The 205,293-nt window shown below is 39.9% G+C and overlaps 1 protein-coding gene across 2 annotated transcripts; it reads left to right on the top strand.

The window, feature by feature from the left end:
- The first annotated feature begins 40,816 nt into the window (after positions 1–40,816).
- Positions 40,817–199,784, top strand: LOC113173854 (inactive dipeptidyl peptidase 10). 2 transcript variants are annotated; one of them, XM_026377447.1, is made up of 26 exons: positions 40,817–40,991; positions 131,288–131,402; positions 134,598–134,693; positions 163,868–163,962; positions 164,060–164,134; positions 175,192–175,244; positions 176,168–176,249; positions 178,766–178,886; positions 180,675–180,829; positions 182,141–182,238; positions 182,864–182,987; positions 184,818–184,856; positions 186,522–186,629; positions 187,578–187,669; positions 187,913–187,960; positions 188,287–188,408; positions 190,422–190,466; positions 192,098–192,196; positions 192,287–192,356; positions 192,603–192,797; positions 194,755–194,809; positions 195,124–195,223; positions 195,683–195,741; positions 196,427–196,499; positions 196,815–196,888; positions 198,142–199,784. In XM_026377447.1, the coding sequence occupies exons 1-26, from the start codon at positions 40,932–40,934 to the stop codon at positions 198,277–198,279; spliced, it is 2,391 nt and encodes a 796-aa protein (XP_026233232.1). In that variant the 5' UTR covers positions 40,817–40,931; the 3' UTR covers positions 198,280–199,784. The 2 variants fall into 2 exon arrangements, with proteins under 2 accessions (XP_026233232.1, XP_026233233.1); XM_026377448.1 differs by lacking the exon at positions 40,817–40,991 and adding an exon at positions 113,050–113,297.
- Positions 199,785–205,293: the final 5,509 nt, after the last annotated feature.

Here is a 205,293-nt window from a genome sequence, read left to right on the forward strand (position 1 = left end):
ACTTCTAACAGTCTTGATTCCACTTCACCTAATTCCTGTCCTTACCCAACTTACCAGCCAGCTCCCAGCATTTGCCTGGTTGGCTATTATGCCTGCCTGCATCCTAGTTGATCAAGTATTTCTAGTGGTCCTGCTCATTCCCCCTAAAAACTTTTGAGCCCTCCTCCAACTCTTACTCCATCCCTGATTTCTAAATGGGCACTCGTTCTACCCACTGTCATTTTAAACTGATGCTAAGACACGAAACAATACATTCTAAGCTCTCATGCTTGCAGGCTACACCACTTCAGCTGGAGAAAGCCAAAGTTCGACATCCAGTGTTGCAAATTAGTGACAGATCTAGAAACATTTTATGGAATGCGATGGGTTTTTGGCAGCAAGTCCAATGTGACATTTTCAGTTGTCTTCATCTGATCAAATTCAAAGATCAGATAGATTTCAGATACAAGTTAATTTTGCTTTAAATAATTAATCATGAATGATATTAATTTAACTTGTTGATCAGCCAACTCTTTCGGTCAATCATTTTGATGCACTGGCAGTGTTTGTAGTGTAGTGAGGGTCAGTAAAGTTTTGCCATGGAAATTTATCCAGCCCTGTGTTTTATTTTATTGGTGCAGACTTTATTTTCATCTGTTGAATTGTTATTTATTATTATTTCTGGTAGTGTGCAGAAGACTTTGAAATAACTTGACTAAGACTCTTACATCTTGAAACTATTCTAACCCATTCTTGCTGTTGTCTCACGTCTCGTTTTCATTAACAACAACAACAACAACAACTTTTTTTCCAACGACCAACATGAAATCCTGCAAAAACATGAAACCGCTCCGTTAAGCCCAACAGAGCAGCATCTCCTTCATGCGTCTCCGTGGAGCTCTCTTGCTGATAAAGCATTCAGAGTCCTCACCACTCCGCTGGAGAGTGTCTCAGATCAGAGCCTGTATTCAGAAGCGCCGTGAACAGAGAGGAAGGGAAACCCACGGAGCTCCGTTCTTCAAGGACAAGCTATAAGCTACAGCCAAGTCTATCTGATGTGATTACGTGCCTCTGGATCTCATTATAAGGATGTTACTTTTTATTGAACACAGGAGAGAAGAGTGATGAAGTCTCTAACCAGCACAGCTATTATTACACCTCCTGGCAGATGCTGTCTTTGGCGGGTTTTACTTTCAGTGAAAAAAAAAAAAAAAACTGCTCCGAGAGTATCGGAGCATGTTTCCTAACCTCCTTCTGTCTGATGTTATGCAGCTTGAAGCATCATTGCCAGAGCAATTAGACTGGTTTGCATGGGGTTCATTTTTGGTATCTTGTTGTGATTTAGTTTTACTGTAAATATACAAAAAAAAGTCCAAACTAATAACTCCAGTAAGATCACTCGTGGTCTTGTGGGTCCTTCATTCTTCTGCTTTTACTCCATAAGATGCCGCCTGGTCTAATCTTGTCTGCTCCTCCTTCCAGCTCCTGTGTTTGAACATCAAACACATTTTCCTATCTTCACATCATACCAGGACCATAAAAGACCATCCAAAGCCCATTACCTCTGAGCATTTGCTGTACTATACTTATTCAGTATGTTGAAGCAGTCATTAAGATATTCTTTCATGTACAATATACTAAGTGCAGTTTCTTTGACGGGGGAATAATTTAAGCAAAGATAGTGAAGATTATGCATGATATTGAGGGAAAATGATACTAGCCCAGTGTCTTCTGGATCTGCATTAACCATGTGCAGACATCTGCAAAAGAAATGTAAACTGGAGCTCTTGTTCTTGCTGCCAGAATGTCACCATCATGTTTTCTACGTGGAACGCAGGGGTGTGTGTGAGTCTGGCTTTGTCGAAAGGCTTCGACAGAACCGCTCCACAATAAGATAAGTTCTGCAACATACAGTATTTCTACTAAGAAAATATAAAAGTAACCTACTGTACCTTTAAGTACTTTTTAAAAGCATCCTATCTTAATTGTTTTACAGATATAATACAGCAAGCTACAAATTGTGTCACATTCGGCACACATGTGGTACAAAGACAGAATAAAAATATTTCCTAAATTTGCAGACCCAGGATTGAAAATGAAGTTTTCAGCTTTGGGTGTTCAGATACATTTTTGATTCACTCTTAAGCAGTGCATTAGCCTGAATTTTGATGAGGGCTTCACTGGCGGCATTGATCCTTTTGAAGCTGAACTGTGAGAAATTATATACAGTAGAGCACACATACTCGTGAAGACAGGCTATGCAGTGATTCTGATAATGATCTCTGTGCTGCCACTTACATGGTCTTGATTTTAAAGGCCACTTTTAGCTGATGGAAAAGTACTGATGTGCAGGGTTGAGGCTGTTTGAAGAATATCTCCAATACTGCAATGACTTGGCAAAGAAATTTCACAAGAGCAATTAATCCCATATCACAAAGGGTGGAATAGTTGATGAACTGTCTGGGCGAGGAAATAATTCCTTTTGTATTGTCTTATATCTTTTTGTAATACTAAGTCAAATTAAGAATTTAACTATGGGCCATTTCTCCTTCATTAGACTGTCATCTAACATGCATATAAAAACATATGCAGCGACAGTGAATAGCACACGACAGAGTACTAACATCTGACATTTATCACATCTCTATCCTGGAGCTGGGGTCAGTGCCTTATTTTTTTTTTAATGATGAACTTATTATCACTTTCATTAAAGAAAAATTCTGTAAAGAGCTTATGTTTTATCATCACTGAGGTTTGTGTGAACACAAATAAAAAAAAAAAAAAAAAAATTCTTGGTTGCAACCTTGACCTCTTATTACACGCTACTGTACCTCCTTCAGAAGATGTACCTGTACAGCCACGTTCGTGTTACTCACACAGTACGTCAGGGGCGTAGGGCAGTGGCAGGAGCACAGCAGTATTGTGGATTAGCACATCCCTTGTAACACTGATGGAGGACTAAAGCTGCTGCTGCTATCGAGCTGCTGACGTGCTGCTTCGGCTGCTGTCCACGAACTGATGTTTCAGCACCAGGCTGTCAAAACTAACCAAGAAAAAGCACAGAGGTTCATGGAAGACGCTGCTCTTCAGATAACAGTGAGACAGTACAGGATGTTTCAGAAACGCTGGTTTGTGGTTTATAATATGATGATTGCTATTGGAATAGGTTGGGAAACAACGAGCAACTTGTCAAAGTCAGCACACTTTCATCATTGTGGTTACATGGTTAAGAGACCTTTATGATGATGGTTACCCTTAGTTGTCATGGTTACAGTAATAACCATGCTGTTAAGTAGAACTTCGCTGTCATGGTTACAGTAATATCGGCATGGTCAAGCTGAGAGGAGCTGTGATGTAGTGCTCACAGCTGAGTCTTTTTGTAGGTTAGCCTTTAAGTCAGCATCAGTATGGTCCCCTTATTCTATATAAAAGGATCTGTGAGAATACTAATATGTTTGGTTCAACATCATTCACTGATGAACACTATGATTCTTGAAGTAAAAGGCTTTTCTTAGCTGAAAAACAAGCAACACCACAGTTTCATTACTAAACATCAACCCCACTAAGCTTTCAACTGAATTGGATTTAGCGTGCTCACCTCTTCTACATGAGCCTTTCCTTTTAGCCTGACCTGATCTTGATAAATGCACAAGTTGTAACCAACTCAGGAGCATCCATCCATTATCCTAACCACTGGGAGGAAGCTGGAGTACCTGGAGAGAACCCACACAGACACTGAAAGAACATGCAAACTCCACCAACAGAGTCGAACCCAGTCCCTTGTTGCTGGGAGTGGACAGTAAGTCAACAGTAGGTTCCCAGTTTACGTCAGGGGGAATGTGGGAGCCAGTCAGTGGCATCAATGCCTTTCTTCTTTCAGGAACTGTCTACACACTCTGGCCACATGAGACTTTAGAAGGAACTCAGGACCCAGTGCACCAGCATGAGGTCTGATAATTGCTCTGAGGATTTTAGCCCAGTCCTTCACAGCGGTCAGGGTACTCTTGGCTATGACATGGAGGTTTGTGCAACCCTCCAAGGATATGTTACAGGCACCATGACATTCACCATGGCATGTCCACACTCTTCCACTCCGCTGCTTTATAACATTACAGCACACATACGTTGTTTGGATCACTTCCTAGAATGACTGATTCTGCTCTTCTTCTTGGAGGGACAGTCCTGTTGTTGTCAGTGTCTCGAGGGATGAGTGCCAGACCCACATTTAAGGCCTTTTGTTATGCAGTAATGACATGTTTAACGAGGGAAGGAATTATTATTACTACATGTGTGAATTTAATGAGTAAATCTGTTCTTTTCATGTCAGCGCTATTCTAAATTACACTGATGGAGGTTTTCCCTCTAAAAGCTATCATCCTGTGGTCTGTGTGAGCCCTGCTGAAGTAATTTTGGATATCAGTATGTAACAAATTTTAATTTGCTATATAAAGGACTATTGGCCTGGAATAACAATATTCATTTAACACACTGATTATTTGTAAGGCAGTATTCCCTCCAGTGCTACAGCGTAGCTCATTTGAGCTGAAACAACGTCAGTAAAGGCCTGCATGCTGCTTCACGGCTATTACTGTACTCTATACACAAAGGCTGATTGAAAATGGATTTAAAGGAGGAGATTATGCTTTTGACAGGGACTGTTGGTGACCTTCCCTAAGGATGTCTAATAAAACACAATTGTAACACTCACACAGAGTATTTACAGTAATGTTCCGCAGGAAGTACATTTCACTGCCGCCTTTTTATCAAAAGACTCTGCAAAGAAAGTGATTTTGTTCTCAGAACCCAACACGAGCTCAAAGCAACATAAAGAGTGCTGATCACATTAGCTTCAACTGTTATTGCCTCAGTACCATTACCTCTGAGTCCCATAGTGAATTCTTGTTAATAGAATGGTGTGTAGTCCTCTGTGTGCTTTGTCCATGGGTGCTTGCGATGACCAAGTTCTGCGCACCTACAGCCGTGTTTGTTTGCATATATTTGGTCTCATTATTTCCTGACTGCAGGTCACTACAGAAAATAACAGTATGCATTTTGTTCTGTGTTAATTATAAAACCTTGCTTATTTTCTGCATTGGGGAAAGTCTAATGGGGTTTTGTGGATTTCTGTCATTGACGGTGCTCTGGAGAAATGAGCTGGAGTGTAATGAATTGACAGGTGAAAATGCCAATTTACTGTAGTGTATCAGCGCTGACCTTATCAAGGTTTCGAATTTCATAATTCCACAAGAAATAGCTGTTCATTAGAAGTTTAATTTGACACTCCAGTGGTGTGTGTCCTGGTGAACTTCTCATTAAAGAATCATAATTAATCAAAGCGCGTGTGCATGTGTGTGTGCCGCTTTTAGAATATTTTCCCAAATAAGTAATCTTTTATTCAGTGCCGCAGTACAGTGTTTGGCTAAACAAAGAGAAGTGAGGGGAGTCACATAACAGAGAGGCTGGTTTTTATGAATTCAGCTACGGCGTTGACAATGATTGTTGTCATTCAGGCTGCAGCCTGGGGAGGTACAGTTGCAGGGTTGAATAGATAACATGAATGTGCACAGCTAGGGGGTCATGTTGTTCAAGAGCTGCTGAATGATGACTGGATTCAAGTTGTACTCATTTCCTGCGTTGACATTTTCAAAGCAATATGGTGGCTCCTGGTCATTTAGAGTTGGGTTAAGGACTATACTTTGTCAGGGAATGTCCGTTTAAACACAGCATCATCTCTCTATAAAACGTGAATACTGTATATATTGACAGATTTAAGGCTGCATCCGAATTTGTGAAATGATCTACTGAATAGCTTTGAGCCAATAAGACGTGTGTATTTTCTGTTGGATACTATTTTCATACAGAGAGGAGATCAGTGTGAATCTTTTGCAGGAAGGTCAGGACAGAGAAACATATTACTGTATGTGCTGATGGAAAGGGGGACACCATGCCGGCCAACTTCAACAGGTGTCAGAACACACAGTCCATCACATTTGCTGAGTATAAGGCCGTGTAGCTGCAGACCAGCCAGAGTTCCCACCTGACCAATACAACATCAAAAACCACCAGGTGGTGTTAATGTTGTGGCTAGTCAATGTAGGTGCTGGAAAAATGAAATGTGGACATGGATAAGCACAGGAAATTGACATTTGTGTGAAATATTATATCTTGTTTCTACCAAAACCAGGATGTTTTTATCAGTCCTAACCAAAACCCAATGAATCTATTTTCGTTCCTTGGCGTAACCAAACTGTGGTGGTGCCACAACCAGAATTATATTTATAATAAGTAGCTTCTATGATGCACCATATGCCAGCAGCCATAGTGTTGCAATTGCAAGACATGCCTACTGCCACAGGGATGGCAGTAGGCATCTCTTTCAACAAAGACTTTTATGGATGGTTTGAGAAAGTTAGGTTGTTTATGGTCAATTAGGTTGGAGAGCCTGTTGGTCACTAATGCTGTGTGCTCAGTGCTTTCACTTCAGAAAGAAAGGTGTCTTTTTCTTATGAGCATTGTCCTGGTGTAGATCCTATCATGGGATGTAAGTTACCTGGTTATTGATGTGTGTTTCTTATGCAGCAGAGTGAGCAAACAAACTGCAGGCTCCCAAAACAAACAGCAGCCAGTGGTGTTTTTGAAAGAGTCTGCCTGCAGACTCCTCTCAGCATCAGGTGTTTAGTGCAGTTGGGCTATGATTGATTTTGGCATCCCTCCATCTGGTGGCACCTTGCGCGACTGCCTTGCTCATTTGGTCCTGCCTGAGCCCTAGCTGGTAAACTTAGTTAAAGTGAGTATGTGCTGTGCAGTTTAATATCAAATCAAAAATACTTCTTGGTATTAAACTCGACAGAAACGGTTCAAATCACCTAGATGTGCTTTGGATAGCGGTGCCTTTTGAAAGAAAGTTGTTTCAATACTTTTTAATTGCGACTCGCGCACTCATGGTTAGACACATTAACAAAGTTAGAAATGATCACAGTAATGAGAGTGGATCATGAAATCATTTACAAGCCCTAAAATATAAAGTGCAGTCAGGTGGTTGACATCCATGCATTACAATCAGCAGATCAGCAGGGGACCTACACTCTTTGGCACAAACGTCCTTGGACCGGACTATTATTTTCTCTCTCTCTCTCTCCATTTTCACTCATACCTCTCTCTGTCCTCCTCCTGTGCCTCCTTCAGGTGTATCTCTCTCCTCCTGCCTAATGATACATGCTAATTGTTTTTAAATGGGTTTTTGTGCTGCTGCATTTTCTCTCTATTCAATTCTATTACAACCAGTGGACCTTGAAAAAATCCAAAAATTCACACAGAGGCCAGTCAGACGTACAAATCAATACATCTAAATACGATTGTAGGGTTACTCAAGGTGCTGTGGGTCTTTTTTCTTTCCAGCCTCTACTTGAAATAATAAAGAACCGTAGAGAATCTATTCCAATATCGGTGGCGCGGCGCGCTCAGTTCACGGACCAAAACTGTCTAAAAGGCCTGATGCAAAATACAACACAGACATCACATCACATTCCAAATAGAACATAAGGCAAAGTGACTGGTTTCTTCCATAGCCACGGCACATCCAATGGAAGACAATGAAAGAATCTGAACATGAAGCACTGGATCAGCTGTGTAATCAGTTTATGATTATCATTCCAGCTACAGTACACCCAAGCGCCATATGGCACAATTTAACTTTTCTATATCCCTACACAGTGGGTGACATCAGCTTTCATTGCCTGCCTTGTTGGCACTGAAACAATACAGGAGCAGCGCCAAGAAACCAAGTTCCTAGAAACAATGCATGCGAGATGAAAAGAACAAGTGGGAAAAGAGAAGATTAATAAAAAGAACGAGACAGTGCGTGAGAGGGATTTTTTTTTTTCTGCAGCTGTCCACGGCTTTTTAATTTCATCTGAGATTACTGAGCGTGATGAGCTTAGTCGTGTTATGAATCCCTCCGTGCGGGGTTCTCCGACGCACCCCCGCACTCCGATGGAGCTCCATGAATTCCCCTTATTGCTGTTTAATGGAGATGGGTACTCAAACAAATGCGCAGCCTTTGCCTGGCTCAGCACCGCGGGTTCTCATTAATCCAGATGCTGGGACGCTGATGGCTCTAATTTTTCAGACTAAGCGGTGTCTGCACTCCCACAACAGGAGAGAGTTTCAATCAGAGACACAGCCCAAAGGCAAAGAGGGTGTAGTGTTCATGTCACACCTGGTCCATTCACTCCCTCACTGTTGGAAATTTCCCCCTACAGCGCCCATCTGTGTCTGTGGGAAAGCAGAAAGTGATGCAGGCGTGATAAGAGTCTCTGCCTCTGTAAAAATGCAAATTACATTTGAAACTAAATGTAACCTGAATTTCCTTTAGTTTGGAGGAAAAGCTGCATTGGAGGGAAACAGAGCTAGATTGCTGACAAACACAACAATGCTGAATTTGGCTTTTAGGGAGAATAAGGTTAGTTGCCCATGTGGTGAATATGAAGTTAGTGCCAAGCAGAGAAGAATACAGAGGGGATGACACACTTACCACAGGGCACTGCGCTCTAATAAATGTCTCGTCAGTGAAGGTGTCAGTGCGACTGTACAGTAGCTGAGGTAAGCAGACAGCATCCTCTGCATTTCTACACAGGTACAGTATGCAGTGCATTAAGTTAGATTTTTAGATAGAACATATAAATACTTATTCCACTGTGCCGCCGGCGGACTGCAATAACTAGTGAAGTAACTGCTTAGATGACTTGCCAGTATCATATTGTATGAAGACAATGCTATTTACACCTGACCTTTATTGGCACCCTGACCTTTCCTATAGCAGCACCATGAAGTTGTGGTTTTGTGTAGAACATTCCAACAATTGGAGTCGTTCCTGTAAAAGTTATTAGAAATGTACAAGGGGAACTACACACACTGTTTTGGCACTTATTTTTGGCAGTTATGTATCAGTCTATATGCATGTATATGGCAAATGTAAGGCCATTCTCTCAAGGCATTTCAAGGCACCAAATTCAGTTTATCCTTGAGTTCAAGTAGATGTTTACAGCTGGTTGAACAAATACAGAATTGGACGGATGACCTGACTACTTGAACATATAAAGCCTCAGACCATGGCTGCCATTGGTGCACAAACAAATGTTCAAATAAATTGCTGACAACTCAGCTTTTCCTCAAGTCTGAAGAAAACATTTTAAAATATCTTGTCAAAACTGAATTGATGTTTATGGCTTTGACTTGTATGTTGTATTTGCTGGTATTTGTCCTCTGGAGGTTGGAAGAATATAAAAAGCTGATTGTGTGAGCTGTGTGATTTGGGAGAAGCAGAAACAGCCGAAATTTCTTTTGTATTGTTCAAACCCTGAAATATTTTCATGTACAGATGGAAAATGATTGTTTTGATTTCTCCAATAATGTTCGGTACATTTTTGTCTTGTGAGTTGTGTACAAAAGGAAGGTCTGAAATGCTGAAGGTTTTCTTTTTTGTGTTGTGTGCATCATTTGTCTTTTCAGAAATGACTTGACTACAAAATTAAGCTCATCTAAGGAGCACTTCCTGATCATGACATGCTCCCCCTACAGCCTCGGTCACTGTGGTAATTGCGTGGGAGCCAAGAGTTCCCCAGTAACCCTGTGGGAGTACTTTAACAGCTTCACAGTCGCCGAGCATGGCATTCCCCCGGGGGAATTACCAACAGCGAGAATGTCAGCGGGACTGAAAAATTTACTATGAATTTGCATAGATTTCAATATGGGATGCTGGGTGCAGAGAGAGGTGGTGGTGGTGGGGTGGAGGGGGGTGGGGGGGGGGGGGGGGTTGAGATAGTGCTTCCATTTGCAGGAGCAATATGGCCTACTTAAGAATTTCAATATGTCTAGTGTGGCTGAGAGCTGTCAGTATACAGTAGATGATGACAGGAGGAAGATTGGACCCATGCCTTGCTCCTTGGGGGTAATAACCTCCAGATAACCTCATTGGTCTCCACAACGCGTTCTAACCACCGCAAACCCAGTTTGTTAGTCGAGCTGATTTGGGCTGTCACATTTTTTTTGATGGATATTCCACATCTGCTCCTTTACGCGAGATGATCTCTCGGCATGAGCCGCTGTTTCCTGCTCGTCTGATTCCCCGAGTGCTGCACGACTTCTCCAGACACAACAGATGATGCATACTACTTTGGTAAAGTCTTTATTGGGTGGGAGCACCATGACTGTAAAAAATGTTCACGTTTTCTTGGATTTTGCTTCATTTTTCAGAAATCGTGCAGCTGTGCTTAAAAAAAAAACAAAAAAAAACCTTGATATCTTTATGTAGATGACGAAATATGCTGGGAGTGCAGTGGAATCTTGAGTTTGGAGTGCTTTTAGTGATGACCCTGCCACATTATGTGGGGTTGTAACACATTCTGGCCACAATTAATTATTACTCTCACAGTGAAAGCTTTTTAAATATTTCATACTGGAGATCAAATGTGGATGGAAAGCCTTGAGATTCCTCCATGAGTTTATGATGTGCTCGTAGGAATTCTGAGAATATGAATCTGCTGTCTGTAGAGTAGGTAACGAGAAGGTTTCAACAAAGCAACAAAAGAGCTGAGAGTGTGTTCGTGATTGGTCGACAGGACAATGCACAATCCCAGCATCAATCAATCCAGGTCTGACAAACAGGTTTTTTTAACCACTAGTCTCCTTTAGATCTGTGCAGTTAAAATAACATTTTTTAAATTCATCCATTTCTTAATATGTAGTATCATGACAGATTTCCTATGAATCAGCAGCTGTATAAAAACTAAAAAGTACAGTATATCGCAGTAAAAATTGTTTCATTAAATCACTGCTTAAACATGTACTGGGACACAAAAATGAAACCATAAGATTTAGGTGGTCAGAGGTCAAAGGTGAGTGTGACTGTAGCTGTCCTTCTTGTCAACTCTATATCCCAAAAACACTTGAAGGGACATCCTCTTGGGCTCACGATTACACTATGAGTCCGGACACACATGCAATGTAAAGTGCAACCTCACTTGTCGGCAGAGTCACACACCTGCAGAGCGTTCGTTCTAGTTTCTCTAAATGAATGGGGTGCATACTGTTTGCCCCTTCAATCTTCCCCCTTTCAAAGTGGAATGGAAATAAGCTTGAAATATACCGCACAAGCAGCAAACACATCCATTAGTTGTGGCATCCAGAATGTTTTTTCTCCCCACTTCCAGCAGGTGTTTTTTCTCTGTAGGTATTTCTTGTCCTTGTGCATTCATTTAATAAAAAATGTGCTTTTGTCTGATTATGTTGGACAACCGGCTGCGTTCCTATCAATCATTAATTTGGGAGATGTTTGCTGCCATAAGTAAACTCATGTCATCTTTAGTTTTATTCCAAATCAACAAGTCAGTATTTGTTTCCATACTGACTCAATATGGGAGCAGCTTCTCATTTAACGTGTCAGAACACACAGCAGCTACAGGAACAACTTGGAGTGAAAATATTCAGGCTGGACCTCGTGTCCGACAAGTTCCTCCTCTAGCAAACTTGGCATGTTGTTGGAATTTTGACAAATCCAACCTGAAGTCCCACAAGGAAAAGCTTCTGTACATGTTCATATTTCAGTACCTCTGTTCATAAGGGTTAGAGCCTTGTGGGAACACTGTGTTCCATGGAGAGAAATGTGCTGATAACCTTTTTTGCTTTTCTTAGAATTGATTCACATACAGCACCTTCTCTGATTACTTGGATAATCTGATTTACTTCAGAAAACTAATTTGAGTGATTATAGTCAGTTCCCAGTCTGTTTTCTCAGTGGTGGGATGGGCACAAGTGACAGGAGGTGACTATCCTTCAGTCAATGGAGAGAGCGGAGCTACGCTTTCATAAAGAATGCTGTTCCATGTGAAGTCCAGGAGAGGTACTCTCTAATATGCACACCGAAGAAGTTACAGTACTGTTGACCAACTGTGCACTGGTCACTGGGTGTGATCACTGATGGCCACACACACACACGGAGAAGGTTGCTCCAGCTGTGACAGCCTACTTTATTCTGTCTATATTTGGGAAAAGGTTGTTAGTTTTACAACACGCAGTCACTGTTTCAGTGTTTCGTGACAGATGCAAATGTCATGTCAGCAATTTTAAATTAGCCTACATGGTTGGAGCAGGATGATGCAGTGCTTGAATTGCACCTGTCTGCAACCTACCAGTAAGTTTTTCAATTTCCTTTTTCAAAACAAAACAAACAAAACAAAAAAAAAAAGGGTTTGTTTGCCGATTTCCTATTTTGTGCTCAAGTAAAAAATGACAAAAGAAAAAACTAAAACTAAAACAGATAACAAGCACTCATATTCCATGGTTCTTCCTCTTTTTTTTGATTTTCCGTTTTAAATTGAAAAATGAATGAACGAATGAAACACAGATTAGCCAAGGACCCTGTTGCACATGGAACAGTTGAGGCTTAGCTGTCTCATCAAGACGAGACAATTGTGATCAACACTGAGCTGGAGTTAATGAATAGAACCCTACATCACTGGATGAAAGGCAAATATTACTGCATCCTCAGTGGACTGATTGGAGTGGTGTGATGTGGAGTCAGGATTGAATGATGCAGGTCCAGCCTCTTGAGGCACTTCATGCTGATGGGGTGTGATGGGGCTGTAGTCATTCATTCTTTTCCTCATCTCGTTGTCCCATCCGGGTGTGAAGCGATTGGCTTGGAACATGGGAGGATGAATGCAGAGAGACGTCGAAGCTGCCATTCGGCCTGTGGATGGAAGTGTCGTCATGGCCTCAGCTCTGTGTGGCAGTACTGGTAAAGTGGAAGGACTAGCAGGAGCTGTGAAGCTGTATAAGTAGTGTTACAGATGCACTAATACTATTAACCTGACGGAGCATCACCACAGAACTTTACAACACCGCATCTCCCATGAGAAATCTCTGGGCCGATTTGCATTGGCACTTTGTTACTGACACCGACCACACTCCCACATTGATAAATATCGTGTCACCTGGGGACATACTTAATAAACATTTTATTAGCTCCTGCTAACAGAGGATCAAAGACATGCTTGTTTGACATTTGGGTGCATTCAGCTGATTGTCAATTCATCATCTGGCTTCACGCTGAGCAAGGTTGCCCTTCCATTCATAATTTAACTGCCTGTTCATTCAATGCTTTCTAATTCAATAAATTATCAAGAAAATTGGTTTAGGAAAATCATAATGCCATTAATCACTCACCGGGCTTTAAAACGTGAATACATAAATGTTGAGTGTATGAAATTCAATTATGATGGCTGTAATTTGTTTTGGCTCTCTTGCCGTCATTATTGTGGCGCTATGACACTATGAAGTGAATCTTTTGTTCCTTGACAATGAAGTGAAAATAAACTGTGTGGTATAATAGAAATGAAAAATAGCAGAACTGACCATTTGCAGTTAACCATAACACCCTGAAGATTAAACCTGTTTATGCTGAGGTTTTGGAAATAAATTGAACACAGAGCTGTATAAGCAATGACAGCTTCCTGCAGCATCCTCGGCATAATTTATTCAGCCTATAATGGTAGGAATTCATCATAATTTACTCTGAATATGAGGGCTAACTAAGGAAAATGTCAAAGGTGTGAATGTAATATGACTCTTGGTTCCTCTGGTGCTTCAGGTTTCTGTCACTCATCTGTACCTGTAAGATCCATCCATCCTTTATCAATTGCCCCAGTGTTACTGTTCCTCAGTGTTTAGTCTGCCATCCTCAGTTTCTTTTGCTATTCAATGTCATTTTTAATTCACCACGGTGGCAAAGCAACCAACCGTCAAAAATTACACCAGCTGCTCTTGACCAGCGTGTCCAGTGTTCAGAGCTCCTCGGCAGAACATTGTGTGTGTGTGTGTGTGTGTGTTTTAACACAGGTTCCCATTCTTCAGAATAGAAAGCGAGAGCCCTTTTCTGCCGCTGATCGGGGTAGTTCCTCCAGCTTCGGGCACGTTCTGCTGAGTGAAATTTCACAGGAATTTTCATGGTCTTTGAGTTTGAATGAGGTCTTATATTTTCCACATCCATGAATCTATTGTGGCAGTGAAATATTCTATAATGAGCTCGGTGCCTTTATGTCCGAGCTGCAATGCTGATCTTCACCTGGTCTATTCTCAGGCACACTAACTCAGACTTTTTCAGCCAGCAGCATTGAGATTTTATAGACTTTATAACAGTCTGAGGCATGTAATTTGGTAGCGTTTACAGCAGAATTAGGCTAGAAAAAAAGAAAAAAGACTCTTTTTAATATTCATTCTTAAACTCTTAAATCAATTTAGTTTCTGTGAAAAACCTGAATCAATGCATGTCTTTTCTTTTCAGGCCTAATGTATAGCCACGCACATCTGCGATAGAGGTCCACCAGACAAATAAAACTATTTTACTGATGCGAAGCTGCATCACTTTCTGTACCTACAGCTACTATTAGTGGTGGAAATAAATCTAAATTAGCAATACGGTGTAGTAATACTCAAATACCAAAAGTAAAAGCAGTATTTATGCAGACTGGCTTACTTCACATCAATGAATATTATATTATCTGATGATGCACTAAATAATAAGAATCTGTATCTCTAAAGTACCTAAACCTGTCAAACCAAATGCAGTGAAGTAATAAGTAATTTCATTCTGAACTGTGGTGGTGTACAAGTGACCATAAACGTACATCTGCCTGACAATGTGTGTAGTAATGCTAACCATCAGCGCGGGGACCCTGCTATCATCTTACATTACACAAGTTATCACTGTGCAGCCTGCTGACGGCCAGACAATACAAGAAGACAATGTGTTGATCCTTCATAATCAACACTGCCGTTTTATATAGTATCATATTCTGTGCGTGACCTTTTAGTTTTATCTGCCGGATTTTCATCTTTCACATACAAATTCCTGCTTCAGTTTGTTTAGTTCTAGTTATATTTAGGTGTTGCATGCTGTAGTGTTAACTAACACATGCTGAATGACTTGGCAAAGAGCAAGGTCTGGCATGTATCATGTAAAAATAAATATAAATATATCAATAAAATGAAATGTGTTAATCTGTTGAAATATTTTTAAAGGATGTTTGTGTCTGAATATTTCAGCTAGAAGCTACAAGAAGGTATTTTTATGTAGCAAGGGCAGATTTCAATTGATTTACCATTCATGTAAATGTACTCTCCCATGTAGAACCATAGGAAGCAAGTTTGAAATCAGTTACGTTGTCCTTCACATTAATCATTTTTATGTTTGGGTCTAACATAGTTACAAAAACATACAGTTTCTCTTGCAAGATCAAAAATGCAAGACACGTTCCAGAGAGACGCTCTAAGTGTCAAACTGAAAACCCAGACATCACGATTTGGTGGAGACCACACCAGAATTAAAAGATGCTGGACTTTAAATGGACATGTTTACTAGTGACTGCATACAGAATTGGTGATTTCATATAGTTTTGTTCTTGTCAACAAATCCCATAAAAGCACTATAACCACAGTGAATTGCGTGCACTTCCTGTAACATCTGCGAATCCAGAGCCCGATTTAATGTATGTGTGTGATTAGACTCCTCTGCAGGCTGAGCCATTTTAGGATTCCAGGCAAGAGACTACAGATGAAAAATGATTCTCTCCTGGCACATTTACATTTTAATTAATGTTGATTAATACAGGCTGTGCTTGATAAATAAATAATGAAACACCAATACTAATACTTACATTAATCAGGTGGATGAAAAAATGACTCCAATGGGAGGTTAATGTTCCTGTGTCTGCTGGATGTATAAGCAGGTAATTAGCTGACCACCTTAACAACAACAACAACAGAGAGAGCTGAGGGTATTAGTACTGTAGGTGTTAGGTAGCATGGGTTATTAAACTTGATGTTAGGAAACCGTTCACAAGTCTTGGACATATTAGAAATGTCCTTTTTTGTCCCTAGAACAACAAATGTGTATTAAAAATACAATGTAGACACTGTTAATGTTGTAAGTGACTATTGTAGCTGGAAATAGCTGTTGGATCTTCAGACTATTAGAACCCTTTTACTATATGTTAGCACAGCTGAAAACTGTTCCACTGACTAAAGAAGCAGTGAAACTGTTTAGTTGTTTTTAAAAGCTAGTTCAGTATCTGGAACAGCAGCTACTTTACAAAGTCAAAACACATTAATCTGTTCTTGTTCTAAAAAATGGAGGTTAGTCCAAATGAAATGTTGGCAAGAAGAATATGTTTCTTGCCAACACTGAAGACTCTTGGTGGACGGCCTTCTAGGCAAAGTTGCAAAGATAAAGCCTTATCCCAGACAGGCCAATACAAAGAAAAGACTGGAATGGGTAAATGGAAAGAAGACAGACAAATCTACAGTAAGTTTAGTATGTTGAACATTTGGGAGATGCAGCGTCCGACTCAGGCATCAAGCAGAAACCATGTGGTGAAATCCATTCAGATCATACAGTTTGACAGCTTTCATGATGATGGGCTGCAAAAGTCTGATTGTTCCAAGTGATGAAAGGCAACTTTGAAAGACTTCAAACTTAAAAAAACCCAAACATATTATTTCATATTTATCTGTTTATGTTTTATCATTTGTCAGTGAAGTTGTTTTTCAAACTTTCATTTTATGTTTGTCTCCATGGAAAACAAGCTCTAAGTGTGAGTAAGTTTGAGACCCAAACTAAGATGTGCGCCATGGTGATTACCCTAACACTTGGGTTTGTTAGTGTTTGTGTGATAATATGTGTGTGTGTATGAGGAGGACAGAGAACTCTTGAGGACCATGTTGAGATGCAAACAATTGGTCGTCTCCATTATGGTTTATGGATTCTGTGACTTCAAAGTAATAAGCAATATTATTAATAACAATAGTAGCAGTAGTACTCTGAACGGTAATCTGGCCCCAAATATTTGGCCTAACTACCTGTTAGGCAGCTTAGGTCTGTTCATCTCTGCCAGAAGCTCCTGATGTGTCTCCGCACAAACATTTGTGTTCTGTTACTTGCGCCTCTGCTTGAAGAGAACACTCAAGCATATAAATGGTACAAAAGTGGATGATTAAAGCGCTTCTAGGGTGTACAGATAAAAGTCTAGCATGGATGGCTCCAACAAATGCCAAGCCAACACACAAATAAATCTCACCTCAGTCACACACACACCCACACACACAGACAGACACACTCTGATTTCTCTGCATTCATCAGTGCTGTTCTATTTTACCACTAAATGAGTAGGCTGATGGAGAGAGCTCGTCCCCAAGGTGCTCCTTTTACAGTGTAACTACACGCTCCTAATAATAACAGCTTTATATGTGTGTGTGTGTGTGTGTGTGCATTAGAGATAGTGATAGGAAGGAGAGATAAACACAAAGTGTGTGTGCGTGTTAGTAAGGCATACTGGGAGAGAAGGAGCATATCTGGCCTTTCCTCTTAACTGAGCTAACACTTGCCTGAGGGTGCAAGGGGAAAATATTTGGCCCCTACCATTTGTCATATTGCTCATTCGCCTCCTTTTAATATGATTTTCTTCCTGGGCCTCTTGCCTCCCTCCTACACACCCGCACACCTACAGACAAGCAGACACACACACACACACACACACACACACACACACACACACACACACACACACACACACACACACACACACACACACACACACACACATTCACACAACATATACATGCATTCTTCAGCAATGACACCCATGCTTCAGCGCCTTGAGCTAGTAGCTCCTAATGCTCCTAATGAATGCATTATTGGTGGATGCACATTTTTATTCCAAGTGACTGCTTGTATCCGCTCGGCAGATTTTCACTGTAGCCTCGCGTAAAAGGATGGCCTACGTGAATGTTAAAAATACCTAAACAAATAGTGTCACCGTCTTGTTAGTCATCCGGTCCTGCTAACAGCGATATCGGGACTAAAATGATTCATGTGGTTTTCAGGTGGGTTTGTGTCAATGTGTCTGTGTATTCATGCTAAGAAGGACAGATTCCCTGACAGTAGAAATGAGTCAAACACTGACACACTGTATATTTCACCACAGGAAGCAGTTTTTTTTCCAAATGTTAACATTTATTTGGTCCTCAGTGTATTCCCCAGTGGTTTTACACCTTTTACACTCTAGAAAGAAGTTTAGTGATGCGATGCAATTAACTTTAAGCATTAAAGTTTATTTTATATATAGGTTTAATTTGTGTGATTTAACTATAATCGAAGGCAAAAAATACTTCACAACACCGCTCAGCACTGTTATTGATCTCTCAGGTGATGCAGAGGTACAGTATGTCGATACCGGTCATCTGCACCCCAGCTAGTGTCAATAGTCAGGAAATGACTTTATTGACATCACCATACCACTGATTTTATGTGAAGTGATTGTACGTGTAATGGGATGTCATGTTGCTGTGTGGCTGCTACCTCTGCTGATTGTCCACTTAACATTGTTCCCGTGGTGAGTTCTGTACAGGTCCAACTGTCCAAACCACTAGCCTACCTGTAAAGCTCAGTATTGGATCCCAACCAATCACCCGCCCCTAAAAAAATCCACACCCAACCCGACTGTTAAAAGGCAAACCCGTGACCTGACCTGTCACAGCAAACATGTAAGCAAGGCAACACAATATTGTAATATCACTATGGCTTCATGTCTGCTAGCTTACAAACTATGGAATTCTTTACTGTATATACATGCTTCATAACATTGTTATCTAACTTTAAGAAGACATATTGGATTATTAATATATTTAGCAGTACCTATAACTTTATTTTAAGTCAAGGGTTTGTTGGTGTCATGCAGTGGAAATAAAGTAAAAAGCCTTATGATAAAAATACATTATAAAAGTCTATTGATTTTTAACTGAAAAACAATAAACAAGCAATAAAAAAGAAATAGTCAAATATCCATTAGGATATTACATTAGGGCATTAAAAGTACAACCAGGCACACGACCTAACAATGACGCCTGATTGTTATTATTATTGTCATTTGACCGCTTATGAGATTCATGAGCGTTTCTATCTACTTAAGCTCATCTTGTGCAGGTGGAGGTGAATACCAGAGGGACGGGACGGGGACAAAGTCTTCATGGATAAATGGTCGCTGTGGAAAATGTTGTGATCTTCATACACTGGCTGTTTGTCTCAAAGCTCTGGCAGACACACAGTATCTGCTTTGCCCATATGATCTTTCTGGCATGGTCAGCGATGTGGGTTAGAGCCTTTCTGTGTAGTAAAACCAACAAAGCATGAAGAAAGACATTAGATTGGCTCAATAAAACACAGTGCACTCCGGTGACTGTCGGCTTTCACCCGAGGAACCAGTACTGCATGAAGTGGGTGAATTCGAAAGCCTAACTCCAAACTTTAGTTGTGTCAATTTCAGCTGACCTTTTAATTCATGCCAGCAGTTTTTGGATCCTTCATCAGCTGCTGTGTTCTGTGTGCTCGCCTCACCCCTGTTTTTATATGGTCCTGGAGTTTGTCCATTCACTGCTGTGGCTGTGTAGGACTTAAATTTAAAGTGTGCCTCCGGACTGCACTTGGATTTTCTGCTCAAGATCAAGGCACACAGTGCAGTGTTTAGTCATTTATCTACGTTGGAGCCCTACAGACACTGAGCCATAAAAATGAAAGTTTGGGTCATAAAGTCTCCGCGTCATGATAGTTCACGTTGTGATATGGCTTTAATTAAACTAAAAATGGTTTTATTTATTAACTGATCATTTGTCTTTGTCTTTATCGCATGAGCACATCCAGACGTCATGACACTGACAAAGAAGCCGATTAAATGAGATTCAGGGGAATCACCTCTTCATCTGGCGGAAATGCTTTTTAAGGCAGCCCATTGAGGACAAAATAAAAATCAAAGCGCTAGAAAGTATTCTCAGTCAGAGCTCAGAGGACAGTTTCCCTCTCTGTGACGGAGCACATCAGTGTGACAACGTGTCAGAGCTGCTCAGGGAGCACACGACATTAGCACTGACTCTCAGAGAAAGATGATTTCAAATGGGGGCTCTGGTCGTAGCACTCAGGAGCTTCTTATTCTTACAAGAAAACACATACAAATAGACTCCTAACTATCTACTAACAGCTCAAAAATGGAGAGTATATCTTTACCAATTTGGAAAGAAAGAATGTTATCATATTGAAATCAACTGCAGCCACCGCAGGGGGTCAAGCCCCAGCTCTTTATCCATCTGCCACACAACCAGTGGTTTGGCTAAATGGGGAAAGGTCAGGTTCACAGTTTTCAGGTCTGTCTTGGAACAACCGCCAGGTGCCCATGTGAACCCTGAAACAGGTTTTCTTTGCTGTAATCATTCTTCCTGTTAACACAGGCCCAAAAAAATGCAGCCTATGTAAGTGATGGGCGCCAAAATCTGCAGTACTCCATCTGTGCAAAAATGTATTAAAAACTGTATCTGACAACCAAAAAAAGGCTTCAACCTTCCAAATTAGTCACATTAAGTGGACATCTTCCAAAGTTGCAGCGATTGTAGTACAAACTTCCATCGTTCCTTCTACCGCAACTCAACAGGGAATCGCCGTACAGGAAGCACAAAGACTTTTACACTTAAATGACTCCAAAGGCATCCAAATCCCCTCTTTATGTTTCTCTTGACAGTGTTTGTTGAGTTGAACTGGAAGAAGAAGAGCACCAACATGCGTGAATTTTGAACTGAAAACTCTTTGGAGGATATCCACTCAACGTGACTCATTTGAAGGCTGAAGCCTTTTATTATCATAACATAAAGTTGTATTTTGACACAGATGGAGCACTGTGGATTTTGGCCCCCATCACACACAAAGGAAACTTTTTTGGAGGGATCAGGAAAAAAAAAAAGTTACAGCAAGTAAGACCAGTTTCTGTCATGTGTTGTAAGACACCCATCCATGGAAGTTTAACACCAATTTCACCAATTTTAAACTTACTTCCTGTGATTCTACAAAACAAATGATATTAATCTTCCTTCTGCCCGACCTGTTTTAAAATATCTCTCCAAAAATGATGAGTCTCGCAGATATAAGCATAGTAATAAGTCTGTCTGATGGTAGCATTACAAAAGAACCATTACATCGCTGGTTTTCATTGAGTCGTCTGTGTTTGGTTGTAGTTTCTCTGCATCAGAAAACAGCAAACTGCCGTTGGCGTTGTGTTACACATTTAATAAGCACATATACATTACTATGCTGTTATATTTAACAGTCAAGACACTGCCAGAGTTTCTGAGTTTGCATTCCAACCATGACAAGTATTTAAATTAATTAGTTAAAGCTGTGGCCTGCGCAATGCATATGAGTTTGTAGAAACAACAAAGATTAATGGCACACACTGAGGGGGGTCTCCCATGAAAAGTGCAGAGGGATGGGCAAGGGTGGGAGCTCACCTGGTGTCTGATGGAGCGCTGGATAAGGTCTATTAATCAGCCTGACTGTGTGAGTGATAGTGCTGCCATCATATCCACTGCTCACAACGGCCTACCTTGAATAAATAATGGAGATCTGAGGGGGCGAAGGGCACCCCTGCCATTGACTACTAAAAAAGAGGATCCTCTGTCACTGGACTGGAGAAGAATGTCAGCTGAATGATGAATGATTTTGTTGTGCTGATAGGCACTTTTTTTTTTCCAAAGGAACTAGCAGCCAACATGTCCACAGAATTGAAATAACAGGATATGAGTGTTTCATGAGGAGCTTTCAATTTCCTTCCCAATTACCAAGTGCAAGGTGTGAATTTGAGACATGAATTAGTTGATGTGGCTTACTGTCTGTCACATGTGTGGACAACAAAATCCATCCCAAATAGGTTTTATGAATGAGATTTCGAATATCACATCTCAAAGTTGTACTCACAGCTTAAACAAAAGAGCTGGTTGGCGGGTTTAAATAACCGGCTTTGCACATCTACACTTACACCAAGCTGTTTCCAGGGATTTGGAGCTGTCAAGAAACTACAGATGGAAGGACGCCTGTGGAAATATTCACACTACACTTCAAATTCAGCAAGAGGGAACTACTACTACTGAAGCTCACATCAAATGGTGAAACAGATTGTCCAAAGCAGGACAGATAGAATCCCTGAGGACACAGCGCTGGATAAAAGGCTTTAGAAGTAAAAAAAAAAGCCATGTCCACTTCTGTTTAGTAGTAACTGAAGTTGGCTGCAACAGTTCATGAATCTGGAGATATATCAAAATAAAAGCCCAAAGCCGGCATCTGAAATCATGGTACTGTTTCATGCTGTGTTTGAGAATTTCACCAACCTCATTGTGTGAGTTCATTATTTAGAACATCATCTCTGCCACACTGGATCTATTGTTCTCTCTTATAACTAACTTTGCCTTTGAACACTTTGCCATACTTCATTTTTGTTTGCTTTACTTACTTGTCCTACCATTTGCCCCTGGGTCCCACCTCCTTGTCCAGCTGTTGATCACACACAGATGTGAGTGCCCCAAAGAGATGCTGCAAAAGAAAACGTGACAAGTGTTTTAAAATGTGTTTGAAGCCAAATAGTGAACTAAACCTAGTTTAATTGATGTCTTCACTTTTTTCTCCTATAACAGTGTCTGGATATAGTTGCTGTATTAAAGAACTAAAATGAAGCTACTAACCACTATGAAGGAGCTGCATTATTAAGTACAATTAAACCTTTCTAAAAGCATTTTCTCTCAGATTGAGCACAAATATCTAGGATTGTTAGTTTTGAGCCTTTACAACCTTCAATAGGATCTACATATAGATGATAGAATGCGTCATCCTTCTCCTTTAGGATGACACAAAGAGGTGTCCCTCCTTCATAAGTTCCAAAACTGATAGATATATACTGCCTGTAAAAAAAAAATTAATTATATAATAATATTTTGTTGGACCACCTTAAGCTTTGATTATAGCAGACACTCACCGTGGCATCGTTTCAATCTTTCACTATTTGAGCCCGAGAGGCTCTTACCCATTTTTTTTTGGAAGGGCAGTGTAATTGCTAAATAGCAAAGTACTGTCCTTTTATGATAGAACAACGCTATAGTTTAGGTTTTTGTTGTGTTGAGGCAGGTTTTGAGGTAACTGTACCACCTTCTTAAGGATGTCATCTTTGGCTGCAGTTAAGAAAAAATCAAAATCATGCTTTAAAATACAAACAACACAATTTTGACTGTTGCTTGGAAACCAGAAACCAACTGAGCTGCACACCCTTATTATACAACTTAATAAATTCGACTATAACGATCATTTTGTAATGACAAATTACTGCAGGTCACTGATAGCCACTGATGTTTGTGGCGTGGTATAGGACGTGCATGACACCTGTCTATGTTCCTTAGGAAATGTGGATGACAGCCTCCAGTTTCCAGCTCCCAAAAACACCTGTCACAGTTTCTGAAGCTTCATTTTTGAACATTTATTAGGACATTGATTGTTTCTGATTTATCTCAATGCAGCATTGTGCAGCAGTAATATTCATCTTCTGAGAGACATTTTTCATTGATTTTACTAATGTGAAAAGTTTGCATTTATTTGTTATTTATTTGTATTCATTCTATAATTTGTATTCAGTTTTATGAAGGTAAAACAACCTTCACTGTCCATTTGTAAAAACAGGAACTAGTTGTTCTGCTTATACTATTTTCACTCTTCTAAAACCCACTCTCTTTGTCGATGTTAGAGTGAACATTACTCTCTAGCAAATAGCTGGGGAGTAACAGAGACGATTTATTGCTGGGAGCTGCTATGGAACAGATGTTCACTTACCGTATCTATAAATGCATAATCTGACCAAATACAATCATGCAGTTTCCATGAGCATTCAATATGGTGAGCTTCATCATGTGAGGGTATTCTTCAGTTTAAGCACATGTAGTTTAAACAAGTCCACTGTGTTTAATATGCACACATAGACATACAGTGTTTGTTATTCATAAATATTTATTTTATTCTCGGTTAGCGCTTGTGTGTTGGGTTAAAAGATGCTTTCATCTCTGCACAGAGGAGAGATTCTTCAGAGAGATGCTGAACTTGTAATGAAAACTAGTCCAGCTTCAGTCAATCATCTTCCTTAATAAAGACAAAAAAATCATCAACTTTTGCTTCCTGATGTAGCTTCTTATCTGCAGTTTGAAAGGCAAAATGCTTGTGAAGTGTTCAAATCAGACGGCATCAGGACATGAAGTAAACAGTGTCTGTTGGCTCAGCTCGTGTACACTGGGGTGCATTTAGTGTTTTTAAAATATTATTTTTGAAAGTAGTCAGATTAGGCTAATTTTTATGATCTTTATAAAAGATTTTAAACTATTTAGCACCTTTCATCAAATGTTCAATCTCTCTAAGGGTGGCACAAATTAAGCTTTAAAGGGAACTTCATCAAAAGTCAAAAGAGTGTCTCTAATCTCATACTAAGAATCTACTGGGCTGTGTAACAAGTAACTAGTCAGTGGTCATTAAAAAGGAATTGACTTTGGCAAAACTACTGTATATTAACTGAGCAGTTTTTCTTTATACATTCTGCTTCACAGATACTGTACTTTTCCAAATAATTGGCTGAAAAATACATCTCTACTTTTTGTGCTTTCATATTTACACACTAAGCCAAACTTGCTTAGAGACCTCTCAGTGAGCAATGATATTGGTCAAGGGTCACACTATTCATGTGTTGTAATTCTAACTGGTAACTTCATCTGGTAAGAAAGTGTCAGTGTCTTAGTCCAATATGGATAACATAGAAATTAGCTTATATACTGTAGTTGTAAAACAGAAAAAAAGAACTCAGATATTCTTATTAACTTAATATAAAGTGATAACTTAAGTTAATTAAACTTAGAATGTCTGTTTTTATAATTTATTTTATTATCAGACCACTTCAGAACTTAAATATTCATTTAAATATTAAAAAATTGGATGAATTGAGTAAATGATCTAAACTCATTAAATCAAGTTTTTAAAGAAACAAAATGAGCAGACTTACTAATAGAAGAGTTAGTAACTTGTGTTTTAAAGAACTCATTGTGATGGAAGCTTTGTGTGTGTCTTTAGTACATCTTAAATTAAGTCATGGTTGTTCCCGGATTATCCTTTCATGATAATATAAATGACGCAAACCATGATGAAGGTTAGTACTGATTTAGTACCTCCCCCTGTACATGTATAATTTATCAAAGTCACTGGGAGCAACCACAGACTTTGTCTTTGTACTTTAGTTTAAAATTGCTTCCAAAGCATCAGCTATAAATTCTTTATGTGAAATAAATAACTGACTTTTTAAACTGAGACTTTTTTTTCATTGTCAAAACACATAAAAAGATATTAACTGTATGTTAACTTTGTGAACTTAAGCTAAGTTTACTCAAAACTCACAGAAGGACACATTACTCTCTAAATTGACCTGACTTTGATTTGTTTACAGTGTAAGCAATTTATTGATTGATATATATTTTATTTTGAGAAAAAGAAAAAAAAACCATTTATATTAAGAGTGTGCTTTTCTGGAGCCTGGCAAAGTGCTGCAGACAGTATCAGGAATCCCTCTGTTAGAGAAGCAGCAAGTCATTCTTATCGCTGAGCATCATTGGAACCCAGTGTCCAGCCAAAATGTGAATCTTAGAGACAGCCCTATTACATAAGCCCAGCTTTTATCATTTAATTATGGTAACAATCGCATTTAGTTTCCCTACATAGAGACACTGTACAACATAAATCATGTTAATAGTTCTTTAAACAGTATCGATTTCTTATTTAACTCCTCGCTGTTGCTGTCCTTAAGGCGGGTTCATTCTAGCAAAAAATATCTTTTAAAAAAAAATCACTTACCTGCACCATACTGCAAACCCTGCCCAAAACCTTTTCTGCATTTAATTTTTTAATAACACACTGATTAAATACGTACAAACATACACACACACACACACACACACACACACACACACACACACACACCTGGAAGCACTGAAGCATTTATTTCTTCAGGGATTCCTTCTGAGTCAGATCTAATCTATGTAAGAGGATGGATTAGGTTATAGATTATTAATCTAAAGATGGATGGGGATGATGAGCTTGTTCGGCCTCTGGGTTTTGGCTCTGCCTTTGTGAATGCTGGGAAATTGATGTGCAGGTCACTGCTCAGTTCACCCTGGTCTATCGTGAAAGGGACATCCCACTGTGCCTCTAGGAAGTCTTTATTGATGCCCTGCTAAGAAAGATAATATCATTCGCGCCGTTCATTTACTGACCTTTTCGAGTTTCTCTTGCATAAAGCAGAGACTTCTTGCAGAGCGTTAAACACTAACTTCTAATTGTCACAGAATGAAAGATGAGGCATTGCACACTGATCTTTTCTTCATCTTGTTAGTCAGCATCCCACAGCAAGTGATTTTATTGCCTTTTCAACTCGCTCTGTCTTCTGCACACGTCGTGTCACGGAGCTACTTGAAATGAGCCCTCATGAGCAATCCTCGCCTTCATTCTAAGCACTTTCCTCATTGTGGCAGCTTTATTGTCTGCAGTAAGGGAAGCGAGAGGATGGTTTCATTTGCAGACATCCCCAGGTTGTTTGAAGGAAGAATGGACTACAAAGAGCCTGGACCTCACACGTGGGTGGATGCATATGTTTGTTTGAGGCAAAAATGCTATTTTGAGTTTCAAAAATAGTTCTTGTAGGAGGAACATCATGTGATCCTTTGTTTAAAAAGACAGTTTGCACAGTAAACATAAGGATTTTAATTTCTTTTTAATGAGTGACAAGTCAATGCAATTATCAATGCGCTAGTTAGAAACACATGTAGCATACACACATGTACCACTACTGAATTCTTTTGGATGTACAAAGCTCCAACAGGCAAAGTTAATTATTGTTAGTCAATGAATTTGTATTTTTTATTGCCTTGTGTTCCTGGTGTGTGAGCTGAAAAGATGTTTTGAGACCTCAAAATTGTGGATTTGATTAAATATATTCTGAGTGACGCTGACACAGTTGAAAACCATTTTCCTTTTCTAAATGAATTGTATTTTAAACAATCCCAATCCAAACACCAAAAAAAAAGAAAAAACAACAATGCAACCTGCATTAGATTAATTATTTGAGCAGCAGTGCTGTGTTGTTGTCCAAAAACGATTAAAAACTGGACACATCACTGGACTGTATGATGTCGATTCATTCCAAAATGTTTGGTTGTGAATATTTCTATAATATATATTTTAAACATGATCTGACCTCACTGCACATGCTTCAAAGCAGCAATTTCCAAAGTGTGATTCAGTTAGACCTTTCTAAAATGTACCAAAGGAAAAGTTTGATTCACACACACAAACAAACAAACAAACAAACAAACAAACTTTACTTTAATTCATTTTTTTATTTTGTCAATAGCTTCAATAAAATGTATTATGTAAGTTAAAAGCAAGTGAAATTCAGATGCTGGAGTTTGAAGTTCATCCAACTATTGCTACTAACTACTGCTATAGTTTACTTAATAGTTAACTTCAAACCTTCTTGCTCCTTTAGTGTTCGTTGTGGTACATCAGCCTGGAAAATAATCCAGCCAGTCAACAATCAGAGATTTCCACTCACATGATTCAGATCAGGTACGGGATAAACACTTGATTATTGTCCGATATGGTTGGACAGTACATCTTACAAACTAGTTAGCACCATTGTTCTGCGACTTAATTTGGCCACACTATTGTCAGACTCGTCCCCCCTGTTTTACGGACCTCTGCTCCCTCACTGAGCAGCCCTTTGTTTAGCTCTCAGTAGTTGTATTTAGATGTTACCTTGTATCTTGTGCCTCAACGTGTTTTCCAGTAGTTTTCTGTTGTTACTTTTTGTTCATCTCTTGCTGTGACTGCCCAGTGGTTTTCTGGGGATACTTAGTATTTTGTGTCCAGCCCTGTCTTTGTTGCCATAGCAGTTAGGACATACATACAATAACAAAACATACAATATTGAGATAAGTCTGAGATAAATTCAGGTTTTCTACTTCCTAGTAGTTTTAAATGTTGACTTTAAAGTGTTATTGTTCATTCACTACATTCACAGATGATCACAGTGAGCACACTCAGAGCTCTGATACTTACAGTTGTGATCTTTAGCAGGAAAGATAAATGAAAGGGGACAAAAAGAAGAATAGAAAGATGGACAGAAAAGAATAGAAATGTAGAGCAAAAAAACTCTATTAGAAATAAAGTCAAGGAATTAGATTCCACAAAACTGAGAATTCCATTTAGGTTTCATTTTTGGAAATTACAGAAATTGTCTGTATGTTATTAAACTCAACTAAAACTCTGTATTGTGACCAAATATCATAAAGGTCTATCAATAATTATTATACTGATTGCATGCACTGAAACAAATTATGAATAAATGAATAAATTATTATTATTAAATATTATAAAGGAATATGTAAATGGTCTGTGCTTAACTACCTAACTGGTACCCAAAGCACTTTACACTGTGTCTCATTCACACACACAAACGCGCACACACACTCACATACCGATGGCAGAGCTGCTATGCAGCTGATCTGACTCACCCGAGGCAAATTGGGGTTCAGTATCTTGCCCAAGGACACTTTGGCATGTGACATAGCAGCCGGAAATCGAATCACCACTCCTGTGATTAACAGACAACTGCTCTACCTATTGATTCACAGCCACCCTATAATATGTACATGTTGGGGATGCCCTAACCCCACCAACCCACTGACATCCCAGATTCATACAGTCCAGTATTATAAGTACTTCGAAATTAAGTTGGACAATGGTCAGTTGTGAAAAACCATTTTACAACGCATCATATTTTAGATTTATTACTGCTAATAACTACTGTACTCATAGCTGAGTCATATGAAAAGGTGGGTTCACTGGCATCATCAACATACCTGTCTTCATCTATCGTTCTATTATTCCTGCTTCTTCTCAAACTTTTTTACCCCTAAATGTGAACTCGCTGAGAGATAAAGATGAATATGGATGAAGAAAAGCTATGTGAGTGTATGTGTTTCATTAATCTTTTATTAGTATGCCCTCCTTTGTCATCATGTGATTTTGTTTCACATACTTATTTTTGTGAATCTGAATGTATTGATCCATCATATGCTACACAGAAGATATTATATGTATGTTTTTTTGACCTATAGCAGTTTTGCCAGAATCATTTCACTACTTTTTATTGTTCTACAACCACTCATAACAACTGTGCATAATGATGTTTCTTTGATTGTGTTAATATCAGGAGAGTCCTGTTGGCTCTTGGTCTAATTACCAACTCTGATTGCTCATCTCTCCCATCACCCTCACAGGCCCTACACCAACGGGATTCATCACTGAGAGCAAATATCTTATTTTGAAAGAACGTACTCATGATGCCACTGGCCTGTCTGACTGGTACAGCAAATTACAGCAGGGCTTAGTGAAATGACAGCGCTGTGGGTATTATTGTAATTAGAAGAGTGGATCAGTGAATGCAGAAGCTGAACATTGCCACAGAGAGCGGGATCTACCGCCTTGTTTGACTCACAATGTTGAGGACCTGCTGTATGAGCTAAAAGTTTTATATGGCAAAGGTGGCTCCTTGTGTTAGTAGTAGATGAAGACACACAGGGGCCTCAGAGGGTACGAAGAGAGAGAGAGAGAGAGAGAGAGAGAGAGAGAGAGAGAGCACTGACTTATTAAATTCTACCAATCCTGTGTCCAATGTGATTTCAATTAGTTTTTTAGATTGACTTATTTATTTGAACATGTAAAGTGAATTAATTCAAGGCAAATCTGTTGGTTCTTGTCAGGTCTCCCTTAAAAAACACAATAACTAATCATAATAATATCAATTGAACTAAAATATTACACGTCTGATAAATAATGTAATGTAAATCAGTTCAAAAGTAAAAAGGAAGGCATGCACAACAGAAACATAAAATAATAACACACCCACACTAACCATATCACATGAGGACAAACATGATGATACACATACTACAGTAGTTGAAAACCAGGAACAACAATATACATTACTTAAAAAATGTCTACAAGACAATGAACAGGGACGAACAGATTTTCAAATGTTGTCTCTGGCATGGAGCATATGAAGTATGATAAATTAATTTTAGAGCAGCGATCTTTTATCTGTTACATTAGCAGGACGCTAATTTTAAATGCTCCATCACTGCAATTTAGAATAAAACACTGTACTGATTTTAATTGCACATATTTGATGAGCATATATGAAGTGCTTTATATTAATAACAAAGAACATAATCAAGCGCTAGGATAAAACTTTACTTGTCTCCATGGGGCAATTTAGAAACTACCAGCAGTACATGAACTAATTACGTGTGTATGTGAATGACAGGAAATGATTGTTGTGCTGGAGGGATTTCACTTTGTACAAACCAGTGGCAGCAGTGGATTGATCACCAGTGTGTAGATGTGGGGATGCTGGAGTACTTTTACTACAGTTCTTCTACGTGTCACAGCTGTGCTCCTGGGATCTCCTGCCTCCTGGTTTGTTTATTCTTCACCCTGTCTGCTCCCTTCCCTCAGTTACTAGCCCATCAGCCGTCAACTCTCTGTCAGCTGTCACTCACTCAGGCCGTCCACATTCCTTTCTTCCATTTTCCTTCCATTTCCACCTGGCTCCTCCCCGTTCCACCCACCCACTCACTCACCTGCTCATCAGGGTCTCCAAATAAGCTTTCAGACACCACACACTCACTGCCAGGTGGCTTTTTTAGCACTTGCAGCAAACTCACTGCTTTTTTTCACACTGCAGCTTTTTTTAATCCTCCTCTCTCCTCCTAACCACAAACGCAGCTCATGATTTTAAAATCAGTTGTAAGTTGAAATGAGGTTTATGTTTGAGTTCTTAAGGTAATTCTATTAGTATTTCTTTCTTTCTGAGGGAAAGAAATATGCATAACTCATGTGCATAACAGTGTAGCTGTATCGTCTTAGTGCGAAGTACGGTACTAAACAGATTTGAAAAATGAAATGAGAGAACAGTGTCAAAGTTCAAATTTGTCAAAAATCTGGAGAAATGCAGGAGAGTAAAAAAAAAAAACCCTACAGAGGCGTCTCTACTCTAAAATCAGGTTTGAAATCAGAGTGTTAATTTACAACGAGAGAGGTGTAGCATCAACCTGCCACAGCTGCATTCTGGTAGTAATTCAGTTTACTGCATGAGCCGAGAGAGAGAGAGAGAGAGAGAGGATTCACATAACACTGAGTAATTCATAATGCCATATGGATGTTGGTGCAATAACAAATAGCAGGACCTTAGCTTATGGAAATCCAAAGTGTTCACTATTATATAAATATAATAAATTATAATATGAAAAAACTAAATAAATCATGAAACATGTTAAAAAGCAACTATTTGCTTAAAATAAAGTTATAAAAACACAGCTTGTTATTATAAAATGCTATTTCATCATTTATTTCTCGAACTCGGTTTTCTTAGCAACCTTTCTTTATTCACATTTTAATTTAAAGCGTCATTTTTCACAATGACACTTTACATAACTGTAGTGCAATTGCTGTCATCTAAATTTATTGAGACAATTTCCTGCTTAGGTCTAGATTATTCTCAAAGCTGTTAAATGATGTTGATCAACATGAACACGTGAATTAATGTACGCCCACCGGTCGAGGCAGATGGCCGACTTCTGCTGGAGGTTTCTTCCTTCAAAGGGTTTTTTTTCGCTCGACTGTTTGCCTAGTGCCTGTTCAAGTTGAATTTGTTGGGTTACCTGTGTTTTTTACATGTTTAGAAAAGTGCTCTATAAATAAATGTATTACTTATTATTATTAAAATGTGTGTCCTGTAATCTCATAAACATGTAAAGTATATCACGTAGCATAATTGAAGCTTTAACTGTTCTTTTCTACTCTGATACCAAACAAGCCTTTGCATTATTGTTGTTCATTTAAAGTAGCATGTGTTCATATTCAGCTGGTGTATTTGTTTTTCATTTCTTTCTTTTCATTACCTTTATAAACTTTTCGTCTAGAAAATGAAAGCTGCATGAACCCCTATCGACGTGTCATGTGTGACTGTTGATCATAAAAAAAAACTGCATCTTGTGTTTCTCATGTGATTGGAACTGAAACTTTACTGCTGAGTGTGCTAGAGTTAATGGGAGAAACTCAGAGAGAGCCCAGTTTCAGTGCATTAACAGGTGTTAAGAGTCCATAAAAGGTCATTAAGTTGGTGAGTGCTTTGGTATTGATCCTGCTGATGCTATTATCAGAACTCAAAACAACACTTCATATCAGTGGTATTGATACTTTGGGGATTGATCTGCTCAATTCTATTGTACAAGCTAGGCATGGAGGCATGGCTGTGTGCTTGGATTGACCCCTGGCTCTTAAAAATGATGTTTCTATGGAAAAACAAATATGTTTTTATAGACAATATAATCACTAGATCTTTTTAATTCATGTATGGAGGATATAGTAATTATACTACGCTGGAACTGAACATATCAGAATAAGTGTACATAGACAACAGATCTACAACATCGACTTTTCTTTTCTGACAAATAACCAATAATACAATGCAAAATCCAATTCTGAGACTACAGCGTTATTGGACTCTTATAAAACTAAGAACTAACAGCCCTTGGTTAAGGTTAGCAAAGTACTGCTAAACCCAACCACACACAGGGACTCCGGAGTCAAACTCCGGTCTGCAGATTGCATTCTGTTAATAAATGTAGCACTTCATTCAAAATAATGAAAAGAAAATAAGGTGCCTCAGTACGTAATCATAATGAGTCACTACAAAACAGGTCTTATCATACATATCAAATTAGCAGTTCCATAACCTTAAAGTCATTTGTAAATAATTATTCTAAATAAAATATAAAAATATAAAAATTCTGTAAATAAACTGATCCAGTCATTAACCATTTTCCTTGTTAAGAGTCAAGACTCAATTTTATAAAGTGATAAAATGACAGTTATCAGTTTAGTTTTAGTCTATTACCCTATTTCTTCTTTTGCAAATTGTTTATCATTTATTTATGTGATAATTTCTTTTATACTGCATGTTTAATTATTTAATATTCACTTAAATCAATCACGTATACTTCCCTTCACATTAGCTCCCATCATGGGCTACAGGCAAGCCTTCATTTTCCTCTTCTTCACTATATTATTAGTTTAATCTCTCTTCTCTTTATCTTACATGTTTTCAGCATTGGCTTTGTTCACATTGAGTGTAGCTGCTGTCCATGAGCCTTGACCTTATGTTGCTACCTCATACAATAGTATTACACTCACTATAAAGCGGAAACTATCTGCTAAGTCATAAATCCAGCTCAAAGCACGTGTGTCAGTATTGGCACCTAATGGTCCCCTTGTCACACTCCTGTCCGCAGGATAACAATTGGAATCACACGCTCCTGCCAGCAGCCAAAAAGACTTGGACAGGTAATCAAGCTTCCCAGCCATGCATTTCGTGCAGACAACCCAACTGAGTACAGGCAGTGAAAGGAAGTCTTAAAATCTCATTTGGAGTCTGTGGAGTTCCGTGGACAAGGTGAGCAAATCCTAAAAACCATGAAATCAAGGTGTGGACAACTGGCTCCACCAGACTCCATCCTTGTCACAACATCTTACAAAACAAGTAAAAAAAGGTCACAGGGGAGGAGAAGTGACCTTGACAAAGAAGCATACTTGGGCATGTATGCATGAAGTATACAGTCTTGACATGGTCAGGAGGTAGCGTCAATGCCAGTTATCACAGCACGAACTTGGATGAAAAGGTTTCTGTGGATGTTTTTCATTTACCCTCTGCATGTCCAAAGAAGATAATCAGACATTGTTCAGCTTGCTTAAAACATGCAAATTGCCGGCTTTTGGTTTCATAACAAAGAGTAAACAGGGACAAGTCTTTGTGTCCCGCTGAGATGTGATGGACTCTGCAAGATGAGGAAGCTATTTCCCCTTCAAAGCAAATTGAACAGAATTGATTCGGTCCCATCCTCCATGAGAGTGCAGCTTCAAAGAGAATGTTTCTCCAAGGCCTCATAACCAGTGTCATCTTACTGAAGCAAAGCAAATCCCCTGTGTTGTGTGTGTGATCCAGTCCCCGGTGAATGTGTAGTTAATTAATTCCTCTAAAAGACAATTAGTCTGCTCAATCAAATCCTTTGGGCATGTTTGAATTTGGATAAGTCCAATTTCTCATTAAAGCTAATGATTAATCACATTGATTGCCCACCGTTCAGAATTTATCTTCACTACACATAGTTGAACCCTTCCTCTCCACGATCCCACGGTTTTGATCATGCAAAACAATTCACAACACAAACAGCATTTTGCAACATTAATATGACACGCGTGTGTCGTGTAATCTTATTAACCTCTCATGCCTTTCCTAATGCATATGTATGACTTCGCTCACTGAAATCTGAACGTTTTGCTGTTTGGATTTCCATGTCAAATGACTCATGTGTGCGTCGCAGGAGTGCTGTGGTGATAAACACTCTAAATGTGTATCCTTGTGAAGATCAACTCACAGCTGAGGATGTGTAGCAGATAGAATGATGTACACTTGCTCGGTGTTTAGTATTCACAGGCATACAGTGACACTCAGGGCTATATGTGTTCATAGCCATGCAAACACGGAATCAGAGGAGGCTTTTCTCAAACAACACTAGAAGATATAAAAAAGGCAAAGACAGAAAAAACAATGTACTAAAGATACTCCAATGGGGCAATAAATGAATTAGTTAAGTCAAGAGAGAATATAATTTTTTACTTTGTATGTTTTTTTTTTTTACCAGACCTCACAAACACATGCAAATTTCCAAATCCTAATATCCTTTCAGTGTACTTACTGTAGGAACTTCACTTTTTTGATTGTATTTAGTTTTTTTGCTACCTCTAACCTAGCGGCCTTTGACTGCATTTTAGAGGCAAATATCGTTCTTGTACTTTGTAATGCGCAGAGTGATGCATTCGCTCATTACAAATCGAATCAGGTTTTATTCATATATCCCAAAGTTACAAATTTGCCTCAAGGGGATTTACAATTTGACATAGATTGCGTGCACAGAACAGAGCAATCACGATAGATTTTCAATTATGGACAATTAAATGCGATCAAAGAATGTGATCAGGGAGGTTGTTAAGCAACTTCCTGGTGATGGCTGAACAGACAGGATCAAAGCCATGTGAACTCCTATCCAGCATGAAGACCTGGAAAGAGGACAAAGTAACGTACAAGAGGCAGAACCCAAGCATATCTTCACACTTCTTGTGAAGGAACAAAGAATAGGAGAGAGGAAGGGGACAATTCGAAATGAGAGAGAGAGAGAGAGTAAAAGAGCGAGAGAAAGGGGAAAACTGAGGCTCCTAGGGGAAGACGATCCTGATCCAACCAGCTTGACTGAGGCGCTGACAGCCAGGAGAAGGAGAAAAGGATTGGTAACAGGTGCACACCCTGCAATAATCTGCAGTAAGCCACTAATTGAAAGTTAAAGCATAAAGCATACCAAATAAGTTCTAGGTTGGGATTTTAAAGCCTCTACAGAGTCAGACTGTCTGATGTCAGCAGGGAGCTTGTTCCAGGGGAAGGGGGCTTGATAGGAAAAGGCCCTGCAGCTAGCTGACTTTTTTTTTAACATCATGAAAGAACTATTCTGCATAAAGAGTACATTTACTTTTGATACTTGTAGAATGAGTATTTCTACACCATACAGTACACTGAGTATTGCTGCTTCCACTCTTCCACCACTGTGAATTATGGTTGAATGTTCCCAAACTCAAAAAAAGGCCCTTTTTCATGATTAATAACATTTTGTATTAATGAATTTTAGAATAACGGTTTAGTCAAATTATGAAAGATTACAAATCTACAACAGAGAGAAGTGTGGAAAATGTGAAGGGGACTGTTTCTAGCCTGGAGATATCAAAAGATTAAAGTCCAGAAGTAGCTGAATGCACAATAACATAGGGAAAAGTTGCGTGTCCATTAGCTGCAGCTTTTTCACGTCTTCTTCATTCAGTATGAAGCTTTAATCTGTATCTGTCAGTGTGAAGAGAAGGCAGGCAGCCATTCATTCAGTAGGTTGAATCCAGTTTTGCCTGCAGGTAATACCAATCTATTAGCTCCATCCAGCACTCGCTGTGCATCGAGCACTGAGCGCACAATGGTGCTTTGTAGTAATCCTGTCTTTCGCTGAAAGAACCTATTACATGATGCATGCATGCTCAGTCATGCACATCACCTGCAGTGCTCTGCTCATGGCTATCTGAAGGAGGAAATATTAGTTACTGAAGAGTGGCACAAATGTATCCCAGTGTTGCATTTTTAATGTTGTGCACTGAGGAGAGATTTTTTTTTTTTTTAATTTTAGGTCCTAAAGATGGACAGAAACACACATTAACACACATTAAATTATGCATGGAACTAACAAATAAAGCTGAAATGATGGGATCCACAGGACATATGCGAACCCTCTTAAAAGCATGTTCACTTAGTGTTCAAGTAACTTTACGTGTTGGGCATGTCAAAGGTTTTTTAAAGGCGCAGACACGCCTGCCATACGCAGACGTATACTCCACAGATACACACTCTCAGCACCCGTTCAGGCATGACGGATTAAAGCCAAACTGAAGCAGCTGATTCAGTCACAGTATACACGCCCCACCCCCCTCACATGAAATCAACCCCACACATTTACACCGAACTCGCTGCACGGCCTATTAATTCAGCTGCCAATACATACCTACACATGGGACATAATTACCAGAAAGTCTGAAGATGTAAGCAACCACCTACAGTCATTTACACCTGCTTGCACACATTAAGTTCCTTTAGTTATATACGCTATAACAAGCTGACCTTAATTAGCACAGTGTAGCCTCTTATCATTTATTTGCATCAACCCTCTGGTTATACCAGAGCTTTAAGGCTTAAATACACTTGAATGTCTCTCTATGCCGGGAATTATACACTGCAGAGGCAGATGATGGCACGCAATAAATGAATGCAAATGAATGAGCATTGTCTTGTGGCGTGTAGGGCCTCGTCTCCATGTACAGTACAGACGCTGACACGCAGCCGTGGACACCTGTAAGGCAAAAAGCTAGTCAAGATGTAAAGGACAGGCTCGGTGTACAAGCATCCTTCTAATGAACCCCTCCGATAACAAAGCATGATGGGAAACAGATGTGCTACAATTGTTCAGTTAAATCCCCAGTCCTCTGACACAGAGCATCCCCGAGTATCTCAACATGTTCCGCCGTAACTGTTTGCAAAGCGACACCCAGGGAGACGCGCGGAGAACAGAAACGAGACAAAAGAGGGAAACAAAAAGGGATGAAAGACAAAGAAGCACAACTGAAACACCATGGCACCAGAGGGGCTGTGTGTAATTTATCAGCTTCTGAAGGCCACTGCAGACACATTTACTCACTGTGTCATGAAGAAACATATTTCTCCCCTGCCTGTGGAATCACCTCATATCAGCGCCTTTCCCCTGTAAGTGAGAGTTTCTCTCAGCACTGTAATAAGATTGTGTCCCTGTATGGCACACCGTCCACGATAGGGGTATTTTTCAATGTTAAATTCCATTAGTTATACACACAGTGCCAGGAATAGTGGATTAGATGGTGCTGGAATTGAGTAGACTCCTATCTGACTACGTTGTTTCTAAGGTGGACCACTGTAATGGCTTTTATGAAGGAAGTATTAGAGACCCGTTCATTCTATTTCTCATTTTACAAAGGTGAAGATGACATTCTAGTTTCCACACATCATGAAGCAAAGTGGTTTGACTGCTGGACACTAGAGTTGTAGCTGCGAAGCACTGGAGGTTTCAAATCACATTTATGCAGCAATGTTCTTTTTTGTGAATAGTTTAGTAACTAAAAACAAAACAAAAAGCAGTTAATCAAAAACCTCAATCCTCCATAATGAATTAGGACATCTCACCCACGTGCCACGTCTCTCTATCTTGTTTCCTAGTGGTAAACTGAGCACTCTGTTAATGTAATGCCCATTTGTTTCTATGTTCTGTTCTGCAACCTACAGAAATACAAAAAGACAATTTACAAACACAGCTACAATAGCACCCAAGGCTTGTGATTATTATCCATTTTCGAGCATGTCTAAGACATTTTATGCTTCTAAAGTGCCTCATTCTTCATTGTGTGAGGGGGAATCAACCTGATAGATAGCTGGTAATAAAACTGGTATCTGTCTATCAGGACACTTGGCTGCCAGCGGCACTGGGGACTCCAGGTTCACTGTGTAGTCATTTAGTAATCTGTTTAACAACGTGTCTGTTACCCTGCACCACTAAACAGTCCCTCCAGGATTAGCAACGTCCAATTCCATCTAACTGGAATCCAATTCTGCACAACCTTGCAATTTTGTCCAATAACCTCAACCTGTCTGAAAATTTGACCGCCACCATGACCATCAATTACCAACTACCTACCATCCCATTATTCAACCTCCCTCTCCCCATTTGTCTGTTTTCGGGTATTCTCTTCCCCAAACACCACAGACGTAGCAGTTTTTTGGCACACGCAACATTCAACCAGCTGTCACCAAGCTTACAAACTTAAAGATATGGAGTGACATCTACCAACAAAAATACTGCTAAAGGCAGTGCAATGCTGAGATGGAAAACAAGTCATCGATCAACAAATTTCTAGTTTAAAACTGGCTCAAATGCCAAACTGCTATCGTTCATAAATCACAAAGAGGTGACCAACTGTGTGCGTTTATAAAAGAACACTCACAACAGTGAGGTGTACTCGCTCAGTTTTAATGAATCATACAAAAAATCCCCACAACTTTCACTTTTTCTTGACTTAAATGTTACGTTTTTTAGAGGAACTGCTTTTTAAACTGTAATGATCAGGAAAAAAAAAGTCTGCAAAATCCTAGAGACTGTCTAAAGCGCTGTATAAGCTAAAAATGCTAGAACCCTTGACACAGCTCCTGAATTTTCATTTAATTCTAAGACCTCTTGATACTGAGTCTCACCACTGTCAGTTCATGTTTCAATAGCTTTACTGTTTCGGTTGACATTACAGTATGTTTCTATGTGCACTGTACATTGGAAATCAAAGCCAGCTGATAGATATGATGTGTGAGCTGTTATTCTGGGCCATGTTCATGTTAAAACACTATCAGGATTGGTTTGTAAGTGTTTAGCAGTGTCCAGCTGTGCAAAAGTAAGTATTAAAACATTCATCTGGAAACAGTATAGGGCTCTGGTCTTTCAGATGAGCTGGATAAAATGAACTTTGATAGAAACTTGTCATTTTAGGTCGACGTCTCCTGTTCTGATTCTTTTCTAACTGAACATGGAAAAACAAAGAGGGAATTTCCAGGAAAAAGCCAAACTGCTGAGTCTGCATTTTCACTGTAGATCTACCTCTTAATACATTTGCACAGAACAATGAATGTGGATCTTTGCCACCAGTTTCTTTGTAATGTGATGTATTTCTCCTTTGAAGTCTTCATGGCCGATATGAACAGGATGAATAATCACTGGACCAGTAGCCAGTGTGCATATTGGAACCTACAGACAATTACTTTAAATGATGGGTGTCACAATTTTTCAAGTCAGAAATAGAATTGATTGGCTGTAAATATTCCTCCTGTTCAGTCTGGCCTCAAGGAGACTTTTTTAAGCCTTTTCAATAGAAGTGATGGGGACAGTGTAACCTTGTAACCTTTTTTCTTTAGAGAAACATATTTTAATAAACTTTCATACAGATGGACTGTGGCCTGCGCCTCCGTCATGTTCTGTGCATCAATGTGAAGCGTCTTCTGCAGGGATCTCCTAATAACATCAGGAAGTGCTGTAGGTGTTCAAGTGATTATTTATACGTCTTTATTTAAGCGAGTGAATCCTATTCAGACTCTTTTCAAGGTTTTGACAAATGTTCTGTTTTGGTCTCTGTCAGCTCCTGAATGAAACACTATCTGACGCTTGAGCTGCCAAGTGCTCCACTGTATTAATCACGTTAGATAGAAGCCAGTCACAGACTTCATTTGTCTGCTGTGTGGTGCTGAGCAGCTACAGTCAGGTTATATTCTCACTGAAAAGTGCTGCTGCTGCTGGAATTGATTCTGTTCAAATGTTTAAGAAGTACAAAACGAAGAGGCCAAAAGAAATGTAAATGAGATTGAAGGAAGCTGTAAGGTGTGGTGGTGATTCTCAGTGGATCTGTCACTGCAAACAACACCCTTCAGGTATTGATTGATTGATTTAGCGATTGGCTGATGAGAGCAGCTCTATAGGAATAATACAATATCAAGTCAAGTCAAAGTCAAAACAGTAGAGGGGTCCATTTGCATTCTGTAGCAGGTTATTTCAGTCCTGCATCAATATTACAGCGTGTTTTATCTTTCTCTATGTGTGTGTGTGTGTGTGTGTTTCCAAAGGTGCCTGGGGCTGGGCTTTACATTCTGTTGAACTGCTTTTTGCTCAGTGCTGCCTATTAGATGGACTATGGTGCAAAGCTGATTTTTTATCTTGATTCGTGGCCTGTGTGCAGCAGTATATACAGTATGTGCATGTTCATGCAGGCGCATGATCAGCCAAGTGAATGCATGTTACACACTAAGTGTAACTGTCGGTGCGCCACGCTCCACGCATGAGCATGACGGGACTGGTGTGGGAATGTTGGCACAGACACGAACACGGTGTTACTGTCCCCTCGCCGCCTCATTCTGAAACTTGTGCTGCAGCTCCTGGTTATCAGTCATCGCGGGTCAGTGGTGCACATGCCTGCTTAGCGCGCTGGGCTGCACTGCGCGACGCACAAACAGTACAGTAGCTGTCAGACGCGGTTGCGCGCGTCAGTCGCACACGGAACAAAGACCGAAAACATTGATCATCCCACGTTGGAGGGTTGTACAGGGTTGGCTCGCGTCTCGCCTGCTTCTTTCCTCGACTGTCCTGTCTCACTTGGATAGGGGGGCTATTGTTGCCGGCGTCCCAACATGAACCAAACCGCCACCGTATCCCATCAAGTGAAATGCCAGTCCACGAAGGTCATCAAGGTAAGAATTCCAACCCGTTTTTTTCCATGGCTGTAGGGAACTTGGTGGTGTTTTATGTCACTCTGAATCGGCTGCAGCTCTTGTGACAGCTCTAAACTTCAGTGCGGGTTTGGTGAGCGGGTATGCGCATTGACGCACAGCACTTTTGGAGAGGTGGTCTGTGCATCTTTGCACGTGAACGTCCCCCGTTATGATGAAGTTACTGCGTGGAAACTGATTTTTGCCATTAAATCAAGCAGGTAATAGACAAGGCTGCGGTGGGGGGTTGAGTGAATGAGCTGCTAACGTCCACTGTGGGTAAAATCTGGTTTGGACCAAGAGTCACACACTGGTGCAGTGGCAGAGATTTCATTCATATCACGTCGTTGCTCCTTGCTATTATATTTTGTGTATAAGAATTTTCCAGCAAAGCAGCGACTTGCCTCTGCCTCTTACGCACTGCTTTACAACATCTCTGAATGTCTCATCCCAACACCTTTACAGATATTCTGTGATGCATCACTTGCTTAACTTTTGTCGTCCATAATTGCGGAAGATCATTCAACCTGTTGTTGTTGAATTAAGGCTGCAAGGAGTGTGTGTGTTTTTAAGATGATGGGAAACAGTGAGGGGCACAGGCAGAACAGTTCTCACCGTCCTTTTGTGTCTCCTCCGCGACCAAGAGGCGCCTCTGCGCGCCAGCATCCGCATTGTCTTCGTATTGTTCACCATAAAACCTGCGATAAAGGACTGTGACATTTGTTTTTTTGCAGCGTGCTCCTCATGCAGTGCGTGTGCGTGTGTGCGCGTGTTTTGTGTGTGTACAGGCGTCTCAGCGTGCGTGCGTGCGTGCGTGGATGTGACTCTACGGCGGTATCGATTTCGCCGCGGATCCTGCATCACTTTTCAGCCTCCAAGTCCCACCAGAGAAATTTAGCTTGGGGTAAATGTATCGACCCTGGTCCCTTCTGTCCAAAAAGCTCTGCGGCTTTGGAATTCAGAGTGTTGGAAATGAGTGGAGCTTAACTTGAACTGAAAGATGAGATGAATTATAAAACTGGATTGGTTGTGCTTCAGACTTCCACTGCCATCAGCTGCTCCCTCTCACTGACCCTTGTACTGAAGCCAGTTCATCATCTGTCATGAAGCTCATTGAAAAGACACTTGGAGGCTCATTTTCATCCAAGTCAAGCCTTCTACAGAGGCACAGTTTAGTCTGCTCATAACAATGCACTGGGCTGCGTTGACAGTGCGATCATACAACCCATTACACTGTATGATATGTTGCTCCTGCACAGCATGTCCATATTATGGATTTACCTGCCCCATTCCTGTTTTATTTCAGGAGGCTTCTTGTTTATGTGGCCATCATTTCTGACACTTCATGACACAGTAAGTCAGACGGTGCAGGAAGCATAATCCCTCAGCGTGTTATAAACAAGCCAAAATCTAAAGTAATCACATCCCTGAAGGTGAAAGGAAGGAATAATAGCTGTTTTATCATTCACAAAGACGTTTAGAAAACAGAGGCTCAAATGTCAAAACAGTAGGGAGTCATTTAATTATTTTCCACTGTTACAGTTTTTATGTATGTATTTCGATTCAAATGTGAAACTTTCACTTTTTCATGAGGTCCTATCTTATAACTTTAAATCCTGTAATTTGATTTAATATCACTGCAGCATCACATTCAAATCACCTGCAATAGGAAACTATGAGTTACCTGCTTCTGACTTACAGCACAGAACTCAACAAATGGTTATATATTGTGAGCAAATGCATGAACCCTGTGGCTGAGGCCCCACAGGGTTAGTAAATGCCTCCTCCACGACTCTTTGTTTTCTCCTTCAGATAAATTAGGCTGACCCATATCAGCTTAACTCTCTACCTACCTGTACCTTTACCTGTCCCTCTAACTACTGTTATCCCAGAGAACTAAAATGATGCTTTTGAGTGGATTGTTTTTGACTCTGACCATCTAGAGGAGTCACTGAGGACTTTCAGAGATTTTTTAAATGACTCTATGGAGTTAGCAACAGCTACGTACATGTACTGTTTTATGGGATTATCTGGAGAGTTAGCGCTGACAACTCGATTGTACTGTGTGTAATAACATGCAAGGCACAAGCTGAGCTAAAGGGCATTTATGGTATTTATGGAGTGAGAATCGATCAGCCCATCCCAGGTTTGACTTGAAGTACGCCGTCACAGTGGCACAGTGCACGGTCGCTTGGGACCAGTTGAAACCAACGAGGATCAATGAAGATAATTAGAAAAAGCAGCTAATTGGTTTTAGCAGCCGAGGAAAAGCAAACAGAGAAGGCTGAAAGGACAGGTATTCAGTGAACTACACTGAACACAAGACAATATGTTATTTGTACTTTATGTGATGTGCTTGAGTCTCGAAACACATTTCTAAATTGGAGGAGGAAGTAAGGAACTGAATCAGTGTTTCCCAGGTGCAATAGAGGAATCAGAAGAGTGATGGAGCTCGTATGATTTTAGTCTCCTCGGTACACATGGTGACAAATAGACACGTGGATAATTGTCTGAAAACAACAGAACCAACAGAAATCCTGAGAACTGTTTTATGATCTTTGCTTTCTTTAACAGAGATGATTAACAGAACCCGAGTTCCTCGAGAACATGCAGCCTCACATTCTTTTGCTCGTGTGCTGATGCTCTGACTTCCTTGCAGGATTGCCTGCTTATATGAAAAGACATTTTTTTGAACCTCTGTCTGCATGATATTGTTTTTTAAAAAATAAACTCCTTCAATTACAAGAGAATAAGTAATGGTTTTGGACTTTGTGTCATCTGCTGCAGGCTCAGAATGATGTACTTTGCCTTCAGCTCTTAGTGAATCTGCCTGAAAAATCACTGAAACAAATAAACAGGGATCACAGTCAGGATTAAATACTCCGAACCTCCTCTGCGTTGTACAAAAAATGGTAATCTCTCCTTGTCTGACCTCCGTTGTCTGGCGCCACGGTCTTAACGGCGCTCTGTTATCCTCTTAAATGGTCCTTCTTCATATCATGACTGTGTCCTTATGCCACTAACCAAGATAAGAAATCCAATTAGGACCAAGCAGCAGATTTTTCGTGGGTCTTAACTCCTGAGGTCTTGCTGAGTTTAACAAGGCTGGATGAAGCCCAAGGCTCGTGTCATCAGCGGTCCTTGGAAGTGTCAGGTCCACCCACATGCATATTGCAGCTATAAACTGGGACTGTCAGAGGAGCAGGGAGCTGTGTCAGTGCTCTTCTGCTAGTGTGCACATCGTGACGGGAGCACAAGGTCGGGTAAGAGAATGTGCTGTATTTCTCAAGCTGTGCTGTTACACTGTGGATTAGCGCTGACTTACACAGTAGGGATATCGACAGAAAGTTTGGACAAGAGTGACAGTGATTTATGCGAGTGCAAAGGACTGAGCCTCTTTTTTTTTTTTTTTTTTTTTTTGAAATACCAATTTTAGGATCCTGATGATGACAAGATAAAGTACATCTGAGTGGGAGCATGCAGCTGTATCCGACACCCACTACCTTCAAGCCATTAATAGTCACATCACTTTTAAGGTTCTTGAGTGACACAAAGGCTGGAACTGAAAATTAAATTGACACGAAGTCTTTAAGCAGTTGCTCTCCCCCAGAAAAAAAAACACGCCTTCCTGAGTGCAGTTTCTGCAGCAGGGGCTAGGAGACATCAAATTCTGTGTAGTCTCCCAATTAAAAGTTGTGTACCCACAGACAGACACTTTCATAGACTGATCATTAGCTGTGTGTGTGTGTGAGGATGCTTCTGTTTTATAAGCTGCAGCCGTTCCAAACCTGCAGGCTCATCATCATTGCTTCAAGTCTGTTGCGAAGCTGTACTAGGAGATGCAAGGAGACTGCAGTTGTTTCAAAAGAATATGTATTCAAGGTTCTCCTGACCCTGCAAAACATCCTGCAATACAAATATTTTCTTCATAGTGTGATATGTAAAAGGCTTTGCTGTTTTGCAACACCTGACACGCCTACTTGAAGGGAAATGTGTTTCCATGACACATTTCTAAATTTAAGGAGTTCAGACCAACAGTGGAAAACAGGAAATAGTGTCATTCAGAAATGTCAGAAATAAGAAATCTATAGTGTCTGTTATAGCATATAATACAGTGAATGAGTGAACAAGGGAGTCAGTTCATTTACAGCTGCAGACAAGGCTTATTTTTCAAAGGTAACCATAACAGGTTAGACTTAGATCAACAACTTAGATCTCGCCTAATATTCATCAAGTTTTCCAGTGATAACTGTTACCACCTCTATGGTGACGCATTTCAAAAAGGGAGAGCTTCAAATTAACTAATTTGGCATACTTGCCATTTCAGTTTTCCGAGATGTGCACAAATGCAAATGTAATGAAATCAACTATAAAAAGGTGTTCATGTTGGAGCCAACAGTGTAAAACTGAGTCCATGTTAACAATTAAAATGTTCTGATAATAACAATGAGACATTTGATTGGAAATAGTGAAATTGATGTTATACAGCTGCAGTAGATGGCAGCTCTACTAAGGAGGTTTTAGTGTCTTATCCAAGGACACCTCGACTTTTGAACCACTGTGTATAGCGCTGATGAATGCTGGAACACTACGTAGTGTTACCTTCTTAAAGTACTATGCTTTTCAATGTTCAGAAAATCTTGCAGCAAAATCAGGAAAGAAATCCTAGAGGTACCTGACTTTTATCACAAACGTCCTTTACCGTAAAATAAAGAATTATATTAAGGCCCTAGACATCTGTACATCCACATGGGTTTAATGAAGTCCTAAGGTGTGAACTAGTACATTCTGACAGCATTTGCTTTTTTGCATTTATTTCTTAAGCCTAAGTCTCTTATATTCACATTAACTCATTGGTTCAATTTACATGAGCAAGATACAATCCCTCATCCTGGTTTAACAATAATTGATTCCAAATTGACTTCACTTATTTATTTTCATTATCCTCGCTAGATGCATTATTAATGATTTCCTGTGTATTACATTGGCCCAGTGGAGCAAAAATCCAGTGAATTGCCTGTCATGTAGCCCATGAAAAGTTCCTGTTCTCAAAATAGAGCTTTTTTTTTTATCAGTGGAGATATATTTGGAGTTTAAACATTGATGTGCTTTGATCTAGCTCAAAGAGCGCCGTACTTCAGATAAAGTACTCTGACAAGTTCTTATGTTGCAGCTGAACTGAAAGGCAGTCAGATTTTAAAGATAAGCAACGAGGACAATGCTGATGGAGACTGAGCTGCAATCCCACTCTGTCCTGGTTCGGGAAGAAGATCATCAGTGAGGTGGTTAAACCTGTTAATGCGAAACTTGACCATCTTTAAAGTTGTGCGCGTTCAGTCTGAAATGCTAAATCCCAGCAGGTGAGCCGTGAGCTCAACAGCTGAAATGATGCGGGCCAGATTACTGCTGGTTGCTCCATGTTGCATGATGTGTTTACACATTAAAAGACAGAAGACGATTGCATGATGAAGAGGGCTCATAAAGACCAGAGACAGAACACAGATAGAATCCATCGTGCGGATGAACAAAACACCGAATTCCAAAACATTTCATTTTCTTTTTATGTTTCACATTGCACGTACACAAACGGGCGCGCTCGGGTTTACTTTTCCTCCGAGGCCTCTCGTATCACTGACAGACAAGCGTTGTTTGCAGTCTCTCTGTCAGCACACACGCTGATAACTCTCATCTCCGTAACTCACCACCCTGGACGCTCGACGTCTCAGCCGGCAGGTCATTGAGCCTGTGAGGCGTTCCCTGTTCCCAAGATCTATAACACCAACAGCCTTAAAAAAAACTGCATGGGACTGGAACGCTGTGGGGGTGAACGATTGCCAGAATCAGTCTCATAAAAATGATTGCATTGCCTCTCGTGTTAGCGAGTCTATAAATTATAGCGCCATGCCAGCTGATCTCAATATATCCTCCCCCTTTGAGTATATCTCATCCCCAAGTCTCATCAATAAGGGTTAGAATGAACGCTTTCTCTTGAGAAGGCGTATTTGTATATGAAGTAACAAGATATAACCTGTAATTTGCTGTGCTACGCCTATTCTAGTATGACTCCACGGTGTGCTCGAGTCTTTACCGCTGCACAATGACGTCCTACTTAAAGATGTGAAGCAGTTACTTCTGATGACACAACAGAAGTTATTAGTCACTCAAAGATAGAGGCAAAAAGTAATAAGAACACGTGTGGCACAGTTTAGGCCAAAAGTGCAGCTGTAGGTGACATTTTCTAAAAGGAACTCAATGCACTTGATGATGAATGCCCCCAAAGTGGTTCTCCTTTCAAAACACAATCAGAAAGATTGATGAGCTCATTTACGTGCTGAGTTTGTCTGTTATTTTATATTGTGCGTGGCGTAGGAGATGATTCCATTTAGATGCCATTTAGAAAGTTCATTAAAACACGAAGTCACTTTTTTTTTGAGTACACTCAAGTGTTTATTTGTTACTGCTCTGAAGATTTGTATTTGTGCATCTGTCTGGTACAGTCTGTGAAAGTCTTGTCAGTGAGATTATGTCAGGAACAAATGAACTTTGGAGCCTGCTGAGCAGGGAAATGAATAGGTGTGAATGCATCATGAAATACTTGCAGGAGGCAAGTGCAAAATGAATGACAGTTTTTCTCATTTGTTTAAACCCCTCTGTCCACAGTGGGAGCACATTTTTCAAACATTTAACTCGCAGACTGGAAGAGAAGATGACTGGACACAACACATTCTGTTTGCAAAATGGTGTAATACTAGCACAAATTCAAAAACAGGCAGCAAAAGCAAACCTTTCCCTCAAGCAACAAGATTTGTGGCCAAACTAATTTAGCCTTTCAGTCAGTCACTACATTGCACTACACACAGCTTTTTAAGAGAAATGGCTTCAACCTTGTATCTGGCATGAGCCTGGGTCATTTGCCGATTTATATTACATAGTTTTATAATAAAAATAAAAATAAAAAAAGGCAAGTAAGTGTATAGTGAGCTTTTTTCACAAGGTGATTTCAGGAGCACTTCTTTTACATCACCTGTTGAAAGACTCATTCTTTTTACAGTATTTTTGAGCAGGCCCGTGCTTTTTCTTCCCTGCATTTTGACAAGAGAGGCCCAATGTTATAATAAAAATGGAAATGTTGAGAATAACATTGATATACTAGTTTGGAAATAAAGTAGAAATGAAAAGAACAAAGAAGGAAATGTTATAGAGATATAAAAGTCAAGATTGCAGTTAAACTATCAGCTTTAGTTCGTCTACAAAATGCCACACAGCGCATTAGAACAGTGTGTGGTAGTGACTGAATCTGTTCTTAAATCATCTTGATTTGTTATTTACACAGTTGCTGCACTTTTGCACATTTTTGAAGAACAGCTCTATGGGAAAATTACAGATTTCGCCAATGTATCCATTTGTGCATGTCTAGATGGATGTGTGCATGTAATCTAGATTTAATGAACAGTAGTAGTAGTTTTAAGAATGGTGGAATGCTGCATGTTAAAAAAAGCACAACTGCAAATGTTTAGCACAGAATTATTGGAAAAAGTAGCATGAAATCGCTAAAACCATAACCTTTTGGAAGATTTTATTCACATGCTATGTCCTAAATTTGGTGTAAGGTGTAGGAGGGGCGGTAGAAAAAAAAAAACGGTTTTGCACAAAACGGAGAATGGTATAAAGTCTGTGTAGGTGGAAACGAACGTGGTGGGTATTATATTTTTCTCTTTTGCAGCTTAGTTGTGAGTTAAAAAAAAAGACACAAAGTGTGAAATGACATTGGAGTTTAGGAGTTGTTACAATCAGAATTTTTCAGAGCATTGTCGCCAGCTGTGAGACAGGCAGGAAGTGAATGGGGCAGATGAGTAAGACATGCAAGGAATTGAACCAGGAGATGGTGGTGTTACGTGGTGGTGCACCCTTCCATTCAGGCGCCAGTGCACGCCAGAGATAGTAGTTTGACAGAGCACTCCACTGCCTATCTGTTTTCTATTCCACACACTCTTTTTTTCACTTTTTTACCCACAGTGCAACTCTGGGAGAGTCATGCCACAAGCTGTTTGAAACCTGTTTATCTTCAGAGGCAGCAACACCTATAGAATCAGCAAATTTCCCCTTTAAATCATTGAGCTTTCAGACACATCTCACCATCTCCATCCGCTCATGTGGTGTTACAAACGATAATAAGACATTTTTACAAAACAAATTGTACTTTATGACATCACATTATGATCAAACACTAGCTGCTTCAGTTACAGGTTCACATGTAGTAACAACATGTTGTAACCTGAGCTCTATGAGTGCAGGCCAGTGGCCAGACTTTCAACTAAAGTTCAGTGAAGTCTTTCAGGTGGTTTGAGCTATTCAGTCAATCATCAGAGTGACAGAACTAAAAACACAACCTGCCTGTGGAGGTAAAAGGTGAGGAGGCCAAACTGGACCGTGTCAGTTCCACAGCGGCTGATGAAAGACTTCTTGTCGGCTCCGTGGTCGTTTTTTTTTGCTCAACATCAGTGATGCTGCAGCGCTGCTGCTTGTTTTGGAGGGGATATAACGATGAGTGGAACAGCTGGCACACCGAATTTCCTGAAGCGAGGTCGCGCCCTTGCGAAGCTTCACGCCGAGATGTTGGAGTGATACCTGCAGCCTCAGTGCCGGATATTTCATGTTGACAAAATGGATTTCAGCGGGATTTGATGTTTTAGAGACAAGTGTGTCGCCTGCACTCTAACACCGTCGCAACAAATGCTCATATCTGTACTCCAGACTCTAGATTTGTCCATTTGAAAATATTCACCAAAAAAATTGCCTGACCCTGAGATTCTGTAGAAAATTTTTCATTTTTCAGTATTTATTCACTGAAATCTTTTATTCATAGGTCATTTTAATTTCTTCTTCGTTTTTTTCATGTTGACCACACAAAGAAAATGCACTACTATCCCAACACAGGCATTAATATTCTGCCAAATGCCTACCTATTCACAACAGGGGTTTGAATAGAGTCTTTGTTTCACCGTTTTGACGAAATAATATTAGAAGCAGAGGATGGAAATCATCTGCATCATGACTAGCATGCCAGATTTGTCTCAGAAAAACTAGCAATCCCCCTGAAAGTTTGAGCTTGAATGTTTTTATTCTAATTGGCAAAAAGGCAAATGCGTGTGGTGAGCTACTCTGACCTCTCTTTGGATGTCAGCTACTGTAAGCTACATGACGAGTGAAGACGGTCTCGATGAAAACACCCAGTGGTGAGCAGGTTCATTAGCACAGGTGTGCATTTTATTCTAGGTTTAAATGGGGGTGTTCAGGTCAGCTGTTGTTCTCATAATGAGTATGACCAACATAACCTGTTAATCACTCTCTCCAGCTAACACTATTGGCAGGTTCACAGTGGATTCTGGCAGCAGGGAGCATGTTGCAGAACACTACTTTTCTAATGAAGCCATATTTCTAACTGTAACAGAGTGGTTCATGTTGAAGTTGGAGGTAACGATACAGGACATGGTCTGTACGACTACTGAGCTGATTGAGGCAGAAGGAAGGTACATTTTTTGTGCTTGGTCCTGTGAACCAATCACAGTTGTTGCCACCTGTGCCACCTAGTTGTAGTTATAGTAGCGATCGTATAGGTCACTTCTAGTGGTTGTAATAGTTCCAACACAAGCAAAAGATTGAGTCAGAGACAGCTATAGACCAAGAAAGTCCACCTCAGGAGGAGGTCAGGGTGGATGAATGGAACAAAAACGGGAGTGACTGGATTTAAGAAACTTGCTGTTGTTGTTTTTTCATCCATAATCTTTCCACAACATTAACTACACCTTATAATAACAGCGACAGTGATTGTAACCATGTGTTTATGATTATTTCCATAATGACAAAGGTCTGGTATGCTATTTCAAGAGATACTCCTATGTATCTGCATTCATTAATAATCAGATGCTAAATAAATATGTGGCCCGTGTGAGAAAGGACACGGCACCAGAGTGGAGGAGGTTCAAGATACCAAACGTGGACCCTCCACCTGAGTCTCTAGAAGACAGACTACACAGATAAGTAAAATAAACTTTATTTAAAAAAATATATTAAGTAATTTATTTGCTTTAAAGTCTTTAAACTCTAAATTGAGATTCTCTGTGCTATTGATCTGTCCAACTTTTTAGGGAGCCTTTGGGACAGGCAGTGATGTCATCTCTGTATAATCATCTACTGCATACACTGTATGTGGAATATGTTCATGCTCTGACTGTAGCCAGACCACAACAGTCAAGCAGTGAACCATCTGTTTCACAGCTTGGCAGCAGTGCGTCCAGTGGTTCTCTGAACTGACTGATGTAATTCAGAAGTCAGTGTTTTTATAGTCTTTTTATTTTAGTTAAAAGCTAAGAAGCATGTAGCGTGTGTGTACTTCTATTCAACATCTCAGCTTTTAAACATTTTTATTTCTTTATTTTTCCTGGAAGCACTTTTGCACATACAGTCCGAGTGTGACTACTGCATTTCACACCTGCATCATTACCCCATCTGCCCTTTGCACGACACAAACATGTACCTTAACATGGTGAACATGCTAAAACAGTTTTTATAAGAGGAAGTGTCTGAGTAGGACATAATACATATATATATATATATATATATATATATATATATATTTATATATATATATCAATAGGAAGCTTAAAACCTCCTACCTTCATGTTTATATGGTGGCTTATGTTCTTTTCTAAGTGCTCCTTGGCCATATAAGAATGTACATTAATATTCCAACATTATGAGGAATCCTTCAATATGCAGCAGTGAATATGCAAATGCCATATCCTGTTCACGTAGCTTGGTAAGCGCTTTCCTTGATACACAAGCTTAGCAAGGTTACTGCACACTGTATCCCTTTCTGTTGTATTTCCTCTGCAGTGCAGCAAGTATGAGCTGGGAAGATGCATGTACACTTATCCTCACGTAAAGGATAAAGAGGGATTCAAACTTCAGTCATTATTAGTTGCTGACCAGCATAAAGTTAACACATCAAAGGGACTTTAAGGGAGAGTGTGCAGAGTAAGTTGAACCAGAGGAAAGAAAACATGGCATGTGATGACATGGCCAGCGAACAGCTTTCGAATGAAGTTTATAAAAGTTGAATTCAGAATGTCAGTGTGGGCCTAAGAGGCATATTTTATTTTTAGTTTGCCTTTATACCTTAAGCAGACTGGTTGTAAAATGTTCCATCAATCCACAGTATCTATCTACCTAAAGACAAGACTAAGGCAGTAACTTTTAAATGTCAGGCTTTCCCTTTAGGACACGTGGAAACACATCTATGACCCCCCCCTGCGATACACCAGAGATGATTCTCTAATCACTAATTGCCTGGGAACATTTTTAGAACTCCTGCAGAGATGGAAGTTGAAACACCTTTGAGGTGGCATGTCCAGCTTTTCACACGACTGGATTTAAATTCAAAGTGCAAATGCGAGCACAAGCTCCTGCCACCGGTGTGCGGGGTGTTCATCAAATCATTTTGAAATCCTGAATGCTCTGTGTATCTACAGTCGATTCTCAATAGACGTTTGTAGGAAGAAAACAGAATCAGCAGGTGACGTTAGAATGACTTCAGTCATGACCTATCACATGGACTTCCAAAGCACCTTTACAAGGCACCGGCTGCTAACTTCCCCTCAGCGGCAGACGATGCCTTTTATTCAGCTACATTTGTGTTTCTGAAAGCATTGAAAATCCTGCCTTTGCAAAGAAATGCGGCAGGGTTCGGTTGAATACGTCCACTAACTAAATGCAACTTGCACTCTTGCACTTTACGTCTGAACTAAAGCTGGAATTATGCTTTTGCATGGAAACATGTCGCCCTCTTTGCGAATGCATGTTACAAAGGGTCAGCACATGCGTCTCAAATCTCAAAGATTAATGATGACCTCTGCAATGAGCAAACATTGTAAACATTGTATGGGAAGAAGGAAAACACTGACTTTACCAGTACGTTTCCCTTCGTTTTCAGCATGGAACTGTTTTCCGCCAATGATGACCACCCATCACTTTCTAGATTGAATGATTGGTGCAGATGAAAATATCTAAGTGATTAACTGGTGACTGATTTCTTACCGGCTGCAGTGCACTCAGCTAATGAGGACAAATTACTTCAGTTGAGATGCAGAAAACACACATTTTGGCACATCTCTGAACATTTTTTTGTTCCTGCGTGTTTAATCTACAGTAGGAGGATCGGGATGATGCAAAAGATGATGAAAGATGTAAGATGACTGACACTGTTGCCTCAAGCTTACAATCTTTCAAATTCAAACGTGCAGCTTAAAAACTCTTCTTTTTTTTCATGTTATCTGCTTTTATGATGAGCTGAACTGAAATTGAGACAAAGTTACTGTATTTTACTTCCGTATTTATTTTCACTGAGAGTTTAGTGAGAGTTTGAGGAAACTCCTGACCTCTCACAGGCTGCTGGTCGGGGTAAAGCAGATATCCTGAAGCTGGTGTGGTTCTCTCCTGACTCTCTGGGGGGTGGTGGGGCTGTGTGGGATGGACTGTCTTTCTCTGCTCTGCTCTCGGCTTGAAAACAACAGATTTGATCTGTCGGCTGTACCCACCATCTGCTGAAAGGCTTGCTCTTTAAACAGAATATAAAACGAAGTGCGAGGAGGGCGGGGTGGTGGGGTGGCGGAGGCAGCACTGGCCATAACAATTGTTAGAACTGCACCTGGTTGAGGAGGCTTTCAGACAAAGAAATCTTTCAGCACCAAGGACTGCTCTCCCTTGCAGAGGACTTTTTAGACATTCTGCACAGCGAGTCGCAGCGAGTTGTTTTATTCTTTGTCCTTGCTCATCCGGCAGACAGGCAGGGTGTTGATTGGCACTGCACTTTGAGATTCAGTGAGTGAAAACCTGGCCAATTAACAGCAGGTTAGAAACACACATCACAGCCACACTGTAAGCGCGAAGTGAGAAGTTTCGTTTGCTTTAAGTTTCGATCCGTAACTCATAGAGACATGTTGGCACGTTTGGAACTAACAGCTTTTTTCTAAATGCTGAATTTGGGCATTTGTCCTTTAGCCACAGTTTGTGTGACAGACACGAGCTGGTGATAGATTAAACCTGTGACGCTGACTTCCTGCTTCACATTCTGTTCCTGTCATCATGTGGCAGCTTCAAAGCATTTATTCGAATCCCTTTCCCAGCTATTATACTTTTGTCTCAGTTCTGCTAACAAAACTGGTCTTTCACTGCTTCGAGGCATCAGAATGTAGAATACATTTAGAGCATCTAGCAGTCCCCTGCTGGATGTTCACTGAACAAAATATGCTGGACTGTGAAATGAATATACTCCTCATCGCCTTTTGCCGTGGCCCGCGGCTGCTGCAGAACTCTGGCGAGAGAGGAGATATTGCTTAAGTACAATACGTGCATTTGTATGTGGAAAGTGTGCTGATGTGCCTGAGGAGGAAGCCAAAGCTCATCCCAGTAACACACAGAGGGGAGGGGGAAGAGGTGTCAAAACATTAATGAACGGTTGTGTGCTCCTTCATTCTCCAGTGTGGCGACAGAGCAATAATAGGAGCAGTGCATAATGAGTCCCTGCAAGAAGCAAGCGTACGGGAACACGCTCGTGCACGCACTCATGAACACACAAAGGAAAGCTGCTTTTTGATGTTGGAAGGAGATCCACTGGCCTCTATTGGTGACCAGAGGAAGGGACTAAGCGCTGGAGACATGGATTCCATGGTTATTTTGTCCCTCAAATGTGTTAATAGGCTTTTGGTATTCCCAATCATTTACGCTGCTACTTTCAGCTTAACTTTGGTGTTATTATGTGTTATGAGTATTGATTTATCAATTTTGTAATTTTAAACTGCTTTGTCTGCAACATTTTGTGCAGCTGTCTTGTGTAATTCTCCTTGTTGAAAAAGGCTAAATGTATAGAAGCTGTGAGGAAGCTGCAACTGTGCAACGTATAGTCTGCAGGAGAAGTGACGGGCAGAGTAGAGATGCTCTCCCGTTAACAATTAGTGCCTCAGAAATCAGACGATGGAGGACTAAAAACACAAGATGGTAGTAATGCAACTCCAGTATGCCATAAAACCCAAAATCTACTTAATACACAGAAAAACATCTAAAGGTGGGGACAAAACATGAAGCTGTGATGTCGACGTCGATTCATGGACACTTAAAGCAATGGACACACCTGGAAGAAGTAAATCTCATCTCTCTAATTCCAGTTGTATGATGTGTGTGCTCAGAGTTGAACTAATGATGAATATTAGATGAAGTGCTGACAGTTTGACAGTTTGAGGGTTAAGTCCTAAAACCTTATGTTAAAGCACGTGTGCTGGCCACCAGGGCTGTTTGTGGCCTTTCTGGTGTCTTAGGCCAAACATCCACAGACTCCCCCCTGTGGGGATTAACCTTTGCCTTCGCATAGCTGAATAACTGCACAATCTAAGATCACACACAGGTTGAGCAGGAGTTTTAGGTCTTAGGTCTCACTTTAGAGTGAAGACACAGAACGCTATGAAGCTGCCAAAACGCAGACACTCACTCGTGTCTATTCCAGACTAGATAATCGCTTCCTTTCCACATTCTCACACAAGAAAATTCCTCAAAGAAGCAAGGCAGTTTATGGCTCAACAAGATTTAATGGCACTTCTAATCTGTGGCAGCAGCAAAACCTGACAGGTGATGTGATTTCCCGGGCCTTTGCTTTTTCTTCTAATCTGGCTTAATAGGATGTGAGGCTCCGGTTGTGTTTAATCTCAATGAGCAGACCACAATCCTTTAGCATGCTCGTAGCTTAACTTGATATGACGGGGTACTCAGCAAATTATTTACTTGGAAAGAGATTAGCGTGCGCGCTGAAAGGTGATGTAAGTTGAGCTGAGGATTGTTTTTGCCAGCGCACTGCTCCGGAATGTGTTTTTTTTTGGGGGGGGGGAGCTTAGCGGCTGACAGGGACACAACGGCAGCTCTTCATTGGTATTCTGGAGCTGCCGTGCCTGTCTTGCTGCACTATAGAATGCATAGACTTTGTGACAAAATTGATGAAGCATGCATTTTCATCACAGTGCCAGGGCAGGGCTCCGACAGTAGTGATGGAGGCATCAAGCAACACTGGGGGGGTGCGGAGGGGGTCTGCATGAGGACATAAGCAGTGCACGCACACACACACACACACTGGAGTTATGCAATGTGTGTTAGATAGATTGCAGTACATATGTGTCCATTTGCTTGTGTTTGTGTACCTCTATATCTCTCTGTAAACTGCATCTCTACGCACGGCAGCTTGTACGTACTGCCGACTGTTAAAAACAGGTTTAAATCTACTGCCACATGTCATTTGCCATTATTCATACTCATATATTTGCACACAGAATCGTATGGAGTCAAACAGAGTGGAAAGATTGTGCAGTGTTTTCAGCTTTGACTTTATTTTTGTTTTTTGCAACGTTGAATCATGGTTGATTTTTGCTGTTGGTGTTTCATCACACCACAGAAGCCAGCTGAAGAATCCAGCTGAGTTTACATCAGAGCCCCTGACTCGTTCTTTTCCTATAATCTTCTTTGTGGAGCTGCTACTTGTACTTATTCACCAGTAACTGGACTGTACATACAGCTGTATTTATACTACAATCCTTGAAAGATTTCCATAGAACTCATTGTGTGACTTCTAAAACTATTACTTGAGTTATTAACTATCGTAATATTTGCAATGATTTATTTCGTTTTTATATTTCTAATACATTTTACATGAATTTATCTTTGTAAATGTCTGTTTTCACTTTGATGTGAAAGAGTCATTTCCTGTTTTTATGCCTTCACAGTTGATTATTTTTTCATCTGTCTGTAACATTCTCATGAACCTCATGTCTCAACTTGAGGGAATTACATCAACATTGGCACTAATGACCGTGTACACAGAAGGATGAAATGATTAGAACATGAGTCTAGACAGACTTGAAAGTAAACTGCATATTAACTAGTTGATGGAGGCATAAAACTGCAAGGTGGTTTATTTATTCTTTTGTTGTTGTTAAATGAAACCGGCCCTGATTCAATGTTAAATGGAATTTATGTGAAAGTAAAAGCAGAGTGAACACGTTTTAATGGCACTGCCTCCTGACCTCCACTTTACTTTGTTCAAACAGCTTAGACACTCTCCTATTTTCACTCTAAGGCCACTCTTGTGTTTTAGCCTACGGTGTAAAAAAGAGTTTATCAAACTGTGAGGCTCAGCCCATCAAAATAATGAGCGATTGGCCGCACGTATCCTTCCACCGCAGCGCAACGGGAACATGTCTTCGCAGAAGTCATTTGTACCGACTAACTTTGAAAAACACAGATTGTGTTTCTCTTAGTGGAACTAAAAAGCCATGGTGTCAATTTAACCTTCAGTACGATGGGTGATGAACATGTAAGATGAATTGGCAGGTCATGAATCTGATTAGGTAGTCCGTCATTTAGTCTTCTAAGCTCTGAGACTAATGAAAAGCGCCTGTGGCATTTGTGTACACACCACTCAGCGTGTGAAGATAATCATTCTTTGAAAGCAATCTCCACGCTGTGTTGTCAGAAGCAAAGGAAGCATCTTTTGCATCGCTGAGTTCTTCTAGTGACCCTCTGTAGATCAGCAGAGCTGCTGCACATTTCACTCTGGGAAACGCACAGTGGGACTACTTTGGTGGAGAAATGATTGTGTAATGATTAAATGGCTGACTGCTGAGCTGGTTTCAGTAGTGGTGGCAAGCTGTGCCCTGTCTCCCACAACCCATAATTAAACCATCTGAAGAAGGGCAAGAATAGTGATTATTCATGGCTAGATTATGGCACATTCTGGAGGCTGCTGCAACACTTCCTTTATCTCGTCTCGTTTGCTTGTCCTCTTAAATAAGCCGCTGCTTTGATACATGCTCATTTAGCTTGTGAGGAACTTGGTCAAAAAAAAAAAACAAAAAAAAAAAATCCCGTCTCTGACAGCTCGTGGGTGGTGCTCAGGCCTCCAGCTGCATCCATCAGGCAGCTGCGGTTAGAATGTCTAGGAAAATATTTTAGATACAGAGCAAAGATTTTACTGTAGAACAAACCATCATCTTTGTTGCATCATTTATTCCTTTGAAAAGAAATGATTTCTTACTATTACTATGTTACTTCAGAATGTCTGCAGGAGAGTGCAGAAATCTGGGACTTTGATGGTGCTGATGCCACAAGTTCTGCTGGTCAACAAGCTGACTGACCTCCACGCACCAGTCCAGACACACACTGATATTAGCTTTAGTGACAAAAGGTAAAATGTGTCACACAGCGTCACACTGTGAAAATGAATCATCCGACCTTCTGATCATAAGGGCTTCGTCCAGACACATTTAAGACCTGTGCTTTGTGAAAAAAGGAGATGGACACTGGGGACTTGGTTTCATAGTTTACCTGATTGTGATTTAGTGCAGTCTCTGCAGCTGTCAAGGTGCCTCAGCTTACCATTTCCCAGCATTTGTATGGTGTGTGTTTTTGTGGCTCTTAAAGGGCGATTTCAGTCATTTTCAACTTGCTTCCTATGATTCTAGCAAAGAGCATACATGGATATAAATGCTATTAAACGTTCCTGTGCTTTCACTGTATTAAAATATCTCCCTGCTTCTGGCTGTGAACACCTTCAGATGGAAGCATCAGTTCAGTTTTCAGTAGCTCGTGCTATGGATGATGTAGTTTTGGTCAACCTGCAACCTCTGGTTTATTAATTAGAAGTTCCTCCACCTGTTTAATACGACCAGCTGATGTGGATTATGCATGTACGTTAATAGAACTTTTAGAAATGTTCTCTGTGATAGACCCAAGCTTGAACTGTGACCTACACCTGTACCCTGCCTTTATTCGACTGCATGCTGCGCTGGGCTTTGAGCTCCCAGAGCTCAAGGCAGAAAAGACTGTATATAAAGTGAATCCTGTTCCTAGAATCCCCAAAAATATGAAACACTTTAACTTGAACATTTTTTGAGTCTCAGGAGACTGTGTGTCCTACACAGAATTGTCAGGAAAGATAACACTTTCATTTTTCCCCCCCCTGGGCAATAAAGGGAGCTAAAATATTGGTGGGTAGATGGAAATCAGTGCAGAGTATAAAAAGATAAGCAACAATGTGGGTCAAGCATACACAGTATTGTATGTTTAAGTAAAATTCAGTCAATCTAATTGAAAATATATTTTACATATGATGGCAAATAGAAGGGGAAGCAAAGCCAATCTGGAGAAACACGCTGGTCACTGTGGGAGTTTCAGTGATTCATTGTCCTAAAAGAATATTACTCTCACATCTCACCTACTCATTCACACTCAGGCAATGCACCGCAAATAAACCTCACACTGTGGAACTTCAACTCCAACTCAGAGAGAAGTATTCTGTCACCCTCGCCGCCTGCAACTTTTGTGATTTATAGTTGCCACGGCGTTGACTTTATTTATTTATATTTTCCTCAAGATAGCTGATCGTAAACCCGAAAGGCGAGGGGAGAGCGAGGGGTACAGGGAAGCAGCTTGATAAATGGCCTGCGGGAAAAAATGGACACCTGATAGGCCATTCCAACGGGGGAGAGAGAGATGGATATTGGCCGGAAAAAAAAAAAGCCTCCCTCAGCTCAGATAACACCTCAATCTGTCTCTTAAAGGAGTGAGAAGAATGGAGCAGGTGTTTCGTAAAGGGCCACAAATGATTCTTTTCGGTATCTATCCACAATAAGTGTGCCTTCGTGTCTCCTTCTCTGCATGTCACTTCCATCTGCTGTCACTGCTGCTTGGGTCGGCAGTCAATACAGAAACCAGGCAGAGACAGATTAGCCGCCAATAACACGTTTTGCCCCGGATTCGCTGATTGCGCTCAGAAAATTTAATATAGGGAGCAGACAGAGGTGTTAACATGTGTCTTCAGCTGCTATAAACCATGAGCGGAGACAGAAAGTGGGAGAAAAGCCATTTTTGTGTCCTGTTTGAATAAAAGAAACGAGGAGCTAAATAGTTTTTTCGATTGCTTCATTCAAGCCGACCCTGCTGTCTGTCTGTAAACATCGTTTAGTTGTCTCTCATTCTGTGCACATGAACAGAACTGCTGCTGACAGCAACTGCACTATATAGAAACCTTTCCCTTGAATAGCATGCTCTGAATATCGGATCCTGCCTTTCATTCATGGGCTGCTGTGCAATTTCATCTTTGTATTACCTGACTTATTTTTGTCAACTGCACAAATAAGCAAAGGTGAAGCTAAGATTCCTGCACAATAAGCGAAGCTTCAGTGATGATGGGGGATAAAGGTGGAGTAAATACGGTATGCATCGGCTCGGGGGGAATGCTTTACTGCATATGTGCACAGCGGGAGCGTCTCCAGAGAGTAACAGTGTGTCACGACTCCAGGCTTCACTCATCTCTGGCTGCTTTGTTGCTGACTCCACGTTACAACGCAGTGGGGTGGTGTGGCATGCAAGCACCTTGCTGGTGCATTTGCTTCTGTTGGCCAGCAGAAGTCAGCATTGTTCTATATAAAGCATTAGAATGGCAAAGAGAGTAGCAACTACTGTACAAGCAGTGGAGTTTTAATGCTTGCTGTAAAGCTTTGAATCATCCTCAGGCAATGCAAGGGGGCAATATTCATAGTTACTACTACTGTTGCATTTGATGGATTGTTGGGTATTTAGGCAATGTTGTTCAAGCACAACTTCTGCTCTCTAATCTGTTATCTCCTAGGAATACATTTATATATTAATGACTATTATTGTTACCAAACCTTAGATACATGGCTCGTTAACTTCTTTAACATAATGTCAGTTCATTAAAAGGATATTTTTCACATGCAGTAGAGAATAGAAGGAGTAAACAGAGGTCAAGGGCACACTTTTTGAAAACAGAAGAGGAATGTGGAAGAAGACCAGATATGGTGCCACAGAGTGAGTTATTAAAGCGGAGGCGAGGGGGGCAGCTCTGTAGACAGCAGGAGAAGATCAAATCCAGAACAAGGAAAGATAACAGGAAACCTCTCTGTGTACTTTAGGGTCACACCTTGAGTGTGATTTTTTTGCTTCCAGGCCTACCTGTGGTCTGACACACAGTGGCATGTCTGCAGGTGTGTGCTCGTGCTGTCGGCGTGGAGAATTTATCATGAGCAGCCTGGGCTAACAAGAGGTCACGCAGAGACCCCTCCTCTTGGGGTCATCATTACTCCCACCAGTCGCTGCTGGAAAATCAATACCGAGTGCTGTGACACAGTAAGATGGAGGACTTTCTTGCTGTTTTTACACAATATAGGACACAGGAAGTGATTCAGCTCTGCAGAGATTGTTCGGCGTCAAGCTGTAGGTTAGTCTGATGAATGGAAATACTTATTTTCCCTTCTGGCGATTAAAGTGCAGGCATCTCTGCGCGCGGGTGTACACATGACCTCTTGGATTGCATCTCAAAGATGAAATGAAGATGATCCATCTTCATTTACAGCTCCTCATATCTGACGGCGCTGTTGTGTGTATTCAATTGATCCTGTTCATAATGTTATGAATTTCTATAAGGCCATCTCTCAGAACGAGTACCTATCTGCATTCCCCGTGCTCAGATCCGCCTCTCATCTTTCACATATCAGTATAATCAGCGAGCACATGCTGACATTCAGAGCCTCGACAGAAAAACAATGGGGACTCCTCAGCATACTAAATCACATGTAACGTGAATACAAAATAATGCTCCGAGGCTCTTGTGATGCAGGGATGTGCATAATTACACAACACAGGGTTCTCCTCTCGGAGGCGCTCCTTTTGTGCTTCCTTACGACATCACTGTTTTATCTTGTGAGCTTTAGCAAGCTGGCCTCACATAGTCCCAGTGATTTGTGTTTGATGAAGAGTCTAACGACTAAAATATATCTAATACATGTATGTAGGACTGTAAATACCACTATTTGTTCAGCAAGCTTTGACGCAGGTGGGGTTGGTTATTAACCACTCAGGCAAATTTGAATGATTAAAACTTCTGCAAGTAAAAATAGGTTGCTCTAAGCACTGAAGCCGCTTAGAGCAGCAGGCAATGTTGTAACATGGTTTCATCCACATTACGGAGACCCTTTGTCACTCCCTGTTCAAACATCCACTCACTCACTACTCCCTATGTAACCTGCACTAAGTAGTGAGCAGTACATTGAGATTTTGGACAAAATAGTGCCATCTGATTGTCTGCTGGTGGTTTGCATGAGGTTTGTTCCAGGATTCACTTCAGTTCAGTGGCTCCAGTCAGGCTTCCTTTCTATCCTGACCACAGAAATTAAGAAAACCTGTTACACGGTCTAACTCCACAACTCAACACTACTTAGTTCACAGACTAAAGAAAGCTATAGATATATATTTACAATAAAAGGAGAGTAATAGAAACTAAAAAAAAGCTCCAGGTGCATGTGCGTATCAGCAGAGTAAATGGTGTTTTTATAAAGTAGCTCCATATCGTTTCTACACTCTGCTGTTTCTTTCCATTTTGAGTGTGAAGATGCTTATGTTGCTGTGCTAATGGATAGTTCAGTGTTCAACCCTAGACTGGGCTCCATCATGAGATTAGAGCCTGTAGTGGTCATTAGGGCTAAACGGTTTAAACATTCAAACACTGCCAATCACACTGTGTACGGGGTTGAGCCTTATTGATTGATTCATCAAATATGTTTTACTGATGTAGCTTGGCAGGACACCAGTGCCAACATTTAGTGCTGAAACAAAGAGGTGATTGACCTGTGGGATGGTGTGTGTGTGTGTGTGTGTGTGTGTGCATGTGAAACAGAGGAAAGCTTTACTAGCCACTGTCCAGTGATTTCAGATCAATATGTAGTGCCTGCAGTGAAAGCTGAGCCACTGGACCAGTTAATTTCACTGAAAGAGCGAGAGATGATAGAAACAGAGGCATGCCGGAAGGAGTCTTTGTTTGTGTGCACGTGTGTGTTTGTGTCTAGATGAAATGAGGGTGCCACAGCTGTCTCTGGGACTCTTAACAGCACGGCTACCAGGACCACCTGGTCTTGTGTGTAGCTGGTTTTGAGATGATACAGACAATGAATAAAAAGTAGTTGTCATTGTGTTGTGAAACACGAGCAAGCAAGGGTTTAATTTGATCTTTAAATTCTCATTGTTTTGTATATTTAAATCTAAATATATAGGATAAAAATGACAAACAAACATGATTTAGAAAAACAAACAAAACAAAACAACAAATACAATAAACTCTCTCTTTTTATTACTTTCTTGGGGGTTTTTTTTACTTAACAGCAGGGTTTTACAAAAGGTTTATAATTAAGCATGAATGTATGTTTGCTCTTATACTTAGTGGGTCAGATTAGAGGGTGATGCACCTAATGTCTGCAAACCCTTTATGTAAAGCTGCCTCATCACATATATGTTTATTGATAGCCTGGTCATAGAAACAGATCATTACATCTACTTGAGAGGCGGAAGGTACAATATCCACCCATATAATATGCAGTTCTTCGGTAAAGGTTTGGAAAGGTATTGTAAGAAGAATTGCTTTGAGCTATCTCCACCAGCCTCCAGTAATGCATTTTCTTATCATAGATGCATTGGCTGTAATACACTATGCACATTGCAGCTTTCTGAGGTACCTGTACTGCTGCTTTTCTTTGCCCTGATAATAGTTTGTACTCCATGTGAATAGCCAAGCATTCCACTAATAGATTCTACATCGAAACCTTGGAGAAGTGCAGAATCAGTTGTCAATCATATAGAGGTGATTCATGTAAAAGAAAACTAAATGTTGATCGTTTTTCATCAACTCTAGATGTTTACTACAGGTTTCCAGTGTCTTAGACATGTAGTCAGAAAGAACTGGGGATTGAACCACCAATCCTATATAACCCCATATAATTAAATCTACTAAATAACCCCCTGTTTAGTAAGTCCCATGGTATGGTAGGTGACAAACAACGTTTCAGCCTCCAGTGAACTACAATGGCCCTGAGAATATAATGCCTAACCACAGAGAACCTTTCGAAACCTGCACTCTCTTCATTTAATCTTCTTGCTCCCTAACCTGATTCCCCTTCATCTTCTTTGCCGTGAGTGGCCTGGTGAATCAAATTCATAAGAGGTCGATGACAGAATGGGGCTTGTGGAACCGTTAAAAGGCTTCTGTGCTTTGCCAGTGTAGAGAGATTACTGCCTAGTTAAAACTGGACATCAAAGGAAGCCTGTAACAGCGAATTTATTAAAGTGGTGTTACTGGAGATGATTCAAGCTTGAGGGAAAGTTATGAGTGAAATCAGTTCTTTTTGTGTGACTACTGGTAAAAGCCTGATTTTAATGTACCTGAATGACTATTGCAAAAAGAAAGTGGGGCATATTACACATTATTATTGAATTGCAAACCTCATATCATATGTCTGCATCATATCCCTAATGTTAGTGTGAGCACATAAACATTAATGACAACAGTTTTGGGCTCTTTGAAAACTGACCTTGGAGCAAACATCACCAACCTTTATAACTTTTCAAGTCATTGTAGAAATCGGCACTTATTTATAGTAATTTTATACTTATTGAAAAATGCAAATGCTGTTGACAACATGTTCTGTGGGTTATCTAAAGTAACAGCATCACTGTTTTTAGCCCAAACAGCCCAAAATTAAGTGAGAAAACTGGGTTGGTGCTAACTTTTGTAATTTGTAGATGGCTTTTAACTTTGCATTTGAGTTTGCATCAAGGCAACCTCACGTAGTTTGTGTTGATTTGCAATGTCAGTTGTACATGTCAGGCATATGAGCATATGATGTCAAAAGTCAAAACAACTTTGCAGCAGCTTTGAATCACCACAATAGCCTTAAGTGTTGAAATAAATGTCTGTGACGATTCTCAGTCATTCAGATGAGGTTATCTGGAAGCACTCCTACCCTCAATAAATTGGGTCCTTAAGTGTGCACAGCCCCCCCATTGTCCCCCTAACAAGCAAATTGAGGTCAGATGTGAAGTGATGTTTGAAGTCCCCTGCTTACTTTTGTCAAAATGAAGAAGCTTCTTGGCTGAACAATGAAATGTTTACACCAAAAAGATGCAAGTCCAGTTGCCCTAACTCTGTGTCCAGATGTTGGAGATAAATCTGCAGGGGTTAACAGCAACTACGGGCCTCTACCAAACTGCCATTAATGTCCTGTTGCAGTTCAAACAATACCCAGTTTAAGTCTGCCTTCCCCCAGTCATGGACAAAGTGCACAAGAACGTATGAACAATGCTGCTGCCACTGCCTATGTAGATGTGTTGGTAAGTGTATCTGAGGCCAAGAATATGCTAATAAAGTGCTGGCTGTGGCTCAGGAGGCAGAGCAGTCATCTACCAATCATAGGATCGGTGGATCGATTCCTGCCTCCTTCTCATGTCAAAGTGCCTTAGGCAAGATACTGAACCCCAAGTTGCCCCCGGTGATTCAGGTCTGCCATCAGTTTGTGAGTGTGTGTGAATGAATGAACACAGTGTAAAAGTGCTTTGAGTACCTGTTACAGTAGGTAGAAAAGTGCTATACTGTAAGTGCAGAACATTTACCATTTAATGTTATGCTAACCTGTGTTTCCTGTGTTTAACCTGTGTTTCCTGTGTTTCCCATGATGCAATTTCCATGTTTGTTGAGACCCTGCCAGCTTGACAGTTCCAAGTTCTAGTGCAGCAATTTAGAATTTGTAGAAATAGGGTAGTCTTTTGAAAATATCTGAAATAACCCTAGTGACATTTTCTGGCTCATTTACTCTTATTTGAATAAGTCTATCTGATGACTAAATGTAAATGTAAGTTCTGCTCTGACCTTATACTGTTTTTATATGTTGACTAGTACTCCATGTGATGAGTACTTTTATATGTCAAATGATTGCAGTGCTTCTTTAATGCAAGATCTCTTTCCATGATTTTATTTTGTCCACCTCCTTTAATAACCGTTAAGTGCCATCACATCATTGCTAGCATGACATTGAAGTCTGCAGCACTCTCTAAAAGAGCAGAAACCCTCAGGAGCATCAGTGCACTGTTCTGCTGTTCTGGCAGAAGAGCCTTTGCTTTGGTCAATTTCTGGTTCCTATTTTGCTGCTATTGACCGCTTCCAGAGAGGAGCGGCCGGGTTGCCCACAACAGCGATTTCCACCCTTGTAGCATGAGCACCCCTTGCCCAGGCATGAAATTGACCTTGGCCTGGAGGCTTGGTGCTGAGATAAGCCCAAACAGGAGCGATAAAAACCTGATTCCCCAGGCACCCATGGACTGAGTGGTGAGAGAGCAACCTTGGAGCCTTGACGTCAGCAAGGTTTTATTATCCCTTTGCTACGATCAGAGAAAGACATGCAGAGAGTCTGAGCACAGCTCGCCTGCCCACCTGCCTGCCCATACTCTTGTGTGGTGTATTAAAATTCATGAGCCACATTGGTTTGAATGCCAAGGTTTACGGCAGCATTCTCCCTCTGCATAGGTCCTCGGGGATGAACACTAGGAGAGATTAGAGAAGGACGGTGGAGAGAGATATGGGATCAAGAGGGGAAGAGAGTGAGAGAGAGAGATATGGAGGATAGGGGGAGATAAGGGGAAGAATGGAGGAAAGAGGATGTACAGAAAATGGATGGTGGCAGAAATATCAACCCTATTACCAGACAGAATGTTGATATTGGGCAATTCATCAAAACCCTAGATTACATGCAATGTTTGTAAAACCGTTTTTTTTCACCAATACCTGCACTTGGCAAGTGCATTCTGTTTGTGTTTAGTGAAAGATGGTTGTAGTTTAAAACAAGACATAAACTCTGCATTCAGAAAGAACAAATGTGGTCCTGAATCTGCACCAGTGATCCAAGTTGAACATTTCATTTCCTCCAGTTTTTGTTAATCCTAATGTGCCTGTGTGAAACCCCATAGCAATACATGTTTCTAAGTATTGAGATATTCACTCTGTAAAATGAAGGTGGAAATACAGTGGTGGACCAACTGACATTGCCAGCCTACCAGCATGCCACTACTGAATGGCAACACGAGATGTACACAGGTCCTGCAGAATCATTCAATATACCAGTAATTCTTAAGGACACTTAAGAAAAAAATACTCAAGGATGGAAGAAAATGGCAGCGACACAGGCACTGAGTCAGACAAAGGAAGATGACAGAGGGAGCCAAAGAAGCTGAAGGAGGCATCAAGCAAAGTAACAGCCGTAAGTGGCAGAAACTAAATGAATCGCTTGAGGCCAAGGTTTGAGGTACAGTGAGGGTCTGCGAAACAAAAAGCGTGGGGCTTTTTTTCAGAGAGTAAGAACTCTGACTGCTGGAGGAAAAAGACTGGCTAAAAGTGAGCTGCTGACAGTTAAAAACCTGGCCAGGCGTGTACTGAGATGGATAAAGGGAAAGTGTTGGTGAGTGAATGAGGAGGAAGTGAGGTGTGCATATAAGGAGAGAGGCACAGAGTGACTGAATGAGCGGGAGACTGACAGACTAGGAAGGCGAGGAACTGACTGAATAAGGGAATGGGACACGGCTGACTGACAGATAGAGAGAGGAAGTGAAAGAGGGAGAGATTGGGTGACAGTCTTACTTAGTGAGACTTTGGATAGAATAAGAATCATGGGTATGTGTTGGAACAAGTGGTGTGCCACAGAAAGCCAGAGGGGGGCAGTGTTGCATTAAACACGCTCTGTGCTTGGCTGCAGTTGTGTGGGATGAGGGCATGGCAGTCCTTGGAGCCAAAGGGAATCAGGCAGGTTATGATAATAATAAAACACGTTATTCTAACCATCTATATGCCATTGATAAGCTGCATGTAATCATGGGCTAAATGGGTCACAACACACTAAAATAACATAACTCCCTGTTTCCTCTCAATTCTAGAAATTATATCAAATTACATTTTTTTACAAAGGCCAGCAATGAACAGATGTATACACAGCTTACAGCATATTTCTCTGTAACATGCAGTTAAATGATCTGTATGTGTTGCATGTGTAGAATATTAGGTGCAATTTTTAAAACATGCAGTTTGTTTTGTTAATGTAGTTATGTAATATCAAATATAATTAAAGCTGTGTCAATTATATTCAACTTTTAAGCCTTGCTGGGAGCTCTGAAAGCTTGATGGATAACTTAATGGCATCATCACTCCGTCCATTTTTGTGTGATGGCCAAACCCGGCAAGCACATTGTATTTCATGTCCAAACCCAACCAAGCCCGGATGGTCTAGTTGTGGTTTCTAGTACAGCCCTTGTGCTCGACTCTGGCGAAGACCTCCAGGTCAGAACATCAGTCTCCCCTAATCATTAAAAATAAAGGCATTTGGTTGTAAGTCATTTGGTGTAGTCATATTTTGAGCTGCAATTAAGCCTATTTAGCCTAAGTTTGACATGCCTGATGGAACTCTACCTAAACATGACTTCTAAATTTCTGCCTGGAAACAGCCTGAGCACTCAGGTACTAATGGACCCTGTTTGTGAATCCGTCCTCTGCGTTCTGCACTGTACAATCATTCAAGTACCTTAGTCATCACTTCACTTAACATCTAGTGCTGTCATCGGGTCAAAATGTCACTGTCAATATTGTATTTTTTTGATCAATTTCAAACTCACAGCATGCCCTTCAGTGATTCCTAACATGCCGAAGTAAGTGAACAAATGTAATTTTAACGCCCCTAATTGTGAGCATGTTAGACTGATGTTTGAGCAATTAGCTCCAAGAACCACTCTGCCTGAACACTATCTGTAGTCTTCAGTCCATACAAGTATTAAATACTTCAAGTAATGTCTCACTTGCTAACCACACTAGTACAGCATGTCTACGTAGTGTTTATTAATGTGGGGTTTTTGGAATGTGACCTTGCACATTTCAGTGTTTTGCTTATGTGGGTAAAACTAGGAGAGACAAAGTTAAAAGTCTCTGAAATATGAATTTTTCTCTGAGCCAACTATTAAGGACATCTTAAGATCTTGCGTGAACATCTGAACTAGTGCCATCCAGTTTGAGTGTGAAGTGAACGTCCTTTGTTTGCTCTATACCATTTACTTTGACAGACATAAGCTAGATGTCCTCATGTCTACTGTAACATTGTTGGAGGCCATTCTTCCCCAGCTGAATTTTATCTTTGAAGCACACTCTCTGTTCTGCTGATCAGCTGATGGGGCTTTAAGGTAAACCCCTGAAGACAGCGACAAAGAGCTGCTAATTAGGAATTTGAACCAGAGCTGTTGTAGGGTGGTCGAGAACTGCAGTGATTTCCATAGTGTGAACTTTCAATGCACTGTGGTTTGCCTTACTCGTAATGTGTGCAGAGTCTTGTCTGAGGAGCGAGTACAGGCAGCAAAAGTTCCCAAGGACAGATTCATGTATTAATGTTTGTTTCATACTTGGCACTGTGTTTAATATTCAATATTAAAACAAATGAGAATAAAATAAAGGTGTCTTCAGTGGAGTCACAACCTCTTGTTCAAATTGCACGCTGCAGCTTTTTCCACCCCTTCATTCTCTCCTTTTTTTTCCACCTGTGACATTTTCAGCAGTCACATCATCATCTTCTAGGAAGATGTGGTTCAGGTAACATACAAACACTTACATAAGCTCCAAAGACTGAAGTGCCTATTGTACTGAATTATAATTTGCAGAAATCCCACTGAATAAATAAATTCTGAAAGATAACACATACTGACGTGATGACCTATTGCTGTAATTGCAAAAAGCCAAGTACAAAAATCCAACACATCTAAGTACAGTAGAGAGTGATGACAGTGTCATTGCTGCCATTGACATACAAGTCAGTTCTGGTTCTTTACTGTTAAAGTAATTAAAAGTTTCCAGGACATATTTTTCAGTCATAAGCCACATATAGAGTAACTTTCTGAGGGTCGATAGTTCCAACTTTGCAATCCTCCACTACAGATTAAATGTGCTGTTTTACAGTTGTTATAATTAGAAAAGGCCCTGTTTCCCAGGGGTGTTCCCACAATATGGCTCTCAAGGATGTTAAGCACAATTCATTGCTGCGATGACTGGTTGTTCCTTTCACCTTCCATCCCCACCTGGCTTCTATTATTCTTCTCTTTTTCAAATGTTCTAATGTACTTAACCACCTCTGTTTCACCCCTATTTTTGTTCAGCCTTTTCTTTCTCTGAACACCATGTGATGAGGAAATGAGTCCTATTTTAAGATAGCCCGTGCCAGAGTCAAACACCCTCGGGTGTCTTTCTCTAAATCTGTCTTCCTGTGGTACTTATGCAATTTCTGTGTTAATTATAAGGCCAAATTACAAGATTTGCACAGAACTGGAAAATGCTTATTCACAGTTTGACACCCAAATTTGGTTCCTGTTGGCTCTAGTTTTTAGTTGAAGATCAAACCCAGCAATTTTTATTTCACTGTGTCTCAGCAGTTAAAACTTGTGAAATGTTGAATTCACCATGATTAGTGTTTTAATTTATCTGGACTAAGTAAATCCATGCAACCAAGTTTAAGAACATTCTTCAGTGTGCTGTAGAGGTCTTCACAGATTCACAGTTTAACTACACTTTATATAAAAGGTTTATGGGTCAAGCCTGGCAGTCCTTGGATCCTTGTTGGGTCAGATATATCTGTGTTTGAAAGTTTATTTATTCATGTTAGGGTCGGAATTAGCACCAAACTTCCCGGCTAGCATTGTAGGCATTAGCTCACACGTTTGAGTATTTCCTCAGTAGCCCTGTCTAAACTGTAGATGTCACCAATACCTCCGGGACCACATATTTAGCAAAGATGGTTGACGCTTTTGTGCCACATAGAAGTTAACAATAGAAGTACAGTGGGTAGCACAAAGTTATAAAGGTGGAATTTATTAGAAAACTGCTCTTTTTAATAATAATTTAAAATTAAAGTTGGAAAACAGAACATGTAAAATTTGATTTTCTCTATACATAGGTGGCTTATCACTTTGTTTTCAATAAATAAAGCCTGTATACGCCTGCCTTGTCCAGTTTGTCTCAGCAGTTTGTAAAACCTGTGTGTTGCAAAGGTTATGAGACTTTTGTTTCAGTGCTGCCCTGTACCTCAGAGCTGATCAGGTGATGGGAAAAGTTTCATAAATCCACTCCAATTAAAGATGAGCATAAAAGAGAGAGGCACCCCAAAGGTGATGTGATTTAAATAACTTCTTTTAATAGGCAGTGGCTCTGAGGGGTTCGCTGGCAATTATCACTTGTGACCCACAGCAATTATCACCTGCTCCCAGCAGACAAAAGGCAATTTTCAACTAATTGAGTGCTAAGCCACAGGAATTGCGAGAGCTTGACCTTTAAGTGGTGGTTTGGAGGAGGCATGGGCACATTTTTGAGGCCAATGCTCCGTTTTGAAACAGTGACAGTCAGCTTTACCTCCCCGACCTTAATGATGTGCTGAAAGCCTGGGGACAGAAACAGGACGCCAGGTTTATTCATCATGGTACAGTGTATCACATCATTTGTTTAGCCAGTCAGATTTAATGGCAGCTTAAATTGCCTATTGGTTTCAGCTGTACTAGGTCGAGTGTTTGAACGTGGACTCAATCAATTGAAGACAGCTCTCTGCAGAGCTTCATAATCACGACTCCCTGTGAGTATAAAAACAACACAGTGTACCATGCTGCATCCGTTTTTTTCCTGAGCAGATGAGAGATTATTGCCCTGGTACTGTATATTTTCAGACAAATAATATTTACATTGTATTTTCCGCTACTGATGCAGCTGATGTTATTGCTAAAACAAAGGCTGATTAGTATACAGCCCTGATTTGCTGATGGCTGCACTGCTATCTCTGTGAACCAAACTCTTTCAGGCTTTCTGAGATTATCAATTCTTTAATGGAGTCATGTTGATAATACAAATATATTTATGAAAACTGATCCTCTCAGTAGATGCCAAGAGGAAGATCAGACTAGGATCACTATCCTATCATTTAACAGTTCTGCGTCCGTACACAGAACCATGACTGTGATTGCCCGACCTTCACTGAAAGTAGAGTAACACAGCCCAGAATCCAAACCAAAATTGAGGTCTGAACTGAATCATGGATTTTAAGAATCCTTTCACCCCTGCTGTCCATAGAGTGCACATAAATGTTTGTTTTGAAGGAACAATATCTAACACATTTTCTATACTAAATAATAAAATGACCATTATAGATTTAACAAAGCTGCCAGTAGGCGTGGGTATTTTACATAATTTAAAAAAATCTGGCTCTTGCATCATCGTCCATATGCAAACACAGAGCAGCGGGATCTGAACTCTCACCCTTAGATCAGTTGAGGACTTTCACATACTGTGTATGACTTGTCTTTGCTTGCTGGCACCTGGAAAAAGGCCACTGCAGCTTCAATTCACATCAGTGAAAGCACTTCACTACCCTCATAATGATGCCTCAAAAAATAATTCTTAATTAGTTCTTATAACCAGCCATGCATCAAACTAACAGTGGCAGAATACTATAGCATCCGCTTGAGTTGGTTTATAATTTGTTAAACAATAACAGTATCTTACAATGTTGAACTCATCATCGCTTGTTGTTGTCAATGTTTAATGTTTTGCTTGTCTCAGGTTTGCTCAACTACATATGTGCATGCTGTCGCACTACCATATTGGATCAGGACTCTGTCCTGTTCTGACCAGTTCAAGTATAGTAAACAATATTTTTATGGATAAACTTAAATTGTACTTGTACTTGTAGATGACCCCTGCCTCGATACACAAACATGCATTAGGAAGTACAGATTCCCTGATCCCACATGGAGGCCATGTTGACATATTGACACCCATGGACTGAAGCAAGTCAGGTGGCATCTACATGAATATATCTATCCCTACAGGCCATTGAAACTGGCTTTGCAGCGAGCCAGCATGGCAACATGAAATGCAGCCACAAGCTACTGACTATGCTAGTAGTGCTCAGTCGATGAAAACCCAAGGTACAGTGCAGCCACACTCAGGTAATTAACTTGTCAGGTTTTTAATTTGTTTTTCCTTCTAGAAATAAGGTTACATCAGTTTTAAAAACTCTTCTGTTTATTGTTTTTCATGGCCTCTACACACACACACACACACAAACACACACACACAATTAAAACATCTTTAATTATGAATGTGTTTTCACATCCTTAGATTTTATTACAGTAGGTAACAACATTTTAAGAAAGCTTTTTAGCATTTCTTCATGTTATTAGTTAGTTAGTTAGTTATTAGTGACTCATTTAGGATTATGTTTTCACTTAGTTAAAATGTTCATATAACTATAGTATATACAGTAACATATTATTGCTTGATTATGATCAACTATTAATTAATTGAAAATAAATCCTTGCATTCGCCATCAGCAGGTATCACATGCCAGGCTGTTGCCACTTGATGTTTAGGATGGTATAGTTATAGTACTATAGTATAGTAATTATGCCTATTATGACCTTCAACATTAGTTCATCATGACAATTAAGAATTAGCAGATGATGCTTGTAAACACTGGTCCAGTTGACTCTCTGTCGAAGTCTGGGTTAGGGTTAGTTGTTCTATCTGAAAGCGTACAGCATTGCAGGACCACAATACTGTGCATGACATGTAGATCAAGGCTAATTGCTGTCATGTATCTATGTTGCTGTAGTGACAGACACTAGTTTAAGGCCAATATTGATGCAGTATGCTTAGCAGCAGCAAGTGTTAGTCATGCAAGCATTAAAATACCCTAAAAAAGTGTTAAAGTTTTAAAACATCAGTCACTAGCATTTACAGAAACTGTACTGTACATAAAGAACCTGCACCCTTCCCAACAGTTCATAGGAAGTAATTGAAAAGGGCACTCTGTGCCAGCAAAGTCTTTGATTTCACCCTCACTGAAGCCAGATGAAGGAGCTATTTTGGGCATGCTGAGCATGCGGAAGGTCATTGGAGACCATGTGCTTTGATCCTGGAAAGAGATACAGCCTGGTTTATGAATGAGCTGGTGCGAGGGCCAAAAGAAAACAGATTAAATACAAACATGTCTGACGTTGTCTTTCCTTACTCATTTATGCACCTGATGCCATGCCATCACACCAGAGTGCAAGAACACAGACACATTTGTGTTGTTGATGTAGGTTCTTGCTGTTCTAAACGAGGTTTAAATCACACTGTAGATTGTGAGGCACAACAAAGTACTAGAAATTTTAATGTTAATGGTTTTCACTCTATCACATCATTTATTGATCATAGTCCCATTTAAGTGTTTGTTTTTCCTTTTCCCTGTGAAAGGCTAAGAGGTTAGACAGAAGTAGCCAAATCTGTCCAGAACAACAATTTGTGAAAAGTCTATAATGTATCCTGGGACAGCCAAACTGTGAGACAGTGTCACATTGACCACAATCCTAAAGCCTGAAAATTCGATTGATAGCATTTCTCTGAACCTCCTTGATTGTTCGTGGAGGTGGGAAATTGTGCTATGTTTACAACCACTTCAGAATTCGGATATATCCAACAAAATGGCCGGTCCACTTTGCCACTTTGAAATTTACACTGTCAGCACATAGGCTCGCTTTTTCCATGGCAAGCTGTACTATTCTCAAGAGATGCTACAAAACTGAGAAGACATTTGATGAACCTTTTTTGAATATACCTGTGTAATGTATGACATATTTATACTAAATGTGCTACCATTTTTGTCCTTTAGCTGTTAAATAAAATACATACACACAAGAAACAAGAAATGGATGTTCACCATAATCTGGCACAGATCTGACATCTGTAGACATGACTTATAAAATGATTTTCATTCATTTAATTTTTCTGTCCCGAACACACACGCTAGATCAGCATTTGCTGAGTAGTCAAATGTCTGCCTCTACATGTCCTGCCCATGTTGACATTCTGCTTGCAGTCTGTCTTCTGAAAGTTGTTCTGAGAACTATGTCTAAGTACATTGAGAGCAACAGAAAAGTCAGTTCCCTTGTATGTGGACCTACAAGGCCTAGCTAATTCTCATTCTGATTCTTATGTTGGGTCTCCACAGAAGGTGAGGCAGCAGTTTCAGTGCTCTGACCTGTACAGTATGTGTTGATACAGGAGGTCACCCATGGTTTCAAATCTCTCAGAGCTTAGTACACATTCACTGTGCTTAGACTGAAAATTACAGCTGACATTTAAACAAAACTTTGGGTTCCAGTTACACCATAAAGTAAGAGTAAAACACAAGTGTACTTTTATGAGAAGTTCACTGCCCTGAATCACTTTGATTAATGGACACATTTAATTATAATTATATTAAGACATTAAAATACTTCCCAAATATATATGTACTTTCTATGTATGTGTCTGTGTGTGAACAGTATAGTACAGTATGTGATCTGTATATACTGTATATATATATATATATATATATATATATATATATATATATATATATAGGTTAAAAAACAAATATCAGTCCCTGGCCCAGTACAAGGGGAGAAAGGTGTCTCAGGGTTAACATTTGCAGGATTAAGAGAGCCAAACTCATCTTCAGCAAATCCAAACAGCCTGATAAGAGATGGCAAAGCAAACATTGGGGTGGGACTTGCAGTGAATAGTTGGATCATGGAAGATAAATGTACAATATCAATAATTGGTACAATATCAGTATTCAACTGATACTGCCCAACAGCCTGATATAGTCTGTTTAAATGCCACGGGCCTGGACTCTGAAGGTGCAGGGGGAGACAAACACTGTACCAACCAACTGTCTCCTGTGTTCACAGACATTTTTAAGACCCCACTGGAGACATGTCATACCATGTGCCAGCCTGTTTTAAAACTTCAGCCATTATTCTAGATTCCACATTCAAGGACATTACAAACCCCTCTCTGGATTAGCCAACAGATCTGTAGACGATACTGTAAACATGGCCCTCCACTTCATCCTCCAGCATCTGGACTCCCTAGGCTCCTATGCCAGGATACTAATTGTGAACTTCATCTCTATGCCTTCAACACTGTTGCCCCTTCTCTGCTCTGAGACAAGCTCTCCCAGCTGAACGTGCCAGCCTCACCTTGCAGGTGGATCACAGACTTCCTGACAGACAGACAGCAGTTTGTGAGGCTGGGGAAGCATGTCTCAGACACCTGGGCCATCAGCACTGGATCCCCACATGGCTGCGTCTTCTCTCACCTGTTATTCTCCATGTATACCAAGAGCTGCACATCTGGACACCAGTCTGTCAAACTCCTGAAGTTAATAGATGACACCACCCTCATCTGCTTCATCTCTGATGGAGACGAGTGAGCTTACAGAAGTGGGATGGACCATCTCGTGTCATGGTGCAGCTTAAACAACCTGGAGCTTAATGCTCTCAACACAGTGGAGATGATATAGCCATAAGAACAGCTTCTTCCCCGTTGCAGTGAACAGTGCCCCAATTCCCCCCAAGTAAACTCACTCTTTCTGTACATAACCTTTGCCAATTTTAGTTTAATTTATTTTGTCTTGTCTACTGTTTACACATTTCATATATATATATATATATAGCATGTTTATCTTGCTCCATGATCTCTTGCACTACGGGATTTGTTTTTACCTTGTTATTGTGTCACATTTTTGTTTTCTTTATCTCTGTATCCCCCTTGATTTCATATCTTTGATTCTGTGTCTGCACCTAACATCAAGACAAATTCCCAGTACTGTACAGTATCCTTTACTGTACATGACAATAAACGGTTTCTGAAACGTAAAAGGCTTTAATCTCGTTGCACGATGTTGCAGTGACAATAAAAGTTTATCTATCTAAACTCTGCTATTGTAGTCCAACCAGTATTGTCTTACTATGACACTGTTGAATTTCATTTTCTTGCAGAGGTGGCAAACTGTTCATTCTGCACTTTATAGAGCAGCACACCCATCTTTCAGACTGTGGTGGGATCAGTTTCATATGTCCCGTCTATGCAGATCTCTGGAGGGTTGTGTGGAGAGGTGCCTACGATGCACCAAGAGATTACTTTAACATAACAGAACAAAATGATGACCCATAAATGCAACTGTAAAATGTTTTCATTACAGTGCAGCTACATTCAAAGTCTATGAGCTGCACTCGAGAGACATCTGCGACAGTTTTAATGAGAACGTTTTCCGTTTTCGTGTCACAATGGAAAACTCTTAGAGAGTCTTTAGAGAGCATGTCAAGTGCTGCCTCCACTAGCTGCTTCATGACATTCTAAAGAAGAGTAGCAGGCACTGTGAAGTGGTTCATGTCAATGTGGCAAAATGTTAATCAAAATTCAAATACGTTGTTGGCTTGTTAGACTAAAAATATAATTACTGGGACTTTTAATATCTGATAACAAATAACATTAACTTTGAAATCTGCAACACAGGGTGGGGGACTAAAAAGTAATCATTGTGAATTTTTGGCATTGGTCTTAACCAAAGGAACTGCAACTGCACATCTGGACACCAGTCCGTGAAACTCCTAAAGTTCGCAGACGACACCACCCTCATTGGCCTCATCTCTGATGGAGATGAGTCAGCCTACAGATGCGAGATGGACATGGTGTCATGGTGCAGCTTTGAAAACCTGGAGCTCAAAGCTCTCAAGACAGTGGAGATGATGATGGATTTCAGAAGAGACCCAGCCCCCCTCCAGCCTGTCATCCTCTGTAACAACAGGTTTTTGGATGATCATTGTCAGACCCTGTGAAGGCGCAGTGGGTCCTGGGTTCCTCGTGCTGACAATGACATGTTTCAATCTGTGTAATAAAATGTTGTGATCTATAGTGTCAAATGCAGGACTAAGATCTAACAAGAAATGTATAGAGAGAAATCCACATTCTGCTGCTCTGCTGCTCTGCTGCTCATTTAGCATGATCCAATCTGAAGTGAGATGGATGCCGTCTCTTCCAATCAGCCCGGGTTTTCTTCAAAAAGTTTTCCAATTATCTATTTTGCAAACTTGCATATCAAGATCATCATGATATTTTTTGTGACATTCACATATTTTTTTCACTTTACTTTACATACTGACAATTTTGACATTGTCTTTAAATTCAGCCCCTTGTTGATAATTTTTATTTCCATCAAATGATGGGGCATCCGTTCATTCCAAATGCATCACCCAGATTTTGTGTTTTGTGTTTGTGTTGTAAGCATTTCCTTAACTTTTTTGAGTAGTGTATTCCTTGGCTCAGCGGTAGCCATGAATGGCTCACATACAGCAGCAGCACAGCCATGTCCTTTCACACTTTCAGTGTACCGCTGTTAGGTTTGGCTGAGTAGGACCTGCTCCCATTTTTCTGTTTGGAGCTGCTTTCCATCTTTCCATCATATCCTGGGGCTCTCTGTTGACACTCAGCACTGTCAACATGAAGTCACATCACTTACCAGATGGGATTTGATGATATTTTATTTCGCAAAACTCTATATTAGAGTTGATAATATTGTATTTTCTACATAGTTAACATATACTACCGTATATACCAATTAATGAAGGCAAAAAAAAAAAAAACATAACAAAGGTCTCCATCAAATAGGAAAATACACAGACAAGCAGAAGTCAGTTTATTATTGACAGTGACATGAGAATATTATAACTTTCCAATAACAATTGCTATCTTTCAACTGTATCTACAGTTTTATTCTGAAGAAAGAGGAACCAGACTATAAAATACAAATATGATTTAAATTAGAAACAGGTTGAAATTCTTATGATGCATAAGCAGATTTTTAACTTGTGTAATAAAAGTATGACTTAAAAAGCATTTTTTCATAAATGTAATTAATCCTTGTGACAACATATGATCCAATATGGCACAAGTCACTGTGACTAGTCTGGACTGATATCTTGGGTTCCAGAGTTTTGTGTGTGATGAGTCAGGTTCCATTTTGCTAAATAATTTAATCAGTATTTATATATTACCATGTTTTCAGTTTACTTATTAGTAGACTATTACATCAAAATGACAAGCTAAGAAAAGACTTAAAGGTCCTTAAAGCTGAGGACAATGACAGAGTACTGTAGGTTTGTCGCTAGAAGCAAAATCTTTTGAGTTACAGACAGTTATTAGATCAATTATTAAAAATACTACATTGATTAAACCTGAATTCAATAATATTACTCCATCAAGTGTGCCTTTGGTCATAACTAACTCCTGAGCGAGGTATTCACCAGTTGCTACATTTGTTTTGCTGTTTGCTGCTTGGCAGGTCTTCATTTATGTATGGAGCTCTTTAGCTAAAAGCTATGCATCCGAAAACCCAAAACAGTGAATTAAAAGTGGCTGAAAAGACCCATGGAGCTGAGCTTACAGTGAGGATCTTTGAATGAAATATAGTAGTACTCCACTGTTAGGTTAACTGGACAGTAAAGGAGAATATGGAACATCATTGCTGGGCCCCCTGTAATATTGATCTTTGACAAAGGATCAGGATCTTCAGTTAACTGTGCCTCAATTACAAACTGCATTTTAATTATTCTAGCCATACAACGCACAAATGGTTCTATGAATAAAGTCATTTAATCTGTGACCGTGGTTGGAAAATTCAAATTTGTCATGGTACACACTTTTCTCAATTCACACTATATTGCCTCTGTTAAATAGCACAAATAGGCCTATTATTGGGATGAATGCCTCCATGCTTCTGTACAAAACAAACTTGACAGTAAGTTAACTTTCTGTTATGTTTTTGTAAAGCAGCCTCAGCTTGGTCTTGGTCACAACGGTTTCATTATTTATCTGACAGCAGCTTGTGTAACATCATTAATATCACAAGCAATTTTTAATATTACCTGCAGTTATGACTCAAAGTCATTTCGATTGCTATTTTCAAAGATCAAGAACCTTTGTCATCACTCCTGTTTTAGATTTGGATTTTAGCTGTGTAGTTTTAAGTAGCTTGTATCAGACTTTCACTGACTGTTCATCTTCTAGCCCTAATTATACCTGTACTACCTTTACTTCTAAATCCAACCTACTTTTAATTTGCCATCCACATCCACTCAAGAGGAGATACTAATATCTGCATTGTATATGTCTGATACACTTGGACAAAGTTGTTATTTTATAATTGTAACCGTAATGTATACATAGGTTGGCAGATGTTCCTGTTGTCCTCTCAATCTTGTTATAGCATTCACAGAGATAGGACAGAGGGTTTATTGCAGGGCTGTAGTGAGCACTACCCTCTGTACAGTTCCTGAACTCCTCCCAGATGATAACAGGCTTCTCACTCTACACATTGTGTTACTTTCGTGATATAAACTTAGCACAAGAAGCTAGTGATAGGTTCACTTAGGACAAGAAGAGAAACCTAGCCGAGATATTGTCTATAATTTATGGGTGCTAGGGAGTGGATTTGCAGGAGAAGGGGGTGGCTGCACTAGTTTTCTGTCCCTTCTCTTACCTACTGTACTTAAAGCTAGTACTAGTGCACTGGTAATCCATGTACATCATTTCACTGTATTTATTTTTTCATTTTACTACACATTGTCTACACATTGGAATGTGACGACAGAGAAGATAATATGTTATTCTGCTCTTTGTAAGCATGGCACAATCATTCATTTGAGCCCAGCAGCAGTGAATTCACTCTTGCTGTGCAGTGGAGGTAAGGGAGTGAATTACATGTTAGTGTGGATACCATGAAATGGCTTATTGATCACACCGGTGCAGGGCTGATTAAAATTCATCGAAGAGGAAAGACACACGGCGGCGGCCGTGGAGATAAAACGTTCACCCCGCTCTTCCAGGCAGTGCATAAACTGTACATTTCAATCGGCTGTCGTCCACGCACTGCTCATCTGTCAGCCACACCACTCTGGCTTGTAGAATACCTGATGATGGCAGAGATTGATGCACAGTGTGTGTTTGCACATTTGAATCGTGTGCTGTGGAGTCACTCTTGTGTGTATATGTGTGGGTAGATACAAGTCGGGAGAACCCCACAATGCTGAGATAAGACCTGTCTGTCTTGGCTCTGATAATGTCCAGATCACACTGGCCTATGTGGACATGCTGTCTATAATAAGTAGCTTTACATCTTGAATCTGATGTCTGAATAATGTGTTAATAATAATGTGTAAATTTTATATAATGTGGCACATAAACTAAGACCCAATGAGCTTGTTTTAACCACATCAAGGAGACGATGAGCAGCATAGTTGTGTTTCTGGAAAAGAGACAACACCTAAGAAACAATATGTGCTGGAAAAAACTCGGATGAGGGTGATGGTGTTGAACCAACACAGTAAATGGTGAAAAACTAAAATAATGAGCTAAAACATTGTAGAGCTGATGAATAGTAGTAGCTGAAGAGCTTTAATAATGTCACTAAGTGTCTTTTATTTATGTAAACTGCCATTGTATCCATTGTTTATATAATTTTGGGTTCTAGGCACTAAAAGTAAAGTGACGTTGCTTTTGATTTTTTTTAATTTATACATTCCTTACAAAGTTAAAAAATCCAGTATTTACTGTATTGTCTTTAAATCAGCACCAGTTGTCTTTCATTTGCACACTTGCATTCTTTCAAGGTACTTGGCACGTCGGTTGTTTCCAAGTATCTTGTCACAGTACTTCTGTGGATTTAGTCTGTCTCAGTGTCTCTTCAGTCTCTTCATGTAATCCCAGACTGATTAGATGATGCTGAGATCTAGGCTCTGTGGGGGCCACACCATCTGTTTCAGGACTCCTTGTTCTTCTAGGGCTGAAGATAGCTATCTGTGACAGCCTGTATGCTTGGACTTGTTGTCATGATGCAGAAGATGCTCCCCTGACGGTACTGCTTATGCAAATATTGATTAGTAGCATACAGTAGGCCTTTTGGTAAGAGCTCACAATCTCTGATCAGCTAGTTAGTGCATAAGCGTAATAATAATCAATTATATCCCATCCACTATTTTACAGATGCCTCCTTTATCATTATAACCCATGCAGAAAATGTGTTTTTGGTCTGCAGGGATTTTTGTTGCAATACCCCAAGAGACTGAAAGCCTGGCAAGCGCCACTGTCCCCAGCTCCTAATTAGCATAAAGACATGCAAGAACAAAAATAAGTGATGCATATTTTTACTTATTGTTGTATTATTTTAATAAAACACTAATTTATGCATTTATTTATTTATTATTTTCTACTCAAGGAGTCATTTTTAGACATCCATACCTCCCTGTACGTCTGTGTTCTGGACCTGGGTTGAGGTGGTATCAAGTCCCTCACAGCTACGTCTGATCAGTTGATGCCGCAGCTCTCTGTACCACAGCCATCATCATTATCATCATCACCACACACACAAGCATGATCCAACAGGAACAATGCAATATACTGTATACTGTGATGTAACAAAATGAACAGGCAATAGGAGACTTTAGAGACATGCCAGCACTAGGCATCATCCTTCATGATTCTTCCTATGCCTGCTGCTGTCTGCGCATCATAGTTCTCCCTAGCTGAAAGCAAAGGCAGAATTTATCATTCAGTCAGCTAAGCTTTAAATAAACAATGACTGTGTTCACATAAATCCAAACATATTTTGTGTCTTCTCTGAGGCTGCAGCCATCTTCTCTAATTCTTCTCTGGTCAAGGTCAAACCCAGCGACTCAGAGCTGCAGAAATTGATCAGTCTCTATTCATTGTATTTACTGTGCTACTTTTCGACAATTTGATTGTCATAAATCAATCTGTCTGCACCCTGGCAGAGGTCACAGCATTGGGGAATGTGACTGTATTGTGGCCAAATGGATCTGAAATTGATATTGATCTCCTGGTTTGCCCAATAGTAGACATTATTCATTCAATAAGAAAGTAGAAAATACAGAGAGGGGTGAGCAGAAGGTAAAGTTTTTTTTCACCATACAAAAATAAGTCAGATTAAGGAATTAAATTATGGACTTTAAAACAATAAGATAGTGTCAACTAATAACTGAACTGAGAAGGATGCATTTGAGTATTCAGTAGATTCATACTTGACTTTATACTTTTAGTTATTAGGAAAATATCATGCCATCTTTATATACTGTGTTGGATTGTAGGGTCTGACCTGTAGCATATGCTAATAGACCAAAATACTACATTACAGGACACTTTAATATGATTACATTCCCCACAGCAAGTGTGGTTCATTTACCTTCTGCTTAAATTAAGTGCTTTAACACTGTGGTGTTGCTTTTTTTTAAATTACTGATGATGACTGCCTTTCTGTCGCAGTGTTTACTGAACGTACTTCATTTAAGTCATAACGTGCAGCATTTTTCGGAGATGTCAGATGTAAATCAATTAGGAGTCTTTCTTAATCATTCTAAATGCTGTAGTGAACATCAGCTACCTCAGTTGTTGCATTCTCAACCCACATGGTTTTTTCACACTTAGCTACAAAAGCAGGCTCTGATGTCACTCAGAATCCAGACATATCGATATCTATAACTGTCAAACTGGTCATTGATCCTTACATTTAGTGCACCTTCTCTCAGTATTAGTTTATATCAACACAGTAGCTTTACCCGTGTGGATCCAAGGTTTTGCCATATTTCAATGTAAATGGTGCATGAGTACCATGAGTATCAAAGATGTAGCAAAGAAACTGCTGCACATTGCTTCTTTGCACATGCATAGAACAAAACGGACAGGCTTTACGGCTAGTAGTATTTAGCTACAGCCAAGGTATCAGTGAGCCCCAGCTCCAACCAGCGCCTCTCATTTATTACATACATTCTAGTCACAGTGTCAGCTCTCCAGATACAATGAAAAGCAGTACCTACATTCCTAAATCCTCTCTGGATTATTTTTTATTCTAAAGAGCTAGAAGAGGATTAGGATTTGTTTGAGTAATGTAGAAATGACTCTATGGAGTTGCTGTTTTTCAGGATATCTGGAGAACACTGTGAGCTGAATGCATGTAATAAATCACAAACACAAGCGAGGTCTGTAGCAAGCCTGGGTCTTGTTCCATTTACAGTACATGTCCAGCATCATAGTTCCTACGCTAAGTGGGGCTACTGTTCTGCTATTAATACAGTAGATATGAACACATGTATGAACTTATTTTGGGCACAAGAATACTTAATGATTATTGTTTTATTTCAAATGAATTCTAAATTGGCATTACAGTTTTACAGCTAACCCTATCTTAGTGTGTATTAACTCTGTAAATGGTGCATGTTAACTTTGCTAACATGGCAGCCATAAGTATGACGGATCTATCAAAGGAACTGGTCGTAAATTTAGTTTTTGTACATGAATAGAACAAAATAGGTGGAATCAGGTAGTGACACACCATAACCAATCCTTGTCCTTAACAGAGCTCTTGGTTAGAAATCAGTCCTCTGCATAAACTGTCACTATTATCTCACTACCACCTCTGCTTTTCACATCATGTGTCATAAAAACTGTGTTTACTAGACAATATGTATCATTAATTAGTAGTGTCCATAATGTTAGGCTAATGTGTTGTTCTATTTTGCAGACATGACATTTATTGCATAGTGTAGCACTTACATGATTCAAGAGTCAGTGATACACACACACACACAAACACACACACACACACACACACACACACACACACACACACAAAGGCCTCAGTAACCATTTGAAAATATCCTTTCAATACAATGTGCAAATAAATGTACTGACTTTCCACTAGTGGCTAATCCATTAAGAAGTTTGTGTCAGAGAAGCAGAGTAAAGTTAAATGGTCACATCCATGGCAATCAGTTACTTCTATAATACCAATAATACATCTCAATTAGAGAAAGGATGAGATTAAGGCGTGAGAGCAGCTCCTAAATCACCCACCGCTGACAAGTACAGTACAGTATGCTCTCTCCTCTCACAGTCACACACAGTACACACACACACACACACACACACACACACAAGCACAAGTTTGACACGTCAGCCAGAGTTGCGTATAAAACACCAGAGGCACAAACACACACAAGCAGACAAGTTGTACTTTAGGTGAAAACTGCAACTACTACACTTTTTTTCTATTAGTTTAAAAAAAGGCTGTGACTTCAAATGTGTCTGTTACATAAAGTTCTGTATGTTTCGGCCTTGTGCAAAGAGGTGCTCCTTACAACCCCGTCTCTATAAGCTGGAACAGTCAGAAAGAGGATGTAATTAAGGGATCCACTTTTAACATAAGTGCTTCATCATGCAGCAAGAGGAAGTCATTGTCCCCTCAGCCTTATGCATTAACGATGAAAGCCATCTCACTGATAGGAAAGTGATGGGTGGCATCCTGACGAATGGAATGTCTAAACCATTTCTGTCGTAGTCCTCTGAGGAGTTCTCTTGGAGTTGCTGGTCAAAAAAACTTCTACTTTACTGCAGTTCAGAGTAAAATTCTTACATATTAAATACTTGAATTCTTTTTTACCTAACTTGACTTCTGTAGATTAATATTATACATTCTGCACACAGTATCTCTTTCCCAGACATGACTAAAATTGATACCTAATGGCCGAAAAAGGTCAAACATAATGGTGTAAAACAGATTGTACATATATAAAACATATAGTGTATAATCATTCATTAAATTCTAAATCGTAGCATATTTTGCTGACACAATGGGGCGAAATAGGTTTTCAACACATCAACAGTTCTTCCATTAAACATATCTCCATTCCAGGGAGTCACATCAAGATAAGACCAGATGTTGGTACTAACTCAGTAAGGCAGCTAAAGAAATCCTAACATTCCAGCCAATAAAAGAGTTGTGTGCATTAAGTTGGACTGACACAGTAAAAGAAACCTTTATTTTCATGATCCAAGGACCTCCAAGGATCTGATTGATGGTGGAATGATGCTTCCTCCACTTGTGCATAAGGGGTCCAGTGATGCTCATCGGAACATTTACTAGTGGAGAAACCACTCAATAGCCTGTACCACTCCTATGTTGCTCAACAATCTTCTTGTGTAGGTCTTGGGAGAGCTCTCTGCCTCTACCTATGATGGGATGTTGCTTGTGGGACCGCTTAATAACAGATGATGCATTCACAGACAGTTAACCCTTTTTCAAAGAGTGGAAGTACTGAGAGCAACATGTTCTAACCCAGCCGGTTGAGAACTAATTACTGCAGCCGCCTGGTTCAGTGCTTTTCCCCACTGCGTGTTCAATGGCTTTTTCCTGTGTCATTCCAATTTAATGCACATAACGTTTGTTATTGATTGTAATATTATGGCTTCTATAGCTGTGTTCCCTTACTGAATTTGTACCAACATGTGGTCTTAATTTCATCAACAGCTGCAGGGAGGCTATGAGTAATGAAAAAAAAAAAAAAACTGAATACATATTTTGTCAAGCTTTTCGCTGTAAGAGTGTGTTTTTTTTATAAAATGAAAGTTTTTTAATCTAATTATTTTGCGCTTAGATAAGATTTGACAAAAAAGAAACTAGAGTAAAATTGTGTCTGCTTAGTCTGTTTCCTTGTAAAACAAATGCATAAAAAAACAAATGAACAATTCGCTTATTTCAACTGTTTTCCAGCCATTAGCGTGTGTCCCAGTTTGCTTGTGTTTCTCCCTTTGGTCATATTGAAATTACACCAGGATGAATAGTGTCTCCTTGGCAAACTACTAAATGTGTCCTTTGCTGTAATAATGAGATCTCAAGTGGTTTATGCCCTTGTCATGATGGGCTGTCTGGGCTCCAAACAGCCTGCCATCCATCCACATCCTCAAATGCAGTTTGCGTAAATGTGTCTCAGTTGAACTACCAAAAGCAAAAACTGTAATGCACAATTCCAGTCAATGCAGTTGTACTATAGCTGGAACATAAATGTATAGAAAAGAGCATCTGTGATATATCTGCAGAGACCGAAGGGACAGCTTCTGGCATGCTGCACACATACTGAATGCTATAGGCGTAAGTGCAAAAGTAGGCTGTAAGACAGAAAGCCATTTGACATTGTGAGTTTCCAGCTGTGCAATGAACCAGAGCAGCAATATACTTGTAATAGTGTGCAGAATAAAATGCACCGTACAAAACATCCAGCGACTGGATGCAGTGACCAAAATAACAGCCGGTCACCGACAGCGCTCCCACAGGGCTAATAATGGCCCTGTTGCTGCACCCCTTGGCTTAAAAATAGAATGTCTGTGCACAGGGGCGATGCTGAAGCTTGCGCTGCCAACCACCGGCGTGCCATTATCACTGCTTCCAAAGTGGCAGCGAGGCGGAGACATTTAGCAGGGTGTCAAACTCGCTGGAGTCCTCCATCAAACAGCGGCGACCAGAATAAAGGCTCTGTCAGAAATACTGACAGCTGTAATATTTCACCTGGCCCTGGAAGCCGTTCCATCAGCCAACACACACACACAGAATTATTTCTTGTCTTTGCTCCCCTCCATGAGAATATATATGAATATTTTGGGATTATTACCTAGACACTTGTTGTCATTGTTGGACTAATTTGGAGAAAGGAGAGCAATTTTCTTTTATGCTGCCTTAGAAGATTTTGCAGCAGCAGAATAGATATGTTTTCTCATTAAGTCAAGGATTTTCTCTTCCAGTTTTTTTTTCTCCCAGTTATACTGACTCTGAAGTATTTTCAATTTAGGCTAATTGTGCCTGGCAGAAGATGAAAGCGACTTCAAAGTGTGACGACACATTTGCAGTTTCACAGTTAAGAACAGTGTAGCATCTCCAAAGAAATACAACAGCATTTTTTAATCAGTGTAACTTATAAAGTAGATATATTGCTACAAGTTATGACAATCAGTATTCTGTTTCCAACATTGGTCAACACTGAATGGCTGCGGGACACAAAAGTCAGCGCAGCACAGGTCAAAATTTAAAAAATGTGAACTTACTGTGTCACAAACCCCGTTTTTCCACGTAAATGCCAATTTTGTGTGGAGAATCCAGAGAGTTGCGTGGGAAAAAAGGTGCTGCAAGTCCATCTGGTGGTGTTGCATGAGTGAACCCCATTAGAAGTTATCTGTTGTCTTTTGAGGCTTTGATTTAGAGACAACTGGGGTGTTTGCTGTGAAACTTGTGCTGCATGCTGGTAACCACATGTTTGGCAAGGTAATGTTAAAGCCAAGTAAGTGGTGCAGGTCTTAAACAGGTTTTTACTCTGTCAAATAAAAAGATTTATGCTTATTTGGTGTTATTGGGACTAATTAAAAGTTTAGGGGTCTTCAAAATGTTGTTTATTTTCTAAGGTTATTTAGTGGATTATGGAAGGACATGTATTAGGATATGTATTACTGTACTTGTATAATTGTAAGTGCTTTTTTGTTGTCTTTTTTTTTGTATATGTGTATTTCTATTTTTCAAATGTTAGAGCTGCAGCAAACTCCAGTTTTTGCATCATATGTTTGCCAATTGCCACGATACGTAAATATACCCGAGCTGCAATTAGTCATTAAAGAACTGTTTCACCTTAGTTATCATTTACTCTAATTTCTGCTTTGAACATCACCTTTCAGCACCTTTAATTATAATCTGCTGGTCTCCTTTCTGCAGAGCACACAGAGGTGATGTGAGAATGGTTTTTCAGCAGGAGGGAAATGGTGTAGATCCCTTTTCTTAATATATATTTATGTTCATCTGTCCACTGCGGTGGGAGTGTTTTACGATTGCATGATTGCAACGCCTCCACACAATGCCCCTGACTAACTGCTGAACGTACACAGTATTGACTGCCTGCACATCAATACATGCAACACACATTCTCTCAATTTGTCAGTGCTCTGTCAATATTTATAGTTACATGGATACCTGTGCCATCAAAATGCGATGAAGACTGAAACGATAATCTATGGCTTAACGCTGTCAGGCTGATGGCAGGCTAATGGGTGCTGAAGAGCTGATACTGGCTAAGTGGCAGGGGGAAATACTGTAGCTTCTTCATATAACTTTGTGTGACAAAAGAAGGTGTATTTGTATAGAGACTCAAGGTAATTTATAGTGCTTTATTAAAAAATGTAAACAAAAAGTTTCAACATTTATCGGGGCATGAATATACACACATAATTAGGCTGTGTTCAGATTCAGCTGAGCCTGAATGATATTTACACAGGATGAATTTCCTCCCCCATCTATTATAGTGGTGTCACTTTACACAGGATTGCATAATGGCCAATGTGGACAGGAGGAATGATTACAGTCATCAATAACTCTCATTTGCACTCTTTCAATATACATACAGCCTTAGGTGATGATTACAGGATTGCAAATCATCTACTGTGTTTATTTGACAGCTATATTAACTTTTCAGATTAAGGATTTTCATACCAGACATATACAAACCCCATATCAAGAAAAACTGGGACTTGCTTGAACCTTTATTAATCAGACAAAGCACAAAGTAAAGATTTTTCACTGGCCAACTTCTTTGTATTCAGTAAAAAATAAACAGTTAAAATTTGATGCTGCAACAAACTCAGTGATGATACAGTATACATACGTGTATGTGTATCTCTCTCTCTCTCTATAAATAGATAGATAGATATCTTACTTAAAAGTTCGAGGTGACTTCTAAATGTTATTGTTTTCCAAGGAAACAAGGAAACCAAGGAAACATGAAATGGAACAAGGACATGCTGACATTGCCAGTGTTAGAAATGATTTTGATGGAAATGATTAAGGCACACTTTCCCCTATTTAAAAAAAAAGAAGAAGAAAAAACCCACCTTTTGCAGCAGTTACAGCCTGGCAGACCTCCAGACCCCATGCTTCCTGGAGCATCTCCCACAAGATGGCTTGGCTTCATGCAGTCTTCCTCTGTACCGTACAGTCAAGCTGCTCCCACAACAGCTCGGTAGGGTTCAGATCCGGAGCCTGTGCTGGCTACTTCATTCTAGTCAGAATTCCAGCTGACTGCTTCAAATGTTCCTGACACATTTTGGAGGTGTGTTTTGGGTCACTATCCTGTTGTAGGATGAAATTGGCCCCAATCGAGTGCAGCCCACAGGGTATGGCGTGGCAGTGCAAAATCTTGTGACAGTTTTCCGTCTTCAAGGTCCCTTCCACTCTGTACAAATCTCCTATTTTCCCACCTCCAAAGCGCCCAGACCATCACGCTGCCTCCACCATGCTTGATTGAAGATATTAAGCACTGTTCTAGCGTCTTTTCATTTGTTCTGCGTCTCACAAATGTTCTTCTGTTTTGGTCCGAACACCTCAAACTTGAACTCATCTGTCCACAACACCTTCTTCCAGTCTTTCAGTGTCCGATGTCTGTGCTCTTTTGCCAAGAAGTCTTTTGTTTTTATTGACCAGTCTGAGATACGGCTTTTTCTTCATGAAGTTCAGCGTCCTGAAGTCTCCTCTTCACTGTTGATGCTGACACTGGTGTTTGACAGCTGCCAGTTGAGGACCTGTGAGGCGTCTTTGTCTTGAACTACACACTCTCAGATCTTTGTCTTCTTGCACAGTTGTGCATCAGGGCCTCCCACTTCTTTTTCTGTCCTTGTTAGAGTCAGTTTGTGCTCCTCTGTGAGGGGAGAAGCATGATAAGAAATTTTCCTTGAGTTTCCTCGCAGTTTCTAGCACTGAGTACCCTTCCTTTCTAAGGACAAGGTTAACTCCATTAATACAACTGTTCTCAGCTGAGCAAAACAATTGCAAATGGGTTTTCTCATGATCAATTAGCCTGATACAATGATTAACCTGAATTAGCAGCCAGACCATGAGATTGATGCAGAGGACTGATTATTGCTAACGATTGGACTCTTAGCAAAAATGTAGATCATTCTTTAAAAATCATCTGTTCTATAAAAAACAAAGAAATTTGCAAGGAAACCTTTGTGCCGTAGTGTGTATCTAGATAAATTTAGAGAGACACTGTGTTTCAAGGATCTGCAGCTAATGTAGTGGAGGAACAAGTACAATATTTGCCTTGTGTAGTAAAGTGATAGTAAAAGTAAGAAAATGGTAATAGTCCAGTAAAATGTACTTGAGTACAATACCTTTCTAGCTCTTAGCTCTCCAAACCTTAAAATGAGAACGTTGCAGTGAAATCACAGGTTCAGTAACTGTTGCAGAACACCTTTGTTGCACTCAGGTGAGGTTGTACTTGGAGACATGTATTTCACAGCACTTGAAGACTTTTTGGCCTAGAAACATACAGTGACACTTTAAATGAGCTATTGCCAGGGGATACTAGTAAAAAGGTGTTGCTGTTGCTGTGGCCTGACTGGAAAGAGGTGATAGCAGAAATAGAATCCAGGTAGTGATTAGACATTACTGACTTTTTAAAAACCATATCTTCTGCTGTCCTCTCTGTTTCTCCCTGTCTCTCTCGCACACACACACGCATACACATGGAGCTGCTGTTAATCAGCACACGCCATCCACGCGACCAGCAGCCCGGCTGAGTACTGCCACTCTCCCTTCAGCTGCCTTTGCTAATTAAAGAGCATCAGTAATTGAACTTTCTATTTTCATCTGAGCTCTTCACACTTGGCTTTGGCACGAGTCAAAGGTTAAAATAAGGTAACACGCAGCTGTCACAACTGTCACATGACTGTTGTAAGGAGTGCGTGGTGCAGCAATGGGGGTCAGGAGAACGCAGCCTGTGCTCACGCAGCCTTTATTAGCAGCTGTTGTCTCTGCGTCTGTGTTCCTCTGAGATGATGACTGCAGAGGGTGGAGGTGTGTGCTGCTGTCTGTGCGCTGCCTTGTACAGTCAAAGCGTGACATTTCTGCCTGTTTGCTCACATTGTTTCCACCATGCAGCTACAGTAACCGATGGCTGGGCAGGTCAAAATGTGGAGAGCTGCTGTCAGTTGACTGGCTCCCACCTTACCACTCACCCGACTGATGTGTGCTGATGCGATGTGGACATTTGCAGGCAGCATGTGAACCTATTGCCAGCTTACGAGGAGAATTGCATTAAAAAAAGATTAATTCAATTCCATCTGTGATGTGTCCTTGGACAAAGGTCCACAGGAAAAACAAGTCATTGATCTTCCCGAGAGCAAAGAGGAGAAGATCATTCTTTAGGAATTTTGCCGGAGAGATGGCGTATTGTTTGCCAAGAGAAGACAAACTCATCTACAAGTGCACTCTTCATTAATTGTATGAATTCCTAGGCTGCTTTTGATGAATACTCTCTGCAGTAGTTGCACTAAGCATGTTCAGTGTGACACACGCTGTATGTGCGTGGGTGAACGGGTGCAAGTGACATCTTTTCATAGTGTACCGTAGGCCCATCGGTTAAAATGTCAAGAGCATCATTCTTCTCAGGCAGCAAAGCAATGCTGCGCGTTTTAGGACAAGGGCACCTTTATCAGGATGTGTATTCAGCTTTGGAAGAGATTGGCCTAATCAAATGACATCAGTGAGATGCTTTTGTCCTCTCCTGGTGCTCAATAACTCTCTCAACACCGTCCTAGACATGTCTTCAGCAGCAAACGAGACAGGAATGCCAGACAGGTGCAGAGGAGAAGAATAAAAATAAACTCTAACTCCAGCTATTGATATTATGTAATGTTCAAATTGTAATTGTCAATCGGGTTTTTGCATTTAAAATGTTAAAATTGTGCCTAATATTACTCCAGAATAACAAAGGTTAATGGAAAGGGCTGATTTCATTTTAGTATTGACAGAACCAGAACTGCAAGCACAATACATGTTGCATCATGTGTTGCTGCAGTTCTTTTTAGTTTGAAAATATGGTTACCTGTTCACAACTTCAGATATTAGGCTGGAGAGAGTATTTCTGTAGGGTTCTTTGTGGCCTTTACATTGAAAATCTGTGTATTGTGTCTTTCGTGGCAGATCCTCTAGTGTTTCAATCACTGAAACAAACAGACAGAAAGAGCAAGTCAATAGTAACATCAATACTTTCTTAGACTTTTGTAACATGTAAAGAGCTTAATTAAAACTCATTGATGGCCCGTTTGGGTTTTGTATGTGTGTGTTTTCATGTTGGATTGTGCTGTCTGTCCTAAAACTCCCATCTTTACCAGGTCTCCCTTAAAAAGAGGCTGCTAACCTCAAGATGATTTAACTAGTCAATGAAAGCTAGCTATGGTACTACTACAGCCCTTCTACTACAGCTTTTGTCATACCAAGTAAAAAAAAAAAAAAAAAAAACGATAAACCATTGCTCTGTTTGAAAGTTATATAGACTAACTTGAGAGGTACACCTGTCACAGATGCTAAACATATGAGAAAGATATTCAGAAACATATTTCCACAAACCTGACTGCTCAGGCCGGACAGGACCAGATGCAGCCTGTGCAAATGGTCCATTTAAGCAGAAGCTTTACCCTAGATAAACATTTTATCTTCCTGGGCAGACAGCAGACATCTAAGGGGTCGCAAAAATACCTCTGGACATAGAACTCACAGCAGAATAAAAGGTGAAGGAATTAAAGTTTTGACTGTTCTCCTACAGGTAAGTGTCTTTGCATCACCATGATTTGGACACTAGGCAGTGACAGATGGGGCTAGAAGGACATACATCACAAGCAGCTTGACTTGCATCAAGATACACCCTATTATTATTTTTATATTCTATATAAACTTATATTCAGCTGTGGCAAGAAACACAGGATGGAACATGCCGTTTTAATATTTTCCAGCATCAGTGCCCCAGAAAAGAAGCACTCTTTTGTCTTGTCACATGATAGTCCTCTTTAGTCCTCCTCTGTGTCATCATCACAAAAAAAGCGACTACAGTAACTTACTAATGGCAGAGAAAATGCATTGACCTTTACAACCTGCAACATTGGCAATATAAGGATCACTTTAAAAAGACATTGCCTAGCAACCTAATGGAGTAGAGATTGGCTGTTCAGGTGAGAAATTCAGCAGAATACCACACCAAACTGTTCTGAATACTGTTCACTACCCCAAGGTCAATTTATACATTACCTTCTCTATATCAGCAGCCTGCACTGCAGGTGAAGTGCCTATGATACTGTGCTTCCTGTTTGTGTAAGTGGCATCAATGCACTGCTGCAGAAGTGCTACATTGCTCTTTGTCTGTGTACATTGTATCAGTTATCATATGTAGTTGATGAAGTGACTGCCCTGGCTTCATTAAGCTAATACTCTCACAACAGAAGTATAAACAAGACAATTCTGCTGAGCTTTAAGTGTCTGGGGAATTTCCTGAGGTAAAAACAACATATTAACTTCAGGTAACAACCCAGTGGAACCATAGCAATGTATTATATTTAATGCAGTACTCTGTACAATTAAAGAAAAACACATTTTACATCAGTTACAGTATCAAGTACAAAACAAATTGTATTTTGATAAATGTACCTATTTATTTATTTGTGTTGCAAAAGTATGTAAGGATGTAATTTTAATAACTGGTGTGTCTCCCTGTGCACTTCCACATTCTATAATATTATAGACTCGACCATTCCAAAACATTACATCTCTTTCATCTTACATCTTCACTTAGTTTTTAGTTCCAGTTCACAAATGGATACTCTCACATTTTCCTGACTTATTTGTTTGTACAAGTCAGAATTCATAGGTCTATGACTGAAGGCAAAATTTCCTGGTCAAAAGGCAGAATAGCTGGCCCAGATCATGGCACTGCCACCACCATGTTTTACAGACGGAGAATTAGGATTCTTCCAATAACCTTTCTGTCAGTAGATGAGCTGCACTGTTCTTTTTTAAAAGTAGTTGCTTCCTCCCTGCAACTTTGACATTAACACCATTGTTATTCATCGTTCTTGTAATGGTAGGCTCATGAACACTGATAGTAGCAAGTGCAAGAAAGACCTGAAGATATTTATGGAGAAATAGAGACACACCAGCTTTCTGTAACGCCAACTGTAACCGTTGCTATACAGTATGCTGTAGTAGAAAAATACAGCAGTCATGAGTCATTTTGCTGTTTGGCACAGTTTCTCACAAGTGTGAGATACAGTAAGTAGGAAGAGTTAAACAAATACACATACTGTACCTGTATGTAGGTGGTCGGGTGTTTCAGATGTTTGCTGAGGCAGACCAACATGCTGTCAAAACAGCCCTGACAGCCCATGCATGAGGCAGTAACTCCACAAAAAAACGGTACTGTCTGACAGGCTAAATGAACTAAACACACTGACTGTGTGTGCACAATGGAAATGGAAACACACACACCTTTTTACATACAATAATCAAGCAACTAGCACATTTTATTCTATTCTATTCTATTCTACTATTTCTATTTATCCTAGCAATTCATAAAATCTTTATCTAGTAGAAACATAAGGGACCATACTGCTTAAATATGAGAAAATGCCCCTACTCTTCCTTATTTTGTTTAATGAATCAACTAGAAGTCCAGCATCGTACGCTTTTGCGAACCAGTCTAGTTGAAGCTTACAAGTGCCAGATGTATTGAAATTTCCTCCAGGCGGTTCTGAGATACAGCGCTGATGAAAATGGGACAGACTTGCAGCCACGTTGACTTTGACCTCCGACAGCCAAAATCTAATCAATTTGTCCTTGGGTGCATGTGGGGGGATTGTCCTAAATTTGAAGAAATACCATTAAGTAGCTCCCGTTATATCACATTTGCCAATGGAACAGATGTTAGGTCATACTGGCTTTGACCTTTGGCCACCAAAATGTTGTCAGGTCATCCTCAAGTGGACCTTTGTGCTAAATTTGAAGCTATTCGCCCAAGGCAGTTCTGACATTTGCAGTCACAAACACTTTACTTATATTTTTTTACTGTATATGTTCCCATTCCCTCACAGTAGTCACTTAGTGAATATCTGTATGAGTTGATTGACTGTACAATAATAGAAGGAAAGATGATGGAACGTTGAGTGGAAAGTTTATCCAGATTAACAACATATGAGTTATTAAGGTTACTTCTGTGTTTGTAGAGCTGGTGAAAAACCTTGAAGACATGCTCAGGGTTGTCTTGTGGTCTGTGCTTCTACTCCAGGTGACTAGCTGCCTGGTTAAAGCTCATTTTCAGCTCATCCCTTTTTCCTGCTGGCACTGTTATATCCCAGTTGCCAATATTCAATGCCTGTATGATTATTTTTCTTATAGTGCCCACATTGATACTGACTGCAGAAAATGGCTCTGTCACAGTATAGGATAAAAATAGGATCAATTTAAAGATCACCACCAGGGAAACAGTGGTTTTTAAAAAAAGAAAATAAGACAATTATGAATATTGACAAAACACCTGCAACAAACTGTTTTCTAATACAGGATTCATTGTTTCTCTCATCATGTGTTTAATCTTCTGCTTTTCATTTCATTCATGCTTAAACTATGCATGTGGCACGCCCTTCTATCCTGCACATTCTGCGTTCATGTATGGGAATAGGCAAATGTATCAATAATCCATATAGCCCCAGGTTTCTGTCTGTGTTCAAAGAAGCTAAGCTGCTAGTCAATGCTGCTGAATAAGAGAGATAAACAGACACATCACTGTTTGCCTCATGGGTTTCCAGGTAAAGTTACATTGAGATTTTTTTCTTGTAATGTGAAATTGCTTCTCAGCAATTTAATTGTTTGGGATGATATTTTAACCACTGGCAAATTACAGAATGTGGTCTGCAACAGACATGGACATAGACAAAAATGTCTAGCGGGTGTAGGAGAGAAGAAGAGAGAAACATGAGGCAAAGTTACTATATGAGGTGATAAAAATTATAGTCCCTCCTGTCAGACCATACAGACATGAACCACACTGGTATCCTGCTGTCAAGACATTTTATAATTTTGCCTGCTTGGAAGTCAGAGAAAAATATAGTTCAGAATTTGCCTAAAAAATCAACATATTTTTAGGTTCTCATTGATATTACAGTAAATAGTGATAGCAGTATATAAGGTCATGGTTACTGTAAACAGAAGCCACTAATAGCTGCAGTGTTGTTGGCATATTTTGAATGGTGACAGTTTGCCAAAATAAAAATTACAGTAATTACTGTACTGTACTTGTAGCTGACAGTGCATTAGGCCAATGAGGAGCTTTTTCAGGGTCTTAGTCTAATGACTTTCATTTTTTTCTCTTTTGACATTCCTAGTTTTCATGTGATGTCACATCATTACAGGACCACCCACATGGAGGTAAAACCAGCGCTGGTCTGCCGCCCTTCACTGATGATCTCACATATTTTCATAACAGATACAGGCTTCAGCTTAGCATTTCTCCCGGTGGCTGCATAAGGGACAGAATCTATGTAGACAAAGTAGCTCTGCCAGGAAGTGAAAACAAACAACAGATCTGTGTTACAATTCTATGGAGTCTCCAGTGTTGGCCGCCATGTTTTTGGAGCCCAGGTCTTCGTGCCAGACATTTGACTCAAAATGTGACTAGTTAATTCTTTTTACTGATGCACATGTACTGACGGTGACTGTTGAGGTCATTTGATGGATGCAAACAATGAGTTTGTCTCCCACAATCTGTTCTATGTCGCAAAAGCCTCAACCTTACTGTAATAGACATCTGTTCTTTGCAATCAAAACATCATCAAGCTCCATCACTAGATGATTTGTTGCACACCCAGCTCCCTCTGACACATGTGCAGGTGAAGTCAGACAGCATGACATATTCTGTGCTGTTGCTTTGTCTTTGTGTTTAACTCCCTCACTACACACAGGCACACACACACACAGATATGCTGTTTCCTCCAGAGTGTTGGAAGTCAAGAGTTTCCCGGCCAACACTGAGGAATGACTGATGTGGCTCACATCGAATACATCCAAGGCCGAACCCCCTCCCCTCCAATTCCTTTTCTTCACAGCCTCCAACGTACTTATTAAATGTCAAGGAGCCAAATCGCTCTTTTCCTGCTGTATAGCATCCTCAGAATGGGATGTTAGGGCTGCAACAGCGAGGCAGGCAACTCTAACCTGGATGGATGAGCACCCAGGACACAGCCTGTAATTTAGATTTCATTATGATAGAGGCACAGGTACAGTAGGAGGTTGGTGAGGAGGAAGATGGTGGTGAAAGATTGCGGGGACCTGTGATGGATAGCAGCAAGGACGAGGACCTAAAGGAGGAGATGGTTGTAGCAGATAGTAATTGACAAGACAGGAATAAAAAGTGGGTAAAAAGAATACAGGAGGACGGTTTTGTGGTAGCTCAAAAAAGGTCACGTTTGACGTTGTCCTAAGGAGGTCTACTGAGCACCTGAGTGAACACGGTGGACCCAAGGATGGATGTTGATAAAAATGGATAGGTAGAAGAATACTGGAGAGAGTTCTGGAGAAGGTGACCATTGGGGAAGAGATGCTGTGTCTAGTATCTGCTTTTACATCCTTGTACAACAAGAGTTACACAGTCCCTTTCTGTCTCTGTGGCTGTTGGCTGATTTGTAAAACTATCAGTACACTAGGATGAGATTAATAACATAATACCCCTCAGATACAGCTGGAAACTGGTCATGTTAATATTCTACATGGGTATTTAATATTCTATGCAAAACAAGTCAAGCAAACAGTGAGATACATACTGCACATGGTGGCCCCATTAAAACTTTGCCATTTCTCAGCAATGTCCTCTGATGCGACAAGTTGCAAACTGGAAGCCTGCTCCAAGATGTCGTTTTTTTTTCCTCACATGTTAAAGGTCTGGATGTCGTAACCTGCGGCAGGTTGGTAATTAGATGTTGTTAAGCTGTCCACTCAGCCGCAGCTTTATCAGTTAAATTGTCTCAATATTAAGATCCAGCTGTCCTGACATTTCCAGGCTTTTCTGATGGATTCTAGTTCCAACACTATGAGCTAGTCATACCTTCAGTCACAGTGTCATGGAATAAAAATGTTCTTTTGATAAATTATTTAAACTGGATTATTGACTTTAATTGGCTTCCCTTCTTCCAGTTCAAGGACTTGGATGAAAATCAGATGACGTTTTAAGTCCTATCTCTACAGAAATGTCATTTTATTAATCTAACACAGGGAAGAACAACCCTGGTCCCCCACTCACTCCATCCTCATCTAAGACAGTATCTTCAGATTGACCAAACAAACTTGATCCAGGTAATGAGTAGTGGGAAGGGCAGGAATAAAACAAGCAGGACAAAGGCCCCAGAGTATGGAACGACTTTAAGAGAGCCATACACGAGCTGTTCAACTAGTTCACATACTTTTTCCACTATCACTATAAAGTGTTCTCAATCAAGACATGAAAGTTGTTTTTGATTTATTATTTTTTGCACATTATATTTGTTAATATTCTTGATGAAGAAGAGATCACTTTACTTTTTCTTGCCATTGTATGTAGAAAAGAAGAATAAAGACCTGTGTAATGAACCAACTCTGCCGCCTCAGCTACAGTGCAGACATCAATTACCAAACAATACCAGAGAATGTAAATTACAGTCCTGCCTTCCTGGAAGCCAGATAAACCTCCACTGGAATACACACTCTTTATTTTCCCTGACAGCCTGACAATCAGTGGGATCGTCGTGATGATCATGTGATGACAATAAACACACTTAGGATGCTGAACACCAAAGGTAAAACATGCGGCTTAACAGGAGCATTTACGCGTCCTCATAAACGGGATATGTGTCATTTTAAGTTGTTTCCTCTCAGAAAGGCCATTTGGAGCTCGATGGCAACAGGCACTCTGTTTTCACAAACTTGCCAGTTTAGTGGGCTGTGCGCCATTAGACTGTGAGAGAAAAGCCACTTTGTATTGCTGTAATTAGGAACCATCTAGAGTGTACCAGGGATTTAAAAATCATTTGTCCAACCATCAACCCAGGAAAAGCCGCTACAGTACGCCAATCACACGACCCAGTTCAAACCGTGAGGTAATTCGTTCGCAAAAATAAAAGTCACTCAAAAGTGGATGACTGATTAATAGGCTGGATGCCTCATTGTTGCAGTGGTGCTTTAAATATGAAAGCTTTTCGAGTTTCAGATGTGTGCCAAAGTCTGCACACATTCCTTTTGACGTAAGCCCTCATTGCCTCATTGCTCGCAATTGACAACAGCCTGATTGAAGACAAACAAATCAATATAACCATCCTTCAGTAGCTCTTTTCCCACGCGCCTATGCGCATCCAGATAGACCCCGAGGTGATAGCATCTAACATGTGGCTAACAATCTGGACTCTCAGAGAGACTGCAGCCCTGGCCTGCGGTCATCTGAATGGCTTTCCATCAGGATGGGTTATTTTCTCCACATCAGCTGTGTTGTTATCCTCCCACACAGCGCTCAGAGAGATTTGGCTGTGCAGCCGTGAAGCCTCGCTGTCTTTTTGTCTACCTTTTTGTCATTTTTTTTCTCAGTCTCCTTCCTTCCTGTCCCTCCCGCTTTTTTCTCTTTTCTCTTTTTTTCTGTTAATTCTTCCATAATCCTGTCATCTGATTCGTTTCAGATTTTGTTTCTTTTTGTTTTGACAGAAATGCCTGAATGCATTTAAGCACAATGTTGATTTCATACTAAACATGCCTCTCCTCATATTATTAGACCATCTTTTTATTTTCAACAGCGGGCACTGGGTAAGATTTTGTATTTACAACAAGTCAAGATATCACTTCCATACTGTTTAGAGTCATCAAGGCTGTAGTGAAGCACATGTCACTATGTTTTAACTGATATTGTGAATTATATAAAAACAGAAAAATCCAATCAGTGGCTGTTTGATGTCTAGCAACAGCAGTGAACATTACACAGCCACAAACTATTTTTACCTTGTGTGAGGTGGAGGTGGAGGTTGGACTCTCCCACAGGACTGAAGTTCAGTATAATACCAATGTCATGTTAATGTGACCAGTATTGTGTATTGTGTCATATTTAGTAAGCTTATCCATGTTTACTTAATGCATAAACCTAACTCAGATGTTTTTTTGCCTAATCCCAACCAAATCACTTAGTTTGCACATTTAACTTAGCTTTTTTGTGATATTTAGATTTTGTTTTATTCTTACTTTCGGGATAGCACCTTAACCAGGTGTGCACGCTCCTTCTAATGCCATATCTTTATTTTTTCATAGTAAACCACGTTCAGTTGAATAATATGCTTTTTTCAGACTAAGCCACCCCCCCCCCCCCCCCACAGTGCACATTCATTATATTCTATTGTGGTTCACATTTTCTTCACAAGCTCCATCAGTGCCACCATAGCTACCAATCAGCTGAATAATGTCCAGCCTGACTCATTCCACTGAGTCTGGCTGAAATGTCAGCTAAATTAGCAGCCGTTGTACCTGCAAGCATCGGTAGCAGGAGGCTATAAAGAGTGGGGAAAAGATGAAGCTGAAGGAACAGATGAGGCATAAATTCACTGGACTGTACCCTGTCACCTTGAATAAAGAGGCTCATGCTCATTCTGACAGGACTGGGTGGACTGATTTCTTCTGAAGGGTCTAGTAGAGAGCCCCTCCTGCTTCTGCTGTAGACACTGGCCCACTTAAAGGCCACTGGTGACTTTCTATCTGGGCTATCATTGATCCCAAGGCAGTTGCAAGTTAATGTTTGAGCTAGCTTGGGATAGCTTAAAGCCAGCCATCTCTGGTAACACTGATCCTCACTGATCTCATCTGCTCCCTCTCTTCATCTCTCTCTCTCTTTCTCTTCCCCTCTGAACAGCATTCCCAAAGGTAAAAAGTTGGCTACTAAAATTCCACCCATGTCTGAGAAGAACATGCAGCTGTCTTCTGTTAGCTCTAACTATTAATTCCTTAGAGGGTTGTATGTGGAGGACTGTGCATAAGTTGGTCCTTGAGGGACCACAGTGTTGCAGTGCATAGATGTGAATAGGAAATCATTTGAATTTTGTGTAGTCTTACTGAACTGCATGTATTTTTAACTGCGTTCATATTAAAAATGATGATTTCAAATAATGCTAGTGAACCTTTAGTGCTGGTTGTTTAAGGTGTGCATGCTATACAAATGCTTTCATTACTCTTATACTTGTTCTGGTGTAGCTGTTCCAGTCACAGTCATCTTTAATACATGATGCAGAACATAATACAGATGCAAAAATGTTGTAAAATGTCCTGTTGTGTCCACCAAACAGGGAAGATGGACTACTTTTGGTGTCAAGGTCAGGATATCCAAACTGGGTAATGGGGTCTCTACAGATGAGAAGGGCCAGACGATATATTTAGCAACATGCATTATAAGCAATGTATATACAGAAAAAAAAACATACCCCTTTTTGTACATATTAAATAAATACAAATAGGATAAGGTGATGATTAGGACAAAAACTGAGATCTAGACTCCTATTATATGTCTAACATTACTTAAATGTTTTGACACAGTTAATAAAGTTGTTTTAACATTCACACAGCAATTTCAATGTTTTTTTTCTTTTCATTCAAGCCATTATTTTCCTATCAGTGAATTTCTATTTGATCCTTAACTGTGAAGTACCTTAGGTTGTAAAATCCATTTCAATAGCTGCACTATTAGGAAAACAAAGAAAGAAAGAAAGAAAGAAAGAAAGAAAGAAAGAAAAAACTCACCCCCAAGGACAAGAAGTGCAGCATTTTCTGAAAAGTAAATATAAATATCAAACGCTACTTTAGAACTAATTCAGATTTACTGCTATGCTGATGTTTCAATTAAACCAGAGCAAAACTAAAGCTTCACCAACTATTAATTTCACCTCCCATGGGCTGTACATTTGCACGAGAACATGCAATTGTATCCAAGTGCCTGAATTTAATATAAGGACTCAAAAGCAATTGGTGGAGGTCAGAAGCCCCTCAGACCCCTAATGAGCAAATTAGGTCATTTTTTTATGTGGTTTAATGAAGCAGTGATGCATAGTTGGAATAGGAGCCTGTATAATATTGCTAATGTTTGATTAAACTAGCTGTATGGTGCTGTAGCCTCATGTTAAGACTGTTTATCCTCTTCACACTGGTGTTTCTATCCACCCTGAAGCTACAGATCAATTTGTTACAGTTGCCTATGAAATATTTAAATCCCCAGTCAAGTATATTTCCTGTTTATCCTTTGGTTCTACAGTATATACACTGTGTGATAAGTCAGAGATGTGGGAAGTGTCTATAGATTTCCTCAAAAAATAGATTTTCAAATCCTGTTATATCTTAGTGCCACAGGAAGTGTTTTCACTGCCTGTGTAAAATTTCGGAGGCATCCCATTATGCTACGGCATTAAAATAAACCAGGTTTTACCTAATCACCTCGGAGCCCGCCAGCGTGGATATAATGACACATACTCATGTTCTGCATAACTCGTGTCAGTGATTAGGATGACTTTACACAGCACATGCTGCCTGGGCTTTTCTATGGAGCGGATGAAACGTCTCACCCAATGTCAGCGAATGCCTGAGGGCCTCGAGAGCCCCTGTGCTCTGTAGCCAAACGCATTTCCCGCCGCTGCTGATCCACAATGAACAGAATGCAGGAACACGCTTTTTGAGGAACTGCTGAGTGCTTCAGTCCTGCTACATGATCGGTCGAGACTCTTTGTTCGGAGAGGGAGGGCTGGAGCTTCTCGTTACCCCCCCTCCCCCTCCATCTGCAAACACCCAGAGGCTCTATTGATTTTGAATATGCTTTGTGTCTCCACTGGCTGAATGCATGCATAATTTGCCTTTATTTATGTCTTGGGCAAAGGCATACAGTATCTATGTGTTTTTAGTGTATCTATACTGTATTCTTGAAGAGGTTTGGTTTTAGAGGGAAAGGTCGTGACTACTGCAAGAAAGACGGCACCTGGAGAAATGTACATAGTGCAATAAATAGCTTGTGAGTCCCAAGTATTATTACTAATGTATGTGCATACAAGCAGTTTATCCATATATTTAAATACTAACTACTTTTAATTACTTTTTATTTTAAAATTGTTAAGTCACCCACCAGTACCGCAGCAGTAGTACAGTGTTTTTTCCATGGGAACACTTGAGAAGAGTGGATGTCTGTAGGTCTCTTGCTTGACCATGTTACCTGTATTCTAAATAAATCCTCTACATAACTACACAGAAACTATACGTGACTCAGATTTCATTACAAACTTCAGTCGTCTTATCACCTGTACACAAACTCTATGTGCATGTCAGCAGGTGTCTGATTGAACTGCAGCTGAGAGTCGGAGCTAGTGTTGCCTTCCTCCCCGCTCCGGGCGACACCCTCATTAGGATTTCATTCAGCTCATCTGACACACCCCTTGACGATATCAACAAGCACAGTGGGGAAACACAGCAGCAATAAATGAATTACATTGACTCCAAAATGAATGACGTTGCAATGTCAACAGCAGGGCGCCTCGGTGCTGTGTAATCGGAAGCCCTCCGCATAAAATTGAATTTCTGATTTATTATTTGCTGGATGGAGCGCATCATGTTTCCCTGCCAAGATTAACGCAGGGTGCAGTTCAGTGTGATGTACATTTGGCCCTTGATCAGTCCACACGACATTTACCTTGTCTAATGATATGATTACAGTTAATACTTTGACACACTGTCAAATATTAAAACACATTTCACACATTGAAAAATATTACAATGATCAAGTCTTGGACTCTTTAGCCATCCTTCATCTGGAGGATATTTTTCAGTTCATGTGAGGACATAATGTATCGGTTGCTCATGTTATGAAGGTTGCAGTTTTTCTCCTAAGTTTTGTGGACTACAAGTTTATATTCACGTGCTCTCCTATAGGAAGCAAGTTAAAAGTTACTCTTTTATTTCTTTAATGATCACTATATAGTTAATCAGCTCTGACACACATCTCCTTGGTACACATTTTAAAGGTTAAACGCGTTCCTCTATTGAGCAGTATTTGACTTAAAACAAAGGTGAGTGGGAGATATTTTGATGTTTTGATCCTTATGTTCACTCTCTGGATCACGATGAAAGGGGCTTTTGCTGGTCATTTGGTGTATTTGATGTTTATGCACCGCAGGCAGATCATTTGAAAGATAGTTTTTGAGCAAATCGACTATTTTGATGTCATAAATTATTGCACTGGGATGCTTCATGCAGATGTAGCAAATAGACCAATACTAAGAAGGGCACTCATCTGAATGACTTTATTAGTTATGTATTAGTTATTTATAATTATTGTGTGAGATTTGTAGCCGAGTTGCAGTGCAAAGGATTTTCAGGCTCTTTTTGGCCTGGATTTTGTGAGTCAGGCTACTTACAAGCTGTCTTATCCTGCCTATCTGTTGAGGTTGCTGCATGAAGGTTACTACATTTTTGGAGTCTCCTTTCACTGAGGCTGCCATGTTACACTGCCGTGCTCCTACAGTATGTCATGTGTAAATATAGTATGTCAAACGTAATGCTACAGCAATATTTACATAACTAATCAGTGAAGGTAAATTATTTGTGTTTGCATCATTCTTCCTTTATTGTAATTTAAAGTATATTGATTTAAGTCTCACGCTAGTGCTCATTTGAGACAGCACACATTAGCAGAGCAGAGGAGGAGCAGCCCCAGTGCAGCTACACTAGTCTCTACACATGCAGCAAAAAGTGTAGGTCACCTGGATGGACACTCAATATACAGTCGCTGTCATTGAGCACATAGACCGATAGGCTCTAAGTATAAAAACACACTTCAGGCCTCATGCAATTATGTAGTCTAGAAAAATTTTGAAGGGGTTGACAAAGGGGTGACATAAGGTTCAGGTCGGGTGGCCAGGAGAAGTGATGGGAGGGGGTTAGAATGGCTCTGAGTGAGGTCAATTCTGCTGTGCATGTTAGTCACAGTGCCCAGCGTGTAGCTTAAAGTCTAGACTTTGCTGTTCGCAGAAACGCCAACCCTGAGCAGCATCAGTTATTAACAATTGATTCATTGGTCAGGGGGAGTCCTAACCCAGCCGCTTGCTTTTTTTTTTCTTCCTTCCAAAATGAACCAATAAGATAATACCTTTTTCAGAAAGACCAAAACAACGGTCTGTCACTGGAAGCATGTTTGGCACAGCTGAAAAAATGATGGTTGAAACACCTCCTGTGGAGACAGGCAGAAATATGGATGCTAGTTATGAGAAAACTTCTCATTTTTTTATCCTTTTCATAATTTCTGAGACACTTCTGTATTTGTGGCTTCTCTTTACTTCAAGCGTGTACATGAAGAATGCCAAGAAAGAAAAAGCTACTTTTTATTGGGAATCCGGGGTGGTAATATTCGTCCCAGTCAGTAGCTCTAGCTGTTGCTATAATAATGTGATGTGCTGAATGTGGAGTTGCTCCGGCTAAGCCACAGTGGCACACAGCGGAGTTTGGTCATGAAACTTTCACCAGCGGCCCGGTGGCGTGGAGTTCCTGAATGTCTGCACTAAATTGCCCCAGGGTCATAAATACTTTATCAACAGCAGACACCTCAGCAAAACACCTCCCTGGGGCTCTCTTTCCCTCTCACTCTGTCTCCATACCTCTCTCCCACCTTCCTTCTCTCTCCTCCGCTCCTGCCTCTCCACCCACACACCTTCCACATCTCTGCTAGTTAGTTTAAAGCATTTCACCCTCTCAACTGCACACTTTCTCTGCCTTATACTGTAATTCACACTTCACCTTACCAATTATAATGTATCATAGTCTCCCATAAAGGTACTTTTTTGGCTCTTTATTATAAGAGTAGCATATTCCCTTACTGTCAAAAGAGTACTAACAAGGACCTTGTCTCCTTCTTCTTGTCAATTTGTTGAAAAAAAAAAAAAAAATCTCCAAAGCAAAACTCTAATCTTATATCTTTTAAAATGCTGTCTTTGATCTCACGCCAGCAAATCAGCCCAACCTGTTTAACTTTAATGTCATCACCTTTATTATCATAGCGCAGTGCCGTGGTAGCATTTCAAACACCAAGAGTGGGGTTCGCTCAAAGATCCTCAGCAGACATTAAACAAGCTGGGGAATGAGCACATCTCGAGCAGACCGGGCTCAGTGTGAAGTGGAGGGAAATAGCAGGCACATCCTGCAGCAATCCCACTGCAATCAGAGTAACTGTAACTCTGCTGTATAAGTAGACAGGAACCCAGCTGTGAGTGCGCGGTAAGTCATCATTCATGAACGCACATGAAATACAGATGTTCCCAATTCGCATTCATCTCTCATACTATGAATAGAAAAGTGTCATGTGTTGTACTCTTTTAATGTTAGTCTTGTTCGTGTTTCACTGCAAGCAATTTTAAAATGACTTTAAAGTTACAAGGTGCAATATTTGGAAATAAAGCTGGCGGTAGCATGAGACGCCAAATCAATGCACTCTGCTTGGCAACACTAGGCCTTCAGGTATCAGTGTTATGAAATCGCAATAAATAAGAATCTGCAAACCAGTCAAGCAGAAATATTTGGCCTTCGCTGACTGGTTAGAAGAGGTAATCTCGCTCAAAACTCTAGACCAAAGGAGACAATATTTGAAGAGTTGAAAAAAGTTAAGTTCATATAGCAAGTATATTTCTCACTCTTAAGCTTGTGCTCTTGAGCTGTGTTCTATGATCTTTCTGGGGCGAATGATCATGCATTCATCAGTTGATCGCCAGTGGGTCTGTTGGTAAAGCAGAAGTTGATGAACTGCAGACTCAGTGGTTGGAGGTATCCTTGGACAATACACCAAACGCCCATAGTAGTACCATCCAAATTTTTATGGATCAGCAAAGTTTCTTATTTTTCTTATTCTTATACCCTGAAAAGGAACAGGTAAAAAAAAAATTTATAAAAACTCCTTGAATTGAAATATTTCAATGACATGCATGTCCACAATGAGTGTTCATACCTTTATCATTATAATTTCTTATGTGTTTTGTAATAATGACTTTAACAAGTTCTCCAACCTTCATGTCCATATAGATTTTTTGACCCCTCATATGATCCATGTGAGAGCTTTGCCACAACGTATGGAGGCACTCCTCTGTTGAAACTGCACCCCGTTGTGTGCCAGGCGCCGATATAGCAGCTTCCATTTTCTAACAATGGCACCAAAATACTAAAAAAATTGTGCAGTGTGCCAAAATGCCACACTTCACTCTAAACAGTCCAAAATGGTAAACTACAACTGCAGCTGTGATTTGGTTGGGGTTAGGCATAAGGACATCTGGGTTAGATTTAGCCACTAAATTAACATAGGATTAGTTAAAATGTAGAAAGTTGCCCTAAAAAGTTTTTTTTAACTTTACATGGCATATGTCGCATGACTGGTATGGTTATATGTATATGTTGGTCAATTTGATACAAATGTTTAAGTAAGCCTAAAAATAGAGAGTTTCAATCTATTCTCTCGATTAGATGTATCACTAACAGGTATGGCTGGGTACTGACATGTGATGTAAGGGGGTACGGACACACATTTGTCCACATCTTTTGAATGCATCATCACGCGTCCTTATGTGTCCCCATCAACAGGAAATTACATCATCAGTGCAGGATATGGTGGTTGTTTTGGTAAAAGTGTATTGATGCTCAAAACAAAAAAAAAATAATTAAGAAATATAAAGATTATGTGAGTAGTTGGTTTGCCAGTGAAACTAAATACCTATTTCTATTTGACCTGATGAATCTGTCCAAATGAAACTTGATGAGTGCTATTGTAAGTGCTGTTTTGCTAAACACATAGCATCTTATACTGGAAATGACATACGTGCATTTATCCCAATAGTTTGTAACAGACAAGCTCACAATTCTGAAGATCATCATAGAGACCAAGTAATGTACATACAGCCTTTACCTACATGAACCAATCGATTAAAGCTTATGAAATAAACAGTGTTTATCATCCAAACAGGTCCAACGTGTGTATCTGCCCTACTTCCAAACAGGCAAACTCCATTAGTCTCTCTCAGAAAGTAGTACACACAAGCAAAGGTTAAGAGGAATTTATGCTAATAAGAACTGCACTTATGCTCTCAACACACCCACAAAGAGTGCATCTATTTTTTTATTTCCAATGTTCACCTCAAATTCTATGTCGGAGCCAGCTGTTTTGTTGACCTTCAGAGATGACCAGCCCGTGCTATTTGTACTGTGTTTACTTCAAAATAATTTCACATCTTTGACATTCTTAGGGAAGAGCGGGTCAATCACAAGATGTCGATATCTGAGCAGCAGTATTTTGGACGAGACATGTTAAGTCTGCTCTAAGTGCCAAGACTGTATGAAGGTCTGTTGCTGGCATTTCTTCCGGTTCCCTGACATATTTGATGGGATGTACTCAGTGTTGTCACTGTGTGGTGGAGAGTGGAGTGTTCTGCTTTCTGACCGAAGACCAAATGCCCTATTTTATGGTTTGAAATGGTTATTAACATCAACCTTGGGTTTGTCCAAAGTTTGTTTCATGGCAGCTGGTTTTTGGTTGCTATCATTAAAAAGATTATCTACTAAGTTGGCGTTAGCATCATTTTCAGACCCAGCTTTATGAATTGAGGCATTTTAGTTACAGTACATTAACATTACAGTAAATAATAACAACAACACCTGACAGTTGTGAGGGGTTGGGAATAAAAAAGGGTGTAACGCGACTTTCTGAAACCTTATTCAAACAGCAATTGCTCAACTTTGGGAGCTTGAACTAGACTCAGCCGGCCTGTCAAATCCATCTGGCTGCAGTAAAACTCAACATCTCGCTGAGCAAACTCAGCGTTTGAAGAATGTGGAGGGTGCTGTGTCTTTTTCATGTGCTGCAAACATTAACATTGGCTAACTAGCTAACTATCTACACCAGTAACCCAATAACACTTCCATGAAAAAGAGCTCCTTGTCATTAACTAACTGTAGCAGTTTGTGGGGGTGCAGATCAGTAAATAGCCCATTAACAGCTTTTCCTTCTTGTTTTTTTTGTGCTTAGCATGAAAAACTTCTATGACACGTTCCTTCTGTTCTGACCTTTTTTTTCCACCCACTGGAAGAAATAGCAAATATTTGCCCTGGTGCCGCTAAGAGGTAGATCCAGTGCTGACTGACATAACAGCTGAAGCTGCAAGAATCCCACCGAGATATATATTGTGTGCACCCTTATACAAGAGATTTTATACAAGAGAACCAAAGCATCTGGGTACAAGTATTGCTGTTAGAGAGAAGTAGCTATGCTAACTAAATTATTGGGCCTGTTTCTCATAACAATGCAGCTGCAATAGCAGCACTGAGTGGTGCCTTAGGCTGCCTTGGACCAGCTTACTTCTCAAAGTGGATTGATTACCCTTGTCTACAAAATGGAGCACACCGATCGATGTGGGCCTTTATTATAATACAAGCTGGCTAGTTTTTCAGCACTGCTATATTCTACTCCACTCTTGTCTAATGTGATCTGGTCTCTCCCGTGGAGACTGATGACAAATTACAGACAAAATCCAAGTGCAGATGCATCCATATGGGGGCACGAGGAGGCGCTGAATGGTCTGATGAAAATGATGGGAGAGGGAGTGGATTCTATGGTTTTAACACTCGCCATGTCTCTTCTTATGATGCTTGACAGTGCTTCACATCAAAATACCAAAAGAGGGATTATTTAAAGATTATTAAGAGGGGTGTTCAACACACTTTATATACAGTAGGTACAGTATGTACTGTACAAGTACAACTTTGTGGTACTTGCAGTGTTTCTATTTTTTCTGACAATTTCAGTTCTATCTCATATCCAGAGTCTAATAGAAACTATAATGAACTAGTAAATGATGATGAAGTGGTACTATCTTTCGAAGTACCACTACTACTTATAACAGAGTGCATTTTAGGCAGGACCTTGTACTTCCGCTGTACTTCTCCTTATATCCACTGTCCATATTTCTACAAACACAGAAACCAAAATGGAAACCCTTCAGTTTAAGAATCTGTTCTATTTCATTCAGTTTGTTTATTCAATTTATCCTCCTCTGAGAGTTTTTTTTTTTACTATGGTTTGAAGTGTAATCAGTAAACTGGAGTTAATTTCAAACAGTCATTTGCTGCAGATCGGAGATGAATGCTTAAACAGGGTCTGGTGGAGAGTCCCTGACAGAATGAATGATTATTCCAAGATGCACCACTGTCTTCTTCATCATTGTCTTGCAGAGTTCCGAGTTATCGCTGCACACAACAGTTGTCTCCAAAATCCACAGCACAACCTAATTCTGCACACATTTCCAGCAGTGTGCAGTGTTAGCGTTGGAAAGGTGCCAGAACAAAGGTGCTTAAAACAATCAGTATGCAGATATAAAAAGGAAAAGAACTTCTCCAACAATGTAATGCAAGGGAGAAATGGATAAGCTGCTAACGTGGAAAACATGAACTGAGATTGTATACGGTGGTGGAAGAGCTGCACAAACACAGTGACAACCGTTCAGTTTGATGAAAGAAACATTTTGTGCCTGTGTCATTACTGCTGGGGTACCGCTGTGGTGAAACATAATGGTAGAAGGTAGATATACTTAAATACTGTACTTTGGTATAATATGGATTATCCGTGGGGTAGCTCCACATGATGATCAAACACAACAAAGTTACAATTAATTTCATATGTACTGTTCTGAAATGTGCAGGAGTGGTTTGTAATCATAAATGATGGCCCCACTAAGTGCAAACTGGATGGAATGGCATGTTGCTGCAAAATGCTATGGTCACGAGCTAAGCACCTTCAACGCCACCACACGTCCTTCTCCATGTTTCACACTGGGAACCACACATCCAGGAACTGTCTGTTTACCCAATCTACGTCAAAAACAACACAGTGGTTAAAACCAAAAATGTCAAATTTGGACTCATTAGCCTTTCAGATTACCTTCCTACTTCCTAATTCCTAAAGTGATGGAATTAGAATGATCCCAAAAAATGATGGACTGTCTTTATTGTAGTAGTACTAATGGGGCTATTGATTCTGTACCCACCTGTCTTCTGCACAAGACAACTGATGTTCTAAAAGACATTTAGAAGGCAAGAAATGTCACAACTGAACTCTTGACAGGGCAGTCTGTGGACTGAGAAGCAGTAGTAGATAACTGATAGTGTTGTAGTGTATTATGGCTGAGACAGGTCATAATTCATGTTGATGCTCAACATGTTCAATAATATATAAGCACGTTGCAAAGGTGTTAAGACAAAGAAGTGGAAAATAACATAAAATCATGTAAGATGCAAACACCTCAGATCTGTGTCTATATACCTGTATGAATACCTGTACTTTGGTTTGTGTGTGTGTGTTTGTGTGTGTGTGTGAGAGAGAGACTATCACACCTCCACAAATCCTAGGAAAAGTGATAATTCACTACAAAAGTCAAACACAGATATAAAATATCGATCTTTGTCTGGCAGAGGCATTAAAAAGCTGAGCCGAATACCTCAGCCTGCCGTTCGGTGTCTGTGTTGACAGTGCGTCTTCAGCATTGTGGGCTTCCAGCTCCATAAAGCCTCTGACCGCAGACAACACTGCTCTCTCATAAGCCCGGCGTTGAGTTTGATATAGGGGCGGGTTCGCAAGGGGTCATTTCACTGCTAACTGCTCTCTAACACCAAGGCACTGGTTAGTTTTCTTTTTGGCCCTGCACGTAGGGGCCTTTTTTATTGAGCTCCTCGCTTGGAGCCGAGTTCCTGTATAACACAACAACAACAACAACAACAACATCTTCAGCTGGAAAGCAGCCGTCCTCACTGAGGGCTGTGGCTGCTAGAAGAGCAGAGCTGGCCCAGTGAATCCGCAGGGGGAGATGGAGACGAACGCGCGGCGGGCTTTCAGCACCGCGGACAGCTCCTGCGCGGCTCCGGCTCAGCCTGGACATGCAGCGGGGTTTCAAACGCTGTCACACGGCGTGAGGAAAACAAGAAGCCCGCCTGCCAAGCCGCGATCTACAGTACAGGCAAAGACAAGTCTGCACTCAACACATAAACGATTTCTTTTTTGGATCCAGCAAAATGCACCCCCTCTCCACCCCCCCCCCCCCCCCCTCCCGCCCTCTCAGGAAACCATCACAAGACCACTTGAACACCCTCCACCTCCACCCATTCCTCCTCCTCCTCTTCCTCTCTCTTATATCCCCTGACCCTCCAAAATACCAGCATCCCTGAGAGTAGACAGGCGGGAGAGGGAGAGAGTTATCGAGTCCCAGCACTTCCTCACCCAGACGCACCAGAGGAGGAGGCAGGAGCTGGTAAAAAATGTGAGATCACTTCGGGTTTTCTCGGTTCGATAACGAGCGCGCCCTAAACTCTCCTCCCTTTTCCTGGAGGGGTGGTGGTAGTGGTGGTGGTAGTGTTGGGGGGGGGGGATGTGATGTGATGTGATGTGAACGCACACGGCGGCGTTGGCTTCTCGTCAGACGCTCTCCAAGACCTCGCAGAGATTCAGTCGTGACGGATCCGTCCCTCCGCTGCTCTTTAAGATTCCGCATTTTTTTTTTTTTTCCTGTAGTGACAAGACGGCGCTGCTGCCCGCCGCTCTTCTCCCGATTCCTCACACATTAAACCGTTTTTCCCCCTTTGGATAAACCAAGTTTGGTCTCACGAGGAGTTTACAATGACAGCTACGAAGGAGCAGCCGAACCAGAGACCGAACCAGCCGCCGCAGGATGAGGTGGGCAACTGGCTTTCTGCTCTTTTTGACTTGATCTGCACTTTGCTCATGTGCATTACGCCAAACTCTGTAACATAGCGTGCTGTGCAAGGTCAGCTCTCTCTCTCTCTCTCTCTCACACACACACACGCACACGCAGCTCTCACATTTAGCTTTTTCTTTGGACCTATTTGCTTAAACGCCCGCTGACCGCAGGTCCCGCTCACATAGACAGTGACGGCAAATGTGGCAAACCGCCATCAGTTTGTTGGTTGTTTGGGTTTTTCGGTACAGATGACGAGGGTTTAGTGAGAGAGAGGCTGATTCAACTTCGGGGAACGCACATGCCAAAATATTGAAAACAATCTAGCAGTCGTCAAGCCGCTCGCGAAGCTCAGATGTCAGCTGTCAAGACGAGGTGACGGAAACCGCCGAACGCCGCGGGCACATGCACAGTCAGTGGAGAGTGGGGGGGGGGGGGGGGGACTGCGCAGGGCGCATTGTAATTCAGCCGTTGCCTCCTGTCAGCTGCCCCTGACACCTTGAAAGAGAGCGGCGGTCGTGGAAATTCACTTTGTGAGATGGTTTAAAGGCGCAATATGCGCATTTTTTTCCTTTCCACACGCGCTCACTGGGACTTAGAACAGCGCTCATGGCTAATGTTGGCACCTGGAGAGGAGAGGATGCGTGTTCCCTTTTTAGACACCTTACAGGTGGCGTGGCGCACTGCAATGCTTTTTTTTTTTTTTTTTTTTTGAAGGTTTGAGGAGAATGAGATGAGGGTCTTTGCCAGGACTGGCGTGTTCAACTTGTGTTTGCGCCACACGGCTGAGCCTCCATCTCCCCCCCAAATGAGTGATTCTTCTTCTATAAATGTTAGTATTCCTCCAGGCACGTGTAACCTCCGTGTGTTTTTCTTTTTCTCTAACAGAGTGGCTCTATGAATGATGCAAATGTCATCATCTCTCACGGTGGGCCTTCCTGTGAGAGCGTGCCAAATATATTCTGGGTGCTCTTAATTGAATTCAGCCGTGTAGCCCTATTATTCTAAGAAATCAAAAACCTCTGCCTCATAATTGAGTTTCTGTGCCTGAAATATTAGAAGGCCTCATGAGATGTGGTTGAAATCTGATCGTTAACAGCGTTCAGTGCACTCTCCTCCATATAAAGCTCACTGAATACTATCCAGTGGCCCCGGGGCTGTTTGGATTTCATGTTTTTGTGTGTGAGCAGCATCCACTGCTTAATTAGTGATGATACTGTGCTGTGAGTGCATCGTAGACGTGAGGAGATGTGGAGGATGGTTGGAGGATGTGTGGCACACACTGATCAGCCACAACATTAACACCCGCTGGTTTGAACGTTGTGGTGTGCAGGGGTCACATCATGGGCAAAAAAAACCTAATGCTGTCAAAACACACAATGCTTCAAAGCTTGTTGCATATGAGGCTGCAGAGCTGCAGACCAGTCCTACAGAGTGGGACGCCTGTCTGCCCCAACGTTAATTTAAGGTTGTTGTGTTTGGAGAACTACAGAAATGAAAGATATGTGTGACCAGCACATCGGACATGTTCGATCATTCAATGTCAGACCATCAGCTCGAGTTATTGGGTTAGATCGTTAAATATGCATTGGCATCACGTCGGCAGGCACTGAGCAGCGCTGGGCACTGTCTTAGCAGAACCAGTGCTATTACTGTCCCAGCCTGTGTCGACCCGGTGTCTGTGTAGATAGCTCCTTGGCAGGCGCCTCAACAGGGTTATCCTTCATCAAAGTTGCACGGCCATGCTGAGAGAATTACAAAAAGGAAGGAACAGAGAGGCATCTTTAAATAACAGGTGAAGGAGAAAAGTGGAAGCTGAGCTGTTGGTGGAGGATCAGAAATGTTCCTTTTTCTGGGCTCTTTTTATAGCAGAGGTTTGCTTTTGCCACAGCTATTGTTGGTGCATGGAAAGGGGTTTTTCTTTTGTGCTTCAGTCAGTGTGGTGACAAAATGTGAAAATCTTGCCAAACAAATCACATTGTTGGGAACAGTAAGGCACAAATCCATAAATCTCCTGCTTAAAGATTTCCAGTATTTAGTCCAGTTATAGAGGTACCCGACCTGTTTGTTGTTTAGCATTGAACCAGCAGCTGGAGCTCCAAGGAAAGTATATTATAATAGCCTTTATTTTCAAGTATGCAACATTCATATGGCACAAGGTCAGCGTGGACAAGAAGGAGTCATTCAGCATATGACTGCTGCATTGAGAGAGGATTGACAGAAATATTATCCATTAATGTGATTTGTTTTCATGAGCTGGATTTCAACAGTAACTAAAAGTAACTTTTAACCAGTACTTACTCAAGTGAAACTGTCCCTCAAGCTGTTTTACTTAAAGGGGATTTCTTCAAATTTTACAAATTGAAGTCTGGTGCGGTCTAACAGAGCTGAAGACCTCATGTTCGCTTGGAGTTTTCTGGCTTGAGGCTACAAATTCTGCTTCTAGCATAACGATCCTGAATGTCCCATCACCGGTCACAGGTTAGCAGTGGGGTAATTTATTGGGCTGGTGCCAGAGCAAAAGTTCTGGCATTGAATCCACTTGACTGAGTCCTTTTAAACAGATGTTCAGATTATAAGTTGACCTTTATTTAAACTTCGATTTTATACATATGGCAGTGTGTTCTTAATATGACAAACTAATATGAAAAAAAGATTATATCGCAATATATTAAATTATAACACCTGTATTATGATTTTTTACCACAGCCTGAGCTTAACAACTCCATCGTGGAAGTGAGCAAACACAGCTTTACCTGCTTAAAAGACATTGTATGTGTCTCACCATGTTGCCCATGCTGAAGAGGCTGACTGGGAACACTGGCGCACTCTTGGCAGTGAAACTGTACAGTGTGGCCAATTCGTCTTTAGTTTCACTGAAACAAAAACCTGAGAACAAGCTCGCTCGTTTGACATTGGCTGGTCTCAAGCTGCTTTGTTGCCTCCTGTAACCACAGACATAACACAAGCTGACTGAAAGCTTGACCTGTGTGAGTGACCTCGCGGTCGGCCCAGACTCTGTGCAGACAGCGGGGCGTGTAGACTTACCGGCCGGGCCTGGCACAGTGTTCTCCTTCGCTTTGTTAATGAAGCTGTTGCTGCCTATGCTTGGGACGAAAGGCGAGCGATAGGAAAAATAGATGTCAACCTTAGTGTGAGCAAGAGGAGCAGGTTGACATGCTGTGATCCTGTGGCCCTGAGAAAGTGTAATTCACACTAATGGAGAAAATACCCAGGATGCTGCTGCTCCTGCTGCTGCTTCACAATGACTTGAGAGAAGGTTAGAAAGAGCTGACTGAGAATGACAAGAAGAGACAAAGGACAAAAAATTAAAGGGTGAGAGGGAACAAAAAGAGGAAATTTAAAAGGTAGCATGAAGGGGAGGAGGTTGAGTAGAGTAGGGGAAGTGCAGAGGAAAGGAGAGAAGAGGTGGGAAGGCAGGAAAGTGCACCGGTGTAAATAGCCGATTGATTTAAAGAGGAGGATGAAGATGATGATGGGGAGGAAGAAACAAAGTGGGAAGAAGAGGTGCTGAGGCGAAGATGGGCTTTGACTAACACACAGAGGTGGGAGTGGGAAGTGTGGGGCCGGGTTTTGACTTACACGGGTTTTTGTGGCTTTATCGATACTAAGTCATCAGACAGTAACTCCAAAATGGCTCATGGGAGAAATAATATCGATAGAGATATAATAACAGTATATCAAATCACGACGTGAAAACCATTTGTCTCTGACAGTGATGAACGTGCAGAGAATTATGAGCTGAGTTTGGAGCTCCGCAGAGCTTCAGAGGGAGTTCTGTTCTGTCCGCTCTCGGTTTGGCTCCCAGCAGAAGAGGGAACCACTTCTGATCAGCTGGTGAACAGAATGGGACGTACAGGAATATATATTAAAGAAATGTTTCTGTCAGGAGGTAAAAACAAAACAGAGCTTGTTATTGTGAGAACAAAAGTTATAATAATCCAACATTAAAGACGTAATTTGTGCATTGCAGTGCAAATGCACTAAAACATTAACTAAATCCATAATGGATAGGATATGTCATCATGTTTGTTGCCTTTAGCTTTGATTACAGCAAACATTCACTGTTGTATTGTTTCGATAAGTTTCTGCAATGTCATATCGTTTATTCCCGTCCAGAGTTGCATTCATTTTTTACCATCTTGATTCATCATTGATGATGGGAGAGTCGGACCGCTGTGCAAAGTCTTCTCCAGCACATCCCTGTGAATCCTGGAATTGGGGCTTTTATGTTAAAAACATCACCAATGCACAATGCACTCAGCTTGCAGCTTCTGCTGCCTTCTCATTGTGCTCCGCCCTGCAGAAGAGCAGCTAAGAGAGGAGGTGAAAGCACCTCGTCCACGTATCTGTCCACAGCGTTGCAGCCCGTGCGGTGATTCACACTTGCGACCTTCACGTCATAAGCTCTCCTCTGTGTCCCGAGGCGAGCGGTGCCCTGAATTAACAGACGCTGACACGTTCCATTCTCGAAAGGATTAAAAGGCAATTACAAAGTTTGAGTCATCACTTGTGACACAGACAGGGGGACAGACTGCAGTAAAACCTCAGATAACAGGAATTAGGAAGAGGGAACAGTCAGACTTTACCCGTGTGTGTGTGTGTGTGTGTGTGTGTGAGGTAACAGGGGGACAGCTTGTAAGTGCATGTATTTGCACACAGCTCAGCTTCTGTAATCCAGTCACATTAGGGGCGTTGACGAGCAGCATCTTTGGAGAGTCTTCGCGAACGTGTGTTTGTGCAGATGCACGTTTTGGATTCCTCAGCGGCTTCGGAGATGCATTAAAAATTTAACCTCGCTTCAGGCAACTTTCTCCAGTGAGGAACATCAGCTCTAATTACGGCACCGTAAATGCAGCGCAGACATGTGGTAAACATGAGCGCGCTGTGTGTGGTTCACTGTCACTTCTCGGGACTGAAGTTGAACTTTTTCAGACTGATGATGATGCAATCCAGAGCTGGCGATACAGAAAGTTTCCTGGAGTTCTTCTTACAGAATGCTCTCAGCTGTCTAACAGCTCGTGAAGTTGGGAGACGTTGACGTCAGACACACACACACACACACACACACACACACACACACACACACACACAGACGACTTTATGATGGTGTGAACTAAAGTGAATTCATAAACTGTGAACCGGCACTGATCATATGTTGATGTGTTAATTAACTCCACGTGCACCAGGCCACAGAGACAGCTTCCCTCCAACGCCGAAGCACACAGATTTGTATTTGTAGTCCATGAATTTCATTGTCATTCATATTGACACGGTGGCTCCTGCCAGGCCTCTACTCACCACTAGTCCATCAGCTGAGCTCAGATGAGGTGCAGTGAGTGTTTCTGGCAAACAAGGTTTTCTGCACTTTCAGGACTAATAGTAAGCACAGAGGGCAGGCGGGGATCGATTTCACTCCCCGGGGTGGATAATCAACAGCTTATCTCAAAGGGCAGTGATATTGATGGCACACCAGAGATCGACAGATACAGTAGACCGCCACATCTATCTGTTGTCTCTCTGTACTGAGCAGCTTATACAGACCTGTACAGTATGGACTGCACGGGGAGCACAGCCCGTTATCATTACCACATTATTTGGTGTCTCATTTGGTGTCTGCACTGATGACATGCACAAAAATACAGCAGGCGCCTCGACATTTGACGAAGCATCTTGTGTGATGTGGTGATTCTTAAAATACCTTTATGGATGTTTACATATAGAGAGTTTGAGAGTTTTACAGGTGCAAGCCCACTTTCACTGTTCAGACGTGACTCAGTTATTATTCAGAGGACAGATTTGTCTGGCACTAACCGTCAAACTGATTTATGACTGCTTTGTGATTCGCTGTCTGATGCCCTTTCCTGACTGCGCTTACAGTACTTCCTCAGTTTTGGACACGCAGTGATGTTTTTTTTTTAGTAACTTCCACAGGACATCCACTGTCCTCCTCCTCTGAATCCTCATTTTCCTCTACTGCTGCACTAATAAACCACCTGAAAGGGTGTGGTCCTCTATATTTTGTAAGACTTCTGTCCAGGTTGAGAGTCAACATTTGTTATTTTTCATTTTCCCTACATAGGTATCTCCACTGGTGTGTATCTCAAATGACTTGGTAATGTGATAATGCAAGTGTGTTGTCCCAAAACAACCACAACAACAAACGACTTAGAGAACATCGGAGTAACTAGTGTAGAACCTTCAGTCTGGTCTCTCTGTGTAAACCTCATGCGTGGCTGCTGCCTGTGCTGCTGCTGAGGCTCTCAGTGAGTATCGATACACTACACAGTGATGCAGGAGAGGTGTTTGCATCCCTTTATAAAAGCAAGAAAAGTCATATTCTGTGTAGAGGAAGAATTGAAAAACAGTCACTACTGTTCACATTCTGTCTGTTGGCGTTCCTGTGCTGCAGCTTCTTCTTCTGTGCTGAAACGTTCCTGCTATTTATTTTCTAGAATCAGTCTGACCTTTGCCTTATTGATCATAATTTGGTTCAAAAGTAGAAACTTTGTAATTCACCCAGTGTAGCATTAACCTTTGGCTGACCTACTGGTGAATGCCAAGCTAACATGCTACAGCCTCCCTCCCTCCCCCGACTCAGGCGTTCACACCAACCAGCTCTAGAACTAGCATGATTGTGTCTGTGTCAACTCACAGATCCATTTATACAACACTAATATTACACATAATTCACAACAAAGTTTGAAAGCATTCGACAGTACACACCGTCTCACACACTCGAGCTGTGCGGCTTGTGAGACCCGCACAAACCTTGACAATGAGCAAAGAGTAAAGTCACAAAAACATTTTCGCAGACAATGTTTTTCACAGCTCAGTAACTCAGATAAACACATCTTTCTTTTGTCACCTCGCTTTTTTGAAGGTGCCAATTTTAGGACTCAAGATGTCACTGACATTCAAAGATGTAATTAACTCCATTCTTATCGCACGGACGGGCGGACTTGAAGTTAACCAGTGCTATTTGGAGGCTCGTGATGCTCCGTGCACAGAGAGTAAAGTGAGGATGGTTCTAAAAATAATGCAGTGGATAGTTTTTTATTCAACATTTAACTTCGTGACGGGTGTGAACAGGTATGGCAGAACTCCTGTGTTCAAGTGAGCGACTGTGAGTTTCGGCAAATTTACTCCTGTCCTGTGTTAATGCCGAGCTGTTTGAGGAAATAGAAGCATTTCTTACCCATTGAGACATATTTTTCCATATTTTCACTCTTTGAGTAGAGATAATTAGCACAGACTGTGTAAAAAAGTCTCAAAGTGCTGTGAGATGGAATAAGAAAAAAAAAAAAAAGATTGAAATATGGAACTAGATTTTCACTTTACAGTGTAGATGTGGTTTTGTTACCATTTCATATAAACAGCTTCTCTTAAACTTGTGTGTTTATCAGTATTCAGATTTTTTATTTTTTATTTTTTGCCACTAAATTGCAGAATTTAAAAAATAGTTCTGAGAAAGAACACTATTTGCGGCAGTGTGGGTAGGGTTTGGTGTAGTATGAATCATCTTCGCCCTACTCTGGATGGCACTGACATCCTGATGATAACAGCGCCAAGTGAACGTTTTCTAAGAACTGTTTTGAAGAAAACCACTGTTGTTGTCTCGTGTGAAGGATACGTCCTAAATTCTACCGAGGTCAGGTAAAATGGTCGGCGTAGCGTCTCGCTGGATGATAAACACTCTGACGTCTGATGGCTCATTGCTGTTGTCTTTGTTATTGCAGCACACTGGACTGTAGTTTGGCTTTGTGCGATAGAATAGGCAGATGCCCTTTGTGTATTCTGTTGTCGACCTAATCACCAAGAGGAGACCCATTGTAAACAGCACTGATGGCGAGATGATCAAATCAGTAGCTTTATCTGACTCCCGACTGCACTGTCCTTCCCTCTCCACCTCTCCATCCCCACTAATTCCCACACAACTGGCAATTTTATAGCTCAGTGCCTGCCGAATCCTCCAATGTGACCCTATAGCTATAAAAAAAAACAAAAAAAAAAAAAACAGAGCCACTTTTCCACCACGCACAGAGACAATTTCCTGTCTTCACACGGGCGCATTCAGCTTCACGTCAACAAGATTCTGTTTCTGCTCATGCCAGGTTCTCCTTTCAACTTGTATTCCTTTTGATAAGTGAGATTGGTTTCTGAATTGGGAGGAAATGGCGAGACTCTCATTCAACAATTTGCCTTGGAATGTAGTCAACTCTGCCTAATTGCATAGACAGATTTGATTGCAGGAGACAGACAAAAGCGTGGGCGCCTACCATGTAAATGATATAAAATCACATTGAAATATGCAGAGAAAATGAAAAGTAAAAAGCTGATTAATGGAATTAGCTTTATTGTTCTGTGTCCTTCACATACTGTAGGTGGTTTGAGCTTAGATTTATCCCTTGTAATGGTCTGATGCCACTGAATACATCTCATTAAATCCTCTCCTGGCCTTTGTTTGTCTAATAAAATCAGGCATTGCTCCCTTTTTGCGCATCAGTAGCTTTAATGAGGTTTGCATTACAATGAGCAAACCTTAATACAATAAAGAATATTAAAACGCTCAGATGTATCTTCCAGTAACCTAAAGTCCACCGACTGTACAGTGCGTGTGCTGAATCACAGATTTGCTTTCACCTGTCAATACTGTTGAAGGCCCTGGAGTTCAGATAAGCCTGGTAAACACATGACTGAACTATTCTTTGTGTTTATTATTGTTCCATAGCAACCTAAAAACAGTAAGAGATGCATTTACATCATCCCTGCTACATGCTAATCTCACAGTTGGGGAAGAAGATACATTAGAGCACTCCATCAGACATTTACATCACGAGACAATTGAAAGTGTCAGGACGTCTTCTTATGTGCCGAGCACGTAAATAAATGTTCCTGCCACCTCACTGAATATAAATATACAGTTTGGAAATGTAGACATTCTGCCCCAGCTTGTACCTCTCCAGTCTTCAAATGCTGCCGCCCAAACAGCTGATCGCCAGAGACTAACTAAAAGTATGAGAGCATCGTGTTTATCATCTTAAAAACTGTGAGGTGGGTCGTCCAGGATAGGGAGCCGTGAAGCGACCCTGCTGTCAAGTCTGTGTGAGGTTACGTCAGCTTCAGCAGCTCCATTGTGTTTCTGTCAACACTGTCACGGGGCAGACAGATAAGGAAATGCTGTAAGATGTGGTTTATCAGCAGCTTGTCCAATCTAAGGCGTTCACGATTTAAATGCCACATTGCTATATTTAATATGATTGAGTCATGTAGAGTACTTGTACTGCAGCATCTTTAGAAATATTGACTAAAGTGGTCAGAATCTCTCGTCTCGCTGCAGTGACACCACATATGGTAGCTGTAGCTTTCCTATGTGTGTTTCGCTTTAGCTAAGAAAAATAATAATAAATAAATAAATAGGCATGAATTTGATGACATTCATCAATTTATGTAAATAAAGAACACATTAGCATTTTTTGTGCCTAAACCTAACCCAGGTGTGTTTGTGCCCAAACTCAACTACATTATAATGTTTCCAACAGCTTTTCTGATTGTTGTCATGACAACAGTTCTGACATACAGCTACCATTGTTGTTAAATACTCTATCATTATCATTATCATTTCATATATAGGCTTAATTTTGCTTTGACTCTGTCTTATGTCATTTTCTCTTTATTATTTCCTGTTTACTTCTTCAGAAATAAACAGGAAAGTTCTTCTACTTGTTCACCAGAGGCTGTTGCACATACCCCAGAGGAAAGTGTGCTACAGTATAGATCAACAGTAACAATGTGTATTTTTCACCCACAACAATTTTACTGCAAATACAGAGGAACATAGATGCTTTAATGCTGCAGTTTATTCCAAAAGACAATAGGGGAAAGACTGGGGAGATTGTTGCACAACGGATAACCTACAAGCAAAAAAATATGTTACAGAAATAATACCAAAACACACAAACAAGTATACAATACAATAAAGTAAGTATAAGTGCATTTTATACTGAGATTATTACATTCATTAAGCTGACAGGGCATAATCTACTGTATTAGCATGAGATTATACAGGCATTTTCAATTTGGCATTTGAGGATTTTAATAATATCAATATCATCTATTAGATGTAAAGCCATTTAAGAGGTAAAAAAAAAAAAAAGCTTCATCGAATGCGCTCTGAATCTCAGTCTCACCTTGCAGTTAGAAAGCGCATTTACATTAGTGCTAATTGTGAATATGACCTTTACAATAATTGTGAAGCCACGGAGTGAGATGATAAACTGGTAAATTGTCCCTCCACTTAAAAGGTACCATTCACAGAGCTAATTTGCAGACAGCTTTACCTTTACTTACCTTTTCTCTTAGTTCTTCACTGAGAGCTTAATAATAACTCTGATACATGAGCAGCAAATATTATTTGGCAGCACTCTTCCTGGTTTGGCAGTAACTACTGCTGTTATTCTGTTGCTTCTGTATAGCTAATCTCAGCGTCCATATTAATATACAGTAATACCACTGCACTGCTGAGTTGACAACCTCGTGTATCTGAAACCAATATGGCAGGGACAGCCACTAATTGAGAATTATCTCATGGGGACCAAAGGGCAATGGAAGTGTCCTTCAGGGTGAGGCTGATAATGCTAAATACAATAAGATGACAACGTGTTGCTAAGCTTTGCTGTTTCTTATTAGCCACTGGATCAATCTCAGATGTTAAGCCTCGAGACCCCAGAATGGCTTCGGCTGTGGCTGTCGATGATTTACAAGGCAGTGAGAAATGGCATTTCATGGGTAAACAAAACTAAGCCTGTACAGATGACATTATTTTACTTATTTGTGCCCTCTGCGACCCGCTGTCACTGTTAAAATGGCTCAGCTTGGGCTGAAATGCTGCTTGTCATTTGTCACACTCCTTCCAAGGTCAGCAGAGTCCAGCAGAGGGTAATCTCGCCGCTCTATAAATAGCCTGACTCCTCTCACAGTGGTGCATGTGCCTGCACGGTTGTGCACAAATATGTATTGTAAGGATTATTACCAGGAGTTTGATACAGATGGGAGGGGTGTCAGCCAAACATCTGAGAGGCAGCATTAGTAATGTCATTATACCCTCTTATAGTTTCCACATTTTCTCACAGTTGGATGTAATAAGATCTCTAAGAAAGTGGGACATGAGTAGGACATGACTAAAATATTAGTCTGCATAAGTGTGCATTGTCTGTGACCCTGTACAGTGTGTGCAGGAATGACTGCTACTGTAGCTTTCAGCGATGTCGGGAACAAAGAGCATCATCAGCAACAGCAGAGAGGACAGTGGAGCCGAATGTGCAGAGCAGTTCTCAAACACGCTGAACATCTGTGGTGGCAGACTGCTGTCGTTAATTGTTTCCAGCTAAGGAGGAACTAACAAGGCACTACCATCAAAAAAAAAAAAAAAAAAAAAGCTTTAAAGCACATTGCTAAATTTTGTTAGAGCGACAGCACCCCCCAAACCTAAAAGCTGATAGTCACTCTGCAGACTGTACGATGTATATGATGCAGCCTGAACACTGTAAGTGAAAATTTCAGTCAGTGGAATCAAGCAGGAGTCGGTGTGACGTCTCTCTCTCTGCTCTCATTACACTCCTCCTATAATAATCTTGGTTTCCAAGGCTGTTTTTGCTGTTTCAAAGACAGATGATGTGATTACAGAAAATGGCTTCTGTTAGCACACGGCTAAGCCATATGATTGTTCAGGGACTGCTTCGCAACAATCAGGAGTTTTCCTCTAATGTCCTATCGTGTCTTTTCCTTCTTTTTATTTTAACTCACAATCCTTCCAGACGTGGAATATAGAAACTATTGTGAAATAACCACAGCTGGCGTTCTTATACCTGAAACTGTAGGCAAATAGCGTGACTTGAATTGTGCATATGATGTTGCAAGAGACAGGTTTTACTCATAAAGATCGATTTACCAGCCGTGGGAATTATCGAATTGTTGTCCTTTCAGATCCCTTGTCTAATTTTTGTGCTTTGCTTGGTGAGAATTGAAGTCCGATTTTTATTTGGCTTATCAAAGTAGCAAACAGGTTTCAGCAGTTCTATGCAGCACTCTTTGACCAGTCCATCGATAGTATCCTGGTTACACTACAGTTTGGTATTGAGTGTGTCAAGGTCTGACTGTCTGACTCCTGCAGCCTGAGACTGGCTCTGTAATGGATCCAGCTTTGTGAGGTGCCAAAAAATAACCACCATATGTCACCAGGGTCATCAAGCTACAACTCAAGACTTTTTTTTTTTTTTAAACAGAAACCGTGCTTTACAATCTGGGGCCATGACATTTGAACTTTGTTGGCATTTACAGATCAGGGGAACTTCTGCTATGGGAAATGCAGCATCCACTGTTTTGTGTAGCTTGATCCAAATTGGAGACAGGGTCAAAGTCAGGGTGTTGTGGCTTCTGCTGCTTTGATTTTATGCCGCCTCTTGAAAATGTGTCTACTGACTCTGTGGCAATGCTAATGCACGGCTAGAGTATCTGTTTAAATTATAAATCATTCAACGACATTCTAGTTTTTTGGAAAAACTAAAATAAAACAAAGTTAAACCGGTGCTTGTTTCCTTACTTAACAGAATATTTCATTGTTAGCTGGCACGGTGTCAGTCAGGTCGTGCCGGGATGCATGGCTGGATTAACACCATCGTCTCTGTTCACTCAGCTATGTCTCTCCGTAATTCCCCAACAACAACTGCATCCCATTTTTCGCTGTGGTCTATTTGACATGATGAATAATTGATTGTATCGATTGAGTGTGATGGAATTTGTCCCAGAGAGAGGCAGATAGATTTACAGTCAGAGTCTGTTACATGACAAAAGGTTCTGATCATTGCCTGGGTTGGGTTGAGTGAAATCATAGCACACAGATAAAGTAAAATGAGAATCTAGAATTAGACCACAGAAAGGCATCTTTTAGATTCTCTTATACTTCTTTATACTTAGGGCCTGATTTACTAAAAGTAAAAACGTGAAATCTTGATATCACCTGCAAAAGGCTACACAAACTGATCTACTAAGAGTACGCACTGAGTTCTGAGTAAAAATAGCAAATAACATAATAACACATACTGCAGATTTTTTTTTTACAGTGGCTTTAATAAATGTGCTAAATGGGGCAAAATTGTGCCTGAGTGCACAAAATAAATTTATATCTGAAAATAAACAGCAGCCTTTATTCTTTTGCTGTTTTCCCAAGAGTGAGTGGAGAAATCAACTATACACATGTGCAACTTGCCTCCAACAGCAAAACCCTCATTAATATTAATAAAATGTTTAATTGCAAATATTTTCTTAGTAGATCAGCCACAAAATGCTGACTAATGAAACAAGCAATTTTCAAGACTGTGCATGCAATTTAGTCCTCACTGTTTGGGATCATGGTAATTGCACATACTAGTGTCATAACAAATGGAGGCTACAACAAACTACCTGGATGAGCTTGTTTGGGGCTTGGTTTAATGATGTTTTTTCCACCATATTGGCTTCAAAATTAGACTCGTATCTTGGTTTTAGCATGTTTTACCTTAGCAAAAAAAGCTGTTTAACTTTATTTTCCCACCAAGCTCATATCAAAGAATAAAAAGTAAGAGGATCAGTAAACCCAGTGGATAACCTTAGCTGTAATTATTCTGTTGGGCTGAAAAATGCACCCACTTTGCATATTATCACAACAGGTTATTTGCTGTTAACGCCCCTATTGGCGAGCACAGTAGGTCCCTGCTCCTCTAGCCAGTAGGCTCAGAAGACAGTTATCTTGTGATATCATACACCACATGATAACCTTAATTTGCATATTAAGAGTAATAAATCCAAAGCAATAACGTTCTTGGACTTTCAAATAAAAATTTGGCGTCTATGTTTAGTCACATAAACAACCTGTTTAAATTTAGGTATTAAAATTACTTTATTAGGTTTAGTGGTTAGTGACAGGTAGGAGGTGATGGCTTGGGTTAAAAGTCCTTTTAACTAAGCTTCATAACATTTAAACTAGCTGGAAAAGACATCATCCACTGCTGCTGTAAATCACAGAGAAACACTGCATGTGATACATGTTCATGGGAAGTAACAATAGAAAGTCGTCAGCCGTGTAAGTGTCACTGTCCTCAGAACAAGCAGCAAATCAGCAGACGTTTGCTCTCCGAGCTAATTAATGTCAGAAATTAATTAGAGAAAATCAGTGACAAAGAAACTGAATAGCATTTTTTTTATTGATAGATTTACTTCATCCCACTGTAGCTCCAGTGTACAGACCCACAGAGAAACTGGAAAGCTCATGAAAGTGCTCGTCAAGATCAGTAACATGGAGATCAAAACACTGACAGAGGGAAATTTGCATGATTTGTATAGCTGCCTGTGGAGATCACACTTCACTGTGCCAGAGGAGAAAAAGCAGACTGAGACTGAATGCAGACGCACGTCTCTCAGAGTTTGTCGTCTCATTTTCAAGAGTGGAGGTGTATCTGTTTCATGAAACAGACGAGTGCCAGTCAGACGCTCTTCATACCCCCCCACCCCCTGGTGTGGATTTCTCTACCGAATAGGATGATAGTATTGTTTTGATATTAGTCCAACGCGTGTTTGACCTTTTAGTCATAATACGTTTGGCCATTCTCCACCCTGTGAGAAATGTTGCCCTTCAAAGTAGAAACCACCTCTTTTCTCTCTACAACAATGTTGTAAATTGAGAAATAATTGAATATACTAGATATACTAATTGAGTGCTATGAATAATATGCATGCTTGACGTCTTACAGGAAGGTGGTTATAGCCCAGATAAAATCTGATTTCTGTTTGTTCACACACAGATTCAGAGTCTGTGTATTCACAGATTGTGATTCAGGCAGTGTTTACTCCATTGTGGCGCAAAGACTGGAAGTAAGGGGAGGAAATCTAGCTTCTGCCAGGGACGATAAACATGTCTCAAAACAACCCCACAAATGCCTCAGTTGCATGTTGCAGTGTGTTCGCTTGCGTCAAGAAACTGTTCCTCGAGTTGACACGAGAGTCAGCTGGGTTTGGTTCAGAGTTACAGAAGAGCGTGTGTGCATAAGCTACAGTAACTGCTCGCCAAACATGCAGCACCTCATTTACTGCCTTTATGTCTGTAGAATATGTAGTTATTTAACTATGTAGAGTATATCTTTAATCTGAATTTAGCTAGGGTTCATTTAGATGGATTAGTTACTTAATAATATTGCCACTGCTTTCAGTGCATTCTACTTCCTTTTGGGCTCATAGTAACCAGGCACTCATACTGTAACACTGACATTTCGCCCCGACATTTAAATATGTGCAATTATGTAATGACAGTGCACAGCAAGCTATAAGCACCTTAGCAAAGACTCTTTGTCAGGAGTACAGATATGGATTATAGTGATAGGCTGACAGCTCATGATGTCTACTCACACACCAACATCACAACGCAAACATTAATGGGAGATAAGATACAGTATAACCAGTGCAGTAAGGGTCAGGCTCCTACAAGTCATCCTGCTGTGACATTTAATATGCTAAAGAGGGCTTAAAGGAGAATGGAGAGCTACTTTTAGGAACAGAGATACTGAATAAGGTGCCTTATGAAATCATGTTGATTTAAGAGAGTAAAATGTTTTTGTAATACGATTTTTTTATTGATCATGAGAACTGTTTTTATAGATAAATCAATGCTGTTTGTTCCATTTTGTTTATATGTTTGTTTGTATAAATCCTCAGCCGACATAGACTTATCGAGAATATATTTGCTCTGAAGCGGAATCAGCATAATAAAACCCAGTTCCTGTCTCATTCCCTCTGGTTGGATAACCACTTAACTGGGGCCTTTCTAAGCTTCCGCATTAATGGTAATGGACAGACTCAGTGGGTCAAAATTCTCTTAGTCGTTTTGTCAGAGCTCATAATTGACTTAATAAATTGAGGATGATGATTTGGAAGTGGCTAAATAGTTGGGGGGAGAAAATGAGACGGGGAGAAAGTGTGGAGGAGAACGAGAAAGAAGGAATCTCATGCATGGAGGCACAAGGGCAATTTAGAGTTGCTGTCAATTTTCAAGGACACACCAGCTTTTCGTGGTATTAATGAAATGAGCAGCAGCCCAAGTCCTGATAATAAATCAGTCTTGTGGGTCCAACAGAGGCTGTGAATAATGTAAAACTGCATCTGTGTAATGTCCATGTAAAGCAATTCCTTTGTTATCACATTTGTTCCAAATAATAAGAAAAAGAATTATGAGCAGACGAAACTCTTACAGATGTGGGCTGTAGCTGGTGACTGCGCTTTGTCTGCCACTTTGCAGTGTGTGTGAAACAACTGGGGACACTTCAGTCATAACGGGCTCATTAGTCAGTATGTGTTTCATTTCTAGTCATGACAAAAAGCCAGTTGAGCTGCTCTTAAACCACCATGTCAAGTACTTAGAAAATGGATTTCTGGGAAAAATCTGACAAAGGTGCGAAGAAAGCTTCTTTGTAAAAGCGGAACCACGGCTCTAATTGGCAATCATTTTGTTTCCCTCCCCTCCAGCCAATCAAGTTGTAGTAGAGGGTTGGTGGCCAGTAATCACTGCATTTCACCTGCAGGGTTATGCGGGTAATTGAAGCCTGGAGAGAAGCTGAAGAGAGGAGAAATTTATAGGTGGGAGGCTTAATTCACCTTATCAGAGGCAGCAGATGTGTTGGAAGACCCAGTTTAAGACCCTCTAATACCAGGACTCAGAGATGGCGTTGCAGGAGAAAGCTTCAGAAACTCTCCTGGATAGCTATTTCACTGGAGATGCTATCACACGCGGTCTACTCAATGGTCACTCAGATCGCTCCAACCAAGGTCTTTTTGCAGCCAGTTTGACCTGATGATCCTTTAAATGCAAATGCCCTCTGCATTTCTTTAAAAAAATGTTTGTTTATAGCAGCACCGACCTGCAGAAACACTGACTCTTGGGTGGAAAGAATGTGTTTTCCACAGGTCAGGAGGTGTAATTTGAAGGTGGGGTTATGCCAAGCAGTGATTGAACCATGCAAATGCTTATCAGCACTGACATAAAACTACATAACACATACACATACATTGCCTTTCAATGTTTAGGCTTAGAGCCAGAAATAGGCTGAAAATACCAAGCCTCAAAACCCTGTGTTTTAACAGGAAGTCTACAGGAGCAGTCTGAGTTTGTGGTCTTTGTAGAGTTTTAGATCATCTTCATGAAGCTGCTATGGCTCTTTCATATTTAACTCAAATCAAACCCTTTAATTTAAATATTTACCTGACATTTTGTGTCCATTAGGCCGATAGCAACAATAATCATGTTTGGGAGTATCTCATCTGTAAACAATGTGAAAGAGACAACATTGAGCCAAGCAGATGACATCTGTCAGCTGGTAATTATTAATCAGAAAAATATACTTTAATATAGAGATTGATTCTAGCATCAGATGTTCGGGGGGAGGTACAGCCTCTAATAAGAACATGAGATGCATGCGGTGTCTTGGAGAATTGTCCAACCCCCCCTACTGAGCCACTTACTTACTGTACCAATATATTTAGATGAATTATGTTCAACCTTCAACATATAATATTTTTATTACTAGAATAATACTTTACTTGGCCAAAAGCTTCAATTAGGTACTCAATGCTATTTTAAGATGCTTTCTAATTGTGTGGTGTTGGTCTGTTGTAGTGTATTCTAATAAAGGTTGAGAAGGACAATCACAACCACCGTTTCCAGTATGATACAACAATCTTTAATGAAGAATTATCACTTTGTTTAGTTACTGTCTGGTGATCCTATCAAATCTACCTTAGGGAAGGTGATTCAGTGTGTAGTTGGACATGGGTTCATGTGGATGTACGCCAAAAAGCGTGAGCTGCTGCCACCCCAGTTCAGTTTTCCACAGGCTTCAATGTTTCTCTCTGTTTTGCTCTGTAGGACCTGGGTGGAGTGAGTCCTCCTCAAAGGAACTGGAAGGGGATTGCCATCGCCCTGCTAGTCATCCTGGTGGTCTGCTCTCTCATCACCATGTCCGTCATCCTTCTCACACCAGGTATTCATGTTGAGAGACCTGTGTTTACTCCGGTTCAAGAGCCTGTTTTTACAGGGTGCTGTTACAGTTACAACAGTTACAAGTAACAAGAAATATTCTGTACATGCTAAATGAACTTGATGAATATCACTGCATTTAAGTGCAGTACTTCATTCACAGTCAGCATTTTCAGATCAGTTCAGCTCATACTGACAGTCAGTCAGAGTTTCAGGTTTCCTCAGCTACCTTTCTGAAGCACACTGTTTTAGTTTTAGGGCACACACACACTGTTCTGATGGACTTGCTCTCTTCTTCCACTGCTCCCATGTCGGCCAACAAAGGAATGAATGCGGAGTACTTTGGGAATTTGGAGACTATAACAATAATAGTTAATGCTGTGAAATTATTGCTCATAAACTTAAATGGCCAGGGATAAAGAGATCATCCCAAAGAAGATGTCAGTGTTTCTCCACAATCTCACAATGTGTACTGAATTCTGAGGATGAGATTAGAGAAACATTTCAAATTGAGTTGCTGAACCGTGGAGTAGTGGATTTTCTCCACTACTTCTAGTCACTGCAAATTTCTGTTGGGATTTAAATATGTACTAATCCATTTTTAAAATCTTTTTGTTATATTTTAATTTTTTTTGACTTCCCACAACTTTTCACAAGTCTTCTTGTCGTTCTTAAACAGTGACTATTTTTATACCCAAAATTTATTTATTATTATTTATTCCCAAAATTTTAACAAAAACTTTAACAGCCGATTTGGACCATAGCGGTCATAGATATGGTTCAGAAGTGCGCCTGCTTCCTACCAGTAGATCAGTATGTTTATGACATCAAAATGTGTGTTAATATAATGACATCTAGTGGCTGCACTTAACATGGTGACGTAAATGATAAGTGACAAACTCGAACATTTTGTTTCCTCCCTTAAACTGTCACTGAATGTTAGAACTTCATGTTAATCAAACCACTGTGCGCAAGTAGTGTGTATACAAATATATCCCTGGCTTTCAGGTTAGGGTTAGGGTTAGAAAATTAGGCACAGGGGCAATTTGGTTAGGGAAAAGGTTAATGTTTGGGTTAAACCAAACCTCCAGGTTAGTGTTAGATCAGCTGTTTTTAGTGAAAAACCTGTTCGACTCATGCTACTCAAACTGGCACCAAAGAGACAGAGTGGCTGATAGTAGCTGGTAAACACACAGGAACATTTAGCAGATGCTTTTCTCAGGATTTGGCAAACACCCAACCGGAGCCTAAAAGGAGTGTGAATGTTGAACTTACTACATGTGTCACGTTTCCACAAAGACAACTGCAAGCGAATTCTAGTGTTGTTCTGTCTCCTGCATGTGTAAATAGGCAACAGTTTACAAATATATCAACTCTAAAAAGCCAAATTAGAAAAAAAGAAATATTAATACAGCCTTAAAATATTCTGTCTGTGTCCCCTATATTGAGTATTTTTTTTACCACCAGCGTTAAACCACAGATACCAACACTGTTCAAAATTGTTTTGGGACCTGTGAGACTCCTCAGGCCACTAACCTGGTGTCTCTATATTACACAATTGCTCATTCCTGTTAGCTCATTGGTATTCCTTGGTTATTTTCATACTATTGTAGACTGATATTCCTGCTCCCAGAATTATGAAAAAAAGTACCCGGTATTACTAAAATGTAAAATCATCACAATACACTGCCCATGCAGCCACGCTCTTCCCTGGTGTATTCCACGGTTGGTTAGACTTTCATTGCCTCCATAAACAAACATGCTGTGCGGAGTTATCAAGGAAAGCCAATATGGCTGACATTCAAAATGACTTGGCCCTTCTATTCCGCTCACAATCAGCAGCTGTCCTATTCAGAAGGAGCTGACAATTGGCACATTTTCTGTCTGCTAAAGGCATAGCATTTCATAATTAAAAATGAAACATTTGCAGGGACGTCGTTGGAACAGCTTGAGGATTTTGTAGCCCAGTAATGATCATGCTAATGAACATATGAAATGCTATTGTCCGAGAAAATATTGCTCCATGTCCGCGTTTTATATTCACAGATTTCTTTGTGTGTGTGTGTGTGTGTGTGTGTGTGTGTGTGTGATGCGTCTATGAACATCTGGTTTAAAATGTCACTCTACATCTGCCTGTCAAGCAGGTGTAAACATGCAGCTGTCCATTTTTCCTTGTTGACATGGAAACATGGAAATCTTGTGGCTGCTGTGACCAGAATATTTAATGCATGTGCAGAACTGGGTAATGTTTCTCTGCGGCCTTGTCACTGCTAGTAACCTCAGTCACACAGTGTAAAGTCCTTAAATCTTTGTGCCACAATCATGACTGATCCAAAAGAAAAAAAATATTTTCTAAAGGAAACTCTATGTGGATGTTGTGTAAATTGAGTCTCACAAACTCTATATTAAGAAAGGAGCTGGGTACATACTGTGTTTCTGTGTTTAAATGCTGTATTGTAGGACTGTTTGCATCACTCCCTGCAAAGGAGTGCTGTATCAATGAGTCCTAAAACCTGCAAATTTAGAGAAGGCAATTTAGCACTTCTGGTTCGCTTAGCCTGAAACAAGGTCTGTGGTTAACAGCAGGTCAAGAGAATTTCACCTTTATTTTTAGAAACGCTAAATCAAATTATACTTTTGAAGTTTAGTGGTGGTGATGCTGAAGTCACGTAACTATGATGTAGTTAGTTTATAGCTAAAAATATTCAGGCTTATCTTTTGTTTTTCACAGGACTTATTTTCAGCAAAACCCAGTGGGAAGGACCCATTGCATTTTTATTAAGGGAATCAGGGTGATGCAAACATCATCTTTAAATACTGTGACTTGTCACTAAATTGCTTAATAAATATATGCTGACAGTATATATTTGTATAATATTAGCTGTTGCATGTGTTTGATATGATGTTTGATTTAGTAGAGCAGCTGCGCTACCTGTGTTAGTCTCTAACACATGCACACAGTTTTTGCTTTTTTCAGTTTGTGTTTTTGATGCTAGGAAAACAGCTAAATTGCCAGTGCTGAGCTCACATACCGAGGTCAGCTCTGCTGGACACTGACTTTGAATTGTGCCTGTTAAAAAAGCAGTTTCTCTGGCTAGATAGAACTCATGTTTAACGACATGTTTGTACAGACCATCTATATGGTACACGTTACACATCCAGCAGTGTCCTCACATAAACCCATGGCTTGTTCTTGCAGCTGACAATCAAGCTGGAAGTGACACCAAACTGACTGTGGAGAACTTGTTCAAACCTGAGTTCCAGGTCCACGACCCAGAAGCCAATTGGATCAATGGTGAGTTTTGCTGTTAATTACTTAACCACTGGAATAGATGTATTGGATATATGCAGGATGTGCACATCTCTTTTTGCTTCTGTGCGGTTGAAAAGCATCATGTGGGATCATTACTAACACAGATATTGCTGCCATGTTCCATAGAATGACAAAAAAATATGGCACAGTCATTATTGCTCTTGAACTCCACAATGAGCTGACTGACAGCCTGATACAGGGCCTGCAGTACCTGTACCCTACTTCATGCCTCTCTGTACGTACATTTATACAAAACTCACCTCGACTCTAGCGCGACATCAGTGACGCCTCGATGAGTTCTGAGGGTGCTTTGCAGCAAACAAACAACAGGACTGCTTTTGTTCCGCGGCGTAGGGATGACATCTCTCTCTGCTGTCTCTCCTGCTTTGTAATTGAGGCTCACTAAAACAGCCAGCTGAGAGAGTTCAGCTTAAACAAGGCTGCCATGTTTCACCCATAGCTGTTATCTTGCATCTAGTTATGCAAATTCAGATGTTAGGATTTATTTTCTCTCCACTTATTTACATTGTATTGATTCCTTATTTGCCAGAAGGGGATCATATGTTAAACCTGGAAGGCTCTGGCTGAAAATAAACCACATCGAGTGAAGTGGAAGTGAATCTGATTATGGTTTGCTTGGAGGGAGGGGGAAGATAACAATGCCTTAGAGGGAGAAGAAGGGCAGAATTGTGAGTTTCCCATGTCGCTCTCCCTCTGTTGCCTTTCCTGCAGATTACTCTGTTTGTTTTGGCTTTCCTCTTTGTTGCCCATCGACTCTCCCTCCCTGCCCGAGGGCAGTGGAAAGAGGCGAGGCCTTTCTGTCTGTCAATACCTCACTCCCGGGCGACATTTTTCCACTATCTTCCCAACGCCATCTCATTCCCTGAGCTGACCTCAGGCTAGACAGAGAAAGCAGCGGTGTTATGCGATGAGGCAGTCAGAAAAGTAAAGCTTTATAGGGCAGTTTGTGGATGGATGGGGCAAAATAGACTCCAGACAAATGGGAGAAGATAACAGACAGACGGGCGAGAGGAAAGATTGATCGCTCGGATTTGCAGAAAAAATTAGATTTTTTTTTTTTCCTAAGACAGAGGCTTTGGAGGTTTTGTGTTGAAAGTCTTTTGTCTCTGTCTCCATTAGAGATAATCTGAATGGACAGATTGTGCTTTAAAAAGTCAAATGTGCTGTAGTGTTTTTTTTATACATGGTAACAAATCGTATTGCACCATTTTTAATTCTTGAATATATTACTGGCTGTTATTTCGTTTTTTATGATGTAAATAAGTAACTTTAAAATCACAATTAGTTTGAGTACAGCAGGATACTACAGTAGCAATCTGAATGAATAGAGAAAAACAAGAAAATGAACAACATGCTGAATATTAAGTTAGGCTGATGTGTAATTCAATTTAAATAGAAAAAAAACTAATCTGATGGGAAAGAGCCTCTGTTTTGCTTTCAAAGTGATCACTGAAACACTATGCAAAACCATTTGGCAACCATGGTGAGCATTATGTCAGTGTGTGGATTTGTCATAATGCCTTACATATGAACGTGAAAAGCGCATTTTTGCAGTTCTTAGTTGAAAAGCAAGTGGATTGTTGCAGCAATACACACACTACCCTGATAATTTCTGGCTCTTCACCGGTCATTTTTATCTTTCTTCTCTAGATCATCATCATTTAAGTCACATGAGGTCCATTGTGTCCTCTACCAATAATGCTCATAACGCCTGTCACACTGAGTGCTCTTTGCGAGCACCTCAGAAGATAAATATACACATAAATGCAGCGAAGTGTGCTGGCGTTGCAGATTGATCGTCACCTAATCTGCTCAGCGACTGGCTTACCTGTCACTTCATATGACGTATGATGTTTTTGACCTTCCACAGCCATTTGTTTTCCAGTTTTGTCTCTGAACTTCCAGTTGCCACTGTTGGCTGTAGAATGTCGTGTTGGGTGCATACCTGAACCAAACCCAGGTCTGTAAAGGTCTGGGTCACGTTTGGACGGTAATTTAAATATCTTGTTTGGGCTTGGCCACATAGGTCCAACTTTAGACTAAACAGGTGGAATTACACTTGAAACTGAAATGTTTCACTTGAACTAAAAAATGGCTTTTTGTTGTTTCTGGAGGACAAATACACAGCAAACTCAACAGAATTAGATTAGGTTTTAAATTCGGACATGAAATGCAATACAGTACAGGATGCTTGTTGAGGTTGGTTTGGGTTTGATATGGTTTAGCTTCAATACTCTTATGCCTGATTTCGGATAGCTTATGAGGCTGAATCCTTTCTATAGTAAATCTTGGCTTACCATACATTTGTTACAAATGCTACAAACACACCTTTCACCAAAATGAGCTATTTTTCACTTTCTGGCAACATCATTTGTCATCATTTTCTTCTAAAAGAGAAAGCTGGTACTGAACTGTGTTACTGTACTCCTTACTAAAGCTAGAGCACTGTGTGTCGCATCTGCCTTTCATGGAAACTTTCTTTGCAATTAACAACTAGAAAGCAGCCAATTTTCAGGAAATTATGAGTAACATTTCCAGGACATTACCTTGAAATGTGTTTTTTACATAAAGCTATGACCTGCATTAACTAGCTTCATCAATATGAATGAATCTAATTTTCTCACTTGTGTAGTATATGCTGAATTGATTATGTGCAATAGCATAACGAGCCAATACTCGTGTGTGGCTTTGTGTGTGGCATTTGTGGTTGGTTAAACGAGCGCTGATTTGAAATTACAAATGGATGCGCTGCTAAAGTCTGACATCAAACTGAGTGCATCGTTACAGATTAAATTAGCTGCTAAAAGCACTGGGATTATTCACTGGTAATGGAGCGAGGTTTTCACAGGACATTGTTTCTTTGAAATGCCCCCGTCTCCTCTGGAACACACTGATGATGATCCTCCAATTAGATGTAGCTCAGACTGTGGATTGGCCTGTGCGTCATTCAATCAGTCACACTTGTTAATTCAGCTATATTATACAACATTAGTCCTTCTGTTGGATTATTTTATATCCTTTTTGTACTGTTTCACACAAATTAGCATACATTACTTATCATCATCATGATACACACCCATTTGCAGAATGTCACATAATTAACTTGAATGTTTATCTGGTGTTAGACTAAAATGAATTCCCACTGTGGATCAGCTAGTGATGAAGATCTGTACAGTGATTGCAGTGAGACATCTGGTTGTGTCGGGCACATGTGCTAAAAATGCGTAGTGTTCCCCAGCTGGTGTGTGTGTGTGTGTGAGAGAGCGTGCATGTGTCAACACTGGACGTGTGCTTGCTTTTCACACTGACGCATGTGACAGAGAAAGTCACATTCGGCTGCCTCCGCACGTGATCGGGCTGGGCACTGCATCGACAGTCTGCTGAGAGAGAGGCACCATGTCGTGTTCACACTGACAAAATAACACACCAGTTGGTTCACTTAAGCTCACAAAGCAGGACACACTTCAATAGACTCAACAGACAAGTCAGTCGAGTGGAGTAACTAATCGTTCGAACACAACATATTCATAACTGGGTGGCATTATCCCGCCCTTACCCAGCATGGTAACAGTGGACAGTGATGTAGTTGTCCTGATCTCGGCTCTGCACACCACCAAAATGGATTAGATATGAAACAATCAAGATGTAATCAAAGCGTAGACTGTCAACCTTAAAATAAAAGAAGAAAGATTTGAATATTTGCACTTCATCCGATGTTGGATTCTTCCCTGGTGATGCTCGGCCAGGCCTTCATGGCAGCTGTCCACTGTTTGTGCTTGTTTTGGCTTCAGTTTTTCCTTTCAGCAAGTGAAATGCAGCTCAATTGGATTTAAGCCAGGTGACTGACTTGGTCATTGTAAAATAATTCACTTCTTTGCCTTAAAAAAACATTTGGTCATTGTCTGCCTGCACTGCAAAGCACTGCCCTATAAGCTTCGAAGCGTTTGGCTGAATTTGCAAAAATAAAACACTGACTTTATCTCCTGGAAACTGTTCTTCATCTGGGAGAAGTTTTTCTTCATCAGGGTCAATAGTCAAAAGTCTATTCTAACTGTATTATTTAATTTGGCAAGTGTTTTTTACTGTCTCTGATGGATTAAGTTTTTTTTAACCTAATGATGACGTGTTCACTGGCATCGACAACTCTTTGAACTTCATAATGACTGTTAACAAGTCCATTCCATAAGTTGTATGTATGACATTTTAGTGGCTTACCTTTAAATCAGCTGAGCAGCACCTAAAATTGGGGTTTTCTGAGTAAAAATAGTTGTAATTCCTACAAGACAGATTTATTCAAGATCTAAAGTAAAGGAATTGGTCGTCTCGATACAAAGATAAAAGAAGAGGTCTGTGCAGCTCATCATGTTTCACTTTCTACTGTTTCAGGAAGCTTCAAGTTGCTCTTTAAAACAAAAATTGATCACTGCTAAGAATCGAACTGGACATTTCATTTATATGCCATGTAGTTCAATAATTCAGCGAGAAGATGCCAGAAATCCACTTATATCTCTGAAAAGTTTTATTTTAGGAGGCTTCCCGGGCCAGTAGAAGCAGAGTTCAAGAATCAAAAGGTTAGCGACTGTGGAAGACAATGGGCTCGTTAGAAATGAACACCTGTGATCGGAACACAGCGCATATCGGTTAGTTTTCTGTCCAACTTAAACCCGACCTGCTCTGACGTATACATACGTAAGCCACTATAACCTGCTGACACCAAGGCGGCTGCAGTTGATCTCCATCAGCTGCAAAACCTCAAGGCATGATGGGAAAGTCCTGGCTCTCACCTGATGTGAGATCTGATTGGTTCAGGTGTTGGATCAACAACAGGAAATGTTTCCTCTTTTATTTATTTTGAAATCTTTTGAGTTCATTAGTCAGTTTTCACTGTGAAGATCGATTCTTTAACAGAATAAATGTGATTTATCAGAAAATCTGATTTTATTCTCAAACTAGACAAATGAATAACACATTTCTTTTAGATTGCTAAAATAATATCTGCAAACATCTATTTACTGGTGTTTTTACATTTATAGTTTTATTAGAAAAGTGACATGATGACGGTGTGTCATAATTTTAACCCATTTCATGTGAAATAATTGATTCATATGAAGGTTAAACCATAAACCCATCATCTCCTGTGAAGCTTTGTTGACAACAAACAAAAGTTACTGAAAACCAAATATAAAATAACATTTATTCTGAATCCAATGCCACAGGATGTGAGTATTTGTTGCTTGCAGCACAAACAGCAGCTTGAATGCTGCTAGAAACATTAGAAACTGCCTGTCTTCACTGCAGCATTGTTTCTGCCTCTCTCCTTTGCTGTCCAGGCGAGGTGCAGTTCATCTTGAATCCACTTTCTCCCTGCACCTCCACTCAGTGCTTGAAGACATTTTTTTGTTCCCAATATCAAATTAACTGGTCCTTTGAATTTTTGTTTGAAGCCTTAAACTCAGTTTGTGATTTTGCTCGTTGGATTACTGGCTTTTGTTGTAGTCACTATTAATTACTGTAAATGTAATGAATTTAGATTAGCTGAATTTTTGCCTGGTAAATATTAATCTAACACTTTCTAAACTTGAATGGTGTTTGCTCATTTAATTAAACTAGCTTTAAGCTAGTTTAATTAACTAGCTTTAAGTTAAGCTTAGCTTTGCCATCTCTTTCTTTTTTAATATAATGTACCATATACAGTCTCATTTCTTAGGACAATATATAATATAATAAAGTAGAAGTGCCTTTTAAGCAGACACATTTTAAGATATAAGGTCACACCTGGTACGAGTGTGTATGCAGCTCATACAAATCATTGCTCAGCTCTGTAAATGATTCTTCCTAGACTAATGTCTGCAAATTCATTATTGAGCCTTTAGCTGTCAATACTGTTTACCTCATACAAATTACCACTCAACTTCACTTGATTGCTAGTCAGCTACACTGCCTGTCACTTCTACTCATTTATTGCAATCAAATCCGTCTTTTTTATTACCTGAAAAGCAGGCGCGTTGCTGACAGATTAATAAATCCTCTGTGGACTGTTTGGATGGACAATTTTACTGGGCAGCTCCCAGAAATACACACATGTAATTATGTGAAATTGAAACTGGATGCAGCTGAGAATCTGTAGTACTTCAACGAAAACTCTGAGAGATTTAGTGTTTTGTAAAAAAATGGAACGACTACCACAGTATATCTCAACTCCACAGTATCACAGTTAATAACTATCTTAATAAAATAAGCTGTGTTTTGCTAAAAACCTGTGCTGTACTGTAAGCTACCAGCTTTCCACAGTTACTCCCGTTGTATTTCTACCTATGTGAATGTAAAAATATTTATCTGACAGAAAGACAGAACAATACAGGATACATTTGTATACTTAACATGTTACATGTGTTTGCTTCATAAGCTTTAATATGTACCTGTGACATGACTGTAGCTATGCCAAGTACTGTAAATAATGATGCTGAGAGCAGAGCAACATTCCTGGGCTTCCCAAGTCTATTTCCTGATGTAATATGACTAATGTCAGTCCTACAAGTAGAAAAAAAACAATTTTCTTATAACATATCACATGGTCTTTCAGACTCTTTTTCAATGTTAAAGCCATCAACTAAATCGTTTTTCAACTGAAAAACATGTGTCAAACATTACTTAGCTGCTGCATCTTGATTGTGAGGACAGTGTCTGAATAATCTCAGCTGGCTTTAGACTAAATGTTAATTTGTCACTTTTTTCAGAAATCTTCAACCAATTGATTTTTCAAAGAGTAACTAAACCCATAAGACTAGATCATTTTAAAAAACTGCCAAGATAAAAAATGGAGAGTAACACAGAACCATAGGGTCCTGTATGTCACAGGTGGAGCAGGCAGTATGGTGAAGGACGACAGCAGTCCCCAGGCATATCAGTTTGAGTTATCGGCTCTAGGCATTTTAATGCCTGGAATTGGAGCTCTTGGAGCTGAGGCTGATGGGTGTAGTCTCTGAATGGCAATGTAATGTTAGTTAGAATGTAAATATCGACTCATGTTCATACACATGAAAAGTGTAAACTGTAATGTAAAACGTGTAATTCTAACTGTAACGTTTATACTAACATAACCTGTGCTCACAATCTAACTGCAAAGAGCTGCCAATGTCAAGTGTGGTGCTTGAATCTTAAACACCCATATATACTGTACACTGGTCTCGAGCTGAAGAATGTGGTTGAGGGGATTAAGTCACTCTTAAATTAGAGCAGTGCCTTTCAAAATGGAAAGCAGCACAAGAAATTCATTCAGAATATGGTTGCACTACAAACACAAGATAAAACAACGAGCTGATCTTTCCTACTAATGTTCCTCTTTCCAAGGAAGTTACCTCGGCACTATTACTCACAGTAGGGCAGTATCTGGGGAATCATTCTCTTCCTTCCATGCTTTTTATTGCTAATCATGAATTTGGCATTCAGTGTGACGCTCTGGGCTTGACTTGCCACTGAACTGGTTGTCATCCAAGCTGCAGTTGGATGGGGTGTGGATACTATGACACACTTGAACTCAAGTTGTATGGGTATATTTCATGTGTGTGCACACTTAAAATAGCTTTGTCGTTTTGTCAGTAGGTGGAAGGCATACAGTAATTTTATGTCAAAGCCAGATCATGGTCTGATTTGCATTCGGATGTTTGTGCCAGCAGACTTGTCTTCACTGCATGACTAGTCACTTTGCAGTTCAGTTCAGTAGGTCTGCTTACGTTGAGCCATCAACTCACCTTGATTTTCTTTCATCTTCCTAATTAGCTACATGATCACGCCAATTAATCTCTATTCCCTTGACACTTGCTGGGTGGCAAAAGGAAGAAAACATCAGCCATGTTGCTGTCGTCTGCCAATGATCTGCAAAGTGGTTTGCAACATATGGATCGGTAGCAGGGAAACAAGGCCTTGAAAAGTAAATTGCATTCTTTTTAGGCTCGTTTTTCCACTTGTAAGCTTTTGCAGCATCATTCTCAGGGGTTAATTAGGAATTGCATGCTCTGGTGCTTCCCATTAATTAACATTAGAGACTCCCTAAGCTGTGCTGGGAATTGCTGCTAAAGCTGAGAGTGCAGGGAAAACTGCGTGCATGTGTGTGTGTTTATCTCTGCTGCTGACATGGAAATGTGTGTCACACACAGACACATCTTTTAGAGCATGAAGGTTGTTATGATACTGCCTAGCTCCATTGCTTAAATTCGCCAGACATCTCTGGGTGCACAGGGAGATTGACCCACATGCTCTTTCTGTTCCTTCTCTCCTAGACTAAATATTCAGCTTCCTCATACAGTGTGTGTGAACTCCGATGCCACCCAGCAATAAGTTGAGCCCTCCCTTAAGCCTCACACTGCTCTCTATCTTCCATTAAGCTCCCGTTAGCCCATCCTATTTTTTGCAGCACCTGACATGCCCATTAGCACTGCCCTGAGCAACGAGGGACACTGATTAAATGGAGACATTGAATTCTCCATCTGCCCCTTTTCATTGTGTATGATGTTCAACAGACACAGTGTTGAAGTCAGACGTGAGGACAGCCATTAGTGCATTAGACATTTGGTGACTCTGCACTACAGTATTATCTAAACTACCATTTCTCAGTAATATTTTTCCTATCTGTAGGTTGGACTGCAGATGTTTCATCAGTTGTATAATAACTCAACACCAAAATGCTGAGAAATAGTTGCCAAAATAGCAAATCATAATGATGCCCAGCCATAAAAACGGACCTGTCAGGAAGCCCTAATGTCACACTATGTGATGTTTAGCCCGAAAAAGAGAAGGACAGGCAGTGTAAAACACTGCAGCAATCAAGTGGAGAAATGAAATGTCTGTCACACTCTGTGGAAAAGAGCTCATCATCAGCCAGCGTGTTCATGTGTGTGAGCGACAGAGAGGGAGAGAGTATATGGCAGCTGGAAGAAAGAGAAAAGTTCACATCCATTGATTAGCAGCTAACAGAGAATGATAGCATCAGTGTCAGTCCACGATATGAATCTGAACAACACACTCCCCAGATTACTTGTTGCTGCTGTATGCTGGTTTCTGTATCCTAATGATAAACTGCAGCATAGATGGCTGCAGTCCCTGCATGTGACATTCAACAGGTGCCATCAGTCAACTTACTGCACGTTTACAGAGGGTGCTGTAGCATACAGCCTTACAATGCAGCAGCTTTTTTTGCGTAGCTTTTTCTATGAAATCCATAACAACTATGATTATTTTAAAATGTATCAAATTTAGAATTGTCAGAAATTTTCTCCTTTATATTTCCTTTCAAAGCATAAGTAATGAATAAACATCTGCTGCTGCTATAAAGTGTATACATAGTATACATATTAATGAAGATTGACTGATTCTTCTTAATACAAACAAACCCCTTCCTGCTTTCAGAGACCCTTCTATGTGGTTTGTTGAAAGATGTAATTAACTGATCACTTGATATCTGATTTCTCTGTATGTGTCTGGTGGTTAGGTTTAGACAGGTAGCAGCATCATCTGCCTCTGGTTGTTCAATTAGCTGTACGAAGACTGTATATGTTCATCCAAAGAAAAGTATGTTATGTTCTTGTGAACATGGTGTCACAGAAACACCTTGAGGGGGGTTTTAAAACTGCCTGAGGATGAACTCATTTGATTGATGTCAAAGGTAAAGACCTCTGGGACACACATCTATCTTATTTTTGTAAACATAATATCTTGTGTGTGGCACAAACGTCCACTTGGACTCATGAATGGACTGGAGGCACAAGGTGCAGTTTTATTTTGCAGCAGTTTACTGGGTTTAGTTGACTTTCAAAATTTGAAACAAATCCAAACTAATATAATTTCAAATGTGGTTGTGGAGTTTCAGAAAAATCAGTTTTTGCAGACTCCTCTCAGATCAATGTTCCATTCCCCTCTAAATTTGTTCTGCTGTTCCAGCACATGAATGACAGTACAGTTCACAAAATCAGTCCTTGTTAAACAGCAAAGCAGTAGATGGAGCATCTGTCATCTTCCATAATACCATGTTTTAAAGTGAAGCAGACAATGTGCACAGAGAATGATTTCAAAGGGGATTTCACTTAAATCAAATGCTTCAAATGTGAGTGGATCATCCAGAAGTGAGTCTTGCTTAGTGGACCTACTTATTGCTCACTGAGATCCATACATACACTTCTAATACAATGAAACACTGCTCTGCTGCTAGGGCCCATTAACTAATGATCAAACACAGCTTTATATAATTGGTGTCATTTGTTTATCACCCCACATCACATTTACTTATATGAGTAATAAGTATAATATGGGTCACCACAAATACAATAACAGAGAGGCAGTTAAATATAATTACATAATAATAAATTATAATAAAACTCTGACACATGCAGTATTTCACATAAACAATGAGGCAATTTAAAAATAAATGCATCGACACAGGAGTAAAATTGCAGGACCATTGGAGGGGTCCAGCTCATAATGTTCAACAATTAGGTTGATCTTGCTTTTGTGATCGAATGTATGCAGAAGTTGGTCATTGTAATTAGGTTCAGTTAAAGTGTTTGAAAACAGCATACTGTATATGAAATTGGGATAATTGCTGCGGTAAAAAGACATTTCGTGTAAACGGGTGTATCAGCTGATTGTAGTGTAATTGTTAAAGGTCATTTGGTGACATTCTAACAAGATATTGATTGGCTCACACCTGGCTTGGAAGGGAAGACAGTGATATATTGAATGACGGTGAATAGCTGACAGGTCTCAGCAGCAAGCCTGCAGTGAGTTAAAACCACTAGTCACTGCCCATTCACACTGGGTGTACTCAGCCTTGCAGCCGTTAATTTGGAATGAGGAAAAGGGCTTTCAGACTCAAGCATCTCAAAAACCATGTGGCCACACATGAGTCTCAGTTTTTTTCAATAAAGGAATATTTATTTAAATATCACCAAAACCATTTAACAAAAGTAAAATAAGTGATCTTAGGTTAAATTGTCTAACTTTACATACCTCTGAGTTTCTTAAAAAGCTGTTCCTTTTTTACTGTAGCAGACTGTGAATAAGCTTTGTTGCCTCCAGCTTTGCTACCTTTTAGCCTACTTTCGGCAAGTTGAAAGCTTTTCATAGCATGTTGTTTGAGGGTAGAAAGAAGTATTTCTTTTCCCTTTATTCCAATTTCCATCTAAAAAGTAGAAAGGAGGCTTTAAAATTGCAGGTGCATCACAAGTAAAAGTAAAACACAGTTCCCCTCCAAATGCCAAGATTTGGAATGGAATAAATAACATTTGGATGAATAAAACCATTTCAAAACACACATAGCCTGCTGTTTTTTTGTCCATTTCCAGGCACAAGGCACATTTAAAAATAATATCACTGCGTCTCCTGAGTATTTTTAAATGGGTAATGATTATAAAGAAATGTTTCTTGCTGTTCTTATAATGCATAATGCAGTGCTACTCCATTTTCACAGGCTCTACTGTGCAATCTTTGCAGTCTGGAGTTAAGTGGACTCTTTGGTTTTCTCAGACAAGTAATGGCAGTTTGCCATCCGAGAGGGTGTGATGTTTACGCTGGGTTTATATGCTTTTAACAGGAAGATCTTAGCATGGAGTGTTTTAGTGTTCACAACCACTGCTTAAGAGACAAAACATAGTAATGAATAAAGGTATTTTTTCAAAACTCAGTAGAAAACCACAGAGTGTTATCAAAATTACTGTAAAACTGATGGTTCTATTGTGTATTAGTGTCCAATTCTTAACTGCTTTACAGTATATTATAGTATAGTTAGAGGTAGCTCAGCATAGCACATCATTCTGTATTAAATGGGCTGTGTATGCTATGCTACAATAGAATACATCTTATTTAATTCATCCATCCATATTCTGCTGCTTATCTGAGATCAGGTCATGGTAGCAACAGGTTCAGAAATGTAGTCCGGACGTCCCCCTTGCCAGCCATGTTTTCCAGCTCCTTATAGAGAATCCTGTCTTATTTCTTGGCCAGATCACATATACAGTATAATCCTCCCAGACTGTTCTGGGTCTGCCTTAGGGGTTTCTTACCAGTTAGAGGTCCCTTGAAGACCTCCAGTGGAAAGATAGAAGCATTACATCCTGATCAGATGTCCAAACTACCTTAGCTAGCTAGCTTTGCTGCAAAAGGCGGTACCCATGGATGTCCAAATTCTGCACCTTATCTCTAAGGCTGAGTCTGGACACATTATAAAAGAAACTAGTTTCAGGCACTTGAATTGATAGTCTTATTCTCTCAGTCAATACCCAAAGCTTGTGACCACAGGTAAGAGGTGGTATAGACATCAACTGGTAAATTGAAAGAACTACAATTTGGTTCCCTCTTTAGCACGCTACAGCACAATAAGTTCATTACTGCTGCACCAATCCACCTATCACTTATGAACAAGACATACTTATAGTCCGTCATTTAGGACAGCAACCCACTCCCAACCTGAACAGAGCAATTCACTGTCAGGGAGCCATGATTTCAGACTTGGAGGTGCTGACTCTGTGCTATTCTGTCTTATTTTATTAACCAAAAAATCTAAATGTATGCAAATGCGGTGTGAGTGAGTTAAATCTAATGTTTGGATCCATAATATTCATGATAGGTCATATCATATCACATATTCAGACCATTGTATTTTACTTGATAACCAAGCCACATTCATACAGTTTATTTACTATATGCAATCACAATAATGTCTGTAGCAATCACTATTTAACTTTTTCAACAAACCATGCAGCCCTATGAAGATGCCATCTTTTTGCCAGGTATTGACATCAACTAAACTTGCTATGTATGGTATGATGCTACAGAACAGATAGAAAAGGCCAAAGTTTCAAAAACAAGAGCCAAGTCAAGCTGGACCAGAAATAGTTAGAAATAGTCCAACTAGTGACAAAGTGTCAGAATAAACCTCATAGCTGCTGCTTCCATCAGCAGTTTCTGTTCTGACTCACCAGCACCAGACTCTACCTGCCTCTGGTGTCAGCTCACTCTGCTGTATCACAGCTGACAACCTGAGGCTGGAGTAGTCCTTAATGGCTGTGATTACAATGACAAGACATAACTTTAAAACTTTATCCACACTTGGACTTGTACCAGACTATGTGTTTCACTCAAAGTTGAAGTGTATTTCTATTTAGCCCTCTTGGGGATGTGTTACCATAAACTTTATTAATGTAGCCTTTTGTGTTGTCGCTTTTCATAGACAGGAATATGTCTGAGGCTTTGGTGGAGTGTTCAGTAGGTTTATGTTTGCATGTAGGGTCATAAATATAAAAAGGTAATGTAGTAACCAAAATCCACTTGCATGCTCCCACACTTACAGTATGCTGAAGCACACACATGGTATCTACAGATCTAAATAGAGTATTTAAGTTTATATATAGCTGTTAAAGCAATAATGCTGTACTTTGAGGAAACCCAGACATGTGGTCTTGTAGAGAGGCTTGGGACTTTAATAAAGTTGGAATTAACAGTTGGAATTTCTCCTTTGTAAACAGCTACAGCTTGTACTGTAGCTAAACAGGGCACTGACATAACAACAGCTTCACTGGACCGGCTTAGTGGGCAACAGCAGATAAATATTGAAGTTGTGGGCAGCTCACGATGAATCTGTGTGACTTGGTAAAGAGATAAAAATAAATAAAACAGCAAGACACTAAAACAAATTCTCAGAGTGACTGAGATTACCCATTGGCTGCTACCAACAGGATCAGTAGACAATGATATTCTATGAGTGTGGCTTAAAGTAACTCATGCTAAAAATAATTCTGTTCATTCTCATGCAGCTAATTTGATTATATTGTAGCAAGGCACTTTGGGAATTGATTTATTGAGTTGGATGAAGTAATGTACTGCTCCTGCTTTCAATAAAGGCAAATAATGTAGAATAGTGGAGCCATGATCACTATTTTGTTTATTGGCCCGGTGTTTATCAAGGGACTGCAGGTACATAAGGTCATTGATGGATATTGGACACAGGTCCAATATCTGGGCACAGGTCCAGAGGCTTGATAGGTGGAGAGGGCTGAGGTAAATGACACTAATGACCTTGGGTCATGGCTTTTTATCTGTCTCTGACCATGCATGAGCTACTCATCTTAAGAGACCTCCCAGCATGCATTGGGGTTATAGATTCATGTATATTAGTGTCAGTTTATGTTTTGCTGCATTTATTATTTTTTTTAAATTGCATAAACCTGCTATGAAACTGACATTTTTAAATCTGTTTTACTTAGATTTAAAAGGCATTGAAAACGTAATGTAAAATGAGGTCTGCATTCATCATTTAACAGGTTTTGGTGTTCAGCCCCAACCATTGCTTCTAACCAAATATTACCTTCCTGCTGCAAACATGGTTATGTGTTTGTGGCGAACCTAATCCTAGTGTTACAACACAACATCAATTGATTTCTGCTTTTTATCTTTTTACAAAGTGAGTCATTTGTAAAATTAGCCCAGGTTTGTGGTTCACCCTAACATTGTCTCATCGGTCAAGATGCATCTTAAATCATAACCATTTGTCCTCGCTCAAAGAATGAAGCCCTTATTGATTTTGCAGCACCTGTGGTTAATAACAGTGTCCAAAACTGAACAGTATCCACAACTCCAGAATTCTGGAGGCCACAAACACTCAAACACAACACAACAGAAGATCAGTTGGTTTATCTGTGTATAGTGCAGCCAAACAAACTCACATTGGTGTAGGCAGGCAAAATCATACCTTACCTTTTGACTTTACGGTTATGGAGAAGTGGTTATACTAAATGAACAAACATATTAGTTAGTACGCTTAATCAGGATATTGGCAGGGAAAGAAATGTGAAGCTTTCAACATAGTTTTTTTTTTTAACCATGGTGATGATGATTTTCTAACCTCAACGACCAGTCGCAAATGTCTTGCTTTGAAACAAGTAAACATGGGGCTGTAAAATTATTCCTGTGATTTGAACAAACGTCAAACTATGCAATAAATATCCTCAGCCAGTACACTCAGTATGGATCTGTGGTAGCTCCCGTGCCTGGTTGCAGTGTGACTGTAATGTAGATCCATCCACTTTACACACAAACCTCTGTGCTGCTGTCCTCTTGGTCCTAAGGGACAATGCATTTTGCAGTGACATTCATATTCCGTCTATAACCTGCACAACCCCGCCACAGGGCTTCACTTCATTAAGTCCTCAGTACATTTGATGTTCTGTCTCAGATATAGGGCCGGTGTGAAAGGATGGTGCTTCACAATGAATTAAACATGGCAGGTTTATATGACTGCTTGAATCTGTATTTCTATATTTATGACAGTGATGGGAATGCATTTTGAATGTTTCAGTTGATGGACAAGACCAATACCTTAAAGGATCCTTCTGGCAATATGAACAAAATCTGATGTATCTTATATTTCTGTTTCTCCATGCAGAGCCGCATTGTTGTCCAGAAACAAAAACAAAACAAAACAAAACAAAAAAACATCAGTGAGCAGTGAAAACACGCACACACACACACACACACACACACACACACACACACACACACACACACAAACACACACACACCAAATCTATGGATGCATTTGTGAAAAACTACATAAACTGAAAAAACTACATGGTTGGGACACATTTCGTAAATATTTTCTTCCCCATGATACATCAGTGGGCTGAGGACCACAGACATGGAGGAGGAGCTGTTGGTTTTTTGTTACTGCCGCAACCTACTGTATATAGTATGTGTGTCTGTTTTCCTGTTTCTGGTCCCTCTGGTATTGCTCAGGCTACAGGCAAATCAGGGTCAACTTTCCTTCTGTCCAGGAGTAGTGGACCTGAAGCTGGGAACTGTCAAAATGCCAGAAGAAGAAATTCTGCTGACACCATTACGTTACAATCTGTCGCCAAAGAAACCCTATACAGTATATGCTATATGAAAGTTTTGCTGCTGGGGTGGGATGAAATAAAAAAAAAAAACACATTGTTAGTGATATTACTAGCACAAGCATTCTCTATGCTTTTATAGGGCACTTCATGAGTTACACCCTATGTCATCTCTTCCATAACCAATTACACTTATGATCTAAAATCTCTGCTGAGATAATCAAATAAGTAGCCAGAAGGAAGTGGGAAACTAAGAACTGCAAACATGCCAGAACAACACGTAAAGCTCCTTGCTTGATGAACACTACAGAAAATGCATTAATGTCTTTGAAAAAAAATAATAAACAGCAGGGCATCTCAATTACCTAACTCACATATGCACTACTACAGGCCATGATCTTCACAAAGACAAAGCCTGGTATGATGAACAACTTAACTGTTCTGAAATTTAAATCATGCTAGTGATGCCACAAGGCAGCAAGACACTATCAATTAGGAAGTATAGTGAAGCTTATAAATAGTAGCCAGTAGTGAAATCTCCCTGGAGCCTTGACACTGCTGGGGTGGTGGATGGAAGATAGCTGGTTTAAATGTTCTACAGACAATTTTTGGATGATAGGGGTTTCCGTGTGCAGGAACTGGTGAAATTATTGCACAATAATAGACGGAGCTTAGAGTGATGACGAAGTGAACAGGTTGTTCAAGTGTCTTGAAACTTGCACTACAGGGTTTTTTTTTAATAAAATTATTTTTTAACTAATACAGTATTAGAAAATAGACCAACACACAGTAAATACTGCTGATTAATTGTTTTACTTTCCAATGAGAACCATTCTCTGACCCCTTTTGCTGAGGTTTTCTTGGCTACTGAAATGTCCAGAAAAAGCCCAGTATGGTAGGACAAAAAAGAGCAATATTGTCGGTAGACCTTTACTCCGGTATTATTACAATATATCACAAGAAGAACAGGACTTCAGTGCTGCAATTGGTTGGTACATGGTACCTATGGTACATAGGAAAGTAACCTACAGGGAGGTGCTGCGGGTGCTAGTCTTTTACTAAATTAAAGATGTCTACACTGTATTTCTGTATCAGTTTGAAGTTATAAAATCTTTTCTTTCAAAAACATGGTCATTTCTATCTGAGTCCAAACTTTTGTCTGTTAATGTATAGCATACATCAATCAGCCAATACAATAAGCCAACCTGCTGGCTTTAATGTTGTGGTGAACAGGAGTCAGCATGGGAATAATTAAATGGTAGCCATGATCCGTAGGTGTGACAATACAAGCATCAAGGCTTGGAGCATATAGGGCTGTGTACAGTACCTGCATAGTTGGGCATAATTGCCCATGCTGCCCCGTCCACCACAACATCAACACCACCAGGTGGATACATTGTACAGCAATGTACAATCAACTTCATTTGAATTAGACTAAATAGGTTAGGGGAAATGCACCTACAGAGACAATGAGGAATGACCGACATCTCATTCCCACATCATACCCCATTTCTCTAAGACATGCAGTTAAACTTCATCCCTTCCAACTATATCAGTAGCCACTTTATGGAAACAGTCACTGACTGGGTCTGTCTTCTGTGATAACAGCAGCTGAAATAATGCTTACGAATTTATCTAATGCTTTCCTTGTCTCATTAAAGCGGCCCCGGAGATTTCAACAAATCGGTTCACACGCAAAGTGTAATGAGCTGCTGTAGCATCTATCCAATCCCTGATCACTTCAATCACTGAATTATGTGTGATGGTGGGAGGGCACGAACGAGAGAGAGGTGTCCATGTACCTGTAAAGACGAATTAACAGAGAAATACAACCCTGCCCCTTATATATAGCCTACAGTCTATGTGCTAAATGAAAAAATAAATGACATGACCTAGTGATGAGAGACCTTGACATGACATGATGGAAATGTTCCTGTTAGAGCCACAGGGGAAGTACAGGTTACAGTCGTAAATGCTGACTGCACACAACAATGCAGCATCCAGGTGCAGGCTGGGAGGCTGGAAAGGCACCTTTGAAGATGACTCTGCTGCTTCCCCTGATGTGGAGAAGTCCTTGCTTTGTAAGAGAAATTGGGACTTGTTCTGTCACATAATTCCCATAAGAAGCCGCTTTTATTGCCAAAATAGTTTTATGATGGTGACGATGAGGGAGAGGAGAACAATGCGAGAGAGGAAGTATGGCTGAAAATCTCTCTCTCTCTTGAAACACGCAGGCACAAAATAATTGAATATTTCATAAGCGTATGCATCCTGAGCCAGTAGTGCGTGCTTAGCTAAAGGGAGAGCTATTCCTGCTGCATCTTATTCTTAGCTTGAATGTCCAGTAGTGTAATAGTCAAAGACGAGATGGATGGAGTAGAAGATGGAGTTGGAGTAGTAGAGGAAAGTGAAAACCACCAGTCTGCCATCAGTAACACATACTGTAGGTTTCAGATGCATTCTAGGTATCAATGAAACAACAGTAAATAAAAACAATCAGAGCCCTGGCAACAACATTGTAGATAGGCCCAACAAGTCAATTAGAATGATTCTGAATAACTTGTCAAATAAGGTTTCGTAATTAATTAAATCGCTTTATTGATGAAGTCTAAACGGTTCATGTTGCAGAGGAGGTGTTGTGATAATCTATCTCTTGATCCTCTGTTCTAATCAGAAAATGCTACTCATTTATTTCTCTGGTGGGGAAAAAAAAAGTCCAGTCAGGGGCTGGAGGGATCGCAGGGGCGTGTTCTAATTCAAGCCACTTGTCTGCTCTACTTTTGTCAATCACAGCACCCTGGTAGATTCAGAGCAACAGCAGACAGTTACTGGATGCAACTTGTGGTGAACCACTTTCGGTGATCTCAATTGATCCAGACGTGATACGTGTAGAAGTTCAGAGTGAAAAATGGCAGCGTAACTTCCACTGTGCTGTAACGTAGGATCGGTTGCAAACCTAGGGTAAGCGGTCACAGGGGCAACAGAAGTAATAACGCAGATGTTATTTGTTGCTTTTATTCTGATGGGTCATTGATAAGATACAGTCCTTTCGTTGCCACTTTGTCCGAAGTTTTAACCACTTTAACTGTGATGAATCAAATTAAAAATTCCTGTCACCTGATTTGGCCAATTTCCCTGTTGTGCAGTTTTAAAGCCTTTATTAGATATCCACGGGAGAGAGATGACAGGAAAAGATGGAGGTAGAGAACTCCTTTTAGACCGCACTGTACCTGCAATTGGGTACTGGATGATCTTTTCAGATTGGCAATACACAGCAAGCTGTGAGTGTGTTCTGCGTAGAGGGTGCATACCCGAACTGAGTGTTGAGTTTGAAAAGAAATTAAAAAGGCTTAATGGGTGTGTTCACGTAGGTCAATTTTTAGGCATAATTGCACTTGTTGCCTAGATGCTTTACTTGTAATCGTAAAAAAAAAAAAAAAGACTACATGAATCCAGGCTTTTTCTTTAGTACAATTCAAAACACTATTAAAATTAAAATGACGAGGTGGCTGTGTTGCTTCCAGAGGAAATACACTGCGTTGGATTTGTATCAGGTTTGGACATGAAATACAGTATGCTTGTTGGATTTGAGACGGGTTTGATAGCATTTGCTTAAGTTGTAATGTAACTTTCTGGTCCTGGTGATGTGCTGTGAGCTAACAGCAGAAAGTGCTCTATAGGTAATGTAGTCTTTATGTCAAAAGCTTATGATGGTCAGATGGCACCAAGATGAATAAACAATCAAATACACATGGCTTTGGTCTGAATCTGAAATGTAGAAAAAGAACAGGACATGCTGACATTGACAGGGTTGGAATGATTTTGATGGAAATGATGAATGTGTTCTTCAAACTTTCCTTCATCAAAAAAAAAAAAAAACAAAACACACACAAAAAAACACCTTTTGAAGCATTTACAGCCTGGTAGACTTTAGACATTCTAGCTGTTAATTTTCATGGCTTTCCTTCCTCAAGTTCCCTTCCACTCTGTACAAATCTCCTATTTTACCACATTCAAAGTACCCAGACCATCACGCTGCCTCCACCATGCTTGACTGAAGATATTAAACACTGTTCTAGAATCTTTTCATTTGTTTTGCGTCTCACAAATGTTCTTCTGTTTGATTCGAAGACCTCAAACTTGGACTCATCTGTAGCCACCACCTTCTTCCAGTCTTCTAGTGTCCAATGTCTGTGCTCTTCTGCCCATCTCAGTCTTTTGTTTTTATTGGCCATTCTGAGTTTTGGCTTTTTCTTTATGCCATGAAATCAGCTTCCTCAAGTCTTCTCTTCACTGTTGATGCTGATACTGGTGTTTGATGTGAACTATTTAGAGCAGCTGCCAGTTGAGGACCTGTGGGGCCTTTTAGAGTGACTGAGTCAGAGCCCAGACCTCCACCAAATGCTATGGAGATGCTATGGAACAACTTGAAGAGATTCATACACATGATACGTCCAAAGAATATGACAGAGCTAAAGCAGTTCTGCAGGAAGAATGGGCTAAAATTCCTCCTGAACATTGTGCAGGTCGGATCCACAGGAAGGCCCTGGTTGAGTTTAGCAGGTCAACCAGTTATTACTTCTAAGGGTTCACATATTTTCAAGAAGCGCTCTGAGGTTTTTATAGTTGTTTTCAATACGAGACAAGACATGAAAGATCATAATTTATTTTATTTGTTAATACTCTTGGCTTCAAGAAATACAGTATCTACTGTTGTGATGTTTGAGTAACTGAATTATGAGTAAATAAATAAATAAATAAATGGACAATTGAAAAATGTTTTTAATATGTCAAATTGCCTTCTTTGCAGGATATCATGATGTCTGGTTGTAATAGCATTTATCCATCAGCCAGTCAATATATTTATTTATTTATGACATTTGTGTCTGTACAAGTGCTGATAATAATGATTTTATTTTTTGTTTATCAACACGAATAGTGGTAAATTATTTTATTAACACTTTAACACTGGCAAATACCTTACACTCCAACACATGTTGCCATATTTACTGTCAGCATCTGCAGAACCAAGTGCTCATGTTCTATCTTTAACAAGCTGGCTTTGAGCTTGACCAGCTCTGACATTTTGTGGAACCTTAGGGAATGCAGACGCAGCATTCAAGCATTACGCAAGCTTGGCTGAATAATTCAGCTTGTGCTATGCATATTACATTGTGCACAGAGTTCCCATTTGGCCCCCATGCTCAGCACTCCATTGGCTGTGTGTCTTCTTCTGGCTTTCAGTTAGGCCAAAAATTTCTTCTCCCTGTTTCTAACCCCTTCCCGCATTTGTTTATGTGAGCGACTTTAGCCAGAGAAGTTACAGCCAGCTCTGCAAAAAATGGGCTGAGTTACAAATGTTTTAGGTTATATAATACATGGTGCTACTACATAGAATACATGAACCATTACTGGGAAACAACAAGACAGAATTAAAGACTGGCGGAAGATGTGAAGCACCAAGGTTAGGGCTAAATGTGTGGTTCCAACACTAGTTTCATTAATCTGCTGCTATAACAGTCTCCACTCTCCTTGGGAGCTTTCCACCAGATTTTTGGAACCTGGTTGCAGAGATTTGCTCCCTTTCACCTCATCCCAGTCCACGTCGTGCTCATGTTGGACTGTGACTTCCATGGCAAAATGTAGTGCCAATGCAGGAAACAGGGAGGTGGAAAGTAAAAGGTTGGGGTTTGGAGGGGCCAATTCTGTCTCTCAAACATTACTTTGTAAACTCCAAATGCAAATATGTTTTGTAGAAAACTTAATTACTGGCTGAATTATGCTCCAGTTTTTTTTTAGTTCTTTCATTAAGTGCAGAGAAAGATGGTGGTTTAGGCTAAATGTTAACACCACATTGTGTCTGTACAATAGTAGTCACAAACTTGATGTTATATTGTAAGACTTAACACAATTATTTTATGTGGTCCAAATAATGCCAATACATTTCTATTACTATAGTTTAAACCCAAAATATCCCCACAAAGATGCTCCCAAAACACTTTTTCATTTAACTTTATTCATTTCAAACTCAGCTTAATACATTCCACTGAAAAAAAAAAAAAAAAAAGAATATAAAGATAAATCAGTATAATGTCACTCACAGTGCCATAATGTAAAACACCAGTGTTACCCCATATGCTGTAAATAATGCAAGCACATGTGGTTTTTTTTTTTTTTTTGGTATAAAGAAAGTGAGTAAATACAGGAATAATTTAATTAAATTAATTACTTTCATGTAATAAAAACATAACAGTAAAATTTAAGTAGAGTAAGAAAGAATGAATAAGACTCTCAGATTTTCTTTTTCTTCTATGGTTGCTTTGTGTTCTCTCTACAATAGCCTAATAAAAAAAAATGCTATACATGTACTACTTATAATAATGAAAATATAGACATTTTGCTGAATTTTTGTTAATATTTATGTTACAAAAATATTAAATTATATAAATAATTAATGTTATTAATACTGCCACAATAAAAGCCAAAAGAACAAAAAAGCAGTTATATCCACAAATAATTATTAGTTCGGTTCTAAAGAAAAGACCCTGAACCTTGACCCTGCGAAGACTCTGTGTCTAGTGTATTTTAACGTCAGAGTGGAGCTAATATTTATGACTTTTGTACTGTTTGTTTTTGTACTGTTAAGCAGTTACCTTATACCCACGTATCAGTAACCAGACTCAACATTTTTTGGACTGCTGTTATGGTTCTTTAGCTGTAGCTTTAGCGAGGTTGCTACTGTTTGATGGCTTTTTTAGGCACAAGGTCATTTTTATTGCTTCATATACATTTCAGAATTGCTGTATCATTATCATTTTGCTCAAGCGATTAAAGGTGACACATTATCTCTGCCTTCTATAGGTCACAATAAAGACTGAAGAATGTTTTTCCTGCCTCTGGTCAGCAGCAGAATTGGTCTTTTATTCCCTGACACTCTTGGCAGTTATGTGGGCAGCAAATGTTGGAGCTGGACAGTTAAAACCCAAATAAATCTGGTCTTTTCGAGGGAAAATTACAATGTCTTTTGGCTCACTAAGTATAAACACTGGAAGGGGGATATCATTACAGGAGCCTCATTTATTCCTCCAATGACTCCTGTGTATGGAAAGAAATGCTCTTTGAGAGAATTTCTAGGCATTATTACTGTTGAGGGCTTGACAGTCTGGGTAAAGTGGCTTTTTTTTTTTTTGTTTTAGTCATACATGTTCTCACCTTTTGGCATCCTGGTGATGTGCTGTGAGCTATCTGTAGAAATTGCTCTATAGGGAATGTAATCTTTATGTCAAAAGCTTTTGATGGTCAGCTGGACACCAAGGTGAATAAGCAAGCTTTAAACTATTTTTCATTATATCTGCAGTATATCCACCTGTCACTGTGCTCTGCGAGGCAAACATCAGATACTGTGTAGGCGGCTGCATAGGTGTTATGAGAAGCTGCTCCCGGAGCTTACTACTTCTTCACTTAGCTTGGGTTCATCTAGAAAAGCATCTTTTATACAAATGTAATGTAAGGTGCCAGGGAGACTTTTTACTTTTCCTTGTTGTAAAGTCAATGAAATAACTACAAGAACACACAAAATGACCACAGAGAGACACAAAATGACCAGAAAAAGATGGTTCACAACTCTCGTTACAGTGTCACAGGATGACAAAAAGAGGATCTGAAGATGATAAAGTGGAGAGAATTTAATCTTTTATCTTATCACAGCTCATTATAGACTTTTAATTGTTTAATTACATGAAAATTGGTGAATGCACCAAGCTAGCTTCAGTCACTCCTGTTGCATGATGTGTATGTAAGGGTATAATGGGACTTAAGAATTCACCTATTTGAGTGTTTCGTGCATGAGTCCCATTGTCCTCCCCCAAGCTACGCACACAGTAATACTATTGTGAACAACTTATACAAGGACACCACCTTCCCTTTCATGGATCACTGGTCTTTTCAACACAAAATCATCAGAGGACGGAGAGCAGAGATTTTCAAGAGTGGCTACTGCATCCTCCAACAGAAATACTGTTATTGTATTGCTTTTAATTCAGTCCTGTTTCTGACTTAAATTTAAGACTCATTTCCCTCTGTGGCCCTTTTTTTTTTTTTTTTTACAGAAAACCTGCAGTGTCACGCTATGTTGGTGAGAAGAGTTCACTTCTTAAAGCGGACACCTTTGCCGGTTTACACTGAACCTAATAAAGCTTCGCTAATGATGCTTCAGTGTTCATTTCACACAAGTACTAGCTCTCCCTCGCATTAGTGGTGTGATGTTTCATGCGACATCCAACCGGACGTTTAACAAGCGCTTTGTACATACACATTACTGGTGGATGAACGGTGGTTTTTGCTTGTTTCGCTTATGTTGGTCATGATTTGGATTCAAACACAGTTGACATAAAGTGTGTCCTTTGCAGGACTCCTCAACTTTCCAGCCCGGTATTTTCTCTAATTGCTCAACACAGAGCTCAAATGAAGCTGAGTGTAACAGTAATCATTAACACAATAAACACAATGTATGACAGCTTGACTTGAGTTTGATTCATGTTTTAAATGCTGACACTACTTCTTGAGGCGGCTGAAAAGAGGCACAGCACAGGCCCCGCACACACTGGTATGATACCTTTTACACAGAATGGCAAGGTGGTGTATTGACAGCGTAAAAGAGACGTATGAAAGTAATGAAATGTGCCCCATACATTAAGACTTATATAAATTCAGTACTGTAAGGTTTCTATTCAGCCCAACACTGGCTATTCTAATATGTTTGAATATGAATATTATAAAACGTAATTACTTTACCTCTGATAGATGCACCTTTTCAACTTCAGAGACCCTGTGAATCTCTCTGCACACCAGTCTACCTAAGTCTCAGAGTTAAGGCTGATAGAAAAAAAAAAAAAAAGGCATTTCATTATTCATCGGGTTACAGACGTAGGGCATTACTTATACATTACAGTCTTAGCTTGTTCTTTTTTAGCTAGGAACGTTTCATTATTAAAGGAGACAAGTGCAGAGCAGTGCAGAGACCTATGGTAATGTTTTAAAGATCACAGCAATGACTTGCTTTTCATCTGCTCTAAATATTTATTTTTCTCTCATAGGCATGTGCTGATTTAACACGGCTGGACGTTAAATGAAAAATTATTTGGATACTTTTGAAAATGAAGCTGCCTGAGACAAACAGTTTTGGAGCCATATTAGTTTTTGCCAGTGATATATTTCTGTGTTATCTGCTTCTTTTGCTACTGTTGTGCAATTTCACACAGTTGACTTTTTATGCAGAACATGCCGCTCTAAAGAATGACTGTCTTTTTCTACCACAGTTACATGAATCACGCTACAGTTTTATTATGTGACTGATTTAACAGTTTTTCTTCAGCACTGATGGTGACATTTGATAAGACCAGAAGAAGCACTGTGAAAATGGGGAAATGTATTCCTTGTAGTGCAGAGCACCATCCAAACGCAGCTTTGCCAGCTGTTTGGGATTACCATGGAGTTCAGGAAAGACAGCTGCGCTTTCTTGTAAAGCTCTTTATTACAACTGTACATGACTCACAGTGGCACTGGATAACCTCAGAAATCCTGACCCTTACACACAACCATGCATACAGTACTGTATTCTGTCACATACGAGTTCACACTCGTCTGTTTAACTGTCTCCTGTTACACAGACATTTGCAAGGGGCAAAATAAAGAAAATAAAAACTCACCAAAATTGATTTTACATCCACTCCTCACTGGTTCCAGTACCTATTTCTGTTTGTGCTATTGGCAGCATTCGGCCACTCATTGTAATGTTATCAGTCTACCAAAAAGTCAGGTCTATTTTATTATTGTATTTATATAGCCTGGTATCACTAATCTGCCTGGGGGGGCTCTGCAATCTGTACAACATACACCACACTGGCTGTCCTATGGATGGAAAAGAAAACCTGCAGATCAGATCAGGTCTCCCATCTCTTCCAGGCTGGACTATAATGATGATAAAATATTCTGGGTAATATATTACTGACTTATTATGTAATATTACCAGGTACTGAATTATTATTATTATTAATGTTCCCAGATTATTTTCCCAGTCATTTTTGGCTACCAGCTGATTAATAACATCTGGTCATACTCACGCATGGATGTTGTTTGTTGCCCCCCTTACTGTACTTCCAGTACTTGTTACTGTATCATATGTGCTAAGCTTTTAGTATTGTTGGCAGTGAACAGAGTCTTTCCTGCCCATTCTGTTGATATCTTTAAATGAATGTCATTGTCAATGTCATTATACATAGGTATTCTGTCAAGATGTGAATACAAATGTTTGTCTTCATATTTACTATATCTTTCGGCTGCTTATACACAAAGACACTTGCATCTGCAGTGCATGCCTATCATTTAATACCCACTGTAGTGTGCAGGCAGAATGAAACTCTAGAACAAGTTTGTTAATCAAACAAGATGATGCGAATATGAGATCCAAAGCTGTGACAAGTAATTTTGATTCTACATGCTCCGAGCATTCTCATTTAGAACGGTCTCTGGCCTTCAACAATAGACTTATGCACCCTGCCTGTCTCATATGATGATATCTATTACTGGGATTGCCAGGCAAGTTCGAAGGAGCCATCACTTCATGTTGTAATCAAGCAAACAAATGCAGTACTGCTAGACCGATATTTTACCATGAAAAAGAAAAACAATTAAACGTTGCCTTTTGTTGTTGTTGTTGTTTAAGCTGTTTCATTCTGGTAGGTTATACAATCCCCACAATAGTAATGAAATTGTGAGGCCATTTAATTTGTTTTTGCTGTACACAGATGATATGTGGTAAGAAAGACTAAATAAAATGTAAAAAAAAAAAAAAAAAAACATTTGGTTGGTTTGGCTCCATCATCAGCTGTTGTAGACCTTTACTTGTTGCTCACTACACTAGTAGTTTCTTTCATTTTTGGGAAGTTGGGACAATTCCCTTTCCACCCATAGACAGCTGTCTGGTCTTGTTGATTTATCCATTTGGACATGAAATGGAGCGCTCACAGGTAAAACCCAAGCTAAATAGCAGTGCTATTGCAAGCTATTGTTTGAACCATAAATCTCAGGACACGCCTTGGTAACAAGAAATCTGTCTGTGATACATTCCAATATTTTTGATCTCTTAACATATGGGTGATCTGATATGAAATGTGTTGTGCAGATGGTTTATGCTGTTGAATGTATTGTGATGTAAATTCTATGAAATACGGTAAATGCTTGAATTCTGAACCATCATTTTGTATCCATATTTTGAGCTCAAAAGCAAACAGAAATGAATTGACCTTGCTGTTCCCATACATTTGGAGCAGCTTCTGGGATTTTACAGCAGTAGAAGAATTTATAACTACCATTTACTAGGAAGATATCCCTGTAGTTTTCACTGACAGTGCATGTACTGTATTAATTTATTAAGACAGCAGCCCATTATGCAGTCAGCTCCTGGAGAGATAATGATACTGCCCTATACATGTGATCTGTGAAGAGAACTCATAGTTCACTTCAAGCTCAGACAGGACTGAAAACATTGACCTTAGATGTTTGTGTGGTTTACACCGTATGAAATTACAGTATATTAGGAAGTATTGGCCTATACATATGTATATTATGTTGGTGGTGTTTGGGTGTCCCAGACCCAAAGGTTATACAAAAACTGTAAAATTAAATTGTAGTTAAACAACATAACATATAAAAAGCTTACACAGATGCAGAAATAAATAATATATGAATAAGCAGTTATAGATTTTTGCATTAAAACACAACTCCCACACATACTTACAAAGTGTACATACAGCCAGTGTTGTGGTAAACAATTTACTGACAGGTAAAACATTGCATTAATGTAAAGAGAAACTCTGAGGGGCTGCGTGGTTCCATATTTCATCAAGGATCAGTAAAGAATAAGGCATGACAAAACCATTTTCTGTTGAGGAAGCTAGAGAAGTGATTTTTGATGACAAACACGTTAGTTTGGAGGGGATGTCCACCTTGGAAGATAAAACATATTTTCAACATGAGGCTCACATCTTTTTTCATTTCACAGCCATCCTGGGGACAAATATGGATGTTGAAAATTTAAGTCTTTGCTAAAGTAATGAGCTATTCCACATGGCTGCTGACATGACAGGGATGCAGTCTAGAGACCATTAAGGAAATCAATCTGTGCTGTTCTAATTTATCTAAAACACAAAACAAAAGTGAAGTATGTACATACATTCTGTCCCTACTGGAGCGTAGAGGAGCTTTTATGTCTAAAGGAGAGGACAAAGCTTTGGAGCTACAGTGTGTGTGTATAAGCCAATATGTACTGTCCAGGAAGTCTTTCCATTTTTTGTCCTTTCAAAACAAAACAAAACCGAACCAACAACATTACACTAAAAATGTCAGTCCTATTATTTTCTTAAAATAAAGATGCTTTCTTTACCTGTATCTTGATTACTTTTGTTTTCCTAAACATTATATTTTCTTGCAAAAAGCAATTGGCACGTGTGACGTAGCAGAGCTAAGTGTTTAATTTTTACCATATATAACACTTTCTACTTAAGCAAACATTAACATAATTAGTAAATGTAAGCATTGGGCATTCTATCTATGGTCATGCTTAGTTATTGTGGCTGCTCTACAGTTTTTTAACCTTTTGTGTATGTTGAGTGTATTTCTATGTATGCACATGTGCATGCACACACGTGTGTTATTGTGTTGACAAAAAGGTATTATTGTTCATAACCCCCCCAACCACATTGCCTCATTCCACGACATTTAATGTGGACCATGTTTCTGAATGTTTGGTTTTGCCACAGAACAAACAGCGCAGTCACGTCCGACCAATCCAGCTCAGCACAAAAGATGTTTTCCTGGCTGTGCCACACAATTCTCTTTTCAATTCTCATTAATGCTCAACATACTGTGGTACCTTGAAGATGAAAAATGTGGGCCTCCCCTTTGTGTTTGTCTGGCAGTGAAATTTCGCTGTCGATTCCCACAGTTAATCACATTACATCCTCAGTCTTGAGCCTGTTTGGCTTTCTGCTGTGTCTGTGCTGTTATTTAATTTGAGGGAACACTGAGGCTGAGAAAGCATTTGTTTTAATGGCATATTTGCAGTTGTGAACAGAATGGCTGCTTGAGTGTTTTGTTGCTTTTGTTTTGAAGGTGTTCAGTGTTTTGTTGCTGTGCTTTCAAAATCCAATTTTCTTCACACATATGCTTTGTCTTTGTTCCCTTTCTTTCCAAACACAGACTCAGAAGTCATCTACAGGAACAGTGATGGCCACGTCATCAAGTTTAACATCCTCACAAATGAAACAGACATCGTCCTGACAAACACGACATTTGTAAGTGAAGCTCAGTCCTACACACTGTGCATACTGCAGAATTAGTATTTATCCTCTATTTGTTTATGTCTTTATCTCTACATGTAATTTCCACTAGATAAATTTCAATGTGGCCAAGTATTCTGTCTCCCCTGACCTGAAATACGTCCTCTTCGCTTATGATGTCAAACAGGTAAGCTCCTTTTCATTTTCTGATAAATTATGATGAGAATGGGACAGGATGTGGTTCCATGATCTTCACTGTTTCAAGTCCACCACACTTTGCTACAAGCTTCCCTTCTGTTCATATTGAATTTTGTAACCTTAGACCTCTCAGTTGTGGCCTTGAGCATGAGTTGTGCCAACGATTCCAACAGACCTCTGTTTAAGATGTGGTTTCAGGTGAAGTTCCATTAAAGGCGAGGAGGCAGGGTCTGTTTGAATCTCACTAGACCACCTAGTTTAAGTAAAGTCTTTTTGTCTTTACTGAACACACCCATTAAATACACAGAGTGATGGTCGAAAAAAGAAGGTAAAACAGTAAATAACTAGCTGAACCACCTTAGCCTTGAACAAGCTCCTCCTTTAGCTGTGATTTAGATTTCCACAATATCCGGGAGGAACGTTGGACCATTTTTTTCTCACAGAACTCTTTTAACTCAGACAGATTCTTAGGACGTCTGGTGTCAACGGCTGTCTTTGTTTCATTTCACAGCATCTCTAGTGGATTTAGGTCTTGGCTCTGACTGAACCTCTCCAAAAGATGGATTTTGTGGCTCTGAAGTCATTCTGTTGTAGTATTACTTTATTATAGGGTCACTGTCCAGAGCTTCGGCTTGCAGACAGACACCCTGACATTATCCTGTAGCATATCTTAATAATCTTGGGAGTTGAAGGACATGTGAAGTTTTCCAAAGACCAACTGGACTTTATTGCCATGTATGCTTATACATATGAGGAATTTGGACAGAAGCTTGGTTTATTATGTGCAAATTGGTAATGTTTAAACCAAGTATGTGTGTTAGATATATAAGTGTGTAAGTGTACAGATAGTGTTGTGTGTAGTATGTTTATTGTCAATTGAATAAGAGGGATTGCCTGAGGGAAGAAGCTGTTCCTGTGCCTGGCCGTTCTGGTGCACAGTGCTCTGTAACGTCGACCACATGGCAACAGTTCTAAAAAGGGGGTGGGCTGGATGTGAGCAGTCTAGATTGTGATTTTCTGAGCTCTTTTGTTCACTCTGGATAAGTACAGTTCAGATAAGCAACTAAAAGAAACTGTCCTGTGCTAAAGCCCGAATCTAAGAAAGTGACCGTTTCCACATGAAGAAACACGCGCTTAGTATCTTCTACTGCATAAGCATGCACAACGTGTCTGGCAGAACTTGTCCCTCTCTGTTCAATATAACAGGGAAAAGATAAACCCTGTCCCAAACAGAACAGGACATACATTAAGTTACCATGACGTTAGACTCTACAATGAAATGAAAACATTAAGACTTCAGTTATTATCTGGTTCCATCAGCATATTCAGCTCAATCGACTGTGTTCAAAAAAGCTCCTATTGTTCTTTAAGCCATCCTAACTTTTGCCATTAGCTGGAGCATGAGATTATTTGAAGTGCCTTTAAAAAAAAAATCCCTATCTGTCAGACTATATGAAGTACATCTTGTGCCAGGCTGTACTTTATCAGATTTGACTGTTCTGAAAAGGACACCCGCTTCCTCTACAGGGAGGTTTGAGATTTAAGATCGAGCAGACCATTTATTTTTGAAGAAGGTACACAATCTGTCAGCGAGGAAAGACATCCCGGGGTTATAAAGACAAAGCCATTCTGAAATATGTCGTCATGATTGAAGAAACATCCATGCTAGAGTCCTCTGTGTTTAATATATTTTGACGAGTCCGGGTCAGGGGGTGAGGAAAATTCCTTTGTGGCCTGTGCGCGACTGGCAGGTCACATTCACTCACTAATAGAGCAGCGGGGCCAAGCTTGAACCATAATTACCAGGTTTCCATCAGAAAAGAGTCGATGCAAAATGAGATATGCAAATTGGACCCTTCACTCTAGAAAAGAATCCACTGTGAGGATTAGTGACAAGGCGATTAATCAGAGCTGATTTGCATATTTTGCATGAAGGGTTAGACTTACATTTAGCCAACAGACAGAAGTCCAGTTTATTTTTAGCACAAGGGCAAGCTGAAGGGAGAACATGTTGGATAGTTTAAAGAATTCTCCACTTTTAAAACTCTAATGAGAAGAAATATGTAAAATTGCTCTTCTTTATTCCGCTGCAGTGTTTCGCCACAGGCTCTTTATTAGGGTGAGTTACTGAACATGTAAGAAACACGCGCTCTGCACGAAACCTACAAAACCTTGGTGAGCATTCAAAACTAAAAACACACTTTCACTAGCAGCTGTTAACTAAAGTGGAAACTCCAGAATGAATGAAACCTATGCACATAAACGAGTAAACAAACATGTTCCCTATCTATCTAGCAGACATCACTTTGTGCCAGTTTTTGTTCCTTTCTATTAACATGTTCTATATGTAACATACTTTAGAAATGCCCACCTACCTTATTGTGGCCAAGACACTATATACCACACGTTACACATAAGAATGACTTTCTATGCTGCTGAGTTAGTTTCACATCAGGGATCTGAAAAGTTGGAATCTGAAAAGTAACTAGTAACTATACTTAGCATAGTATGATATCTGCCTCTCTAGTGAGGTTGGTAAATGTTAAAAAAAACAACAGCCATGAGCTTGATACCTTCGTGATGAAGAGCATTGCCATCAGGTCTTCTGGGAGAAAGAAATAACTTTTTAGAGATTTATTTCTGGTGCACTGAATAAAATAAAACATTCATCAACGCTTCCAGCACTTCAGTGCAGATGTGACAGAGTTTGAATCCTGGCTTTGTTTCCACCTGTTCTTATATATATTTTGTTTTAGTTATTCCAACGTCTTTTATGTTTTACCAGGTAGTAGAATAGGTTTTTTAACCTCTGAATTGTTTGTTGGCATCAGGGCTCTGTGTGTGAATTATTGCCATCTACGGGCAGCGTTAGAACATCCAGTCATCCATACTGAACAGCTTAATTGTTTTGGTGCACAGCCAAATCCTCAGTATATGTGTAGATGATGAAACGGTGTGAGAAATGCTTGACTGCTGCTGGGAAGTCGTGGTTTGTAAAAGCTACAGTGACGGTCCCTGTTAAGTAAAAGAGATACAGCTCCAGAGGGAGCCTTGATGCGGCTCTCAACAGGAACTACACTGGACAGGGACAGAAAGCTGCACTACATCACCTCCTTCTGATGTTACATCATCATCGAACAACACCAATATAGATACAGAAAGGTAAACTGCATTAGTTGGAATTATGATGGTGTTATTTCAAAGGCATGTATATGACAGGTGATAATACATTTTTTGTAAATCCCATAAAATATTTAAACCTGACCATATTCACAAATGTTGGGCTGGGTGCATGTGTGGAGTTTACCTCCTCTCCAAACCCTACCTCCTCAATCCTCTTTGAGACTTTACACAATATGACCTGTGACATCACAGTGTCTGAGGGAAGGAGAGTGTGAGGGCTCCAAATGCTGAATGAGGAATATGACAACACACTGATATCATATTGGACATGATAAGACATATTTGCGGACAGTGAAATACAAGGTTGATGTCGGAGTCTGCATTTTAACACAGGGGGGTGATTGTTATCAGCAGCCTGATTGATAATTGATTTTTGACCACATGTTGGCAACAACAACTTGCAGAAAACAGCATATTAGCTTTTAAAGCAGAATATGTTACTGTAGCAAAAAGCTGCTTGTGGACAAACACTGGTATTCGCTCTGTTTTTTATGATCTGATGAAATGATTGAGGTACAGTATACTGTGCTATGAGTGGCTAATGTAGCCTCGACCATCACTTCTTTCCAATAGATTAGCACCAGATTTTCTTACTTACTCTGGTCATATCTGCATGAAAATGAATTTGCTTTAATTTCTTCTCCTGGTTTTGTGTGTTTTAATTAATCTAGAGTGCCTGTATTCCACTTTTCTTTTTCACGCTATTATTCTGTTGCTTGACACTGAGTCAGGTGAAACTACTAAGACTTGGGAAAAGACTTTGAAGTGTAAAATTGGAAGAGTTCCCCATGAGTGGTCAAGACCTAACAACATGGGGTATGCAGGAAATTAACACAGGTCTCTGGTGTCAAAGTCCATTGGTTCATACATCCAGACAGCCATCCTAATCCCTTCCCTATAAAATATTTAACTTCTCGGATTGGAAAATATTGCAAACTGGGTAGCTAACTGAATTTGCCGAAGCATATGAATGTGTTTTATTTAGTATTAGCCAAGTCAAATTGGTATAACACCGATCAAGGGCCAGAGAAATCAGTTTCCCAGTATTTCAAGTGGTATTTCTACTTGTAGTGGATTACTTTTTTAGACAGAACTTGCACTTTTACTTACATGAAACAGAAAGAGTACTGTATTATGCTTGTAAACACATTATAATGTGCATGGAATTAACAAAATGTTTAACATATAAATGTTAATCCTTTTATCAATCAGGTGCCAAAACCTTCCTGCTGCACAACAAAGCAGCTTCAGCATATGAGGTTATCAAAGAGTTTGTTTAGCATCCACACCTGCTTTGTTTTGTGCAATTTAATAGGCACACAAAAACATTTTCTTTCATTATATGTATTTATTCTGTGACATGATTGCTTTTTTTGAAATGTTCCGGACCTGCAGCAGTGCTTTAATCCCAGCCTTTCATCTGTGAATTGTGCCATGAGGCCAGAGCTCTCAGGTATTCATAACCTGTAACGAACGATGATAAGAAAAAACAAACAGACTCAGATCTGCTCTAAAATGTGTAAACAAGCTTCCTGATAATCACACACTTTGATCCCATGATAGCTTTGAATTGATTCCATACTGCAGTTGGAGTTCCTGTTAATGTGGCTGTTTTCTGATATGTGTATCTGTTACAAGGTGTTGCAGGAGGCTGGTGTAACCCTACCTGTCTTGGACTCAAGGATGAACGGATAAAGAGTGATTATGAGTTTGGCTGTCAAAGGTCAGAGGGCAATGTAACCTAATGTTTGTTCCATTCTTCTGCACACCTTCTATGATCTTTGAGGGCTACTGGTTCCAGTGATATGTGACTGCAGTTGGAGACATTTGCTCCATTTTCTATGTTAATATGAATATTTTCTGTTGCTTTCTGAAGATATCTTAATGGCTTTAAGCTATAAAGGCACAGGCATGTGTGGGTTTGAAGCTGACTGATTTCTCGCTGATTCGGAGTGACAGCCTCCATTGTTTGCATGTCAAGGCATAAATGGATTGTATGCTTCTATTTGTTCTGTATTTTTCTGCTATACCAGTACAAGGGTTCTCCTTGTGTCTGACTGTCAATACAACGATTGAAAAGCCAATTTTCCTCCGACTTTACCTTCTGAGTGCACCAAATGACTTATTAAACGTAACTCTTAAAAGTCATTTATTCCATTTTCATATGAGATGAGTTCATATTCCATTGTTCCACCTCGAGCCTGAAATGCTGATGAAAGAAAGAATGAGCTAAGTGGTAAGTGCGAGTGGGAGTCACATATTTAATACTGAAAACAAAGCGAAAACATGAGACAGGAACTATCTCTGCTGTCCCAGTCCTGACCACCTGTTATTTCAGAAAAGGAAGCGTATATCGGCTGTATAATTTTATGGGAGAAAAACAGCACCTGCATCCTGAAACAACATTTTTGTATTCCATTTTGTCTGTAAATAAATTTGAAATGAGCCTGTTTGAATAGCTGCTGCTATGAATGGTGATAGCGACTATTATAAATCAACATTTCTCCAATTATGCCAACAAAATACCAACTGTCCCCTCTTGTGATTGTGTTGTTAAAGTACAACACCTGCGTTCCTAACTGTGTCCCTATATGCTGCTGAATACTCATGTGTATTGTACTCTGTGTACAGCATGCATACAACTGCACAGGGAACTACATACAACAGGCTCATACCATATAATAACATATAATGTGAGGTGATATATTCCTTTAATATATGTCACTGTATTAGACAATAGTGGGCAATGTGGCAAATGAATAATTAAATAACATCAAAAAACGGTTAACAATGTGATGTTCTGTATCCAAATATACATAAACAAACACTTAGTGAACAGCACGCTCCGCCTCATAAATCACGTGCTTTGTCCAACTGCATCAAAGCTGTAGCAACATATCTTATCTTCATTCATATCTTATCTTATATGAATGAAGTAGGCATGTGGTAATACATTTTCTAACTTAACCATATTTACAGTGAGACAAACTGTGCATGAGTTCTTAAAATGCATAAACTCAGACTAGTCCCTCCTGCACCCTACTCAACATAGTAATCGATGATTTCTAAGAGCATAGTGGAATTACAAAAACTGGATCCCCTACATACACCAGATAGCTTCTTGTAGTAGAGGTGCTATCACAGGTGCCTACATAGTGACTACCAGCTATTTTTAGTGAGTTTCCATGCTCTCAGCAGTTTATTTTGACTACAGTTTACGTACAGAAACACTAGTCAAAGCTACACAAAAAAACCTTAATTTGTAATGAACCATCGTTTCGCCTCCATGTTGTTTGAAGTTTAGAGTAAAATGTAATTATGCTCTTGCAAAAATTGGGGGAGTAGTATCTGAGAAATCATATTTAATTAGAGTTAGACAGAAATCCTTGGAAATGGTTTTGTTTGTTTTTCAGTTGATGGAATTTTTTACCTTTTAATTATCGTTTGGACCATATCGAAAAAGAAGATATAACAGTTGTAGCTGTTTGAAGTTTGAAGTTTTGATCTGTGAGAATAACCCTGGACCACGGTGTGAAGATGAAATGATCCTAGAAGCGAACTAATGGTGTGTTTGTTTAAACAGGCTTATTTTAATGGGAGCAGAGTCACAAACATGTAAGTTCAGAAGTCAAAGTTTGAAATCTGTGTTTCTAGAGGTACCGTTGTCATGGCAACCACATGCTGTTCTGTGTCAACAGCACATATCCCACAGTCCAGTGCTTTGTAAATTGTTTGCTAGACATTTGGCCGACATGTTTTCCACTGTACACATCCATCCAGGGAACCCCCTCTGTTAAGTTATTAATTTTCTATTTGCTTATAACTTGGTTGACGCCAAGCAGGGGAGGGTGAGCTATTATTCAGTGACCATGAAGCAATGCCTTCAGAGAGAAATGTAAAAAATGGGGATTTAGCTAAATTTAACTCAGATTTCACTGAATCGCCCCTTTTTTTTTTAGAAACCTTTATTAGTACCACAGTGGGGTAATTGCATTGTGGACAGGCTGCCCCTTTGAGGCACCAAGGATTCACGTTTAGTGTCGTGTCTAAGGACACCTCGACAAGCAACTAAGAGAGAGCTGGAATCAAACCATTACCCTGGGGTTCATAGATGACTGCTCTACCGCCTGAGCCCCATTATTTCCACTAAAAGTTGATTGTTGATTATGTTTCCTTTCTTTTCTTGATCTCTTACCATTATCCCCAAGTACAGGAATGTCACCAATTTGAACATGTCAAGTGGTCACCTGACGGAACCGCACATGAGAATCACAGCGTACCACACTTCATTAACTCTTCTATTTAAACACAGTCCCAAAGCAACGACTGGAGGATGAGGAAATATCAAGGGATCAAATCCAAATTCAAACACCAAAAGCCATAGTTGAAAGTTCCTCATCTTAGACACTACATGTGATCTCAAATAGCAATCTTGTACTGTAAAAATATGTTTTTTATTTTACCAATGCATTTAGATTTGGAGATTATATTCATCTTCACAGTCACTATTATATTGGAGTGTTGAAAATGTCACAACCTTTATTGTTTCTATCATCAAGCCTGCAGCAAAGGTCATTGTACCCATTTGAGCTCTATATCAAATTTAAAGGAGTGTTGCTGAAAAGATTATATGAGGGCTTATTTGGGGCACATGGAGGCTTTTTCTATATTTCATGGTAGAGAATTATGAAGTTTCAGTTGGAGTTTGAGAAATGTGTCTAGAGCACATTGGGGAGTCAGTTCTTAGTCCCAGGTGCAGCTCTCCACAACACGGAGATATTAGTTCTAAGGCCTGCAAATTTATATAGCGCAGAATAAACCCTTGTGAACTGCAGTACATTCTGTATGCACTGAGAAGTTACGTTCCGCTTAAAGTCAATATGCATCACTTGGAGCGCAGTAACTCCTCTTCTCTCCAAAGACTAATTCACTTTCACCATGAACAAGAGTCTGTATTATTGATGCTCTACCTTATTGGTATGGGCTGTGCATGGGTGCTTAGGCTGTATTCCAACGCTTTATTGTTGTCTCTGTATAATGTCTTTGGATCTGCCATAAGTCTCATTAACATCTGCTTTGTTTTGCACTGTGGAATGCACTTTGGAGAAAAATACAGTGGAATACTCTGGACTGTGTAGGAGTTAGATTTTATTTAAGCAGGAACATAAACCTACAGTAGTATCATAGGTATTGTTTTACAGTTAATGGAGATAGAGCAGTTTATTTGTGGTTTTATGTAGGTGACGCTTAGCTTACACTCACAGCATCCTGTGTATAAGCTACTGCTTATACTGTGATGAATACACATTTACACACTAATTTATTATTATTATTATTAAACTACAGAAAAGACCTAAAATTTTCAGGATTTTGGCTACTGTAAACTGTGATTATTAGTGTCTGTAAATATATTTTATATTTTATTATGTGTCAGATTTGCTATTTCTGTCTTATGTTTTAAATGCGGTACAGTAGGTCTATCTAAAAAAATCATTAAGATGCCAAACTTGTTAGTTTAAAATTAATAGATGTTTATTTCAGTTCAAGTCAACCAATCCAACCCCAGCTCCTAAAAAAACAGCCTACACCACATTGTATCACACAGTTGAAAATATCAGTGAATACCCTGTACTTACGTATTCTGATTTTATTAGACAACGTGTGGATATCTCCATCTATGGGTCGCGATTACATTTGTATTTCATACTTATTTAGTCTCCTGCAATGTTCCTATGCAGCTTAACTGCAGTGGAAACTGTGTTTTGTGACTGTTGGATTTTATTAAGATTAACTTATTTGTGGCTGAAGGAAGCGACAGTTACTGTGCATAGAAAAATTGAAACCAAATAAATTGCTTCGTGGTTGGCAGCAAATGCACAGAGCACAGGGCCCTAATACTAGCAGACTAAGTTCAAGCCCAGGTTCCAGCTGGAGCTTTTCTCTGAATGAAGCCATAACCATGATAAACACTGCTGGTTTGTTAAGGTGTGTGCCTAACGACAGTGGGACAGGACCAATTAGTGTGTGTAAAGTTATTTAAATGAAAATGCTAATATAATAGTAACTATATATATTGTTATGTTATTTCCATCAAATGGAGAAAGCGCTCTCATGGCTGTACTAACCAGTGGTCAAACAGCGACTGACATGTTTTTCAATACATTATATCTTTTCCTCTTCCCTCTCCACCAGATTATGTTGGACTAAGATGTCTAATAGCCCACACAATGAGCTCCTGAATCTGTTACCACAACATTGTATTGCTGTTTAAATAAATATAAAACATGGGTTAAGAATAATTAACCTGTTTCCAATAATGCAATGTAAATTGTTCTGTTTGTGGAGTTTGCTTATATAAAGTATATAGTGCGTCTGGTATAGTGGAAAATGTCCTTGATGGGATATGCAATAAGCTGTAAGACGGCAGTAACCAATTTTTCCAACATATTAAGGAAGTCAAGTCATGTTCTTGCCTTAGTGGGCTGGGAATCAGGCACGCCAGCAGGCACAACTCACTTGTAAAAAAGGAAGGAGAAAATAAAAAGGTTTAGCCTCTGTTGGGATGGACAGCCTGAAGGACGGGTCCAAAATGGACCCAATCTTGGACAACAACTTCGAAGATGATGTAGAGCACTTGTAGCCTCTGGCTCAGACCCTTGAGGTGTACCAGGGAGCACTTAAACCTCTCATTTGTGCCATTGGTGAGCACAATAGTTCTTGCTATAACATCCTAGATGAAATAGAAAGGTGCTGATAGCCATTTTTCAGGGTTTGGTGAGCTACACCTGCCTCACCAGGCAACTTAAATACGAGCTAAAAGCATGTTCAGAGTTGATATATTTCTGTTTTTAGTGCACTGGTACATCATCTATTCATATGTAGCCCACACATTTGGTTGTTTATTACCTACTAAATGTTCACTGTGAGTGGTGCCACAGTTTTCAGCCATCAACATTTGCTATTGCATACTTTATAATACCTACAAAAACACAGTAGAAGAGAATGTGGATTAGGTTAAACAACTGTCTAAACATCATTTCAAATACTATCGTGCTAATTTAGCACAGTGCAGATGTCTCTCTTTGGAGTAACTGTGCATATAGTACATCTTTGATGCTCAGCTCACTCATGTTAGCTTGTCACTGCTCTTTTGGTTAGAGCCCCAGATGACTGCTTATGTCTACAGGTGCTGGTAACCTCAACACAGACCTCTGTGCATATCAAAGTGATATCAGTCAAACTGTCCACCTGTCACATAAAGGCATGATTCACCCAAGTTTAATTTCCATTAAGTAATAAATTGACCTTGCATGACACATTGCAGTATAGATCCATCCTATATCCACTGTCAATCAGTGTATTTTTGGTTGCAGAATACAGAAAGTAAAGAATTTAACTCTGTGATCGATTCCTCTGCTTTGTAGCAGAGCTGAATACATACAGTAAGTGTCACATTCATGATAAAATGCAACAATATAGCCTTTCTGTGCCTGATCACCTTTCACAGCCAAAGTTCTATTATCATGTCAGGCACAGCTTCTCCAAGGGCGGTTTCAGACAGCTCTACCCCTCCGTCAGTCTGAATGCCTCTCTCTCTCTCTCTCTGCCTCTCCTGTGCTTTCAGTGCAGAGGCACACGACAATGATGGGTTTCTCAGATGGAATTAAAATGTCTTGTCCCACAGCTGTCACCCATGCAAATTGCATTGTCTACAGATTCTATCACAGAGAACAGCCTGCAGTCTGTTTTGTTTGATGCCTCCTTGTCATGATGTCATTATCTCTGGCACTGCTGCTTCTCTTGTTAATGTTTCAGACAGTCGTCTTTTGATCTCTCTCTCACTCTCTTGTCTTTCTTGGGCAGGTTTACCGCCACTCCTACATGGCCTCGTACAGCATCTACAATATTCACACACGGTAAGTTTGTTTCCCTCAATAGCTGTGACGAGGCAACCTGTGTGGTTAAAAGCACCTGTTGTCAGAGGGGAAATAACTCTTGGTTTGTGCAGATTTGCACAACTAAAGTGCCTGACCCAAGCTGCAACCTCGATTACCTTGCATTAATAGTGTCGTGTTGAGGCAGGGTTGTCCAGTCTTCTCCAAACATAATTGATATGAAGCCTTTTAAAGTCAGACCAGACCAATGTTTAGACAGTACTGTATTCAGAGTGACATGAACAAAGTCGTAAAGTAAACACACTGTGTAGACGCAATAATTAACCTAGAATGTGGGTGAAAGCATCATTGGATAATTAACTGAGCAGGATTACAAATCTACTTGATAATTAAAAAACATAAAAATTACATAGATGAAGTAGAGGACTGTTGTTCATGAAGTAAGTAAGGAAGAGTACAAAATTACTGGCAAGGACCAAAGGTAAAGGTACTTTATGTGCAGACTTAATCGTCGACAGTATACTGTACATCTGCTCCATCAACAGCAGCACTCAGAGGAAAACATGGGTTCATTCATCAGCCCTTTAACACCACTCTGGTATTTTCTTTCTACCGTGGTCATCTTTGTTCTGGTACCAGACTGTGGGTCCGTTGCCAACTGGTGCTCATTTGAATTTGTTCCTTGTTGTTGTCATGAGCAGCTCAAGGGGTCAGAGAGAATAAAAACAGACACCAAGGAAATGAAATGAAAACGAACTGATTGATTTACAAAGCATCAGTTAAACTGGAAACAGTGACCAGACTTGGCTGTCAGGAGGGTGGTGTAGAAAAGTGGATAGTATGGTGCTGGTGAAAAATACAATAATGAATGCCCAGATAAAAAAAAATCACACAATCATTCTATTCCTAAATGTTGTTGTCATCACCTGTTGTCGTTTGTTCAGAGAGGTTTGGGAGCTAGACCCACCGGAGGTAGTGAACTCCGTCCTGCAGTATGCTGCCTGGGGAGTGCAGGGCCAACAACTGGTGAGGACACACTGAAACACATTTCACACTCTCACGCTGCCTTTCAACACTGCCCTGCTTTACTTGCATTAGATTTATTGCATTTCAGTGTCAGTGAAAATTAATGACATTTTTTTCATGCATTTAGTTATTTAGGTGTCATACTTAAGAGTAATTAAGTTATTGTAAGATCATAATGTTTGAGTATGAGAATGTGTGAGTCTGATGAAAACCACATTTCCATTAACACTTTATTGAAGTATTAACACATTGGGTCATCAGCTTACACACATAAGCTTTGGTTACGTACATCGTTAAATGAGTTAACTTCAAGTCATTCATTTCTCTAGCCTTGGGCCCAACACCATCTGATTCAGACTTTCTACAGAAACAGAGCACAGTGTATTTTGATTTGTGGTGTGATTTAGAGCCAACAAAATAAGCATTCATCTCCAGTTCCAAGCCTGTGCATGACATTATGCCACATGAACAGGGATGCAAAGTGTCATGGCACATTTCACAATGCTCGGAGCTGTGTCTTGTGTTCTTCAGCCTTTATTGCATATGCATTGAAACTGTGAAGATGCACGGTGCTGTCTGCTGTCGGTGGTTTTAGTGCCAGGCATTTCTAATTCACAATTTCCCGCTCTACTCACAATGTACTCAGGTTCACATTTTGAAGGACCCTAATTAGATGCAAATTTTTTCCCATCATACTTTTTTGTATTTATCTATGCCAGACAGATGGGGAGGCTTTTTTTTGTTGTTGACAGCAAAATGTGTAAAGCATAGTAGAACTGCTTTGTCCGTATTTGCACATTTCAGAGCGACTCCATTAGGAAGTCATTATGGTGATAAGGAAGTGACAGCTAGACAGATGTGAAGGCTCTCCAGCTCTCAGGTGGCATACAGAGCATTATTACCAAGAAGTGCATTTGGATACAATGATAGGTGTGTTTTGTGAAGAGGTTGTAAGTGAACCTCTTAGCAGTTGTTTGGGGATTTATGCACTCTCATTAGTAAGATGGCAGAAAGTTAGAGAATATGAATTAAGTAGTTTTATGGAATGCCTTAAACACATGTAGTCACGCTAAATAAAGAAATAAGGACATTTGCCAGTTTGAAAATGTGTTTCTTTGGACCTTGTTTGAGCCACCTCACCCAATGCCTCTTCGTCATACAACTGTTGTCTCTGGCGATTTTAAAGATTTTACAACATTTAAAGTTTATTAAATGTCATGTGTTTGATCTCAACAGACATGCAGGGATTGTTAGTTCATTAAGGAATACTAAGTGATGGGATCCGCTGTGCCCGTGCACTTACCAGTCCATTCTGCCACTCTCTGGCACTTGGCAGAGAGCGGCAGGCTTAAGTGACAGGCTGACTTGGCTTAATATCAGGAGTCATTCAGTGGCCTTCTGCTGCTCCAATTTGTTTTTGTTTGTTTTTCTATATCAGTGTTAATTGAGTCATTGTTAGTTGCCTGCAGACATACATTCTGTGCAGGCAACTTTTTTAGGATGACAGTGTTTTCTAAGGGAACTGATCAGTTGTGTGTTTTGTGTGAAGGCCCTACACTTTCTGGATTTACAGTGAACATTCATTCAAAAATGTTCCATAACTGGAAAGAAGCTACTTTCAAATCAATCAAAGTCTTTTAGTGTGGCACCAGCTTTACTTAAAGCAATTGTTCCTGTCTTTGTGGTGATAGCATATAAAAAAATAAGAATATCAACACTGTATATTGAAACTCTCTGTTTCCAAAACCCAGATATCCAAAACACTTTATCCATCTTCTGTTATGTGCTCAAACCTGCAGCAATAAAACTTCTAGAGGCTAATTACATTTAGGCATTTGGCAGATGCTTTTATCCAAAGTAATGTACAAGGTACAATGCAAAGGCAGGGGTAAACGTAAGGAGGTCGTGCCTAAGGACACCCACTGGAGGTAGGCCACAGCTGGGATTTGAACCTGGGTCTCCAGCAGCGATCTTACCACTACACTATCCAGCCAATAATAATTATCTTAACTCCACATTTAAGGGGAGACTTTCTTGGGTCTGCTTTTAAATCATAATTTGTCTGAACCCTTTAGCACATGCACAGACTGCCTTCTGGACTGATGATATCTTGATGCCCACCAGTCAGACTGCTGACTGTAAGGTTGTGTGCAGAGAAAGGCCCTTTGCTAATGAATTTTTATGAAAGAGCACAAGGCCACAGACCTCTGGCTCGTTGGAAAGGCCAAAGACAGATTATGTTACCATCTGAAACAGGCTGGAATCTGTTTAATACTGAGAAATGAAATAGTACTGTTTGTTTGGTTGGTTTTTGTGTTGTACCAAACATCTATATACTGTACATGTTTGGAAATGTTTTTGATATTATTTAGGCTTGCACTGCCCCCTATTCTCTTCAACTGAAACTTGCTTAAACTTTTACAGCCATGTACACCGTTTTTTCTTTCTTGCAGCAGTTCACCATCCCTTCCTGTACCCTCTGTAAGATTTAACTCATTTGTGCGTTGTCTCTACAGATCTACATATTTGAAAATAACATCTACTACCAGTCTGATGTCAAGAGTAACTCTCTAAGGCTGACATCCTCAGGAAAGGATGGGGTTATCTTCAATGGGATTGCTGACTGGCTCTATGAAGGTACATATCCATGTGTTTTTATACGTTCTAAATCAGTGTCATTGTAAAACCAGACAGAGCATGCAGTTACTTGTAGCCATTTGAAGAACACATGCGAGGGTGCTTCTGTGACAAGCAGGGGTTTGATGTCAGATAATGACTTGGTGACAAACTGTTTTGCTACAGAGGTTTTAAACATTGCTGAAGTGCAAATAATGACACTGTCTAACCTAATTTGCAAAGCGTTGACACGCTGTCTCATTAAGCTGAAAACGCTTGTGTTTAGAAATATTTCCTTATAAAAGACAGTGATTAAATATTTATAATGTTTGTTCTAGAGCAGATATCTCTCTACTGGCTGTGAGGAGCCATTTTATGTGCTTTAAGTAAACACACACCGCAAACACATTTTGGCCCATGTCTCAGGAGAAAATAAATGTATGTAAATCCCATTTAATTCTAAAAAGGCAAACAACCGCAGTAACTTCACCGCTGCTTCTTTTTTCTGTTTTATTCTAATTAGATTTCTTAAGTCTAATTGCTCAGCAATCAGTGATTGTTGACCTTTCATTAGAACTTCATTTAATACCTCTTTTGTTATAGCAGCTTCTTTTCCACATCATTGTGTTTGATTCTTAAGTATTTGCAGAATGTGTTTGTTTATAATCATTATGTACTAAGTAAGATTGCATCTTTTATGAAATGACAATAGCAACACATTTCAACATTTACTGTCACTTACATTCTATAGCATATAAACAATCAGTACTTATATTATTACCAGTGACACAGATTAGTATTGTCATCTGAAAGCACTTTGTCATGTACATGATGTTTTAAAAGCTAATTAAAATCTATTTACAAATAGTAATTGCTGTCACAATAGCAGTATTTCATAATCACAACAAAAATGAATGTTAATAATAGTAATAACCCTTTAATAATACAGTGCTTAAAAGGTACTCTAAGCTTTACATTGAAAAACTATTAGCAAACACATATCAGTGACAGAGCTGCACATTCAAAACAATCTTAGACATTTCTTAATGCTTGTTACGATGTTTTATATCCATGTGAAAAGAGCTCAGAATGGGGCGAGTGAGGGAGGGAAAGGCAGTTTGAATCTGAAAGTGGAGAACCTATGCTAGGATGTGATGAATTAGAAGTTGGAGGGAAGGGATTCATGTTATGGAGGGCTTTGTAAGCGATAAGGAGGAAGAAGCCGATCTGATTACAAGAGCAAGACAAAGTGAGAACATGGGTGGCAGCGATTTGGATGTAAAACGGGTTCTGGAGGTTTTTATTTCTAGATAAAAGAAAGTTGTGTTGATTTCATGGTACATGTGCTGTTGGAAGGTGTTGGAAGGCGAGTCCAAACATTGGAGCTTATGCTGTTACAAGCAGTTTGTGACAATGGAGTTGTCGAGTGACATGTCATTGGTAGCAACATACAGTAAAGTTGTATTTCATTGTATATCAACAAGCTGTGTGACGTGCAGTAGTAATGTTGCTATGTTACATTATGTAGATTTTTATTAATGTAATATCAACAGCTAATACAAATTCAGACTAAAGAATTTAGTTCTAAATTTGATATGAGGCTGAAGTATACTGTGCTTCAAAGCTGTTATTATAGAATTTGAAACATTGGTATTCCCTAGTGGTACTGTTGAAAACTTCAACAAAATTGTATATATAGTGGCATTAGCAGATCACATGCTGTATAATTCTATAAGTCAGTGAAGTTCTTCTCAAAATGCAAGACTGATGTGAAAAAAAAAAGCCTTTTCTGTGCCGCCTTCTAAACAGAGGAGATCCTTCATACCCATGTGGCACACTGGTGGTCGCCTGACGGAGAAAGGTTGGCCTTCCTGGTCCTCAATGACAGTCTGGTACCCAACATGGCTTTGCCTCGTTTCACTGGCATGGCATACCCCAAAGGAAAGCAGTATCCATATCCCAAGGTAAAACATGCAGGAACCATACTGTACATGCCATAATAACACCATATACCCTACTCATTTACTCATTCTTTTGGGGGGAGGGAGTGAAGTCTCTTTAGCTCTATTCTTAACCCTCAAACACAAAGTAGGTACTGTATCTACTTTCTCATCTCACTCTCAGGCAGAAAGCAAAGTCATTTGATGTATTAGGTTAATATAGGGACTTAATTAATAAAAAAGAGATACAAAGAGATGTATTGTATAATACATCTCAGCTACAGCAGCGATCTCTGGACATTGGACATCTCTGGATTTTTTTGTTAACTGGTGTTTGGTTGTCTACCACAAAACACAAATAATTTAAAGGCACACATAACCTAACAAGTATTCCCCATATAATGAGTTTTAAGAAGTTAGTATTGTACTAACTGGACCATTTCTGCTTTGATATTTGGGTAGTTATTTCCTCTGTACACTTTGACACTTTCAGTGCAGTTTGAAAGCAAAAAGCTTAGAAACAAAAACAGTAAAAAAATGGTTTTGTTATATGTTTGCCAGTGGGTGTTTATTGCCGCTGCTATCCACCAGTGTTCACTCATACATGGAGACTGAACACTGTGAAAGAGGCAGGGAACCAATTACCTCACTTGAACAGAACGCAATACACTACAGTCGTCATACACAACAACCCCGTTTCCACAAAGTAGCCGGCTGGATCATCTTCGCTTTAAAACAAAAACTGTTGCTCTCTCTGGAGGTCTTTGTGTAGGTTGAATGAACATCAGATGTCATTTTGAAATGCAGAGGAAGTCAAACTACTGTAGAGTGAGCTGTTTCAGGTGCTGTGCAAAAGACAAGAGTACACAGACCAACAAAGTAACTCCTAGAATTCATTTAACAGTATGCGGCTTTCATCTCTGCAGTGTTATAGTGTGTGAGCGATGCTTTTTCTTGGATCTGTACAATGAACAACATTCAAATGAGACTCCTGACAACACAAATGCCTGTTGTTTATGGCTGTAATTTCCGAATGCTTCAGTGAAGTGTTTCTGTAATGCATCATGCTTAATCAGCAGTCTTTTTCATGTGCACTGTTTGGTGTCAGACAAAACGTGACTCATAATAGTGTCTGCATAACAACACATGTATTTTTCTAACAGCATGTGCTTCTGAGGCAATTTTAAAGGGCTTTTTAAGAGCTGCTCACAAATAGTTATTCATTTCCAGTCATTCGGCAGCCACAGTCACATTTATCAGTTTGAATAAAGAATTTTACCACTGAAATCATGTGAGGCTGTGGTCTAATATGTAGACTGTCTGTTCTGCACGCAGGCTGGCCAACCCAACCCGGTGGTGAAGCTCTATGTTGTCAATCTTTACGGGCCGACGCACACGCTGGAGCTCATGCCTCCAGAGACGCTTAAACTACGGTGAGAGAAGCTGCATGCCGCTGTCAAAATGTTGCTTGAGCTTCTGTGCCTGCTAACTGAATACTCTTTTTTTTTTTTTTCAAACTTTGGATGATTATTTTTCCTTACTGGTCACTTTGCAACTTTAATTGGAAAATTGTGTGCACTGCTAGCTGCTTTAACCGTTCTTTGCAGTAAGTGTAGTTGTAACTTTATTTAATTTCACCACACACCTGGTGAGTATGTTCAGAGCTGTACTAAACTGACTGAGCCCTACCAGAAAATAATTAGTCTTGTAAAATGTTCACCAACTCTTAACATCTAAATGATGTTCTTTATGCACTCGGGTGACATCTCTTCTACCACCACGAAAGAACTGTGTATGGGAGCCATGACTAAATGAAAGCAGTAGCTTGCCAGTAAAGTCATTTGGTAAAGTTGTAAGAACCAGGAAGCTGAGAAATTAACCTTGTGTCTTGAGAAATGTAGCTCTTTGGTAAAACAATCCTTTCATCAAATCTTTCAGTCATGCACATTTGACTATTTAAAAAAACTCAGAATTTTAAAATAACAATCCAATTCTTTGACAGTGTACATCTACTTACAGAACACCAAATAACCCGCGCAATTATATTGTTTCTCACAGGGAACATTATGTGACCATGGTGAAGTGGATCAGCAAGACCAAGACATCTGTTAGGTGGTTGAACCGCGCCCAGAATATCTCCATCCTGACTGTGTGCGACACTACAACTGGAGCCTGTGTCACGGTCTGTGTGGGTGTAGAAGGGAGATTAAAAAAAGTGTGTTCTTTGCTAGGAAAGGAAGCTGGAAATTTTAACGTCCATCAAATCGACTCAGAAGATTCACGGCAGGCCTACTAAAGTTCCTTTGCTATCTAGTGCAGCATGAAGTCTTTAGTTCATGTAAGGTTAAGTAGTTATTTCTCGAAGTGTGTGGAGTGTTCTAGGCAAGAGTTATACTGTATTTGATCAAGCCTGGTTCTGAATTGAGCTCCAAGGTAACACTAGTGTCTACTTTCTGTTTCCTGTTGTTTTTACTTGGGTTTTTTAAAGAACTCTAGTTCTTTCTAAATCATTTTTATTTGATATATATCTGATATGTGCTTTATTGTAAGTTGAAGAGGCGCTAAGTAAGAATGGCAAAAACAATGCTATCTACTACTTATGTTAGGTAGAAAGTGCAGGTTCCTTGAGCATTTTATGAGGCACTAACCTTTTCAGCAGTTAGTTAGTATTATCTGAATTGCACAGAAACGGAACTATTTCAATTCTGGTTCAGATACAGAAGTTATCATAAATAAGAATGTTTCAGATTGAAGGAAATTCGTCAAGGAAATCTGAAATGTCTTAATTTTAGATTCAGAATAAAAACTTTATTGTCATACATATACGCCACAAGTGAGCATATGAATCAAATCTCAATGCATTTACTAGCTAGATAATAGAAAATAAATATAATATAAATAAAATGGTTTTTAGTCAGGTGTATTATTTACAGTATTAATACTTCACAGGATAGAATCTACTGGAGTTCCAGCAAAATGAAATCACATTAGCAGTCAAACCAAAAGGATTTAGCTTCATAATAGCTGGTGACCATTTACAAATATGGACACAATCACATGGAATATGTAGCATATATACTTTTATTTATTTCCTGTACGTTTAAACATTTCCCTTATTTAAGAATTCTTGAATAGATTCTTTAGCATCGGTGTCACACACAAGCATTGTCATGCCTGAAAGCGACTGTCACACCCTCTTCTCCACAGCCTGCCCAGCGCCCCCTTGCAAAGCTACATAACTAAATAATACAATTTTACTGCAAATTATTTATTATTATTGTATTTATATTATTATTATATAATCCATTCCTTACCACTTGTGTCTTTAGTTTTGTAAAACAGTACTTGTGACCGACTTGTGTTGCTGTGACCAGCCCTAACCGGTGTGTCTGTTGAACTACTAATTATTTGGCTTGAAGGAAGCTTTGCTGAAATCACCGCACATCTGCTGGCATGAAGTCTCTCTATGTTCCTCCATATCTGGATGACACAGAGCAGTTTTAAACCCCCAGTTGAACTGTGGGACTCATCAGGCCGCTCACCAATTGTGTGCTTCCTGATTTGGTGTGATTTGCATGAACAAACATGCCGTGCAGCCAAAAGGCAGCTTAGCTCAGGCCTGGACACAGCGTCCAAAATCCCCTGCCAAGACTGGCAGGGGACTGGCTCCTGCTCATGCATACTGGTTTGAACTACAGACTGGGAATGGTGTCCGCGGTGGCATGTTACTGCAAAATAAAGGATCCCTTATCTGACAGATGATTCTGTCTGGAAACACATTTCACTGATGAGTTTTCCAAAATAAGTTTGACGAAATATGAAAAATTTAAACAAACATTTTGCTGACATGAAAAGAACATATTGTGAAATGATGTGATTACACTGTGTTCTATGTGTTCTATGTTCACAATCTTAAGGAGGATAAAGAGAGTTGGGAAACGTTGTCAGGATTTTGTTGATCTGAGTGAATTAGCAGCAGTCTGATATTTTGCTGTGACATTTTTTTTTTCAGAGACACGAAGAAAGCTCTGAGCTCTGGCTTTCCAAGCAGGTAACGTTCTCTCCATCCTCTTTGTCACAGTCTAAATGCTGGTGAATTTCACTGTTTGCCATCACTGCCTTAATATTGTTGTTCCATCCATCCATGACCTCCTTACACTGTTTTGATTTTCTTGCTCTTTAGATGTCACCTGACTTAATGCTTTTCTCCTGTCAACAATAACTACGTCCACTAGAGGTTACAGAACAATGTAATGTAACTAAGAGACTGAGTAATCTGCTTGCACATGACTCAGTCATCCCCTAAATCTTAGCTTGTCTAGTATCGTCATGGAACAGCCATGAACAAACAATACCTACCATCAAATGACCGAAATGTACCACTGCATCAGTAGTCCCATTTAGACCTGGGGAAATGACTACCTGAAGTATTTTTTTTTTCTGAGAAACACACATTATATCATTTGTTTTTCAAATGAAACCGTGCAGCCTCCACTCAGCTCTAGCATGTTTTATGTAGTTGGAGCGTTGGGAGGCAAAGGCAGATGAGAGAACATTTCTGGCAGAATTTGTTCGTACAGCCCTGAAGCCATACATGGTTGGCTGCAGCATTGGGTAATTTAACCACTTGAAAGTCTTGGTAATCATAGCTTGTCTTTGTTAAGGTAGTAATCTGCTAGATGCTCATTTACTGACTGTGAGGTCTGTGTCAGCGCAGAAAGAGGGGTCTCTGTGAATTTATTTTTATGTAAGATTGTCACATAAGACCTCTGGGATCAATTCTACTTTTCCTGGAAATGTGGAGAGGCTCATTCTTGGTAAACTCTCTCATTCTGAAGCAGAATCAGTTTAAGTTACTGAGTGAGATGAGTTTTAATTGTAGGCTTCAGAAATTTGAACTTAAGTACTGTAGTAGTTAAGCAGTGCCTCAGTATGCAGCATAAACATTGAGTGCAAAATACCCAGTGAGGGTGTTACGTTTGTTTGTTTTTTTACTTAGCAGAATTTTAAAGCTTAGATTTTCTGCTGGTCAAGTTCAGTGGTCGATAAGTATTAAAGTAAATTCAGAAGCAGCAATACCAAAGGCAAAAGTTGCTCAGTTCGAAATGCAGTAAAGTGCTATCGTCAAACTGCCTGAAAATATATTGAAGTTTGAGTGAGATATTAGTCTGTGAAATGGACTGGAATAAAGATAGGAAGTAGCACAAACACAGTGGTGGAAGAAGTATTTAGATCATTTCATAGAAGTAAAGGTGTGAAACTAATGTATAAATATTTTATAGCTGGTAAAAACCCATGTTCTACCATACAATTGATTGCATTCAGTATCAGGGAATATTTTACAATACGATACAATACAATACGATGTGATGCAATACAACTTTGCCAGGTCATGCTGAGATTCATCTTGCATCTCAAGCTACAGTAGAGCTCTCAAGAAACACAGCACGCATTCAGATATAAAGCAACACCTAATATCACAACACCCATTCCAATGTCTACATCAATCACACATAACACAACATATTCTGTGGTTTCAGATACTGTATCATTTAGCAACATGCTGATCTTGGTGACGCTCAAAAGAGGGAAGAAGAAAATAATCCATCAGCCTGAATTCCCCAAATCAAATAAAACATTTTAATAGAAATATGTTGACAAATTAAACTAAGTTAGAGAAGCTGTGGAGAATCCGATGCGTATTTTCTTTGTGCAGAACCAGGAGCCGGTGTTCTCCAAAGATGGCAGCAGATTCTTCCTGACTGTCCCGGTCAAACAAGGAGGACGTGGAGAGTTTCATCACATCGCTATGTTTACTACACAGGTGAAGGTTGAATTTAGAGACAATTTACCTGTCAGTGATGTTAGTGGGAACAAACAGGGAAACATCTAAACCAAAACAACCTGGTGTTTTTATTCCTATCTAGGCATGAAAAAACAATGTAGTTGAAAATTTTTTAATGGATCTTTCATGGAGTTACATTAAAAAAATTACATGCGTCTGACTTTAAAAAAAAAAACAAAAAAAACATGTATTTAACAAACCAATAGCAGAGAATGATATACGGTGTGAAAGACATGAAATTAAAAAAAATAATAATAATGCTAATCTGATGCAGCATCTTAACACTTTCTAATACTTATCAAAAATGTTGAACCTAGCCACTGATCGATGAACTGCAGAGGATTTTCTACAAAAAGACAGAACTATTGTCCATGGTCACACTAACACTAACCCATGCATATACAAGAGAACAGCTTTTGAATAGCTGTTCACTCTAGTGACCACTATGCATGAAAGGGTTAAAGATGCAGTTTGTAAGATTCTGTGGCATCTAGCGATAAGGTTGCAGAACCATCTTAATACCCCCCCAGAAATTTGAAATTGGGAGCAGGCATGAGAAAAAGAGTTAGAAAATCAGGACCTGACCTGACTCCTGACCTGCAGTATTGTGTCAAGACATAATCCAGCAAAACCCAGGTCTACCGCTAAAGATGCTGCTGTTTGTTGCCATTTACACTGCCTGTTTGTCTTGCTTGTTTGCACCAATGTAAAGTGTAGTCTCTCTTTTATTTTTCCTTTAATATTTCAGCCAGTCCTCCAAGTGTTCTAAAGTTGAAAGTTGTCTATTTCTGCGAACACTTTCTGTGTTGAGGACGCTCTCTAAAATGAGACCTGTGCAGAAAGAATCCAAGGAGTTAGATGGCGCCTACCACCTCCAGATACAATAAATGACCTGTCCTTGTCTTCACCTTCTTTTGTTTGTCTCAGTTCAGAGCAGATCAAAACGAAGTCCGCCATCTAACATCAGGAAACTGGGAGGTGACCAAGATTATTGCCTACGATGAAAACTCTGACAACCTGTAAGTCTCACCTCTTTTAACACGCCTCCAGTGTGTCTGCCAATAAGTCCCATTTAAGACAATCAACATTGTGACCTTTAGTTCTAATTTGTCATGGATACCACACAGGCCCTGTACACAAAAGTGTCTCGTTTGCTAAGTAGATGTCTGAACTAAATGTAAAAAATGCAAACAATATGATAATGAGGTCCAGAGTTAGAGTCAACATGTCTGTATCTTACTGTCTTTAATTTCTCCTGGCAGCTATTTTCTCAGCACGGAGGGTTCACCGCGAAGACGCCAGCTCTACAGGTTTGTTGTGCACGTAGTTATGCTGGTGACAGCTACTGTATTTACACTGCTTCTGATGTGCATTTAAATAGTGTTTTCATTAAAATGAATATTTACATGATGTCTGTTGTTCTATTTTCTTTTATGGATTATACAATATGTACATTAAAGGAGAAAGCTGATGAGTGAAAATCACTGCAGGCGCTGTTGATGTTGTAAATGACAGCTAAAAATAAAATATTTACATAATAATAATAATAATAATATATAACTGCTGTTATATGTTTTTGTCTTTCACATTTTGTATTTTTACACAATTTTAATTTTTCCTTCTCTATTCTTGTCAGTGTTAAAACCGTGGGGCTGTTCCCACGACGGTGTTTAACCTGTGAGTTAAATAAAGCTCACTGTCTGTACTTTGATGCTGACATCAGCCCCTCAAACCAGCACATCATCCTCCACTGTAAAGGTAGGACAGCCAAAAGGCTAATTTAGGTTTAAATGTGCCCCACTGGCAGCATAACGTTTCGTTTATAAATAGTTGACTTAGTTTGGGGCAGAATATATAACTATTTCCTTAAAATTATGTTTCTATGCAACTAAACTTCACCTGCTATACAACCCACAGATGCTACAATCTACTGTGCAATAGTTAAATGCAGTATTCAATAACACAACACTATTATAATAATACTAGTTACTTCACTCTAGAAAATGCATTTTTTGTGCAATTAAAAAATAAATTACTACAATGTCTAAAGACCTAAACACAACATAACTTCAGATGATTACATGTAACACTAAAGACACAAAAACACCCTATAAAAATGGCATATTAAAGTGTGTTATGTCTATAATTCAGCCATTCTCTTTCTCCAGCTCCATGAACTGAGCTCATCTGGCATCCAGTATGCCAGGGATTTCCCATTGTAATCTGTCATCCTCCAACTATTCCATTTTAAATTCATCTCTCATCAGTTCCAAATGAGAGGCATAAAATTAAAACAATTAGCCACTCTTTTGTGTATAATTACTTTTAGCTAGCGTTAGCTGGCAATGTGTGGCTTATTTAATAGAGGGTAACTCTTCATATTGTTTGTGGTTTCAATTTATTTTGAGCAGATGAGAGCGCTTCATGCGCAGAAGCATTTGGGCTTTGGCGAGGTGATTTATTGGACAATAACACAGTCCCCTCTTCCAAATGCATTAAAAACAAATGGAGAGGGCTTGTCGTCTTCAGAGGGCCAGGTTTACATAATCCTGACAACCTTGTCCTGTTTTCATCAAGAGCAACACAAGCTTTTTAATTGCACTCATAAAGTGCTTCTGATTAAATTACTGCTTTCAAGGCGCATGCACATAATGGCGCCATTTCTCCATGTGATACAAATAATGCAAAGGTCAAAGCTCATACAAGCTACTCACAGATACACGCAAGAGAGGAATTAATGTAATAAAAATAATAATAAAGACTACTTGCTACACGTTTGTGTTTTAAAGCCCAGAAAGCAGGATGGATGTGGCTGTGGAGAGGGAATGATTGAGCTGCAGCCGAGCTATTGAGCAAACCTGCCACCCTATTAACCTCTGACTAAGTATTTTACAAAAGGACGTTGAACAGAACTGACTTTGACAGCCTAAAGCTATTATGGAGGCAATGTGAGTGACCCCTAATTTATATAGGTAGGGCAAAAAACGAGATAACATCACATAACAACAGTAGAACGTTACACACAAAACACAGTTTAGTCAACCCCGTCTTCTAGAAAGTACATTTCTCTGCAACTAAACTGCAAACATGATAATGTTCTAGTAGCAAACATCACTAGTGCTACATTTAGAAACTAAAAGCAAGTTGGAAGGTGGCGGTTGTGTGTGTGAAAAATGTCTAAAGAGAATCTAAATAATAATATAACAGTGAACAAGACTGACAACCTCACTAACACCCAAGCAGATTTTTCTTTACTGCTGAAACATATACTCAGCCACAGTATAAGTCAGTTACTCTTTCCAGTACTGGGCAGGTTGTGAAAACAGTGATCTGTGAAGTGAACAGATAAAAACTTTGGAACAACAATGTTTCTGATTTGATTTTTCTTCTTACAAAACAATTTTCTGCGTGATTTCCTGACAAACAAAATCATGAGCAGAGTGGTTGAAAAACTTGACCACAGCGTGTGGGTCCAACTCTATACTTTTTGTGGAAGCAGAGGTCCATTCAGAAATAGATGGTACAACAGTTAGGAGCGTTCAGGAAAAGCCTTGCGACAGAGACACAAGATTTAGTTTTTGTGACATTTATTCTACTAATGTTCACATTTAGACTGTTTTAAACAACCCCTATCTACCACATTACTCCACTGTTGTAACACTTTTATCCTTAAAAATAGATGCTCAGCACACGTAATTCTTCAATCGGGATCACAGAGTAACAGGCAAATGTTTAAATGACTTACAAGTGTCTCCTTTTTTCTACTTTCAGGTCCTGGAGCGCCTACTGTGATCTTACACAGCCTCAACAATTCAAGTAAGAGCTCCAGGGTGGCCTAGTTTGGGGGGGAAATGAAGAGTGAACCTTCTGACACATTTGGTTTCAAACATCTGTCCTGCTACTGTAGCAGACTTAAAGTCAGGTCATTAACAGAGCATGCATGACTATTTTGGGGATGCTTAGCTGAGCCAGTAGCACCAGACCAACCACCCCCCATGCATGCAGTCAGCCCCCCTAATATCTGAAAGAAGATTTCGCCTTCCTTTTGTATTTAATTGTCATGTCTTCAAGGAACTCTGAATGATGTCTACATCTTTGATGTGTATGTTTCTACATAACGCTGGTTCCTTGAGTTGTTTGCGTCTATCTGCAGGTTAAGTAGAAAGGCCTTGAATGGCTTTAGACTCTGGGTGTAGCTGCCTGTTATGAAATGAGTTTACTGTGGATGGTACATCCATTTCCACTGCCATTATTATTGTTACCTGCATGTCTTCTGGTTTGTCCGTGCTGTGGCATCAGGCTTTCTTGCACTTATAGAGCTTATAGAGTAAATCTATCAATTTGCACCTCTTCCAAGAATCTGTTATTTTAGCATACATTACACGGAGATGATTTCCATTTGGCCATTTTCCATATTATCATTTACTTAGGAAGGTTCTGAAAGACCTTTGGATGAATCTATTACCGGTATTGGAGGTGACGTTTCCTATTTAGTAACTGGTCTTCTGTCTGAGCCAACAGCATATGTTTCTAAAAATCAACCAACACACAACGTACACACACATATCATTGCAGCAACACTGTGCACACAGGCTTTTTCCTGTTATCCACGCCTTCATGTCTATCAGTGTTTTTTTTCCTCCCAAAAAAAAAAAAGTTAACAGCTGTGCTGCAGAGAAGCAAGCAATTTGCTCAGGGTTATTTGGATAGGCCCTCCATCCACAGCTGGGAACTCAAGGCCCCTGGCGGTTTCATAATGAGACGTCTATTGATTTTGGGTTTTCCATTAGAAATGCTGGATGAATTCCATTTCATTTAGCTGCTTCTCAGATGGTTTGAATGGAAAAAAATGGCCAAATCAGAGAGTCATTGTTTATTTTGTGTGGAGAAAATAGCAGGGCTCCTGTTTTTGAGGCCAGAGTGAGCAAGCTGCCGTGGGTAAAAGGCCTTTTCAGAAATGGCACCTTTTGACTGTAATTTTTCTGCTCTCATCCAAGTTCAACAGTATTACAAATGGCCAGATCATTATGGGTTATATTAGGGTCAGTGGCAAATTACTTACTTTCTGTTCACTTGTTATAAGCTTTGGAGATTTTCTGTGAGTGAGGTGTTTCACGCATCCTTCTTTTTGATTCAAACGCTGATTTAAAAGCTTACCTGCACAATCTTGTAAATTTGAACTTTCTCTTTTATTTGCAACAGTTAAACCTCAAAAGAGATGAAATCCAGGAATGTATTCAGCTCCACAAACCATTTGAATTTACCATAAAATGAGACTCAGATAAGATCTATTATACCTACACTTTCTATCTCGTCTTATTATATCAGCAGCTCAAAAGACAAATCCTCATACTATTAGAGGTCATTTATATGCAGCCAGTCTTTGATTACTGGTGGCAGTCATGGGCCTACTTCTTCACTTAAACACATTGCCTTCATCTTTACAGATTACTACATCCTTGAGAACAACTCTCTGCTGAAGGCAGCCTTGAAGTACAAAAGGATCCAGCTGACTGACTTCAGAACAGTTCCCATTGAACATTTTGGTGAGAATAAAATATTGGTTTCTGTACTGCTGCTGTGAGTGACAGATGAATTAGTAGTACAGTTAGATTCTCTCTTCTTTCTTTTTACAGACTTACCATTGAAGATCTCCTACCCACCAGACTTCTCTGATTCCCGGCACTATGGACTACTGTTGCTGGTGTACGTAACTCTTAGATTAAAGACATACAGACCAATGTGCTTTGATCAGAAGGAATTAAGAGGAGATTTTGTTTATTTTTGGCATGTCATATATCTTTTAATTTGAGTAACCACAATAACTAGGGTGCTTGTTTAACTCTCCACAATGACACAACTATTCCAGAGGTTTCACTAATCCATTCAAAGTTTAACCCTCTCCACTTTATTGCTTGATCAAGATTCTTTGACCTTGTCTTCTCTGTTCAGTGACACTGCCCCTGGTGGTCAGGCTGTCAGTGACCACTTCTCTCTCAGCTGGGACTCTGTACTGGTCAGCTCTGACAACATCATCGTGGCTCGTCTGGACGGCCGGGGCAGCGGCTTCCAGGGTCAGAGGATCCTGCATGAGGTTCACCAGAGACTGGGGACTGTTGACGTTCAGGACCAGATTGCAGCAGTCGAGTAAGTAATCATATACTTATACTTTTACAGCCAAGGATACATATACTGACATTTTAGTTTGCCAATTTCAGCCTTTTCAGCTCAGTATCATTTCCTTCTTAATCTAATACATGCAAAATGTGTCCTATTGAAAGCTAGTACAACTACTGAATCGGTTGTCAATTAAAATATATTATATTTTATTGTACTTTCAAATTAAAAAGACATGAAAGTAGACATTTTAATTCCTTCATTCCTTTAGCGTTTCATAAAAGTCACCATCGCTACAGGGATGTCAGTCAACCTCTATATTAACCCATTCACAGAGTCCAGTTTGGGACATTGTATTTTAACAATGAACAATTACAGAGCGTTAATCATATTTATTGTAATGAAGTACTTATTTAATCATTTCATTCAATTTGCACAACCCTAACCAAGTTGTCTTTGTGCCTCAAGTCAAGTATGTTTCCACAGCTGTAACTGAGCGTTTATGATTTTGGTGCCATTTGAAGCAATGTTTAGGCATTTTCACTTCCAGAGAGTTGAATGATAAGCCATTAGAAAGATGCAAGAAGGGGTTAACCAAGCATTAATATTTTACGCCATGGGAATAAGGTGGTCCAGACATAAGGGGGAACTTTATAATTTATTGACAACTATCTCGCTTCAAGCTCCCTTTAGTAGCTACTCTTGAGCTTTTGATTTAATCACGTTTTTTATTAGCATACGGAGTTTCATCTGAAAAATAAAGAGTTATGGTTGAAAGAATCCAGAATAACAATTGGAGATGAGCTCTTTTTGTTGATTGCTGTTTTTTGAGGTCAAGAATGACTCTGTTGAAGGGACTGTGCAATACTGTGTTTAACAGGATGTGTTATCACAGATGACATGTACAATTAAAACCTGATTCACGACTCTGGTTGCAGCTGCTGCCTTAGTCGTAATCTCCAAACACACTTTTTTTTTCTTTTAGCTGTTTATCTTGCAAGTGCAGCCATGAAGAATAAAGCTGGCACTGGTTCTGTTTGCAGACTCAGGAAATGTTTTGCTCCGCTGCGGGTTTCACTCCATTTTCATCCATTGTCTTATTATTTTGGCCCAGTTACATGATTGAGGTTATGCATTGTATCATTACTTTCACCTGTTAACTGCTGCTAGAGATATTAAAGATTCAGCTCAAATATAACACAATCACACAGGCTTTTGCAGGATAGTGAGCATGTGATGAATTGCATGATCATTCGTGGGTTCTTTGGGTTAATCGAGCACTTGGTGGTAGGTAGGAATCAACTGCTTGATGTTTTTTTCTCCTTCACTTTCATTTCACTTAATAAAACTGTGTTTTTAGAGAATAAGTTTCAGGAACAAATTGCAGCTCTCAGTGCTGTGTTGCTATAGCTACAGCAACGTGTACAGCAACCTTTTAAAGATCCAAGCCAACCAAAAAACTATTTTGCTATCACTTTGCATTAATTAGCAAACATTAGTAAAATTATCAAAAGTTACAAATTGTCTTGCAACAGCAGGATGAGGGAGAAGTCTCACACACACATGCAATACTAAAACTAATCAACAATATGTAAAGGTTTTAATGAAGAACAAAGACTCTTACAGTTGGAGGGTCTAAGAAATTATTATGACTTTCAGTGATTTAAACAGCTTATAGATGTTTTATTGTCCAATTACAGCTTTAGGAACTGAACTATTGTGATGGGGCAGACTGGGAGTAAGGGAAAAGCTGAGGGGGCAAACTGAAGATCTGCCCTTGTTTAGCAAACAGATATTTTTTCACACAGCTACTCTAGTTTGGGCTGAAAATTGAACAAAATACTGTCTATAAATTGTTAGAATCAGTTTGAAAAAGCAATTTCAGATGGACTGATTGACTCAGAAGGATTGATCGTATTCACCCTATATCATTCGTGACATGTGCTCAACACTGCAGCTCATCTATGTGTGTTTGTGTTTTTTGCAGATACATGATGAAATTTCCATATATCGATCGCACACGGATAGCGGTGTTTGGGAAGGTGAGTCCGTGCTCTTGCCCATAATTAGATGTGAAGTGAATTTACTCTCCAGGACATTTTTGCTAAATCCATGGACAGAAAGTATTGTCAGTGATACTGTTCACACTCACTAACACATTTACTAGTTTAGTTTTAACTTCCTGACAAATTGATGAAATTACATATTTTGATTTCCACATTCCACTGAAGCGTTTTGAGAGGTTTAACAGTGTCAAGAGGCTGTTTTGCAAAATTCTCCAGTGATGGAATTCCATTTTCAAACGTTATGGATTTCGAGATTGAGATAACATGAACGTGTCTGTGTGTTTGCTCAGGGTTATGGAGCGTACATAACATTAATGATGCTCAAGTCTACTGACAGCCTCTTTAAATGTGCATGTGCGATGTCGCCGGTGACAGACTGGAAACTCTACGGTGAGTACAAAATCCCTCTGTAAACCCTGCATCATGTTGAATTTACATTTGGATCTTATATCACATAAAGCTAAGATATCGTCTTCTTCTACTCCATCTGGCACGTCTAAGTAAACCATGTATAAAAACTGATGTTGTGTTTGTGTGGAGACAGAGCAGAACTCTCATCAATGTGCTTTAGCTGTTGCCTGTAAAGAATCTGTTTACCTTCTGACAGAAAGTGTTAAATGTGAGTGGATTGAGGCTTTTAGTGAGTGAAACCATCTATAGACCAGAGTACAGGGCAATCTTTACCATCTTAAGATGACAAAGAGCGTACTTTCACCTACACATTCCTCTTCATTGAAAGCATTTCATTTAAGCTCAAGATGGCAGAACTCCACTTTGTTCGAGGACTCGGCTGAGGCATTGACTTCTCGTGTCACTGTTATAAGAATATATCGCTTCTCATTTGCACAGCGTCAGCCTTCTCTGAGCGATACCTCGGCATGCCATTACGGGATGACAGCAGATATCAGGTGCGTGTTTACTGCCTCCCTGCACTTGTTTGCCGTTGATCTTTAAAAGCCTAACACCACTACCTACAGTTAAGCTCCCACAGTCACTAAACGTCGCTGCTATCAAAGTGAGAAGCAGCGATGCTTCGTCTTTTCTTGTGTTTTTTTTTTTTTTTTCTTTAAAAAAGCTCTGTAGGATTTTGTCACTCGTCTCTCTTTGATAACCGAGTGCACCGGTGTGTCAGATCACATGCAGAAGTTGTTTTGGTTTTTTTTGTTTTCATGGCTTATTCAGGCCTCCCACACAGACAAAGTGTTTAGTTATCAGAGGTGTTTTCCACAGAGCAAAACAGTTTTTGTGCAAGCTCACAGAAAAAAAAATCAAAAAACAAATCTGTCCCAAACAATTCACTGCTCTCAGTATGATGCTGCTTTGCATTTCTGTCTGCACACTGGATTTTACATCTTCACTCAGACAATCTGTCCAAACACTGATATTCCAAGCACAGAAATAAATGGAAATGAAAGACACTTTATCATTTGAAAATCTCATATTGGATTAAATGATTGTGTCTTTGTGTGCATGTAATCAGGATATAATGCAATTTGCGACGATGCTTTTCGTTTAATCATGCTTGGTATCTTTATATTGCTTTTCTCAGTGCCAGCTATATCTATCAATCTACTATTTCTGATTTCCTCACAGTTTTCCAGCGTGCTGCAGAACGTTCAAGCACTTAGGGAGCAGGCGCTGATGCTGGTGCACGGCACAGCAGATGGTAAGAGAAAATAAATTGCAATAGAATGAAAATACTTTATCTGTGGTGCATCACTGCTGAGCACAAAGAAGCACGCAATCCTGGAAGGTAATGAGGCAAAATGGATTTTAATCAAAAGATAAAAGGAAAGGTGGGTTATCTAAATTGATGCTGGGATTTCCAGAAGAAAACATTCGCTGATGAACCATGCATGTCGAATTTGTTGAGGTATTTCCATGTTGCCAAAATCTGATCTGTGTCTTCCTTTTTTTTACCCCTCCCCCCATTAAGATTCAGGCTGAATCTTACTAACGCGCTTTTGTTTTTTATTTGCAGCCAACATCCACTTTCAGCATACCGCTGAGCTCGTCAAGAACCTTGTGAAAGTTGGAGCGAACTATTCAATGCAGGTGTGTGTCCGTGGGAAAATCACAGCCTGGGCAAGGTCTTTATGCTGCAGAGGAAAAAAAAACAGAATGCACATATACATTTTGTATAATGCATCTGCACCACAGATAAAATATTTGCCTAAAGGTATCAGAGTGTAATAAATCAGCTCAAACACTCCTTAAAACCTGTCAAATAAAGTCTGCTGAAGAGATGTCGGATGAATTTCACCAATGTGCATCATCATTTCACAGAAGATTACATGAAAGTCCATCTACCGTGCCTTTCTGTAAGAGCTGGAGCCTGTAGAGAAAAATGATAGAGGTTTTAAGATCTATGTTTTATACAATACAGCTTACTGGATTCACTAATTTGGACTCGAGTGACTAAATTTGGGAAATGTATCTGTGGTGAAACATGTGACAACCAACCAACCCAACTGAATCTGCAAATATGTTTTTGTAGGGACTGTAACAGCAACCAGATTTCGTATTAGCATATGAGGACGCCATATATGTTGTTAATGAATGTAAATGGTAATTCACAAATACACTGATGCTGAACATGTATATCACATGTCTTGGTTAGGCTTAAAGAAATGTTGTATTGTGGCCTTAAAACAAAACCATGATCTTTCTCTAACCTTCACCAAAGTACTATTGTTGCATAAACTTAAACATGCATGCGGCACACATAGCTCTCGAGTCTTGTATTTTGTCTCTGTACATACACCTCATCCGCCTTCTTCCAATAAATGTGGGGCATCATTCATTCAAAAAATATGCTGCATCTGAACATAATCCAGTAAATGACGTACAGAAACATATATGATTTTTAGGAGGCAGGATTGTGCTTAAACATACAACTTCTTTTTATTCTTAAGATTTTCAACATCAGCACCATTTGAAGTGATTATTTTGATACAGATTATATTTTTATTCTTTGTTTTTCTTTCTCTTTTATAATAGTAGAAATAGACATAAATCACAGAGAGATAGATGGAGGTGCCCTGCAACACAGGTTCCCAGCAAGAATCACAGCATGAACATTGCACTTCCATTTCATGTGTATAAAGCACTAAACTACAACAGCATTAACCCTCTAATACTCTAACTTTATTGTTTGGATTACAAACAGTATGAAGAAGCTATATATACATATTTTCATGTTATAAAACAGTTTGTAGCACTGGATAGTTATCTGTAGACAATCTTACATCCACCAACCCCAAATGTCCACTTTGTGTCCATTAATTTATTTACCCTTGACTCAACAGATCTACCCAGATGAGGGCCATTTCCTGTCTGTGCAGAGTCTCCAGCATCTCTATGCCACACTGACCAGCTTCTACAGAGAGTGTCTGAAGGAGGAGTTACTACCGCTGCCTGATGAAGAAGAGGAGGAGGAGGAGTAGGCGGGAGGCATTGAGGGTCAGACCTTTGGCAGAGCTTGAGAGAATTTTGCTAAAATCCATCAAGGCCTTTCGTATTTGGACCAACTGTTTATCCAGACATGGACACTGAGTTAGAGCTGCTAATGCTCTTAAGTGTGTGTGTGTGTGTGTGTGTGTGTGTGTGTGTGTGTGTGTGTGTGTGTGTCTGTGTGTGTGCCCACGTGCACAAACACTTGTGTGTGTGTGTGTGTGTGTGTGTGTGTGACTGTGTATAAATGTGTTGAAAAGATAAATGAAGGACGCGACAGTGACACTTGCATTGCCGGGACAAGAGGCAGAAAACCGCCCTCTACCATTAAGTCATTTTGATTGGAGGACGCTCCTTTTCTGGGCAAAGCACTTGGAAGACTGCCTCCAGCTTGTGCAGTCTCGGCTCTAGTCATCCACACTTAACCAAGCGCATGGTTCTTTTTCCCCTCTCGGCTTCACTCATTTTTGCCATGTTAGTCTCCTTTGTGGCAGCTCAAGGGCAGAAAAGAACACAGATGTACACTTTTGATTGCACCTCTCTTGTTTTGTTGCCATAGTGTTGCACAAGGAAATGCTACAGTCATCTGCAAAGATGTTCACCACAATGGAGCTGATCCTGATTAAGTGCAATTTTCTGCTGAAACCCTCTGCCATCACCCACCCTTAATGGAATCAGTCTTCATAGGTCACACTTTGTACAGGGGTCTTGTGTAGACATGTACACTGCCTTATGAGGTTCAACATACTTATGTAATTAAATTACATATTACCTGCTGGCATCAATAGTCATCAATTAGCAGTGTCATGTTATCCAATGTCAACTCAGGTCCTCGAGACACAGCATTGCAGTCAGTTTAGAAGCAGTTTCAACACTATATCAACTGTATGGGGGTGAATAAATAATGAATTCTACGTAAGAATAATGGATAGTGGCCACACAGTTACTTCCAATTCAGACCACACTGCAAAAGTTCTCTATCTTAATACTGTATGTCATTTAACCTTGTTATCTTAAATCAAGTGATGAAGTCTCTAAGAAGGTTTGAGACCATTTTTTTGGTGCATCTCCACCAGATTTAAGAACTTTCTTGAAGCCAAGAGACATTTTACCTATTTTTGGACACTCTTAGTTCAAGAAAAAATAAACAAAAGTGAAAAAATGGGTGTACTAAGATGGACAATTTTACAGTGTCAGTAAGGTGTTGCATGTCTACAGGGAATGTGTCAAGTGTTGCCACATTTTGTACAGTACAATACAGCAGAGTGTGTACATAAATATATTTTTGAGATGTCAGATCTCATAGAAAGTTTAGTCTATGGGGATGGATTGATTTGACCTTGACGTCTTGTAATTTTTGGTTTGTTTCTTTGCTGTTTTCCTTTGAGCTGTTGATTTTCTTCTTAGAATGGATTTTGTAAAGCGTCTTCTTGTTTTCTGCTGTTTGAAAGGTCCTAGGGCAGGGCTGAGGTTTTGGGATTATTGTGATTGTCCACTAGTGATGGTTATAAATAAAAAAAAAAAAACTTCAAAACAACGAGTCATGCAGAAGGCCCTCACTGGAGCAGCTGAATCCAATCAGCCAACATTTGTTTGCAGGATTGATTGTTTGAGAGGATAAATGATCCAATCATCTGTACAGTAGAGACCATCACATGAACAAAACTTTGGGTCTGATCTGAACAGATTTGTGGAAAGCCAACCCAAACCTGAGAGGAATACAATGGCAAGAAAAAGTATGTGGCGAAGCAAATTCAAAAGGAGTGTTTTTTATGAGTTAGTTTTGTGAGTGGCTCTACAAACAAATTATCTTAACAAGACTATGTTAGCATGCTAACACCTGAGTTCACATACTTTTTCCACTAGCACTATGAGGGTCCATCCATCCATTTTCTTCCGCTTATCTGGGGCTGGGTCGCGGGGGGAGCAACTTAAGCAGAGAGACTTCCCTCTCCCTAGACACCTCCTCCAGCTCTTCCGGGGGAACACCGAGGCGTTGCCAGGCCAGCCGAGAGACATAGTCCCTCCAACATGTCCTGGGTCTTCCCCGGGGCCTCCGCCCAGTGGGACATGACCGGAGAACCTCCCCTGGGAGGCGTCCCAGAGGCATCCGAAACAGATGCCCAAGCCACCTCAACTGGCCCCTCTCGATGCAGAGGAGCAGCCGCTCCACTCCGAGCTCCTCCCGAGTGACTGAGCTCCTCACCCTATCACTAAGGGTGCGCCCAGCCACGCTACGGAGGAAACTCATTTCGCCCGCTTGTATCCGGGACCTTGTCCTTTCGGTCATGACCCAAAGCTCATGGCTATAGGTGAGGGTAGGAACGTATACTGACCGGTAAATCGAGAGCTTTGCCTTTCGGCTCAGCTCCTTTTTCACCACGACGGACCGGTACACTGACCGCATTACTGCTGCCGGTGCACCAATCCGTCTGTCAATCTCATGCTCCCTTTTTCCCTCACTCGTGAACAAGACCCCAAGATACTTAAACTCCTCTACTTCAGGAAGGATCTCCCCCCCAACCTGGAGGGTGCAAGCCACCTTTGTCTGGTTGAGAACCATGGCCTCGGACTTGGAGGTGCTGATTCTCATCCCAGCCCTTTCACACTCGGCTGCAAACCGCCCCAGTGCCTGCTGGAAGTCCCGGTTTGATGAGGCCAACAGGACAACATCATCTGCAAAAAGCATAGATGAGATCCTGTGGTCCCCAAACCGGATTCCCTCGGCCCCTAGCTGCGCCTAGAAATCCTGTCCATAAAAGTAATAAACAGGATCGGTGACAAAGGGCAGCCCTGTCAGACTCCAACATGCACCGGGAACAAGTCTGACTTACTGCCGGCAATGCGAACCAAGCTCCTACTCCGGTCATACAAGTACCTCCCACAACGCTTTCTCCAAGTCCACAAAACACATGTAGACTGGATGGGCGGAATCCCATGAACCCTAGAGCACCCTAGCAAGAGTATGGAGCTGGTCCAGTGTTCCACGGCCAGGACGAAAACCGCATTGTTCCTCCTGGATCCGAGGTTCTCCTCTCCAGCACTCTGGCATAGACTTTCCCAGGGAGGCTGAGGAGTGTGTTCCCCTTATAGTTGGAACACATCCTCCGGTCCCCCTTTTTAAAAAGAGGAACCACCACCCTGGTCTGCCAGTCCAGAGGTACTGTCCCTGATCTCCACGCGATGCTGCAAAGGCGTGTCAACCAAGACAGCCCTACAACATCCAGAGACTTAACGTACTCTGGCCGAATTTCATCCACCCTTGGTGCCTTGCCACCGAGGAGATACTGACTACCTCAGTAACTTCAACCAGGGAAATGGACGACTCAACCTTTGAGTCCCCAGCCTCTGCTTCCTCAACAGAAGGCGTGTCAACGGGGTTGAGGAGATCCTCAAAGTATTCCTTCCACAGTCCTACAATGTCCCCAGTCGAAGTCAGCAGCTCCCCGCCTCCACTGTAAACGTAAAGTGTTGGCAGGAAACTGCTTTCCCCTTCTAAAGTGGGCTGGACGGTTTGCCAGAATTTCCTTGAGGCAGACCCATACTCCTCCTCCATGGCCTCGCCGAACTTCCCCCAGGTCCGAGTTTTTGCCTCTGCGACTGCGCGGGCTGCGGCACGTTTGGCCTGCCGATACCCATCAACTGCTTCAGGAGTCCCACAGGCCAACCAGGCCTGATAAGACTCCTTCTTCAGCTTGTCAATCTCTGTTAGAGAGCGGAATACATTTCCCTCAATTATGGCACATCGGCCTAACCTTTAAGGAGCAAAACTTCTGGGAAGTTCATTATTGTCCTACGCCTTCTCCATCTTTCGACAGTGTCTCTCGCTGTGAACCTGTGGAGTGCCAGAACCCTAGAAATGGCTTTGTAACCCTTCTTAATCAATGCAGTTTGGTAATTTCTTGCATCAGTGGCTGATGGTGACTTTTTCCAACAGACCTAATTGGTATTATGTGACATTTTTGCTTCAAGAAATACAATTGCTAAGGTCGCCTTGTTATATTAGATTCAGTTTGAAGATCTGAAACAAGTTTATATGAGATACACACAAAAAGAGAATGCATTTCGAAGGTAATAGCATTGTTAAAGAAATAGGCTCTTTTTTTTTTTAATGTAAATTTACTGTCGTGAGCTGGCTGCTATCACTCCCTACACTTCATTTCATTCAGTTAGCTTAGCATAGTGCCTGGATATTGAGGGAAACAGTGAGCCTTTCTGACAGCACCTCACTTGCTCACCTCAACAATAAATGTGTTATAATAATAATGACATACTTTATTAATCCGCTTGGGGAAATTGTGGTTGTGCAGCTGCCAGGTATTACATATCAGCACTACTACGGGGTATCGGTGTCTTGTCCAAGGACAACTGCTACTGCATCATGATCAGCATGATGATCATGTCTTGTTTATTTAACCTGTACAAAACCCAAAGTGGAAAAGTGGCAAGTTATAGTTGCAGCTAAGTCCTACTATCCAGTTACTGTTTATCCTAACATTCATAGCTGTCATGATGTTCTTCATACTGCATTCAAATGGTCCAACTGTTTTCTAGATGCAATGTCAAAAATAACAAACGTGACTTTACAGGCCACATAGTTAATTAGTTGGTGGGTGTGCACACAATGATGGCAAAGATTTCTTTCAAAAATATTTTCACTAAATTCATCATGTGGTTACCCTCGTCTTGATATTTTTTTAGTGAATGTATAGTCAAAAACAGACATCAAAGGAGACCTATTACAGCTCTTAGAGGAGACACTTATATATTCAGGTAATTTATAGGCTAACCACGTCCTTATCAGCTTTATATTTGATGTACAGCTATGACACTGATGCTAATCCACACAAATCGTGCTCAGAAGCAGAGCAAACAAGCATATTTCAATTACGGTTGAATTATCAGAAGTATATGTTTAACAATTCTGTTAGAGCGAAGAAAAGTCACAGCAGGCTACACATTTGATGTGAAATGAAATTTTTGAAATGAAAGTGATGTGCTTTCTGACATGCCTGTTCTTTCTGATGGCTAACAGCTATCAAAGATTTCACACATTTTCAGAGAAGTTATTAACTCATGTTGCACCATATTCTGCTGAATAGTTTTTTTGTTGCACTTCATCAGAAACTTAAAGCAAAAGTCAAACAACATGCTGCACCTGCTCACCGAAAGGACAGCGACTACTAGTGAATTTAATCAACAAGGGAATATACAGCAAACACATGAATCACTCTGGTGGTTGTGTTCTGCCCGATAGGAAGCCAAACTACTCTCAGACATGACCAGTCAGAGAAGAGCTGGTTCTGGTTAACACTGTCTGATTCTCGCATATGGAGATAAAGCATGTCTGTCTCTGGGCAAAAACACATAAAAAACACCAGACAAAAATATACATCAAACATTTATACATACATGAATAGCCCCCACATTGGAGAATCATATTTCATCATTTGACATGGACCAAGTCAAAGTAGTTTTTTGTGTCTTTTTCTTTACATGTACAGTTCCGTTTTGTAAATATGGGAATGACCAGAAGAGGAAGGCTAATTTGTTTGTTTTAGCATAATACTGAAGAAATTTGAGTTTAAAATGGATATGAGACAAAAGTTCTGAAATGCAGATTTTATCTAATGCTACCATGATTATGTCAAACAACACAGATGACCCCAGCTTTGGATCAGATGATCTAGAGTTTGAGTGAGCAAATGCATTGGAGCATGTAACTGACAGCTGTTTCTTGTTATCCAGGAGTGTCCAGTGAAATAGTTTTTCAAGCAATAAGTAGATCTAAAGAGCTCTTAATTCTAGCCTTGGATTATACCTTTGAAGACTACATTGTGCTTTATAAAGGCTAAATCAATATAAAGACCAGAGAGGTGTCTATGGGAGAAAAGCAGCTATTTAGAATCTGAGAAAAGTTGGAAAAACGATGAAAGGCACTTCACAAACACAGAGCATAGCAAATGCAACAGTTTGGAATGTGCGGAAAAAGAAAGAAACCTCTGGCACCCGATGGGTTAGTCATGCAAAGAAATGACAGATGATGACAGAAGCATTGTGGGAGCTGTGAAGAACAACCCCAAAACAATGAATGACATCACCATCAACCTCTGCAGACCAAATGTGTTTGGTGTAAAATTAGCCCTGTTGTTCCAATACCTTTGGAGAGGAATGTGTATATATGGATATAGAATATTATATCTCCTATATGGACGTTTCTTATTTTTCTTTATCTCTAAATGATCTGCCATGCAAATCTCTGTAATCTCTGTGAGCTCTGTAAGTAAGATTCCCCTAACTTCTTCTTCTACAGTTCTTTGGGTCACTCCTTTTTAACTGGCCTGAGCTGTTTCTATTGAAGGCTTTGTCTCTAAAGGCAGGTTTAGGAGAAGAGGTTCAGGTGTCTGTAAGCTGAGAATGTGATTTGTTTCTTGGGATGAAAGTGAAAGACAACTGTGAGTAGCACAGTTTTCCTTCGAGACTGGAAGTTAGCAGCCACTAAGCCTGGTGCAGCTTCAGCACTTTTAAATCAAGACTGGCAATATGCCATCAGATAAGTCTCCAAGTAAATTCTCCATTTTATTGCTTCAACCTCCAAATAATACAGTACAAGGTGACTAGTGGAACAATTTATTTCAGTTTATACATTTTCCCAAGTACACAAATATCATCCACTGAGAACATAATGTGCAGTATACAGTGTATGTATACAGTTTGATTCAGAAGTTTGGAACCCATGGGCAAATGACACACTTTGTTGACTGTTGAAATAAAAATGATTGAAACGTTAGAAATAGCATTTATTGTGGCATGTGCACAATTCACAAGTTTGACATAGTGCCCTATAGTGCACATAACACACTTTTCCCTCTCTATTTTTTAAGTTCTTGAAATAGAATTGGAAAACATTTTATCATTGCTGCAGGGTTTGTATCTTCTTTTTTTTTCTATTTCAAACATCAATAAAGAAAAAAATATCATTTGCCTGTGGCTGACCAAACTTTTGC

The sequence above is a fragment of the Anabas testudineus genome, chromosome 21 (genome assembly GCF_900324465.2).
Source record: "Anabas testudineus chromosome 21, fAnaTes1.2, whole genome shotgun sequence".
NCBI classification, from domain to species: Eukaryota; Metazoa; Chordata; class Actinopteri; order Anabantiformes; family Anabantidae; genus Anabas; species Anabas testudineus.

Bases quoted from the DNA above. Each gene is read 5' to 3' on its own strand.
- LOC113173854 (XM_026377447.1), top strand. From the start codon at position 40,932: ATGAACCAAACCGCCACCGTATCCCATCAAGTGAAATGCCAGTCCACG. The intron at 175,245-176,167 runs GTAAGTTTGTTT...TCGTTTGTTCAG, and splicing joins ATCTACAATATTCACACACG to AGAGGTTTGGGAGCTAGACC. The intron at 187,670-187,912 runs GTAAGTCTCACC...TTCTCCTGGCAG, and splicing joins GATGAAAACTCTGACAACCT to CTATTTTCTCAGCACGGAGG.